This window comes from Myotis nattereri (genome assembly GCF_964212035.1).
Source record: "Myotis nattereri genome assembly, chromosome: 18".
NCBI lineage: Eukaryota > Metazoa > Chordata > Mammalia > Chiroptera > Vespertilionidae > Myotis > Myotis nattereri.
In genome coordinates, this window is record NC_138093.1 from 30,384,393 (window position 1) to 30,629,627 (window position 245,235).

General features: G+C 40.6%; 2 protein-coding genes across 3 annotated transcripts; both read right to left on the minus strand.

Annotated features, from left to right (window-relative positions):
- Positions 1–26,345: 26,345 nt before the first annotated feature.
- SYT14 (synaptotagmin 14) lies at positions 26,346–157,444 on the minus strand. Its single transcript, XM_081112679.1, has 9 exons — positions 157,426–157,444; positions 140,277–140,324; positions 107,409–107,573; positions 99,641–99,856; positions 64,060–64,331; positions 60,182–60,631; positions 32,367–32,556; positions 29,635–29,691; positions 26,346–28,354 (listed from the first exon to the last, which is right to left on the minus strand). The coding sequence occupies exons 1-9, from the start codon at positions 157,436–157,438 to the stop codon at positions 28,041–28,043; spliced, it is 1,725 nt and encodes a 574-aa protein (XP_080968805.1). The 5' UTR covers positions 157,439–157,444; the 3' UTR covers positions 26,346–28,040.
- A 55,975-nt stretch (positions 157,445–213,419) lies between these two features.
- Positions 213,420–236,977, minus strand: UTP25 (UTP25 small subunit processome component). 2 transcript variants are annotated; one of them, XM_081112680.1, is made up of 12 exons: positions 236,788–236,977; positions 235,959–235,998; positions 234,749–235,019; positions 232,467–232,655; positions 231,646–231,734; positions 230,579–230,989; positions 227,864–228,083; positions 226,048–226,250; positions 224,271–224,453; positions 224,027–224,139; positions 223,113–223,358; positions 213,420–214,644 (listed from the first exon to the last, which is right to left on the minus strand). In XM_081112680.1, exons 1-12 carry the CDS (start codon positions 236,892–236,894, stop codon positions 214,401–214,403), a joined length of 2,316 nt encoding a protein of 771 aa, XP_080968806.1. In that variant the 5' UTR covers positions 236,895–236,977; the 3' UTR covers positions 213,420–214,400. The 2 variants fall into 2 exon arrangements, with proteins under 2 accessions (XP_080968806.1, XP_080968807.1); XM_081112681.1 differs by lacking the exon at positions 236,788–236,977 and adding an exon at positions 236,185–236,338.
- Between the last annotated feature and the right edge of the window lie 8,258 nt (positions 236,978–245,235).

Consider the following 245,235-nt stretch of genomic DNA (forward strand, 5'->3'; position numbering starts at 1 on the left):
ACTCATCACTACTTTGGCATTGTGTCAGTTATTAAATTTGCTACTGTATCTTGATATTTAATGCATTAATAAAGAAGCATATGTAGACTGCGTCAAACATATTAAGTATTTTGATATTCGTACTTTAATATAATTGGTTTCCTTTGTAACCCGATGGTGCTTTTAAAAATGCAATTATAAGCATTTTTCTGAGAAGAGGCCCAAAACTTTCTGCAGATTCCCAAAGAGTGAGCTCATGGCACAGAAAGCTTAAGAACCCTTGATGCAGTGGAAAGAACACTGAAGCCAGGAGTCATGGGTCCTAAATTGTGTAATCTCCATCAAATTCCTTGACGTCTAGGTTCCTCCTTTTCCCACCAGTGCCCATCTCAACAAAATAAAAATAAAAATCTGAGCAGATCAAATCAGATAGCACATAAGGAAATGCACGTAACTTCAAAGCCACATAAGTGAAAGAAATCGCTGTTATTATTTGTTATGTTTGGCCATTAGATAAACATGACTTTTTTTTTTTTACCAAGCTTTTAAATGCAGTTCATTGCTAGGAATATTTCTCACCCAATGATTTAGGGCAGGCGTGCACGAGCAAAAAGAAATGGAAAATTGAGTCAATTCTCTGGGTAATAATTCATGCTAATAGGTTCTTACGTTTGCCTGCAACATCCAGACAATAAAGGAAAATGTGTTTTTAACTTGAGTTATCAGCATAGCTATATCACAATTCTCAACTCTCCTTTGAATGTATAGATTCAACGGCCAGGATTGAAGTTCTTAATAGTAAGAGGAATAGAATTATTTTCTGGCCCCTGTTTTAAAGATACTCCAGAGGTTCACACTGAGATAGCTCTTGTGTTCAGAGACATCCATGGTTGACTGTGCATCTAGTTACATACATAGCATTGATTAGAAATTTCATTAGAAATGAAATGTGTTAGCTAAACATTTTTTCAACTCCATTTGTATTCACAGATGCCTAAGCCACTTGAACTTCTTTGTAATACATATGTCTTAAGATGGTGTTGCCTAGTTATACCCTCAGCAGTTTGCCAGTGGGGAACATTTTAAAAGGACAGTGTATAGATCCTACACAATCTATACACAAATATGTGTATCCATTTTTTAAAAAAAAATATTTTTATTTATTTCAGAGAGGAAGGGAGAGAGAGAAACATCAATGATGAGAGAGAATCATTGATCAGCTGCCTCCTGCACGCCCCCCACTGGGGATGGAGCCTGCAACCCAGGCATGTGCTCTGACCAGGAATTGAACCGTGATCTCCTGGTTCATAGGTCGATGCTCAACCCCTGGGCCACACAGCATTTTTAAAGAAAACTTACAAACCAAATGTAAACAGAAAGGACTTGAGTTAGAAAATAAATGTCTCGCAACTAGAAAGCCTTAGTGATTCTGAGCCCTTCGACTCTGATATAAAAGTAAATTTATTCATTCAGTCCAAAGAAATCGGTAATTACATTTTCTTTCTCTGCTATCTCCCCCCATTACTTTTATATACAACTATACAAATGTAACTCAAGAGGAATTTAATTCAATTGATGATGCAATTATGTTAGAAGATATACTATAACTAAATTGACGCCCTGGGAAAGATTTGCAACAAAAACAAAATCATCTGGGGAATAGCCCATCACTGAACAGAGAAAACACGTCACACACCGTATTCGTTTGCCAGGGCTGCCATAAGGGAGGACCACCAACTGGGTGGCTTAAGCAACAGAAAATTATTTTCTCACAGTTGTGGAGCCTAGAGGTGTGAGATGAAGATGTTGATAGGCTTTGTTCCTTCTGAGGGCCATGAAAGAGAATTTGTTCCATACCACGCCCTAAGCTGCAGGTGGTTGCTGGCAATCTTTGGTGATTTTTGGCTTGTAGAAGCATCATCCCCATCTCTTCCTTCCTCTTCACAAGGCATTCTCGTGTGTGTCACCATGTCCAAATTTCCCTTTTTTATGAGGACACCTACCATATAGGATTAGGGTCCAGACTAATGATGTCATCTTATCTAATTATAACTTAAATGATGCTATTTCCAAGTGAAGTCACATTCTGAGATACTGGCGATTAAGACTCCACATGAATTTTTTGGGTACACAAGTCAACCCCTAATGCACATATGAAATGTTCAGTATAGAGTATATTTGACACACTGTATTGAAAGGAAATAGACTTGCAAAGAGCTATAGGGGCAAGCACTTCTTCTTGAGAGGAGGCAGGCCAGACAAGCTCTGATGACATTGGAACCATGCATGCAATTCAGCAGCTAAATTAACCCAAATCTCTACCCATCCTTAAAGTAACTTCTAGAAGTAGTTCTTAATTTTATTCTGAAGTGTCTTCTAAGAGGGAAGGTTGACTACATCTCCTGGGGTTTTATCTAAAAATGTATTGGAATGTTCCACCATCATCCCTAACATAGCTATGTTTTCTAAGACAGCAAAGAAGCTTTACAGGAATTACCCTTGGGTAAACTATTTCAAACAATAATAGGTAATTTAAAAAAATATTTTTGTTGATAAGGGAGAGGGAGAGAGAGATAGAAACATCAATGATGACAGAGAATCATTGATAGGTTGCCTCCTGCACACCCCATACTGGGGTTCCAGCCCGCAACTTGGGCATGTGCCCTGACCAGGAATTGAACCGTGACCTCCTGGTTCAGTGCTCAACCACTAAGCCATGCAGGCTGGGCATGATAATAGGTAATTTTAAAAGCTCCTTTCATGGGCTGGGCACTATGCTAATTACTTCACATGGGTTTTCTCATTGTTTTTTCACAGTGTGCAGTCCTATAATGGACATTATTTCACAGAAGGGTGATAGACATTTAAAGAAGATAAATACCTAGCTGAAGGTTGATGAGTGTGGAGCCAGGGAGGAACCAAGACAATGTTTTTAAGAAATGGTGCTAGAAATTGGACACCCATAGGCAAAACAAAACAAAACAACCCACAAAGACGAAACTAAATACCTCTGTTCTACAAAAGCACCGAGAAGAAAATGAAAAGAAAGCCACAGACAGGAAGAAAAAAAATGCAAAACACAAAACTCCTAAAGGACTGGTAATCATATTATATATACAAAAAAGCTCTTAAAAAAACAAACAAAAAACCACAACCTCAAAGATAGAGAAGCAACCCATTAAGAAAAGAGGCAAAAGATTGAACATACACACCAAAGGACAGACAAATGGCAAATAAGCCCTTTAAAGGACACTGAACATTATTCGTCCTTAGGGAAATGCAAATTATAATCATAATGTGTTACCACTACACACCTATTAGAATGGCTAACATTAAAAAACAAAAAACAACTTAACTTTTCATACATTCCTGGCAGGAATGCAAAATGTTATTGACCCTTTGGAAAACAGTTTAGGTCTCTAGGAGTTTTTAATAAAGTTAACATGTACTTACCATATGATCCTGAAATCACACACTGAGATATTTACCCAAGAGAAATAAAAACTTACCAGTATGTTCACACACACACACACACACACACACACACACACACACACACACATTGCAGGTGAATGCTTATAGCTGTTTTATTTCTAATCGCCCCAAACTGGGAACACAACAAATGGCCATTAGGTGGTGCGTGGTACACCCACACGAGGGAACACTGCTCAGCAATAAAACCGGACAGGCTGCTGACAAACACACGTGGGTGCATGCATTCTGCTAAGTGAGAAAAAACAGCCTCGCAAGGTTAAATATGTATGAGTCCACCTCTGTGACATTCTCAAAAGGCAAAGCACAGGGAGACAGCTGGTGGCACTGAGGGTTGAAGTGAGGAAAGACATATTTACAGAAGTGTGAGGAAAGATCTGGGGAGAGGGAGGTGCTATGTATCTTGAGTATAGTAGTGGTATGTGACTGTGAGGACTTGTTGGAACTCACAATAAATAGAGGACTGTGCTCTATTTACTAAAAATGATGAATTCTATTGTATGTAAATGACTCCTTAATGCACCTGAAAGAATAGCCTATAGGATTAGCATTGTAAGACAGTAACCTAATGAGTCCAGGTAACCTTAAAATATGGAGAAGGTATCTCTTTGTTTAATTAGTAAGTCTTCCATATGAGGAAAGGAAGGTTACCAAACTTAGCTCATATAGAAGGTGCTCAGAATTGTAGAGTATCTCTTTAGCATAAATCTAAAAAAACCCACAAAACTCCTCTGGTCATATTTATAGGCATGCTCACATTTTTTTCTTACCTCCCTAATAAAGCTGTTAAGAATGTGAAATCTTTCCAGTTTCCTCTTCGACGACAAGCACTTTTCATTTAGGTGTTCTGGTGTGCATGCAATATAAATTCTGTTGCATCACTTTATACCTTTGGTTGTTTCTGACGGCAGCATTTGCAAGTCATGTTTAATTTTGTTTGCCTGGAATGACAATGAAATGCTAAAATATATGTGTGTCTATATTCTATTCACGCTTCACTCTTACAGCAACAGAAGAGCCTTAATGCACCTCTGTCCTCTGAGGAAGCTTCTGGTAGAACAGGAGAAACATTATGAATAATTAAAAATATGCTATTTACTCCAGGAGAAAGAAAACTCTTTGAAAAATCTCTGCTGGCAGAAAGCTTCCCAATCAGGTACCGTATCCTTATAAATAAATTGCTAGTCTTTCAGGTGTCAAGGGATTTCACAGTCAGATATTAATAAGATAAAAATTCTCAACTTGATCATTAAGGTGAAGAGGAATGAGGATGGATTACTGCTTGTTCATGCTTATCATTCTTCATTGTTAACTAGCACGTAGGTACAGGTGCTTAGTGTTGTGCCCGAACTGGAGTTATAGAAAGAGAAGGAGACTCTCAGGGTGAAGAGTTAATTCTGAGAGATTCCATTTCAAAATATTCAGACCTTCCTTAGGATGAAAGCTTAACTTGTTTTCATCATGAAGAGCTGATCTCTTTTATGTGATTGGCCTTTTGGCCTATTATTATTATTATTATTTTTACATATTATTACAGAAAAAAAAAATCTCTATCCTCTAGGTAAGAAAGAAATGGTGGGTTAGTCAATCTGGCCAATCAATGGATATGGTGATCAGCTGGGGTTCAGTAGATGGGATCCAGCTCTACTGTACCATCAACTAGCTGTGTGACTTTGGACAAGTGACTCAGCCTATCTGTTTTTTTGAAGAAAAATAAAATAAAATATATATTTAAATCCTCACCTGAGGATATGCTTATTATTTTTTTAGAAAGAGAGAGAGAGACATCAATGTGCAAGAGAACATTGATTGGTTGCCTTCCATACATGCCCTGACTGGGGAATGAACATGAAACCTAGGTATGTACCCTTGACTGGGAATCGAACCCTTTTAATATATGGGAGGATGCTCCAACCAGCTGAGTTACACCAGCCAGGGTGGGCCTTACTTTATTTTTATTTCCTTATTTTAGAGAGAGAGAGAAAAGGAGGGAGGGACACACACACACACACACACACACACAGAGAGAGAGAGAGAGAGAGAGAGAGAGAGGGACATTGGTTTGTTGTTCCACTTATTTATGCATTCATTGGTTGCTGCTCATATGTGCCCTGACCTGAGATAGAACCCCAAATCTTGGGGTGTCAGGACATGCTCTAACGAACTGAACTGCTCAGCCAGGGCCTTGGCCTTGTTTTTCTTATGTGTACATGATGTGGTTGAATTTTATAATCTCTAAAATCAATTACAGTTCTAAAGTAATTGCTGATTCTGCATGCAACATCAATTTTCAAATTATTTGAATATTATGTATAAACCTATATTAAGTATAATTAAATCCTCAATAACTCAGAATGCATTTCAAAACACTGCATGGTGTAGAGTCATCACTAAGAATGCCTAGCAAAGTGCTGGTTAAATAGAAGTTCAAGACAAATGGAATACTCATTAAATTAGCTTTTAAAGTGTTTTACACAAATATACAATTTTAATTGTAATAAAAAAGTTTTCCTCATTTTAATAAAACAAAACCTAATTCTGCAATTAACCAGGACCAAAGGCATGTGAACTCCTTATATACGGGTTGAGAAAGTTCACCGATGGCATTCTGACTCTTTCACGTCTGTGAAATGGAGATTATGAGCTATGGTTTATAAAAAAAACTTAGACAAGACAGAATTTTCCAATGGTTCTACATAGTTATCTGTGATGCAGTTTATGTGGATTTCACTCTAGTTAGAAGCCAATAAATTAATTTTTAAAAAAATATTTTTTATTGATTTCAGAGAGGGAGGGAGAGAGAGATGGAGACATCAATGATGACAGAGAGTCATGGATCGGCTGCCTCCTGCATGCTCCCTAATGGGGATTAAGCCAGCAACCTGAGCATGTGCCCTGGCCGGGAATTGAACCCTGACCTCCTGGTTCTTAGGTCAATGCTCAACTGAGCCATGCCTGCCACGCTTAAAACTATGTTCTTTAACTTACTGTTAAAAACAGTTGCTTGTATTCTGTTTGAGCCCGAGCAGGTACGTGTTAGTGATAGCATATATTAACATATATTTGTAGAAATAGCTTTTTATTATTAATAGTCTGAGATTCATGGCTTCTAATTAGGCAGAAAATAAACAACAGTAAGCTTTATTATTATTCAAGATCATATTATGGGTTTACTGCCATAAAAATTGTTTCTGTAAAATCTATATGACTTATGCAATCCCACTGGATGAATTTTATTGCTTCCTATGGCTTTGTGCTTTGTCTTAATATTATTTTTGAGCACCCCTTTGAGTTTATATGATAGCATTTAAAAATCATTAGTACAACCCTAGTTGGTTTGGCTCAGTGGATAGAGCATCGACCTGCAGACTGAAGGGTTCTGGGTTCCATTCTGGTCAGGGGCACATGCCTGGGTTGCAGGCTTGATCCCCAGTAGAGGGCATGCAGGAGATAGCTGATCAATGATCCTCTCTCATCATTGATGTTTCTATCTCTCCCTCTCCCTCTTCTCTGAAATGAATAAAAATATATTTAAAAAAATAAAAATAATCAGTACTAAATAACTAAACAGAATGCCTAACACAAAATAGAAAAGCCAAGCTACATGGCATCTTTACACCAAATCTTCCTTATCCAATTATCTGGATATTTTGATGAGAATTAATTGAGGTCAAGGTTGTGCTGACATCTTTTGTCTAAATATATTTGAGAAATGCTTACGGAATCCAAATATGAAACCTAATGTGTGGCTATAGTTTCACCATTCCAAAGATTTAAATGTTTTCTTGATTATATTCAATCACCCATTTACTTTCCATTTGCTCCCAAACTCTGTGCTATTATTTGGTGTTGCAATATAGAAAATTGTTCGTGCTCCAAGTAATGAAATCATATTATAAAAGTCTATCTCTTTAATGGCTACACATTCTCTGTTACTCCTTCTATTAAGAGAAGGTGTCTAATTTCACTCCCCTTGAACTTGAGCCGGCTATAGTGACTTGCTTGACAAATGGAATGTGGCAGAAGTAACATTCTAGGACTCCCGAGGCTACATCATAAGAAGCCTTGCAGCTTCTGCCTGGGCCCTAGTATACTCATTTGGAGCTCTGCTTATCTTTTTTTTAAAATATTTTTGTATTGATTTCAGAGAGGAAGGGAGAGGGAGAGAGCAATAGAAACATCAATGATGAGAGAGAATCATTGATCAGCTGCCTCCTGCACGCCACCTACGGAGTTTCAGGCCCGAAACCAGGCATGTGCCCTTGACCAGAATCTAACCCGGGACCCTTCAGTACTCAGGCCAATGCTCTATCCACAGAGCCAAACCGGCTAGGGCAAGTTTGCTTACCTTAAAGCTACCATGCTGTGAGGATACCCAAGCTAGTTCCTACCCTGTTCTAGCCTCCAGCCACTCAACTCCTACCAGCTGAGGCCCCAGACATCATGAAGTAGAGAAGAGCCATTCCCACTGTGCAATGTCTGAATTCCAGACCCATAGATTTATAAGCAAAACAAATGATTGCTGTTTGGAGTAGTTACACAGCATAGGTAACTGGAGCATGTTTCGATGCCTTAAAAAAAAAAGGGTGCTGCCTTAACAAAACCTGTAACATACAACACTGGGCTGGGACTGGGTGGTAGGGAGGACCTGGGAGGGCCCTGACGAGACTGTGAAAGCTGGAAGAGCCTCCTGAGACGCTTAGTCAGGCCTTGAGGGATGGCGAGGAGAATGGTACCAGAGGTGGAAGGAAGGTGCATGCAAGGTGTGTCCTGGCTGAACTGCTAGACAACCTGTTGACTGTGGTAATGTGGGGAAGAGCTTGAGGATCTGGCTAAGTGGGTTTCCAGGCAGCACGCTGAAAGTGCTACTTGGCTTTTCCTAGTTGCTTATTACAAAACACAAGAAGTAAGGGAAAAGTTAAAAGTGGAACTGTTCAAGTTTTGAGGATCTCTAGAGGACATCTTAAGGAGTCAGGACTTTTTGGAGTTTGAAAATAAAACTGTCTTATCTCCAGTCTCTTTCAGCAAAAGATTCTCAATGACAGAAATAGCTTCAAAGCAAAGGAACTCTTGATATGGGTCTAGATCAGCGGTTCTCAACCTGTGGGTCACAACCCCTTTGGGGGTCGAACGACCCTTTCACAGGGGTCACCTAAGACCATCGGAAAACACATCTATAATTACATATTGTTTTTGTGATTAATCACTATGCTTTAATTATGTTCAACTTGTAACAATGAAATTGGGGCTCACCACAACATGAGGAACTGTATTACAGGGTCGCGGCATTAGGAAGGTTGAGAACCACTGGTCTAGATGGATATCATGAATGTTGTGGACCAGTGACTACTATGAACCTTTTGTTCCATCCTCCCTCCACTTTTTTTTTTTTTGCTGCAAAAAGCTTGTTTCCAACTCTAGTGCATGGGAGAGGGCTTCAGGGTAGTTACAAGAATGGCCAGTAGTTTCGGGGGGAGGCTCAGGCAAAAGGCAGACCACCAGGGGAGGCAGAGGGGCCCCTCACAGGCCTCTGGGCTCCACAGGCTCCTAGTTGTGCTTGACAGTGAGACTTTCCAAGAGACACTCGCCCAGCCCAGCCAGGGGGCCAGCAGCCTGCAGAGGTGAGCCAGGTGTGGCCCATCTTCTTGATGAGCTTCACCTCCTCACCCGGAAGTGGCTCTGCAGGAAGTCAAAAGCTGAGGATCTGCGCGGGCAGAAGCCAGGGCACGCAGGTGCACAGAGGTCTGGTTCAGGTTCCTCCCCAAGGCCAGGCGGCTTCCCTGGTTCCCTGAGTCCTGCCCACTCACCTTGGGGAGGCCTCAGCACGTCCTGGGGAGAGAGTGTGGCCACGGTGCTGGGTTTGCAACTTTAAGAGACATTCGGAGCCCTGGTGCTTCTTCTCCGCCATCTCGCCCAGAGAGAGGTAGGTGTGGGCGGCCCGCAGAGCCAGGGGGACCAGGGGGGCAGGGCAGTTGACCACAGCCTCCACCTCGGTGGGATAATTCTGACAAATTTGGGAGCTCATGGTTGTTCAGCAATAAAGAGTTAAGGTAGAAAAAAACCGGTGTGTTGGCTGGTCTCGGAGGTGGTTCTGAAGGTGGTGACTGGATAAGACGCTGGGGAGTGGTCAGAGGCTGGGAGAAGGGGCGTCCCTAGGTCTGTTCTGTCCAAACACTGTTGAAGCAAGAGACAGCTCTTAGACTGCTGAGGGCACTCCATCTCCCCCCACTCCCTTTTTTAATGGCAGTGTTTACAGCAGTTACCTACTCTTGTGCCACCATTGGCTACTGGGTGTGTGGAGGAGGCAGAGAACTTGTATCCTTGTGTGTGTGTTGGGGGAGGGGGGCCTTCAGATCCAGAGGAACTGTATTTAAGGAGCTGCATCCTGATGTTTACATGGTGAGATGCTGGACTTTGGGTCAGTGCTGGAATGGGTGGAGACTTTTTGGAGCCTTCAGAGGAGATAAGTGTATTTTGCAAGTGGAATAAGCGTAAGAGTTGTGGCCAGAGGACACACTACAGAGATGGTTGTAAATTCCTTGCTCCTCTTTCCCACTGGTAGGCAGAGTCTGTTTCCTTCTCCTTGAATCTCGGTTGGTCTTAGTGATTACTTAATAGAATGTGGCAGACGTGACATTCTGTGACTTCTGAGGCTGGGTCAGAAGAAACCGTGCAGCTTGCAGCCAGGCCTCTCAGAACCCTGACTGCCATGTAAGAAGTCTGACATCACCGAGGCTGCCATGCTTTGAGGATGCTCAGGCTCGCCATTTGGAAAGGCTGTGCTCATAGAGAGAAACAAGGGGGGAGGGGGAACCTGGGGAACCAGGTGTTTCAGCTCCAAAACATCAGCATGATCCCAGCTGAGACCTCAGACATCCTGGAGCATAGTTAACCCACTCTCGGTGTGGCTTGTCCCAATTCCTGACTCATAGATTTGTGAGCAAAAGAAATGATTTCTTTGTTTGTTTGTTATCAGGCATTAAGTTTTGAGATTGTTTATTATTTAGCAATAGATCATTAAAAGATCACCCTTCATTCTTAGGGGTCCCATTTCCAGTCCTGTGATACAGACTTGGTTTGGGTCTACCCCAGTTCATTGAAAATGTTATTTTATTCTGAAACTTCAGTGGGTGACAATTATATTCTTGCTCCTCAGTGTTTATATAAATCAGTTTATGCATCACCAATCAATGCAATTTAAGCTGACTGAATCCACACTTTAGTACCTATGAACTAGGCTCGACCCCAAAAAAGATTCTAGCAGTGAGGGGTAAAGAGAAGTTCCTGCCCAAATAAAATTACTGAGGCAATTTTAAAACAATATTCAATCTACAATAAATATATTTCAGGTGTATATTAAACATTAAAGCCAGGTAATATTTTTTAAACTTCTAGAGATCACACATTCATTTAAAGCCTGGTGATACTGGAGAGTAGATTCTGCACCTGAAGTTTCTACATTACATCAGGATTCAGCCGCAGGTTCAGGCAATTTCAGAAGAGATATTTAAATAGTTTGCAGAGGAAGGAGCTAGACCAGAGGTGGGCAAACTTTTTGACTCGAGGGCCACAATGGGTTCTTAAACTGGACCGGAGGGCCGGAACAAAAGCATGGATGGAGTGTTTGTGTGAACTAATATAAATTCAAAGTAAACCATTACATAAAAGGGTACGGTCTTTTTTTTTTTTAGTTTTATTCATTTCAAACAGGCCGGATCCGGCCCGCGGGCCGTAGTTTGCCCACGGCTGAGCTAGACAGAGTAATTCCGCGAAGTTGAGAAGAGCTGATGCCTAGATCCAGTCGAGAGGAATTCATCCCTAGCTGGTTTGGCTCAGTGGCTACAGCGTCGGTCCCCAGACTGATGGGTCCCGGGTTTGATTCTGGTCAAGGACATGTACCAGTAGGGGGCATGCAGGAGGCAGCTGATCGATGTTTCTAACTCTAGCTCTCCCTTCCTCTCTATAAAAACAATAACAAAATATATAAAAGAGTAGTTCAGTTGGCTCAAGAGGAAATCTAATTGATTTTTGGGGTATCTCGAGGTGCCTCTGTGAGGATGGGGCCTGAAAATCTGTGTTTTAAACATGCATCCATCCTCAGGTGAATCTTAAGTGCATGAAAGCTTGAGTAAAACTGAAAAACCTGAGATTTTTAACTAGGCCTCCCTCCACCGCCTAACCTTCCAAATACCCTTCAAGATAGTTCACTGTTGCTGCCAAAGAGAAACCCATTTAGAACAAAATCAAAATGAGAAGAAAATCAGAAATAACTCAATTGGGAGCAAAGTGATTATGTTTGCAGTGTCAATGAGTACGTAATGACGACCAGCCACTGAGGGCTGTCAAGCAATGAATACTAAAAAGCCTTGAGTAGCCCTAGCTGGTTTGGCTCAGTGGATAGAGCATCGGCCTGTGGACCAAAGGGTTCTAGTCCAGTCAAGGGTACCTTGGTTGTAGGCTCCTCCCCAGCCTGGGTCCTGGTTGGAGCACCTGCAGGAGACAACCAATTGATGTGTTTCTGTCTTTCCCTCTCTCTTTCACTCTCTCTCTAAAAAAAAAAAAAATGCATTGAGTAACCCAAATGATATTTCTTTCTCTTCTATGCTGCAAACCCTAGGCACATTTCTATAGTTTCTAGTGCATTTGGCATTACTTTAGTTAGTCTTTCATTTTCAAACCATGAACCCCATTAGACTCCTTGAAATATAGCCCTGTGACTCATATATTTTGTTTCACCCAGAGATTTTCATGGAAAATATCTTCTTCACTTGCTATTAATACTGCTACATTCAGAGCCCCTATCTTCTAATTATTTTATAATAAGACCTTTTTAATGAGTGGTAGGAATGTTGGATATTGACTACACAACTTTCCCATTGGGTTTCATTTGCCTAAATGAGTGTTCACCTATATAACGAAGGTTATACTATATACTATGGGTATATAACAAACCCCATTTATCCGGACTCCAAATTATTTGAAATTTGATGAACCACAAATCCATGTCTTTAGCTCAGAGTTTTCTTCTGAGCGTCAGACCTTCATATGCAACACCTGTTGGAAATCTCTGGGCCATGCCCACAGGCACTGGAAATAGACTTGCTCCGCATCTCTTCCTTCAGAGGCTCACCCTGTTCTCTGTTCCTCAGCAGACAGCAACATCCTCTGTCCAACTGCCCAAACCCGAAACCGAATATCTTCCCATAGTTCTCTCTCTCAAATCCTGCACATCCACTTAGTCCCCAAGGCCTGTCTTCTTGAGCACTTCACGTTCTCTTTTTCTGTATTCCCTCTGCTATCACCTTAGTTCAAGCCCCCAATGTTTCTCCCCCAGACTTCTGGAATGGCCTGTGTATAGGAGGTTCTGCTTCCAGTTTTTCCCTTTGCTCAAACCATCCTCCAACTTGTTGCAAGAATGGTCTTAATAAAATGAAAATCTCATCATGTTACTCTCTGGTTTGAAACTCCCCAGGGATTCTTCACTGCCAACTGTTACAAGTGAAACGCTTAGCCAGGCTAACAAAGCTCTCCACCAGCCGTTCCTTGCCTCTCTCTCTAGCATTCTCTTTCATCCTGTGGTTCTCACAGGTCCCACTCCAGCTATGATAGATGACTTATGGTACTGATAAAGAAGCATGCTCCCTATGTCTTCATCCCTGTGTTCAATCTGCCACCTCCCTTCCCAACTCCCTAGAAAATGTATAGACTGCACTCATGTATCAGATCCTTGTGAAGTTCTTTCTGATGTGCCCCCATCCCAAAGAAGAACCAACCACTATGGCATGTGTGAGCCCTTGGTACCATTGACAGGTTTCCCTTATTGCACTTTTAACAATTTTTTGTCTTGTTTTATGTTCAGGTCTGTCTCCCTACACCAGGCCACATGCTTCGTTTGGGAAAGAACCATATCTTGTTTGTATTTAAGCCCTTAGATAAATAAAGTCCCTAACACATAGTGGGTGTTTAATAATTACTTGGCAGATAAAGCCCAAGTAGAAAAGTTTTCTTTGATATTCTACTTTTATAACAGGGGCAAATGAGAAAAACTGATATCACAAAATCTATAGTATAGATCCAGATTATAACATGCTCTAAAAAGTATAAAGATTGCCCTAACCAGTTTGGCTCAGTGGATAGGCCGTTGGCCTGCGGACTGAAGGGTCCCGGGTTCGATTCCAGTCAAGGGCATGTACCTTGGTTGCAGGCACATCCCCGGTGGGGAGTGTGCAGGAGGCGGCTGATTGATGTTTCTCTCTCATCAATGTTTCTAGCTCTCTATTCCTCTCCCTTCCTCTCTGTAAAAGATCAATAATATATATTTTTTATTTTATTTATTTATTTTTTAAAAATATATTTCTTTATTGATTTCAGAGAGGAAGGGAGAAGGAGAGAGAGATGGAAACATCAATGATGAGAGAGAATCATTGATTGGCTGCCTCCTGCACACCCCCTACTGGGGAATGAGTCCGCAACACAGGCATGTGACCTTGGCCAGAATCGAACCTGGGACCCTTCAGTCCGCAGGCTGACGCTCTATCCACTGAGCCAAGCCGGCTAGGGCAAAATATATTTTTTAAAAAAGTATAAAGATTTTACACACACACACACACACACACACACACACACTTGCATACTCACATCTAGTCTGGAATCCTTTCACTTGTAAATCTGGTATTCATACTAAGTATTCCAGAGTACTGTTTCTGATTCATTTAAAAATATCTCCACTGAAGTTTAACATTTTTTGTTGCTTTGAAATTCTCTGGGTAGCTAAATGCATGTATGGTATGCAATATATGGCAACTTCTAGTTAACAAAATGTGAAACTAATTTGGGTGAACAGCTGTATTATATAGGTTAAGTAGCAAAATACTAGCTAGTGGTAAAAAATAATTCTCAAATTTTTTGTTTTGTTTAAATAAACGTTTTGTGTAAAAGCCTGTAAGTAATTAATATTGAATCCTCACAGTCATTTTGTGCTTCAAAAATAAAGGAAAAGTAAGATAAGTGGTATAAAATGTTGAGACATAAAGTAAACCCTTATGTTCAGCCCCTCAACAGATAATTGGGTACAGGCTCAGATTTTACAGATGAAGGGATGTTAAGATAGTTCAAAAGGATCTGGCTGGAAAGGCTGGAAAATAGGGTTTATTAAAGTTATTAGTATTATTCAGAATAAATATGGATGATTTAATAATAGTCCCTCAAGCATATGAAGTTACTAATGAGTTTCCTTTCATTAAGGAGAAGATGAAAATAAAGAAATAAAATTACATGAACACTTACTAAGTACTAGCTAAGTAAACCCCAGTAAGTCACTTCAAACTCAACTCTGTGCTGAGTAAGTCATATCTCCAGATGAAATAAGCTCAAGTGATTAAAAAACTTTCGGCTTCTGATCGGTGTGGCTCAGTGGTTGACCTATGAACCTGGAGGTCACGGTTTGATTCCCAGTTAGGGCACATGCTGGGTTGCAGGCTCGATCCCCAGTGTGGGGTGCGCAGGAGGCAGCCGATCAATGATTCTTTCATTATTGATGTTTCTCTCTCTCTCTCTCCCTTTCCCTTCCTCTCTGAAATCAATAAAAACATATTAAAAAAAAACTTTTGAAGAACTTCTGGTTTCAGTTCCAACATGCTGGAAAGAGCTTGGAAATAGTCTCTGATATCCTTAAAACAGGGTCCAGTGAAACAAACTGAAAATCAACTACTTTTCTGATTTGGAAATTAAATGCATGCTTCTAAATAACAACAGGCCAAAGAAAACGTCTCCAGAGAAATTTCAAAATATTTGAACTAAATGAAAATGAAAAATATAACTTATCAAATCTGCGGGATACAGAGAAAGCAGTGCTTGGAGGGAAATTTACAGCTTTAAAGGCATATATTAAAAAAAAAAAAAAAGATCTAGCCCTAGTCTGTTTGGCTCAGTAGATAGAGCAGGGGTCCTCAAACTACGGCCCAGGGCCACATGCGGCCCGCCAAAAACATTTATCCCGCCCCCCAGGTGTTTTTGCCGCCGCTGTGTGCATAGGAATTTGTTCATAGTTATTTTTAAACTATAGTCCGGCCCTCCAACGGTCTGAGGGACAGTGAACTGGCCCCCTGTTTAAAAAGTTTGAGGACCCCTGAGATAGAGCATCAGTTTGCAGACCAAAGGGTCCTGGGTTCGATTCTGGCCCGGGCCCTTGTCAGGGCTTGTGCAGGAGGCAACCAATCAATGTGTTTCTCTCACATTGATGTTTCTCTCTGTCTTCCCCTCTCTCTTCCACTCTCCCTAAAAATCAATGGAAAATATCCTCCGGTGAGGATTAACAACAAAAAAAAATTAAAAAGAAAAAAAAAGATCCAAAATCAGTCATCTAGGTTTCCACTTTTGGAAACTAGAGAAAGAAGACCAATTTAAGCCTAAGCAATCAGAATAAAAGAAATAATAGAAATTAAACTGAAATCAATAAATTAAAAATAGGAAATCAATAAAGAAAATCAACAAAATCAAAAGATGGTCTCAGAAATAACATACATCCCTTCCACTCACATTCCAGTTGGCTAGAACTTGGTCCTATTGCCACAGTGTTTTGCAAGAGAGGCTGGGAAATGTAGTCTAGCATGTGTCCAGGAAGAGAACAGGTTTTTGTTAAATAACTTACATCCTCCCTAAGAGAGACAACCTCAAGTCCCACCCAATTACTGTAGTCTTTTCAAAGTCCCACATCTCTGGTGATGCACTCTCCATGAAGTCCAGTGACCTGGGAATTTAGAGACAACCCCCCCCCCCCCCAATTCCACCAAATATACAATGCAGAGCAAGAGGAAGAGCATTCACGTGAAAAGGGAAAGAAGGAGAAACATACAGCAGTCATTGCTTTGTAGCAGTGAGAACCCCAGCTTCTCTCTTGGAAGAGGAGTTTTTCATTTATTCTGGATCTTCTCTGAGAAGAGCTCCCTTTCCCATTCTCAGCTGTGCCCCACTCTAACTCTGGGCAGGTTGTCCTTTTCCACTAAATGCCACATTTTCATTTGAACTCCGTGTGGAGAATCCTTTCCTTCTTGGCGGCTAGACATCATTCAGAGCTCGCTTCATCGGAATCGAGTTTCCCTTGAGTTCCGCTGAAATAAGAGGCAGCATTAAAAGTTCTGATCTTTGGCACATGGCTGTGTCCCCTTGTGTCCTTGGGCAGTCAACAGGCCTTTCGTTTTAGTCTTAAATATACTATTTGTGGTTCAGACGCAGTAAACTTTTCCTTTTTTTTTTTCTTAATTTTTAAAAACTTTTTTTAATTGAACGTATTGGGGTGACATTAGTTAATAAAATTATATAGGTTTCAGGTGTACAATTTCAGAAGCAGTCAACTTTTCAAAGCCCTAAGGCACTTAATCTCTGGCTCTCTCCATTCCCTTCAATATCTGCTTGAAAACCACTTACTTCTTGACTGACTTTACTGCTTTTTTGTAATATCTTTTAGCAAATTACATATATATATATATATATGTATGTATATATACGTGTGTGTGTGTATATATATACACACACACACGTATATATATGATCAAATATAAATATACTGTTGCCTGGCTCCTTCCATCCGTTTTCCCTAAACTACAGGTTCAGTAGTCACAACGGCTGCCTTTCAAGTGTAACAGGCAATCATTTTATCAAATGTTTGGCATCACATGGGTTAGTTTTCCAGCCTGCTGTATCTACTTCCTCACCGCAGCTTCTACACCAGTGAACATACTGCAGGTTTTCATTCTCACAGCACCCCGGTGGAAGGTCCCAATATTGGTCTTAGTTTTAATTGCTTGCAGGAACAAATGGAGTCTAAAATGTGTAATGGCTCACATATAAGGTTTTTGCCCGGCTGGCGTGGCTCAGTGGGTGAATGTTGACCCATGAACTACAAGGACAAGGTTAGATTCCTGGTCAGGGCACATGCCTGGGTTGTGGGCTCCATCGCCAGTAGGAAATGTTTCTCTCTTTCCTTTCCTCTCTTACATCAATAAAAATAGATTTAAAAATTTTTAATTAAAAAAATATAAAGTTTCCTTCTCGTTTATGTTAACTTTCTAAGGTAGATGATACCTGGTTGTCTCTTTCCTGTGAGGTGACTCAGTGACACAGGATCTTTCCAACCTGTGGCTCTGCCTCTGTTTTTCTCCATATCCTCCCGGTGGAAAGTGAAAGAAGGCATGAAGGCATATTTGTTTCTTAAAAGGCCTCCTTGAAATTGGTATATGTCACATCTGCTCATATTCCATTGGCTAGAACTTGGTCACATGGCCATACCTAATTTCAAGGGAGAGGCTAAGGAATAAGGAATATGACTGGGAAAAAGAGGAAAGCATAGATTTGGTAAAGAGTGGGAAGTTTCTACCACCTATTGAAAGTACTGTTTGGAAGGTTTCCCTTTGGATATATTTTCCTTATGCCAACTGAAAATAAGCTTTCATTTTTCTTCTTCTTACTAATTAATGTAAGTTTATGAGATCCTTAATATAATTTGTCTCTATTTATTTGGCATTTAATTGTGAAGAGGTATTTACTGTATTATTAGACTATTATAATTCATTATAAAGTACTAAACAAACAAAATATTTTGGTATTTTACTCAGACTTTTTATTTTAAAATTGGGAATGGCTTTATTTTCAAATGGGAAACATCATGGGATAGTTTGATAACCTACAGAAAGAAAAAGTTGACTTAAATATATTTGTTTAAATACTACTGGAGATCAAAGGATTTACAATCAATTTATAATTAAAAGATAATTTTATGTGTTTTATATCTCTTATAAGTATATAAGATGAATATGATGAATAACTAGGTAAGTCCCTCTGTAAACAATAAAAATGATTTAATGATATACTAGTCAGAATGCAGATGTGCCTGCTTTCTGCTGAAATTTCACTTTATTTTTGGGGGGTTTTATTTATTTTTAAATTTTTATTAAATTGATTTGGGTGATACTGGTCTACATGAACATATAAGTTTCATGTGTAGATTTCTATGTTACCAGATCTGTATATTGCACTGTGTGCCCGCCACCTAAAGTCAAATCTCCTGTCACCTCATATTAGGACCCCCTTCTCTTCCCACCCCCTTTCTTCTGGCAACCATCACACAGCTGTTTGTGTTCATAAGTCTCAGTTTTATATCCCACAGATGAGTGAAATCATATGGTTCTTAGCTTTTGCTGACTGACTTATTTCACTTAATGTTCTCAAGGTCCATCCATGTTGTTGCAAATGGCGCTATTTCATCCTTTCTTATGGCTGAGTAGTCCATTGCGTAGAATTCATGGGTCCTCAAACTTTTTAAACAGGGGGCCAGTTCACTGTCCCTCAGACCGTTGGAGGGCCGGACTATAGTTTAAAAAAAACTATGAACAAATTCCTGTGCACACTGCACATATCTTATTTTGAAGTAAAAAAACAAAACGGGAACAAATACAATATTTGTATTTGCATGTGGCCCGCGGGTCGTAGTTGGAGGACCCCTGGCGTAGATGTACCACATCTTCTTTATCCAGTCCTCTATCACAGGACACTTTAGTTTCCATATCTTGGTCACTGTGAATCATTCTGCAATGAACATAGGGGTGCATATATCTTTGAGAATATATGGTTTTGAGTTTTTGGTATATCCTCAGGAGTGGGGTTGCTGGGTCATATGGTAGCTCTATTCTTTTATTATTATTATCGTATTACATGTGTCTCCTTTTACCCCATTGCCAGCCCCCAGCACATGCCCTCACCCCCCTAGTGTCTGTGTCATTGGTTATGCTTATATGCATGCGTACAAGCCCTTTGGTTGATCTCTCCCCCTTACCCCCCCCCCCCCCCTCCACCTTCCCTCTGAGTTTTGGCAGTCTGTTTGATGCTTCTATCTCTGAATCTATTTTTGTTCATCAGTTTATGTTGTTCATTATAGTCCACAAATGAGTGAGATCATGTGATATTTATCTTTCTCTGACTGGCTTATTTCACTTAGCATAATACTCTCCAGGTCCATCTCTTGCTGTTGCAAATGGTAGGAGTTCCTTCTTTTTTTGCAGCAGTGTAGTATTCCATAGTGTAGATGTACCACAGTTTTCTAATCCACTCATCTGCTGATGAGCACTTAGGCTGTTTCCAAATTTTGGCTATTGTAAATTGTGCTGTTATGAACATAGGGGTGCCTATATCCTTACTGATTGGTGTTTCTGGTTTCTTGGGATATATTCCTAGAAGTGGGATTACTGGGTCAAATGGGAGTTTCAGTTTTAATTTTTTAAGGAAACTCCATACTGTTCTCCACAGTGTCTGCACCAGTCTGCATTCCACCAGCAGTGCACAAGGGTAGCTCTATTCTTAATTTAAGGAATTGCGACTGCTTTCCACAGTGGTTGTATTTAGTCTACAGTCCCACCAGCAGTGAGGACCTCTCCAACACTTGTTATTGCTTTTGTTGTTGATAATGGCCACTCTAACAGGTGTGAGGTGGTATCTCATGTAGTTTTGATTTTCATTTCCCTAATTGCCAGTAGTTTTGAACATCTTTTCATTTCTCTATTGGTTGTTCGTTATGTCTTCTTGGGAGAGGTGTATTTTCAAGTCCTCTGCCCACTTTTTGATTGGATTGTTTGTTTGGTGTTGAGTTTTACGAGTTCTTTATATATTTTAGAAATTAAACCTTAGTCAGAGCTACTGTTTGCAGATATCATCTCCCATCTGGTTGGCTGCCCGTTTGTTTTGTTGCCCATTTTTTTGTTTGTTTTTTGCTGTGCAGAAGCTCTTCAGTTTGACACAGTCCCATTCATTTATTTTTGCCTTTACCTCCCTTGCCTTTGGGGTCAAGTCCATAAAATGTTCTCAACGACCCAGGTCCATTAAGTTTGGTACCTTGAAATTTCACTTTTTATCTATTGTAATTTTGTGAAAGACAATAAGCCATGATGCAGATAAATGTGACTCTTTTTTGGAGTAAACTCATAAGCAAGTCTATTATTTTTGCTGCTTCTTAAACACCTTACTAATGGAAACCCAAAAATGTTTGAAAGGGAGAATTCAGCAGCAAGTATTGGGAAGGAATACGAATTCCTTAAACTTAGTTGATTAAATGGTGAACACATTTATTTTAATACGTGTTCCATGTCTTCATTGTGTTCAGTTCAGACAATTCTTATAAAAAGAAAGAAGATTAAACCAGACCCATTGGGCACTGGTGTTCTACGCTAAACAAAGTTGAATAAAATTAGCTTCTGGTTAATTTATCAGTTGCCTCTTATATGCACCCAGACTAGGGATTGAACCCACAACCTTTTGGTGTATGGGCAGACACTCCAACCAACTGAGCCACCGGAGAGCAACACTTATTTATCAATGATAAAAATTCGGGCTGATTTTTATGTATCATTATCAGAAGTCAGATGCTTACCCATTCCTAGTGAGTACTAACATGTGAAGAGATGTCTCACAGAAAGGTGAAGAAAAGTAACCTTTCACCCACGCAAAAATTTATTTTCTGGAAAATTAAACTGCCATTAAAATCTCTTTAGATTAATAATTTTAACAGTTTGTACATTGTTTACACAGAGGTCAGTAATTTCATTTTGTAATACAATTATACAAAAGGAAAAGGGCACCGAGACAATCGGTGTATATAGATAGTAGAAAAGTAGGTATGAGAAGAAAATGCAACATGTAGCACATTTTCAATTACATGAAAATGATGAGAAACATGATCATTCTATAAAATGAGTTATTTCACACACGCATCTGTTTATATTTTGACAAAAAAAATGCCTATTAATGTGACAATAATACAACACTATTGATAACCATACAGATACTTGTATATATTCATAAGATCCATTAATGTTGTAGAGTTACTAGAAACTATGCTGGAGACAGTTTAAGACCGAGGGGAATGGTTCAACAATAATGCATTTCTTCAGGTTAATAGTTTTGCTCACGGAGCATTTAAACTTCATCACACTATTATAACCATTATTAGAAAAATAAGTAAGAAAGCTCTGTAGAAACTCTATTAAAGAAGTTTCTTGCCTCAAAAAAATGAAACAGGAAGGAAGGAAGTAGAAGGAAGGGGTGGAATGGAGGGAGGAAGAGAGAGGAGGGAGGAAAGTAGGGATAATGACTAAAAGATTCCACTAACTGAGTTTTCCATGTTACATTATTTTGAGAAATAAAACACAATGCACTGAACAATCATGGACCTCATGAGTTTTAGAAAAAGAACAGAACTCAACATTTATCAAGACCCTTAAAACTCATAATAGCTGTTCTTCAGCAAAGACTAATTGAACTGAGAATATGGATATACTTTCTCATTTCAAAATTTTAGTAAAAATCCAAAGGTTGTTTGCCACTCTATGACAGCTTTAAAGATTCCTCAAAATTTTCGTCACTCTATTATTTTCACTATAAAAGCAAAAGTCATCTCAATAAAGTTATGCAGAAAAATCATAAATTTTGTAATGCAAGCTATAAGTTTTCGTAAAGTAATATTTATAATTTCAAAATACTGTTTGAAGCATCACCTTTATTTTCTAGCTGTACTTCAAATAATTGTTCAAACATACTTAAATACTAATAGAGCCAATTTATATGCAAAAGCTACCCTGGTCTCTCCTCACAGAACAAATGGGACTTGATTATAGAATGTTGTAAATATTCCTAATATTTATCCAAAAGACTACCCCAAATGAAAACCACCACCATCCCCCTGCCCTCTCCCCCTCCCCCCAAAAGGCTTCCTATGATTGACTTTGGTTTCCTTTTGATGAAATTGCCTGGTTAAGAACATTTGAAAAATTTAAAACCGATTTTTAAGGCTTTCTCATAAAATTTTTTGAAATGTGCAAGGCGAGAAGACAAAAAGGAGAAAATTTCGGGCATAAGGACTTAAACTCTCATTTCCAGGGGCTCGCTTCTACTGCACTAGGCCTGAAGCCCCATTCAGGTGCTATAGCTGCCAACCTATATCAGGGCTCTAAGGTCCTGGCTCTTTACACTTGAGGGATCTTTCCTCCAGCTGGTGCTCATGTATTTCATCAGCATTAATGGGGGTTTTGAACAGGAATCACTGGTGAGAACCTCCCCTGTGGGTATAAAAAGTTTGGTCATTGCTGAAAATCCCACATGGAGATGAGCACACTCAGAAACTGACAAAGGAAGGGTTGGAAAGCGGTTCACAGCCAGATGTGAGAGGCAAGAGAAACAAACTTCAGGGATAAGGGAAAATCCCCATTTTCTCCTTACACAGAATAGTCATATTTAATATTAACTGCTTAGGTTTATGGAAATAGGCATTCTGGCAATATCTGCATATATAAACAAATTTCCGAAAATTATTTCTTTCAGTGTATAATGGAGTATTATATTTCATCCACCGAGTATTCATTTTAAACAGTGCCAGGTGAGCGATCACATGTGAAAGGAATAAACAGAAAGGTATTTTTTCCCTTGTTAGAGTAGTCCTGAATATTCAAAGGACAAACTCAAATATCAAACAGTAATCAGAATTTAAAAAAAAAGAGTGAGCCCTTTTTTCCCCTTTGCGCTGCGTGGCCATAGCCTGATTTCTTCTAGAACAGTGGTTCTCAACCTTGGCTGCACATTAGAATCACCTGGGAACCTTTTAAAAATCCTGATTCCTGGGCCGCATCCTCCGGAAATTCTGTCTCTTTGCTATGAGGTGGGGCCACCACATTAGTAACAAAGAAACAGAATTTCCGGAGGATGGGGCCCAGAAATCAGGATTTTAAAAAGATTCCCAGGTGATTCTAATGTGCAGCCAAGGTTGAGAACCACTGTTCTATAGGGAATTTAGTTCAACTCAATATTTACCATGTGCCTATCTGAGTAAGGGCTACATAAAGATAACAAGGCACTAACTACTATCAAGGGGAAAAGAGAAACGTGTGCAATAAAGTTAGTTGTGATCCGGTTAAACCATAATGAAGGGTAGAGGAGAACGCAAGTCCTGTAAGTTGCAATGAGAGCACAAGGGTCTCTCCTCTCACCATTGACACTGACCGATGAATACAGGCTATCCCTGTCCACTTCATAGGGCAGAAAGGTGCTCAGACATAATTCAACTGTCTTGGATTTCCAAAAGTATGCCATGAGTAGAATACATTGATTAATACAGTTTCAGAATATAAACATAGGCTAAACTGGCAACGTAAATTAAATCCCCAAGTCTTTGAAAATCAACTACAAATATGTCACACATTTGTGTCCTGAGAAGAGAAACAATCTAATTTTCTTTTCTTTGTTTTGCATTTCTCTTTCCCAAGCTCTGTTGTTGTTCCTCCTCCTCCTCCTCTCTTTAGTTCTGCCATTCAACTGAGGTGGGTAGGGTTATTGATGAACATAATGTTGTCCTGTTTTTCTTGTAGCCAGTAAAGGGGGATGCAGCTGTGAGATGCATAGTATAGGTTTAGCGCAATTTATACCGGGGTTCTAACTCCAGTTCTGCTTATTGGGTGACTTTGGGAAAGTCTGTGTAACCTCTAGGCTGCAGTTTCTTTCTTCATCTATAAAATGTTAATAATATTATTTACCTCATACTGTTGTGAGAATCAAACAAAATAATAACTTATTGTGCTAGATCTCAGTAAATTATAACTGTTACCATTATGATTATTATGCATTTTGGTGGACATAGATGATGTTTTAAAGATAATTTTTTTAAAATGCTTCATAGCATGTTCAACTTTGTGCTCAATATTGAGTTTGGTCGGTGATGGGTGATACTGATGCTCCCTCCAGTGTTGGCTATGGATGAACTGGGGACAGTGAATGGGAAAAAAAAAATAAAAAGTCTGAATAGTAACTATTAATGTGAAATAATATAACTACGTATCAAAGAGAAAAATCTCTACGCATTGACTATCTAGTCTATGTAGGAAAGTGGCAATTTTATGAGCGTGGATTTGTGTCATTTCTCCCCATCTGCATAAAGATCTTCGACAAAATTAGTTGGTGACTAGTATTCTTAATTCACCTAAAATTTATACCTTCAAATAGCCTCTCAGTTCACTTGAAAAACTATGATATCATTTGGTCTCCAACTTCATCTTGAAGAACACCCACAATTCCATGACCTCTGCCCCTACTGGTGCTATCTTACTTTGCAATCACTGATTATGCTTTTTATTAGATTGAAAAGCGAAATGAAAATGATGATGGTAGCAAGAAAATAATTTAACATAATAGCCCTGGCCTGGATGACACTGCCTTACCAGGCCCTACACTTTGACATACGTACATTAATCATGGCAGTTTAGATATTTTCTCATTGGGTTTTCTTTTTCAAAACTGCGGTCCAAATTATTATTTTTGTCACTAAAATATCATATTATTGAGAATTCACTGGATGCAGAGTAAAAAACATACAAATGGATTTCACACAAAATGTGGATAGTACAGAAGACACAAGACTCCAGAAGGAAGTTTCTGAAAGGTACAGGGATAAAATACTAACGTTCTTTACTGATTTGAAATACACTTTGTTTCCCGGGCAGTAATAAATAACTATGTTTTGCAGCTCATTTGGGAGACAAAAAGTCTATAATTCCAGGCTCAGGAAATTATATGAGTGTCAGTCAATTGCCATATTTGGACTATCTCATGTTATTATAAAACTTGGGGGATTTTAAGAGAACAATAAGAAAGTGCGTTGCCTTTCTCGAGTTTCTGAGACAACACCTGCTGCCCACCAGTGGGTCCCTATTTGCTATAATTGCTGAGATATAAGATTTTTGCCTTTAAGCCTTCATGCAAATTCAAGCACACAAAAGAGCAGTCGGACTGCCTGGTACAGCAGATTCAGTAGAGGGAGGGGGTCTCTTGAGCCGCATGTAATCCTTTTTTAAAAGAATAGACAAACTTTTGGAAGTAATTAACTTGTGTCAGTCCTCAGGAAGAAAGATACATATTTTGCTGTGTGTGGAGGAGAATGGCAGCTAATAGCACCCAGAACCAAATATAATTTCTCCTAAATAGAGGAGAAAAAGAATCCATCAACTTGATAAATGTTTTTTCTAGTTCCTTTTCTGAAGAAGCCAGGGCACCTTCACCTTTACATACCTGTGTGTGTGTGTGTATGCATACACACACATACATAGTGTGTATGTGTGCAGGTGTGTATACAGATACACATACACATAATCCATAATCTTTGAGGACTTGGTAGCTGGGATGGAGACAGGGTCCTTGCTGAAAGTTTTTAGGATTGTTCATTACTTTTTAGGCCACACTGGATGTGATACTTATACCAGGCAAATCCCTAAGGACACATCAGAGCACACACACAATTCCGGGCACAGGCTGAAGGACAGACTGAACAAGTAACAGCCAGTGAGGTCTTTCCTCACTGAAGAAAAAGCACCAAGCTGGTTTTATAACGTGTGTGATTAGGCTTTGTTACAGCTACACATAAGACGGAATCTCTTTTTATTAGGAAGATCCCAGGTGTTAGCAATGCAGGCAGCTGTCTCAGAGCCGGGGCAGATACCTCTGGCATCAAATGCCTAAATCTAATTTCTCAGTAAAACCTACATCCCCTCCCTGCTTAAAACCCTTTCCATTACTGCTACATGAGATATCACGCCATTTGATTCATGTTCTAAGTTTATAACCTAACTCAATTACACACACACACAAAAACCCCAAAACACCTGGGAAAAGCTGAATGGTGTAATAATAAAAGAACAAATTTTTCCCTTTAATGCAACTCTATAATAGACAGTCTTAAAACTCATGTCATATAGCATTTGTATTTTATAATTCATGTGCATAAATGCATAGAGCTGCCATTTTTAAAAATATATCAGGTGTTTATTGTTTTTTTTTTTAAATTTTTATTTAAGGCCTTTCAGTTTAGCCACGTTGAAACAATATGTACGCATGGTTTTGTTACTGTGATGAAAACAAGCCCTCGCTTAAAATAATACATATAGTACTTATTTGGGACTAGGAGCAATGATATACTTGCTTTTTAGTAATTGGCAAATAGTTTGCTTTCGTCTAGTTTAACTAAAAATTAGAAAGAGAAAAATATTGTTCATATATACACAAAACAACCTATTTAATAAAGTGTATGCTCAAAATTATATATTGGTTAAGAAGCAAAATTAAAAAGAAAACAGCTTATAGTATTTCTGATTAATCAGTGTTCCTAAATATAAAAACAAACGAAAAGGCCTTGCGAGTTAAGAAAAACAGCACATTGTACAGCTTCCACACACTTCAGAGGAAACAGAGCTTGTGACACTGTTCTGAGGAATCTTTCGTTTATAAAAATCGAAGGCCTAACTTTGCAAATACAACTTTCGAGCTGTCTGAGCAAAGTTAACTTACACGAAAGGCACAGGATGACATCACGTTGAAGAACGTATCTGTAAGTTTCATAAAATCTAGTCACAAGTCACTAGAAACGTCATAAGGAATCCCAGAACCTTTTTGAACACGATGTTCTGGTTCAAACCGAGAAGTGGAGAGTCTTTATGTCAGAAATACAAATTGAAGTGAGAGAGCAGAAGATTTAGAGAGAGAACAGTTTCTTATGCGAATGCTCCCTGCTTTATGCAGTGCTTGCGACTACACACTCAGAGCGGATCATTAAAATGTTCTTTAACTTAAGTTGTTTTTCATTTTCAGCAGCTCATACTGTGTTTTTTTAGTTTGTAAAAAAAATGTATATGCACATTACTACAATTTTAAAGAGTCAGTCGTTGAAAGGAATTTTAAAGTAAGGTCCTGTTCTATTATTAGCTTCCTACACTGGAATACGAGAATACAGGAAGTGCTTTCAACAGAAAGTTACAGAGTTCTACAGTACAACCTGTCTAAGGACTTGCAAGGGACCGGTACAGTGACTGGGTCTCTTTGGATGGGGCAAAAAGCAGAGGTAAATGAAGAAATGAGTTTTTAAAATAAGATTACAAATGCCTTTATGAGAATGAAACCTTGCTTGCACTCAGATTTAGTGCTACCGAGAACCGAGGTACAATGAAGCTAAGTGCATAAAGGGAAAATATCTGAAAGAAAACAATTTCCAATGTGACTGAAACCCTTCAACACCAGATATGACTTACAATAGAGTTGGAGAACTACTTTCTTTTATCAAAGTACATTTCAAACACCAGGGACAAACCAGTCAAAATATGCTTTACGGATAATATGTAGGGTGATACTAAAATCGTGTTGCAACTAAAAATTCTAAAAAATCATCGACGATTTTGATTTTTCAGGAAATGACTGGCTCTTTTGCTAAAGTAAAATGAACTTCAACCCAAAAGCATGTTCTTAAAGCTCTGGAGGATCGGTAGCTTAACAATGATGATAGGGTTTTTCATCGTCCCAAACAAACTCTACCAGAGATACAACCTGCCTTCATTCATGTCAGTATTAGACGGTCTTTCCACAGAATTTAAAACATTTTGGTAGAATGTTGAAGGTGATTCTTCAAAGAATAAGTCTTCTAACGATGACCAGGTCAAAACAGCGGCGTTGTCACTGACAGCAATGGTGCCTGCGGCTGCAAATGCTTGTTCTCCTCATCATGACTCTAGTAACGCGTGCCATCTGCACACTTGCTGTCCTTTCGACTCTTTCATTTCGGTCCAGTGATTGAGTTCCTCCTCTCCAGAGCTGTTCAGACCTAGAGAAATCCAGCCTATCATCTCTTTTCTTTTCATGCTGCGCTTGTTGTACACAGACAGGATAAGGGTCACGTCAGAGAGCTGAAACAGGGCCACTTGAAAAACAAAAGTTTCCTTGTACACTGGATTTGGCTGCCCTCTGCGGATGGATGTCTTGCATTTAGACATTTCTTGACCCATGGAATTCAGTAGAGTTAATTTAACATACGTATCTATAGGGAAAAAAAAAACACAGAACAACATACCACAAATATCATTTGAAACAAACGCAAAAACAACTTTCTTGTAACATTTGCTGAGAAAATTCTTTGTGCTTTGTAAGGATATGGTGTATACCATGTTTAATGGAAATTCAACTAATTCCATTTTGATGTAGATGCTTATGCTATGTGACAGGTACAGACAATGCTAAGGAGGCAGAAAATCTTTGGGGGATACTAATATCTTAACCTCACTATTTCTACATTATAGTTAGAATTTAAAGGTATACCTCATAATCCTTCCTCCACCCTCCCAGCCATTCCTTGACCTCCCACGACCTCCCACGACCGCCCCCTCCCCATCCCATCCCCATTTAGCTTCACTAAGCAGGACATCATAGCATTAATAAACACTTAGCAAGCTCAATTAGCCACAACACTGTAAAGCATTCCACTGTGTTTTCAGAGAATAAGAATAAACAAACAAATAGAAATGAAGGCAAATGATAAAGAGGAAAAGAGGAAGACAAGAATGCAAAGATGACATCAAAACAGCTTAGGATGAAATGTGAAAAAAATCTCTGCATGGATGTGGTTTTTTAATTAGATTTTAAAACTATTTAAGAGCCAAAATGAAGCTAAATGCATTAAGGGCTCAAAGTTCAGCAAGTCAAGGAAAACTTTCTCCTGGTTTCATGCAAGAGTACATTTAATGTGCTTTCTGGACAGTCAAAATAGATAGTACAGGGTTCCTTTTTTGACACAATTCAATGTCCAATTGTAAGTATGGCGTCCGAACTATGTTCATGAATTAGAAAAAAAACAACTGATGTGATGTTTCGTGTACAAAGTGAAACGTAACAGTCCATTGCCTGATTATTTGGGAGATAAACCCTCTCTTCAAACAACTGTGTTTTCAAGGTCGTTTGATTCATGCAGATGACCTTCAGCATGTAGATCCATCATGTGTACTTCTTGTCAAAATTTCAATTAATTTTAATGAAAATTGCAGTATTTCTGATGAAGTAACTATTTCTGTTGTATGAGTCAAAATACAATGAATGAAAAAAAGCCTTTAATTTAAAAAGTTTTGCTTACTTTATACTCTGAATACCATCATCCATAATCAGAGATAAATTCTAAGTTAGTTTTACTTAAAGTACCACAGATAATAAATGTGCATTTTTTGAAACCAACATGGTGGACAGCTTCACTGCTGGCAAGTTTTAGGGTATTTTTTTGTTTGTTTTGCATGAAAAGACAACATCCAATTAGCCTCTACAGGAACTCACCTCGGATTATATAAACCTGTCCACCTATCAAGTGTTTTAGACAACAGAACAGTCCATCTGACAACAGGGGGTGGAAAGCAGTAAAAGAAATAATGACCAGATGTCAATTGTTGGGTGAAAGAGGGTCAAAGGTTAGAATTAAAGAGGAAATACTGTTCACTGGAGTGGAAGAACACAAAAATTTAGCATTTTAATTCAGGTAGAGGGTTGAACAAAAGGGTCCTTGGGCAAAACTCATGAAATGAGCATTTTTAAGGTCATTTTGTAATCTGAAACAAAAATCACACTGTTTTAAAGGGGGGCATCTTTATAATGATATCCTCTTGGTCTAAAGCACATTGAACATAGAAGCATGCAAATTATCAGACTATAAAAGACTGAATAAAAGTCATTATAGGATCACTGTTATTATTATCCAAAATTTTTAAGTTTATTCATGCAATATTTAATATTCCAAATTCTTTTATTACTACTCTCAATGTAACATAAAATTAAGTAATGAAAAATAAAATAGAATTACCAAAAATTTTTCCCTTGAATACTACTATTGTTTTCTTTGGTTACAAATTAGATTATTCAGTTTATAACACAGTTCAAAGCTTAGTACTAGGTATATGTGAAGGGTCACAATCTTATATAATATATACAGAATAAGATGAACTGACATAACTGTCTTATATTTTACTTTATTATCTTATATTTTACCCTGTGTAACTAATTTTAATGTTGACTTGTATTTAATTCAGCTAAACATCCTGATACTGAAGATCTAACTCTAAAATAATGAAAATTGCTTTAACTTACTCTTTAGAACTGGAAAGATCTACCTTATTTTGTGGATGATAATCTCTTAACCTCTTCTACTCTGCTCCTTTCATTTTGAGTCTGATTAGTGATTTTCTGTTTCTATCAAAGTGGGTAGAACAAGGACAGAGAGGCAAACATCACTTCATTCTGCTACTTTTTAGTATCTCAAGTTAAAAATTTGTCAAAAAATTAAACTATTAGCTAAAGCAAAAAATGAAGGGCAAACTGATAACTTGTGGCTAAAGGGAACCCCAAAAGTATCTTATCTGTTGCCGTGCTTGACAACAATTTCCAATCTGAATATCTAAATGCAGGGTGTACACTCTCCCATTGGTCACAGGCCTCACCATGCTCCTTATCTTTCATCCACAACTTTTGCTCATTTAAGTTGCTTCCCAGGCCATTAGAGTTTGCATTCTAAGTGTGTATTAATGAAGATAACCACGTAGCTGTTTATTCTAATAACTGTCTCTTTACACCCTCTGAAATTTTCGTTCTGAAAAGAGGAAGAGGACAACAATAAATCCATCCTTCTTTTATGCACCTTTGTCTGTTTGAGTCTCACATTTACCCTGTGAGAGACACAACTTTACTTTTATGTATAAGGAAACAGACTTAAGGGGAGTTAGGGCGCTTGTCCAAGGGTAGAAATATGAACATAACTTTGGCCTTCTGATTTTTAATTCAGGGATAGATACATTTCATGATGTATGTAAGAAGCAAGGTTTCCAAGACTACTTAGAGCAAACCAGATATGTCTTTATGACTTTTCAGCTTGACTGAAAAAAAATGTTAATTTAAGGGTGGAAAAAGTTTCTTCTCCTTCAAGAATTATTTGATAATTGGAGTAAAAGATTGTTTTAAGCAAGTTTGAAAGAAATCTTTAAACAAACTTAAAATGACCATTATTCAAAATTTCCAAATTTTTAGTTTGGGGCATTAACAGCTTTAATTTAGAGAAGTACAAAAAAGCTGCTATTTCCCAGTTTGCGTCCATAGATTTCAACAAATAGTTTTGGGCATACACTGAGTGACAATTTCTCTGTTCTCCCATAACTTACCTGGAGCTGGGAGAGAGATTAGGACAGGGGTGGGCAAACTTTTTGACTCGAGGGCCACAATGGGTTCTTAAACTGGACCGGAGGGCCGGAACAAAAGCATGGATGGAGTGTTTGTGTGAACTAATATAAATTCAAAGTAAACATCATTACATAAAAGGGTGCGGCCTTTTTTTTCAATAGTTTTATTCATTTCAAATGGCCGGATCTGGCAGCCGTAGTTTGCCCACGGCTGGATTAGGATTTGGGAGACTGAGAGGCATAGACACAGGGCGGAGGTATACTATCTAGTTTCCCTTCCTAGCATTTGGGGTAAATACTAAAATATTCCTTATTCTGTTGGTCCTGGTAAAGCCAAAGCACATTCCATTTAAGAAAAGACTCTGGTGACAGTACTGACTTATAATTTTAAAGAAGAAATATGTGAAAAAAAACACAGTTTCTTCTTAAATTGTTAAGGGAGGAAAGTGTATAGTTCTGCATGCAGACAGATAACACAGCATCAATCTTTAGGTAACAGCAATAACTGCCCATATTCCTGATTATCTTGGTGGAATATTAGTAACTTAAAAAGATCCTGTAACTTTTTCTGGCATTAGAAGATAATGGCTATAATGGGGAGAATTTATTCCACTGACATTAGAAAAATTAAGTCTCGACACCTTCCAATTCATATTTTGAATTTCAAATTTTTCTACTTCCCAAATGACTGGAAATAGAAATCATGAAACAGATTAGCTGATGATTATTACACCATTTCATTTTGATCAGTTAAGACTAAATGGTAGGACGAAAGCTCCTAACACTGAGATTCCCATAAGTGCAGAAAACATTAGAATTTAAAAAAAACAAACATTTTCCACTCACTGGGTGGTCTGTTTGCTGCCAAGTTTTTGAAGTGGCTGCCTTTGATGACTTCTGCGGATAGTCTGCCAGTGGTGGCGTTATAAAGCAGGCCAATGAGAATTTCTGGAACTGAGCCACGCTCCAGAGACTGACAGGAGGATGTACTTCTACTGCAGGACACTTCTGACGTGCTCATTTGGGAGTCACAGCCCTGGAACCGAAAGTGAAATCTTTATAGTACTTTGTAAAAAAAAAAAAAGATATATTGTTAATGCCATGTTTAGTGGAATTAGGCAAGTAAGTCACAATAAAGATGAAATGCAAGCAAAATTCCCAAACACTAGATTAGAAATGTTGTTCTGAGCATATTTTAGTCTCTGCATCTCTTTTCATTATATAGCAAAGAAATGATAGATGAGGTTTTATAAGTCCATGCATATTTATATACAAATCAGAAGCTAAATTTCTTACTCATAGATGTTAATAAACTGTCTATTTTCTGAATGTAAAAAATTGTGTTTTTAAAGACTTACTGACCTTAAAAGACTGACACAGATTTAGACTCAATTACATTAAATGTAAATGTTTTAACAATGTCTTTAAAGACAAAGATTGGCACACTTTCATTAAATAAATAAGTTAAAACAATCTATTTATAAATCATCATGTAAAACACAGAAATACAGAACGTTGAAAAAAAGGATGGAAAAATTAACTATGCAAATAATAACCAAAGGAAAATTGACATAGCTACATTAGTCAAGGTTAGCTTTAAGGCAATAACCATTACTTAGAGATGAAGAGATACACTCAATAATGATATAGCTTTCAATTTACAAGGAAGATAAAATAATTTCAAACTTACATGCATTAACAGCATAGGGTCAAAACATATAAAGCAAAAACTGCCAGAACTAGAGAAACAAATTCACAACCAGTAGAGACTTCAGTATGTACACTTGTTTCAGTAACTGACAGCACGCAGAGAAAAAACATAGTAAAAGAAGGTAGAAGATTTGAATATCACAATAAGAAAACTGACCTAATGGTAATATATAGAACACCTTACCTTACAGAATATACATTTTCTCAAGCTCACAGTGGAATTTTTATAAATATTTACAAAAATAAAAGCAAATTAACAATGAATTTCAAATAATGGAAATCTTCAGAATGTTTTTTAATCTAGAAATCTAAGCTATCTTCTTGTAAAGAAAAAATTCCTGTATCACTGGAAATTAAGGAAACACTTTTAAATAACCCATAGGTAACAAAATGATAATGAAAATAAGTTACTTGAAAACATTAATAAAAATAGATAAACGTTGGAGAGTTTAAGAAAAAAAGAAGGCACATATGCCAAATATCAGTAATAAGAAAGGAGACATCACTACATAGCCTATAGACCATAAAAAGGCAAAAGGATAGTATGAAGAGCTCTCTTCCAATAAATTGGAAATTTTGATGACATAGACATATTCATAGAAAACTATAACCAAAATGGACACAAGAAGAAACAGAATATCAAAACAGTGTTATTGAAGAAGTTGAATTTGCAATTAAAAACTTTTTTAAAAAACCCACAAGAAAAAACCCAAACTAAAAACTAGCTAGATGGCTTCACCAGTGAATTCTAATTAATAATGGTAGTCTTACCCACAATCTTCCAGACAGAAGTAGGAAAGAAGAAACACTCCCTAGCTTCCTTTAAAAATCTAGCAAAACCATCAAAAATCAGAAAAGGACATTATAAAAAAGTTACAGGATTTTCTTATTCATGAACGTAGATTCAAAACCCTAACTAAACAGTTAGCAAACCAAATCTAACAACCAATAACATCATAGTTAATAGAAAAAAATTTTAATGTTTCCCCTTTGAAATTGGGGATGTTGACAATGATGTCAACTATTACCACTTCTAGTAACACTGTAGTGGAGATGCCAGCCAGTGGAGGCCTAGCCTCACTAGAAACAATAAAATGAAATGAAAGGTATAAAGATTTGGAAGAAGAGTTTAAACAGTCCTATGGGAAGATTATATAATTATGCACACACGAAATCTAAAATCCACACATAAGTTAGAGCTGCACACGAAGGTAAAAATTTAAACCTATACATTGCTGAATGCCAGCAACGCTCCATGAGTTAAATAAAAAGACTATGAGATGGCAGAAACCGGTTTGGCTCAGTGGATGGAGCGTTGGCCTGCGGACTGAAGGGTCCCAGGTTTGATTCCGGTCAAGGGCATGTACCTGGGTTGCAGGCACATCCCCAGTAGGAGATGTGCAGGAGGCAGCTGATCGATGTTTCTCTCTCATCGATGTTTCTAACTATCTCTCTCCCTTCCTCTCTGTAAAAAAATCAATAAAAAAAAAAAAGACTATAAGATGTTTTTTTAAATAAGACTTTTAGATTTAACAAACTTTAGATTAAAAAAATCTGAAAATGCCTTAAATGAATCTTCAAGTTTGAATCTACTGCTGGCTATGTAAGTGAAGAAGAATTAATACATACTGGGACTGAATGAACTCATTAGACGAATATTTAAAGGGATAAAAATCTCGTATTTTCAAATGTAAACTCTAAACCAGCTGAGAAAGCCAAAAGGAATATACAGCTTATCCTTGTAAATCATGGGTATACAAAGCACATAATTTGGTATGTTTTCATGACAGTTGGAGGAGAAAACAATTTTTAGTAAGTTTCAATTAGGCGACATCATCACTTATGAAAACAGTGTCAAAAATAACGCGCATGCACATTTGGCGCACTTGCTCCATTGGGCTATTATACCAGCAGCATCTGTTAGATGCTGTGAAAGACATTCTTCATAATATAGTATTTTTCACATTAACCTACTGTCAGATCATAAGATGTGAATCTAATATCTTCTTATCAACACAGACATCACGCTGCCAATTTTGAGCAACAAAGTGAGGTCCCAGGAAATCCTGGGAACGGCCTTTCTGGTCTTCAAGCCCAAGAAAAGAGCAAGAGTGATACGATCCTTGGTGATCGCATTCTATTTTAGTGAGCCCTGCTGCAGTATAACAGTGTTTACCAGAAGAAACTGGTCTGGATTCACACCTTAGGAAGAGTGCTAATCGCGTGGCCTTCCCGAGGAGATGAGCGAGCACCACCAAGCAGTGCAGAGTAGCTACGTAAACAGAGTAGCTGCAGTGAAGACAAATTAAATGCAGACACGATATACTCCAGGGGCACCTCTCCGATGACTGTTCCTCAGGGCGGGCTGCTCCACTCGGTGTGCACGCGGGAGTCTCCATCTAGTCTCTCTGCAGACCCCAGCACTAATTTACCACTGCAGGTGATGAACCCAAAGTCACACAAATCCCAGCCATAATTAGGTCTATTTCAAGGAACAGTCCCTCCGGCTCCCCAAAGTAAAACTTCCTCCCATCTCACAGAGTATTTTTTTTTTTTAATACTTCCTCTCCTTCCCCCTGAGTCCTCTGCCCTAGGGTGAAGGAGTATTGTGTGAAAGTAGAAAAAAAACTAGTTTTTCAGAGGAAGGAATAAGCTCCGTGGAATGTTTACCATAAGAATTATTATGGTGCTAATCGTTTAAAATTAGGTGGGAACGTATAACCATAGAGAGAAAAACAGAAGATTAAAAAGACAGCAGCACTTTCATTAAGTAAATGTCTGGACTTTTATTAATACTAAACTGATTCCATCTTTAGACTCGATATTTTTAAGGGAAAACTAAACTGTACAATGGTAATTACCATACATGTGAATAGCTTCTGTTGACTTTATTTTCACTGTGGCTGGAAGATGTTTTTATTGTTTAATTTATTCATGAGATGCTTCCATTAGACCAGTGATGGCGAACCTTTTGAGCTCGGCGTGTCAGCTTTTTGAAAAACCCTAACTTAACTCTGGTGCCATGTCACATATAGAAATTTTTTGATATTTGCAACCATAGTAAAACAAAGACTTATATTTTTGATATTTATTTTATATATTTAAATGCCATTTAACAAAGAAAAATCAACCAAAAAAATGAGTTCGCGTGTCACCTCTGGCAAGCGTGTCATAGGTTCGCCATCACTGCATTAGACTTTTCTGAAAATGGGGTGATGAGGACACAGAGGGTGCTGAAGAGTCGCAAGAGGGAGGTCACCCGCTGCCTCACCCGCTGCCTCACCTGCTGGGGCGGCCCTCAACGGGAGTTGAGTTGCGTCTCCATCAGCAGAGCCCCTCCCTCAGGGCCTTTCCCAGCCCTGAGGCACTGAACCCTCAGCAGCCCAGGTAAGGAGGAGGTAACCCCAGGCAATTTCAGGTCAGAGAAAGCAAGAACAGCCGAACTGTTCCAAATCTTGTCCCCCTCCAGCCCACTCCCTCCCAATCTAGTGTAATCTGTAAGATAAAAACACCAATAGACTCTACAGGATAATTTAACAGGGTGAGCAGGGGATGGCTGAATCGTTTACATTTCAGAATGCTGTTCGATTCAGGATTCATGTGGCTGCAAACGATAGAATATCCAACTTTGCCTGGCTTAAGCAACACAGGGGAACTCAATGGCTTATGGAACATGACAGTTGGTACCCAGGCCTCACCCTGTGTCCCTAGGAACCAGTTCCCCTTCTCCATTTTCTGACTTTGTTTCCCAAACTTGGCTTTATTCTCAGGTAGACTTTTTCTTCCTAATTGCCACACTGTTTTCAGCAGCTCTGAGTGTTGTGGGAAAGAGGAAGGCAGACAGCATCCTGATCCCTCTCACCAAAACCCCAGCACTGGCTAGTTAGGGCTCATGAGATCGCATTCCAGGGCTTTGGAACGAAGTCACTTCATCAGAGGCACACAGGCAGACTGGCTCTCAAGCGTAATCTGGGTACTGTGGCCGCAAGAAGATATGGATGCTACGCAGAAAAGTAGAAAATTCTCACTTTCTCTTTCATAAGAAAAGCTTTTTCATATTAACCCCGAGAACTTAACATATTAATAACATATGAAAAATTATAAAACAAATAAAAACAAAATGTTTTATATTACCCATGTTTGACTACAGCATCATGTAGAAATGGTCATGAGAAAGTCCTGCTCTGATCAAAATTTGCATATATATCCATAGGTCTATACACTTATGTATATACGTATACATACGTATACGTATATACATACTTGCACAGATGATTTTTTCACTGTATTCAATCTGAACATATTTAATTTGGTGTTTTTGCATATATGCTTGTGACATGGGTTTATAAAGTTTATGATTTTTTCCCCACGCTCTCAACTCCAATGCTATATAAACTATTTCAGAGGATGAAAAGCCAAAGTACATAACTTTTCTTTTGGAATTGTGTAATTTTGATACCAATTAGACAAGAACATAAAAAATTATAAACCAATCCTACTTATAAGTACATAATGCAGAAATTCCAAATTAAGCGCTATTAAACTGAATTCAGCAAAAATACATACATATACACATACTAATACATATATATAAACATACATTTTTTTCATCAAATATGCATTATTCTAGGAGAGTTATATGTTCACTGAAGTTGGGTACAACTTTCCCTTGAAACTCAACCATCTTCCTTTTTATGAAAATCATTTGGACTACTGATTCACCTTTTTTAATGGTAATAAGTCTTTTTAAGTTTTCATTATTGCTAAATCACTTTTTAGACATTTACATTTTAAAAAATGTTCTTCTGTTTTCCTAGAGTTATTGTCTTTATGATTTTGAAATTTCCTCTGAATTGGTGGTAACATGTTTCTTTTCTTTTCCTTGATCAATATTTCCAGGGGTTTACCTATTCTATTAGTAATTTAAAAAACAGCAACCAGCTCTTGTTTTTGTTAAACCTTTTTACAATTTTTTTCTTTCATTAACTTCTCTTTATTTTCCTTTTCTAACATCTTGAGTTGAAGAATGTTTAGCTCACCAATTTGCACTCTTTCTTACCTCCTTACAAATATATTTAAGGCTATACATTTCACTGTAATACTGTGATACCTGCACCCCACAAATTTAATAGTGTTTTCATTTTGTTTGGTTCTAAGTATTTTCAATTTCCATTATGTTTTCTTTTCAAACTGTGAGTTAATTGAGAATGTTTTTAGTTTGTTTGTTTGTTTGAGTAGCCAAATATATAGATTCAGGTGATGGGAGTGGTAGGTGTACTGTCTCTTTTACCTCACCTCCTACTATTCTACTCCCCAGTCATGGAGTTCTAGCTAAAAGGGCCTCCTGGGTATTCCTTGAAGACAACAGGTACACACTCTGGGCTCTCAGGCTTGTCTGTTCCATCTGCTTACAATGTTCTTTCTCCAGATATGCACATGGCTAACTCCTTGTCTCTTCCAAGCCTTTGCTCACATGCTACATTCCCAATGAGCTCTGGCCTCTTATTTAAAATTACATCTCCTTTCCCCCTAGCATTCTTGATCCTGTTCACCCTGTCTCTCCTCTCACCCATAATACTCATAACCTTCTCACATACCATTTACTTATATTTACTATGTGTAAGGTATCTCTCTCCCTCCCCTCTAATGAATTACATTTTATGCAGGTCCAAATTTATTTGTTTTCTATTAATGTACACAAAATAACTAGAACAATGTCTGGTATGCAGTATGTGTGCAACAGGTATTCGTTAAATGATTTTCTAATTTCATTGCAATGTGGTCAAAGAATGAAATTTACATGATATTGATTCTTTGATATTTGTGGAGGCTTCCTTTATGGCCTGGCATATGGTTGACATTTGTGACAGTTCTACCTGTATTACATGTATTAAATAGAGCTCCCATATATATCCATGAAATAAAACTTAAGTGTTATTTAAATCTTCCATATCCTTACTAGCATTTTTTTTTTTTGCTTGATCCATGTCTGCTTATTTAGATTTTCTGTATGTTTAACAACTCTTGGTTCATCATCATGTCTATTTCTTCTTTTGAATGCAATGTTCTTCTTATAAAAGTATACGCTTTAGTAATTATTCCAGCAATGAACTATGCATGGTAAACTCTCTTGGTTTTGGCCTGAAAATATCTGGAGTTTGCTTTTTCCCTTAAAAAATATTCTAAGTTGGTAGTTCATCTGCCTCGACACCTCAAAGATATTATACCACTGCCTTCTGTTCTCTGAGGCTAAGAAGCCTTCTGCTAGACAAATTGTTGTTCCCTTATATTTTATGGTTATGTCTATCATTTTCCTTTGGTGCTTCAACCTTATGCTGTAATTTTTATAGGTGTGGATTCATTTCCTATAATCCTGCTTAGGGCTTGTGCTTTCTCAATCTGATGACTTACTATGGATTTCAAATACTGCCCCTATTTTCTCTAGTCTCTCATTCTGGAGTTCTTATAAGAAAATAAACTTAACATTCTCATTCCATCCTCTATTCTCCTTACCCTCTTATTCATATTTTTCATTGATTCTATTTTTAAGAACTCCATTTTTCATTCTCGAAGTTCCATATGGTCATTATTTAAATCTGCCTCTTCCCCCATATTGTCATGTGTTTTTCCTTGTGGCTTCTATTACTTCTTTTAGCTCTTTATTCATTTAAAGCATACTTATTTTATAACCTCTTTCACAGTGTGCTATTAATTCATGTCCTAGAGATGCCAATAGACTTATCTTTTGGGTCTGCTGGTTGTCATTCACAGTGGATCACTTCTTTCTGCTTATACTTTATTTAATGTGAATTCAGCTTCCAGGGAGAGTATTGTTTTTCTGTGGGAATTCCTTATACTCTAAGCTTGGCTACCTGGACAAAGCAGGCTGTCCTTTCAGGTAGAAAGCGACGGGGTTGGTGTCCTGGTAGAAAAACAACAGTGTCCACTACACCCTTGGAGCTAATATTTATATTCTCGAGCTTAATGATTTTTAGAAACACTCCTATTCACCTCACAATAGGGTTTTCATTTCATTTCCGGCCAGAGTTCAGGCTAGTTGCAAGAAGTAATTAATAAACGGTGTACTGCTTATCACACTGAAAGACACAGGACAGAAGAGAAACCAACAGCCAGTGGGAAGCTCAGCAGGATAAACGTTTAGGGAAGGTCTGCTCTGCACAAGGCCCTGCCCCAGGGAGGAGGCGCGCTGATCTCCGGGCAGACAGCCACACGCGCCTGGAGACGCTTCATGGGAGAATAAACGTGGGCGCGGTTACCAGCAACTACATTCCTGAGAAGAGAGACATCTGAAGTTGCCCTAGAAGGATTTCAACAGGCACGGGGATGGCCGTCTCAGGCAGAGAGTATGAGCCAAGGCCCAAAGGTGGGAGGCACATTTTAAATGTACACTGATCCGATGTGGCTGGTGCATGTGGGGAGAAGGGTGGAGGATGCAGCTACCAAGGAAAGTTAAGCCCAGCTTCACCCACCCGGCACCTGGGGACATTTCTATCCGAGACTCGCCCTACTGCACTGTAACCCTGACTTGGTCTGTGTTTACTCAACTGCAAGTCCCTTGAGGGCAGAACCTTTGGTGTAGAGATCTTTGTATGTCCCAAAATTAGTACAGGGCCTATCACTTAGCAGGGACTTAGTATTATTGAATGAAAATCATAAATTGTAGAAGACGTGAAATGTGGTGGTAAGAGAAACTGGACCTCCTCTCTAAGCCAGGCGGGGGGAACATGCGGCCCACAGGCCGTAAAGGTCCACGAAATCAGTTGGTCTGGCCCTGCGAAGGCATCAGGGGTGAGTGAATGAAGTGTTTGAACAAATACAGCAGGCTAATTTTTAAGTTGATAATTTTGTATGGCCCATGAATGATGCTATAAATATCCACATGGCCCTTGGCAGAACAAAGGTTCCCCATCCCTGCTAAGCAGTGGAAAGCAATGGTGGCGCTTTGAACTGGGGGATCCCATGCTTAGATCTACGCCTGAGAAAAATAACGTGAGGCCAAACCTGTGACATGACCGAGCTTGGGCACAGGCCACAACTGCTGTGCTGTGTTCGCGATAGATGTGTCCTTCTGAGACAGTACTTGTAGTCTGTCTTGGTGCCTATTTTACATCTTACTCAAAAAGTTGTAAGTTTTTACCCTGTAGCAAAACACAGACTTTAAAAAATATCTGATTTATTACAATCCATCTTGGAGATCTGGAAACATGTTATAGTAGAAGTAATTGTGTACGGTTTCTGTACCCTAACTACTTTAGCACATATTACGAACCATGACTTTTACTTCAAAACTAGAGGCCCGATGCACGAAATTCATGCAAGGGGCTGGGCCCTCACAGCCCTGGCTTCGTCCAGAAGGTCGTCTGGCCATCCGGTCTAATTAGCATATTATGCTTTTATTATTATAGATTAATATAGCTGACTTCCCTGTCTTCTCATTGATCTATCACAGTTCTGAAAATTGCAAAAACTTTCCTTCTCTGAAATATCTGAGTCACTGGCAACCACATACTGGGTTGCTAAGGCAGTAAAGACTCTGAACCCCAGAAATGCTCTGGGGGAGGTGAGAGCTTTTAAAAATTGGTCACTACGCTTGTAGAGTACTAGAATCAGTTATTCCTAAGCTTAAAGTATCTTAGTAAGTTAGTGTAGTATTCCAAATGTCTTAAAGGTTCCCTTTAACTTGTTTTAAATGAGATGATTAGATTCTGTCTTTTAAAATATATCTATATATATTTTACTATTGGAAAACTGAATAGAGTGGCAATTAGAAAATCATTGCCCAAATTTATTTTCAAGTGCCTTCTGAGTTTTGGGTTATATTTCAGTATCCACAGGATACTGGTTTTCCACCTGCAGTTAGTGGAATCCATTAAATTTCAGTTTTAAAATACACTTTTAACTATTTAACAGCTAAAATAATAAATGCAGACAGATGAGTATTAAGACAGAGGCAGTACAATATGCTGGGAAGGAAAGCAGACTGGAGCCAGGCGACCAGGGTCCGTCAGTCATGGGAATGTGACTTTGGGCAAGGTCGTCAGCACCTCTATGCTTTACCTTAAATGTGGAATACCTGTCTACTGCCTTGGTACTCATACTGCTTGCTAACATATGAGAGAACGCTAGTGAGTTTTCTATTTGTATTGTAGGTTTAATCCATTACTGTTTACATTTTTTGACTAAAGATTCACCTGCCATTTCTATCTAATTGAGAACGATTTGGAGATTGCAGGACAAGCTGTTTAAAAAAAAAGAGTTGCCATGTGTTAACTCCTTACTGTGTGAACCAGCCTTTTCTGTACATTGTATAATTAAAGACATATATTGAATTGCATTTCGAAGGTGAAGACTAACACCTATGATCAGCAATCGCATAATTGTAGGGACCTGTGCTGTGGAGTAAGACAGTTGGGTTTATATGTAAGCTCTGACAGTTTGCCATCGGTATAACCTTGGACGTATTTCAAAATTCCCTTGAGACTCAATCTCCTTATCTGTGAAAGGAAGATAGAAATAGTACTATCTCAAAAATTTTATTCTAAATTTTTTGTTTGTCAAAACAGCTCCATAATTTTCAGTGTTTGACATAAGTAAATATTATAAAATTAGATTTCTTAGTAAAATATCACTTTTATCTACTTTATATATTTGGGTTACAAATAATATTTCATTTGAAATAAAGGGTGTGAGTGCTGAAAAACTTGAAAAACCATATAGCATATTCTTTATGTGCATAGTTTCTGAATGGTCCCTTCAAATGACCAAAATTTAAACATTGTAAGACTGTGCTGCCCTCTGCTGACCTAGTTTCTCCAACATATTTTGAGTCTTCTAAGAAGTCAAAACGTATACACTTCAGTATTACAATTAAGAAACCCTACAGTAGGCTAGAAGACAATAATAATGTAGATGGCAAAGACTGCATATACCTCTAAATAATATATGAAATTTGTCAAAACACTGAAGTACAAAAAAAAATGCTGGTGGAACAAATAAACATAATACACTCCCAACTGTGTAATACTTAACAAATTTCGATATCCCATTCCAAACAACTGCTGCAATTGCTATTATTTTAAAGTGCTACTGACACCTTGTGGAAAATTAGCAAAATATATACTTTTTTTGCTTAAATTAAATCTTTGGTAATTATTTCCCTGATTTTTAAATTTAATTAACAGCAGCTTGATCTTTATTTTCCCACATTAGAATGGCATTTGTATTTTGGCTGGTGACAATGTACTAAAATTATACTTTTAATGCTAGAAATTTGGGCATCTTCCTTCTCTTAATCTCACATATACATCTGGTGATTTTCCTCCAGAAATCATCTTAAAATTGCCTCATCCTTACTACAAAAACTCCTCAAAAGCATCTCCTCAGCTAGTAGTGCAAGGTGTGCTTAATAAGAAATAGAAGAGCTGAGAGAAACATCACCTATTTCTAGCCTTAAGTCTTTGGGTAACTTAATATTGAGAGGCTCATTTTTCATGTCATGTCCAGTTATAAGATTACATGAACTAACATATAAGTGCTTTGAAAATAGATCATTATAAGACAACTTTACTTCTATAATGCATTAGCATGTTAATTTGCTTTTCTCCATTCTGATGCTTCCCATATACCACTATCGATGCACTCTGCCGCAGATGTATGGAGTGGGAATGAGGGATGGGACGGGTGGGGAGAGAGCTGCACAGAAGTCTCCTGTGTTCAACTAGGGGAGTGTTCTCAACCTTGGCTGCACAGTAAAATCACCTGGGAACCTTTTTAAAATCCTGATTTCTGGGCCTCATCCTCTGGAAATTCTGTTTGTTACTAATGTTGTGGCCCCACCCCTTAACAAAGAAACAGAATTTCTGGAGGATGGGGCCCGGAAATCAGGATTTTAAAAGGATTCCCAGGTGATTCTAATGTGCAGCCAAGGTTGAGAACCACTGAATTAGGGCATCCTCATCATTGTTCACTTAATTTGTTACTTAGCAAAATATATACTTTTTTTGAACCTTTAGCCTTGTAGCTTTCTTCTGATAATATTCTTAGGTCTTACTTCATTGGATGACCACTTGAATCAGCTTACCACACCTTGTGTGGCCAACCTTTATGCTAAAAAAAAAAGACATGAAGCACTGGTAAACTAGACTTCTATAAAATTGTCTTTGATGGTGATATGCCTCTACTAAAAAAGTATTTAAGAACAGAATGGTGAAAGAATAGAACAAAACTCCAAAAAAAAAATAACTAAATAATATGGAGACAGAATCTAATCTACCAGATGCAGAGTTCAAAAAACTGGTTATAAAGATGCTCAATGAACTTAGGGAACAGGTAGATGAACTTAGAAAATCAATGAAGATATAGGAAACATAAAATCAGAATTAGAAAACATAAAAAAGAACCAGTCAGAAATGAAGAATACATTATAAGGAATCAACAGTGGAGTAGAGGAAGCAGAGGATCAAATCAAAGATTTGAAAGATATGGAAGCAAAAACACCCAATCAGAATAGCAAAAAGAAAAAAGAACCCTAGTGAATTATGATAGTATAAGGAGTCTCTGGGACAACTTTAAGTGTGCCACATTTATGTCATGGGGGTGCCAGAAGGAGGAGAGAGAGAAAGGAATTGAAAACCTATATGAAAAAATGACAGAAAATTCCCTAACCTGGTGAAGGAAATAGACATATAAGTCCCAGAAGCACAGAGAGTCCCAAACAAGATGAACCCCAAGAGGCCCATACCAAGACACATGATAAAAATGCCAAAGGTTAAAGACAACGAGAAAATCCTAAGCAAGAGAAAAGCAGTTAGTTACTTACAAGGGAGCTCCCATAAGACTATCAGCTGATTTCTCAACAAAAACTTTGTAGAGTAGAAGGGATTGACAAGAAATTTTCAAAGTGATAAAAAGCAAGGACCTACAACCAAGATTACTCTACCCAGCAAACAGTCATGGTTTTTGAAATATTTAGAATTTGAGGACATGTAAATAGCTTTCCAGAAAAGAAAAAGCTAAAGAAATTCATCACCACCAAACCAGAATAACAATAAATGTATAATGGTCTTCTTTAACATGAGAGGGGGTCTAGAGGATGGGTGAAAAGGTGAAGGAATTAAGAAGTACAAATTGGTAGTTACATAATAGTCACAGCGATGTGAAGTGCAGCATAGGTAATATAGTCAATAATGTTGTAATAACTATGTATGGCACTGACGGGTACTAGATTTATTGGGTGCTAACTTAGTAAGTTATATAGTCTAATCACTGGGTTGTATACCTGAAACTAATACAGTATGTCAACTGTAATAAAAAATATATATTTAAAGTAAAAAAGAGAGAGAGCCTCAAAGACCCATGAGATACAATCAAGCACCATCATGCACATAAAATGATGCCCAACATCATTAGTCATCAGAGATGCAAGTCAAAACCACCTTACACTCACTAGGATAACTAAAAACAAAACAAAAACACCAGACATTAGCAAGCACTGAACAGGATGTGGAGAAACTGGAACTCTCATACATTGCTGCTCGTGGGATAGTAAAATAGTGCAGCCACTTTAAAACACTGGCAGTTTCTCAAATGGTAAGCATAAAGTTACCATCAATTCTAGAACTAGGTGTACACTCAGGAGAAAAGAAAGCATTTGTCCACACAACTGTACACAAATATTCATAGCACCATTATTCATAATAGTCAAGAATGTAGCCGAAACCGGTTTGGCTCAGTGGATAGAGCGTCAGCCTGCGGACCGAGAGGTCCCGGGTTCGATTCCGGTCAAGGGCATGTACCTGGGTTGCGGCCACATCCCCGGTGGGGGATGTGCAAGAGGCAGCTGATCGATGTTTCTCTCTCATTGATGTTTCTAACTCTCTCTATCTCTCTCCCTTCCTCTCTGTGAAAAATCAATAAAATATATTTAAAAAAAAAAAGAATGTAAACAACCCAAATGTCTATCAACAGATGAATGGATAAACAAAATTATGGATATCCATACAAGGGAATATTAACCCTCAAAAAGCAATGAAGTGTGGATACATGCCAAAACATGGATGGACCTTGAAAACATTACTTAAAGTAAAAGAAGCCAGATTCCAAAAGACCCACAAATTAAATGATTCCATTCATATAAAATGTCCAGATGAACCAAAGCCAAAGAGACAGAAAGCAGATTAGTGGTTGCCGGGGGCTGTGATTACCAATGGGTGTAGGATTTTCTTTTTGGGTGATAAAAATGTTCTGGAATTAGCAGAGGTGATGGTTGCACAACTCTGTGAATATTTCAAAAACCATGACTGTACACTTTAAAAGGGTAAAATATTTGATGGTATGGGATGAAATTATATTTCATTATATTTCAGTAAGTTACAAAAAATTATTTAAGGGCTCCCTATTTCAGAATAATATGATTTCAGAAAGTACCTCAAAGAAAATTCAACTAGTGGTTTTCACAAAGTAGCCTTTGAAAAAAATTAAATCTTATTCCAGCCCTGCCAGTGTGGCTCAGTGGTTGACTGTTGACCTATGAACCAGGAGGTCACAGTTTGATTCCCAGTCAGGGCACAGGCCCAGCTTGCAGGCTCTGTCCCCAGTGGGCGATGTGCAGGAGGCAACTGATCAATAATTCTCTTTCATCATTGATGTTTCTATCTCCCTCTCCCTTTCTCTTTGAAATCAATAAAATGTTTTTTTTAAAAACCCACTAATTAGTATTAAATGTGATGCATCAACTCAGTAAAATGTTATGGGCAGACATAGATAAGACCTAATTAAGCAATGAATCAACACCAAGTTATACTATTCCTAAGCAAGGACATAATATAAGAATTTCAAGTATATAGAGAGATATGACAGAAGCAGCCTTGTTAGTAACTCTACAGGGAAAAAAAATTATGTGATGTGTGATGTGAATTAGCATATAGTTTCCAATGAATTAAAATGTTGTACCTAGTATGTGTTTATACTGATATTTACAATCCTGAATTACACTCTAATTTTAAAAAGAAATTTGAAGCAAACATTTGCAGAATCCCAGAAGCATGTCTGTAGAACATGGTTCAAACCCACCTATTTGACCTAATGTGCTTAGAGATGAGAGAAGTCAGGCCTGGAGAGGCTATTTTTCTCAAAGTTCACAGGAAACAGACTGGGACTCGGACTCTGCGCAGGATTCTCAGTCCCATAGTCGTTTCTTACTGACAAGTCTAAACCTCTTCTGGTTTCCAAGGATCTCTATTACTGGCTTTATCCAAATATTCAATCTCATACTTTTTTCCTCCATAAGTTGGAAGAGCAGTGAGATCCCAAAATTTCTACTGAGGAAGAATGGGGGAAGCAATCTTTGGGAGAGCGCTGGTGGGATGATGAGGGGGACGCTGGTGGGGTATTTCAGCAGCTCTTGGAGAAATGAACACAGGAGCTGGAGGCTGTGCCGTGGGCATTTCCCTCCCAAATGAGAGTTCCCACTCTCGCTTGAGAGGGCTTTCAGAGGGCGCTGACAAAAATTCTGGGTAGGATCAAGTGCCCTCATACCTGCCTATAATACTGACACAAATCTTTTTTTATGAAAGTTTGAAGCATATGCTTCCATAACCCCTGAAACATTTCTGCCATCTGACTGTACCATCCTCATTTCCCCAGCAAGGTTTCAACTGCTAGTCACCTATAAAGTCCACTCATTTGCTGAAGGTTTCCGGTGGCTCACTGCCTTCCTCTTTACCCCACCTGTTTGGCCTGTACGAAAACGTGGCGTAAGCCATAAAGGATATGTAGTATGGTCTATTCATGTAAAATTAAGACTTCAAAAATTTACATTTTGTTTTATATTTTATTTTTGTAATATATTTTTTATTGATTTCAGAGAGGGAGAGAGAGAGACAGAAATATCAATGATGAGAATCATTGATTGGCTGCCTCCTATACGCCCCACCCCGGGAATCGAGCCCGTAACCCAGGTATGTGCCCTGATTGGGAATCACACCATCACCTTCAGGGTCATAGGTCGACACAACCATTGAGCCACACTGGCTGGGCTTGTTTTATATTTTAGAGTAAGTTCTATCTCTATAGTAATTAGGCTATCATATCAAAAGTGAGAACTATTTCTTTGAAAAAATTATGTTAACAAGGACAAACGGATTGTGAAGATAATGAATTGTCGATTCCCACCAAAACAAAACCAAATTAGACTATTCTTTTGGAAGAAGTAGGTAAAAGGTAAAAGTAATAGTGGTGATGGCAGTAGGAATGTAGCGATGATGATATTAGTAAAACTGGTATTTACTGAATGCTAAGTCCCAGGCGCTGTAACCACCTCACACTATTGATAATCTTAAAACGCTCTCACTAAGGCATCAGGACAATGATGGTTTTAGCTTAAATTTATGAACACCTTGAGTTTCAAATTTCATTTCTTAAACTTCAAAATGGCAATGGCAATTCTCTTATGCCACAAAACACATATTAGAAGATTAGTTCTGAGTCAAATTTTTGATGTTATGAATAATTTAATGACAAATGAAACAGCAAAATATGATTTATATGTTCATTAAAGTATGAATATAGAAGGATAATGCTGAGAATCTCAATGCAACTTGTGAATTCCCTAGCTCCCTGAGTTATTCCACACGATGGTATCACTCTTGTTTTGTATATATCCTCAGAGAGCACTCTGAGCATTCCCAGGAAATGAAATGTTAACAGCTAGAGAAACAGCAATGCTTTTTATTTTACTTTATCACGACGTGTACTATTTTGGAACAAATTTTTAGATGCTATTTTCATTCCCTACCTGTCATTTTACAGGTAAGTCCAGGCGGGCCCATATTCTAAAGACGGCCTTGAGGATTGTTAATGGGCCACTGGCATATTTCCCCAAATTTGTGTTCCTGATGAGGCCCAGGAAACGCTGAATTTGTCAGTTTATGAAAATTTAGTTCTAATGTCTTGGTGCTATAATAAACTTTGTTTAAATAAACTGAATCCAAGGAAAAATCTAACCTATAATATTCTAGGTTACATGTAATGAATATTTTTTTGTAAAACATTTTTTGAATATTTTTTGGTAAAACATTTTTCTTATAGCCCTAAGGGCTAAAACGCCTTTAAACTGGTTTTTTTTTCCTGTTGTCAGAATATTTCAAGTTTCTCGTGAATCAAGGAGATAAATAATTTAAATATTTTATTATATGAAATATGAAGTTTTGAAAGAAGCCAAAGACAATGAAATGTTAACACTTACTAGTGCCCATAACCATTTCTGCCTATTTTAAAATAGTTTATAAAAATTCAATTCTCATTACAATATTTTAAATAAAACAATTTGTATTAGAGGTGATTTTTACAGTTTAGGTGGTTGTAATTCGAGCAGATGATTTTGGGGAAAGATTTTATTCTATTAAGTGTGATAGTCGAGTTTTCTGAATGTTATAGTTAGTTTCATGTTGAATATTGTGGTCAGCTGCAACAGATGTTTAACGTGGCAATTACTCATATTAGTCCTCTGACTTTCCAGGAAATAGTGGAGATAAGATAGATTCCATAGAGCAATCAATCAAGGATGTCCAGGCTTTAGTGGCTCCTCTAAGAGCTTTTTAAAGATACAGATACTCTGGTCCAATTCCTTCAAGTTTTTGACTCAACAGGTCTAAGTGGGGGCCTATTCATCTTTATTTTAAAAACTCCCCGTCATACAAGTGTGATCAGCGCTGAGAATCACAATTGTCAGGATTTAGCTCTTAGCCAATTAAGACACTAATTGCGTTGCAACACAGAATTTAAGATTCCTAAAGTGATGTGCAAAAAAGTATGTTGGATTCTGAGCTATTTTCAAGTTGATGAAAATAGAATTTCACCCATGGTATGTCCAATCACTAACATTTTAATGGTTTTTCTTTTTAAGAAATTTAAACACCGTATTAATCTTAGTTGGTTATCTCCTTAGCATCCAGTCATCACTTCCTCCCAGTAGTGAAGCTACTTCTTTCTGTCTCTTATCTAATGTCCTTTAGGGGAGGGGGGTGACCGTGTTCTAGGGCTGAAGCTCATCAGTGCAGCCCATCCATGCAGCCAGGGATTGGTTCTGGGATGGGCAGATAATCTAGTGCGAAACAAAACGTTTCAAGAGGGCCACTATGTGAAACCTGAGTATGAAGTTGATACACAAAAGTTAGGGTGAGGGAGAAGAGAAGAGAGAGAAACCAGGACCTTAGAGATACGAGTCAGTGGATCAAGCCACGCCTGAAGACAGGCCTCTTCTCTGAACCTTCTCTATTGCTCAAGCCTTTTAGGGTTGGTTTGCATTCACTTGAAACTAACAGAATCTTAACTGATGCAAATATTTACTCAGTGTGATCTCTGGCTCTTCATGGATGTGTAATTTTCTTAAAGGAAACTTATCTTCATATTTTTGCTATCATTTCACTGACACTTCTTTATAATTCTACTCCCCTTTTAACTACTTTATGAATGCCCAAAGAACATACAATGATAAATATTTGAAAAGGAAGCCAAAACAATAAAGGATGGAAAGATCGATGACACACAGAAAACAGACAAAGTTATATTTTCTGAACTTACCCCAAGGTATATCATCCCGCAGCTCACTCAGATCTGCAGTGTTTTGTTTTGTTTTTTTTGGAAACAATTTTTATACCAATGGTCTTATAAGTTTAGTGTATTTAATGATCACCTGGGAAATTTACTTAAAAGAAAGATTTCTAGGCTGCTTCCTAGTGATTCTGATTCCCTAAATCTGGTTAAAAAAGTATTCCAGAAGGTTCTGATGCAATTGGTGGGAAAGGTCACTGAGAAATTCTGCTTTTAAGTATCACCTCTTTTTTGTTTTCTTTATTGATTAAGGTATTACATATGTGTCCTTATCCTGCCATTGCCCCCCCCCCCCCCGCCCCTCCGCTCATGCCCTCACCCCCTGGTGTCTGTGTCCATCGGTTAGGCTTATAGGCATGCATACAAGTCCTTTGGTTGATCTCTCCCCCTTACCCCCACCCTCCCCTACCTTCCCTCTGAGAAATTCTGCTTTTAAACTGCAGGAGAGAAGAGGGTTAGGTAGTGTCTGTTTAGCTTTTAACTTTACATTTTAAATATTCACTTTTCTGAGTGGTATTTCTAATATGTATGTAAAAGTAGAATACAAATAAACTCATAGGTAACAAAAAGTTATTAACTAGTTCTTATAAATGTAGATAAAGTCCAAAATAGCTAACAGCACAGGCTGTGGAGGCAGATGGATTTATATCCCTATTCTGCAACTAAGTGTGTGACCCTGGGCAATTCAGTTAACCTTTCTATCCCTGCTTTCTCAGCTATAAATTAAGGCTAAAAGTAACTATTATTAGAGATAACTGTGAGGATTAAATGAGTTTATACAAAAAATGCTAAAAATTGCACCCAGCACAAGGAAGCACCATCACAATTGAAGAAAGTAACTTTTTTCTTTTTCCTTTTACTAATGAAATTATTCTCAGGAATTATGTTAAAAATTATTTTAGTTAGAATCAAACCCTAGTTATAATCAACAGTGTCCATGTATAGCACGAACTGCCTTGATATAAATTAAAAAATCTTTTTGAAAAATATATATTTTATTGATTTTTTACAGAGAGGAAGGGAGAGGGATAGAGAGTTAGAAACATCAATGAGAGATTAACATCAATCAGCTGCCTCCTGCACATCCCCTATTGGGGATGTGCCCGCAACCAAGGTACATGCCCTTGACTGGAATCGAACAAGGGACCCTTCAGTCCGCAGGCTGACGCTCTATCCACTGAGCCAAACCGGTTAGGGCTAAATTAAAAAATCTTATTGCAGGGTTAACACTAAGCCTTTACTGTGAACTTTGTCAGTCAGGGTTCAGGGACAGAACCAGAAATCACTTTAGGTAGAACAAAGAGATCTGATTCACAAATTAGGTGCTTGCGAAAGTGTTTGGGAGAGCTGGAGGAAGAGGGTCTGGCTGGGCCTGCAGGAATGACTCCAGAACACTGAAAAATTGACCCACAAAAGGAGCTACTACATTCACCAAGAAGGTGGGGAGAGATGAGTGAAAAACCTAATTGTTTTAGTTTGACCAAGGGATCAGGAAGTCATCACTGCCATTGGAATCACCTCTTCACATCCATGAGGCTGCAAACTAGCTATCAGAACATTGCTGGAGGGAGAAAAATATCTTTCCTTCAACTTGCCTGCCCTGAAGCAGAAGGGAGGTGGCTTCTGCTTCCCTTTCACTTTGCAAATCACGCAGGAACGAATTTAATTGGTGGAACCTAATTAGCATTCGGAACTCTAGGGAGTCTGGGAAATGCACTCCTCAGAGGTAGAGGAAAGAAACTGGAATGGTTTGGGAATACTGATAGAGTGCCAAGCCATCAAATATTACATAGTGACTTTGAGATAGGCCAGTGATGGCGAACCTATGACACGTGTGTCAGAGGTGACATGTGAACTCATTTTTTTTGGTTTATTTTTCTTTGTTAAATGGCATTTAAATATATAAAATAAATATCAAAAATAGAAGTCTTTGTTTTACTAGGGTTGCAAATATCAAAAAATTTCTATCTGTGACACGGCACCAGAGTTAAGTTAGGGTTTTTCAAAATGCTGACACGCCGAGCTCAAAAGGTTCGCCATCACTGAGATAGGCACTAAAAGGTTATTTTTCTCGTCTGTAAAATGGGGGGGAACCAATTATACCCATAATAGTGTTCTGATGAGGATTTCAGGAGGTAATAAATATAAAACACTTACTATAGTGGAAATAACTTTACCCTTGCAATGTTGAGGCCTTTAGCTTCATGGTCTTCCGGCATCGAGCTTTGTAGTGGGGAATTCTGATGCCATTCTAACCTTCATTCGTTTTTATGTTACTTGGGACCTTTTAGGACTTTTCTCTTTACCATGGGATTCCGAAACTTCGCAATGATGTGTGTAAGCCTGGATTTTTTGTTCAGGTCCTTTATTTGGAGACTCAAACCTTTAGCTTGGGCAAATTTTCTTTCGTTTTTCAATTATAGTTTATATTCAATATTATTCTCTGTTAGTTTCAGATGTACAGCAGAGTGGTGAGAAAATCATGTGCTTTACAGACTGGTCACCCTGCTGCTGCAAGTACCCACTTGGCCCCATCTATATTTACAGTGATATTGACTACGGTCCCTATGCTGTAATCTGCATCTCTCTGTTCTCTGACTACCAACGTGTACTGCTTACTCCCTTCAATTTTTTCACTCAGCCCCACTTGTCCCTATTCCCTCTGACAACTGTCTGTCTGTTCTCTGTATCCATGAGTCTGTTTCTATTTTATTTAGTTCATCAGCTTGTTGCATTTTAAAAAAATATATTTTTATTGATTTCAGAGAGGAAGGAAGAGGGAGAGATACAAACATCAATGATGAGAGAGAATCATTGATCGGCTGCCTCCTGCAAGCCCCCTACTGGGGATCGAGCCCGCAATCTGGGCATGTGCCCTTGACTGGAATCGAACCCAGGACCCTTCAGTCCACAGGCTGATGCTCTATCCACTGAGCCAAACTAGCTAGGGCCAGATTGTTACATTTTAATACAACTTCCTTCCCTCTGTTTTCTTTATGAATCGCCTCTGAGGCATGTCATAAATCCTCCTAGGTTGTCTAAGTCTCCAACCTTTATTTATTTATTGCATTTTCATCTTTTTTTTTTCTACTTTTTTTATTTTCTACTTCTGGAGATTTTTTTCATTTCTATCTTGTAACTAAGGGGTCAGCAAACTTTTTCTGTAAATATTTTTGGATTCATGAGCCATATGATCTCATCATACCCCCCTCTTCTTTGTAGTACAAAAGACAATATGTCAACAAAAGGACATGTCTGTGTTGCAATAAAACTTTATTTAGAAAAACAGGTGGTGAGCTGGATTTGGACATGGCCATAGTTTACCAATCCTTACACTGATCCTTCTACTACATTCTTTATTTTGGAAGGCAGCTATGCTCACCACTATACCACCAACGCAACCTTACATTCTTTATTTTGGTAACTGTATTTATAATTGCCTTTTCTTCTATGAGTGTTCCTTTTGCAGAATATTTTCTGCTTTTTAAAAACTATGTGATTTTATATACAGTAAAACTTTGACATAACTGACTAATTTGGTCAAGGGGGTGTCCGTTAAAGCTGAGAGTCCATTATATAATAGGTTTTCTGAATGCATATGTTAAAAAACTGACAAATTAGTTAGTATACCTGCTTTTACTTATGTAGATCTTTTTGTGTAATTAAAATTAAGTATGTCTGAGGTTTAATTTCACAGAAAAGTTTTCTATATGTATGACTGAATTTTAAATTTACACTGACTAGGTCTAGTAAATGGATGCATTCACGTCACCACGAGTAAACATCCTTAGAGGGCTGGGGCCTGGCCTGGCTTAGCTCATGGTGGAACATCAGCCACCAGCCACCACGCACAAGTTAAAACTGCTGAACGTCCTCCCATGTGAGAACAGAACCAATTACCAGCACAATGTGATGTGATCACGTGCTAATCATTCCCCAAACATTGTTTACAAGTGGTGACTCTTGGACTTAAATCTGTAGACTCAGATGTAGATTTGTAGTATTTATTTATGCCAGAGAAATTATCATAGTGTTTTTTCCAACAAATGGCCTAAAGTTTGTTAAAAACAACTGATTTAATTATAAGCAAATCTTGGTTAAAAGCATTTTAAAATTAACAGGGTGTAAATTTTCACATATCAATACTGACTGGAAATTTTGCCAGTTAAATCTGAAGTCCATTAAATTGAGGGTTCACTGTACTAATATCAAACTAAATTACTTTGATCCATTAACATAAAGATAGGCTATTTTTGAGATACAGGTATTTTAGAAATTAAAGATTGAGATTACAAGTAATTAAAAGATCAACATTGCAGTAAATCTTGAAGTGTGGTCACTCTTAGTAGACTGTGGCATTCTACTCTTGAAGGAGAAATTATAAAGCATACATGTCCCTAATCAATCAATTATTATTTAAAAAATAAAATTATTCTTGAGATGCACACTTATTTGATTTCAGGCCCTTAATAGGGCTGTTTTAAAGATACTGGTACCCATCAGGGAATAATAATATATGGAACTTAGAATTTAAAAATGATCAAGTTTATCTGCACATGTTGATGAATCAATTTAACAAGTGTTCACTGGATACCAATATCTAGGTACTATCAAAAATACCATATATGTAAAACACACATTCTCATCTCAGAGTTTAAAATCTAAAGACATAGATAAAACAAAAACATAATTAGCTACAAAAAACCCACCATCAGAAACTTAGAAATAATACGTACCACATGCACTCATTTACCCATCCTTCCAACATTTATAAAGCAATAATCAGTACTAATACGTGGTATAAAAAGATTAAGGTCAACTAATTAAATTACATTAGAAATAACTGAACAAATTTCTATGAAGGTGGGCTATTTAAATAAAAGCTAAGATTTTTTAAAATTTAAATTATTGTTTAAAACATTACATGTCTCCTTTCCCCCCGCCCAACCTCTCCCCAGCTGCTCCTGCCCTCCCCCCACTATTGCCTGTGACCATTGGTTATGCTCATATGCATGCATACAAGTCCTTTGGTTGATCTTAGTCCCCCTCCCCGCGCCTTCCCTCTTAGGTTGGACAGTCTGTTCTATGTCTCTAGATATATTTTTGTTCATCAGTTTATGATGTTCATTATATTCCACAAATGAGTGAGATCATGTGATATTTATATTTTTCTGGTTATTTTGCTTAGCATAATGCTCTCCAGTTCCATCCATGCTGTTGCAAATGGTAAGAGTCCCTTCTTTTTTACAGCAGCATAGTATTCCATTGTGTAGATGTACCACAGTTTTCTAATCCACTCATCTGCTGATGGGCAATTAGGCTGTTATAAATTTTGGCTATTGTAAATTGTGCTATGAACATAGGGGTGCATATATCCTTTCTGATTGGTGTTTCTGATTTCTTGGGATATATTCCTAGAAGTGGGATTACTGAGTGAAATGGGAGCTCCATTTTTAATTTTCTGAGGAAACTTCATACTGTTCTCCATAGTGGCTGTGCCAGTCTGCATTCCCACCAGCAGTGCACAAGGGTTCTTTTCTCTCCACAGCCTCACCAGCACTTGTCATTTGTTGATTATAGCCATTCTGACAGATATGAGATGGTACCTCATTGTCATTTTGATTTGCATCTCTTGGATTAGTGACTTTGAGCATGTTTTCATATGTCTCTTTGGCCTTCTGTATGTCCTCTTTCGAAAAGTGTCTTAGGTCCTTTGCCCATTTTTTGATTGGATTGTTTATCTTCAAGATATGAGTTCCCTATAAATGTTGGAGATTAAACCTTTATGGGAGATAACATTGGCAAATATGTTCTCCCCTGCAGTGGGCCTTCTTGTTTTGTTGTTGATGGTTTCTTTTGCTGTGCAGAAGCTTTTTATTTTGATGTAGTCCCATTTGTTTATTTTCTCTTTAGTTTCCATTGCCCTAGGACCTGTATCAGTAAAGATATTGCTACGATATTATGTCTGATATTTTGCTGCCTATGGATTCTTCTAAGATTTTTATGGTTTCCCCCCTTTATCCATTTTGAGTTTAAGTTGGTGTTCTAGTTTCTTTTTTTTTTGTATGTATCTGTCCAATTTTCCCAATACCATTTGTTGAAGAGACTATCTTAGTTCCATTGAATGTTTTGCCTCCTTTGTCAAATATTAATTGAACAAATGGCTTGGGTCTATTTCTGGGTTCTCTGTTTTGTTGCATTGGTCTATATATCTGTTCTTGTGCCAGTACCAGGCAGTTTTGAGAACAGTGGCTTTGTAATATAGCTTGATATCTGGTATTGTGATCCCTCCAATTTTGTTTTCTCAGGATTGCTGTGGCTATTCGGGATCTTTTTTATTCCATATGAATTTTTGAAGAGTTTGTTCTAGGTCTGTGAAATATGCCCTTAGTATTTTAATGGGGATTGCATTGAATCTATAGATTGCTTTGGGTAGTATGGACATTTTAATGATGTTGAGTCTACCAATCCACGAACAGGGTATATATTCTTCCATTCGTTTATGTCTTCCTTGATCTCTTTTTTTCTATGTCCTGTAGTTTTCCGACTACAGGTCTTTTACCTCCTTAGTTAAGTTTGTTCCTAGGTATCAATTTTTTTTGGTGCAATGGTAAATGGGATTGGTTTTTTCATTTCTCTTTTTGTGAATTCATTATTGATGTATAAAAAAGCCATAGATTTCTGGGTGTTAATTTTGTATCCTACCACATTTATTAAAATCTAGTAGTTTTCTTTAAACTGACAAATGATTATCAAATAATACAGAAATAACAAAGATAGAAGTAAAAAAATCACCTTAAACTTTACTATTCATAAATTGTTATTAAGTAAACATTTTACAGACATCATTCTATGAGTATGTCCAAAACAGAAATAGAAATATTTTCATTAAAATATGGGATAAAACTAATCTTTTTATTTTAAAAATCTATTTTACTTTCTATAAATTTAATAGAAGAAAATGAAATAAAACCGAAAATATTTTTGCTCATGGAAATTATTTTCTAAATAAATAATGTTTCTCTAAGTGACTGCTTCTATGTTGAGGGAGCAACCATGAAGAAAAAGAATACCTGCAGATTTTATTTAGATATGTTTATAGTTATATAAAGGTATTTGCTGGAGACTTCATGAATTGGCAAAGAACATCCCACCAAAATGAAAGACTTACAGAATGTTATCTGAGTATTCACCTCACCCAAAGAAGTGATTTGCATATCTAATATTTATTTCAATTCCTAGTTGTCGAGAGCAGAGGTCAGCAAAAGTTTTCTGTAAAGAGCGAAACCCTGTGGGCTGTGTTAATTTTCTACTGACGTCTAATAAGTTACTTCAAACTGTAGGTTTAAAAATATCCACTTATTATCTCACTGTTTCTGTAGGTCGGAGTCTGGGTGGGTTCAACTGGGTTCTCTGTAAAGGGTCTCAGAAGGCTTTGATCGAGGTGTTGGCTCAGCTGGGGTGTTATCTGGAGGCTCCGGGGGGAAGAATATTCTTCCAAGTTCATTCAGTTCCTTGCAGCTGTAGAACTGAGGACCCTACATTCTTGCTGGTGGTTGGCTAGAGGCTTGCTCCATGGTCCTTCTACCATGACCCACTCCGTCTCAGCAACGGAGAACTTCGTGTTGAATCTCACTAATGCTTTAAATCTATTTTATCTGCTACCAATCATAGAAAACTCTTTGCTTTTCAAGGGTTCAAGTAATTGAGTTAGGCACACCCAGATAATACATTATCTTAATGTCAACTAATTAGTAACTTTAATTACATTTTCAAAATCCCTTTGCCATGTTACATAATATAATCATAGGAGTAATAGCAGGGAATGAAGGTCATGAGGACCATCTTAGAATTATGCCTACCACAGTCTGCCTTCTGGCCTCCATGATTCAACTACATCCCACTTGTAAAATGTATTCCCCCAGTACAAGGTTCCCAAAAGTCTCATCCTATTACACTATCAGTTCAAAGTAATAAGTCCCTATTCTTGAATCTAAATCTCATCATCTCAAAGTCCAAACTCTTATCCAAATTACAGCTCCTGATGTAATCCATTAGTACAACTTCTTCCTATTTATGAACCTATGTAACTAAAGAAGTTAGTTATTTGCCACAAACACTTCCAACATTTAAAAACCAAAAGGTGACAACATAGCATATCCCTATGGGTTTGTAGGATAACACTTAAGTCTTTAGTAGGGAAATTGATAATTTGTTATAATTTTAAGTTTCAGAATTGGTAATTCAGAAAATGCCTTTAAAAAATTAAATCAGGAATTTATTAGAAGAGAGAAAAAAGTGAAGGCCAATTAAATATTCTGCCACTCTTAATGAAAAAATTTTAAAAATCACATTATTTGGTCTGAGTGGCCAGTAGGTAAAATGGTATGGGGTTCTACTGTGAATGATATTCCAATATGATCAAAAGCTGCATGGTACAAATTCAATGAGACTCTAATCTTGGACTTATGCTTACACTTTTCAAAGCTTAACAACAACCCTAAAATGTTATATTTTAAAATAATGTATCAATCTCTTCTGAAATCTGTGTATTTATATTATAAAAAGTTCAGTATAACAGATGAGCAAATATCATAATTTAATTTATAGCACATCACAGATTTTCTCATAATCTAAGTAACAGTGTGGCATAATGCATGTCCCTGGTTTAAATAAACAGTGCAACTCTCTGGTGATCTGCAATGGCTTGTAGGAATTTAGTTTAAAAATATGAAAAGAGAGAGACTTGCATGTGATCAGAACCTGGAGGAAAACAGAGAAAAGGGAGAACAGATGATGGTACTAAATTTAAGTATTCTTCCAGAAACACTACAAGAATCTTTGTATAAAAAGGTGGAAAATATAATGAGGTCATGCTTTTGAAGTTTTAAAAATTATTTCATAGCAGTTCTGGAATTATAATCAGTCCTGACCTACACAGCAGTACATGTTCTATACGAGCAAATAATATCAAACATATGGAGCTAGATCATTCTTAGGCATCACATAATTTTAACCTGGAAAGAAAACAATGTATTCTATAAGGAGTTCAAATGATGTCATAATCAACCCTCTAATAAATGTTTAACAAAGGAGCAAATGTTTAAGACACTGGGCTAGACCCTGAGAAGGATAAAATACATAAGATAAATCATATATAATCTTCAAGGGCAACTTATAGATGAGAAAAAAATTATACCTACCTATTCAGGGCTTAGAAATTTTGTAAAGGTATGGTTATTGGGCTTATTGGATTAAAATTGTGCATATCATAGACCTTGAACTTAAACTGTATTTGGGCTATTTGATCAGATACTCACAGAATGATTGTAAGAAGGTTCCAATATCACAGGTAATGACATTTTCCCTTGAAGATTCAATTTTGTTAAATAAAAAATCTTTTCCCCCACCATCTTTTCTTTTTTCATGCGATGTACACCATACAGTCTAAATCGAACTGCATAATTTCCAATCATCTCAGATTCAACATGGTTAAATTTGAACGTTTCTGTGAAGACAGGGCATGGTCCTCTCTGGATGCTGGTTTTTGCTCTCTGTTTCTTTATAGGTAGAAGAACAAGGTGTACTTGCCATGAGTTGCCACCTGTCCTGTTATATGTTGGGATATCTGTGACAGCTGTCACGGTTACCAGGAGCTTCTGTTCTTGTGAGTCATAGTCAAAAGTCACATCCAGTGTGCCATACTTAGCTTCGGGCTCAGGATCAAAGGGTTTGGGAAGCTGTGAAGATGATCCTTGAGCTGACATGTCCTAAGAAAAGCAAATTTAAATGTTTTCAGTTTTAACTGTTATTTAATCTGGCATGTAATTAAACACCTGGTCTGTCTTAGGAAGAGGGTGTGAGAACTGTTTGGTTGGCTGCCACAAAGAATGTGCTAACAATCAACGGTTTAGTATAATCAGAAGCTACTCTCCAGGGCCACGGTATACGTGGTAAGCTAACCTCAAAAACTTAGCAAAAAAGAATTTTGTTTTCACCATTACAATTTGGAGAAAGTTGAGATATGTTTTTACAATGAGAACTGAAAATATATACTTCAGTGTGTATCTCTGATCCTGTTGTAGGTACCTATTCAATTTTACTTCCAATATCATAAACAATGCAACTGACAGGTCAGCATTAGGCTGGAGAGAAAGCGAACATAAAGTATAATGCTACTGAAGAAAACTGGTCCCATTTTCAGTTTGTTCTAAAATGCTCCCATCTATGATAGAATGTAAACACATTTAGGCTTGAAAATCACTGGAAATGTGAAATTATAAACACAAAGAGGCCTCAAAATATTTGCAACCAAATACTTATTTTCTGTAACACACTAATTTTAATAAGAAACTTATTTCTAATACTAATTACTGTTGAAAATGGCAGAATAATACGTATTTCAAAAGTTCAAGAAAGACCAAATTTTAATTATGCGATTAAAAGAAATTGTGCCCATTTTACCTGGAATGTGAACAGAGTTTCAGCTAGTTATTGACCTTTCAACTCTACCACCTGCTCCTTCAAGCATTTTAATAAATACTAAATGTTTTCATTTTTAAATGTGGACCAATTTTCTAAATTTTTCTGAACTTTCACTTAGCAGCCCCTACTATTGACTCCCAGTCTTCTCTTATTTTTGCACTTCTCAAAGGAACTACGTGAGTTTTAGCCAGTGACACGCTGTCTCACAAGAGACTGTAATTCTAAATTTCCCTCGTGGCTGATAAGTCCATGAGGCTCAGGTTTGGCCAATGGGCGGCAAACAGAAGAAATGCTTTGCCCTTCACTTCCTTTCTCTCCCACTCTTCCCACAGAAGAGCAGACACTGAGACAGGATGTGTGGGTCAGTATGGACCCCGGGGACTAGGACAGCACCCTACAGATGACAGTGACAACAAAGAAGGAACCTACTCACCCTGGACATTCGTAAGTGAAAGACAATCTTCTGTGAGTTTTATTCTTTGTTCTAACAGCTTAATACAGATCCTAACTATTCACCTACTATGTGCCAAGCCCTAGTTTAGGTGGGAGGGATGTAGTAGAGAACTAAAAACATACAAGTTTTTGACCTTATAAATGATAAATATTACACATCTACCTACTCTGACCCCCTTGCTAACATGTATGGAAAAGATGACAAATTAAGAACAATACTTGGGGGAGGGGACAAAGTCTCCTAGAAGAATTGTTTTTTATACAATATAATTCAATCAGAATAAACGTATTCTTGCTCTGTAAAAAAATATTTACAGTTTAGAGCAAAATGTTTTAATGCATGCCATTTCATAATGGTAAATATACATGATTAATTGCAAGGCTTTGAAATTTCAATTAATTGTTTTTTAAAATAGTGTCATGACAGCTATTTCCAGGGCAGTAAAATTTTTTTATAAGGTTCCAGATAGCTATTTCTGAATTTTGTTTCTCTTGGTGCATTCTAACAATTCTCATGACCTTCACAGATTAAGCTCTTATGTGCATTCTGCAAATAGGCAATTAGAAAATAACCTCCCTCTCACGGTATCTTAAAGTTTTGAATAGTGTCCACCAGCGTCTGAGCCCCTTGCCAGGGCTTCCGAACCCTCGCTCCTTTCCCAGCTCAGCAGTGTGAGAGGAGAGGCTCTAAGGTAGCCACATCCTGAATTAAACCAAGAGGAGAGTCAAGATTTTGTATTTCTTACTAAATAGTAAGAAATGGGAAGTAAAGGGATGGGAAGTAAAATAAACTTGAGAGTGGACTTCATATTACCAGAGACTACTGGCACCTCAATATTCATGTAAAGTGCATTTGCTCTATTTGAATATAGTCAATTCTACTAGAGGAGACTGGTTAGTAACTTCTGAAATATGGGCAAAACTCACCAGCTGTACTAACTATCGATAATCAACAATGAAACAGCTTTGGAGACACAGGCAGAATTCTGAAGATGTAGTAAATATAGTCGCTAAGTAACTTGTAAGATAGAAAGAAAAATAGAAAATATGATAGAACAAGCGAATATTACTTATTAAAAGGGAAGCCAAAAGGATGGGAAGCCATGGCCATGTCACTTCTGGACTGACAGCTGTCACCCATGTGTACTAGTAAGGAAATCAGGTAAAACCTATGCCTATTTGGTAGGCTAACTGGCAAGTTTCACTGGTGACCAGGAGTACTTGTCCCTGCACTGCGCCCATAAAATAAGTTATGTGTTTCTGGCCCTTGGCACCCCTGCTCCTAGTTCAACTCTTGTCCTTGCTACCACACCGTAACTGGGGGAAACTGATGGAGCAGAAAGAGTGAGACGGGACAAATGGGCATTACATGCGCCAGGATTCACATAGTGTGGCCCTGCCACTGCGCCTGTGGGCATCCTGTCCCAAGTGTGGAACCCACCTCATCTGGATCCTCTCGCTTCTTGTTTTCTATCTGAACATTTGGCAGCAGAGGCAAATTCAGCTAGTAAGAACAATGACACACTACAGTTCTACAGAATGTTGTCTAGGACAGAAGTTGTAAAAACTTGCAAATCTAAAAGAAAAATTTAAAAGTAAATACTACCTTATGAAACCCTCTAGATGACCTTTATAATTTTTACCTTTACAGAAATATTTTTAAAAATTCTTTTTAGAATATAGAAAGATGTCAAATGTGTAACACCCTATTTTTGGTGTAATTTTCGCATATTTTGCTCTAAAAAAGGAAATAAAACACAACCAATTGACGCCAAGAATTCAAATTTCATTAGTGAAGCTGAGCATGACTTATCTCTTCCATATTCTATGATATGAAAATGCAAAACCATTCTTTTGTGAAATATTAATGGGCAGCCTCCCAATATAAAAATATCCCAAATAAAATAAATTTTTAAAAGAGACAAACATAAATAGAAACCTCACTCATTATGAAACAAATACTTCCAGAATGTTTTTAAAAAAATCTATCTTGAGGTTGAAAGTTGGGGGAAGCTAATTTTTCAATATTTTGTGTATTGCTCTCATTTTCAGCTCTCCATCTTCCTTTGGGGGACAGGGACGGCTGCAGAATGGTTGAGACACCCCTGGTAAGTCTGCTGTTTAAAGATTAGATGGAGGATAGAAACTGGTACAGTAAGCCACAAAGTGCTAAAACTTTCTTCTTACCAAGAGGAGAAGCGCAGGGTTATCAGTCTTCCAAGCAACATTCACTTAGAAAATTCTGTGTGCTTTTACTTACTTCAGGGCTCAGGACCGCAGTGCTGTCACTCGGAACATCTTCTTCATATCCTTTATTATGAAAACTTTCTATTTCGTGACCGGTGCTTCCTTCACTTGGGCACTTGTTATAGGAGCGTCTTGGGCTGTTGCTGCAGTGGGAAAATTCACATTTACTGTCCCCGATTTCTGAGGGTGTGCACGAGAGGTGGGGAGACCCGCTGTCATCCTGATATGGCGGGGGCTGCAGTTCATCCAGTGGGGGTGTTCTTCTCATTCTCTGAATGCAGTTTCCTGAGAAGGAGTAAGAATCTGATCACTGTTTCCCAGTAGCCTCAACATGCAGCACAGTCCACAATCATTGCAAATAACTTACAAAATAAAACTGGGTTGAAACATGTATGCTTCACTAAAGTTCAGATGCAGACATAAGCTCATCGGATTTCCTACTCTCTCCTCCCGCACAGTGATATCAGGGAAAAATAAAATCTCCTCTCAAATACTAGAGAGAGCCAGTTATATAGCATAAGAGTGGGAGTGATAAATATTCGTGAAATAGCTTACCTAGTTTTTTCTTTCAGAACAAACCTGAAGCATCAGACTTCCTTATGATCGGTGTTCTCTCTAGTCACCGTAGGTAAAAATATTGTAGGTAAAACACACATAAAAACTTCATTTGTTTTCTTCAATGACTGAGATGAACTTATTAAACTAGCATTCAGTTCAACAGCATCAGAAACTATTCTTCCACGTCTACTCTAGATCCGAATCCTGACACACGAGGTACCCTGGGAGTCAAGGCCCCATCAATCAGCAAAGGCGGAATGAAGGCTGCATTCCCTCCCATTCCATCTCCATCGTCATCATCGGAGGCCACCCCCTGCCCCACGCAGCCTGGGCTCCATCTAACGCGGCCCCACCTCATCCTCAGCAGGTATCTCTGCCTCCAGCAGTTAATGTGCAACACTTTTCCTTCACTCTAAATGGTCCTTGGAGTTTTTACCTCCACGGTGTATCTCAATGGCTGAGGACACGTCTGTGAACAAGGATAGACGTGGGAGCGGGGGGGGGGGGGGGGGGGGGGGCGCGTAAGGAAACAGAGTTCAGTTTACAATTGCAGAACAGCTAAGTCTGTGTAGGTAAACCCTGAATGCAACATCAGATATTACATTTAAATACTGCTCACAGTTTTTCTTCTAATGGACTATGGATCTCCTTCTCGAAAGGGACTCTGAAGAAAGGTAGTTTGTACTAGTCTTTTTTCCTCACTAGCTGTTGCACCATAATAATCCTCTGAACTTGCTTTTGTTGTGAGCAGCACGTCATCACTTCTGTCTGGTAATATAATGTTACACATTACTTCCTTTGGTTTATTTATGTTTATAGCGGGTGGCTCTCTAGCTGCCTGCCAACCAGGGTACGTATACAGCTGAGCTCCGTCACCTGCTCCTGTTCAGATGGAGTGTGCCGGCGCTCCAGGCAAGTTACCCAAAAGAAGGTCAGTGGTATTTAAGGATGCTAAGTAGGCTCCATGGGCAGGCCTCACCACTGTTTCTGGATTTGAGAGAGACGATTTTAAAGCTGTGAATTGGAATATGCAAATTGTTTTAGAATATACAAATGACATACTACATATATTGGAATGTATAAATATATATAATTATAAATTATTATTAAAATCCTCAACACTTTGAAAATAATACCTCCCTTTACTCTTTACTTTTCAAGTAAAAAAATGCCCAAATGTATGTGGAATAGGAATTTCATTAAAAAAAGTTATGAGGATTTCTCCTTTTTAAAAACTTTTTCAGTAATGCCTTTTTCCTCCAATAGACAACCACATCACATTGTGCACACAGGATCTATAATAATAAAAGGGTAAATGCTAATTAGACCAGGCATCCTTCCAGACAAAGCCAAGCCGCAGCGGGCAGAGGCCGGGGGCTGGGGCCAACGCCCTTGCATGAATTCTGTGCATCAGGCCTCTAATAATATAATAACTAAGAGTTGGCTTAAACTTAATTGATATTGGAAAACTTTAAAACAACTGTTTGACAAAATAACAATGTACGTTATAGTTGTTATATCACACTGTAAACATCCAAACTTAAGAAGAAACTCCTGGTGGGATGATGAAACACCAAAATGATGCTGCCCTATATTACTTTATCCCTTTTTCATACCTGATTTCATGCACTGTTTTGTGGAAACAACATATCCACACAGGGGTTCATGCATGGGTACATGTTAAGCATTTTAATTTGCTACCTATGGATGGTACAGCACCTACGAAACAAGACAAGGTATCCTCCAGCCCCTGAGAACAACCCTGCATGCATGTCCAAGTGACCCAGCTCTAAAAGACAGTGGCCACCCAACACCTGGAGAATTCACTGTGCAAATGTCTCTGGAAACCTGCCCAAGCTGATTATAGACAGTGGGTAATAAATTAAGGCTCAACACATTTCACAGAACTGGAACATAAACAGGATGTTTTCTGACCACAGTAGAATTAAACTAAAATCAGAAACAGAAATAGAACTTTATAAATCAATAGAAATGTAGACAAAATAACTAAAACATACTGTTAAATAACCCATGGATCACACATGTCACAAAAGAAAGTAGAAAAAATGAAGTAATATCCATCAGAAGTCAAATAGAAAACGTGCTGTTGATAGAAAGCATCAGCAAACCACAAAAGAATTCTTTGAGAACACTGATAAACTACTGGAAGAGACTAATCAAGAAGGGAAAGAGATGGCATAAATTACTAATATTAATATGTAGAGTAAAACAGGACATCATTTCAAATGCCGTGTCAAAGCTCAAATAGGATGCGGAGGGGGTGCACACACAGGTAGCCCTGCACAGCACGTGGAGCCCAGGCTGGGTGAGGCAGCCCAGAAGCAGACCTCAGCAGGGGAAGAAGGTTCCCCACGGAGGGGGGGCAGTCAGCCTGGAGCAACAAGCTCCACCAGGGGTTGGAGAGTGCCTACACTGAGCGAAGGGAGCAACCCTGTGAGTGGAGTCACTGCCCAATAGGACCAGAACCCTGGAGAAGAGACTGGGTGGTTGTCAACGCCTGGGAAGAGGCATCTACACAGGCGTACGTACCTGGTGAAAGAGGCAGACATCCACGCAGACAGGTGGCCTGATGAGGGAAAACCAGAGCTAAGTGGGAGTGGGGTGTGTCCTTGTGTGGTGGAGGCCTGGATTGTGGAGTGAGGACCCAGGTGGTGTGAGGAAGGCAGCTGTGCGAGGAGAAGGGGGAAGCCTGGAGCCTGGTGTCAGACCCCAAACAGGAAGTTAGAGCTTAGGCGGAGTGATGAGAACATCCCGTGGGGCAAACCGGCCTGCGTGTCATGACACCCCCAGGGTCCCGAGGACATGCCCCCAAGGGCACGCACAAGTGGGAAAGCCTGCATGGGATATCAGAACCCAAATGAGGTGAGGGGACATGCATACAGAGAGAGGGGCATTAACCAAAAATATGTATAGAAAGGTTAATGAAAGCCAGGTCTCTGGCTTCCATTATTAGGAGAAGGGAGTTACAAATGTGGAAAGGGAGAAAAAACTAGAACAAACTCCATCGTGTTGAATTAGAATTGAAGGTATCAGTGTGAACTCAGCTTTTTAATAGAAGCAAATATAGTGTAAATATTCATATAATTTGTATGTTTACACACACACACACTTCAGAGTACCCTGGGAGGATTTTAAGAACAAGGCTGCCCCCCTCCGTGGCGAACCTTCTTCCCCTGTCCACTGGGGGAATTTCAGAACAATATTTCAACCAGTGAGCATACCTAGAGCCCAGATCTTGGCTTCTAAATCTATTCTTCACTAAAAGGAACCAGAACTCCATGAAGAAATGGCTAATTCCAGGGCTGGGAAAGGGAAAGCATGAGACAAACTTAGAAAAGCTTATTGTCTAAGAGTAGGGGCATACTCAAAGAATGATGGGGACACGTTCACAGAACACAGAAGCCAGCTTGAAAGGGTTAGCACTGACCAAATCCCACTAACAATCTGAGCTTCAAAATAAATAATTTTAGTAACTATTTACAACACATTGAGGAAAGGAGGAATGCCATGAGTCCATCTAGATATAAATATTTGAAAGAACTTTAAGGAACAGGTTATGGACATAGTGACAAAGTACTTATTAACGAGAGCAACTTTACAGTGAGAACCTCGTAAATATACCTCCCTAATGGAGAGATCAAAGTGGGCATTATGAGTAATGGGACAAATCAAAATTGTGCATCACCTCATAAGAAGCAGTGAGAGGAATACAGCACCACTCTGTGGCATTCCAGCTCAGGATGCACAACCCGAATCTCACCGTGAAAAACGTCAGACAAACTCAGACATTCTAAAAAGGAAATGCCTGCATCTTCAGGAACCAATGACCGAGGAACTGTTCTAGATGAAGGAGACTAAGGCGTGGCAACTAAATGCGAAGCATGACTTTGAACAAGACCCTTTTGCTATAATGGACATTATTTGGAGCGCTGTTGACCATGAATGGGTTCTGAGGATTAGATATACTAATATATCAATGTTAGTAACTTAATTTTGAGGGTTGTATAGTGGGTATTTAGGAGAATACCCTTGTTTGTAGAAAACACACACTAAAGTACTTGGGGGTGATAAAGCAGGCGGGCAGTGGGCCACTTACTGTCAAATAGTTCAAAGGGGTAAAAGGGACTCTAATATTTTTACAACTTCTGTTAATTTTGTGAATTTTTTTTTAAAAATCTCCATTAAAAAGACACCTTCATACTTTCTGAAAATAAATTTGAAAATCAGATGATATAGACAAATTCCTAGGGAAACAAAACCTATCAAAACAAACTCATGAAGCAGAAGGAAAATTATATATTATTATATCCCTTACAGAAATTGAATGCATATTTTAAAACCTTCCTAACAAAGACAATTCCAGACCCAGATGGCTTCACTAGTGAATTTACCATTTAAGGAAGTAAAAAACACAAATCTTATACAAAACATTTCAGATAATATGAAAAAGAGAAAATATTTCTGAAATTTTTTAACCTTAACACCAGCATAACCTTGATACCAGGGCCTGATAAAATATCTTATAAAAAATAAGCCAACCTATCTTGTAAACATAGATATAAAAATTCTATACAAAATATTAACAACCTAAACCGAGAGTCATAAAACAGGGTACCACATCCCAACCAACTTGGTTTATCCTAAGAATATAGAATTATTCTATAAATGTAAGGAGGATTTAACATTAGAAAATTAATTTATCTAATTAATTGCATTGAAAGAATAAAGGTAAAAATTATCAAGTGCTCTTTTAGTCGTAATGAATTAAAGAGCTCTTGGTAAAAGTTATCCATTCATGACAAAAATGTCTGCACAAACTGGAAATAGAAGCCAATTTCCTTTATCTCAGAAAGGGTATCTTTGAAAGTCCTACAGCAAACATCGCTTTTAGTGCTGAAATAAATGCTGAGAGCTTTACCTCTGAGGTAGGGAACAAGACAACAATGCCTGTTATCAACACTTCAACTTAACAATGGACTGGAGGTGCTAGCCAGTGCAATAAGGTGAGAAAAAGATGATGCAGAAGAATCAAAGAAAGAAATAAAAACCATTACTTTCAGATGACAACAGTGATATAGAAATACCAAAATAATTTTAGAGATAAATTAGAGTTAGAAGCAAACTGAGCAAGGTCACTAGATATGAGTGCAATATTAAAACACACACACACACACACACACACACGCACAATTTCTAGACACATGCAATGAGCAATTAGAAAGTGAAATTTAAAAACAATCCCACATATCACTGCACAGGTAACATCAAATACCTAAGAAGGGATCTAAAATATCACCTTGCGTTATTTTTCCAGTTCTTGGGTTTACAGTTAGAACGTACACTCTTAGCATCTGGTAGAAGCCACACTTTGGCTTTCTAAGCAGCAGCCATTTGGTAGAGGAATGGACAGCTGGAGACCATTGGACCTTCCTTTCCCTAGCAACAAGACACCCCCAGGGAAGAGCAGAGACTAGTCTACCATCATAGCCTTGAGAACTGATCTCATAAATGTCTTCACTAGCTTGGCCACTGCAAAAATTAATAGGCTTGACAAAGGATCATAAACTTAATTAGAAGATGGCTGCAACTGGAGATGTCACTCCAGATGGAGCCTCCTTGTTGAGCGAATTGAGGTGCCTTGGTATTTGATAGGTAGCTTTAGTTTAGCAAACGATTTTTCCTTCAGAACAATCCGGAGAGAACAAAGCTAACAGGTTGTTTTCATGGGGCAAGGAGAGCAATACTCCTACTGTCCTGCGATGGGGATTCTTGGGATATATTGCCAGAAGTGGGATTGCTGGGTCAAAAAGCAAGTCCACTTTTAATTTTTTTGAGAAAGTCATGAAGACAGTTGTTTCTTATCATTTTTCCCAGTGTTCTAATGATCAGAAAAGCAAGTCCTATAGCAGTTACTTCTTCATGGGTTGAAATGGAAATTCCAAGTCTTCTAATTTTAAACACAATTGGAATAAGCTAGATCACATATTCTTAATGAGGGTAATGTTATACCCAAGGGGGTTAAAATAAGCTCTGAAGTGGGGGACAAAAATTGTAGGTATTTCAAATTTGTGACCAATCAAAGCTTAACCCTACCAGATAAAATCTTAATTACTTAGTAATTTTCTTTTATGTAGAAGTTAAATTCAAATTAACTGATTTATATAAATTAAATTAAAATTGTCTCTGTAGGGAACCAACAATGGGAAAAGGTTTAGAAACCCTGATCTACTTAGTTTGACAAGTCATTCTACTGAGCTTTAAAAAAAATCAGTGACTAAACAATCTATAATAATAAAAGTGTAATATGCTAATCAGACTGGACAGCCAGACAACCTTCTGGACAAAGCCGGGGCTGCGAGGGCCCTTGCACAAATTTCATGCATTGGGCCTCTAGTATTGTTATAATCCTAGAGCTTTAGCATTCATACCTGTGTCACATACTACACAGAGAGAGTCAATGAAAAGTTTCCTGACGTTCTGTTCAACTACTTGATAATTCTAGTGTACACACTACAAAGAAACATTTTCACATCTTTTTGTTTTAAATCATAGGAACTAAGTAATGTTTATCCTTACTACGTGCAAAAATTATATTTTATGGTCAATATAATTTTATTTTTTAAAATGTTTTTCAAGATCCATAGAATTGATTTCATGATCTATCTGCAATTTGAAAATCACTGTCCCAGCTTTGCCAGACTACTCACGTTTTCCTGAAATTGATGGGTATTATCATGCCTCACCAATATTGGACACGGCTCAATACATTGTTCTTTGTTTCCAATGTCAACCTAGAAATATCCTTTGTTTCCCAGATCCGAGACGCATCTTTCTAGCATAAAACCTTGCATGTTCTGTTTTAACAATTCCATCCTTTGTGCCAACATTCTGTACCTAATTCCCATAGTACTTTGCACTATATGTAATTCTTTAAAAATATTTCCCCAAATCACAGAAAAATACATCTAATGAAGTGTTTACAACAGGTGAAGTAACTGGAAACTTCATAGACTGCTGATGGGCATGTACAATGGTACAACCACTTTGAAAAGTAATTTGGCAGTTTCTCAAAATGTTATACATAGAGTTATGGTATGACCCAGCATATTCCACTCCTACATTGTATGTACCTAAAAAAAAATGAAGACATACATTTCACAATGATTTGTACATGAATGCTAATGGCATTATTACTCATAATAGTCCAAAAGTAGAAAGAACCCAAATATTCATCAAGTGATGAATGAATAAAATGCGTTTATCTATACAATGAGATACCAAAATAATATAGTTCTGATATGTTACAATATGGAAAATCCGTGCAAAGTGACAGAAATTAGTCACAAATAGCCACATATTACATTACTCCATTTATATGAAAAGTGTGGAACAGGCAAAAACACTATATATAGACAGAAAATAGATTAGTAGTTGCCTAGGCTGGGGAGTCGTATTGAACAATGACTGCTAATGGGTACAAGATTTATTTTTAAAGTGATGAGAATGTTCTAAAATTAGATTATGGTGATGGCTGCACAGCTCTGTAAATACACTAAAAACCACTGAATTGTACACAAGTGATTTTTATGGTATGTGATTTACATCTCAATAAAGCTCTTAAAAACATGTATTTCCCCTATTTGTTCTGAGATTCTAAGTAGAGAAACTGACTCTTAATATTCCCAAGGTCTACAATGTAAGGTCTCAATAGATAAATGAATATTTATGATTACCGAAGATATGCTAGTTGTAGGCAACATAAAAGAAAAAAGATGAAGGCCTACTATCGAAATGCTTAATGTTGTTTGCTGAAGGAATGAACCTATGGGAAAGGAAATTACATAAAAATATAACATTTTACAATATTTAAAAATAAATATGTCATGTCGGTACTGCTATCCACAAATTAAGTCCCAGGTTAACATCAAAGACACACTGTTGGTGTCATAAAATCTATGCAATAGAAACATTATGGAGAATTAGAAAAGATGTATTGCTTTCTGGAGGGCATTTTCTTTTGATAGAAAAGAATTTATAAAATCTGGACCCAAGTCATCTGTAAACAGCCTAACAGAAATTTTTGAAAGAGTGTAGCATTAATCAACAATGTGAATGACAGGACAGGGGTTGCAGGCTGACAAGCAGATGCCTATGTTTGTGTCAATGCCTTTTGCTCACACACTAATTTATGGTCTACATGGTACTTAACAATACTTCACTGTGTAAGAGTGTAGTGTTGGGCCTGGCCAGTGTTGCTCAGTGGTTGAGCACTGACCTATGAACCAGGAGGTCACAATTCCATTCCCAGTCAGGGCACATGCAGGCTTGATCCCCAGTAGGGGGCATGCAGGAGGCAGCCCGTGGATGTTTCTCTCCCCCTCTGTCTTCTCAAAAATCAATTTTAAAAAAACATATTTAGAAAAAAAAAAAAAGAATGTTGGGTTTGGTATTGGACAGCCTGGGGTGTTAGACAGCCTGGTTCTAACTCCACTTCTGCCATTTACTAGATGTGTGACCCCCTGGTTCATAGGTCCATGCTCAACCACTGAGCCACACCAGCCAGGCCAAAACAAATCCTACACTCTTATACAGTGTAACTTAGAAAGAATATGTGGATTAGAGCCAGATATTTTTCATTATTAATGTTCCTGAGAAAAAGCAACGTAATTTCCAAGTTCGTTTGTAGGTTAATTTTGCAAGAATTCTGCCCTGTTAAAACTGTACAGATATGTCACCTTGCTAAAACTGTACAAGAGGCCACAACAAAAAGTAATCAAACAAGGATTTTTCAAAAAGCAAAATACAGGATTACTTCCCATACCAGTCATTTAGCAACATAATCCATGCCATCTACATTAGCATGAGCATCTTAATTTACAACGTTTACTTTGGTTCTCTCTAGTAGTCAATATTAATCATGACCTTAAATTGTTATTAAAGATTCAATTAAGCTAAGTATAAGAAACAAATAAGAAAGATTTCCATTAAAATATTAAAGAATTCTCATGCATAAGGAATAAATTCCTAGTTATCTTTGAGGGATAAAGAATTCTCATGCATAAGGAATAAATCCCTAGTTATCTTTGAGGGCTATAGATAACCACGGGTTTACAACGCTCAAATTCCATCAGAGATGCAAAGAATCTAATAAAATAGAGCTGATTTATTTCCAAGTACAAATTCTAAATATATGGTACCTTCTCAAGTCCGCAAGATTTTATACCCTCCTAGATTTTCATGTTCCTGTCAATCAGCATATACTCATCAGTAAATGAAAGTAAAAAATTAAACACAGAAATTAAATCATATCTGCTGCCTTTCCATTGTGTTTCATTTCACCTTTATGACAGACAACAAAGAGCCTTTTTTACAAGTCTGAGTTATAACTTAAATCAATCAATAATATGAAATTATAAATGTCAGCTTTTATTTGCCTTGTTTGATGGACCAAATCAGAAAAAAAAATCTGGTAAGTGCTATATATGCAATAATATGATACTATAACATACCAAAGATTTCATTTTAGAATTAGTTTAGGCCTTCTTGAGTTCATATATTACATTTTTTTGCTATTAATAATTTGGTGAGAAGTTTTTATATTTGTTTTATGAAATGTGAAAGAACCCATGCTCTTAGAAAGACAAAATATATAATTCAGTTCTGGCCTGTAATATAAACACAGATTTACATGAGATGATGTTAATAGTATAGATTGGTAAGGTGGTGGTTATATACTAATAAAGACAAGAATGAGAACAACTAATTAGCTTTTTCTTATGACATAATCTGGAAATGTGATCTCAATTCCTGGAGGATAAAAGAGAAAGGCTGTTCTCATCCCATTTTGTTTTAAAAGACTTCAGGCATTCTGAGGACTTCTTATTTTTTCATTTTTATAATACCAGCAACCAGACACTTCAAAAATAGACGGTTGAAATTGTAGCAATTTAGAATTATGAAGCAGTTAAGTGCTTCATAATGTTGATGTAATACAGCAATTATAGACCTTTGTAATTCAGTAAAAAGGCTTTGTTTTGTTGTTCATATTGAAACTATACAATATGAGCACCTCTCTATTTTTACTGGAAAGGACTCAAATTTTTAAAAATCTTTGCATTAATGTTTGACCACTGTTATCGGCTCACCATTGAAATTTATTATTTTGTAACTAAAAATAAAATGAAGCACTAAGGAGGAAAAGGTTGTATAATGTTAGAATTTTGATTAGCAATCACAGCTGCACCAGAATTAGTTTCTATAGCAACAGGAAGAAATAATGTGTTGAATTGCAATGCAATACAAGATTATTCTTTACAGATTGCAATTCAAAAGGAAATCTTTAAAGAATTTTGTCTCAAAAGAGTTATTAATCTTTTATCCATAATAATTCTCTCACAGAAAATACTTAATTATTATGGTCTACTTTCCCTGAATCCTGTTTTAACCCATTCAAAGTTAATACGCTCCCAAAAGGTGGAACATTTAATATTAATGAACAATAAGAATTTCGGCTACTGTCTTACTTGCATTTTAAAATAAAAACCCATGGACTCATTCTTGCACACTGTATAGACAGAGTACGTTTCCTAATAAGTACATTAGACTCTACAAGGAAAAGCCTAAAAGGTGCTGTTACAAATAAACCATGTAGAGGGATAAGAATGAAAAAGGATAAGCAAATTCTACATTTCTATCAATATGAAAATCAGTGTCCCTTTTATTCTGTGTGCACTCCCTTGTCTAAATTATGATTGAGAAACTACACTACTATGAGTATTCAAAGTGTACATCTCTTGTCCTTTAGAACACGATAATCACTAAATTTCAAATGCTGCCCATACCATTTCTAATGGTGAAAAATATTATTTCACGGCACCCTCTCCAGTTCTGGCTATTTTTGGAAACTAATTAAAAACATATGCCTGAACCTTTTATGTATTTTGCCCTTATAATGAGACCTATTACTGCGGCTTACTCTCTACCCATTTGAGTTCCATATCTTTGGAGTCACCATGGATACCAGTGACAAGCATTCTCCCACAACTGCTTTATGTGTTTCATCAAACACGAGGAAACTGACATGGCAGGAATCAAGCCATCTAGACACCATGAATTCCTAATTGTTTATACTACTATTCATGCTTTTTACAAAAAGGTGTCTGTGTGTGTGTGTGTGTGTGTATAGGAATTTTTAAATTAAACAAGCCAGGTGACTGGAGTGTTATTTTAAAAATCTGAGTAGACATCAAATCACGAGGTAAGAAATGAAGAGGGATTAAAAAAGAAAAGGTATAAGCATTAAAATAAACTAATATATAACAGCCCATCAGTAAGTCACAGGGTCCAAAGTGAAACCTGAAGCTCAAAATAAACAGGTTTTCAAATCTTCAATAATGAAAAATAATTATATTAAAGACAGTATCTCATAGCAACATTCATATCTATATAGTCCATAATAAAAATTTTCAGAAAAACTCATTTATGAGAACATATAGAATGTCCAAGGTTAACTGCTGTCTTGTAACAAAAACATTGCAAAATGGAACAGCATGTTTAAAAATTATCAGGCAAAATTACCAATAAAAAATACTTGGACTATGTCAGAAATTCTCATTCTATCTCTACACTTTTTCCCTCCGTACTGTAGCAGTTGTTCTTAATAAACTAAAACCTTCTACTAAAACATTTTAAATATCAGAAATTGAGTATCAGATGTGACTTCTAACAAGAAATATTTTCAGCATCTCCTTTTGTGACTCACAGTTTTAAAAACAGTATAAATATGTAAATGGTGCTGAGGTGACTTCCTATGAGAAATATAGTTTTACTTTTTAAGACAAATATGCATATAAATCTTAAGTTTCAGTCTCTTCACATGACATAACAATTCACAAGAATTATATTAAATGTGGTATGTCCCTCTAATGAATGTTTAATTATTCTAAGTTTTCTAATTAAGAAACATCAACCTAGTAATATTATTACTCCTACAAGGACTTGTGACCTAAAGATCATATTGGCTGGGTAAACACAAATATTTTTATTACCTAAAATGCAAAAGCTGATTTACTAAGAGAAAGCTCTTGCATTTATAAGCAGCACACACAATGTACAAAAATTCAGTTTGATAAAGTAGGTTCCACGAAGAGGTTCCAGGTTAAACCTCATAATGCCTCAATTTCTTCATTTGTAGAGAAGGAAAGCATCTTTGGCAGCTACTAAAAGACTATAAAAAATTTCTAAATTGAAAACATAAAAACTGTTCAAGGAAATGGGAAGACTCTGTTTAAATGAGAATTAGCTGAGGGAAAAATAATACACCTCTACACCTCTGAAACTCTAGTCAGGACTCACAGAACATGTTCAATATCTGTTTTCCTTATCACTAAGGACTATAGCAGAAAGCTGTAGAAATTATATTCAAAACTTGAATTTTTTAATATCATTTCTACGGACTTTCGCCATAGTCCTTGGTGTTGTGGGAGGGGGCGGGGGGGGGGGTGAGGGCATGTGCTGGGGGATAGGGGAGGCCGGGGGAAGGTCAATGGGGGGAAAAAGGGAGACATATGTACTACTATTTGTAATACTTTAAATAAAATAAAAATAAATTTTTAAAAATTATATTCAAAACTATCCTTGCTGAAAGGAGTTTAACAGCAGAGAAATTTATCCACCTAAACCAGCTTCTCTCATGAGTGCCACCAGAGACCCAATGCCATGCTCTGTTAAGAGTGGTTTGGGAAAATAACGTGTGGACGGACCTATACTAAAAGCACCCATGTGACTTCAACGTGCCTCTTCTGTGCCCACCTACTAGCATAACAAAGTGCAAACCACTTGACATAGAGCGATTCCAAGTTTAACTGTCTTTTTCTCCCAGGAATTGTTAAACAAGATGCATTTGCTTTAGTACCTATTTTGCTAGGCACAGAATTTGTGAAGCTATCATGTCAGGAATAAGGAAACTGAGAAATATCAAATAGGGAGGGAGGAAACTTGGGTTTGAATCCATGGTCTGCTACAAAGAAACTAAATTAGCCTGTCAACTGGTTCTGTGCACATAAAGTGAAGAAAATGAGCTAGATCACTAAGATCCTTCCAATTAAAAAAACATCTTTGCAATTCTAACTACTATAAATCCATAACATTTAACAGTTCCATTTTGGGCTGGTTTAAAATAAGAGATTAATTTTCTTAAAGTGGGAATTGCTAATGATGCATTGGTTTATAAAAGGAAACTAGAGAATCTCTTTTCTTGAACAAAAAAAAACCCAATTTTTTTTTTTGCTCAAACCAAGTTTTATGTTTTGATATTTGAGATGTAGGCTTCCCTGCATAATGACATATAACTTTCAAGAGCCCATCTAGCTTTGTAATTCTACAACTAAATGATTGAACAATGCAAAAGGAGATGGAAAGTTAGCCAAAAAGATTGCATGTAAGGGTTAAAGGAGGAAAAGCAAAAACACATACTTCCCTCCTGAGAACAAGAGGTTTATATCATGTAATGGAAGTGACCACTCCATCTTGCAGACATTTTATAAATAGTTATCATTAATAATTAGAGTAGCCCTATCTGGTTTGGCTCAATGGAGAGAGCATCAGCCTGCGGACTGAAGGGTCCCAGGTTCGATTCCAGTCAAAGGAACATGCCCAGGAAGCGGGCTTGAGCCCTAGTAAGGGACCTGCAGGAAGCAGCCAATCAATGATTCTCTCTCATCACTGATGTTTCAATCTCTCTTTCCCTCTCCCTTCCTTTCTCTGAAATCAATAAAACTATTTTAAAAAATAATAATAGAGTAAATAGTAATATGTAATTAATATTATGCTAAATCTTAAGTTAAATGTAATTTCAACTTGAATGCGAACATTGTTTTCTCTCAATGTTTCTAAATTTCTAAAGCTGTTTAGGATGTTTAAAAACATCCCCTTTTCAATGGCTATTTCGAGAGATACAAATACCATCAAATTTGGAGACCATCAAAAATTTTTGCACACTACATTATGGCCCTAAGTACTACATCAGGCCAATATGGAATTTAAAAAGACCCCGAATAGCCGCAGCAATCCTGAGAAAGAACAACAAAGTTGGAGGTATTACAATACCAGATACCAAGCTGTCTTACAAAGCCACTGTTCTTAAAACTGCCTGGTACTGGCACAAGAACAGACATATAGACCAATGCAACAGAACAGAGAACCCAGAAATAGACCCAAGCCATTATGCTCAATTAATATTTTAAAGAGGAGGCAAGACCATACAATGGAACCAAGACAGTCTCTTCAATAAATGGTATTGGGAAAATCGTACAGAAACATGCAAAAAAAAAAAAAAACCAAAACCAAAAAAAAACACAAAAAACAAAAAAAAAAAACTAGAACACCAACTTACACCATACACAAAAATAAACTCAAAATGGCTAAAGGACTTAAAGATAAGATGGGTAACCATAAAAATCCTACAAGACTCCATAGGCAGCAAAATATCAGACATATGTCATGTAATATCTTTACCGATACAGCTCCTAGGGCAATAGAAACTAAGGAGAAAATAAACAAATGGGACTACATCAAAATAAAAAGCTTCTGCACAGCAAAAGAAACCATCAGCAAAACAACAAGAGAGCCCATTGCATGGGAGAACATATTTGCCAATGTTATCTCCAATAGGGGCCTATTCTCCAAAACTTACAGGGAACTCATACATCTTAACAAAAGGAAATTAATCCAATAAAAAAATGGGCAAAGGACTTAGACACTTTTCGAAAGTGGATATACAGAAGGCCAAGAGATGTATGAAAACATGCTCAAAGTCACTAATCATCCGAGAGATGTAAATCAAAACGACAATGAGATACCATCTTACACCTGTCAGAATGGCTATCATCAACAAATTGACAAATGGCAAGTGCTGGCAAGGATATGGAGAAAAAGGAACCCTCGTGCACTGCTGGTGGGAATGCAGACTGGTGCAGCCACTGTGGAGAACAGTATGGAGTTTCCTCAAAAAATTAAAAGTGGAACTCCCATTTGACCCAGTGATCCCACTTCTAGGAATATATCCCAAGAAACCAGAAACACCAATCAGAAAGGGTATATGCACCACTATGTTCATAGCAGCACAATTCACCATAGCCAAGATTTGGAAACAACCTAAGTGCCCATCAGCAGATGAGTGTATTAAAAACCTGTGGTACATCTACACAATGGAATACTACACTGCTGTAAAAAGAAAGAACTCCTACCATTTGCAACAGCATGGATGGACCTGGAAAGCATTATGCTAAGTGAAATAAGCCAGTCAGAGAAAGAAAAATATCACATGATCTCACTCATTTGTGGAATATAATGAACAACATAAACTGATGAACAAAAATAGATCCAGAGACATAGAAGCATCAAAGAGTCCGTCAAACCTCAGAGGAAAGGCAAGGGGAGGGTGAGGGCAGGGGTAAGAGATCAACCAAAGGACTTGTACGCATGCATATAAGCATAACCAATGGACACAGACACTAGTGGGGTAGGGGCATGTGCTGGGGAGTGGGGGTGGCCAATGGGGAAAAAAGAAGACATATGTAATACTATATGTAATACTTCAAACAATAAAAAATTTAAATTTTTTTTTACTCAGGCCAAAGGCAAAAAAGGGAATAAAGCAGCATGGAAAAAGTGGAGTGAATAAAATAATATGGCAGAAATAAATTCGAACACATAATTATAATATGTTGCAATAAACATACAGGAACTAAAAAGAGCTATACTTAGAATTAAGAATATAGAAAGGTTTAATGTTACAGCATTAAAAAATATATGTATACTTGATAAATATCAATAGAAAAAAGCTGTATTGGTATAATATATCTAATGAAATAGTTTTTGAGTCCCTCCTACAAAAGGCATAAAAGTAAAAGAATAAAGAGGGTTATTACCATGTAATGGTAAATGGGATTTAACAGAAATATATAAGCCTTACGCATGTTAAGTTCCTTAAAACATACCTTTAAAATATTTAAAGAAAAGTCAATGAAATTCCAAAAGTCTTACAAATCCACAACCATACTGAAAGACTTAACAAATCTCGCCGAATAATTAAAAGGTAAAGCAGAAAAATATTTAGGAAGGACACAGCAGATGTGAACACAGTAAGTTTGACTAAAGGACATTCACAGAACATTGCAACCAAGAATGTAAGAATACATATTCTTTTGATGGACACACTAAGTATTGACAACCTGCCCCTCCCCCCAGCAAATACATTAGCTATAAAATGCAGGGTTGTTGTTTTTTAACAAACGGGAAGAGCTAGTATTACATATATTATGGTATCTGATCACAACATAATTACTTAGAACTCAGAAACCAGAAGAGATTTTAAAAAAACTCAATACATTTAAAATTTTTCTACAGATTTGGATATTTTTTAAACTTCAAATTAACTTATCTAGAAAAAAAATGATAGGAATCAGGGAAGTCATAGAAGCAGATGTAAGTGAAAATATTATAAACTAAAATGTGTGACAGTTAAAAAAATTGAAAAATGCATATCCTTAAGTGTATATGTCAAAAAACAGTAAAACCCTGAAAAATAATAAAGTCTTCAGCTCAAGAAATTAAAGAAAGGTTAACTCCAAAGAAAATAGAAATAAAATAATAAAGAACACAAAATTAATAATATTTTAAAAATATATTTAATAGAGAGGATTGATATAAACCCAAACCATGTTCTTTGAAAAAAGAGACGTGTCCCCCCCTCCCCCCGCAAAAAATACACACCATAACAAGGTTAAACAAAGAGTACTATTAATACCTTTTAACCATAATTCTAAAACTTATAGAAAATTCCTGGGAAAATAAAATTTACCAGAAACCAATTATACATACAACATTTAGGTACTGAATAAATAAAAATCTACCCACAAAAAAGAAAAATAGGTAATGTAAGGTGATTTTACAGATTGACTCTACCGAACATTTAGAGAACAAATACACTTGATTTTATATAATGTCCTAGAAAATTTAGAAAAAGGAAATAATCCAAAACTTATTTATCTCACTTTTAGGATTTTGTGAAACTCGACCTGATTCTAAAACTCCAACAAGGAATGTACGAGAAGGGAAAAGTTTACAGTCAGCTCCTGTAGAGCTTAAACCTACAGAAACAAGAGTAAACAAATTTGATTCAGGAAAATCTCAGGAATGTAGAGTTGACTGAACACGGAAATATCTTTTAATATAATTTAAAACAGATGAAAGTTTAAAAATGTGTGATTTCATACAAAACAGTAATTGATAGCATTAAACATTAATTAATAAACCAAAATAAATTCATCTTAGAAAGTGAGGAACGGAAGGGAATTTCATGACCTCCATAAATATCTTCCAAATACCTAGAGCAAACTTCACAAACAAAAAGCATGAGAAGCAGTCCCTGTAAAACAGGGACACGAAGCATCCACTAGTATTCCACACTGCGCAGGAGTTCCCAGCCAGCGCTAGAGGCAAGTATTAGGCATATTAGAAATAATGAGCAAAGCTGCTGGATAAAATCTGTCCTAATAATTTGCCTATACAGTCTGCTTCCCCTTCTAGGCAGACAATCATAACATTTCCATATAATGCCTCATTTAGTTCTTCTTTTCAAATCTTCACAAATTTTCTTTTTGTCTTATCTGTTGTATCTAGAAACTCCATCACAATGTTTAATACCATTTAGTAGATTGCCAAAAATGTATAAGTCTGGCAACTATGAGTGGTGATGAATATATAAAAGATTAGTAAAAATTGCTTGCACACTGTTAAAGCAGCTTTAAAAAATTTGTTGTTTTTTTATTGATTTCAGAGAGAAAGGGAGAGGGAGAGAGAAACATCAATGATGAAAGAGAATCATTGACTGACTGCCTCCTGCCCGCCCCCTACTGTTGATCAAGCCTGCAACCCAGGCATGTGTCCTTGACTGTAATCGAATCCAAGACCCTTCAACCCGCAGGCCAATGTTCTATCCACTGAGACAAACTGGCTAGGGCAAAAAAATTTAACATAAAAAATGCATAGGAATGATATACACCATATGAGAGATCTTCAACTGTTTCATTTATTTATTAAAATTCTTGGAATATAGTAAAAGTTACAATCTTAAAAAGCTAGAGAATACATTTGTCATTATGAAATTATCCTGTACCCATCTGTATGCTGAAAGCATATAATTTAAAAAACAAATTAATAGAAGACCAACTTCCAGTATGACAGCATGAAGAGCTTTACTGATCCACTCACCCTCCAGGGAAATGGATGGAAACTATTTTTTAAAAGACCACTTAAAGTGTCTAGAAATGAACAACAAATGAAGATCGATCTATTCAATATCATCTATGAAAATTCACTAAGATGAGAGTGTATGGTATCTGACCCAAGACCATTCTCTCCCTCACTCCTCCCAGCTTAGCAATGTGGAGACCACTCCATTCTTCTGCAACCCAAACCTGGGTCTCCATATCTCATCACCCACACAGAGAACTTTTCCCTGGGAGAAGTAAATGTCATCATTTTTCATCCTGTCCTCAGCTACCTGTTGCTGAGGCTGAGTCCCAGGCCAGTGTAATTAAGAGACGGGGCTCCCTTCTCCTGCCCAGCCCCCAGTTAGGAACAGAGAACTCTAACTTTGGGCTGAGAATAATGCAGCTTTGATTTCCTTTACCCAGGCCAATGTGATTCCAATCAAAACAGCACAAGAATTACTCTAAAGTTCATCTGGAAGAATTAATGTACAAGAATAATCAGAAAAACATGAACAAAAATAATATAATGTTACAATATATCATTAGACACTGTAAATGAGGAAGTAATTGGAACAGAATAAAGTTCAGAAATAGACAAAGGTCCAAAAAGAAATTTGGTATGTGAGAAAAGTAGTACTTCATATCAGTGATTAAAATACAGTAAATAAAATAGTGATGAATGGTTAATAATTTGGGGAAAAAAAGAAAGCTAGAGATCCACTTCATCCTTGCATCAAAATAAATCCCTGCTGGATCAGAGATTTACATGTAAAATATGAAACCATAAAAATACTAGAAGAAAACCTCATAATATGAAAGGTCTTTCTAAATGTAACATAAAATCCAGAAGCCATTAATCGAAAAGGCTGAAAAATCTTAATATAATATTAAATTTCTGAGTTGGAAAATCACTATCAATAACATTAAAATATCAACTACAAAAATATTTTTAAGATACAATAACGAACTCCATGAGCCCTTATGAATCAATAAGAAAAACAACATAAACGCAAAAGAAAAAATGGGTCAAATTTACCAACAGTCACAAATATACATATAGGCCTCAGATAAAATAAATACAAGCACATAAACTTTAGCAACCAAAACACTTCCTATCAAATTCTACAACTAGTGATTATTTTCACAATGAAATAACAATCATGGATTTAGAGGAAATTTACATTTAGAAATGTAAAGTAAAATAGAGGTGTCAAAGATATGGACTGTGCTTCAAATTGACTTATTTCCCAATTTCTGTGGGAGTAAAAGGTACAGATTTTTATGAGACCAGAATGTCCAATTTCATTTGTGAACTACAATGTTTAGTTGTAGCCATTCACAATTCTAGAATTTAAAATGGACATGCTGAGGGTAGGGTGCTATAACTAGCAACAAAAAGCTTCCTGCCTATTTATTTTTTAAAAAAGTATTAGAAATGGCAGGCCTGAACAATTACCTCATAATCTGTGACAGGTGATTCTTACCAGTATTCGCTTGCCCATTACTGTGGTTTTGTTTCCTACTGTCAAAAATTTAACAAATTAGAAAAAAAAATCACTGACCTAGTACACTTATTAAACAGCATCTTTTATATTTGTAAAATACAAAAGAAGTTATTATATTGGCAGTCAACCATTTGCACAGATCATCCCTGTATAGTTTTACACTGTAAAAAATCAAATTTCCAACTATGCACTTAGTTATTAGTTCTATTTTTAACCTGCCACTCATATGCTGTCATGTACTTAAAATTCAGAACATGTTTACATTATCCATCCAGCAAGCTAATGCAACTGCACACCAGACAGTCATGCATAATTCAAATCAATATCCTCAGGCTTGCAACTCTAAGTCAAAGCTGCCTTTAAAAAGGCTAGGGTGTGACTTTAACATGAATAAAGTAGATCTAATTTTTCTTTTTATGTGACAAATTGATACTTTCTGCAATGAAATGCCAAAAATGCAAAGCCACCATATAACAGATCTTTACACTATTGAAAAAAAAAGAGATAATTGAAAAAATAAATAAGGCAACTACCTTGGTCTAAGAAAATTAATTATAGTGAAACAGATACAGCTGAACAAGACTCAAAGAGCAAAACTCACAATATAATAACAGATTATATGAAGTTTTCCAATAACCAGAAATGTACAATAATTATAAAATCAAGGATCCCACTATGAACTGGGAGCTGTTTTTACAATTAAATTCAAATTATGGTTTTAATATCAGTAAAGTTAGTTTCATTTAAATTCCTTAAATAAAAACTCCTTTACTGGCCCTAGCTCGTTTGGCTCAGTGGATAGAGTGCCGGCCTGTGGACTGAAGGGTCCTGGGTTTGATTCCAGTCAAGGGCACATACCCGGGTTGTGGACTCGATCCCCCACGCAGGAAGCAGCCGATCAAAGATTCTCTCTCAACACTGATGTTTCTATCTCTCTCTCCCTCTCCCTTCCTCTCTGAAATCAATAAAAACATTTGTTTTTTTTAAAAAAAACCTCCTTTACTGAATTTCTTTAACTAGTAATATGTCTAGAAATGGCCCAGGTCTAGAAAAGCTTGAGTCTATCAAACTTAAATTGAGGTTTACCAGCTAAGTATGTCAAGATACAGTCCTGAATAATTACCACACCACATTCTAGCCTGTCACCTTCCCAGTGGTATTTGCTTTTTAAAAAGATTAAGATAACTGAGTGCTACTTTACAAAGGTCTATTTTCGAGGCTACTAAAAACATAAACATTTATCAAAAACATGAAATGTGACACGTAATTGATTAGCCTATGGATTAAAATTCTCATAAGCAAGAATAAATGTATGTATTTTGATAATTTTTCATCCCAGAAGCTTCAAATTTGGCTCGTCATTTAAAAAAACCCTCCAGATATGGGCGACATCATTGCTCGGGCAACTCAATTATGAAAATTTCATGTTAGTCCTATTCAATATTACAGACATACCAAACATAATATCCTCTACAATGACAGTCCATTAATGTCAAGGTGCAGTGATATGAAGGATAAAATTAATGGGATGGCGGGAAAGGATTCAGTGGTATCTGAGATAATGAAAGAAGATTAAATGGCAGGCCTTTGGGAAATACAGTCAAGGCATGGAAGTCCTTTCAAAGAGGAGAGAATTCAGTTCAGGTGAATAAAATATTTCCTTTCCGTTTTCTTGTAGAGATGGAAAATTTAAACAAAAGTGCAAATGACAGAGTGGATAAATCAAAGATGTCTTCATTGATTAAGACCTGAATTTAATTAGGAGCTTATAGATAACAGTTAGCCACATTTGTCCATTAACTATTCTGTAAGAAAGTGGCATAAAAAAAGTTTTATAGCAATTCAACTACTGATTGTTTTGATGCACAGAAATTCAAAATTATAATAGCAACAGCAAATTTAAAAAATACCCTAAAAAAAAGAAGCTCAATCTCACCTAGCAGTAATAGTAGCATGGACCATAGATAACTTTTTTTCCTTTTCTTTAGAGAATATTTCCCTTTACATTTCCATATTTCTTGCCCACAATTACAACCAAGTAAGATTTTTAATAATCTCCAAAGATAAATAAACTATTAGTCCATAGTATTACCTTCATATATAAACCCACTTTGGAGAATATTTGTAGTATAGCCTCAAAGTTCAAAGAGCAGAGTATATCATATTAATTTTAACAGAGACTAATAAAAAGTTTTAGAGAAATAGCCAACACAAAAGAAGAGAATCATTACAGACTATAAACTGCATACATACATGATTTATTTTTCATAACTAATTTAAATATGACACTGAAAATTATAAAGGCAATAAAATGAAATTTTAATAGTTGTCGTTTGGAACACAGGAGCTCTGAGAGAACTGGAATGAACTTTATTAGATCACTAGAGGCCTGGTGCACAAGATTCATGCACTGGGGAGGGGGGGGCCCCCTCAGCCCGGCCTGCACCCTCTCACAGTCCAGGACCCCTCGGGGGATGTCCCCTGGGGATCGGGCCTAAGCCAGCAGTCAGACATCCCTCTCACAGTCGGGGCTCTCGCAGTCCGTGACCTCTTGCTCTTTACTGCCCACCTGCAGCGGAGGTGGGAGAGGCTCCACCACCACCAGCTATGAGCCCTGCTTCTGGCTGAGCGGCGCTCCCCCTGTGGGAGCGCACTGACCACCAGGGGGCAGCTCCTGCATTGAGTGTCTTCCCCCTGGAGGCCAGTGCACGTCACAGCGACCCACCGTTCAGTTGATTTGCATATTAGGCTTTTATTATATTATATAGGATATTGCTCAACCCCATCATTTCTGCAAAAGGAAGCAGAGAGCCTGTGACATGCCCAAAGTAACAGATTATAGGAAGGGCAAGCTTAGAAGTCAGGTGTGTCACTTATGGGACTGCTGAGCACCAACCTGTCCAACCACATGATGGCTCAAACCTTTTAAGTAGGTTTAATCAAAAGAAATAATGAGGTTCCATATAATGCTGTTGTTTTTTAAATACGTTTTTACTGATTTTAGAGACAGAGGAAGGGAGAGGGAGACAGAAACATCTATGAAAGAGAATCACTAATCAGCTCCCTCCTGCCCACAATCCCAGCATGTGCCCTGACTGGGAATCGAACCAGTGACCTCTTGGTGCATGGGTCGATGCTCAACCATGAGCCACACCAGCTGGACTCCATATAAAGATTGAATGGTAATACAGATACAGCAGGGGCCAAAGCTAGACTAGAGCTGAGATTCAGGTACAGCTCATAGGTAGCTTAGATGAACCCTTATCCCCCCAACTTCCAACCTCTCAATCTCTGCCCCTTATGGATATCTACCTGCACCTACTGGTTTTACAGGGAGAGAAGCATCCCAGGAAAAGATCTTAACTGAGACTGTATGTAAACCTGTCTGGCATATTGGAGGGTGGAGTGAAGGAGACCGTCCAAATTTCTGAAAGGAGCACTGACACTCAACAGTCATAACAAGGAAGGTGGTATCTGTCAGAGAAAAAAGCCATTCTAAGCAACAGTGTCTGGAGCCAGAGTGCACGGTGGTGCCTAGTAAATGAACCCACGTTTGTCAAACCACTGTGGCTATGGACTCACACTCTGTGCAGAAAACATGCTGTGCACGAACTAGAAGAACGGCCTCTTTAAACTGTTAGTACTTTGGAGCCCTCGACTCTGACAGAGGACTGAGCCTCGCACAGGAGAAGTCTGTTTCTTACTTGCAAAGGAAAGCTCAATTGTCCTGCCCCTGGGACAACCGAGAGCCATGCTGGTAGAGGCCAGCTGCTACAGCTACGAGCAGTGCTGACAATGTCGGGTGCAGACCTGGCCAGAGAAGAACGGTTTAGAGCAACAGGCCACAGCGGAAGCAGCAGTCTGGGCTAATCTGCGAGCTACCGAACGGCACCCCTTAGGAGCTCCCTAAAACAGCTGAAGGAATGGGAAAGGCGAGAGATTGAAATCTCCATGTGAATGAGTACGCGAAGCTGGCACTAATAAGATTTGAGCATTAATGTTAATGTGATCCTATTCATGTCCATTTAATAGAGAAACTTGGCAATATTTGGGTTTCATCTATGTGTGTGTGTGTGTGCACACGCTCTCATTCAGATTAGCAGGGAATTTATCAAATCTTAACCGCCAAATTCATTCCCAAATTAATAAATATTACAAGCTGTATATAACTCTGATGTTGGCCCTAGCCAGTTTGGCTCAGTGTATAACTCTAATGCTGTATTTCATTAAATACAGATTAATATAACTGGTTTTTGTGATATACTATATACATTTATATTTATTACATGTATTTTAAATATACTAAAGCTGAGCCCAACTGATTTTAGATAAGCAGCTTATTAAACAGTCTCAAGTGGAATATAACATGAAACAGCTTAATTTTCACTCTAATTTCTATGTTTTAATTGTATGATATGAAATTTCCCCATGCTGCCCTTAATTTGATCTAAGGGCAGAGTTCAGACATTCCCAGTCACTTTTTGTCAGTAAAGAATCTCAAGCTAGTAGAATTTAAAGACTCCATTCCCAAGTCTAACTCAAATCTCATTTCCACACCTCAATTTCTAATGTAAAACGGAGTTAATAACAGTCCACAGCACACAGAACTGTTAGAAGATTAAATGAAGTAATATACAAGCTTCCAACAGTGCTGGTTACACAGTAAGCACTTGAAGTATTAGCTTTCATTACTCCCTCCCACGGACAGCAACTAACCTTGTGCTCATGGAACTCTGAGTGGGAGACAAAGTGAGGTCAGCACTTTTAATCCTCCTCCTCCAGGACCTCGGCAATGTAGGTTGGAGTACTTTTTCCCCTTCTCTCTTCCAACTCTAATTACTATGACGTGTAGGGAAAAGAAATGGCAGGAAATGCTAGGATGGCCTTACTGGCTGCCCGAAGGCAGCAGGAAGGCACCCTAATCTCATTCTAGCTTTAGTCCCCTGGGGTAGCTTTTGCTGATGTGATGGTTACTTCACAGGTGATGCAGGGACTTCATTTGTTCGGCTCCATTTCAGCCTCCCCAGGAGAGGGCAGCCAAGTCTTCCTTCCCCAGCCTTCGGCAGTCCACGCTCCCATCCCCTGAAAAGGTAGGGTGTCCCCTGGCTGGCTGGCCGCCTGCTATGCCTGTCCCCCACAGCTCCCATTTCCTCCCCTGCTTCCCATGCTCCTTCCCAGGAAGCTTCAAAACATCCCCATGGCCTCCCAGAATTCCGAGTGCCCACTGCCAAGTGAGATGGGGGAAAAGAGCTGTTAATTCCCCAACTTTCAAAGCCAACTCTCTTTTACTTCTCAGTGTGTTTATTTGATGAGGGTTAGGATAGGAGATATGGGGGATGGAATGACATTGGGGACTAACAGAACCACTTGGGGCTACCTCGTAGTAAATACTTAGGGAAGTGTTTGGCTCAGACTGTCAGTGGGTGCTAGATAGCTACAGATTTAGGATGGGGTGCGGGGAATTCAGTAGTACCACCTCCTTATTCCATCTTTGGGCCCCTCGTCACCAATAACAAATGTCCCAAGAAAAGTCCCACTAAATCATCCTGAAATAGGGATAAACTACCCTCTCCAAACATCACTGTAACCTATTGTAGGTATACCAGTAGGTCCTGATGCACAAACTGAAACAATCAAATGCCGAGGTGAGGGCAGACAGGGACCGAAAGTGGGTGCATTCTATATATTTGAAGGATGATCCTCTTTGCCCCTAAATACTCATAAGAAATGTATATAGTAAAAGAGGATGCTGTTGTAGCAGGAATATAGCTGTCAAACATGAACGACTTATTTCTCCCATTCTGTGGGCAAATCAAGAAGAATGTAAAAACAGAAAGAGCAAAAAGCATGTTAAAGAATCAGACTCAAGAAGTCCAAAATATAAATCATTAACAACATTAATGCTTCAGGATAATGAGGGAAACAGCTTGTAACTAAGAAAATCAGATTCATGACTTCATTTCAATTAAATATAAAAACTGAGTTACTAAGTTTGTAAGGGAACACTATGTGAGAAAGTGAAAATTCACACAGAAGTAAAGTGAAATAAATTATTGCATGCAACAAAAGAACAACCCAAAGCAATTTAATCGAGAGCTACAGAAATTCTGAAAACAGAAAAATCAATGTGTGCGCGTGTAAATGAGAACTTTCATGGCAGAAGCTGGCCCTAACTTTGGCCTTGAAATACGGAGCTAAATAGGCAGAGACTCTGATGTGCCACATTAAGGTACAATATCAAGGAAGGTACAAAGTCAGGAGTAACCATGATGACCACAGGGAACAGTGAAGAGACTAGCTAACTGGAGAAGGTGTTAAACAATAGGAGAACAAGGGAAGCTTACCTTAGATATTTGTATACTTCATGCTCAAGCTTGTTTTCAATATTTGGATTTCAACCCTCAATACTATTAATAGCTTTCAATAAAAAACTTCCTAGTGACGGGACCTTTTGTTCAAATAAAATCTAAATTATTTAAACCAATAAAAGAATAGATAAGGAGCTACATTTGTATTCTCCTTGTTTATTTATTTAAATTCTTTACTGTTGAAAGTATTACATATGTCTCTTCTTCCCCATTGACCTCTCCCTGCCTGCGCCTGACCCCCAGCACATGCCCTCATCCCCCTACTGTCTGTGTCCATTGGTTATGCTTATGTGCATGCATGTAAGTCCTTTGGTTGATCTCTTACCCCCTGCTTCTCCCCTGTATTCTCATTTTTATTCCCCACCCCTCATTTTATCTTATTCCCAGAGCAAACTGATACCCACAATCTATAGGACTCATTCCTGGAGCACAGGTTGAAAAATATTGTGAGATATTTTTGGGGTCTGAACTAGCTTTTAGTTGGTCCCATCCTCATCTAATTTCATAGCCTATTTCCTTTACTCATGGTTTCACTGCAAGCTCTTGGGAGACATACACTCACTCCATGAGGCTTAATGTTGGAAATATTTAAGTCAGTACAACTTTTGTAATATAATGTCGTCCACTGTACTTTAAAGAACATAAGCTTATGAAAATATAGCTTCGGTTTAATTTATGTCAATATTTTAAGTGATTTTAAAATAAACAAATGTTGTCTAATTATAGAACCTGTATAATTATAGAACTTTTATCAAAATCCAGCTTAGTCTTAGGCAAAAGGGCAAAATACTTGGTTAGAAGAGCATAAAAAAAAAAAAGCTTATTTATATGGTGTTCCTACATGTCCTATAAGAAGAGAGACGACCTGTTTAGGACGGTTTCTAAAAGGTTTGTCAGAGGTGAAGTGACGAGGGTAGCTGGGGACTCAATTTAAAATTTTAAGAGTAACATTCTGATAGGGGGAGGAAAGAGCTACTTTGCCTTCTTGACTAATAAAATATCAATAAAAACACAGTTGTTTCCATTTTTTTAAAAAGATAACTCCAAGTTTATAAACTCCTTTTTTCAACAAAGTAGACTCAGAAAAGTTAATTATGTCAGAGATAATAACAATCAAAGATAAATTTGAAATAAGTTCATCCACAGTGTGTTCATTTCCTGACTAAGTCAGACTATGATGAGAAACAAACCCACGCACTCCACGGAGCTCACCTGGGTGAGGTCTGTGCTAAAAACAAGAAAAGGCGAATGAGAGCCTGAACAATAAGCCATTGACAACACCCCTACCCCAACTGTGTCCTCCATGCTAAGCATCCCTGCGTCCCACTGAGGGACAGCAGGCGGGGGGGGGGGGGGGGGAGGGAGAGGCATACTGACAACAGACCATCAGGTGCAAACCAGTGCGATGAGGCAGCGTGATGCTCAGCCACCTTTTAGGACCAGTTCCCAGGGTGCTCGCAGTCAAGCATACACCACACGCCAAAAAGAGGACGGGTAATGGAGGGTTCTTCTGAAACCCAGCATGGCCTCACAAGCTATACTTGTATCATCACAACATTTTATAACATATGGGAGGAAAATATTCTACAATTTCCAGGGAAAATAAAACATCTAAAAATGCCCAACTAAAATGAAATAGGCTTCTTCCAGCAACACTCCAGGGAGAGAACAATGGCCAAACCATTAATCAGCTAGGAAGTTAGAATAAAGGGACTTTCGTAAGCACGGCACTTCACGGGGCTCCCCTCCGTAACAATACTTCTCTGGAAACTTCTGGAAGATATATTCCACACCAAAGTGAGGAAGCAAGCCTTAAGGCTGTTGATGTCTTCTGTACTTTTATTTACACGAATTACTTTCATAAGAACTAAAAGGTGTTCGTAAGACTGGGGTTAGAAAGATGGTTAAGGGCTTTAGGTTTTAATGAGATTGGTAGAAGCTGAACATCTAGGCACTCACTCTACAGACACAATCCACAGAACTGCCTAATGGGTGCTAGGAACTCTTCCATTTAGCTACTTGACTGAGACTCCTATTATTGCTAAACTAAACTATAACAATTTCTTGCCTAAACAGTTAACTTATCTCCTAATTTCTCACCTCTCCAATCCATTATAGACGGATAGTGTTACCTTCCTCCAACAAATGTCAGGTCATGTAATGCTCCCATTTAAAAACCTTCTAATGCAGCAGTTCTCACCCTATGGGTCGTGACCCCTTTAGCGGTCGAACGACCCTTTCACAGGGGTTGCCTAAGACCATCCTGCATATCAGATATTTACATTACGATTCATAACAGTAGCAACATTACAGTTATGAAGTAGCAACGAAAATAATTTTATGGTTGGGTCACAACATGAGGAACTGTATTTAAAGGGCCAGAAGGTTGAGAACCACTGTATCTAATGGCTCTTCATTGCCAAAGATGCAAATTGCTTAGCCCAGCAGCTTAGACCTAAATGATCTCCACCAAGTTAACTTTTCAGCCTCCTGTTTGACTCTTCCAGCCACACATGACCACCTGCTGCTTCTGGGACTCAGCAGAAAGAAGTTAATTTTCTCCAAAAAGCTAGTTTTCTGTCTCTGTCTCAGACATTTCAGAATATACTAGGGCATGAGTTAGTGATTCATTGTAAAGCGTTCCTTACAATATGCTCATATCTTGTATATACAGCCAATTAAAGTTCAATAAAAATGTTTTTCTCTATAAGTATAGATATCAAATTTCCATGTTTTGGTGTAATTTGGCCTTCTTTAATCAGGGCTATGTATTTACGTGTAAATAAATGAAAGTAGAAAATTTGTAGACATGTAGCAGATATCATATAAAACTATAATACTGGAAATCATAAGAAAATGTAGAGAATACAGCAGAATGACCTTGTCATTTAATAACACATCTAAAACTTCAAGATAACACATGATAAATTAAATTTTATAAAAAGGGAAAAACAAACTTTTGAAAGACAAGTGGAATTATTTAACATACCTTGTTAAGTTCCTATTAATCTGTTGAATGGATCCCTAACCATTTACAATGCTTCCTGCCAGCTCTTTATTATTTATCAAATCCCTAAGAATGCCATTGTTTCTGTGCAGAGAGAGCTTTTAATACTTAAAATCGGCCCCAAACAGTTTACCATGGTGGGGGCCTGAATATACTGAAAATTTTGTAATTAAGAGTTTTAAAAAATTGCTCTTTAAGAGTAATTTAATAGACAAGAGCTTGAAAGAAATTCAGTAAGTCGTCGTTAGTAATTTGTTTGAAAGCAAGATGCTCCAGATGGATTTCGCTTCAGAACACCAATCCAAGAAATGGGACTATATAAACGCAAGAGTCCAAAAGTTAACATACAGAGCAGACAACAAGAAAGTTCAATAACCTGCTGAAAACAGTGAAGATACAGTTAACAGGCTCAATTCTATCTTCTATAATAATAAAAGCATAATATGCTAATTAGAGTGGACGTCCCCTTCGGGGCATCCTTCCAGATGACCTTCCGGACGAAGCCGTGGTGGGCGGGCCCCGAGCCAGAGGCGGCTGCCGCAGCGGGCAGGGGCTGGGGCTGAGGCAGAGGCCCACAGTGGCGGGGGGGGGGGGGGGGGGTGCGGGGGGCGGGGGGCGGGGGGCGGGGGGGGGCCTTGCACGATTTCGCGCTTCGGGCTCAAGTATAAAGAAAACGAAGTAACAGATATAAGGCTAGTCTTTCAAAGAAATTTGGCATTGATACTCTACAGGAAGCAGTCGGAGAAGCATTTCCTCTGTATGTAGGAGGTCGGTTGAATAAGCTTCTTACTTATTCAAGAGTGTAAACTGGAGATGAAAAAAAGGAAGATCGCTATGACCTCATATGGAGTGGTTGCCAAGATACCTAAGTGCAAAAGAAGGATGAAAAAGAAATATATATATATATATATACACACACATTTATACATAAACACATACTTATACACAGTATACTACCTTTTTATATAACAACAAAGGGGAAATAAAGAAGTGCATTCTTATTTTTGCAAAACAAAACACAGGAAGGATAAACCAGAAATGAATGAAAGTGCTTACCTACACAGATAAGTGGGAATGAAGTGGAGGAAATAAAGAAGATGGGATTGACCTGACTATACCTTTTATTTTCAAACTATGTTAATGCTGTATAAATTGAAAAGATGGAAAACAAACCCGTCACTGGATGAAACAAAAATATGAACTGAACTATATTTATACCAAATAAGTACATAACTACAATGAAGAAAATAAAAAGAACTAATCAGGTAACTTTCGGACACATTACTTACACACCCTTACTGGGATGTAGTCTGAGGATAACAGAATGCAAACAATTCTTGAAATTTATTTAAGAGGTTTAGTGTTCAAAGTAGTATTTGTGTGGCAACTCCCAAACTGTTTTGTGTGTAATGTGGACAGGGCAAATAACTAAATACAGGGATGTTGTTGGGAACCACAGCTCTTACTGCGGTGAGAGGAGGTATAAGCTCAGAACAGGGAAAGGAGGGGAAGAGCCCAGGGATGCTGGATTCGAATCAGTGATATCAGAAAGGACTGTGTCCACTGAGAGAGCCTGGCAGCAATGACAGCCAGTGGTAACAACCACTTCTAGAGCTTGGTTTCTAAATACCATTCCTCACCAAAAGAAAGAGGACTACTTTAAAAAATGATTGATTCTGGAATAAGCCAGTCACAGGAAGACAAATACCACAGGATTTCACTTATATGTGGAATTGAATGAATAAAATAGACAGACAAAATGGAAACAGACTCATGGATACAGAGGCACTGTCAGAGGGGTGAGAGTTAGGAGCTGGGGAAAAAGGTGGAGGGTTAAGCAAACACACACACACACCACCACCACCAACACCAACACACAGACACAGACAACAGTACATTGATTATCAGAGGGAACTGGGGTTGGGAGAGGTAGGAGAGAATAAAGGGGGCTTAAATGGTGATGGAAGGAAACTTGACTTTGTCTGGTGAACACACAATACAAAATACAGATGATGTATTATAGAATTGTACACCTGAAACCTATATAATTTTATTAATCAAGGAAGGCCATCCCAACAAATTCAATAAAAAATCCAACTAGGATAACTAGTTAAATTTTAAGACAATTACCAATGTCAATTTATTCAACTGAATATGCACAAATTTTAAATTAGGGTGGATTTTTTTTTTTTTAAGGAACACAATAATCTATTCACTCAGGTATTCGACATTTACTCCTACAGAAAAGCAGATTTCTTATTCAAAATGCTATTTCTCACTATTAGTAGTTTTGCATGTGTAAATTATGTTTGACATTTGATACTGAAGTTAGCAGAAAACAAAATATAATAGCAGTTAATGAGTTTGTAAGGAGGGAAAATGTATTAAAGTTACTTAGATGGGCACCATCTACACATTTTAAAATACCAAGGAACTCCTTTTCATGTTAGTACAAAGCTTTAGTATTGATCAACCACTTCAATCATGTCAAAAGGAACAAAATGTACCAAAAAGAGCAAAATTTTGATGTAGAGAATAACGACAAACTGTACGTTTTTGATAAGGTATAAAATGCAGCCATTGTAATTTTACTGAACATCTTTTGTTTGCCTTTGTTTACTGTAAGCACATAGCAATTACATTGTAAGGTCAAAAACATTACTAATGTCAACCATCTGTATGTTCCAGCAGTTTCCAAAGCATTATCGGCAGCACAACTGAATGATGTGCTGACTCACACTCTCTTTCTACATCTCAACAATCATCACAGCAAACTGCCAAAGAAATGATTTGTGAAATAATCAACACTTTACTTACTCAAATACCTAATTGTTACTTTAATCTCTTTAGAGAAGTCAGTTAGTTACTAGTCAGATGAAATGATCATGTTAGTGATTAAGATTCTTTCTAAGCAATATCTCCAGTGTATCCTATTCTCAAAATGTGAATTTGTAATGTTTCATACTGCCAATTGTTATTCATTGTGCTCATTTGTAAACATAACGCAAAAAAAAAAAGAGGCACCTATCTCTCTTGTTATCTTATCCCTGGAGCTTAGAGATGTACAGAATTTTCCTAAACAATAATTTCTAATCTCCCAGAACCCGTCACATTAAGGGGGAAAGTGCTACTTAACATACATGGTGCATGCTGGTATTTTTTCCTAATTTTTAAATTTCGTCATACATCACATACAAACGTAATTTATATGAAACATAAACATAATAAGATTATGTAGAGATTTTATTTCTTTCATTTAGCTTGTCTGCACTCTTTGGTGTTCATTCCCTTTTTTATTTAAGTCTCCCCTTTCTTCCTCATTACTCCCCACATTCACCCCTGCACAGTGTATTCCATAACAACCCAGTATATTTCTGTCTTCTGCCAAGCTCACAGAATCACACACAGACACGAGCAAGAATGCATACACCAGTGTGGGATTTGGCGGCACACTGCCAGTGTCCCCAGGTATCTACTTCCCTCTTCTTTCTTTGGGGCCCAAGAGCCACCACCAAATACGGGCAGGGCACATGGCTGTAGCATAAGGACAAAATAAACTGATCAATAAAATAGATCCAGAGACGCAGAACACTGTCCAGCTTAAAAACCTCCCAGGACTCTGTATTTCCCATGAGACAATGTCCAGTCCCCTGAGCATTCAATCCTATCACCTGCCCATCTAAACCCAGACCCTGAATTAGACCCTGCAGGACACTCTCTACTGCTTTCACTCAATCACTATCCATGGTGTTGAGACAGTTTCCTCTCAAGTCCAGGTCACCTCTTCCGTGAAGACTGCATGAGACATCCCCATGTGCCCACCTCCCAAACGAAGTCTGAGTCACCTCCTGCTCTGTGTTCCCACGGGACTTTGTTCATGAAAGCAACAGACCTCTCATCACATTGCAGTACACATGTACTCATGGTGTTCCCCCTCCAGTCCATGGCTCTTTGAAAGAAGCTCGTTTTATTCCTATTTCATCCACAGTCCTTAGGATGGCACATAAAAAGACTTCAACAAATGTTTATGAAATAGATACATCTCATTTCAGAGTGCCTAAAATCCATCTACCCTGGATGTTTTATCAAATAATTGAGGGCAGTCGTGGTAGGAAAGTAAAGATGGGTCCTACATGTTTAGGTAGACTATTTGCCAGCTCCAGTGGTTTAGGCAAGAACAGAAGAGCCACTGAGGTTATGGCCCTCTCCTCACTGCTCTGCCACAGACGCAGAGCCACGCTAAGATAACAGGACCACACGGAAGAAGCAACCAAGACGTGTAGGGGATGCGGAGAAGGAGAAATAAATAGGGAAAAAGACAAATCCCAAACTGAAGCTACAAAAAGGGACGTGTTGAGGGTCACGGATTACAAACTCGGACTTGCTCATGACTACTATCATCTCCGCTTTCACCACTCTCACTGGTAGCGACCATTTACTGATCGCCTACCTGTTGGCAGCTGGACGCTGTGCTGAAAACGACCACACATGTCCTTCAGCGTTCATGACAACCCTATCACAGAGGTATTATCCATATTTCAGAGACAATAAAACAAACCTATAAACAATTAACTGCAGTGCCCATGGTTTCATAGTTAATATGTTAAGTCATAGAGCCGGGATGTGAAAGAGGGTCAGGCTTCAAACTTCTCTTTCTGCTCTGCTATCCGCGTGCCAGGGGTGTAAACAAGCTGGGGGCTGGCTTTACTGCTTTGCATTACTTAGTTACCTTTGTGAACACACGTCTTATTTTCGTCATCACCAGAATGATATCTATGAGGGCATAGTCCATGTCTAATATGCTCTATTTCTTCCCTAGCATCTCAAAATGATTTTTCTATATAGTAATCACTCAGTATTCGATTGGGTTCTTACTATACCTGGTTACTAGTAAAAGTAAAAAGGTTTATCAATCTTTAGTGAGCATTAAGCCAAATACAAAAAAAAAAGATGATGGAGCTCATCTGACTATAGTATGTGCTGGGGTAAGACTTTAAGTCAACAATTGGAATAGGCCCTAAAACACCAACCACAACTACAAAATTGAGGATGGTTTGGTATAATAATAAAAACGCTAAGATATCCTGCTCTTTTCTTTAGATCTGGGTATAAAGATAATAATTATATACGAATAGTCATATAACAAGCACATGAACTTACTTAGATGTGGAAATCAATATGCTTTAATTGTTAAAACCTCTTATTTCTCTTGTAGAAAGATGTAAAAACATGTGACAGTGGACTTATGTCTTCTACATAGTTCTAAAGTCTATGTCAGTACATGAGGCAAAAATCAATTAGAGACAAAATAATCTTTGAAAAGTCCTTAAATCAGCCTGCAAGCACAGTATAATACAGTACCGGCTCTCAATAAACCCATCTCGACAGTTTTTCCTCCCGCGCGGAGCAAACAGCACCATTTCCTCTGCTGGCGCCACATGGAGCATTTGGCTCACGCCTGGAGGCCACATTGAAGGAAAGCGCGCATTTACACGCGGGCATCACAGTCAACACTCTGAGAAACTTAGGCTGTGTCAGTCCTGGTGCAGGTACTCGGGAACCGCTCCGCCTGAGAGAACAGCGCATCCCCGTCTTTCGCGTCATGCTTGCTAGGCATATGCTCATTGTGGAAAAAGAGCTAGAGTTACTACTGTATTTAAATTATTTAGTGTTTTGTTTTGGGTGTTCTGGTTTTCAGCTTGAGCCCAAAGATATACATTTGAATAAGTTATATTCCCAGACATGTGACTCCACTGTACCTGTGATCTCTTGTTGATTGTGCAGCCACAGATGCCGAGAGTTTTAGGCACAAATTATCTAACACTATAGTGTGTCATCTAAAAAAAAAAACTGATCTTACCTTCATCTATTGATGCTTCGCTGCTGTATCCATCATACTCTGCAGATAGAGGGCTGTATTTTTGTCTTGTTTCCCAAGTATAGTTCTTCTGTCTAGAATCAGCCAATGGGAGCCTGGAATTGTGTGTTCGGGATAAGGCCTCGTGGTATTTACCCAGTGCTTCATCTTCACTTTCAGAGGATGAACCGTGCTCATCTCTGTCCATGTAGGAATTATCTATTTGCAACAACAAGGAGAGCAAATCAAAATTTTAATGCAATAAAGGATGATGAATTTGTTATAGTTTTATATATATATATATATATATACATATATATATACACACACACACACACATACACACACATATGTATATGTATACATATACAATATACACACGTATGTGTGTCATATATATCCATATACACACAAATATACAAACACATATAAACAAATACACAATCTAAATTTTCAGCTTTAGAGAAGTATAAACTTTTCACTTAAAAAGCCCAAGACTTTTTTTTTAAAGCCTAAGATTTAGATTTTATGGAGTTTTTAAAATGTATTTTTATTGATTTCAGAGAGGAAGGGAGAGAGAGAGATAGAAACATCAATAATGGAGAGATTCATTGATGGGTTGCCTCCTGCACGCCTCCCACTGGGAATCGAGCCCGCAACCCAGGCATGTGCCCTTGACTGGAATCAAACCCAGGACCTTTCAGTCTGCAGGCTGACACTCTATCCAGTGAGCAAACTGGCTAGGGCTAGATTTTATGTTTTAATAGAAAAAGATTCATTTGTATACTCCAATTACATAAATAATGTTAATCACAGGAATTTCCCTACAATGTTACACATAAAGAAAATAATAGGGCCCATCATTTTACACAATTTTTCTAAAGAATCAATAGTATACAAAGGATGTTATAGGTATTGCCTAAACATATAGACATGATTCAGATAATTCATGTTACAAAAGATATTATCATCTTAGCTGAAATTTTCAAAATTGGTAATTCTTATACTAGGAATGAAACAAACGGGCAGACATATACAGGAGTGGGCAAAAGTAGGTTTATAGTTGTGTATACGTGAAACAGACATCTAAAGAACAGAGTTTATTTATTTTTAATTCTCACCCGAAAATATGTTTTTTTTATTGATTTTAGAGAGTGGAAGGGAGAGAGAGAAAGAGAGAGAGAGAGAGAGGAAGAGAGAGAAAGAAGCATCGATCAGTTGTCTCCTGTACACTCCCTGATGGGGTTCAAACCCGCAACCTTTTGGTGTATGGGCCAACTGAGCCACACGGGCAGAGTGTGACTTATTACTATTGTATTATTTGCATTACAACTGTAAGCCTACTTTTGCCCACCCTGTATTATTAGTAAAATTATAGTTGGTAGAACTTTTCTAGAGAACAATTTGGTAATACATATTAAATTTTTAAATCTGTATAGTATTTGATCCATTTCTAAGAATTTATCAATTCCATTTCTAAGAATTCAGCCTAGGAAAATAATTAATAGGTGACAATTCAGTGCATTGTGTTTAATAGTGAAAAAAAAAACAACAAAAAATAAAATAAAACCTAAGCATCCATCACTGGGCCTTGGTTAAGTAAATTATGATCTATCGATGCAACGATATACTTTGCAGTGAATGAAAATGAAGTCAACTTACAAGAACTCACAGGGAAAAAATAACTAAGGTTATAAAATAGAAGGTATATTCATAGTTTCATTTTAAATATATATATTTAAACATATATATATATGTATACACACACACTCTCTTACATGCAGTAGATACACACATACATGCAGTATATATTTATATACACATATAAAAATGTGCGGAAAAATATACAAAAACTTAACACTTATTATCTGCAAATGGTGAAATTACTAGGAAAAGTTTTTCTTACATATACCTATATTTAATATAAAAATTTTAGGTGATATAAATTCTTTATTATTTTTAAAAGCACTAGGTAAAACTTTTAAAACTGCAGCATGCTAAGATGCATTTAAACTAAGATGCAACCTTCCTAGAATTATAAATCAACTCTAGAAAGATGAAGAGACCACAGAAGGTAGAATTTGTGAGGTCAGTCTAGATATTTTTCTCTATATACTCAGTTGAGATGATCTGTACTAAAGAAATCAAGGTCTGAAATCCAAGTGGGGAGGCGCAGAATAAGTAATTTTACAATATGGGATAGGAACGGAATGTTTAGAGTCAGAGGTAAGGAAGCTTAGGTGTCACCTGGTTTAAGTCCCGCTTTTTAATCCAACAAAATAAAATCACAAAAGGGTAAAACTGTGGCCAACGTTTTTGCATTGCCCAACTTGTAGTCACTAGCCACATGCAGCTATTTAAACTATTAAAAATAAAATTGAAAATCCAGTTCAACAGGGCTACTAACCACATTTGAATTGTTCAGTAGCCATGGAGGCAGTGGTTCTTATACCAAGTAATACGGATAAGCAAAACTTTTCCATCCTTGCAGGCAGTTCTATTGGGCGGTGAGAGGAGGATGGCAGATCTGGTCTAGAACCTAGGCATTGTGACTTCCGTTTCAGAGCTTTCAGACTTTTGGGGATATCATGGTGGTGAAGTTAAGGTACTGAGGACAACGACTAGAAATTCCACAGTCACACTTCACATGTTATAAAATACTGCCTAAAGTAGCCCTGCACTCAGAGAGAGAGAAGGAAACTCTCCCTCCTCTTTTTGTACCTGACAAGCTCTACGTCAGAACCAAGTACATAGGAACTAGTAATATCACAATTTGGCTACATGAAGAGATAAACTATGGGATTAAATTTTAAAAGGATTTTTAGAATATAACCTGTTTAAGTTTAGTGCTGATTGTAATCTAGAATATTTGAAAGGTATTTGGTTTCTTTAGGTACCAGAATGCTTCTTAATGAGAACAAATCAAGACAAAACTTAAAACGCTGTACTGCTACTTGTCAAGTATTTATTACTAGAGAGCACCCTAGTGTTATTTTATGAACAAAATAACATGTAAACTATTCTACTTAATATGTATGTCTTTATTTCTGCCACTTCATGTAATAACATCAAGGCTACCACAAACCTCCGAGTCTAACATTCCAAAATGGACAGAGAGTTGACCTTTGGTATCCACAGGGGATTGGTTCTAGAACTTTCTGCAGATACCAAAATCCAAGGATGGTCAAGTCCCTTATGTACATCCTGCTACATACTTTAAATCACACCTTAATCGATAAAGAAAAAAGGAAAAATTAAAAAATAAAGGGATAATATGCTGCAAAATAAATAATCTCTAGATTACTTATCATACCCAATACAATGTAAATGTTATGTAAATACTTGATATATTGTGTTGTTTAGGGATTAATAAGAAGAAAAAAGTGTCTGTACAGGTTCACTACAGATGCAACCATCACAGGCCTAACTACATAGCACACATCAGCGACAAAGTAACATTTTATATATATATGGGGTTTTTTCAATCTGTGGTTGGCTGAATCCACAATTATGAAATCCATAGATGTGAAAGGCGAACAGTATTTCCAAAAACGGGTGGTCCTTTTCAGTTAGCTAATCCTGGATCAGCCTCTATTATATCATTTAAAAAAACATTCATATAATTGATAAATAGCAGATCCTTATTCCATATAAAGTCATGCAGAACTGAAAAAGTCTTCCTCATTTCTACTCTTACTCATATTTTGTTATTTTATGAGAATATAAATCTACTGAAAAGTTCTAGGTACATATTTTATAAATGAGAACCAGTGTACTTTTGGCCTTGTGATCAGACCAGCAATAAGTGGAAATGATTATGGTATTAACAGAAAGAATTACAGGATTCTGAAGCAATTCTGCAACCAAAACCACATAACTATTGGCTAATTGTTTTGAAAATTGTTATACATATTGTGGTGGAAAATTATAAATGTTTAACTGGAATCTTAATTCTATAGAGAATTCATAAGTAATACTAGTTTATGTATACTCACTGTATGAACATGTATGGCTAACCGAACAGACACATATCCTGAAGCATGTTACTTAAAAAAATAAAATCTATTGTTCCCAAAGGAAAATATAAAACACTTGATATAGGTACCTACTAGGATGGACTTGAAGAGCAACACTGTACAAAGAACTTTGGCGTTAGTTACAAAAATTTAAAAAAAAATTTAAATGCAACTAAAAATAAACTCCAACTAAAGGTTTCATACTACTTAAGAAAGCCATGGAGTTTCTGGTTGTAAAAAAACAACAGACATTTTAAAAACTTAAGGCTGTTGAAAACTGGCCAAATAATGCAGGGACCAGAGGCAACACTTAGTGTGTGTATTGTTCTTTGAAATGATTGTGAGAGAAAAAAATGAATGACTTTAAAAATGTCTCCCAGTAAGAAGAATAAAGAAAGTCTCAAAACAGATATAGAGGCATGTGTAGGAAGGTTCAGAAATTTGGATGATATTTTCCTAATTTCAAAAATCAAGAGAAATTTTATCACTCAAACCCACAGTAGGAGACCTCACCTTTTCCTGGTATTATCTTAGAATATTTCTCATCTTTACTCTTTGCTTTTCCTTTCTTGGCAGAAACGGCTTCACTTTTCTTTGCTTTTACATCTCCTTTCCCTTTGTAGCATTTTGTTGCTTGTATATGTTCTTTGATTTTTCCATGTAATTTACCTTTAGAGCTAGTTGATGGTGCTAGATGTCTGTCTTTTTTCATAATGGATTTCCGTATCGCATGTCTATCGCTCGCCAAAATATCTTTTGGAGAGTTCTCATTTCCTGAACACTCATTTCCTTTCGACCCTTTACTTTTAATATGGTTTTCAGCTTTCTCTAAATGTTTTTCTCTCTTTTCTTGATACCTTACCTCCTTTAAATCATTCTTACCATTCCTAGAAATTCCTAACCCAATGTTTCTATACCTGTCTGTAGGTCTAAGCTCTTGGCAAAGAGATCCAGTCCTTGCATTCTGCTCGACAACTGATATCCCACCATCACTCACATGGCCTTCCACAGAATTCCCAGCATTCTTGGTTTCTTGACATTTTGATAGCATCTGCTGCCTATCATTAATATGTGTAAACGGTCTTTCTTCATTTGTTCCTTGATCTTGCCTTTGTGAAACTGAAGTCGTATAACAATTCCTTGGATTTGCTGTGGGCTCTACACTGGATGGCATTTCCTGACAATCGGTGTTTCTGGAGACTTCTGGTGACATGGCGTCTTCTTGTTTAGAAGTATCCACAGCTTCTGCTGCCGAAGCGCTTTCCTCTTCTGGGTGAAAGCCATTCATCATGCTTGTCACCTGTTCAGTCACTGCGTCGCTCAAAGCATTGCTGACCTCCCCGACAGCTGCGGTCAGGTCGTCCACAGCGTTACTGATTGTGTCCACCAGGGAGGACACGGAGGGCAGGCTCCGCTGCAGTTTTCTGAAAAATGCCATTTTCTATCTCCTTGTTCCGACACGGTGCAATAATGAAATCTTCTCTTCTCAAAATATCAACCACTTGGAATTTGAATTTAACATTTGCCTAAATGTTGCTATTTCTGAGCTCGATATTAGTATTTCACATGGTGGTTTTTTAAATCGTTCTGTAAATGCATTATGCATTGGAAGAAGCATGTCGAAGCAAAGACTCTTCCAGAAAAAAAAGAAAAATCAAACCACTTGCTTTAAATATAATGATATTTTTTCCCACTTCAAAGCTATAACAGCAGCAAGACAATTATTTTCCCCTCAAATACTACTGGTTTTTAATTCTATACCTGTAAGAAGAAGTATAAAAAGGATTTTTACTATATTACTTTTCATTAATTTATTAATAGTCTATGCAAGGGAACTACCCTATCTTATTAACAAACTACCAATATCAAATTAAGAAAAATACTAAGGGGAAAATATGTAAGCAATTGTGCACAGAGGTTAGAACAGGGGAGGGCAGAGGGTGAACATTTTCTCAGTAGCTATGACAGGCAAAGCATTGTGGTTTACAAATTTTACCTTATTTAATCTTATAATAACTCTGGGAGGTAAACAGTATTATTCCTATTTAATAAGTGAAAGAAAAACAGGCTCAGAAAAATTAAGATCCCTGAGAACTTTCCAATGGATTCTCAAGGTCAAAACTATTTTTATAACAAGAGTAAGTAGATATTTAACCTCTCACTTTTAAAAAGAATATTTTTTTTTATTGATTTCAGAGAGGAAGGGAGAGGGAGAGAGAGATAGAAACATCAATGATGAGAGAGAATCATCGATTGGCTGCCTCCTGCATGCCCCCCACTGGGGACTGAGCCCACAATGCAGGCACATGCCCTTGACCGGTATCGAACCCGGGACAGGCCACTGCTCTATCCACGGAGCCAAACTGGCTAGGGCTAACCTCTCACTTTTATTTGCTCACAAAAGAACACTGGAGTCTTCAGCGACTACATGACAGACTGAATGCAGAAGCAGATGTGAGAACCCAGCTGTCCCTTTCTTCTATGCCAGTAATTAGCGATGTTTCAAAACTGTAAAACAATGTCACTCTTCTCACTAAATTTTTTGTTTTAATAAGTATAATTTTTAATTAAAATGTTATTTGTATTAAAATGTCATAGGCTTATTGTTGTTTTAATAAATAAATTGATAAAAATAATTAAAACTCTCCTCAGCTTTAACTTCTAATATGATGCATATCAATAGATACAACTCATAAAAACAAAAGCTCTTTGGGGTCCTCAATAATTTTTAAGAATATAAAGGGGTCACTGGCCCAAGAAACATCACAAATGCTGATCCAGAGAATAACTGGAGGCCGCCCACCAATAGCTTTTGCCAGTTACAAATGATCAAAATGCAGGGCTGAATTATGAGAAACAAATCAAAACCACATAAAGTACTATAGCTTCCTAATGCAAGTGACAGACGTAATTCAATAGCAAATAGATTTTTACAAACAATGAGGCTATCACTTATAAGTCACCAGAAGAGAAAAACCTCTCTCCAATACACGCACACAGACAAGGAAAGCAAATTTTATCTGCGGTAGCGCCTCAAAATTCGTCCACACTAACATCCTGCCTTGATAATGGTTCACTTGCTCCTGCTGTCATTTACACAACCCAGTCTTCGGAAATAGCAAATAAGGCGCTCAATAACTTTAAAAAATAACTCCAAGGAAAATGTTTCCATAAGAGAAAGAACAATATTACAGCACTCCCTCGTCTTTCCTAGTACTGAGCAACAGTAAGTGATACAATGCCTGTGTTGCCACGGAAGGGAAAGGAACACTAATTTTTATACACCAAGTTCCTAAAGAAAACCTTCTCCAAACTATCCAATTATCTATCAGCTGAGAATCCAACAGCAGGTAAAGAAAAGAGTGAAAACTTCCTAAAGCTTTCTAGGGACACGGGGGAAAAGCTAATTCAAGAGTTATTTGGGTAAGAGATTTAAGCCAGACAAAGCAACAAAATTCTCCTTCCTTCTTAAAGCATATCTATTAATTTTATAGTCTAAAAAGTACATCTTTTATCTTAAAAATAAGTTACTTTATAGTCACAGCAATTCATCTTTCTGCAATATATTAGCAATTTGTGGACAACATTAAGATTACTGAACCTAATTTACTTAATAGATCTTTTATTCTCACAGAATAGTGGTTCAAATGTTAATTTATAGTATGTCAAAACCAACCTCTTGATTATGTATTTTAAAAAATAATAGGATAGTACAGATAGAAAGAACAAACAAGAGAAGCAGTGACAATACTTACAAATTTTATCTTGTGAATTCTTCCTTGTGCTGTATCCTGAACCAAGATCTGGAAACCCGCCAACATTTTCAAAACAGAACTTCTTATTAATATAGAGAAAAAGGAGCAGCATCAAGATAATAAACACCCCAACCGCTGACAAAAATCCAACTGCCTCTGGAGATACTAGAGAGAGAAAAGTCACAGCTGTCAGCATTCACTCCTCTTTTAACCACAAATAAGGAACCCCCCATAGAAATGTCAGATTACTGTCTTTTAAAAATTATATTTTAAACTGTCATAGTTCACAATAGTTTATACGAAAGACAAACCGCACAGTTTAACAAGTTATTCGATTCACTCAAGAAAATGTATTCAACTCTTTTAAAAGTCTCCCTATAAATTATGTTAGGGCAATCTTAAAAAACAAGTCTTCAAACTTGGCAGTTTTACATTTAGCTCATTGAAGAGTATTACAAAAATTTTAACACAAGAATTACAAAAACTATTTCCCATGCACGAGTATATTACTTAATCAAATTTGTGAGAATGTATATCATTACTCCTATCTCTAAAAGCTTCAATGGCCCTTTTTTTATTAAATAAACTCTTCAGTTAACCTGACATTCAAAGCCCCAGCCTCTCTTTTCAATATTTTACTTAATCAAATGGTCCCACTCATTGTCTCAGAATCAGGTGCATGCATTACTATACACCTTGTTGTTGCTCTATCTCTTCCGGTTGCTGTAATGAGCAAGTCTCCTCTCTACCATCTCCCCCTCTACCATCTCCCCCTCTACCATCTCCCACTCATCCATTCAATCAACCAATATTTTTGGAGCAGCAGCCATACACCAAGCATTATCATTACACACTTTGTCTCCCATGAACAGTCTGATGAAAGCAGTTACAACATGGCACAATAAAGGCTATGACTTGGGGGGAGGGGGAGAGGTAGGGACTATGAGACCCATAGAAACACTTGATGCAGAGCTGAAAAATCAAGGAAGCTTTTTTGAACGTTACCACCTCCATGATTATATTTTAAGAATTGGTAAGAAGTAGCTGAGTTAACACTATTCCAGGCAAGAGAAACAGCATGTGCAAAGGTGCAGAGACGGGAGATCATCGTATATTCTAGAAACTCAGTAAAACTTGGTTATGATGAACCCCCAGATTCTCAAGAAGATCTGATCTCAAAAGAACGCATGAAATCATCCATGGAGAATTTGTAGCATGAAAACAGACAAAATCTTCCCCAACTTCTCCAATCCTCAGCAACCCCTCTTTCCTTTCAACATCTGCCTTATTTGTCACTTCACCAATCATTTGGAGTTAACAGGAACTAAATTTTTGTATCCCCAGTGCCTTAAATATAACACTCAAGTATCAACTGAGAATCAATCCTAAGCCTCAAATACCCTCTCCAACCTACAACCTGCTTTCTTCCTCCACTGCTCAAATAGCAGCTAAAATGTCATCTCCTCCAAGATTCTTAATCGGAAGAGCCTTGACCATTAGCATCCAACTCACTTGTTTAAAGTGAAGTCACCAACCAGCCAGTGATGAGTGCTCTCATCTCCTAGATTTTCATTCCTTGTGAAAGCCAGACATCCAGGGGTAGAACCGATATGACACTGCACCTGTTCACAGCGGGGTCAACGGTGTTGTGACAGGGTGGAGCAGAGAGTGGGCTGTCAGGGAGGCGCTGAGAGTGAGTGGAGGAGGGGACAGGAACGGGGGGTGGGGGGGAGTGCTCTATGAATATCAGGCTGATGCCGAGGAACAGCTCTTGTTACTAGAACCAAGAAGACAGCTCTGCCCTGCCCCTCTCGCTTTCAGCTTGAAGAATAGACAGGAAAGAAAATAATAATCTAACAGAAAGATCTAAGCTAGATGACAAAAGCAGTGGTATGCACCACGCCGAAAGGCTGAGGTAACAATGAAAACAGAAGAATCATCAGCAGCATTTCTAAAAGCTAGGAAGGTCAGAAGCAAGACAGAGTCTGGTATGAAAGGGCAAAATGCTTACTATAGTTTATGAAGAAGCAAAACGCGCACTATCCTTATAATCACTATAACACCGTAAACAGCAAATAGGTATAGGAGCTCGCCTCTCCCCCAGGCCCAAAACTCACTCAGAAATTTGATGCCTTAAGTGAACACACAGGGTTAGATAATATGTAGTCTGAAAACCTCCCATTTCTTAGAAAACTAAATGAGAGGAAACATAGCTCATTTCACTTAAGAAAGCTATTGCTAACAAAAATAGCAATAAACACACACAGCATGCACTGTTGTAAACACGTTACTAGTACATATATTAACTCTTTTCATCTTCACAATTATGCTATTATTATTCCCACTATAAATTGTGATACAAAGATATAAACAATGTGCCCAGCCAGTAAGTAGAGGAGTCAGAGTCTGGCCTCAGAGTCTGTTTTCAACTATTTCTCATCATTTTCCTTCTCTCCTTCCCTTCCTGCCTCAATCCTTCTTTCTGTGTTCCTCTTTCACCTCCCTCCTTCCCATATTTAAATTTAACCTAGGGGGAAAGATCAACTATAAACAAGTATGACAGGGGAAGTACTAGAGGTATGAATATAAAGTATTACTGGAACACAAAGAAGAACTACTACTTGGGGAAGTAACGAACACTTCAGAAAGGAAATGACACTCAAGCAGGGCATGAAAAATTAACAGAATGCTATTAAACAGTAAAAGGAGAGATGAAAGAGCGTGGTCAGAGCCACGGAGACCTCGATGGGCGCGCGTTCTCCAAGCGCTAATGGGGTGCTGACACAGCTCTCTGGGCTACCTCTGTATTCTCAAAGCACCTAGCACACTGCCATGTCGCTGACATTAAATAAACAACTACAAGTGAATGAATGCTTGTTCAGAAGAGAGAAAAATATACCGGCAGAGCTGTGACTGCAGATGAAAGCAAGGTCTGAAACGTCCAAGAACCTTCAATATCATCCTAAATCGTTTATACTTGTTGAACTGTTTTCCTTGAAACAGTTGGAAAACTGAAATGCAGTAGAAAGTGAATATGAGTAGCAAAATATGAGGTTTGGGGGTTTTTTTTGTTTGTTTTGTTTTGTTTTGCTTCCCCTCCAAAAAAAATTGGGAGAGAGAGAGATAAAATAGAAGTCCTTACATCAAGTGGTAGCAGTGACACAGCGAAGTGAATCCCAGTCTTTGTTCCAGGAAACGGGTAATAACTCAACGCAGAGAGTGTGGGTGAAGGGAAGGTTAGGATAATTCTAACGTTTCCAGCTCAAGTGAACAGTAATACTATTAACCAAATGAAAAGTATAAGGCAGGCAGGTGGGTTAGGGAATGAGGCTAAAGAAGGACGCAGGAGAGAGGAGGACACTGAAGTCAGTGCTTGACACGTTACATGGGAAAGGTCAGCAGGATGTTTCCGGGCGGATGCCTGGGAAAGAGGGAGACAGCCTGGTGCTCTGGGAGGCGCGGGTCACGTAGAAACCGTGGGGGAGTGTTCCCTTTGCCCATCCTAGTCCACGTGAAGGGCTCCACTCACTCAATACAGCCCAAGTGGCACACGACAGGTAACAGGCTTTCTTAATGGCAAAATCTCTTACTTTACACATTTTTAGATAAATATATACGGTGACACTGGACAAATTAACCAAAAATCTTTTCCCACTAGGAAAAGGAGAAAGTTGTCTAATGTAAATATACTACTCACACAACTCCCATTTTATCCATTGTCTGACCAAAATGTCCATTTTCTACATTTACTGAAAAATTTTATACACTTAAAATTTTTAAATGATATGGTTGTAGATAAGAAATAAATAACATATTTTCTAACAGAAAGTATTAAAAAGCTTCAGACTTCTGTTTTCATCCTTATCTCAGGATTAGAAAAATATTTATTTCGAATGACATGATGCCAGAAGTTGGCCAGTTACAGTTCTAAGTGTGAAAACATTAAATGCCACTTGTACATCAAACTACAATACACTAAAGTTAAACTGAAGACATGAATGCTATTACCCCATCAAAAAATTGAAATTTACTAACTCAAATCTCAATAATATAAAATATATTTTCACCCAGAATAAGAGGGAAATTTGCCGCCAAAATTTTATTTCTATTATGAATCTGCTTATGCAGCATAAACATTTCTAAGATTCTGGTTAATCTACCTACACATAAACCTACATTTTTCAAACATTCTAGACCATCCACTGCAAACAAGTAAATTATATTTTAAGATGCACACATGATACCTCTTAAGGAGGATCTTCAAAAAGCTCTACCGGCACACAGCCACAACCAAGTGTATAGATATGGGCATTGAAGCTCAGAAAAAAATATGATTTTGAGTTCTTAAAATTATTATTTAGTGACGGAATCTTGATTTGAATGCAGGCACACTGACTTCTGAACCCTGAATGTTAGATATTAACCCCTATTGCTTCCTATTGCCAGGCACTTACTCTCTTCCAGTTTAAGCTTTAATGCTGAAAGCCATTTTATGGTAGTTAAGTACGAGATACATTATCTTAGGTTTTAGATCAGCAAACTGAGGCTCAGAGAGTAGTTAGCTTGTCTAAGGTCACAAATCTAGGAAATGGTAGAACCTGGATTTGAACCCAGATATTCTGCCTTCAGAGCCCATGGTCCCAAACACCAAGCAACACTGCTTCCTTATCTGCCAACCTGCAATGTGAAAAGGGAAAGCAGTGTGATCAAAGTGATGTGGCTTACTACGTATATTATGAAAACGTATTTTATGGTTTACCTTTTAAATATGTCAAAAGATAGCAAATGATTTCAACTTTCTCAAAATAGCGATATAAGTTATAAAACTGGAATCATAATTTTTATATTCAAGATACTTTTCAAAATATTCTAAAATTAATTTTAGCACTATGCTTAGAAACTCAATCAATGTCACGTTAATATGTAATATAGCATGTTTGAAAAGTTGATACGTTTAAAAACTAAAAGTATTCTATAAAATAGTAAGCAGTTGTTCATTAGTAATGCTCAACAAAAATATAGAAAAGATTTCTGTGAGCAATATGATCCTGAATATGAAGACAATACTGCAAAGTAAAAAAGTACCAGATATAGTCATGTCACCAGAAAATAAAAAGTTTAGCTTCTCAAAGGTTAATGATTATTTATGTTCTGTATACTTACTGGCTTTAGTTGTTATCTTTACTATATATTTACAAATATATATACATATATATGCAAAAGATAAATTTATAAAAATATCATTTTTGTCAAAAATTCAAGCTTCAATAAAGTTCATTTGGCCATGACAAAGAAAAAAAGAAAATGACAAAATAATAGTCTTACAAAATTAAAGCAAGAGCAAATCCACTCGACTTGAAAGTATTGCAGAATTCACCTAAATTCCAGTTGGCATTTTATCACAAAAAAAACATTTTCTAGGAAAGTTTATTTAAAAAAAAATACTAGGATATACATAAAAATAAGTATAAGGGAAATACTTATTAAGCCAACATATTTTCAGCATTAATATATTTGTATAATACTCTTCTCTCAATAAAACATTTTTATCCAAACAAATCATTCATTGTAAAACAAATTTTACAAAACTATTCTGCCCATTATATTTTAAATGCAAATTTAAATGAAAAGTACCTATGCCTCTTATAGTTCTTTAAAAAAGAAGGATAAAAAGAAACAACTTACAATTTGCATTATAAGGTCTGTATTGCTGATTTGTCCTGCTGGGCATGAAACACTAGTCCTCCAACTACATGTCACGGAGGCTTTAATAATTCATTTAATAGATGCAATTCTATCTCTTGAACAAAATGTGAACTATGTAAGAAGTCAGCTTTCATTTAAAAAGAAAACAAAACACTTTCCATTTAATAAGCCCTAAATATTTTTTCTAATCAGGAAAATTCCACAATGTGTTTTGCTCAGGTCTGAACAGAAAATAGAGAATTTATCAGTATTTTCACGAAACAATGTAGAAAGATAAGATCAATTTAATATGTTTAAACTTCCTTTTGTAACATCTCAGCTACCTGCATAAATAAAATCTCTCTTGCAACCAAAGAACTTATATGCATGCATATTAGCATAACCAATGGACACTGAAACTGGGGCAGTAGGGGCTTGCCTGGGGTGGGAATGGGGGGGGGGGGTCAGAGGGAGGTGTCAATTGGGGAAAAAGGAGACATATGTAAAACTGTAGACAATAAAAATTAAAAAAATAACTATAAAGAAAAACAATAAAATCTCTCTTGAAATTTTTATATTATGATACAAATAATGCAAAGCTGGAAGATGGCATATAATCAAAGAAAGGAATATAATAATATATAACTGTTAACTTGGTTTTATGTTTAAAAAATCCGTAGGGGGAAAGGCAATTATTCAGAAGTGATATAATTCCTTGCTGAGTAACTTACAGAGACAACAGAGGGGTAGGCACAGATGGCAGTGAGGCCTAGGGTCTTAGAAATAATACTGCCCTCTGGAAAAAGTGACCTGACAACGCTGATAAAACAAATTCTACCCAATTTGTTCGAAATGTCAAACCACATAGAATATTTCTTTTAAGCACCATGTAATAAATTAAAACTTCATTCAATGTCATTACAGCAACAAAAAATCCTAAATCAATGTTAAAATTTTTGTTATTCAGTTGTAATATTTTAGATATTAGCCCCTTGGCAGATATATGGTCTGCAAATATTTTCTCCCCTTACATAGGTTGCCTTTGCACTCTGTTGATTGTTTCCTTTGCTGTGCAGAAGCTTTTTAGTTTAATGCAATCCCACTTGTTTATTTTTGCTTTCATTAGCTTGTTTTTTATGTCATATATATAAGAAAAAAATCCTCCCCCAGACCAATGTCAAGCTTCTTCCCCATGTTTTCTTCTAGTAGTTTTACATTTTCATTAAGTCTTTAATCCATTTTGAGTTGATTTGTTATGCGGTTGTAAAATAAAGGCCCCAGTTCACTTTTCTGTCTGTAGATATCCAGTTTTCCCAACGCCATTACTGAAAACACTGTCCTTCTCTCCCTCCTGTGTTCTTGGCACCCTTGTTGAAGAACAGTTGACTGTAGATGCATGGACTTAGTTCTGGGCTCTCTATTTTTTACACTGGTATATATCTCGGAAAGAGGAAGATTCTAGAATGAGAAAGAGCAAGGGCAAAGCAAAAGGGTCGGAGAATATTTATAGCAAAAAGGCCCAGAGGCAAGAGATAATGGCACGGTAAGGGGACAGAATAAAAGATGTAAAGTGTTGAGAGAAAAAGCTGGACAGCAGGCAAGGACAAACCCATGAAAGTCCTTGGAAAAATGGACTTTGAATTTTATCCTGAAGGCAAAGAGGACTCAATAAAGTATTTTAAACATGGAAGTGCTAAGGTCACTCTGGTAGATATAAGGTTGGGAATGGAGAACTAGACCTCAGGCTGTCTCCTATAAACAAGCTAGTAAAGGTATAAACACATATCCTGGATTAACCTTAAAAATGCTTTCTCTGTACTTGCTTCATTGATGCTTCTATTTCCAAAAATAGAAATCTTCCAACCCATGACATCCTATCACAATCACCTAACAGCACATAAATGACTTCGTGATTTTGTGAACATATTTAAAAAGTTGTAGATATTTTTTAAGAAAATGAAGAAGTTACATGAGAAAATATTAGTTCAAGTTATCAAAATACTGACGTTCAATTCTCTAGAAAAACACGTGAAACCACGGAGCACCCTTTATGTCTCAGAAAAATGTGTCAAGATAACTTGTTAATTGCCTTCCATGAAAGAATGACTAATTATTTAGACAAGGAAAACATATGATGTCTAACTTTCCCAAACAAATCTCACCATTTTCTCTAAAATGAAACTTCAGTTTAGTCAACAAACTTACAGATAGGATCTAGATTCTAGATTAAGATTTGAAAGCCCAAGTAAGTCAGGAGGCTTTCTGGCAGCCCTACCACATAAGATCTCTCAGACACACACTGTCTGAGAGAAAAACAAAACAGTACCGGTTTTGGGTTTTTTTTTTGCCTGTACCAACCTCACTGCCCAACCAATATCTGCCTATTGGTGACTAGGTCTAATGCTAAAGAGGCCATTCAAGTCACTCCCTCTCTCACTGAATATTCTCTTTTTCTGGCCCAGCAACTTGAGTCAGGAAACAGCAACTAGTTGTGTAGGTGACTGGGTGCTGAAATAATACAGATATGAGACAGCATTGGACCCTGGGCCTGGGATCCCCAGGACACTGGATAAAACCCCCACAGCTGGAGCCACCCAGCAGCCCTTATCCTGATCCCAAGGAAGCCAGGGGGCTAGAAGAAACACTGATAAGTCGGCCACAAGAATGTCATTGCTCCTCTACTTCCTGTTCGAAAAAAAAAAAAAAAAAAGCAAAATTTTATCTCCCTTCTAACTGCCTGCTTCTCCAGCCCCCATGGGGAAAATTCCACGCGTGAACCTGCTTGGTGCCCAGCTTATAAGAACAGCCTGCAGAGCCAGCTCCCAAGTCAGTTCAGAGGACTTTCCTTTCCTCCATGCTGCCTCCCTTGTACTCGAGCATAAGTTTAATAAAATCTGTCTGGAAATTTCTCTGGGAGTTCCTCTCGGTTTCTATCTTGGGGAACCCCAAATCCCCAAACGCCAGTAACAGGATAGATGATAGGTAGGTAGGTAGGTAGAATGAATATACACAAAAGAATGTACAATTATATCTAAAACGCAATGCCTCATAACCAGCTTAAAGAAAGTCACTCTATGCACTGCTACCTAATACCTTTACCAATGACCTGGACGAAGGAATTGAGAATATGTTATTAATTTTGTAAAGGGTCCTAGGAACACTAGGTTGAACATGGTTGCTAATTCATTAAAAGAAAGATGTATACATAAGGGACCTCAATATATTAAAGGAATAATAACATCAAAATAAAACTAAGTTCAATATGGATAATTTCACGTTACTGTCCCACCAGGGCCCCAATACTAATAAAGGTTAATGAAAATGTTGGCTTAGTAGAATGTGTCAGGAAAAAATAAAAAATAAATAATGGTATGACAAAAGTCAAGCAGAAATCAGCAGTATAAAGTTTCTGACAGGTGGAAACTGAGCCTTCTATTACGCTCTCAGATTCTTACTAAAGCAGTATGGTCTCCAATTTCAAAATAAAACTGAGAACATTAAGAGACTCAGAAACAGAAACAAATTCACTAAGCATATGTTAAAAGGCCTAATGCCGAGGGTGAAATTAACTTATACTATAGGAGAAATGACAAAAAGGTATGTATCTAAGGTTTAGTATACACAGACCACATAATATAGAACTCTCAGATTAGAAATACAGAAAATGACCTGTAATGATACCCAAAACATTAGTTACAGAAATACTGTGGGGATTAAGAATGGAAACAGGCTATCAAGAAAGGCTGTAAGAGCATAAAATCTAGAGGACTTGCTTGAGAGAAAGACTAGGAGGTTCTATTTAAACAAGTCCCAGGGGTGTGGTACCAGGAGGAGAAGCAAGATGGCGGCATAGGTTAACGCGGAGTTTGCTGCCTTGAACAACTACTTCAAAAGTGAAACCAAAAAACGGAAGGGACATCACCCAGAACCACAGGAACGCTGGCTGAGTGGAAGTCCTACAACTAGGAGGAAAGAGAAACGCATACGGACACTCAGAGGAGGCGCAGTGCTGAAGTCAAATTCTGAGGTGCGGAGTGCGCGGAGCGGGCTGGCGGCGGAGGGCGCGGTTGGCGTTTTCAATCGGGAGGGAGTCGCAGACTCTGAGCTCCAGATCCGGGCGAGTCTTTAGGGACCCAGACTCAAACGGGAGAAGCGGGACTGTCTGGCTTCGGTCAGAGCGAGTGCAGCTTTCTCTCCAAGGTTTGCAGCCATTGCTGGGACTCAGAGAGGCAGAGCCCCTGGGGACAGGACTGAGAGCCGCCATAACTGCTCTCTCCGGCCCACCCTGTTGATCCTGTGCGACCTGCCCCGCCCAAGCCCTGCACGGAGGCATTTGCCGGATAGCCTCAGGCAAAGGCTAGATTAGCACCTCCCCAGAGGACAGAAGTTCTCTCACTGCAGACACAGCTGATTCTCACAGCCACTTGGCCTGGAGGTCAAACCCTCCCTGGAATTAGCTACAACAATCAAGGTTTAACTATAAGATGGCGAACAAAGACCACTAGGGGGTGCACCAAGGAAGCATAACAAAATGCGGAGACAAAGAAACAGGACAAAATTGTCAATGGAAGATATAGAGTTCAGAACCCCACTCTTAAGGTCTCTCAAGAACTGTTTAGAAGCCGCCGATAAACTTAATGAGATCTACAAGAAAACTAATGAGACCCTCGATGTTATATTGGGGAACCAACTAGAAATTAAGCATACACGGACTGAAATAACGAATATTATACAGACTCCCGACAGCAGACCAGAGGAGCGCAAGAATCAAGTCAATGATTTGAAATGCGAGGAAGCAAAAAACACCCAACCGGAAAAGCAAAATGAAAAAAGAATCCAAAAATGCAAGGATAGTGTAAGGAGCCTCTGGGACAGCTTCAAGCGTACCAACATCAGAATTATAGGGGTGCCAGAAGATGAGAGAGAGCAAGATATTGAAAACCTATTTGAAGAAATAATGACAGAAAACTTCCCCCACCTGGTGAAAGAAATGGACTTACAGGTCCAAGAAGCGCGGAGAACCCCAAACAAAAGGAATCCAAAGAGGACCACACCAAGACACATCATAATTAAAATGCCAAGAGCAAAAGATAAAGAGAAAATCTTAAAAACAGCAAGAGAAAGAAACTCAGTTACCTACAAGGGAATACCCATACGACTGTCAGCTGATTTCTCAACAGAAACTTTGCAGGCCAGAAGGGAGTGGCAAGAAATATTCAAAGTGATGAATACCAAGAACCTACAACCAAGATTACTTTATCCAGCAAAGCTATCGTTCAGAATTGAAGGTCAGATAAAAAGCTTCACAGATAAGGAAAAGCTAAAGGAGTTCATCACCACCAAACCAGGATTATATGAAATGCTGAAAGGTATCCTTTAAGAAGAGGAAGAGGAAGAGGAAGAAAAAGGTAAAGATACAAATTATGAACAACAAATATGCATCTATCAACAAGTGAATCTAAGAATCAAGTGAATAAATAATCTGATGAACAGAATGAACTGTTGATTATAATAGAATCAGGGACATAGAAAGGGAATGGACTGACTATTCTTGGGGGGGGAAGGGGTGTGGGAGATGCGGGAAGAGACTGGACAAAAATCGTGCACCTATGGATGAGGACAGTGGGTGGGGAGTGAGGGCGGAGGGTGGGGCAGGAACTGGGAGGAGGGGAGTTATGGGGGGGAAAAAAGAGGAACAAATGTAATAATCTGAACAATAAAGATTTAATTAAAATAAAATAAAAAAAAATAAACAAGTCCCAAATGGCTAAAGTTACTGTCATAAAAATGTTTAGAAAGTTCATATTCATAAAGGAATTTTGAGAATTTTCAAATCAGCAAATAAATTAATGGTGATCATTACAATTGCATAAAAACACTAAAGTACATTCAGTAATTCAGAAGGGTTTTTTTTTATTAATTAAACAATAGATTTGGAGATTTCACAGTAAGAAATCAAAAGAAACAAAAAGCAAATAGAAAAAACATGTCAATGAAACTGTCTATAAAGGAAAAAAGCATTAACAACATAAACTGATATTTGTAAGAATTTGGCAATCTCTCTATATAAATGGCTAAAGTGACCAACTGTCATCCGTCTGACCGGCCGGTACATATGACACACAACACTGCTCGTGCGTGCTCTCGCTGGCGCCAATTGCACGTGACTGACGGGCCGGTACATGTGATGGGCACTGGCAATTTAAAAACAAACGTTTACTGCACGAATATTTCTTGTAATTAATTTCCTTTCAGTGTGCACAAGTCCATGCACCGGGCCACTAGTATTTAATAACTTGTAGAGGGGAAGTGGTTTGGATGCCACGGTAAAACAGAAATGGGGCAGAGATACAGTATCATCCCCTTTATAGAAACTTTTCGAATACTATTAAGCTTAATTTTTGTTTTGCAATTTGGAACAAGTGTTGCTGGGAGCTTGATCTTTTCTAAGTAAAGTTTGTCTTTGCTAGCACGAGCAAGACCTAAAGGCCAGGTCAGTCTATTACAACTCCGACCGCTAATTTGAAGAGAGGATATCAACTCCTCCTGTCTCATACTTTCTTCCTTTTTTAAGCCTCTCCTTCTTGGTTTCCTCTAAATTCATGTGGGTGGCAGCCAAACCTCTCTAAATCTTTTGAAAATTATTTGCATGCTTTTTGTCCCCTCTGGACACCCAAAGACATATATATCCTTCCACGTAGCCTCAACTTCAAAGCACTGACAGGTTCCTAAAGGAAGGAAACATTTCTGAGGACTAGAGTTCAATTAATTTTGAAGCTTATTAAAGTGACAAGTCGCTATCTTCTGGTTAAAATAGTGACTGAGGTGAAATATTAATGAAGTTTGGAACATTATCCTTCTAGGTCTCTTAGAGGGAAAAGACCAAAAGATGAAGGGATGGGAGTGTACCACTTAAAGGGTGTGTGTCACTTAACAACAGGAAGATGTCCTGAGAAATGTCCTAGGCGAGTTCGTCGTTGTACGAACATCATAGAATGCACTTATTCAAGCCTAGGCTATGAGCCTGTACATTGTGTTACATACAAAACAACAGACTAAATCAAGCACAAGAGGAAATGGTGCCATCAAGAGACATAGTAAATACAGGATGTCTAAGACTGCTACCAGGGCAACATGGCATACTGTGCCATAGCAAACTTTTTAAGTAAGAGCTACTCTTACAGAACAATAAAAAGTAGAGTATAGTAAATACACATGTTACCGTGTAATGAAGAAGCTAGGAAAATTCCAGGGCAAGAAGAATAGGGAAACTGAGACAGGAAAGTTAAAACAAGGCCAAACAGTGCGGGCAATTTGCAGCAGGCTTGTAAATAACCAGCCATTATCTTCCCCAGCCAGGACACAGAGCAAATGGTTAAAAACCTCCCTCAGGAGAGAATGCAGGAAACGAGGGTGGGGATGAGAAAGGGGGAAAGGGCAGTTTTATTCCCTAAACAAAGAAGCCAGCAGCCTCAAGGCTTGGCAAGATAACATTGCCAGGTGCTCCTCGTGAATTCTGGGAAGGCCACAACAAAGTAAAAAGGGGCCTTGAGAATGAACCTGTACCAAAAACTTCAGCAGACGAATTCTGAAACCTATAGGCAGGAGGATATACATGAAATGCCTCACACCCCCACCCAACTTGCTCTTCAGATTAGCTGGGAGCCCGTCTGCCCTGCGTAAGCCAGATGTATAGATTTGCTTGCTTTCATTGCTTTAATAAAATTGGCTTCATCACAATGCAATCCTCTGGAATTTTCTCTTTTAAATTCATTTATATGAAAGACAAGAATCGAGGTTGGGGACAGTGCTCTCCCTCCCACTCCGGGGGCTGTCTGAGAACACCTCACTGGTGTCTGGGAGAGGTGCCTGTAACACATAATCCAGAACAGCCATTTATTATCATTATCGAGTATTATACACTGTACATAATTACCTGTGCTACCCTTTTCTATGACTAACAGAGCAGATTTGTTTATACCAGCATCACCACAAGCACGTGAGTAACGTCTTGCACTATGGCATTAAGGCGGCTACATCACTAGGCAACAGTTATGGAACCACTTATAGGTGGTCCCTTGTAGAGCAAAATGTCATTATGTAGTACATGAGCATATAGCACCATAATAATTCCTTTGAATGTTTCATATGCAAATAGTGTCTTACAGTTAAAAGAAGGGAATCAGAGCCCCTCAAAATCATTGTTAAAAAATAGAACTAGCCCTGACAGGTGTGGCTCGGTTGGTTGGAGCGTCATCCCATACATCAGAAGGTGGTGGGTTCAATTCCTGGTCAGGGCACATAGCCAAGTTGCAGGTTCAGGCCCTGAACCTGCAAATAGGGGAGGCAAATAGGGGAGGGAGGCAAACAATCAATGTTTCTCTCCCTCGCTCTCAAATCAACAGAAGCATGACCTTGGATGAGGATTTAAAAAAAAAAAAAAAAAAAAAAGCTTTTAGAACTGTCCAAGATACATTGCTGAGTACTTCCTACGAATCGGGAATGAAAATTTCTAAGACAGAGTAGCCAATTTATAAAAAGGATTATGTTTCCAATATGTCCCAGGCTCTTTGCAAAGAAGAAACTCCAGGTTTCCCCACATACTAACTGAACTGCCCTTCTCTGCCTCCTTTCTCTCTTCACTCGATCTTGCCAATTTCGAATATCTTACCTTTTGGGATCCTGATCAGGTATGGATTCCTCCAGAAAGCTTTCTCGGATTTGATTGGATGAGTAAGAGACTTTAACTATATGCCCTCATGGTGCCCTGAACATGCCTCTTTCACAGGACTTATCACAATGGATCAAAACTGCCAGTTTACTTATCTGTCTCCTTCATAAGACAGCTCCATGAGGGCAAGGCCTCCCCCTGCATCTCTGGTTCCCTTCCTAATACCTAGCACAGGGCCCAGAATATGCTGATACTTGGTATTGTTTTAGGGACGGGGAATCACTTGTTTCATAAAAACACCATAATCTGTGCTCAAAAATTTCATATTCAGGCACTTGCAAATCTTAACTGCTGAGAAGGATCAGGTAACGGTCTAAAGCAGGGGTGGGCAAACTTTTTGACTCGAGGGCCACAATGGGTTCTTAAACTGGACCAGAGGGCCGGAACAAAAGCATGGATGGAGTGTTTGTGTGAACTAATATAAATTCAAAGTAAACATCATTACATAAAAAGGTATGGTCTTTTTTTTTTTTTTTTTTTTTTTTAGTTTTATTCATTTCAAACGGTCCGATCTGGCCCGCGGGCCGTAGTTTGCCCACGGCTGGTCTAAAGAAATGGTTCTCAACCTTGGCTGTACATTAGAATCACCTGGGAATCTTTTTAAAATCCTGATTTCTGGGCCTCATCCTCTGGAAATTCTGTTTCTTTGTTTCGGGGTGAGGCCACAACATTAGTAACAAGGAAACAGAATTTCTGGAGGATGAGGCCCAGAAATCAGGATTTTAAAAAGATTCCCAGGTGATTCTAATGTGCAGCCAAGGTTGAGAACCACTGGTCTAAAGGGAGCTAGTTGTTTAATTTTTATTGATCGATTGGTTTTAGAGAGGAAGGGAGGGAGAGAAGGAGGATGGGCAGAGGAAGGGAGAGAGGGTGGGAGAGAGAAAGACATTGATTTGTTGCTCCACTCATTTATGCATTCATTGGTTGATTCAAAAGTCAAAAACTTATCAAGGTCTAGAGGACCTACATGAGAAAATAAATGAATTTAGGCACAGAAGTAATAGTCAGATTCAAGAGGGGAGATATAGGAACAACTTTTTTAAAACTTACACTGGAGAAAATTCTTAAAATTGCAGAAATGTTAACAGCATGTGAAATTGGGACATTCATCTTCCTGGTATTAGGGCAGCTAAAAAGCTAAAACAGTAATTAAAACATTGCTTGGTGAGCACAAAAATAGTAACCTGTCTGGTGATGCTGTATGAGACGTCAAGAATTATTTTAAAACTGGAATTAAAAAGAGGGGGTGTGGGCACAGGATACACAATAGACCAATCGCACAGATTAGAGAGGCCAGAAATAGACACATGCACATGTGGATTCTGATATATGACGAGGGCTGGAGAGAAATCATCTTTTCAATAGACTGTGCTGGGAAAATCAGGAAGATGAGGGGAAAATGAATCTACATACAAATCAACTCCAGGTGTTCAAAAAGTCGTAATGAGGTTTCACTAAACCACGTATTAAAGAATATATTAACAAATTGTAATTAAGTAGTACAATATTTAAAAGATAGAACAATGAAACAATACAAAAATAATCCGCTATACATAGTAAATTGGTATAGGATAAATAAATTTCAAATCTACAGAAAAAATAATATTTGCTGGCTATTCAATAAATAGTGTTATCATCCTGGGTATAAGGATAGCACATGCTATGTTTCTTTTCTTTTCTTTTAAATATATTTTTATGCCGAAACCAGTTTGGCTCGGTGGATAGAGCGTCCGCCTGCGGACTGAAGGGTCCTGGGTTCGATTCCGGTCAGGGGCATGTGCCTTGGTTGCGGGCACGTCCCCACTGGAGGGTGTGCAGGAGGCAGCTGATTGATCTCTCTCATCGATGTTTCTAACGCTCTATCCCTCTCCCTTCTTCTCTGTAAAAAATCAATAAAAATATTGAAATATATATGTGTATATATCTATTTTTATTGATTTCAGAGAGGAAGGAAGAGGGAGAGAGATAGATAGAAACATCAAAGATGAGAGAGGATCATTGATTGGCTGCCTCCTGCATGCCCCCCACTGGGGGTTGAGCCCACAACCCAGGCATGTGCCCTGACTGGAAATCGAACCATGACCTCCTGGTTCATAGGTTGATGCTCAACCACTGAGCCACGCTGGCTAGGCACACATGCTGTTTTTAATGTTTCCCAAATGTTTGCTAGTAAATTTATAGTCCTTTAATATTCAGGAAAATATGTTTTAACTATTTGAAAAAATTAAGTCCAATAAATTTTGATTTTAGATAAAATTTATAAACATGAAATAAAATAAAGAATCCATAAGTAGCCCTGACCGGATTGGCTCAGTGGATGGAGCGTCGGCCTGCGGACTGAAGGGTCCCGGGTTTGATTCCAGTCAAGGGCATGTTGCGGGCACATCCCCAGTGGGGGGTGTGCAGGAGGAGCGCACTGACCACCAGGGGACAGCTCCTGCGTTAAGCATCTGCCCCGTGGTGGTCAGTGTGCATCATAGCAACTGGTAGTTCTGGTTATTCTGCCATAATGGTGGCTTAGGCTTTTATTATATAAATATTGGAACCAAGAAGAGGAAACAAGAACTAAAAATGATAGCCGTTTGCAAGGTTTGTAAGCTTGACGTGCTTCTTATACTGGTAACTGGTTTTCCATGCAAAATCTGTTGTGAATATAACCTAAAATATGTTAATTGCATATATATGCCTTTATCTGTGATGAAAATCAGACACTGATATAGCTGAATTTTAAAAATACTATAAATTGAAAGAAAATATATATTTATATATATACATATATACACATAAATAATACATACATATACCTTAGTGTTGGAATAAAATTGTACCTTGGACATTTAAAGCAAGGATTTCAGCGTTAAATTTAATCAGCATATAAACAAACTGCTAAGTATTGTGGCACTTACTAAACAGATTTTCATATTAGCCATTAGATGGCACCATATACCTACTAGTTAAGATAACTGTGCACTAATTTCCCCAATGTGCTTAAAAAGTATAACATTTAACTTTTAAGTAAATATGACATGCATTATCTGTTATCATTGTTAAAACTTAAGTTTTAAAGTGAGAAATGGATATAAGCAACTATATTTGTGTCACATTTCTGGAACATTACAATTTAAAATAAATAATCCCTTTAGAAATCAAACTGGAATGTTCTAAGCCAACTACTCAAAAGTTGAATGTCAGCTGGCTAAAAAAATGCCATCCCTTAAGCTAACTCTGAGCCAAAAACGAATTGTCTACCTTCACAAATTTTTAAACTTCTTTTCATTCATAAACCTACACTGACCTATCACAATTCCTATCCATTTTAAGTGTAGTTTCCCCGTCTTAAAATCCTCTGCTCCAGATTTTTGTATGGTCTCTTTACATACCAAAAATGACCCTATTCTGATCATCACTTTATCCAGTTAAGATGGAGTAACAGGGATAAGATTTACCCTACCATCTGACAACACTAAGGCAATATAAAAAAACAATGGCACCAAAACACTAAGCATCAGCAAAGAAAAGGCACTGAGCACTGAGAAAGAAAAAAATGAGATTATTCTTTTCCAGGCTTACTGCCTGGAGGAAGTTTCCAAGCAACAGCACAGAGAGAAGGACCCACGCAGGGCCAGGGATCTAGCTCCCTGCGCTAAGGATATGCAGACCTGGAGCACAGCTAAGGTCACATGGCTGAGCACCGGAGGACAAGGAGCTGGACACCGTGAGGACTCTGGACATCAGCACTGAGTAGTCTAAGAGCTGGGGAGTGCTGGGGCCGTTTATGAGCAGGAACTCTCAGAGGCTGGGAAAAGAATCCCTCAAGAGAATTCGAGGGAAGAGTGATCTAAACTCACACGGGACAAGCAACAGGGCCTATTCTCAAGATCCAAAATGAAACACCTCAAACCTTATGGGGCACTGAGTACTAAGAAAGATCTCGTTCACAACAGAGAAAAAGTTACTCCACAGTAAACCTAGGAATGGTCCCACCTAACGTTTCAAAAGACCAAAAACAACAACAACAAAATCTGACCCTCAGTAACAAGCGATTACACAGGTCCCAGTGGGCAACTTTCCCAAGATTGTTGCGGCCTCCGACCTCAGGGGCCTTGCCAGTGCCGCACCTCTCCCATGTGTCCTATTCTGAGCCCAGAGTGGGACTTGGCAACCCTCCTGCGTGGCCCCTTCCCGCCTGAACCCCCAGGACTGTTTCTGAGGACCTGGACATTCGACAAGGGAGGCTCTGGACAGGCTTCGCGGCCCTGCTGGAGTTCTGGGCCTTTACTCAGGGCCCTGGAGAGGACCGGTCAGCCCAGATCTTTCCAGCCCTGCTGTGGAGCTGTCAGCCACCAGAGGGATGATGCTCGGGTTTCCTGGGAGTCCTGAGGGGAAGCCCATCACGCACACAGGCCCCCCATCCTGGCCACAAGCTGCTGTGCCGTGATCAGACCCCCTGTACTGCTCCTCCCCCGACTGCAGCCCACACCAGCTTTCTAAATGAGATTCCTGCTGGTTAAGACTTTGGGTTCCACTTGTTTCCTTGGAGATGTTTGTACCTTAAAGAGCATAATGTACATTAAAGTATTTGAGTTGGGACTAAAAATAAAATAAAAGTAATTATAACAGTAAATTTTACATTATGTATATTTTACCACAAAAATGGGAGGGGAGATCATCAATGCTTTAAACCCAAAATAATAATAATGTAATGAAAAATTCTATGTAGAAATAAAACATATGATAACAACAGCACAAAGGCTGGGATGGGAGGAATAGAAATATATACAGAGTTAAGGTTTTTGTACCACATATGAGGTAGTAAAATTTCACATTAATCTTAAACTGATAAGAATATGTATACCATGAATCATAAAGTCACTAAAATAATACAAAAAATCATCACAAACTAAAAGTTAGATACAGTGGAAGAATAAAAAATACTTATTCCATGAGAAGGCAAATAAAAACAAAAGAGGGAAAAATGAGAAAAACAAATAGCAAAATGCTAGATTTTTAAAGTCAACCATTAAAAAAAGCACATTAAGTATAAATGTCTCAACATTTCAATTAAAAAGGAGAAACTGTGAAGCAATAAAAATGCTAGACCTCGCCCTGGCCAGGCAGGTCAGTAGGTTAGAGCATAGTCTCAATACATCAAGGATGTAGGTTTGATTCCTGGTCAGGGCACACACAAGACTCAACCAATAAATGAATGCCTAAGTAAGTAGAACAACAAATCGATATTTCTCTCCCTCCCTCCTTCTAAAATCAATTTTTAAAAAATTTAAATGCCACATCTAACTACAAGAAATCTAATTTAAATATAAAGTTTATAACAAAGAGTTTAAAAAGTAAAATGACAGAAAAATATACCATCTACACTAATAAAAGAGAAACATGCAAATTGATCATCCCTCCGCTACGCCCACCAGCCAATCAGAGCGATATCCAAATTAACACAACAAAGATGGCAGAGAGCAAAGACTGAAGACAGTGTAGAAGGAAGCCAAGTGCTGCAGAAGGGAGCGAAGCAGTGGAGAAGGGAACGGAGCTGAGGCAGCGGACACTGGAGGGAGCGAGGCAGCAGAGACGGGAGGGAGCAAGGCAGCAGAGACAGGAGGGAGCAAAGTGGTGGAGAAGGGAGGGAGTGAGGCAGCAGAGACAGGAGGACGCGAAGCAGTGGAGATGGGAGGGAGCGAGGCAGCTTCCTTCTCTGCTTCGCTCTGGCCTCAGGAAGCCCTATTCTTGCAGGAATCTTCCTTCAACGGGCCTCTAGTGATAATAATAAAAGAAAACTGAAACAGCTGTACTTTATTGATATCAGATAAAGTACATTTCAAAGCAAAAACATCATCAGATAAAAAGGTCATTTCGTTATGATAAAGGGATAAATTCAACAGGACATACAATTCTAAATGTTTATAACACAGTTTCAATATACTAGTAGGTGAAACAACACAGTTTCAATATAGGTGAAATAAGAAAACCGCTAAGGCACAGACAAATCCACAATTATCATTGGAACATTTAGCACCCCTCTCAATAATTGATAGAACAAACAGAAAATCACTAAGGACACAAAAGAATGGAACACTATTAATCAACTTGACATAACTGACATTTACAAAACACTCCACCCAACAGCAGAATGAACTTTCTATTCCAGTGCACACAAATATTTATCAAGATACACCAGAATTCTGAGTCATAAAAAATTCTCAATAAATTTTAAAAGATTCAGGTCATTTATGTATATTTTCTAAACATGATGAAATTTAATTAGACATCAAACTCACAAATATAACTGGAAAATAACCAAATATTTAGAAAGTAAAAATACATTTCTAAATAACCCACAAGTCAAAGAAGGAAGAAAATGATAACACAAGAGATTTTGTGTGATGCAGCCAAAACAGTGCTTCAAGGAAATTTACAGCACTGAATACTTATTTAAGAAAACAAGGTTTCAAATGATCCAACTTAAGAAACCAAAAAAGCATGAGCAAACAAAACCCAAAGTAAATAGGAGAGGAAATAAAGATTACAGAAGAAATCAATAACTAACAAAACAGATACATATTAGAGAAATGTCAATGAACGCTATCTAGCTCTTTGAGAACACCAAGAAAACGGATAAATCTGTAGCTGGAATCATCAGGGGGAAAAGAGACAAGACAGAAATTACCAATAACAGGAATGAGAAGATTACATTACTATCAATATTAGTAGGATAAGAGAAATATTGTGGACAACTTCATGTCAATAAATCCAGCAACTTAGATGAAATGAACAAATTCCTTTAAAGACAAACAATCAGAGCTCACTCAAGAAGAAATAGATAACCTGAATAGTCCTATTAAAAAAACAAATGTGTGCCCTGGCTGGTGTGGTTCAGTTGTTTGGGTGTCATCCCATGCACTGAGAGATCACTGGTTCAATTCCCAGTCAGGGCACATGCCCAGGGTTGTGGGCTCGATTGCCAGTAGAGAACGTTCAGGAGGCAGCTGATCAATGGTCTCTCCCTTGCCCTTCTTCTCTAAAATCAATAAAAACATTTAAAAAAAATAAATGTGTAAATGTGAAGTTCAAAACCTTCCCACCACGAAAACTCTAGATTTCTGTAACCTGGTGCGGCATGCTATGAAAAACAGTATGGAGGTCCCTCAAAAACTTAAAAATAGAACTACCGTATGATCCAGCAATTTCACTTCTGGCTATTTATCTGAAGTAAACAAAAACACTTATTTGAAAAGATACATGCACCCCATATTCACTGCATCATTATTTACAATAGCCAAGACATGGAAACAACCTGTCAATCTTAGGATGAATGAATGGATAAAATGTGGTGTAAATACACACACACACACACACACACATGCACACACGCACACACACACACTGGAATATTACTCAGCCATAAAAAGAATGAACTCTTGCCATTTGCAACAACATGGATGAACCTTGAGGGCATTATGCTAACTGAAAATTCAGACAGAAAGACAAATATCATACGATGTCACTCATATACTCATATGTGGAATCTAAAAGAGCCGAACTCATAGAAACAGGAAATAGAATGGTGGTTGCCAGGGTATGAGGAGGGGTAAAATGGGAAAATGTTAGTCAAAGGATACAAACTTCCAACTATAAGATGAGTAAGTTCTGGGGAGCCAATAAACAACCTGATGACCATATAGCCATATTGCTTTTTGTAGAACTAAAAAACAAAATACAAAACCCATCTCATAGACAGAACATATTGGTGGTTTCCAGAGGCAGGAACAGGGGTGTACAAACTGGGTAAAGGTAGTCAAAAGATACAAACTTCCAGTGATGAAATAAGTACCTCCTGGGGATGTAAAACGCAGCATGGTGACTATACTTAATACTAAGAGAGTAAATCTTAAACGTTCTTATAAAAAAAATGTGTACTATGTGTGGTAATGGATGCTAACTATACATACACACATACACACATACACAGGAATATTGTTGTGATAACCACTTCACAACATATTCACATATTCAATCATAAAGTTGTAACTAATATGATGTCATAATCTCTTATATCTCAATTTACAATGAGACTGCTGATAAAGCTACAATAATCTAAACAGTTTGGTACTGGCAACAAGGCGGGCAAACAGATCAATGGTGCAGGACGGGGTACAAAAACAGACCCATAAATATATGATCTACTGATTTCCTACAAAGGGACGAAGACATTCCAATGGAGAAGGAATAGCCTTTTCAATAAACAATGCTGAAAACTGGATATCCATATGCAAAAAAGGTGATTTTTGTTCCATATGTCACATCATATATAAAAATTAATTCAGCCCTAACCGGTTTGGCTCAGTGGATAGAGCATCAGCCTGCGGACTCAAGGGTCCCAGGTTCGATTCTGGTCAAGGGCATGTACCTTGGTTGTGGGCACATCCCCAATGGGGAGTGTGCAGGAGGCAGCTGATCGATGTTTCTCTCTCATCGATGTTTCTAGCTCTCTACCCATCTCCCTTCCTCTCTGTAAAAAATCAATAAAATATATTTTTTAAAAAATTAATTCAAAAAGGCTATTTTCAAAACATGGCCTTTGTCTTTAACCTTTGGTATAGAAAAGAGTTAGCATAGCAGGCCTAAGATTTATCCTTAGAAAAGCCGGCTTACAAGGTTGGCACTTGGCTGGCTGGCATCTGGGAACATGGCTCCCAAAGTGTTCCCCAGTCAATAATCAACTAGTAAGAGTGGTTCCCAGTGCCAAGACCAGTGGTGTAGATCTATGGTTTATGCAGAACCTCTGCTGCCCTTCGGGGAGTCTGGAATTTTCTACAAGCTAGATAGAAGGTGTCTATGTGATCAGTCCCATAAAATAACCTTAGGCTCCGAGTCTTTCATGGGGTTCCCAACAGACAAAGAAGAACCATCGCATATGTGTCGCTGCATTTTTTTCTTGTTGCTTTGGGAAGTATGTCCTCTGTGTGACCTCCTCATGTGAGGGAGAGAGCATAAGGAAGCCTGCACGTGAAGTCCCTCAGATTCTACCCATGTCTTTTCCCCTTATGATCCAACTGTATATCTTTATTATATCACTGTAATAAATCTTGGCCATGAGTAAAACCATAGTTGAACAACGCTGGGGTAAGTGATGCCAACATTGACATGCAGTCAAAAATCCACCTATGACTTTTGAATTGCCCAAAACTTAACTACTGTCATCTCTCAATATTGGCAGAGGATTGGTTCCAAACCCTCCCAGATACCAAAATCCACAGATGCTCAGTCCCTTACATAAAACTAGAAGCCCAGTGCACGAATTCGTGCATGGGTGGGGTCCGACCGGCCTACCCGATTGGGGTGGAGGGAGCTGATTGGGCAGTGGGGCCTCAGGCAGTTGGCGGGCAGGCCCCACCCCCTGGTCAAACTCCCGGTTGAACTCCTGGTCAAACTCCCGGTTGAGGGGACAATTTGCATATTAGCCTTTTATTATATAGGATGGCATAGAGCAGTGCACACCTTCGGCCCTCCACATCAATGGGTTCTCAACCACAGACTGAAAACAGTGGTTTCGATCCTCGGTTGAATCTGTGAATGCAAAACCCAGGGGTAGAAGGGCCAACTGTATATTTATTGAAAAAAATTTGCATGTAAGTGAACCCACACAGTTCAAACCCACAGTTGGTTCAAGAGTCAACTGTATATACGAAGACCCATGAGTCCTTCTAGCAAATCACCAAACACAGGAGTTGCTCCTGGGGACCCTCAACACCTTTTAACTCAAAATACATTAAATCAATACTGTAGCATGCTGTATGATTTCCCTAACTAAACCATGCCTTCATTCATAGTCCTGGTTGGTTACGAAATAAATAAATATATATATCAGTGACTTCTTAATATGCAAAAAATAACTAGACATAAATAAAAAGTCCCATTCACAACAAAACAAATAAAATGCAATAAAAATAACAATAAGAAATATGCATGCCTATAAAATTCTACCAGGAGACATTAAGAGGAAATGGAGAAAGCTGCATGTTTCTGAATGGAAAAATAAATGTATTGAAGAATTTAAGTTGATCCCATTAGGATTACTTTAGGGCAGTGGTTCTCAACCTTCTGGCCCTTTAAATACAGTTCCTCATGTTGTGACCCCAACCATAAAAATTATTTTCATTGCTATTTCATAACTGTAATTTTGCTACTGTTATGAATCGTAATGTAAATATCTGATATGCAGGATGGTCTTAGGCGACACCTGTGAAAGGGTCGTTCGACCGCCAAAGGGGTCACGACCCACAGGTTGAGAACCGCTGCTTTAGGGAAAGGAAGTGTAACATAAATTGTAGGAGGGGATACTTGACAAGGTGATTCCACAGTCATCTGGAAAAATAAGCGTAAGAGAATAACTAGGAAATTTTAAAAATAAACATTAATCAAGAAGCCCTTTTCTACCAGACAGTAAAAACCACAATAATAAAAGCAACGTGCGAGTGGTGCCAAAAGAGACAATCGGTAAAGAAAAAATACAGAAATTGACCCACATATGCATAATAATTTAGTACATGATACAGTGGCATTTTAAATTATCAAGGAAAGAATGAATTATTCAGTAGATGGTATTTGTATAACTGTCTAATCAGTTCAGATAAACATGAGGCTGGATCCTTCCTTCACAAAGTAGACTGAAATACATTCCAAGTGAATTAAAGACTTAAATATTTAACGATGCCCACATTTTACAGTCATTAGAGATTTACTCAGCTGAACTACCAATTCTTTTGGGAAATCATCTGCAAACCGAAGCCACATCACCAGACACATCCCTTTAACTTTGTGGATATATTTCCCTTTTTTCTTTTCTTTTTGTGGATAAATTTCTTAAAGGTTTGTTTTGTTATCTAACTTTGGGGGTTGGAAGGTAGAAAAAATGAAGCATATTTCAGCTGATACACAGAAACTGTCCTCTGCAAATATTTTCCCTCCTCTTGAAAATGGTCATAGGCCAGCAGAAAGAGCCAGAAAATTAAATTTATTGATAAAAGAAAACCCTACCATATATTTTTAGATATGAAATTCATTTAAGTAAAGGGCAATATTAATCAGCATATATTTCACTCTTCTGTCTGGGTCTTAGGATGAAACAGGTCCATTAGAAAGAAATTCTCCCTTCTCCCCTACCCTACTTCTAATGGAAAAAAAGTTAGAAGAGAAAAACCAACTAAATTGGTAATAGGAGTGAGTATTCTGTAAAATGCTTAGACTCTTATCATTGAAAGGGGCTGCAGGGATTGGTATGCAAATCATCCATTCTCTCAGGAATCCATCCCTAATACTCTTCTCTCAAGTATTAAAAAAAAAAGAATAGGTAGATACATCCTGGGCATCTCAGCTTCAGATCTATCCTGAGCAAAAGTATGCATGGACATTTCTCTTGGACCAAGGGCTGGGCGGTTAAGAACATTCTGGTCCTCTGTCCTGGGACCAATCAATGAACCTCCTTTTTCAGTGTCAGCTATCAGAGCACATGATACAGCTGAATAACGCACATGGGCTAGAAAATACTGAAACAGGCTTTAGCTTTCTGAACTTGTTCCCCAGACATCATTCTGCAAAACACCGTAGTTTTATACTCACAAAATTCCAACTAATAACAGGCTTTTAGAAAAAGATATAAATGGAGACAAGAGAAAATGGTACTTTTAGACATAAGTATTTCAGAGGAAGGCAAAGTTGGTAAGGTCAGGACTGGCTCTCACAGTGTCTTCATCATGACTTTGCTCTCCATTTTTATGACTATTCCAGATGTACTCCTGTCACCTTCACAATACATTCTTTCCCCTTATCTCCTAAACTTCACCCACTCGCTCCCCTTCAGATGCTGAGGGTCTGCCTTTCTTAATGCTGATATATATAAATGTACAGCAGCCTCAGTTTGGACTATAAAACTAAAAATAATGAGCATGAGTCAATGTGGTAGGCTCTTTTCCCTCTGAGCACACATCAACCTCTCATTAAGTTCAAGGAAGCTGAGAATGAATCAAAGAAAATAGAGCTCCAGGATATCCACCTTCTATTAAATTGTAAATGAAAGTGTCATTTTAATTATAGTAGTAAACGCTGTATTCTCTGTTACCATCAAGCAAGGCTCTATAAATTCACAATCAAAATGAAAATTCTTGGGCCAGAAAAAGAAGCTTAAAATGTACTCCATCAGAGCAGCTGCAAAAATATATCGGTCCCCTCAATTCAAGGAAATCTCTTATTAGCACTGTCTAGAAGTCACTGAACTAGACCAAAGGGAAAGATATCTAGGAAAGAACCAGGAAAAGTGAATATAGTATAGATGGGGAGAACTATATTACCACTTTAGATATTTTAAAAAAATAAATTCAATAAATTATATGCTGAGAAAAAAAGCACATTATATATAACTAGAGGCCCGGTGCACAGATTCATGCACGGGTGGGGTTCCGGGGGAGGGGAGCGGGACATGATCGGCCCTCTGGGCAGGCGGTGGGACACCCTTGCTGCACAGGTTGTTGGGAACCACCTGGCGGCCGCTTTTATATCCTTCCTTGTGGAGCGCCTAGGCAGCCGTGGGCAAACTACGGCCCGTTTGAAATGAATAAAACTAAAAAAAAAAAAAAAGACTGTACCCTTTTATGTAATGATGTTTACTTTGAATTTATATTAGTTCACACAAACACTCCATCCATGCTTCTGTTCCAGCCCTCCAGTCCAGTTTAAGAACCCATTGTGGCCCTCGAGTCAAAAAGTTTGCCCACGGCTGGTCTAGGGAGAAGTGGCCGAGGTGCCTGAGGCTGACTTCCAGGAGGCCTGTGGCACTGTCAGGATCATGCCAGCGGCGAAGGTCCGTTGGTGCCTGGCCCATTCTCTGGAGATTGGACCTGCAGGACTACTGAGGAAGTGAGTGGCTGCCACCGGGCTGGTAGGCCACCAGGACGGGTTGGTCAGCTGAGCAGCACTCCTGCTGTGGGAGCGCACTGACCACCAGGGGCAGCTCCTGCATTGAGCTGTGTGTGTGTCAAAGCAACTGGTCGACCGGTTGTCCAGTCATAACAGTTGCTTAGGCTTTTATAGATAGATAGATAGATAGATAGATAGATAGATAGATAGATAGATAGATATAGATATACTATTTAGTCAGAATAAAGAAATAAAGCAGAGGAATAGGACAGAATTACAAAATTTTACATAATTTTTAGAATTTCACATTTGAGTGCTCTTCGAACCATAGAAGAATGATTTTACTGGATTTGCATAGAAATTGAAAATGAAGGTCTGCTTATATGCCAAGATCCAGAAGAAGTATTTGTCCTTCAAAATCATACCATGCATACATTTGCATGCTCTATAAACAGAAGTTAATGAGACAGTCAACCTTACTTAAAAGAGAAATGAAAATCTGAATCATGCTGAACTACTTTTTTTTAATTTACCAGATTAACAACAACAATAAGCCGTACATGGTTTGGCTCAGTGGATAGAGCATCGGCCTGCAGACTGAAGGGTCCCGGGTTCGATTCCCATCAAGGGTACATGCCTGGGTTGCAGGCTCAATCCCTAGTAGGGGGTGTGCAGGAGGCAGCCAATCAATGATTCTCTCTCATCACTGATGCTTCTATCTCTCTCTCCATTCCTCTCTGAAATAAATAAAAATATATTTAAAACAAACAACAAAAAAACAATAAAAAATCCAAAAGCTTCCCTACCCAGTTTGTCTCAGTGAATACAGCGTTGGCCTGTGGACTAAAGGGTCCCAGGTTCGATTCTGATCAAGGGCATGCACCTTGGTTGCAGGCTCCTCCCTGGCCTGGGCCCTGGTTCAGGCTCATGCAGGAAGCAACCAATTGATGTATTTCTCTCACATCGATGTTTCTCTGTCTTTCCCTCTCTCTTCTACTCTCCCTAAAAATCAATGGAAAAATATCCTTGGGGGAGGATAAAAAAAAGTTTATGACACATTCTGCAGGCAAAGCTATGAATTCATATATTTCTAGTGGGAATGCAAAATGGTACAATGCGTAAGAACAAGAATTTTGCCATTTCTAATATAATGTAAGTATTATTCTTTAACTCAGCAACCCCTTTCAGCATCTACCTAAATAACCACAAGAACACGTGCAAAAAGGTCTTCATTATGGCATTATTTTAGCAGCAAAACTTTTAAAACAGCCCTGACCGGTTTGGCTCAGTGGATAGAGCATTGGCCTGCGGACTGAAGGGTACCAGGTTCGATTCCGGTCAAGGGCATGTACCTTGGTTGCGGGCACATCCCCAGTACGAGGTGTGCAGGAGGCAGCTGATGGATGTTTCTCTCTCATCGATGTTTCTGACTCTCTATCCCTCTCCCTTCCTCTCTGTAAAAAATCAGTAAAATATATTTTTAAAAAACTGTTAAAACAAAGCAATTTCCATTGGTAAGAAATTGGCTGAATAGCAGAAGCGAGATGACAAAGAGAACATCCTCATTGGAAAGTGTCGCAATTAAGATGCGCGCGTTGAGCCGCGGTTGTGGCTCTAAGGCCCACCACCTTCAGAAGTCTACCTGGGCCAATGGGGCTTCCCGGCCAGTGGAGAAAAAGTTTAACTGAAGTGCCAAGGCTAAAAGACGAAATGCCACTAGGACTGATGGAATGAGGCACTTGGAATGGGGTCCAAGAAGGAGAACACCTGAACCCCAGAGGACAGCTGTGGCAGCACCCAGTTCATCTGAAGGATTTCAATGGCCAGGCACGCAACAAATGTTCTGGTTTTAAAACACAAAAAAGAAAAGTGAAAGAAAGTAGTTGAATAAATTATGGTGTGTATTTTCACATCATGGAGTGAAAATACATACCGTAATTTTCTGTCACACAATGCAGTCAGGAAAAAAGACTGAGATAGATCTTTATCTACTGATTTGAATGTAACTCTATGGTTAGGTGTTGTTTTAAATAAAAAGCAAAATACAAAGTAATATATATAGTAGCTCATCTTTTGTAGAAAGGATGAGAAATAATAATATATATCATTCGTATTCATATATATCATATATATTTCTTCTTTATATTTTTTCTATAAACAAATATATTATGTATAAACAAAATCCAGAACATGGGGCATTCTACACTCTGCTAAGTTGGTGGCTAGACAACGTTTTCCAAGTGCCTCAAAATGAACAAAAGGTCACACTATCCAGTGACATAGAGGGCTCTCAGAAGAGATGAGATAAGTGACTCATGGATTCCCCTCAGCCATCTGAGCAGAAGCCAAAAGCAGAGATGGACTTATTCAGGAGAGCCCTGTGAAGGAACATCTTGTCTAACGGACTGAATCGCCGGGACTTACTGAGAAGACTCACCAGACTCTTTTTTGAGTACATTATACCAGCAGAAACACCACCAGCTTGAACTGAAGAGGGAGAGAAGACAAGATGAAAGAAGACCAACAGGCTACTAAACTTTTACAGGCAGGAAACAGGCTGGGAAACTACTCAGTGCAAACATACACTCCCTTTTGGGGAAAAGGAAGGATGACTCCAAAGGCAGAGCCTTACGCCCAGAGAGAAGAGCCTCAGACCTCGGGAATAAACACCAGGAAGTACCAGTTCCAGGTCTTGAAACCTAAAAGGTTCTTCACAGTTAAATTTCAAAATTACTTAGTACCAGTGACTCCTTTCTTCCTTTCTTTCCTTCCTTCCTTCCTTCCATCCAACCATCCATTTTCTCACTTTGGGGATGGAAATGTCTATAACTATTAACCTACGCCTGTTCCATCATTGTATTTTGAGAACAGGTAGCTTGTTTCCTAGTCTTACTGCTCTTCAGATGGAGAAATTTTGAACCAGGATGGATCGTATGAGTTTCGCCCACCCCTGATGGAAATGACTTAGATGATGATGAGTCTTCTATGTGATGTGATAGTTAGATGACATTTTGGACTTTGAGTTGATGTTATATTGTAAGGCTTTGTAGATCAGGGTAAGGCACTTAAATCTTATTCCATGTACAGTGGAAATCCACAACAAAGATCTTTGGTTTGTAATGTAAGGAAGTAAGAATGGAAGCAGGGAAACCAGCGAGAAAACGATTCCAGCAGTGTAGGCTAGAGAGGATAAGGACCCAGCCTACAATGATAACAGACCAGATAAAATGGAAAAGAGGATAGATTAAAAGCGTATTCTGAAGGTAGACCTGACAAAATCTGCCAATAAATTAAATGTGGAAGAGAGTCAGAGAAATATAGAATAATTCTTAAGTTAGAACTTGAGGAACTGAGTAGACTGTTCTGTTTATTAGCTGAGATGGAGAAGACTGAAGAAGGGAGAGGCTCATATGAAAAAATCAAGACTTGCATTTTAGAACAGGTCAGGTTGTTCTAACAGACATCCAGACAGTAATATGAAGTAAGAAGGTGAATTAAGGGCAGAGAGTTCAAGGACAGCTCAGAGCTGGATTTATAAACTTGTGTGGCATTTAAAACAGAACCAGATAAAATCAACGAGGAAAAAAAGATAGAAAAATGATGCAAACCCAGGACCAAACTCTGGTACATTCCAATATGTGGGGGTCTGACAGAGAGAAGTCAGCAGAGAAGAAAGGAACAGCAATCCAGATAGAAAGAAATGGAATATCATGTCAGAGATGCCATTTTACCAGAATCACTGAGACCAACTACAATTATTCTATTTTATGTAACCTTTCTATGTTCTACTCTATAAAAGTCCATCTTAAAATGCAACAGCTTTAGCATTAATTTTGAAAAGATTCAAATATGTATGCAATCTCCACTAGGATAGGACAGTGTACTGAATGCTGAGGGGGTATCGAGCAGTTTAGACACTTTTCCATGACATGACTACAATGGGATACACTTTTTAAAAATTTTAATCACAGACTTAACATTCTATAGAAAAATGGAAGAGAGAGAAATCGGGGCAAGGCGTGGTCTGAGAACTACCTGGCGAGGAATGGAGACAGCAATAAAGAATAGCAAGAGGAGCCATAATGAAAACGTGTGCTCATCATTTAACCCCAGCCAGGCTTTCTCCACTGTAGCCTTCTGTTCCCACTGTAGCTACAAAAGGCCTTCACACATTTCATTTTCCTCCCTCCTCGCTCTCTATTCTTGTCTTGATTCTCTCTTCACCTCACCACAGTTTTGGTAACTTCTGATTCCAAGTGATTTATACAGAAAGTACCTTTTGCTGTCCAAATAAATTCTGTGTTTTGGGAGTTTTAGTAAGACAGGTAATAACTATAAAATTATTTAAAACATTTTTATTAATTCTGGGTTAACATATTCTAAAAGACTAAAGATGTTTACATGAAGAAAACAATGTATAAATTTGTCCCCCATTTTAGAATAAGAAGCGCTATAACAGTGTGAAAATCATAATCCTAAATTTGACATTTCAGGGAACTGATTTCAATGTTCTCCTTTGTGGTAGCAGGGAAGTATATAGATAAACTACACTTTATTATACAGAGGAGGATGTTTCTAAATGAACAGCAATTGCAAGCAGGGACACATAGATAAACTAGTATGACCATGTCCAATTCACCTAGAAAGGATTTTTTCCCAACACTGAAGAAGCTGAGGCTTTTCAGACCTGTTGAGGACTTACTGAAAATATGCGGACATTTCCCTGACAGGCCAACCATACTCATGTATCACATGTACTGCCACTGCCACAAACCTCCTCAGGGAGGGGAGTGCAGCTAGTTGGCCAGACTCAGGTGGGCCAACACAGTGTTCAAGAAAGATGCAAGAAAAAGAAAGTCCCAAGTTTGAAAAGAATAATGAATTTATGATGACTCAGCCTCTGACCTCCGCAGGTCCATCTTTTCCTTTTTTTCACAGATTTGTTATTACTAGTAAGTGTGGGGACTCCCACGTTTCTCCTGACTCATCCAAATAGAGAGAATACCTGGTTCCTTGCCTCCCGCCTAATAACTGAGTGACCTTGCCTGGGGCCACCTTGCTGAACCACCCAGTTGCCAGGCGGCTCCTTCTAAGGAAGCACAGACAGATGTTGGTGTCAAAAGATGTTGTGGTCTTTGGACATGTTCCCGATTTGAATTTCAACACCTCCTCACACCTCCCTGCTGGGTACAGTAACAGAACAGAAGTCAACGGGAGATCAGCCTGCACTCAGATTCCAGACTCTGAAAGGGAACAAAACTCACACCCTCCATTCTTTGCCTCTTCACCATGTCCAACAACTAACATGCTAGAAACCAGGCTTTCACAGCCCCTCAAAACTAAATAAATAAAGCAACAACTCCCAATATCCACATAATAAGCAATTGCACTTTATGGGTCTGCAATACAAGTAACAAACATTAATATTTATTAAATTTTATAATGTGTAAGTCTAAATTATCCGCCCTACGTCATACACTGTAAAATGTTCATTTTGTATTTAAATATGCATGCAGAGCATTACTTACCTTTCCTAATACAGATAAGTTCATGTACTCCACAGGTTCTTTCTCCACCTTAAAAAAAAAAAAATTGTTAGGAGTTAAAAACAGAAAATAACCTGAGCTTGACTATCACAAAGAACCGTTTTTAAATTAGCTTCTAGACATTAACTCAGGAAAAGAGTTTGCTAATTCTTCTCTTTAAACTTCGCTATGCGAATATGATAACCTAATACCGAGAATTTTCCTGAAGCCATAAATCAAGATTTTATAAAGTCTTAGAATTGATGGGGAAAATAAGACATTTGGGGGGTGGGGGGTGGGGGGGGGGTGGAGATTAGCAATCTGAATCTGTGCCAGTAACCTGCCTTCTAACTGCGCATTCTTGCTTGCAGATAATTAACTCCATTTGTGAAAGAATGTAGGAGGCTACAAAAATTAACTCCATTTGTGAAAGAAGGTGGGAGGCTAGAAGCCTGACTCTGTACCTAGTTCATGAGGATCCCTAATGCACATTCTTGTTAGCCTATAATCAAGTCACTGCCCCTTCCTTAATTATCTGGTCTTGCAAGACCTATTTACCTGAATACTCCCATTTTACAGAGGCCATAAACCATGAACCATACACAACCCCTGGAGGGGGTTATCAGAGCTGGCGCCAGGCCAGGCCTTTAGGTGAGGTCTCACAGCTCCCATCCCAAAACACCGGGCTTTTTGCAGAGCCCGCAAAAGGTCCAGAAGTCTGATCCATATTTGGGGGACAAAGAAACCAAAGGGTATAGAGGGAAAGCTTCCTCCATATTGGGGGACTCAGGATTTGGAGAACTAATCCCCTAAGTCACTGTACTAGTACATGTGAAACATCTGAAAAGAAATGGGTTTATCCTGAATCTGAGTACTCCTGTGTATTTTTCGGTCGCCTGGTAAATTCTGTAATACAATGAAGAGTTTCGTTCAAATATTGATATTAAATGGCCACCTTCCCAAGAGCAGAAACATATCACCATTTCCCCAGCACCTCTCCACGTCATCTAGAAGGAAGCACTTCCAGGCAAGACCCACTTTTGTGTCTGAGCCTTGATATATACAGGTAAGCTATTATGGAAGGATCAGCCCTGTAAAACACTGTTTATACTTTATCACATATACTCATTGTAAAATGAAATGTGATCCTTTCCCCATTCTCCAGCTACCCACTCTTATAAATCTATAATAAGACAGAATTTATAAAGAAATAGTATGATGATCAAAACTAACAAATTTAACCCAAAACTTATTTTATCATAAATATTATCTAAAATTACTTTTTTAAAAAAATATATTTTATTGATTTTTCACAGAGAGGAAGGGAGAGAGATAGAGAGAGTTAGAAACATCGATGAGAGAGAAACATCGATCAGCCGCCTCCTGCACATCCCCCACCGGGGATGTGCCCACAACCCAGGTACATGCCCTTGACCGGAATCGAACCCGGGACCTCTCAGGCCGCAGGCTGACACTCTATCCACTGATCCAAACCGGTTTCGGCTATCTAAAATTACTTTATCACTAAAATTACTTTATCGTAAGAGTAATATTATTAGTTACTATAGAAATAGTATTTACTTCACTCTGAAACATAGTGCCACTACTTTGTTAAATATATTTTTACTGATTTCAGAGAGAAAATGAAAGAAAGAAACATCAGTGATGAGAGAGGATAATCGATCGACTGACTACCTCCTGCATGTCCCCTACTAGGGATCAAGCCTGAAACCCAAGCAGGTGCCCTGACCAGGAATCAAACCATAATCTCCTGGTTCATGTTATGACGCTTAACCACTGAGCCATACTGGCCAGGCTAGTGCCACTACTTTAACTGAATGTAAGCTAGCCCTAGCTGGTTTGGCTCAGTGAATAGAGCGTCAGCCTGCAGACTGAAGGGTCCCAAGTTCGATTCTGGTCAAGGGCACATGCCTGGGTTGCGGACTCAATCCCCAGTACGGGGCGCGCAGGAGGCAGCCAATCCATGATTCTCTATCATCACTAATGTTTCTTTCTTTCTCTCTCTCTCTCTCTCTCTCTCTCTCTCTCTCTCCCTTTCCCTTCCTCTCTGAAATCAATAAAAATATATAAAAATAAATAAATAAATGTAAGCTGAACAAAATTTTGTAGTGTCCTATGAGTATATTTGTGACCTTATAATTATGCTGTAAATTGTTTAAACTTTGCATAGTATAAATAATTTAATCATCTTAGTTCATTATAAAGCTCATTATGAACAGTTAAGTCATAAGAAAAAGAAATCTCTTACAGCAATAAGATGGGAAATAAAAACCATAATTGTCCACTAAAAAAAAAAGTAGGTCATCCAGAAACCAAGCTAAAAAACTAGAAAACAGTATTTCTATCACCAAAGTAGGTTAGATCGACATTCTAACTTGGTTGTAACAATGCCATTGCTTCTTTATGATCAACACCACAGACTCATCACTGGTGATCAGGAATATACACTCAGCAAGAAAAAGCACCTCACGTAGCTATCGTTATAAAAGAATTACTGGTCAGCAAACCTCAGTGTAAAGTACAGTGAGACCTTATTAACTGATTATTACCACTAAACAACCAATGATCACTTGCTGAAGGGCTTCCGTGACTATACTTACACAGCCCATATCTTTAAAATGGAGAAGACACTAGTCAAATTACTGGAAGAAGAATATTTACCAAATTATAAGAAACAAGCCTCAAGAAATTTAGAAGAATCATGTAACAACAACATAACTAAAATGTACACTGACGCCATCACTAATGTTTGCGTGGGCTCAGAAATGTTTCTTATGTAATCATTCAGGCCTGTTCTCTAGAAGGTAACACTTAAGCTTAGTTTGAATTAGGTACTTAATTCATGTAACACGGCTACACCTTTTAAAACTTGTAATTACAACTAGACCTTCCCCAATATTTAATATAAATTGGTTAGGTTTTACTATACACATCTAATCTTAAATGTAACTACACAGGTTTTTGTAAGGTTTAGCATTAACAGTAACAATAAAAACTATTATATTCTACGACTTTTCTCCATACTGCAGAATGACAATAAAAACTAACTCACACTTTTAAAAGTATTCCATTTACCTACACATGAAAGAATTGCATAAATAAAAAGCTAAGGCAATAATTAGTATATTTTAAATTTAGAATCAATAATTGTCAAATCTGCCAATGTATGCACAAAAATCACATAACTAGAGAAAGAAAAAGTGCGCTCTACTCCTCTTGCTATTTGTTCTGAAAATTTTAACCAAGTGAGAATTCACTGATGTACACATGGGACTCAAGAGCAATCACTGTTTTACTGAAATGGAAAGGAATATTAACAATAACCAAATGCCAAACAATAAAAGTAAAATTTGGGGGGAAACTTACTTTTAAAAGTACAAAAAAAAAAAACCCCTCAAAAAGTTAAATAAACTTCATTATAGTATCAGACACTTAAGTCAACAGTCCTTTTTTCCTCAATCCTTCCTAAGACCAGGAAGACTGTAAGGAAAAAAATATGCATTCTATAAGTTAAATGCATGTTTTAATGTATACACATTTGGAAGTGAAAAGGCTACAAATTTTATGCCTTTTTAAAAATGCCTTTTGAAAAATGACCCATTTATAGGAAAAAGGCAAGTCATACCTCAACTTAGATATGATGGTAATCCAAAAAGGAGTTCTCTGATTTTAAGAATATAATTCATAACAGGAATGATTATTTAATTTCAGCTTTATTGAGGCATAATCACCATATAATATTGTACATTGTGATTTGATACACTTATAATCTAATATATATATATATGTGTGTGTGTGTGTGTATATATATATATATATATATATACATATATATATATATATACATATATATATACATATATATATATATATATATATATATATATATATCTCCAATACATAGGGGAATGATTATTTTTTTTTACATTTGTCTAGACCATTCATGCAGAAGAGATGAAATGGTTACTCCATCTCAATTGACAATGGTCTAATGTTATTTTATCCCATGCGTATAACTGCTCATAGCACTGAAAAGACTATAGCAGCAAATAAATGGGAAAGATATGATTATTTTTATTGAAATATATTTGACATATAACATTGTGTAAGTCTAAGATGCACAGCCTGTTGATTTATACATTAATAAATGCACTATGATTACCACATTAGCATTAGATAATGCCTCTATCATGTCATATAATTACCTCTTTGTATGTGGTAGAAACAATTGAGATCTAGTCTCTTAGCATCTCTGAAGTTTCAATACAATCTTATCTTACTGTCTATAACAGCCGTAGGCAAACTACGGCCGCGGGCCGGATCCGGCCTGTTTGAAATGAATAAAACTAAAAAAAAAAAAAAAGACCATACCCTTTTATGTAATCATGTTTACTTTGAATTTATATTAGTTCACACAAACACTCCATCCATGCTTTTGTTCCGGCCCTCCGGTCCAGTTTAAGAACCCACTGTGGCCCTCGAGTCAAAAAGTTTGCCCACCCCTGGTCTATAATCATTATACTGCGCATTAATCTCCAGGACTTATTTGTCTATTGGTTGCAAGTTTATATCCTTAAAAAACAGCTCCTCAATTCCTGCACCCTTGAGCCCATAGTAACCACCATTCTACTCTGTTTTTATGAGTTAGGTTTTTTTAGATTTCACATATAAGTGATATCGTACAGTGTTTGTCTTTCTCTGTCCGACTTATCTCACTTACCATAATGCCCTCAATGTCAATTCATGTTATTGCAAATGGTAGAATTTCCTTCTTTCCCATGTCTGAGTAACATTCCATTGTACACATATACATACCACATCTTTATCTACTGCCAGATACTTAGGTTGTTTCTTGATCTTGGCTACCCTATCTAATAATAGATAAACATGGTAATTGACCGTACCTTCGCTACGCTTCTCATTGGCTAATCAGGGTGATATGAAAATTAACTGCCAACAAAGATGCTGGTTAATTTGCATACGTAGGCACAATGCTGGGAGACGAAAGGGGAAGGATGGAAGAAGCCGCCTGCCGCTGACGGAGATCGGAAACCCAGGCGGGAGGCAAGAGCCAGGTGGCCTGTGATTGGAGAACCGGGCCGCCTTTGCCCACCCCCTAGCCGGTGATCAGAGAAGCCAGGTGGGGCAGGGAGCCGCCTCTTCTGTGCCCCGCCCAGCCGGTGATCGGTGATCAGAGAAGCCGGGCGGGGCAGGGAAGAGGCGGCCCTGACCACGATGTAGATTGCGAGCACCTTTCAAACTGCGCAGGTAAAACCTGTGAGACCGGGTCCTGGCCGCTAGGTGCCGCCACATAGATAGCCAGCACCTTTCAAACTGCGCGGGTAAAACCCCATGAGACCGGGTCCTGACCGCTACATGCTACCACATAGATCGCGGGCCACCAGCAGCCGCCTCTTCCCTGCTCCCCACCCCCACCCCAGCCGGTGATCGGAGAAGTACCTGTATTTTTTTTTCAAAGTACCTGTATTTTTAATAATTTCTTGACATGGTAAAAGAATTTTACATTACGATCCAAAGGTGGTGGGGTGAGGAGCAGCAGCAGAACAATCCAACAAACAAAAAGGGAAACAGAAATGCATGGTGGAAGGGATTTGAAGGGTGGGTAGGGGCACTGCCCAACTAAAATGCAATTGGTTTGTTACTGAGTACTATTCATGGGAAGACAGCATCCTGACTCCTTCTCTATACAGCATATTGGGAGTAAAAATGATGTATCCAGGTGGAAATATGATTAGGGGTTGGAAGACAGGGAAAGAAGAAGTCAGAAATAGACACTGAGAGAGTCACTGGCTGGCTGGCTGCAAATACTGACTCTCCAGTAGTGATAGAATAAAAAAGTGGGGGATATCTCTGGAAGATTCAAGAGATAGGGGGCAACTCTTCTATGGTTTTGACTTGCCCAGCAGATTTCCACATACACACGTGTACACGCCTATGTTTGCATGCACACACATATACACATAACTGACTGCCCTCCCTGAAAGCACAGAAGAAGAAGAAGCCACCAGAAGAAGCAGCCGCCCACCTTTGGTCCAGGCACCAGCGCCTACGGCTGGCTGCAGCCCAGGAGACAGACAAGCCACCTGCCCGAGGTCCCAGGCTGTAGCCACCCGGAGAAGTTGCCAGTCCTGTGGTCCAGGGCGCCAGCGTCTGTGGCCAGGGAAATAGGTTCCCTCTCCTCCTACTGCAGTCATTACTTCAATATTCCCCTTCTGAATTTCTCTCCTGTGCTGCAACCCAACTCCACTTTTCATCGGAAGGATACGGAACAGAGAGAGCAGTGTGAAAAGCTTACATTTTTAAGCCGGTAAGGTTGGTACTTAAACATATACAGTGGGGCCTTGACTTACGAGTGTCCCAACTAACGAGTTTTTCAAGATACGAGCCATCTCTCGGCCGATTTTTTGTTTTGAGTTGCGAGCTAAAATTCGGGTTACGAGCTAGCTTCAGATACCCCACCACTAGTTGGCGCAGTGAACGTCACAGTGAACGCCACAACATCAGCCCAGCATCACATGTCTCACTCGTTCACTTTTTGATTTGACATACGAGTAATTTGAGTTACGAGCTCCGTCACGGAACGAATTAAACTCGTAAATGCCCCACTGTAAATGGAAAACTAGAGTCCTTAAGTAAAAAAGGCTACAGAGGACAGGGACAGCGCATGACCTATCATATCCAGCAATCCCTATGGGGACTGAACACTTTGCAATGATGACAATTAGTAAGATATGAATCAACTAAAATAGCTGACAGGGACAATTCTTCCATCTTTGAAAATATCTACATCAAATCTGTTTAAATAGATTTTCATCTGCATAACATAACACATTCTGACAAGACCACCACCACCACCACCAATGTGGTCAGTGTTGTGCTGATAAATGTTTACTAACTGAGGGACAACCCCCCCTCCCCCCGCCCAGTGCACAAATTTTTGTGCACCGGGCTACTAGTTATGAATAAGATTGCAATAAACGTAAGTTCATATATCTCTTCAATGTATTTTCATTACCTTTGGATACATTATACCAAGGAGTGAGATTGCTATGTCATATGGCAGTTCTTTTAATTTTTTGAGGAGCCTCCAAAATTCAAGAAGTGGCTAAAACACTTTGAGAGAATGATTACTTAAAGTAATCAATCACTTTAGAAAGAGATGAATCTTCCGCTAAAATAATAATCATCCCCCAAATGAACTCATATAATTTTTCACACCTCAAATTTACTTCAAAGAAATAACAATAATGAAGAACTGGAGACCATAACAGAATGACAGAATATAAGACTCTTGAAATCAGAAAAAAAGCTGTCCAGCTCATTATAGATAAACAAATCAAGGCACTAAAAGTTAAGTAAAGTTGCCCAGGGTCACTAGTTAATTGTCAGAAAAAATAATTACAATACTGGGTTTAACAGAGTGAGAAAATAAAAATCGATTTTTCTTCATTTTTATAAAAAGCAAAAATTATGCAATTGTTTTCTAACCCTTTAAGGTAATTTAAATCAAAGTAAATTTCTCAAAACTATTCTTGGAGATAATAGTTTTATCTCCAATTATTTCAAGTAGCAATGTTCTTGAAATAATCATCTCAGCAACACGGAAATGAGAAACAGGCAGAAAAATGACAAGTTTAGTCACAGTTACCATCTTTTTCCCTCAGGCAAACCCATGTAGGACCCTAATGTAAACCGGCATAATCCTCTACAATTGGCATAAGTAATAGGTGTAAGAGGAAATAGATGTGTATGGATGCACACATGTGTGCTGTGAATGTGTGCATGTGTGTGTTTGTGTCTGGACATGTACATACTTGAGGCTGTGCCTGGGAACTGGGGATTTTTAAAGGGTGTGGGGACTTATAAAGTATGTGCTTTCCATATGTCTACACAAAGAAAATAGGTGGTCATGTTGGATTCCTATCAAAATACACCTAGAGATACAAAAATGGAATTAAACCCAAAGACTGAGCTCCTTCAAACTGGATCTAGGAGTCCTTTTTAAAACTGACTTTATTTTTTTCTACCATGTTTATTTTGACCATTAGCCTAAATCACTACAATTTACAGATTTTATTAATTTCTTCTCAAACACTGCAAGGCTACTTTACAAATATTTTAAATTCCATCTCATCTAAAGACTTATCTCCAAAACACATGCATTAATGTAGTCACAGCCTTTAAATTAATGTCTAGCTTATACTCGTAAGTTGTTAGAGCTAACTAGAGGCCCAGTGCAGGGGGAGCAGGCCTAAGCTGGCAGTAGGACATCCTTAGCCCAGCGGTGATGGCAGGAGAGGCTCCTGCCACCACCGCTGCCCTCACCAGCTGTCAGCCCAGCTTCTAGCTGAGCGGCACTCCCGCTGAGGGAGCGCACTGACCACCAGGGGGCAGCTCCTGCGTTGAGCACCTGCCCCCCTGGTGGTCAGTGCATGTCATAGCGACCAGCTGTTCTCCCATTCAGTCGATTTGCATATTACCCTTTTATTATATAGGAGGATTCTTAAGCAGAATTACCGTACATTAGAAGTATGAAACTTTAAATATGTCCTATTAATACTGCCAAGTCCCCTAAGCAACTTAACCCATTGAGTCCAGATAATAATCACTAGACGCTTTTTAAGTTTTGTCCCTAATTAAGTCCTTCAAAGAATAAGACCAATTTTAGTCCCTACCTGAAAACATAGTGTTTGGTTTTAAAGTCAGCATCACCTAGTATTATACACTAGTATGTCTTTGTAAACCGCATGCTTGCTGCTTCATCTTGGGAGTAAGAAAAGAGTAAAAACAACTCAAGTCATTTGTAAAGTAGTAATAATAACCACCCCAGGAAAGAAAATCGTTTTTATCTTATATACCAATTCTATAAAAGTCGCTGCTAGAGTGGGGATAGAGGGCAATGTTGAGAATGATTCTGAAGCCAAGTACACAACTGGTGGGGGCAGGGAGGGGGCAGGAGGAAACGCTTTAACAAAACAGATGTCTGCTCGTCAAGAGAGGGAGAAGTAGTGCCATGCATCCATCCTCAACTGAGATGCTGGATGGATGGATGGATGGATGGATGGATGGATGGATGATGCCTGGCCCATGGTGAGCACCAAAATATGTTACTTCCCTTGGCACACCTCACAGATAGGATACAAAATTCAGAGAAAACTTATATTTACCCTGGAAACAGGGGAGACTACGTTTTCTTCTTTCCACAGTATCCATTATTTCATTTCTAACAACCACCTGTGTAAATATTCCAAAATAAATGCTACTCTTCTCATACTTCTTAACTTGTCTTTTTAGAGTTTTTTTCTTAAAAAAAAACCAAAAACCTTTCAGGTTTCCAACTCTCTGAGAATTATCCTCCCAAATTGCAATTTCTTTACTTCTTTGTTATTACTAAGCAATTATTGTAGAGTTAAAACAATTTGAATTAGTCTTTGCTATATTTACTTTTACAAACTCCTTTAACCTATATTCCTATCCAATAACAGTCTAAATTTTGAGACATATACTCACCACCAAGTCAGTATAACATAGAATAACCAACTATCTCTTTTCAAAACAATAACTTAGAGCACTTTATGATTTGCAAAGCATACTAAATATTTTGATCCATAAGTACCTCTTTTAATTCATATGTGCTCCTATGAATTTATTTGATCATTTTTTCTAAGAGTTGTAAATTTTATCGTATATAAATTTACTGTTCACAAATGTAATCAACCTTTCCCACTTTTGATCACTTTTTAATTCAGTATTTTAATTATGTTTGTGAGTGTTAGAAGCTCATTAAGATACCATAAAGCCCTGAATAACATAGGCTCACCAAAAGGCATTCTACTTAATCTTCTCGTTCACTGAGAACACCTTTTGGTTTTGACTACTGCACCAGATCATTCTGTAAAGCTACTAGTGTGCATTTTGCATAGTAAGTTCAGAATCCAGAGGATAATTTAATATTTCATTAAAATCCTCTACCTCTGATGACTCACATTACTGTAAATGAGAATTCTAATACAGCCCTCAAAGTGTGAAAATAAGAAACTCTTTTGAATATACATATAGATCCTAGAAGTTTATTTTTAAATAAATTCCATATAACAGCTTTCTGTGCTGTCACTATGTTCTCTTAAAAAAAATGGTAAATCAATGGTTCCAATGTGTTAGGTTTCAATTAAGATTTAACTGCATATACAAAATATGCACATCAAGATTTTACTGCATATGTGACATATGCATGTAATCATTTTACTCAAAAGCTTGCAGTGTTGTATTTATAGTAGTCTGTCCAATCCTATATAGGCATTTTCATGTTAGGTAGTAACTGGCAAGGATTTGTGGCAGAAAGAATAAAGTCAGCAAAATGGAAATCAAATCCATGAAGACAATCTACTCCACTACTAACATATGCTATGTGCAAACACTGTATGTATTCAATTTAAAGAAAGCAATAATGCAGATAATATTACTCAACAGATTACATAAGTCAATCTCTCTGCTTTCCACACTGGCATACGCTGTTGCATTCTAATACCACCTAAAACAACAAAAAATGAAATACTACTGTTTCTCTAGTGTTCCCTATTTTTGTCTAATTTTGTTTAGTGAATCAGAAAAGAAATCTTAAATTGTCAATTACTAAAATGTACTTGAGGTCTCTGAATAAATCTACCTAATATCCAACATGTCTTAAATCTCTGCGGAACATCAGAAATTTTATTGCTGCCTAAAGTCAAAGTACCTGTTGTAGGAACATCATTGATTAAACGGAACTGTAAATCCCCCAAAAATAAACTGTTCAAAAAATTGCCTCACTCTGTCAGTCTGTGGATAGGTGTTTAATTAGAATTATACTGTACCCTGTTACACTGTAATGACATTTCTCTGATAATAACATGGAAAGCAAAAAAGAAGTGTGATATTTTCTCTCAAGACTAGTTTGCATTTTTTTTTTAATTCAGTATTTTCAATGGCTTTTGGAAGTCCAAATTCTTCCTTGGAAATTAACTTGGGAGTCACAACAAATCTTCAAGAGCATTTCAGAACTGTACTGATGATTTTTAAAATATGTGTGAAAGTGTGTGGTTAACTACAAGGTGCATTATGAATAAAAATATATACATACATACACACACATTCCCTCTAATTTATCTTTCTTTTACAATTTAAAAGAATGCTACCCAGAAAGGTTAAGTAGTCAAGGTTAAAATATAGCAAGTTAACAATAAAAATTATTATTTTTACTTCACCAAAACATTTTCACAAGGAGTCTTCTGATATTCTTATGGAAGAGACAAAAGAATGTGGGCTGGATGAAAAAAGGGCATAGGCCAGATCATTAAAGACCAGCTTTCTCCTGAGGTTTTAAATAATGTGGATTTGCATTTTATAAAGATAACTAGCAATAGTTTAGAAAATGGATTGGAAGTAACTTTAAGACTGGCGTTAAGAAGACAAGTTAGTAAACCAATACAAGTCTCTTAATGAGAGAAAGGAAATAAATGGAAGAATAAGTAATAAGTCATAAATTAATTTGAGATGTAGAATTGGCATAACTTAGTGATTAACGAGTGTGGGGGGGGGGGTGAATTATATCATAATTATAATCAATCTGGATTGATTTCCAGAGGTGTAACTCAAATGTCTGGTTATTTAAAATGCCACTCAGACGGTAAATTTGCATGGAGTAGGGAGTATGGAGACTGGATTTGGTGGCTGGGATGACAACTTTAGTTCAGGACATTCTGAATATCCCAAGCTAAACATTGTGGACTGCTATAGGACATCCAAAATATCTAACTACTATCTGGAAATATAAACTAGAAAATTTCTGTGTATTTTTAATTTATTAATTATGAACTTTTACTTTATTGCCTCAGAAAGCATAGTAGGATGAGTAGATAGAAGTTACTGAATAGCAGATTTTTAGTCAAATATCTTGGCAATGGATGCAATCAATGTAAATCCTATACAATAAAAGGGTAATGTGCAAATTGACCCTAATGGTGGAATGACCAACACGACCGCTCTACCAGTCACTATGAGGCATACTGACCACCTCTCAGTCCCTTTCCCTGGCCAGCAGGCTCTGATAGCCCGATGGCGAATGGGGACCTGGGGTGGGTGGCGGTGGGGGGCAGGGTCAGCAGTGGGAAGCTGGGGAAAATGGCCCTAATCACAGGCCAGGCCTAGGGACCATACCCACGCACAAATTTCATGCACTGGGCCTCTAGTAATGTAAAAAATTCCATCATAGCAATTCAAAAACCATATGTTGAGTACACACTATATTCAGATACAGTGAAAAATCTAAGGAGTATAAAAACAAATAGTTATCTTCTAGAAATCTACAATCAGACTAAGGATACAAATTTATTAAGTGTTTACAAAATTATTCAGTGTGTGCAATCCTAGCAGTGTGTATGTAATACAAAGAACATTAGATAGAGTGAGAAGTAACTAATCAAGAGAGGAAGGGAAACTTCAAAAAACAGAAGATAGTCACCAAAGTCAGATTGACAGAAGCCAACTCTAGAAGATTTAAAACACTGGATAACAATTACAGGTCTTGATAGGCTAGGCCAGCAATTTTCAACTGGTGTGCCTTGAGAATTTTTTAAAAATGCAACACCTGACTATTTAATCAGGGGCACTGACCTCTTTTCCCTTAGATTGTAAAAAACAAACAAAAAACAACAACAAAAACGCCCAATAGCCAACACAACAATAGCTGTCTGATGTAAATGCCCTGTCTTGAACCATAAGCATATAGATCATATAATAGAATTGCATCTTACTGATCACATCACATAGGTTGCATCAGATTGGTTAATTCTTGGTACCAGAAATCTTTATATACAAGTATAGGCACCTGATTTTCTAAAAAGTCACTTTGAAGCAAAAAGGGCAGGTAAGTAGTAGTAGCAGTAGTAGACCAGTCAAAATTATAACTATTTTTTGTCAGATTGGCAAAAAAAAAATATTTTTAGAGTGCCACAGAATTTTAGTAATTAGTTTATGTGTACCATGCAATGAGAAAGGTTGAAAATCACTGGGCAAGACTAAACCAGTGATTCACAACCTGGTATCATCAGACCTTTAGGATAACAATAAGGATCTGTAAACTACTCTTAATATTCCAAATACCTTTTAAAACTTGTACCTTTGCCGAAACCGGTTTGGCTCAGTGGCTAGAGCATCAGCCTGTGGAGTGAAAGGTCCCAGGTTCGATTCCGGTCAAGGGCATGTACCTGGGTTGCGGGTACATCCCCAGTGGGAGATGTGCAGGAGGCAGCTGATCGATGTTTCTCTCTCATTGATGTTTCTAACTCTCTATCTCTCTCCCTTCCTCTCTGTAAAAAATCAATAAAATATATTAAAAAAAAAACTTGTATCTTTACCTAGGATAGGACTAAATTCTTCACCTTTGACTGAAATTATGTTTGCTCAGTGTGGTAACACCATCATCACCTTATATTTGTCTGAATACTGATGAGCAGTTACCTGTCTGATTGCTAAACGAAAATGAATGACTACTTGATATTATAAAATGAGAATTTTACATAGATGAGGAAATAAAAGTGACCCTTAATACTTCAAAGTCTAAACCCATGACTAAAATGTTAGGCCAGAGTTAATTAAGAGTATGCTTAACAGATATAAATGATGTTTTTCAATTAAAAACACTGGTCAGCTAGGCAAGGAATTGAAGACACATGACTTGAAAGTAGTCCAGGTAAAAGAGATTCTTTCTGGGGTTTTGGTTGATTGCTACTTCATCCTAAGCCAGCGGTTCTCAACCTGTGGGTCACAACCCCTTTGGCGGTCGAATGACCCTTTCACAGGGTCGCCTAAGACCATCCTGCATATCAGATATTTACATTACGATTCATAACAGTAGCAAAATCAGTTATGAAGTAGCAACGAAAATAATTTTATGGTTGGGTCACAACATGAGGAACTGTATCTAAAGGGCCAGAAGGTTGAGAACCACTGCAACCTAAGCCAACATGAAGTTTCAAAAAGGCTATTCTAATATTAAGCTACAGTAATAATATTAGCCACAAGTCAGGGAGTGGTGTAAGTTCTAACACTCGCTATTCAACAGTGCATCTGGAATAGAATATCATATTTCAAACTTTAAAACATACAACTATAAACCATACAGAGGAAGACTTAGATCTTTTGTCTAGAAAATGCTTAAGAGATGTCTTCAAATGAGAGAAGGGATGTTATACACATGAGAACGGTGGACTTGTAATTTATTCTTCAGACAGCAGAACTAGAAACACTACATAGATAAACATTACTGAATGGCATATTTTTGGTCAAATACAAAGGCTTTATGAACTATAAGAATTATAGTTCCACACTGACATAGAATGTTCAATAATGGTCATCAGCATATGAATTCAATGAACTCAACATCACTGAATGTTTTTACACGAAAGGAGAATGATCCATCTCTTGGTGCTCATGCTATATTGTAATTGCATGGTTACGATTAGCTGTCTCCTTCATTAGAATATGTGCTCCTGGAGGGCAGGAATGTGTCTTATTCACCTTTATAGTCCCAGTGTCTAGCACAGAACATCGAGTACAACTAGTGCTCAAGAAGTCTACTGGCTTAAATGAAAGAAGTAACTGGATGTTTTAAGAACCATTTCATTGGGAAGAATGTAGGATGAGACGCCCTCTTGGGACACTAAAATTCTAAGATGCCGCCAATACAAAGTCCTCATCAGAGCTCATTTTACTCTGTAACACAGCATTAAAAATCTCCTTTAGGCCCTGGCCGGTGTGTTAAGTGGTTAGAGCATTGGCCTATGCTCAGAGGGTCTCAGGTTCCATCCCCGGTCAAAGGACGTGCCTGGGTTGCGGGTTCGATCCCCCGTCTGGTTGGGGTGTATGCAGGAGGCAACCAATCTGATATGTCTCTCATATCCATGTTTCTTTCTTTCTCCCTCTCCCTCTCTCTCCCCCCCCTTCCCTCCCTCCCCCCCCCCTTCCCTCCCTTCTACTCTATAAATCAATGGGAAAAATACCTTAGTTGTAGATGAACAAAACAACAAAATCTGCTTTAGTATGTGAAAATTAGCATTTAAACTAAACTAACCTGACATCTTCATTTGAAATGTTAATATCAACTATAGTTTCTTCGCCAAACTGGAAAAGACATAATTCCTGATCTTTATATAATGAAGCCTCACACAAATGCTTAAGTATAAAATCATTTACAAGAGAATCTCACACACGGAAGAATCTCTAGAATGAGACTTTTAACAATCTTGTTCTTTAAACATACAAGCGCTAGTGGGCAGAGCAAAATGCCAACATCTTGATATGAAAAAAGAATCAATTATAATTAACCACGGTAGAGGGTGGGGAGAGGAGGGAAGTACTGGGAAAAACTGCAAAATGTTTAAGAAATTACAAATTACAGTCCGACTGGTGTGGCCCAGTGGTTGAGCATCGACCTATGAACCAGGAGGTCCTGGTTCAATTACCAGTCAGGGCACATGCCCAGGTTGCAGGCTCATGGCACATCCTAGAGGCAGCCAATCAATGAGTCTCTCTCATCATTGATGCTTCTATCTTCCTCTCCCTCTCTATCTCTCCTTCTCTGTAATCAATACAAAATATATTTTAAAAAAGAAATTACAAGTTATAGAATCAAATCTGGATACTATTTGGCTAACTCGTCCTCACCTTCGGCAGAGTCCTTTTTACCTTCATCACCTGGGAAGAAATCCTACCACAAATTGGTTGGGGAAACAAAGCACAAGACGTCAATCAGTGGATCTGGCTTCCTGATTTTTAACTCTGGTAAAAAGTACAGCGAGGGGAAAAGGTTGAAATTACTGACCTGGATTACAAGAATATCAAGGATTACAGGTAAATCTTATACCCGGTGCTCTCCATCATTTTAGCTAAAGTAGATACTTAAAACTGTCTGAATGACCAATCTCTTCCCTAAATAAGATAAATGTAAACACACAGCTAAAGCAAATTTGGAATCCACAGGCTCTGACAAAAAAAAAAAAAAAAAGCCCCCAACACGTGTACTACTAGCGATTAGTCACCTAGAGGGAAAGTGCTTTGGAAAGTTTCACTTAAAGGATCACCTAAAATTTAGGCTAACAACGATACAGCCATCAGCACATCCGTGCAGATGAACACACGCGGGGAAATTTTACCAACTGCTTTCCTTGTTTGAGTTAATCTAAGAGAGAGGGGCTGGAAGATGCTACAGTCTCACCAAGTATCCTAGGCACGTGACAGTCATTTTCACAATATCCTCCTTAAACGCAAAGCAAAATGTAGGCGCTTCATTCCAGTTACATGTTTTGGAAACAAGAGAAAAATACCCTTTGATGTCAACTACCTCACCCAGGAAATTAATTCAGCTCCTTTTCGAAAACAGGAGAACTGTTACACTTACTGGACTGAAATATACACAGGCTTCTCAGAGTGTGTACTTGTTGTAAAGATGGATTTACCTCTCGTTGTCGTAAAGAAAAAAAGCAGCAGTTCGAGTGTTAAGAAAAAACCACTTGAGGAGGAAATTAACCTCCCTGCGAATTTCCTGGTCCCTCCAACAGCAAGCAGAAGGGGAATGGACGAGGAGTGCGCGCAGCCCAGCACCAGCTCGGGGCAAGGACCGACGGGGGCCGGGGCTGGGACCGCCAAACGGGACTCCCAGTTTGGTAGGAAGGCGGGTGTTGCGGGAGGATGGTTTGCGGGAGCGAGGTCAACGGAAAGGGGTACACCCCGCGGCCCGAGCTCCCCAGCCCGTCCCGCGGGGTCTGCAACACCGCACGGGAGCCCCGTTAGGCGCCACCAGGAGGAAGCGGCGGCCCGCACCGGACCTGCCAGCCCGACCCGCTCGGGGCCACGGGCCGAGGCCGCCGGATCTGCGAGGGCCGAGCGCGAGTCCAGCACCCACGGCGCCGCTCCGCCCACTCGCCTCCCGGGACGCGGTCGGGACCCCGGCGCCTCCTCTGCCCGCTCCCCGCACTTCGGAGACGGCCCCACCCGCGCCGCGGCCCCCGGGGCGCCCCGAGCCCCCGCTCCCGGAGCGTCCCCCTCCTCCCACCCGCCGCCGGCCTCCACTTACCTTCAATCGCCATGATGTGCTCGCCATGGACCGCACCAACTGGATGGCGGGGACGCGGGCGGGCGTGAGCGCGGAGGACGCGCCGAGGCCGCCAGCGGGAGGGGCGGGCCCGGCCCCGCGATCCGCGGGCTGCGCGGCCGGGAGGGGAGCCGCGGGCGGGGCGGGGCGCGGGGTGGGAGCCCCGAGACACGCGAGCGCGGGCCGGGCTGCGGAGGAAATGGAACCTTCCCGGGCCGCCGCTGGCACGTGATGCTGCCCCGCCCCCGCCCCGCCGCCCCCGCAGCGCCTCGCGCCGGGATTCAAAACAGGTGCCCAGTCCTGGGAGCCCGAGCATCCGCACCTGGGACCGGCCGAGCCGCACTGAGCATGTGCAGGAGGCGCGACCCGTTAGGTCCCGGGCTTCCCAGGGCCTGGACCACCGCGGAGGGGCCGGCTCCCCCGGTGCGTGCAGCCTCCGAAGCCAGGAGGGGGTGGGAAGGATGCGGTCAGCACCATGGACAGCTCTCCCTGGCTGAAGACGAGGCTCAAGGATGCCCACCCAGGGACGCGCCGAGATTCTGTAATCTGAAGGTCTATTTTGTTGTTTGCTTTGCTGGAATCGGCCAGATACTCGCCTCAGATCTCTGCTGTGGGGTGGAGAGACAGCATGTAGGCAAACAGCAAACCGGAGAGAGGGATCCTGAGGACAGCAGCTTCTCTCTCCCTCTCGCTCTGCCTTCCTCTCCTCTCTCTCCTCTGTCTCACACACACACACAGGCGTCCGCACACTTCACCCCTCAGCCTCGCTCCTGATAAACCTTGACACTACCCTGAGCTTGGTTTTCCCCTTGGAAATAGGAGTTGGCATTTGTCTGCACATTATAAACACGCATTTAAGGCCATACAAAAGTAGGGGTCAGACCACCGTTTTGGCAAAGGGCCTGAAAAGCATGCCACACGCCGGTTTGTAAACTTCACAAACCTGTGAGCATTATGAACAATCACAGGCCAGGTCTGAACACAGCAACAATTGGCCCCTTGATTTTACCTGAGGTGCTTGAACCACAGCCAGGTGACCCGCTCTCAACTTCATTTGATACTCTGATGACGTACGCAATCAAGAGCATAAGCAACATCGAGGAGCAGGGAGTTAGTGATTGTTCCTTGTGAAGAAAATGCGAACTCCCAGTACAAAATTGCTATATTGGGGAGCAACACCAAGAAGAAAATATTTTGAATATTTTGCGCTTATGTAAGTGAGGTTGGACTGTAAATCTAGAGCAGAAACTTTCTTGCCTTTATATAATCTCTCCCTTTGTCAGTTTGTGTTCAATTGAAATTCATTCTTTACCATTTTCACTAGTTCAGTGAATATTTATTGAATCAGGCACTGTGCGAAAAGCTGGCTGTAAGCAAGAATAAAATGAAATGCCTCTCAGAAAATATTAAAATACCTATGTTTTAGGAAAGCTCTGTGTATGTGTTTACCATTGGTATCTGTGAGATTCAAGAAAAATATGTATAAGAGGCAGAGCTGCCTCAAACAGATTGTCAAACTGCAGCGGGAAGGCCGGGGAGGGTTGGGGGGCAGGAGGTAGGGGGGTAAGAGATGAACCTAAGGACTTGTATGCATGCATATAAGCATAACCAATGGACATAAGACACTGGGGGATAGGGGAGGCTGGGGGACTGTCTAGGGCGGGGGGATAAAATGGACACATATGTAATACCCTTTGTAATACTTTAAGCAATAAAAAAAATAAAATAAAAAAAAAGAAAAAAAAAGAAAAATATGTATAGAGCCAAAGATGTTTTCTCCAGGCAACCTCCCTTAAAATAATCTTGAGCCTTAGCCAGTGTTGCTCAGTTGGTTGGGCATGGTCTATTGGATTCCTGGTCAGGGCATACGTCTGGATTACAGGTTTCAGGCTCGGTCCCCAGTAGGGGGCATACAGGAGGCAGCCCATCAATGTTTCTCTCCCTCTCCCTTCCTCGCTCTCTAAAAAAAATCAATTAAAAAATGTTTAATTAGCCCTGGCCAGTGTTGCTCAATGGGTTGGGTGTCATCCTGTGTTCCAAAAGGTCATTAGTTTGATTTCCTGTCAGGACACATGCCTGGTTTGGGTTTTGATCCCTAACCGGGGTGCATATGTGACGCAACCAACCAATGTGAAAGACTCTCTCTCTCTTCTTTTATCTCCAAAATCAATAAAAACATATTTTTTAAATTTATATTAATAAACAGTCTTGAACTCCAAGGCATTGGTTTCTACTTGAAACCACAGTTCTGGTTTGTGGTTTCTGGCTGGCTCTGAGTAATCCGATTGTTCAACCTTTTAAAATTTTTCATATTGAAAGCCAGAAAAAATGATCATTTCATCACCAATTACATAAGTTACTATATATATATGTATATATATGTATATGTGTGTGTGTGTATATATATATATATATATATATATATATATATATATATATATAACCAAGTTATATAAGCATCCATAATCCAGGTTCATATCACGATAGTGTGCTCAGAAAATTAGTGTGTGTGTGTTTTATGAACTTGAGTTTCAAACTTGTCAAATCTGGGAATTTAGGCCAAGGCTATTTAATATTGATGGTGCTTCCCCCCACACACACATACACTCACACAGATTATAATGCAGACTTCTTCCTGCTAACATTGCCTTTTAAAAAACACAAAACTGCGCTCTCCAAATACTATTTGGAAATTTTCTATGAGACTAGTGTTGGACAGTATCATATGGCTTGCCTTAACTTTCCAATGTCTCATATAGCTTCTGAGTTTGCTTAGCAGCCACTTGGAAGTAAGATTTAGCTTCTTACACATTCCTATTTCTAAAGTATGTTATTGGTTTGGTACTTTTAATTTGGGGGAATATCAATTATTTATAATTTAAATGCTTTATATCTTATTAACTATGTACAGCCTATGTAATGACACAATTATTTTCTAATTTTGACCTTATACCTCTAAACTATCTTTGGTCTACAGTCCCGTGGTCTGTAAACTGCGGTTCACGAGCCACATGCGACTCTTTGCCCCCTTGAGTGCGGCTCTTCCTAAGCCTTAGGAGTACCCTAATTAAGTTAATAACCATGTACCTACCTATATAGTTTAAGTTTAAAAAATTTGGCTCTCAAAAGAAATTTCAATCATTGTACTGTTGATATTTGGCTCTGTTGACTAATGAGTTTGCCGACCACTGGCCTAGGGGATGTTCAAGAACTGCTTCATTTTTAGTTCTCTATTAGTTAATTATTTTTCAAAACAGCTTTCATGCATACAGCTCAAGCAATTACCCAATTTTCCCATCATGTGTTGTGGAAGTAGTTAGGGGTTGAAATGGGGGAAGAAGCCCTAACCAGTTTGGCTCAGTGGATGGAGCGTCAGCCTGCGGACTCAAGGGTCCCAGGTTCAATTCCGGTCAAGGGCATGTACCTTGGTTGCGGGCACATCCCCAGTAGGGAGTGTACAGGAGGCAGCTGATCAGTGTTTCTCTCTCGTCGATGTTTCTAACTCTCTATCCCTCTCCCTTCCTCTCTGTGAAAAATCAATAAAATATTTAAAAAGAAATGGGGGAAGAAAATGTTTTAAAAGTCAAATTAATTCCCTTCCCTGAGACTAGGAAACAGAAATGTGTTTTTGGTATTTCAAGTTTCAACTCAACATTTCATAGAAATATTATTTAAAATGATAGTTTGACTTCCAGGAGAGCCACAAAACTTAATTTATTAAGTGGTATGGCTGAAATATCAATGGAAAAGGGAAAAGCTGAAGGTGAATGATGTGGTTTGGTAATTTCACCTACATTAGTTAAGTAGTTTTCATGTACCAACCAAAATAACCCAGCACTATTAATAGCAACACTATATTGATGGAAAAGTATGTTCCAAATTACAAAAGTTCCCAATGTACTTTCAAGAAACAGGTGATATTTAAAGTGGGAATCTTCCTTTATTTAAGCAGTTCAATTGAAAAAGACCAGAATCACTAAAAGGATGAAGAAAACAATAGCTAGCAATATATAGTTGCACACATAAAAATGAAGATTTAACAAGTACCCATACCAAAAAACTACATTTTGAAAAATTTAGTAGATGTTAAATTATATTATTCAAGGATTTTGAGCTTTTATAGTAAGGGAGACAATTTAAACTGTAAGATTTATTAGCAGTTGCAATTATCTGGAAGATGTAGTTGGATATACAGATCTAATGAAAAATCTAGTAAAAACTATTAATATTGCATTTCTTTCATGAATCATGTCATAGAAATGGTTATAATATTAGTTATTTATTCTGGTAACTTTGCCAATGAGAGTAACTCAACTTGAACTAGCTTAAGAAAAAAACTACACACGGAGCATTCTAGAATTGTTTTTACTCACTGAAATCAAATGATAGTTTTCCTTCTTGCCCCCTAAAGCTTTAGAGGTAGAACAAGTTCTAAGAAAAGAAAAAAAGAGAGCAAATAGCACAGTCACTGATTTACTACCCTACACTCACTTTCCATTATATTTCCTGAGTCTTCTATGCAGACTGAAGGGCCACCTACACTTCTCCTTTCCTCTCTACATATGATGTGTTCCTGTATAATCTGTTATAACTTCTTATTGACCAATAAAGTTATTTCTATTGGCTAAACGCACAGAGGCGTACACTGTGGTTTGTTGACACAATTACAACACAGCACGATACTGGCCTGTCAGCATGGAGGAGTGAACAGAACTTCCAAACCTATAGCCCAATTTAGCACAAAGTATTCAACAAGTATATGCTTAGTAGGATACAACTAGAGTAACTAGCCTACTTATCCACAACAAAGAAGTACATAATTTTGTTTGACATGGGAGTGCTTGATTATATTTAAAACCCTTTGTCACAGCTGGATGGTCCCATGATAATGACAAGTGACAGTTACATAACAATTTTCATTCAAAGGTCAAAAAATATGCCACATACCTTTTAAGTGATGTAAATATGTCACACACCAGTAAATGCAGCCACCTATCCTGTGCAAAGCAGAGGCAAGCTGTAAGAGGCCTCAGGAATGTACATTCACAGGAAGGAAATGGACTTCTCCATTGAAGAAAATACACTGATAATCTGAGGTCAATGAGAAAATCATCCGATGCAAAAAGCCATTCAAATCTCCTTGGTTTATATAACTGCTTATAATAATCAAAGTAAGATTGTCAAACATAATTCTTTATATCAAAGTAGATACTCAAATTTTAATAAATAAATAAATCATAATAGGCTTACTTTCATGGATCCTTTATGTTAGTAGTTCTTAAACTTTAATATGTTCAACTACACGACAATCAGGTCAAATAACCATTGATGTTAAGAGAAACTTAAAAGAACTCTACCTAGAATCATATATTGCATCATCTTTCCAATGATTTCTTCCCAATATGGAATTTCTTTTTGCTCAACTACATACTGTTATGAATTAAGGGGAAAATTTTCATGGAGTTTAATATGATATGACATGACATTCTCTGACATTTAAAAAGCTTATTTGTGCTTCTACTTTAAAATGAAGCAATATATTAAAGAAACTGTGGAACATCTGTTGAGGATTCAGAAAGATGGGCCCCAAAAATCAATTATAGGAAAATGATTTGTAAAAGTACAATTTCTTAGTTTTACATGATATGTTAAGGTTTGAAAGGAAAGATTCTAAGCATATGTTTCTATCGCTATGATGTTTTCATTTCATAAGATGCTCACTGAATTTCAAAAGCTCTACAAAATTTGACTTAAATATACATGTTATTAAATTCCTAAGCAATCTAATTTCTCTCCTATAACAATATGCACAAATATTTTGTTTAACTTTCAATAGAAAACATGATATAAAAATAATACGCCGAAACCGGTTTGGCTCAGTGGATAGAGCGTCGGCCTGCGGACTGAGAGGTTCCGGGTTCGATTCCGGTCAAGGGCATGTACCTGGGTTGCTGGCACATCCCCAGTGGGAGATGTGCAGGAGGCAGCTGATCGATGATTCTCTCTCATCGATGTTTCTAACTCTCTATCTCTCTCCCTTCCTCTCTGTAAAAAATCAATAAAATATATTTAAAAATAATAATAATAATAATACATGTGCTATTTATTAGGGCACCTGCTAATTCTACCACTTTCTGTCCACTACATCTTATTGTTATCAATTTACATGGGAGGAGTATACTTTTTCACATTCTAAGCCCTGCCTTTCTCCTTCTCCACTCAGACTCCTCCCCCAACCCAAATATACTTTGTTGAAATTATTCCTATATTGCTAAATATTCGTCCAACTTCACCCCAGAGGTGGAATTTGTACCTGGGATGAAATCATAGGACTCTAAAGCACCTCCAAGAGCTAAGTAAGATGAATGAACTGAAAAACCACATCTAAACTCATCCCATCAAATTTCAGAATATCAAGGATAATGAAGATTCTGAAAAATTCCAGAGACAGAAAAAAGTAAAGTCAAAACAAAAAAAAAGTCAACTCTCCCTCAAAAATGAGATTCATATTGGCATCAGCAACCTCAACAGCAAAGTGGATGTTAGAAAAGAATGGAGCAATGTCTATGTACTACTGAGGAAAAAATGATTATCAGACTACAACTCCCTGTCCAATAAAACTCAATCAAGAATGACAAAATTAAATTATTTAAGAAATGCATTAATGCCCCAAATCAACTTTCATGCACATTTAACTTTTTTAAAATTTAACTTGATGATATAGCCCAACAAAATGAGAATAGAATTCAAGGAAGAGGAAGCTATGGATCCAAGAAGCAGAGAAACTAAACTACTAGTATGAGTACAATGAAAAGAAATCGTAGATGACAGTTGGGCTGCAGGCCTAGAAGGTGACAAATTCAAATTAGAACAGAAAGTCTGAAGGACACGTTTGAGAAGAAAATTCTTTCCATTTAACAGCTAATCTACTAAAAAGCTAGAAGATCTTATTATCATAAAAAGGCATATATTTCTTCTCTCAATAGAAAAAAAGGAAATTACATACTGTAAAGGGAGAAAGTAATTTAGTCCACATATGAAGCAAATTAAAGTTGGCATGATTTTGAGTAGTTGTCAGAGTTTGCGACAAGGAAATCCATTCGGCCTCGAGAATTGGAATATTCTCTTTGGGGCGGCACTGATTTTGCAATATAGTGTTACATTTTCCAATTTAGGATGCTACACTACAACTTGGGTCATAGTAAATAATTTTTATTTAGTCATAGTATTATAAATACTATCTATTTGTCCTAAGGTGTTTGAAAAAGTATGAAATATTTACTGTACAAAACAAAATGTAGATGTTAGCAATCCCGACAATGTCAAGTAAGGATAGAGGCTAAGAAATGAAGCAGAGTTGATGAGAAATGAAGAATAGTTTATGGATGGTAACTTCTCTCATTTTACATAATGGAGAATTAGAATTCACTTTTAAAAATTCATGGAAAATAAGTAGAAGTTAAATGAGTAATAGAAGAATATATATATATATATATATATATATATATATATATATATATGATTCTATTAATAGAGGACCAAGGAAGAAGAGGTAGGAAATAATATATATGAGCCAAATTTCTGCAGCAAAAGAAACCATCATCAAAACAACAAGAAAGCCCACTGCATGGGAGAACATATTTGCCAATGATATTTCCAATAAGGGTTTAATCTCCAAAATTTACAGAGAACTCATACAGCTTAATAAAAGGAAGATAAATGATTCAATCAAAAAATGGGCAAAGGACCTAAATAGACACTTTTCAAAAGAAGGCCCAGAGACATATGAAAACATGCTCAAAGTCACTAATCATCCGAGAGATACAAATCAAAACAACAATGAGATACCACCTCACACCTGTCAGAAGGGCTATCATCAACAAATCAACAACAACAAGTGCTGGGGAGGATGTGGAGAAAAAGGAACCCTCGTGCACTGCTGGTGGGAATGCAGACTGGTGCAGCCACTGTGGAAGACAGTATGGAGTTTCCTTAAAAAGTTAAAAATGGAACTCCCATTTGACCCAGTGATCCCACTTCTAGGAATATATCCCAAGAAACCAGAAACACCAATCAGTAAGGATATATGCACCCCTATGTTCATAGCAGCACAATTTACCATAGCTAAGATTTGGAAACAGCCTAAGTGCCCATTAGCAGATGAGTAGACTAAAAAACTGTGGTACATCTACACAATGGAATACTATGCCACTATAAAAAAGAAGGAACTTTAACCATTTGCAACAGAACGGATGGAATTGGAGAGCATTATGCTGAGTGAAATAAGCCAGTCAGAGAAAGATGAATATCACATGATCTCACTCATATGTGGGACATAATGATCAACATAATTTGATGAACAAGAATAGATCCAGAGACACCTGGTAGGGGGCGGAGGGTTAGAGAGCAACCAAAGGACTTGTATGCATGCATATTAGCATAATCAATGGGCACAGACACTGTGGCTGTGGGGGCTTGCCCGGAGTGGGAATGGCCGGTGGGGGGGGGGGGGGGTGGTGTCAATTGGGGAAAAAGGAGACATATGTAAAACTTTGGACAATTTTAAAAAATTATTTTTAAGTAATTTCCTACTGATAGGCATGTACATTTTCCCAAAATCTTTGCAATTATAAGCAATTTTGCAATGTATCTATCTACTTTGCCTAATACAGTTTTATAGTGTAAAAAAAATCAATAGAAATATAGCCTTGGGTTAGGATTTAAAACAAAACAAAACAAAAAAACAACAACACATAAATTAAGTGGCTCCCACTTCCACTGCCCTCAGGATAAAAATCCATACATACAAGATTCTTGAGAACCTAGTTCCAAATGACCTTTTCAAGCTTGTCTTCCAGAATTCCTCCATCTGATCATCTCACTTATTCCTGAATAAGTGTTCTGCTTTTCACTCCTTCTAGACGTCTTTTGCCCACGATCATCGTCCTATCTTAAGATGGAAGATAGGGATCTTCTTTGCTGGGGAAATTTCTATTCTTCATTTAAGAATAAGATCAGCAAGAAATCATTTAGAAAGGATAGTTGTGAGCCTGGATGGTTTTGCTTAGTGGATAGAGCGTTGGCCTGCAGACTAAAGGGTCCCAGGTTCGATTCCAGTCGAGGGCAAGTGCCTGGGTTGTGTACTCAGTCCCCAGTGTGGGGCATGCAGGAGGAAGCTAATCAATGATTCTCTCTCATCATTAATGTTTCTATCTCTCTCTCTTCCCTCTCCCTTTCTCTCTGAAATCAATAAAAGTCTACTTTAAATATACTATATATGTACATATATTTTTTATCATTCTGTGATCTTTGAATTTTTCACAACTAGCAAGCATAGCATTTAAAGTTAAAAGCATATAGCTATATTCTGAAAATAAAGTTTCAAATGGTTCCTCCCCTCTCTCTAATGCCTCCTAACCCTCTCCCCCTCCACCCCTGCCAATCAGAGGTAAGAACTCTGCTGACATTTTGTATTTACATATATTATAAAATTAGAGACTCTCTTCATAATTGAAAGGGCCCTGGAATATGTCCTAAATGAGTAACCCCATCTCCTTTGTCTTCCTGCTCCCCTTTCACGAAGGAGGCTAAACTGGGGGAGTTCCTCACATCGGTTTGATTTGAGCTACACAAGGCAACCTGACCTGAGGGAGGAGGCAGGTATTCAATCCACCTCTGCCTGTTCTCTCCTTCTCCTGGTCTCCCCAGGAAGGGTTTCACTGCTCTGTCAGGGAACATTTTCTTTTGGTGCAGCCTCCTTTCATGTCTGGGCCTGAGTTATATAACCACTGCCAGGCTCTTTCTTTTCCCACACTTCCCGGGCAGGCCTTTTCTGTCTGCGCTGGTCACAGGAAGTCGTTTCATGTTCTCAGCTATCTCTCTGCAGAATGGGAGAGCCTGGATCCAGGGGATAATTTGAAAGAAAAATGTGGACAATAACATCAAAGATCCACAGCCCTAAGCAAACGCCTGAGTATAAACGCCTCCAAACTGGGGACGAAATGTGGACTGGTGGGGTTCTTCTCTCTCTCCTTACTGCATGGGAAGATCTAGGAAAAACCCAGTCTTGTATTCTGAACCCCCTCACTCTGACAGATACCAAATAATGGCTAACATTTCACCAGTCTATATTAAATGCGAGTTTAGGCTTCGGTGGTTGTTTGCGTGGAATATAAAAGTGCTACCTCTAAAACTTTGCTTGAGAGTTCAAATGGCCAATACCTATATTAATCTACATTCTCAGATTATCAAAGCAATAAGCTGGAGAGGAGACTGGATAAGAACTCTGCACAAACCTGGGAGGGAGCTTCTGTAAGTTTTGCACCTTAGGGCTTAGACATCTTGCTTAGCTCACCCTTAGTCTGGATCCTGCCACCTCTAGCTTCCCTGGGTTGCAGCAATGGAGGGGGTCCCAGTGGTGATAAATCTTTCCCACTCCTGGTGGCCAACCCACAGTAGTTCCTCATTAGTTACAATGTATTTAACGAATGAGAAGTCTCCAGGAAATGAGTGAAGACACAGTAGAGAAGACCTAGGCCAGAAGCAGCACCTAGAGTGTTCATTGAGAGTGAGTTTAATTTTCATATAGAGGGACTTACTAAAATTAGTAAAGTGATTTTTAGGCTGAAATTTAGATGCTTATGACCTATCATAAAAAAATCAGTAATCCCACTTTTCTCTGCCCTGGTAAGAAAATACCTGGAGGCCCAGGCGACACGGCTCAGTGGTTGAGTGTTGACCTATGAAACGGGAGGTCACAGTTCGATTCCCGGTTGGGGCACATGCCTGGGTTGTGGGCTCGATTCCCAGTGTGGGGCGTGCAGGAGGCAGCTGACCAATGATTCTCTCTCATCACTGATGTTTCTATCTCTCTCTCCCTCTCCCTCTCCCTTCCTCTCTGAAATCAATAAAAAATATTAAAAAAAAAAAGAAAGAAAATAGCCAGGCCAGTGTGGCTCATTGGTTGAGCATTGACCTATGAACCAAGAGGTCACAGTTTGATTCCCAGTCGGGGCACATGCCCAGGTTGCAGGCTCGATCCCCAGTGTGGAGTGAGCAAGAGACAGCCGATCAATGATTCTCATCATTGATGTTTCTATCTCTCTCCCTCTCCCTTCCTCTCTGAAATCAATAAAAAAAAAAATTTTTTTTTAATAAAGAAAGAAAATACCTGGAGTGAATTCAGCAACAAGATATTTTTAATTGTGTTCTATGAGAAAAGGTTAAAAAGCTGATAATGTTTTGTCTGAAAAAGAAATGACTCAGGAACTCCATGATAACTGTTTTCAAATATATGAATGGTTGCCAGATGAAAAGGAATCGGGCTTATTCTGTGTAGTCACAAGGGTTAGAGCCGAGGCCAGTGGGCGGCAGCTGCACAGAAATGGATCTGGGCTTGTTATAAGCCCTGGAGCGCCAATCATTATCATCACGGATAATCCCTCTTGGTTTAGTGTGTAAAATAATTGGATTTTCGAACCACTGTAAGCCAGACTGTAATCATACCCCACATGGAAGCTCTATTGGAGCAGAACTAGGCCAACAGGCCTAGTCAACAAACACACTTAGATGTATGGCAGATTTGGGAACCGGCCTTCCCTCCTTCCTTCCCTTTCCCCGCTTACTCACTTGCCTCCTTTTTTTTGCCTCTTTTTTACTCTGTATTGGTGGAGGCATTTTGGATCATGGAAGATGATGTTTTCTCAGGAGGGCTGTCTTCTTACTATAAGACTCTCCTGAAACCCATCCCATACTTTCTCCATCCCTCCGTCTCCCACAGTCCGGGTCTCCAGTAGCTTCATTCTATCCTAGCCACCTGCTCTCTACATCCGAAGGGCCTCATGCTGGTTTTGTCTCCTAGACCAGACCTCAGATTTTGTACCCTTTCCCTCAGCTATTTCTATCTCTCTTTCTTTCTCTCACCTCCCTCCTCTCTGTCTATGCTTTTGCTGTGATCTGCAGAGATTCGCCTCTAACCTCCCTAAGGTCAAGAAGTTAAAGTGGAGAGCAAATGATGTTCATAGAGGGACTTTCCACCACTGAGGTCCTATTATTCTAAAACAAGTTGGGGATGGAAATAATCACAGGGTTCCTGAAGGACAGTGATATTTTCAAGATACAAACATTGCATTAGGGAAGAGTAAGAGTCATATTAGAAGGTTCTGAATGCCATACTGAGAATTTGAGACTCCCCCAAAATTTTGTAGGGCTTTTAGTAAGAAAGCGATACATTGCCCCGGTGGACTGGCTCAGTGCTTAAGCATCAACCTATGAACCAGGAGGTCATGGCTCGATTCCCTGAGGGGTCACATGCCCTGGTTGCAGGCTCAATCCCCAGTGGGGGCCTGCAGGAGGCAGCCGATCAATGATTCTCTCTCATCATTGATGTTTCTATGTCTCTCTCCCTCTCCCTTCCTCTCTGAAATCAATAAAAATATATATTAAAAAAAACGAAAGTGATACATTCGTAGTGATGTTCTGATCAGAAAATTATACGACAGAATAGGATTGGTTGAAGAAGGTTGAGAATAAAGGCAGAAACTGATTAGAAGATACTCTGGTAGTCCAAGAATAAAACAATGGAAGACTATGGGAGCAGCTGTGGGAATGAAAGGAAAGAGTTGGACTGAAGAGCATGTTAGAAGAATTTTGACAATACTTCATGTGCTAGAGATTATTGTTTTATCTGTCTGGAAAAAATATCCCTTCTTTGTGAGGGGCTGCCCACTCCAGCCGCATGATTCTGGAGGGCACTGAGGTGCAGCCATGACAAGGCGGACTGGCTCAGGGCCCCAGTGGCTGCACTGTGAAATCCATTTCTACGTTTGCACCAAGGCCACGGCTCCCACAGGCTGCTCCTGCTGATGATTATGAGGGGAATACCAAGGCAGGCCAGTTTCTGGGAGACAACAGACTCCTGTATTCAGCAACTTTGGCTCAAGAACTACCTGATAGCTCGGCCAGCATGGCTCAGTGTTTGAGCATCCTACCTATGAAGTAGGAGGTCATGGGTTTGATTCCCTGTCAGTGTGTATTCTGGGTGGCAGTCTCAATCCCCGGTAGGGGGCGTGTAGGAGGCAGCTGATCAATGATTCTATCTCTCTCTCCCTCTCCCTTCCTCTCTGAAATCAATAAAAAAAATTTTTTTTTTTAAAAAAGAACTACTTGTTAGCCTTCCTGAACTTCCCACAGACTCCACAGTAATCAAGATCCAACCCAATCTCTCTCCTTCCCTCAGGGTCAGACTGCATCCGATGGCTTCCCAGCCATTTCCAGCTCTCTCCCTTTCACATAAGCATTTCCCCAAATAAAATCCTTATACATTTCATCCTGCTTTGGCAACTGCTTCTCAGAGGACAGGATTAACACAACTGCCAATCACAAACCTAGTTCAACATCTCACTAGCCACAGTGATTCGTGCCAGGAATAGGCACATGGCCCAAACTGGACCAAAAAGAATACCTCCCTGAACTGGCTGAATTTAAACTGGAGGCCATGTCAGTTTTCCTTTATACACACTGAGCTGTAGGCACATGATATCAAGTCTTCTACTGGCATCCACGGCTTGTGGGAAATACCCAGAAAGTCTGTCATCCAGACAGAGCACATTCCAGTGGCCCAGTTGGCTGGTTCCAGTTCCGGAGGTTTCTAGACCTGTTCTACTTCCTGCAGCTCTTTCTTTGATTCTGTGAACGACCCCTGGAGGCTTCCAGCAAATTCCCCCTTTTCCTTAAGTTAAATGGAGTTGCAAACTTCATTGCTTGCAACCTAAAGAGTCCTAAACTGATATGTATCGTGGCAAAACAGATATAGGATTAAGTATAGAAAAAAAACAAGACTAATGCCAATGTTATCAATGTGAGAAACCAAAATACGGTGCTATCCACAGGAATATGGGGATTAGAACCATTTTATAGAAGATGATTGGGTCTCAATAGGAAACCCAAATTAGAATGCGCCGTAGCTTGTTGAGGTAAATAAAAGATAGAAGCCGAGTGAGAGATCTCAGGAATAAGATACAGATATAGCATGACTTACTACTTGAAACTAGAATGTGGAATTAATTTACCATGGTAGTCCATTGGGCGTGTACAGTGTAATGAGATGATTATTTCCTCTATCTTCATTTTATATCCTTGTACATAACGTCTATGAAATTGTTACTGACATGCATATCCTTCATTAATGTAATTTGGTAATTAGTTCAAATTAACTATATTTTTATTTGTCAAAGGTTTAAAAGGTCAAAGCCAAAATAATGGTTGAACAACACAAACAACACTATGCACTATAAATGTTTTCCGGGGGGTGTGGAGGCAAAGCAAAGTTATAATTACTTTAACAATATCATATATCTAAAAGCATGTGAGTGAAGAGTGAAAAGAAAATATTCTACTGACGTGTCATTCTATACGTTTGTTTTTTTAAAAAAAAACTAAGGAGAGGAGGAAATTAAATGCTAACTCATCATAAAGCTAAATCAACAATGGATTAAGTTTTTTAAATTTACCTCAGTGAATCCCATTTTTGAATTATATAATAGCAGAGTTTGCACTTGCCTTAAAAAATGTAAGTCCAGCCCAGCTGGCATGGCTCAGTGGTTGAGCATCGACATATGAACCAGGAGGTCATGGTTTGATTCCCGGTCAAAGCACATGCCCAGGTTGCAGGCTTGATCCCCAGTGTGGGGCGTGCAGGAGGCAACTGATCAATGATCCTTCCTCTCTGAAATCAACAAAAATATATTTTAATATTTACACTTAGGGACACAGAATTGAAAATATATATGACTTCTAATAAGAGATAAGAAACTTCTTTCTCATAAAATTAAGTGATGAGGTGGCTGTGCTAATTACGATAATGTGCCATGCCCTCATTGATCTGAATTTTTCACTAAGATCTTTTGGCAGAAACCTCAAAACTCTTGCCAAGAAGAGTTTACTCTGGTGGCCATCCAAACTAGTTAAGCAAAATGTCCCCCAAAAGATTTTAAATAACTGTCTTTTTTTTAAATACCTGTAATAAAATCATATTTTAAAAAATATATATTTTTATTGATTTCAGAGAGGAAGGGAGAAGGAGAGAGAAATAGAAACATCAATGATGAGAGAGAAACATTGGTTGGCTGCCTCCTGCATGCCCCACACTAGGATCGAGCCCACAACCAGGCATGTGCCCTGACCAGGAATTAAACTGTGACCTCCTGGTTCATAGGTCGATGCTCAACCACTGAGCCATGCCAGCTGGGCAATATAATCAGATTTTTATTTGCAGCACAGGGCAAAAAGACCTCTACGGGTGTTTCTCAAAGTGTGACCCTTAATTCTGCATCAGTACAATCTGGGATTTGATAAAAACACAAATTCCCATACTCCATTTCCCATCAAATGAATCAGAACTTTTGGAGGTAGGGCCTGAGGATCCACATTTTAAAATGCACCCCCTCCAAGTGATTCTCATGCATGCAAAGCGTTACTCTATAAAGACTGATTTTAGATGCAGAATATTTCCTCCTCCATAGAAGATTTTAAGTTAAGAAATCTAACACACAATGACATTTTTCAAGTATTAAAAAAATACTGAAGCCCAGCTGGTCAGGACACATGCCCGGGCTGTGGGCTCCATATCCAGTAGGGGGTGTGTAGGAGGCAACTGATCAATGATTCTTTCTCATCTTTGATGTTTCTATCTCTCTTCCTCTCCCTTCCTCTCTGGAAATCAACAAAAAATGTATTTTTTTAAAATATTAAGAAAATATTGAAGAAGTGTTTCTCAGTATCTTCCTATTCCAAGACACATCTCGCTGTCTCTGAGAACAGTTCTGCCAGCTATCAATGGTGAGACCCTGGGCGTCATGCGTGTGTAGTCTTTGGATTATCAACAAACTTGAGGCTCAGGTTTTAAAACTGCCTATATCCATACCCGTGAATAGGAGAATACTATTCATTGTTCCAGGAGCGATGACATAGCCCAGAGACTAATGAATCTGGACCTGTAGCGGGTTCAGTTTTCACACAGTCGCATGAGGGAGTGGTGTACAACCAAACAAAAAGACGGTCATGGTAGGAGGAGGGAAATGGGCACCAGCTGCTCTGTAGCCAGCACACACCTACACAAGACAATTTTCCTATTTTCTTTTATATATGATTCTGGAAGGTCTCCTCCAATCCACTTTAGACTGAGGAGCAGTATAATAAATACCCACCTACACAAATACACACACACGTAAATGTTATCAGAGGGTGTTAAGCACAGCTCAGGGAACCAACACAGTTCAAACAAGTTACTTACATGTTCTACTTTAGCCGCTAGGCCTAGTCACTATGCAGCATATTAACAATAGTCATATTAATTCAACAAATCATATTAATTTAGTTAAGTTAATATGGAGCCTATTAACAAGTAATCATCTTAATCCTGTGTTTTGTATATAAATTTAGTTTTCAGTTGGCTAAACTAATTGAACTACCCTAACAGGTGCTCAGCCTTTTCAGGTTGTGACTCATGCAGAATAGCTGCCTTCCGACACCTGTCTCAGGGCTAGAAAAGACGCCAGGGGACAAGAATACTCCACTGCCCACTGAGCCTCTGCCTGGGCTCCTCGCATCCCTTCCTCCCCAGCCCTGTGCAGTGTGTCTTTCCTGTGCTGTCCATGAAGGAAAAAAAAGGCGGGGGGGGGGGGGTGGTGCGGTTATTGTGAAGAGAAAATGTGGAGGAATAGAGAAGAGAAAAACCCAGAAACTATTACTTGGAGGATATTTATAATCAAATTTGAACTGGAAACCTGCAGGGTGTATAACTCATTGAAAATTTGCTTATGTAAAATATTGCCTTAAAAAATTCAGACTATATTAAAAATACAGACTAGACTGTTTCATCGCACTATTTCAAGGCCTTAAGAATGACTCAAGTGGGGGGAGGGAAGGGGGATATATGTAATACTTTCAACAATAAAGATTTTTTTAAAAAAAGAACGACTCAACTAATATATCAGGTTAAAGCATGAGAATTTATCATTATAGCTAGGATTTAATTGAGACTTCTTCACATGAAGCTATTCATTTTAAGTGACATATTAAATACCATTTTAATAGTCAAATATTTAGTTGCTATAAACTTTTATCTCCCTGAAACTAAATGTAGTTATAATTTAAAATGACATTGAAAATAAACCAAAAATAGTAAATTATCTTGGATTTTAAAAAATGTCTCAAGGACATTTATTATACCTCCTTGCTGGAAGTATAAGCTATGCTATTAATTGAAGACTATTTTATCCTGTGTATAAATTCCCTTTCATTAAAAAACTAATTAAATATTGTTTCAAAACTGCAGGATATAATTTTAATGGCATTTCTAAACACAGTTATTTGCAGACTAAGAAAATTAGTTCATGAGTAAGCCTGTGAAAGACTCAAGTAGCAACTTTTTAGAATACATAATGTTATGGGAGCTGACTATTTTGTTCATTAGCATTTTTAGGGTTTTAATAGTTGAAAATGATTCCTTCTCACCCAAAGTTAATGGTTTTCTACATAATGTGAGTTGAAGATAAATAGCCATTTCATCCATTGTTTTCCCTTCTGTTTATGGAATTATTGGCCATGGAAAAGAGGGAATAAGATGCGCTGTTCTGCAGGGCCCATTTGGCCTAGGCATTCTGCACGGTCCCTAGGGAGCAAGGCAATTTGACTCGTTAGAGCTAAAAAGTAAGTGAAAACAGAACAACAGAAATATCCTGAGTGTCACTGGAGCGCAACCACCCACACCTTCTCGGCATTAAACTAGTTTTTAGGAATTATAATCCTGTCCTGTTTATATTTTGTTTGGGGTTTATGGCACTGCAGTTACAAAATGTCCCTGTAGCTATGGTTTTTTTCGCATTACGTGCCCTCACCACTCCAAGCTCCATCGTGGTGCCCACCTGAATCTCTGCAGACCCTGCAGCCAGGCCTCATTAGCTGAGGTAGGCAGGCTAGTTGAGCATCGACCTATGAACCAGGAGGTCGTGGGGGGAAAAAACAACCTGGACAGTTGCCTCCAGAAGGTTTATGGGGAGTCGTGTAGAGGGACAATCTAGGGCAGCGGTTCTCAACCTGTGGGTCGCGACCCCTTTGGGGGTCACACGACCCTTTCACAGGGGTCGCCTAAGACCATCGGAAAACACATATATAATTACATATTGTTTTTGGGATTAATCACTATGCTTTAATTATGTTCAATTTGTAACAATGAAATTGGGGGTCACCACAACATGAGTAACTGTATTAAAGGGTCGCAGCATTAGGAAGGTTGAGAACCACTGATCTAGGGGAAACTGAGGAAAGCAGGGCTGGGCAGAGGGAGAAAATGACCCACAACGAGGAGCCTGAGGCCTCAGTTGATCCTGCAGGGAACCTGGAGCCCAGTTAAGTCATTGGTCACCAGCCACCTCTGGCCAGTGATGGAGCCTTGGGTGAGGGAGTCCCCTGCAGCTGAGAGTACTTTGGGGGGGCGGGGTGAGGGGGGCACGGCACAGCTCTGAGGCATCAAGCTGATATCCCCAGCAGCTGGAAGGGGGTTGCTTTGACCCTGAGGAGTGTACCTGGGTGGAGTGACATAGCATCCAAGACGTTTCACTCCTTGCTTCCCTCGGGTTCACTTGTTTCCTAGACAACGTTGCCCCTGACAACAGCTTCTCCAGAAAGAACGAGTATAGGGTTGCTCACTAGGTGCCTGAAAGGGTGGAAGAGAACTGCAAGCTATTAGGAAGTGAGGGTAGCAGGAAGCACTACCACCCCCAGGGCCTAGGGAACAAATGGAAGAGGCCGAACTGTTAACTCTTAGAAACTAGAGGAGCAGCAGCTCGCAGGAGCAAGAAACTTAGACCTTGGGGAGGAGACCCTGCTTGGCCAGTGTGGGAGGGGTGGGTGGGGGTTCGGGGCAGAGGGGAGTTTGAGTCAGGAGGAGAGGCTCTGAGGGGCTGGGACGCAAACCTCAGAAAAGGCGCACTTGGTGATGAAACAGAGTCTGCAATCGTTGGGACACCACAGAGCCAATGTAACCGCTGTCACGGGGAGGACCTGCTGGTGCCAGGGCAAAGCTCGCAGGGCTGAAGTTTGAAAGATCTGAACTATACTGGTCGTGGGAATAAAAATAATGGGCAGATAGCTGTCAGATTCCTTTGAAAGAAAGAAGAAGAACTCCATGGCTGAATGTGGTGATTCCAATGGAAGGTAAACGAAGGAAAGGGAGAAACGATCAAATAGGGGACCTGTTGAAAGGCACCCAATTCGAATGGAAATGCCCGTTCTCCTCGCCCTCACAGGAGCCTGTTAGTCACCTTGTGCCAGTTTAAAGCGATCACTCCGGTGACCAGAGAAATGCACGTCGAAGCAAGGCTGAGGCACCGTGTTCAGTGTGCTGAACCATGATTATGCACTCACAGCTTTCGCTAATGCAGCCGAGGCTGTGGTGAGCCTGGTGTGCGTGCACACTGCCGGTGGCTGGTCAGAGATTACAGCCCTTGGAAAAGCAATATGGGATCGTTGTCAAAAATGATTTAAATGCTCATTTTTTAATAAGTAACTTAAAAATTGAAATGCATAGAAAGGTGTTAGAAAGGTACAGGGCGCCTCAAGGACCTTAGATAATCATTTTAGGGGCAACTACTACTGATGCAAGGTGTCCTTTGGCAACAAAATTGGTTTGACCCAGAAAGCCGTACTCTTGTTCTTACTTTTCACCCTGAGTTCCGCAAATGAACCAATGGGCGTTTTGTTAAATAGGGTTACACAGCCAACCTCTAAGAGCAGGCACCTTCCTTCCTCCTTGTCTGTGTGGTTAATAATGTACAAGTACATGGATGGGTTCTCTCACTTAAATTAGATGCTCTTTCAGAAACAGCATGATGCATTGGCTTTTTAAAAAACACACACACACAGTGACTCAGGCTCCAGCCCCAAACCTCTGCAGCATTCAGGCAGCTCTGGGCTCCTTCCTCCTATTGTCCCCCCTGCCCCCCTTCAGAATTCCATCCTGAGATAGATTGTCACCATTCCTATAGCTGCTGCTTGCAAACCTCTGTTTCTTGTTGGTGGGAATCATGTTCTTTCACGGGCTAGCAAGGCAAGCATTTCAGGAGGCCCACGTATGGGAGGTTGGGATGTGGTAAGGTTTATTTGGGTGCAACTAGAAGGCTGTCCCCAGGTTCCCAATGTCTCCATCTATCCCGCTGTGGAAAAAGTCCAGCCTTGTCTTTATCAAGCCCAGAACAAAGACCAGGGTCCAGAGGGTCTGTGCCAAATTAACACTTAATCCTTTCGGAGCCTGTTCAGTCTCCCCAGGCCCCAGGCAGCTGCTCGACCAGCCTGGCTGCTACAAAATTCACAAGGGCATGGGAGAGCATGTGTTACTGATTGAAAGTGAGAGAGAGAGAGGAGAGAGAGAGAGAGAGGAGAGAGAGAGAGAGAGAGAGAGAGAGAGAGAGAGAGAGAGAGAGAAGGGGAAGGGGAGGGGAGGAGAGGAGAGGGAGGGGAGGGAGAGGGAGGGGAGGGGAGGGGAGGGGAGAGGAGAGGAGAGGGGAGAGGAGAGGAGGGGAGGGGAGGGGAGGGGAGGGGAGGGGAGAGGGAGGGAGAGGAGGGGAGGGGAGGGGAGGGGAGGGAAGGGGAGGGGAGAGGAGAGGAGAGGAGAGGAGAGGAGAGGAGGGGAGGGGAGGGGAGAGGGGAGGAGAGGGGAGGAGAGGGGAGGAGAGGGGAGGAGAGGGGAGGAGAGGGGAGGAGAGGAGAGGAGAGGGCTTTGCTCAGCTTGGGTTGGGCTGGGGAAGGATCAGGTACCTTTCAAACTAACCAATCAACTTCCAAGCTTTCCTAGCTGGTGCTGGATTCTCCCCCTAACCAATCCATTTCCTAGATCTTCCCAGGTTCTGTGTCCCTTATCCAATCAGATCCTTTTCCCAGGCTACACCCCCCCACCCCCCACCCCTTATGGTCCTCATCTTGGCTCCCACTGCCCATGCCTCAATGTGGAAGCACACACCCCCTCCCCTCCCCCCCGCCCGCCCCACTCTGCACCATGTTGGCCTCTATTGGGCATTCACCCAGCAGAGGAATCCCTCCTGCTGTTTTTATTTCTCCTTCTTGGCTGGTTAATGATCTTCCTGCCTGTGCTTCAGGAACTTGGAGATCCCCTGGGGAGAGTGTGAGGCTGTAGCTTCCTAGTGAAGCAGTAGCCTCGGTTTCCCATTCAGCTCCCAAGCCCGTTAGGCTCAACAATGTCCCAATCCCCTGGCTCCCTCCCTTAATTAATATTTAGCTACCTACCCCCACATGTTGACACTTTGATCAAAGGAATAGAAAGGCATCATCATTCATTATGACCAAAGTAATGCACTAAAATGTTTGTTCTGTCATGAAGTTTGAAAATATTACTCAAGTTATATTACTAAGATGGTTGAAATCTAGAAAATCCATTTCCCTCTCTAGCCTTGCCTCAAAGTCACACCTCCTCCATGAAGCCCTCCTTGTCCTCTTCAGCGTATGAGAGACACTGTTTCCTCAGTGTGCATAATATTGCACAGACCTTTATTACAGAGGTTCTTCTTTGGAAGCAATGACATTTACATGCTTTTATTCCCCTCTATACCATGAGCTTCTCAAACTGGTTTAGGAGAGGCAACACGCTACCTGTACCCTCTTAGGGCAACGGGGCCTAGGAATTAAGTTGATATAAAACAGATTAAGAGGAGAAAAGCATAAAAATTGTATTTAATATTTGCATTTAATATTTCTATATGAACGTGGGAGCCTTCACAGAAAAATGATGACCCACAGAGAATTTAGGCCTGGGTGTTTATACACTAGGTCAGTGATGGCGAACCTATGACACGCGTGTCAGAGGTGACACGCAAACTCATTTTTTTGGTTGCTTTTCTTTGTTAAATGGCATTTAAATTTATAAAATAAATATCAAAAATATAAATCTTTGTTTTACTATGGTTGCAAATATCAAAAAGTTTCTATATGTGACACGGCACCAGAGTTAAGTTAGGGTTTTTCAAAATGCTGACACGCCGAGCTCAAAAGGTTCAGCATCACTGCACTAGGTTGAACAGAGTAGTAATTGTGGGAAAGTAACTAAAATATAGGGGGAGGCTAGAGGAAGGTGCGGGTTATTCAGACAAGGTCTGTTTGTACAGATTTCTCGTGGCCTCAACTCCCCATCTCTGGCGATGAGAATGTTCTTTTCCTCCTGGCATAGGGACGGCATCTTTCCCATGGGAGTCTCATCTCTTGCTTTTAGAAAGAAAGGGGAGGTCAGAGCCCTTCTTGCATCCGCTGTTTTTTTAAGTGCCTTTAGCTCAAGAGAATCAGTATAGCAAAGTGGCATATTTGGGGTGGCTTATTCAGTAGCATATAGGAGGTACTTAGCAAGGGTTTGCTGAACATCAGTTGAAATAATTTAGCTCCTGTGCACCTCGAACACTCAATCAGCTTCCAGTTATCCATGCTAATGAAGGGGAGGGGAGACTGAGGCTGGTGTCAAATGATTGACAATTCTGAAACCCCAAATCCTCGATGGGAAAGGCTTCGTAAACTCAGTAATGCAGTCACACACCCACACACAAACAGCTTGACCACTAGGAAGGGTTTAGAGCAGTGGTTCTCAACCTTCTGGCCCTTTAAATACAGTTCCTCATGTTGGGACCCAACCATAACATTATTTTTGTGGCTACTTCATAACTGTTATGTTGCTACTGTTATGAATCGTAATGTAAATATCTGATCTGCAGGATGGTCTTAGGCGACCCCTGTGAAAGGGTCTTGTTCGACCGCCAAAGGGGTCGCAACCCACAAGTTGAGAACCGCTGGTTTAGAGGAAGAAGTCAACTGATTCAGACTCTCTGCAGGGTGGCGTAGCTAGTCGTGGAAAACAGTAAAACGGGTGTGGTGGAATTTGCTCTGCCAGACGCCTTTGCACCAGATTCCTGCCATCAGAGGTTTTTACTGTCACTGCTGCAGGCCAAACGCTCCACTCCATTAAAACGCAGGTGATTAGTAATATCCTACATGGCCAGACACCAGCTTAAGCCTAGGCGGCAGAAGAAATGCGGTTGACGAGGTAAGCTGGCCTTGCCCACTAGGAGGGCCTTGCCTGCCACACTCAGAAATTTGAGTTTGAGGGGATGATGAGGTATCAGAGCGAGTGGGGAGATGTGCCTTAATGAGCACCCGTGGACGGCGATGTGAAGGGGGAGAGGGAGGGGCAAGGTCACCTTGGAAGGGCGAAGAGAACAAGTGCAGAGGAAAACCTCTGAATGGAAGAGGGGCACACACCTTTAAGGCAGAAAGAGAACAGGCAGAGAAACCCGAAGAAAATGAAGAGCTGGTGATAAAGGCCGCAAAAATCCCCTCAAATTGGACTCCCCAGTTTATTAATCTTCAGAGCTTTGCATCCTTTTTCTGAAAAGGGCCAGCTAGTGAATGCTTTGGGCTTTGTAGGTCATCCGAGTATGTGTCACAGCTACTCACGTCTGCTACTGCCGTGTGAAAGCAGCATGATCAGGTGTCCTTAATGACCATAGCTGTGTTCCAAGAAAACAAGAGTCCATGCCCTAGCCAGTTTGGCTCACTGGATAGAGCGTCGACCTGGGGACTGAAGGGTCCCAGGTTCGAATCTGGTCAAGGGCATGTACCTGGGTTGCGGGCACATCCCCAGTGGGGAGTGTGCAGGAGGCAGGTGATCGATGCTTCTCTCTCATCGATGTTTCTAACTCTCTATCCCTCTCCCTTCCTCTCTGTAAAAAATCAATAAAATATATATTTAAAAAAAACAAGAGTCCATGAAGGAGACGGGAAACCGAAGTGAGGCCGGGAAGCCGAGAGAGTTCATTTTAGCTGGTCTTCAACTTCTCAGGAAAGAGGGAGCCAGGAGAGGAGCATCAGGTTTCATCTCTGGGAGGACAGTTTGGTGAGAAACTAGCATCCTGGGGAATTGGAGGAATCAGCTGAAGTCAGTGCGAATAGGGCTTTTCACCCAATAAGAACTGTCACCCCTGCAGTGCAACCCAGAGGCCTCTGGTTTGAAGAAAAGGGCAAAGAGCACGTCTCTGAGACCAGATGTGATGGCTGGGGCCACCTCTGCCATACATACCCGAAGCGGGCATCTCTTTGTTTCTCTCCATCTCTTTTCCCCTTTCAATCACTGGCAAGGGCGTACTGAGATCTCTACCCAACATTCATTCACTCCGTCCGTACTTACAGGGTGCCTGATACGCACTAGACACTGTTCAAGGTGCTGGAGTTCAAGTGAATAAATCACATGAGTTCACAAATCCTGCTCTCATGGGACTTGCATTCTAGTTGGGGAAACAAACAACTGGTAAGTAGAAAATTAGTAATGACCCTCCATATTGACAAATGCTGTAAAGCAAGTAAATCAGGGTAACAGGACTGGTTTGGAGGAGGCATCATTTGGAGCTGGTGGTCATGAAGACCACAGGTGAGCTGAGATCTGAGACAAGAAGCTCCAGCATGTGAAGACCGGAGGCGAGACCCTTCTGGGCAGAGGGGACAAGGGCAATGGCTCTGAGGTAGGACTGGACTTGGCGTGTCTGAAGAACAGGAGAGCCAGTGTGGTTGGGATGCAGTCAGCTTCGGGGAGAGGGTAGGAGATGAGAGTGGAGAACGAGGAAGCAGGAAGATATAGCCAGGGGACGGGCTGAGGCGCTGGGAGACTGCATTCTCCTCCAGGCTTTGCCACCGATGTCCTGTGTGACCTGAGGACAGTTACCCTGGATCTCAGTTTCCTTGTTGCAAGAACAAGATGACGTGCCGTCTAGCCTGCCACTTAATGATGTGTGTTTAAAGGGAGAATCTTTAAGGTTCTTTGCAGCCTATGTTCTCTGCCCAGGGCTGCTCAGTGCCTATCAGGGCTCCCTGCTCCTTATCTAATGGCATTTCCCCTACCTTTTAGGACCCTTTAGCGGGGCTGTTCTCCCTGTAGCCAGAACAGAACACTCTCTGCCTGCCTCCCCGGGTCTGCGCATGTGCAACACTCACCTTTCTTTGTTCTGTCTGTTCATCTCTCATCTGTTCTTCTTCTTTTTAAAAATATATTTTATTGATTTTTTTACAGAGAGAAAGGGAGAGGGATAGAGAGTTAGAAACATTGATGAGAGAGAAACGTCGATCAGCTGCCTCCTGCACACCCCATACTGGGAATGTGCCTGCAACCAAGGTACATGCCCTTGACCGGAATCGAACCTGGAAACTTTTAGTCCACAGGCCGACACTCTATCCACTGAGCCAAACCGGTTAGGGCTCTCATCTGTTCTTTAAGCTCCGGATTAAACCTCACTTTGCTCATAAAGCCCTCCTTGACCACTTATCCTCCTAACTCCAAGACAGTTTATTCCTACCCATTTATTTAATCTGCCCAATGCCATTCTAACCTTTACAGGGTGCTGTATTAGTTCAGCGTTCTCCAGAGAAACAGAATCAATAGGATGTTTATACATGTGTATACACGTAGGGAAAGAGATAGATTTTAAGTGCTTGGTCCACTCAATTTTGGGGGCTGGCAAATCTGAAATCTGCAGAGGAGGCTGGCAGGCTAGAGACCTAGGGAAGAATGGATGTAGCAGTCTTGAGTCTGAAGGCCTGGAGATGGGATTCTCTCTTCCTTGGGGGACCTCAGTCTTTTAAGGTCTTCAACTGATTGGATGAGGTCCACCCACATTCTGGAGGGCAATCTGCTTTACTCAATGTCTATTGGCTTATTTATTTATTCATTTTTCCAGCTTTGTTGAGATATCGTTGACATATAATGTTATGGAAATTTAAGGTGTTCAACATGTTGATTTGATACACTTATATGTTGCAAAATGATTACCACCATAGCTGTTAGCTAACATCTGCATCATGTCACATAATTAATTACCATTTCTTTTTTGTGGTGAGAGCATTTCAGATCTAGTCTCCCAGCAACTTTAAAGTATATAATACTGTATTATTAACTGTAATCACTATGCTGTACATTAAATCCCTAGAACTTATTCATTTTATCTTTGGAAGTTTACACTCTTTGACCGACATCAACCCTGTGCTCTAATCCTCAGCCCCTGGTAAATACCATTTTGGTCTCTTGACATTTTTTAATGCCTGCTGATTTAAAATGTTAATCACATCTAAAAAAAATACCTTCGCAGCAACATTTAGTCTAGTGTTTGACCAAACCACTAGACACCACAGCCTAGTCCAATTGACACATAAAATTAACTATCACAGATGAGGATGGAGCCTTATAAATATTCATATTCTTCACTGAACTCAGCACAAATGCATTTTGTGCAGTAAGCTCTTGATAAAGAGTTAACTAAAAGACTCTAATTAGGGCTATATGTTCCTTCATTCAGGTACTGTCATAAGGGCTAGGCAAACAGCCATGAGTAAAACTGATAATGATTAAATCTGACTCCTTTTCATTCATGTTTTGACATCTTGTAGACCCAGTCGGAGAGGTTACTGTTTGCTTTTAGTTTTAATTTTGTTTTATTTTTAATTAGCTGGTGCTGTAAAATTATAATAAGTGTGTAAACCCTTTGAAGATGTAGTCATCAAAGATATCTAAACCACCCGAGGCTTGCAGAGGTCAGATCATTTGCTTAATTGTGTTAGAGTAAGTGGTAGACAGAATTCTAAATATGGTCGCTCAAGATTCTTGTCCCCTGGTTATTCAGTCAAACACTCATGTAGGTGATGGTGAGAAGGGATTTTGCAGATATAATTAAAGTCCTAAGTAGGTTGATCTTGAGAGAGAGACTGTCCAGGCAGTAGATTGTCAGGTAATCCAGAGATTGCCTAACCTAATAGATAAGCCCTTTAAAAGCAGAGAGTTTTCTCCAGCTAACAGAGCTTCAAAGCATGAAGGGGACGCGACTCACACTTGGCTATGTTCTATGCCCAGGGCTGCTCAGGGCCTATCAGGGCTCCCTGCTCCTTGAAGAAGGAAGGGGTCATGAACCAAGGAGGTGACCAATCTTAGGAACTAAGAGTTGCTTCCCATCCATACCCAGCAAGGAAATGCGACCTCTGTCCTACTTTCTGCCAGCCAGTGAAATGAACTTAGGAGCAGATTCTTCCCCACATCCTCCAGGCAAGAGCCAGATGGCCAACACCTGGATTTTGGCCTTGTCAGACTCTATGCAGAAAACCCTGTAATGCTCACACAGACTTCCGACCTAGTGACATATGAGCTAATCGAAAGTTGTTGCTTTAAGCATCAAAAGTGTGCGGTAATATGCAGCAAAAGAAAACTAATGGAGAATGTACAGCCACATAGTGATATGACTCGTTTTAAAATCTTATTTTTTAAAGTGGCCTAGAAAATAAAATACTTTCTCATATGAATAATCTTTAACAAACATTTGCATCAAAGAAGAATGTTTTTTTGTTTTGTGGCCAGTGGTATTTATCTATAAAAATACTGCAAATCTGAGACATGTCAGTTATGCTTTGGGTTGGGGAAAAAAACAAGTCTACAGTTTATGGTAAAGTAGCAAGCTATTATGCTAAAAGCAAAATAAATTAATGAAGATCCATAAGCCATAGCCACTGTCATTTGTGTAAAATATTTAGTATCATCTTGATCACATGTTATGAGAATAACTAATAATATGGTCGAACTCCTGGTGTTCAGTACCCCAAGGACTACAGAACTTATGAAGGAAATGAATAATTTGTTACTGCTTTGGAAATGAAGGCTTTAGGCAAGCAGAGCTGAGCTTCCTGTTCTTAATAAATGTAGATAGATGTGTTTCGTGATAATTTAATATGCCTGGAATTAACTCCCACTTTGCATCTGGCAAGTTCCTCCCTTTATATTTATTAGATTTTTCCTCTAGACTCACTCATCTCCTAAAACCTCTAAGAACCACCAACACACCCTGAAGGAATCTGGCCCAAATACTAACTTCTGCATCTAAACAGAATATGAGAGAAGGACAAGGGTCATTGGTAGCCTGAATCAAACACCCATTGCTCATATGAGAAAAGTGAGGCCCAGAAAAAGGCCTTGTGAAAGTCACAAGAATTTGGTGAGGTTGGAACAAAAACTTTTTTTAAAATTATAGATAGATAGATAGATAGATATAGATAGATCAATATAGATATTTCAGAGAGGGAAAGGGAGAGAGAGAGAGAAACATCAATGATGAGAGAGAATCATCCATTGGCTGCCTCCTGCACCACACCCCTCACTGGGGACCAAGCCCACAACCTGGGCATGTGCCCAGATGAGGAATCAAACCATGACCTCCTGGTTCACAGCTCAACACTCAACCACTGAGCCACACTGGCTGGGCAAAACTTTATTTTTAATGTGCTAAGTAGAAATATAAGTGAAGCTGCCTACTAGACTGATTGTCAGATTTAATTTGGTTAACGTGTATGAGTTATTTCTGGCAAAATTAGAATAAGCAATTTTGAGTTTTGAGGTCTGGGCCCCTAAACAAGAATTACTAAAGGAAAGTCCATCCTCCCACACCTTGTCAACTGTGAAAGAAATAGATTTGCAGTGGTGGGCCATCTGTGAGGGTTGTCAGATAGTTTTTACGTGTATAGCTTAAAGTCACTAAAGAGTCCTGCAGGTGAGCTGATCTATGGAAATAAAGTTGGCTCTGCTAGAACAAAGCAGCATAGAGCTGTGCATAGAGTTGTGCACAGAGCCGGGCAGAAAGACTCTGACCCAGTAATGGAGCCAGGAGTCCTGGCCTTACAATGACCCTCTTTCTCCCTCTACATTCTAACTGATAGATAATAGATATAAGACCCCATTGGCCAAAAAAGGACAAAAATATCAGATTTATCAATGGCTTGGCAAGTGCCCTATGATCTCCACAGGGTGGGGATCCATGGTCCAGCGTGGAATGGAGAAAGCTGCTGAGAACTGGAGCACAGGGGTGGACTTTTAACTCCACACTATATTCTGGGCTTTGGGATCAGCCCGAGGATCTGGGAGGCGGGGGATACCTGGTGAAAGCTTGGCTCTGTGCCAGCTCACAACAACCCTATGAGGCCCACTGTGTTATCCCCCTCTTACAAGCCAGGAAACGAGACTCACAGTAGTAATCTCCCCAAGGTCACACCCTAGACCTCTGGGGGATCGGTTTCCTCATCTATGAAATGGGAGCGATGGACTAGGCCTGAGGTCCCCCTTGGCACTCACATCAGGTGTGACTCTGAGGGAGGTAACAGAGGTAGCATCCCCAACCTAATAACTAAGCCAGGGGTGGGCAAACTTTTTGACTCGAGGGCCACAATGGGTTCTTACACTGGACCGGAGGGCCGGAACAAAAGCATGGATGGAGTGTTTGTGTGAACTAATATAAATTCAAAGTAAACATCATTACATAAAAGGGTACGGTCTTTTTTTTTCAATAGTTTTATTCATTTCAAACGGGCCAGATCCGGCTCACGGGCCATAGTTTGCCCACGGCTGATAAGCCCTGGAGGGCTGGTTGGAGGTATCCTTCGAAGAGGACACACATTTCCAGACCCAGGTGGTTGCGTGGATGGTGAGGTCAGTAACAGAATCCGACACGACAAAGAAGGAGCATGTTTAGGGGGAACCCTGCTGAGTTCCGATCTGAACACTTGGACTCTGAAGTGCTGGCAGGATATGCAGATGCAGGTGCACTCGTGGGAGATGACAGTGACACACCTGCTCAGTCATCCCTTCCTTTCCTCATCTCTGGGTACACTTTGCACCCTCTCCTTCCCTCCCTCTCTCCCTCCTTCCTGCCCTCTTACTTTTCTCCTTTTAATCTTTTTCATCCTTTCCTTCTTTTTCTTTTTCCCAACTGAGTGCAGAAGACTTTTTGAACTGAAAAGCTATAAAAATATGAGACTATTATTAATATTCTTTTTTCTCTGTAACATTTGCCAACGGCTGAAGACTTTTTTTTTTTTTTTTTTTTGGTTGCCACACCAGAGGGGATGATACTGGCATCTCGTAAGCAGAAGCCAAGAATGCTGCTATCCTACAATGCACACAACACCCTCTCTTTGCAAAGTTAGTTGAGTGCTAAAGGATCTAATTTGGCCTCATTAGCAAAATAACTGCATGTGTCTCCGTTTTCTCATCCAAAAAGAAGAAGAAGAAGGAGAAGTCAGTAGTGCCACAGTTGAGAGACCCACTCGGTTCCTTAGGTCCGAGCCGCATTGCTGAGTTCTGCCAGTGGCTCTAGCTCAAGGCAGGGAGGATTGGATTTAGTCAGAAGTCAGGCCAGTGTAGATGGAGCTTTTAGGAAATCTGAAATTTGGCAGTGGATGGCTTTTCAAATGCAAAAATAATAACTAACATTTACTGAGCATTTTCTATGTGCTGGGCATTTTTCTAAGTACATATATTAACATGGTTATTCCTTCCCCCAACCACCCTTTGAAGTAGGAACTAACAAGTTCATGCAGCAGTAGGTGGTCAAGCCAGGAAACAAACCCAGGCTGCCTGGCTCCGAAGCCACACTCTTAAACACGTCACCGGATCGCTCAGTAGAGTAACGATGAAACTCCTAAAATGTTTGGTCTCTTTCTTTAACCGTTTTCCTAACAGAGGCCTAGATTATAAATCCCCATTCATACCTTGCCCATCAAGGCTTGCTTTTTTTTTTTTTGCTTTTTAAAAAATTTATTTTATTAATGTTTTTACAGAGGAAGGGAGAGGGATAGAGAGTTAGAAACATCGATGAGAGAGAAACATCCATCAGCTGCCCCGCACACTCCCCACTGGGGATGTGCCTGCAACCAAGGTACACGCCCTTGACTGGAATAGAACCTGGGACCCTTGAGTCTGCAGGCCAATGCTCTATCCACTGAGCCAAACCGGTTAGGGCAAGGCTTGCTTTTCTTAAGCTCCTCTTCATTTTACAATGACTATATGGGCTACACTTTTATGGTCATAAAACAGAGACTTCTCTCTTTGCCAAGTCAGGTGAGTGCTCAAGGATCTAATTTGGCCTCATTAGCAAAATAACTACATTGTGTCTCGGTTTTCTCATCTGTGGAATGGAGACATTAACCACATCGTGGGATTTTTTATGAGGGCTCTTCAACACATGTGCTCATGTGAAGGTTGGTTACTGGTCCTTGGGGAGATAAGTACAGCAATGAAGAATAGGCTATTAGAAACTTCTATAGCAACTTGCCAGAGAAATTTTATGTCAGTTAAATCTTATAGTAAAAATCCTATCTAATAAAGAGGGGAATATGCTAATTGACCCTCACACTGTTGCAAAGATGGCAGCGCCCACAGACAATAAGGAGGGAATATGCTAATTGACTGTCCCACCCTCAAAGATGGTGGCGCCTGCAGCCACAAGATGGCAGCACCCAGTCCCCTCAGCCCAGCCTTCCCACGCCTGCCTCCGAAGTCCCCCAGCCCCCTCAGCCCCCCAGCCGCCCAGGGCCAGCCCAAGGTGCAGGCAAGCCTCAGATGGTGGCTGCCCAGCTGCCCAGGGCCGCCTGAGGCTCAGGTAACCATGGCCGGCCGAGGCTTGCGCTGCCGGCAGTGACAGCAGCAGAGGTGTGACGGGGCATCGCCTTCTCTTGATCGCCGGGTCGCCTCCCGCCCCTGAGGGCTCCCAGACTCTGAGTGGGGGCAGGCCAGGCTGAGGGACCCCCGCTCCAGTGCATGAATTTTCATGCACCGGGCCTCTAGTAATAATAATAATAATTAAGCTTAACTTTTGCATTTTTTAAAAAATTCATTGTGTAGTAATTAATTTTTATTGAGTTCTATGGAAGTATTTGTCCATGGCAGATAGGAAATTTAAAAAACAACATCTCAGATAGTATGAGAAGCGTGGAGTTAATGTGCAAATACTTAAAACAGCACCTGGCACCAAGTAAGTACTTGGTAAATGTTAGTTAATAGTAATAAAAGCACGATACTCTAACCACATGAGCTATCTTTCCCCAATATACATGTCCCTGAGATTTGTCTTCCATGTCATTTACAATTCATCCTCAATTCTGTTAAATCATTTTCCTACAGTGTGAGCCATTAGGGAAGTGCTACTATACTCCTGACTCATTTATCATATATTATCAGACACTAAATATTTTAACAGCCAGTGTCTGCCACTGGTCCCCAGGGGAGTATAACCAGCAGAGTACAACGCTATTCTGGCTGTTATGCTACCACAAAAGGTGGCATAGTCTTACCCTGAGCCCAGCTGCCAAGGGATCAGTCCCCCTAACTCATCACCAGGGAGGTGTCAGAGAAAACCAGACTCAGACAGTGAAATGGCCCAAACAGATCTTATTCAGGACTATTGCAATGGGGGAAAAAAGACCTCAGTATAGAGCCAGGCTTCGTTCCAAGTACAGAGCAGGCAAGTGGGAATTTATAGAAGCAGGGTGTGGGTCGGTGGATAAAAAATTACTAAGAGGCCCTGCCGGCATGGCTCAGTGGTTGAGGCAGCCAATCAATGATTCTCTCTCTCTCATCATTGATGTTTCTACCTCCCTCTCCCTCTCCCTTCCTCTCTGAAATCAATAAAAAATATATATATTTTTAAAAATTACTAAGAGGAATAATCAGGGGTGAGGGGAGAACTGACCTAACAAGATTCCTGCTGACAACAGGTCAGGGTAATCAGACATCACTTGGGGGATGGAGGGAGATGAGGAACCCGATCAGATTTCAAGGGTCAGGGGTTCTGGCTAAACTGACTTAGCAGGGTTCTTGCTAAAACTGGGCTTTACAAGGCTAGAGCACAGATGGGCTGAGGGAGAAGGTCTGGCAGCCTGACTAACGTTTGGTCAAGCAAAGAATCCTTGTCGGAGGGAGACCACTTGCTCACCCTCCACCCTTCTGTGGAGGCTCAGTGGTTGAGGCAGTCCAGCGGCCCTTCCTCGGGAAACATGCTATTTCACAGTCCAGGCTTCATGAGATCATCCCAGCTCGTCCTCGATTCCCTTCACTGAGGCACCAGAGGCACATGTTTCAAACAAAACAAATTCCTGGGGAGCAGGAATATCAGCACTGAAATGGTATACGTCTCCCTGGGATTATGGACTACCTCTAGGTTTCACTTAGTGGATAAACGAAAGGGGTGGGAGACGTAGAAGAAAGAAATCCATCGCATGCAAGCAGTTCAGCGCATCTGACTCCCTGGACCACACTTCTCCTCCCTCGCTCTGACCTACTCTGTGCAGCCTATTTTCTCTTTCCTCTCTTGAACCATGAGACTCATATCGCCTTCTCTTCTGACACCCAGGGGTTTTACAAAGTCATGGGCAGGCAGGTCCTGACTCCAGCCAGCATCATTGTTCCTCCAACGTAAGGCTGTCACTATATACTATATAGTGACATATATACCCTCTCAGTTAGGAATCTCTTGAGAATTTCTTGATGCCCTTTAAGACGGCCCAAAGCACCATGAACTATTGGAATCACAACACGAAGCTCTAGAACAATTTTCCTAAAGACTCGCTTTGGCTCGATATTATTGTTATTGGAGGGAATCTCTGGGTTTAGGCTGAGAGAGGGGAGGAGGATGCAGCAGAAGATGAAGGATTTAACCACTCCTGCCATCACTCAGGGAGCCGAAAAGTAGGTCATCGGTAGGCCAGGTCCCGAACTGAAACTCCTTATGGAACAGTGTTCCGTGTGTCCATTCCTCCAAGAGCCCTTCACGGTGAATAGGAGAGCCGGGCACAGGCTCACACATTTCCTCTTTATTGGAGCTCCGAGGGCGGGCCCCTTGCCTGCTTCATCATTCACATCATAATGAAATCTCTTTGCCCCAGAGGAACGCGACTAGATTTTCTTTTGTTAAAATCTCATTAAAGCCTGCCTCGGCCTGTAATAATTTGTTAATGGATGGCAGTGTTATTTGGCTGCTATTGGGCTTTCTTCCATTCCTTCTCAGGTCTCATAATGGTTGGCTTGTCTCCAAGGCATTTGGGTGCCAGTGGAGTGTAGAAGCGGCTCTAGCCACTGCAGACCATGCTGCGAGCAGCCCCAGTACCTGTGAGGAAAGACATGTTCCACTCGTTTCCTTCCTTCCTCCCTCTATTCCCTGTTCAGGTTCTTCCTATTCAGCTGAAACATATGGCTCTTCATCCAAAGCCGAGCCAAATTCCTGGGTAGTGTCCCTGCCTGGTGGTTTGAGTGAAGCCTATTGGCCAAGGGCCCCTTTCCGTTGTGTCTCCACAAACCCACCAAAGCAAATATTTAGGTGTTTTCTGGATGACCATGCAAACAGCCACAACTAAAGCATTTCCAAAGGCATGTGACACAGTCTGTCTGTGGGTGGGGAGGGCACTCTGGGAATCACGGGAGATTGTGGAGGTAGAAGCGACTTACAAATTGCAGCCTGCAGAGGTGCAGACCATGAAGCGATTGGAAGGACCCTGGGTTCGGGCTGAATTGCAGAAGACTCTGGTGGCCGTAAGCCTCAACAGGCAGAAAGTGCTTGTACCCAACACCGTGTCTACCAGGCCATGAATTCCCTTTATGAAATATAAAGCAGGATGGGGTGGGGTGGGGAGGAATGGGTTGTGTGTTTTCATTTGCATCGCTGTACCTGTCAATCAGTTTCTGCAAACAGAATGCAAACAGGACAGCAGACTCACCTAGTCATCCCATAATCTCTACGATCGTTATGGGGTAAATTCCTTCTGATGATTTGATAGGTAAAATGGAGTTCTAGCAATATTACTGCCACTACTACTGACAACATCAATAGCTAACATTTATTTACCAAGCACTTACTCTCTACTAGGCACTGGTCTAAAATTCGGGATCTTAACTTGCATAATTCCTTTACTTTCACAACACCATAGGAAATCGATATTATTGTTATTCCCATTTTAAAGGTGAGGAAACTAAGGGTTGAGCTTCAGAACCCAAGCATTCTGACTCCAGAGATGGCTTCCTTAGCTATTTAAGCTCTTTACATTCGCTAAGCTAAAGTGTGCTTCTAGTTATACTAGAAATAAAGGGTCAGCCAAACCTCATTATCCCAAACTACCACAATGGACCTTAGAATGGGCACGTAGTTGAATTTTCCTGAGCTGCTGGCCAGCTACATCAGTTATTGTTCTACCCTAAATCTAACGTCAGATCTACCTGCTGGAGAAGGAGGTTCTTTGGGGGAAAGTGACTTAGCTAGGTACACTGGGACCAGTGAGTAGCAGAAGACACAATAAATAAGGCATGGAGGTATAAAGAAGGGTGGGTGACCAGGCAAGTGCGATGAGGGGAGGGGGGTTATTCACCAGAGATAAAGTTGGAGAGACAGCAGAGACACTCGCAGGCTACCTCAAACACCATCCCAAGAAGCTCGGATTATATGCTGAGGGTTTTATTCAGGAGGATAACATCAGCACATCTGCCTTGTGGAAGCTGTTCTACAGTAGCATCGAAAAAGATGGAGCAGGGACAGCTTTTCCATTGCAGTGAAAGGGAGAGACAGTGAGAGCCTGGGGTTGGAGAAAGCGGTAGAGAAGGGAGCGGTCAGAAAGAGAGGTGGTGAGAAGGGGAAAGGTTATGTAGGCAGATAAGGGGGCATAGGGGATGAGAGAATTTCGCTGGGAAGGTTCCCAGGTCTGGGGCTTAAGTGATTGGGTGGATGCTGAAGCCAATAAAAAGAATCAGCTGGGCCCAGCCACACTGGGCTGAGCATCAAACTATGAACCAAGTTGTCATTTTATTTTATTTTTTTAAATATATTTTATTGATATTTTACAGAGAGGAAGGGAGAGAGATAGTTAGAAACATCGATGAGAGAGAAACATCGACCAGCTGCCTCCTGCACACCTCCTACTGGGGATGTGCCCGCAACCAAGGTACATGCCCTTGACCGGAATGGAGCCTGGGATTTTCAGTCCGCAGGCCAACGATCTATCCACTGAGCCAAACCGGTTAGGGCCCAAGTTGTCATTTTAACAAGCCAAGTGACACAATGTCGAGAGATGGCCTGTGTCCGCCATTGCCTGGGTGGTCCTCTCTGCAGTCCTACAGCCTTTCCCCTCCACGGAGGTGAACTTTCCTACAGAGTCTGTATATAAGGCAGAGTCATCTGTGCTCACCGAGCCTGTGGGAGTCTTCTCCTTAGGAGTTACTACTTTTGGTGAAATAAATCCAGCTCTTTGGAATACAAATCCTTAGCTCGAGGCTGCTTGAGTGGAAATTTTTAATGAGCAGTTCCCTCAGCTACAGAGTCGGGCAAAATGTGATTCTCTTAATGTGTGTGTTCCCACAGAAGCTAATAAATGGGCATTACTCCGGTATGGACACATCCTATTACTCAGCGTGATCCTAGTAGCGCTGGCAAAAAAAATCATTAGCTGCACTGGCAAACAGAGGAATTCATTATGTCCGGCTGCATGAATAATCCCCAGACGGACTCCTGTTGACACAGAGAGAACACCAGTCGCCAGTCTGGGGAGGGGGGAAGCGGGGGGGGGAGAAGGCGGGTGATGACAGGGCTGCCAGTAGAGCAGCCAGTTTTGCCACGGCCCCTTCCGAGGCCCCTGTGCTGTCCCACTAATCAGAAGTCACCACTACTGCTGAGAGGATGATGAATAGCCGATGCATGACACTTCGTTATATTTGAGACAAAAAAAGACACCAGGAGGGAGGGAATCTCTGGGTTTAGGCTGAGAGAGGGGAGGATGATGCAGCAGAAGATGAAGGATTTAACCACTCCCGCCATCACTCAGGGAGCTGAAAAGTAGGTCATCAGTATGCAGCCAGTTGCACATGTAATGCTGGCATCTCGGCTGAATGGGCTCACCGACAGACATTCCCTACCTGGAGGCTGAATCATCCCCACACCCATGCCAGCCTGGGCCGGGGAGACTTCTCTGAAAGGAGACAGCCTAGTCACCTCGTCCCTCATTCTGGGCAGGCACAACCCCATAGAACAAATTTGGGAAGGGTTCCTGAATTCAAGGAGTGACAATCCTTGAGAAAGACAGCACCTGTCATCCTCTGTGAGAATTCCAGTATTCCATGGAGCCCTCGGTGAGCAGCCTTGCCCCGGGGAGCATGAAGTGACCCTACAGGCCACCAGGCAGTCCCCTTGGCAATCCTTTCTTGGCCAGAAGCTACTTTCATTTTCCTGATAATTCTCAGACTGCTCCATTGTATTCAAAAGAGCTAATTGCTAGAGTGCTCATGCTTTCAAACCCATTGTTTCAACGGGCTCTGTTCCCCTATTGGTTCTCGGCAAAGTTATTTTCTTCCTCAACTGTCCCTGGCTCCAGGCAAACAGGCTGCTAACTCTTTATCAGAAACCTCCTCCTTGCAGCTTTTTCTAAACCAAACCCTGCTACCTCATGTCATTTCCTCCTCTATCAATTTGTATCCTACTGTCACTTCATTCATTCATCGGAAAAGCATCTACTGAGCACCTACAGTCTGTAGACCAGGCACTGTTCTAGGCAGTGAGGACCAAATCATGAACAGGACAGGTAATGTCCTGATCTCTTTAAGCTTTCAGTCTAGTGAGGGAAGATTTTCAGTAAACAAGTTCTACCTATTGATGCTGAGAATAGAGTCACAGTTTTGCAGCTGAAGAAAGAAAAATTATAAGCTCTTCAAATTCTCTGACTCAGGCTTGGTTCAAATTATAACCATAGGTCACAGAGGTGTTTGACAAGCCCTAGGTGGATAGAATCGCTACCCCACTGAACAGCGCCTTTTTGCTGTTCAAAGTGTTTTCCTGAGGCTGCCAACCTCCAAAATTGTTTTATGATACCATTTTCTCCCCTCCTCCTCCTCCTCCTCCACCTCCTCCTCCTCTTCCTATTCCTCCTCCCAGAATCTTTATTCTTACAGGGCAGCTGCTTAACTAGGTATGAGAGAGAAAGCAATCTTATGGAATTAATTCATACTGATGTGTGAGTGAATGACTGATTCACACATAATCCTCAAAGAGTTTCCATTTTTGTAAGAAAATTTTTACTAACCCTAAATGATATCCAGACTTTTCAGTCCTCAATATAAATTGGAAAAAAGAAGGTATTACAGGGAAAGTTTCCATTAGGTTGTAAGCTGTGGGTTCCTTGAGGGCAGATACTATATCATTTTGGGTACTCAGTTATCTCACCCAATTAGTTGGGTACCGAATCAACATGTATGAATTGAGAGGAACAGAAAGAGGGACTAGGAGAAGGGAGCGAGAGGAAAGGAGAACAAGGAGAATGAAGGGAGAGAAAAGATAAGAGGGAGGAAGGGAAGGAGGAGTAAAGGAGAGGAAACAAGGAAATCAGAAGAGAGAGAGAACTAAACACACTTCAAATGATGGCATAGCTTCTATTTTCCTTTCCACTACAGTGAGGAGGGACATATTCCAATAGAAATGGTGGGAAATGCTGCCCTTTAAAGTGCCAACAAGAGAATGGAGCCAGGAGATGGCTGAGCCCTAAGGAAAGATACTGATCAGAGCCATGCCTTTCTATTCTCCAGCACAGTAGATAGGACTCAAGACAGATGACTGGCCACTATCAAGTAGCCTCCCAAGGGACCCCTGTACCCGGAAGAATGGGTCCAAGATCACAGGAACTCGGGCGCTAAGCCTGTTAGGGTTATCAAAATTGATGTCTGTAGATTCAATGTAATTAGAGAGACTGCATTCATCTGTAGAAGGCCGCAGTGGGATTTTCCACTCAAACCAAATGCAAACGGAAACTGGAGAGAGACGTGGAGGTCAGAGGTGGGGAGCCAGGACCGCCAATTTTCTTTTGGGTTTCAGGGCGGAAGAGAAGACATCTTTGTTAGATGCTAAAGAAGAAACGTGAAGCAGCAGATCCTGGCTACAGGGAACCAGCGACCAGATGTCCCGGAATTCAGAGAGAAATGGGCCCAGGCACTCGGAACAATGGAATCCTTGAGCGAGGTCGGCCCAAGAACCAAAGGAAACTGGTATTCATTCCTGCCAAGATATAACCGAGGGAGCGCACTCTTTATCCTCTGGGCTTAGCCTGCTTTAGATAAGTATATCAGAAAGAGCTCTGCTCAGCTCACAGCCAGTGAGACTATGTGTTTCAATGCTTGCTTCCATCTGTTACCAGCAGGGAAACCACGGTGCCTGGATTCAGTTTCAAACAGAATCTTGACCCTACCACGCACTGGTTTTTATGACCTTGGTCAAGCCCCTTCATCTCTCTAATCCTTCATTTCCTCGTCTGTAAAGTGGAAAAGACTTCCCCTTTCTCTGTACCATTTAATAAGTGCTTTTCTATCGCTGGACACTCCGCACTCACGAATGCAATCTTCTTCGCTCTTTACCACCACCCGACCGGGCAGCATCGTCTTTTGGCAGATGGGAAACACGGGGCTCGGGGAGATGGCCACCGTCTGTCCAAGGTCACACAGCTGGGAGGTGCTGGGCTGGAGCTAACACTTGGTCTAACTTCAGAGTCCACAGCCTCAAACTGGGTGGCCTGCCCGCCCCCCGCCCCCCCTTCCCCAGATGTCCTAAAACCACACTGCTGAACAAAGATGGAGGTTTTCCATGCTTCTGTTCAAATACCGCTGAGGGAACATGCTCCTTCTCCCATCCTGATAGGGTTGTGATTAACCCAGTCATTAAAAACAGGAAAGGAGCAAAGGGACAAGACATGAGAGGCATGTCATTGATGTTTCTCTCTCTCTCTCTCTCTCTCTCTCTCTCTCTCTCTCTCTCTCTCTCTCTCTCCTTCTCACTTCCTCTCTGAAATCAATAAAAATATATATATTTTTTTAAAAAAAGAAAGCCCTCCCCTGTTTATCTTTCAGTTAACAAAAGGCACAGGGGCTTTTCTGGCTTTTCTTTTATCTCAGTGGCACAGAAATATCCTACACCTTCAGACCGGGAGGCACAGAGCTCAGCCCCAGGTCTCCCGTGAGCAGAATTACTGTAAGGAACTGCCGTTGTCAGCTTTCCTCGGTCCCCTCAGTAGGGCAAGGGCATTGCCAAACATGGTCCCCGCCTCTGTACACCCTCGGCGGCTGCAGCCTTGGCATGCGACCGCTCCAGCTGATTAGAGCAACAGATTATCAACAGGAGAACCGCGGGGGCATTCAGATAGAAAACCGTCTCTTTTTTACGAAGTGACTTAATTGGGAACCATTTTTCCATCAGCTCAGGGGTCAGAGCTTAGCTGGGGCAGCCATTGAGGAGCCTGCCTGGCTCCTTTTTTCTGTTGCTGCCTCTTGAAGGAGGAGGAGATCGAAGCCACTTTAGGAAAGACCTTTTCAAGGAGGAGGAGATCGAAGCCACTTTAGGAAAGACCTTTTCAGGCCCGAGGGTCCGTTTGCAAGGTCTGCGGAGAGTCCGCCGTCTGTGATTCTCCTAGTTGTAGCCCCATTCTCCTGTGCAAGGCTTTTTAAACCCTTTGCTTCTTGCATTTCCCCCTTCTGCTCCTCGCCCCTCACCAAGACCTCCCGCAGCCCTGGTGGCTGAGAAAACACAATGAATTTCAAAGGGATCCTTGCTGGACATAACTCTGCAGGATGCTTGGTGGGGAGGATTAGAGAGGGGTTGAAACTAGTTGGGTTTCTGTTATTCAGGTCCTGAAGTTTCCAAAATTGCATTGGAAATCTGCTTATCTTTTAAAAAGCCTGTGCTGCATTCTGGACCAGCTGGATTTTGACATTTTCGTGGCATTCCCGTCACGTTTCCAGCACTCGAATACACAGAACTCTGATCGGTAGAGCTGACACGTGATCCTCCATCATACAGAGAAGCCTCCATTCCCCACGAATCCGGAATAAGCAGGGCGAGCCTCCTAGACATCAATGGGACATTTCTCTCTCTCTCATCTCTCTCTCATTCATTTATTCTCTCTCTCTCTCTCTCTCTCTCTCTCTCTTCCCAGAAGGAATGTGATAAGGGTGAAGTTCAGGATTAGTGGTTGAATGTACTGCAAAAAACCTGCCCATCAGCGCTGAAAGAGTCAATGCTCCATACGTTCAGTCTAGAAAGAATTCATGGAGAAAGTGAGTTTGGAACATGCTTTGAAAACACTTGACAGATTTGTGGCTCCTTTTATGTACATTTAAGCTTTTTTTGTCCAAGGAAACCAAATAACCACACAGTCTTTCTTCTCGCCTATAAAAATGGCACAGAAATGCGATCTTTCGGAGGAAACCCTGTTCACGCTGTCGTGAGAAAGCGTACAGTCTTGACGGCAGGTGAGTGAGTCTGTCTTCTAGAGTTTCCAAACAACTGAGCGGAGCTGGGACCTCTCAGCAGGCTGTGAAGTCAGTTGAGTGGATCAGGACCAGCCCTTTTGAAAGGAAATAATCGAATAGGAAAGAACAGAAACCACAAGCGTAGGAGTGCAGGCGTGCTCTTACACGCACACAGGGTCACAGTGTCAAACAAACGTGTCAAACTCGAAGGCTAACACGGGCCAAATAAACGAGGCATGCGGCCCGTGGGCTGCGAGTTTGACATGCTCGATGTAAAATATAGCTCTTACTGCGGCTCAGAGAGCTCTAAATTTGGCTTCGGGAGACCAAGGTTCTAAATTTGGTTCTTCTATTAAACTGTTACCTTAAGTAGATGCCCCTTCTCTAAGCTTTCCTTTCTTTCAGCACACGTACAGTGAAAGGCTCTGGTGAAACAGGAAAAAATTTGCCCTGGCCAGTGTGGCTCAGCTGGTTGAGCGGCATCCTGTGCACCACAAGGTCGCCGGTTTGATTCATGGTCAGGGCTCATACCCAGGTTGTAGGTTTGATCCCTGGTGGGGCCATGTGAGAGGCAACCCAACATCAATGTTTCTCTCACATCGATGTTTCTCTTTCTCTCTCTCTCCCTTCCTCTCTCTCTAAAATCAATCAAAACATATTTTAAACATTGGGAAAAATGTAAATTTATTTCTGCCAAAGTATACTATATCCCAAAGTCAGCTGGAAATGGATTGAGGGTTTTCTGAAGTGACTGCGTAACTGCTCCTCTGGTGACATCTATGTGGCCACCCAAGACTTGACTGAGGTAAGCCTTTGGAGCCATCTAGCCTCACTGTCAAAGGAACTTGAAGTTTACTGGTTTTAGGGAAGGGATATATTGAGTCATGATGGCATTTTAGAAATGAAAGCACACTAACTCGCTTGTGGTCGAAGCATCTTCTCTACCGACACTTCATCTCCCTTTAAAAAAAGGAAATATCACAAGAAATACAAAGCTGTGCAGAGCTGGGGATCCTGCCTTGTGAATGTTAAGGCGCAGCTCTGCCCGCTGTTTCCCATCCACATGGAATGCCAGGTGCCACACTGCAGAACGCGAGGTTCTCTTCATACGCATGTTTTGCTCTATAAGCTACTCCCTTCTCTGCAGCTGAACAAAGGACTGACTTTTACTGCATCTGAAGGGCAGTCTGTCACGGCATTGCTCTGCGGACCAGTCTGTCTGCGTCAGGACTTCTCGGAGAAGGCACGACCATCCATTCTCACAGGGATGCACTGCAGAGGACCCGCCGATGTTCAGGAGATCCTACACATGTTACACTGCAATGTCCTTGAACCTGGTCCCTGCTAGCATCGGAAATTGGGATGTAATGGAACTTGATTTAAGTTTTGATAATGGATTACAGTACAATCATAGCAATAATCGCAATGTTTTGTAGTTATTACTTGTATGTCTTTTTATTACCTTGTGAATAATTTGATGTGTGTGATTTAATCATGGGTATTGTTAGATTCCCCTACAGCAAGACCATCAGCTGGCACATTCAGGCTCATGATCAATGATGCTGAGATTCAATTTATTACTGGAGAAAAGAAAAGGTGTTATCTAAAAAAGAACACAAGTAAACTGTTGGTGTTATTATATTGGGGATCTTACACTTAAATGTGTTACATGTGTGGGATCAAAGTAATTCACTTCTAACCTAAAGGAACCACTGAAACTTCAAGGGACTTTGGAGACCACCGAGACCTGGGCTGGCAAACTATGGCCTAGGGGTCGAGTCCCGTCTACTGCCTGTGCCTGTTAGGCAGGTTTTATTGGAACACGGGCACGTTTTTCTATGGCTACTTTTGTGCCACAACTGCAGAGTTAAGTAGTTGTGGCAGAGACCGTATAACCCACAAAACCTCAAATATTTACTATCTAGCCCTTTACACAAAACATTTGATGAGCTCGGATCTAGACAGAAGACTCTAGTTTTATATGTAAGGAAAGTGAGGCCAGGGAGAAGTGACTTGTCCAGACTCATGAATAGCACAGCTGAGATGATCCTGGAGACCTCACTGTGCTGTTTCTCTGTTTGAATACCCCACTCTGTCTTCACCCGTCTGAAGATCTGATGCAGAACAGCCACAAAGCTGCCCCTGCGTCGCTCTGCTTCTCCAAGGCAGTATCTGTGAGCTTCTCAGAGCTGGTGGGTGAGGGCCTGATTTCCCACGCACATCCATTTGCAGGTGGAGTGGCAGGGTCTCAACCGGAACCTATACTTTGTTCACCTTGGATCCAGACATCCTCAGGCATGTTTGGAGAATCATGGCCTGGGCCTCCCAGGAAAGAGCTCGTCTTAAGGAGCAAAGGGTAGAGTTGCACAAATCTGGGTCCAGGGGAAAGGAGCAGAAAAACTAGATGGCCCCCCCTCTCAGCACAAATGACACCTGCCTGAGCCCTCGGGAGAAAGGGATGCAATAAGGAAAGAATTCAGACTAAGTGAGTTGTTCCATGGAAGCTGGCAGGGGCGTGGAGGGCATTAGACAGTGCAGAGGATTGGTGGCTGTGGTGCCGGTGGCTGTGGCACAGGAGAGGTGGAGAGTGGTGGACTCCAGGTGGCTTCACTGGCATACGTGATCTGTAAACAGAACTCAGCACAGCAAGCCAAGGCACGAAGAAAATGATGGATGTTGGTCATAGCCCAGAGGACTATTTTATGGACACACTAGAGGCCCAGTGCATGAATTCGTGCGGGGCGTGGGGAGGGTGTCCGGCCAGCCCGGCCCCAAAGGTTGGCTGGCCCACCCTGATCAGGCCTTGATCAGGTCTGGGCTGGCTGGGGGGAGGGGCCTTGGGCAATTGGCCGGCCATCCCTGCCCCGTATTGGGCTGGGTTCGCTGACAACAGTGGGCATCATAGCGACCAGTCATTCTGGTCGTTATGGCATTATGGTCGCCGGCTCTTTATATATATAGCTGTGACGTGCTCCTTGGGGTCCCCTAGAACCAGCAGGGAGAACTATGAGGAGGCTGGAGGGTTCATAGTAGCAAAGGGGACTGAACAAGAGAAATGCTATTTTTAAATCTCCAGCTGGTCCAGCAGGTAGCAATAACAGTTACAAGGGCCAATCAATCCTCTCACCTGCCTTTGCTAGTTTTAGAATGCCACCGAGGCGAGTTGGAGCTCTTCCCAAGCCATGTCCTCGGAGCTGGACAGTTCCGCCTCCAAAGCTCCATTGCTGAGTTCAGTAACCCTGGTTCAACAGGGCAGGGTTATTCCTCCCAGCCACTGAACTAGCAATTCCCTCACCGTCAGATACCGCGTGCCTATAAAGGCTGTCGCTGGCCCTAACCTGTTTGGCTCAGTGGATAGAGTGTCAGTCTGTAGACTGAAGGGTCCCAGGTTCGATTCTGGTCAAGGGCATGTACCTTGGTTGCAGGCACATCCCCAGTTGGGGGTGTGCAGGAGGCAGCTGATCAATGTTTCTAACTCTCTATCCCTCTCCCTTCCTCTCTGTAAAAAAAAAACCCAATAAAATATATTAAAAAAAAAAAAAAAGACTGTCACTGTACTTGATGATATTGGCACAGCCAACCTACACTTGAGTGGGATCCAGAGAATGACTTTCAGTCTATCAGGGGAAAAGCAAAAGAGAACAAATACGTTTTTAACAACTACAATTCCCATTCATAACAGGAAATACTTGGCTTATAAACCTAGGGCTTAAAATAAGTCAGACAGAGAGAGATAAGTCTATTCATTCCACGTGGGTGGTTATTTCCAAGGAACATGGAGGAAGATGGGAAAATGGCTAAAGAGGGGGGGAGGAATGTTGGCAGGGGCTGCAGTTTGGATCCCATAACTTCTGAACATCATTTTCTGGCCTTATGTGTGGTCATGTACGGTGACTTTATTAATAGGCAAATGGCCTGTGAATCTTATAAAGAGTGAAGTTGTGTGTTAAGAAAAATTATCCGAAATTTAACATGTACCATTGTGTCATGCCGTTGCATTGTCTAACAAGCCCACCCAAGGATCATGTAATGCCCTAGGGAGGTGACTCAGTTAGACTTACTAACTACTAATAGTTAGGGCCAGACTCTATAAAGTTAGGTGTTAAGAAGATTGCTACGTTGCAAATGATCTTTATTCGGTAGAAATGCAAATGAATTCTATCAAATAGAAAACATAACTCCAAAGTCTGATCTTATCGCCATGTGGGATATTAACAACTTTTATGTAACTTTGCAAACCTACTTCCCACATCCTTTCTTTTAATGGTCATATAAAAGTCTCTTGTGTTTGCCTTTGATTTGGCTCTGTCGTCCTACGGTTCCCTCCCTAATGAGGTAAATAAATCTTTGGCTATATGACTATATGAGCATCATGTTTTCAACATTTTATAGAACCTCTCTCCTCCAAAATTCACCATGGGCTTCCCTGTTTATAATTATCCATCGTGTTCCGTACATCATAACGAGTTGGATTCATCTGGCTTCTATTTCTCAGCTGGCAGATTAGACAAAGTCTCTTTATTTTAAAAATAAAAGGAGAGCCCGGCCGGCGTGGCTCAGGGGTTGAGCATTGCCTTATGAACCGGAAGGTCACAGTTCAATTCCCAGTGGTGCGGGCTGGATCCCCAGTGTAGGGTGTGTAGGAGGCAGCCAATCAATGATTCTCTCTCATCACTGATGTTTCTATCTCTCTCTCCCTCTCCCTTCCTCTCTAAAAATCAATAAAAATATATTTCTTTAAATGAAAGTTCAGAAAAAAAATAAAATAAAAATAAGGAAAATTAAAAAATGAAAGTTCATTTCTACTTTGAAGCCAATTCACTTTGGCAAGTTGCTCTGACCTTGTGGGCCCAGTGTTATACTGGTTACTCCAGGAATTACAGAAAAAAGGTCACAGTTCTGTCCTTACGTGTCTTACAGACCAAATGGGGAGATGAATCATATGCATTTGTTAGTAACCGTCATCTGCCTCGAGACACTGCTGTGGTAGGCTCAGACCAGTTAGCCACCTTGAGCTCTGAGGCTAATCTCATTTTATCCTGGGATCCATGGGGGGAAAACGTAGCAAGAAAGATGAGTGGAGCTGTAATAAGTTTCTGCCTCTCTTGGCTCCCACCCAAACTAATCGGCCTGGGAGACAGATTTCCCCTCCAGCCAGCATCTTGTTCAGCATTTCTGCTCATCACGCTTCTGGCACTGCTTCCTCAGAGGACCGTCCATCATTCCTAAACCATCGCCCGTCTTCTTCATAAATCAGCAGGCAGATGCCGGGGATGCAGGATGGAGATATAGAAATTACACCTGATTCAGACTCATTCCTTCCTCCTTCTTGTTACCTTAGCTTCTCGTATCAGAGAGAATCATCGGGCTGTCTGGCGGTGAACCAGGAGGAGGGTGTCTGTGTGTGTGTGTGTGTGTGTGTGTGTGTGTGTGTGTGTGTGTAGGGCTGGGGTGGGAGCTATTGGAGCAAAAAGATTCCTGGGTCCAGCCAGCGTGGCTCAGAGGTTGAGTGTCAACCTATGAACCAGGAGGTCACAGTTCCATTCTCTGGTCAGGGTGCATGCCCAGGTTGCAGGCTTGATCCCCAGGGTGGGGTGTGCAGGAGGAGAGCCGATGAATGATTCTTTCTCATCACTGATGTTTCTATCTCTCACTCCCTCTCCCTTGCTCTCTGAAATCAATAAAAAAATATATTTAAAAAACAAAAGATTCCTGGGGTGAGTTTGAGGGAAGAAAGCTTCTATCTGGGATGTCCTCTGACCCCTCTGAATGCTTACAGGCCCATCTTTGAGAAAGATTTCGGAGACTGATGCTGACTTTACAGTCTCTTCAAGGTCAGAAACAAAGGCTCGTGTGTTCAGTGTTAACACAAAGGGAGAGGAGGAAAGAGCGGCTTTGCCACCACATGTTCGTTTGGATAAGAGGCCAGGAATTGGCTGGGGGTGGAGTGGGGAGGAGGTGGAGACAAATCTGTCCATACTTCTGTTACACGATTCCATAAATGAACCCAGCTGGGGTCTCCCGCTCCCTTCAGATCCAGATAAGGTTTGTTTGAAGTGTCTGGATTATTCAAAAGCTAGAGCCCTCTTGCAAATTTCTGTGAATTATGAAGGGAGCCATGATCGGCTTCAGCGCTGGCTCCAACTTTCTGCCCCTGCTGAGTTCTTGTTCCCTGCCCTCCATCTTGTGGCTGTTCCTTTATTTTCACCCTGGTTTTAACTCGAAGATGAAAGAACTGGGCTCTCTTTCCGCAAACTAACCATTCACACATGGAGATGAAGGAACTGTATATGCAGCAACCTAAACTATTTAAAATCGAGTAGTAGATGTTCCTCTCCTTAAAAGTCCTTTGGCCACTCTGCCTGTTGCCCCCAGACCTCTTGCGCTTTATGCAAAGGCAACATGGTGGACTATTTAGGGGCATGAAAGCTGACTGATAGAGTTCATGTCCTAGTCTAACCCTCACTCGCTGTGCACCTTAGGTAAGTCACTTCACCTCTCTGTGCCTCATTCTTCTCATCTGAAAAATGGAGGTAATCATCCACCTACCTCATAAAGTAGTTGTGAGCATAAAACAAGATATATGTACCAATAAAAAACATTGAAATTCAAATCAAAACCACTAATGACATATCACTTCACATCCACTAGGATGGCTAGAATAAACAATTCTGATAATAACAAGAGTTGGTGAGGATGTAGAGAAATCAGAACCCTCAGATGATATCAGAAATGTGAAAATAAGCAGAGTTACCACAACTCTGCAATTCCATTCCTAGGTATATGCCCCAGAGAAATAAAAGCATACATATGTTCACACATAAGCTTGTACCTGAATGTTTATAGCAGCACTATTCATAATAGCCAAAAAGTAAAAACAATTCAAATTTCTATCAACTGATGAATAGATATTCGGCCACAAAAGGAATGAAGTACTGATAAGCTATAACATAGAAGCATCTTGAAAACAGTAAGTTACGTGAAAGAAGCAAGTCAGAAAAGACCACATACTATATGATTTTTTTTTCCATTTCATATGAAACATCCAGAACAAGAAAATCTACAAAAAGTAGATTAGTGATTGCTTAAAGCTAATGGTTGGGGTGTGGTATTAAAGGCATTAATAGCTAAAGGAGATGAGGTTTCTTTTTTTTCTTTTTAAATTGATTTCAGAGAGGAAGGGAGAGGGAGAGAGACATAGAAACATCAATGATGAGAAAGAATCATTGATTGGCTGCCTCCTGCACGCCCCTCATTGGGGATGTAGCCCACAACCTGGGCATGTGCCCTAATGGGGAATTGAACCATGACCTCCTGGTTTATAGGTCAACGCTTAACCACTAAGCTGGCTGGGCTGGGGTTTCTTTTTGAAATGATAAAAATGTTCTAAAATTGGCATGGCTCAGGAGGCCTTGGGCTTTTTAGAAAAGAGAACCACTATTCCGCCTGCTAGAAAACAGGTTTTTTCCCTTCTGTCAGCCTTTATCCCTGCCTGTAATGCACACACTCACACACAGTGTGATGTTTCATTTGGTCATTTGTTTGAAAGCTTGTTCCTTTGGCTCCTGTAGAGGTTTCAGGATACCTTTCCCTTTCTCTCCCCACCCGCAAGCCCACCCTGAGGATTTGCCTCTTGTGAACCAGTACATCGGGTCATTGCTCAGGGTGATAGGATCAGCTTTTCCCTTCGGCCTATCCAAGGGGCGTTTCTTGTGGGTGGACAGTGGTTTGGAGAATGTAACAATGAATAAGATAGAGTGGGGGTCCTCAGCCTCACAGACAGGTCTAGACAACCAATGGGAAAGTCTGGAGGCAGGCATGATTACGTTTGATAATAAACTGATTCCACAGAGATGACCATTGGAAGGGGGCCTTGAAAGATGAGCAAGGGTTACCAGCTTGGACGTGGTGATGGGGCATTCCATGCGAAGGAAGCAGGATGGCCAAAGACCTCCATCCTCTGACCCCGCTTCATTTTCCTCCAGTATTTAGCTCCATCTGAGATTGTATTTCTGTCTAGCTTCTGTTTATTTTCTGTCTCCCCGTTCCAGCGACACCATCCTCTCTGAGTGCAGAAGCATGTCTGCCTCACCCACTGCTGGGTCCTGAGTGCTTAGCACATACTTGTACAATGAACAAATCCATGGGTGAGCATGGGAAACGGAGAGAATTCCTATGATCCCTACCAGATGCATGTCATTTCATTTTATTCTTAGCAATACCACTCCCCAAGAAAGACATCATTATCTCTACCTTGCAAATAAGCAAACTGAGGTAAGACTGAGATCAGCAACTTGCCCACGGTCACATGCTCAGGAAAAGGTAAAGCTGGGATCAAAGCCTAGGCCACCAGGTCCCAAAGTGAGGACTATACCAAGAAGAGCCTCATCAAGGCCTGAGAGCTGACCAAACTGACCAGACAAAAAAGGGAGAAACCCCCACAAAGATTCATCTCCATCCAAGCCACCGGTCCTGACACATGGCCTTGGCCACTAGCTGTTTAACTTTGGGAGAATTACCGAATTTCTCTGAGCACCTGTTTCTCCTGCAAAATAATGATGGATGCTACGTTTAAGGTTGTTGTGAGATGATGTAGGTAAAGCACTCAGGATGGTTCCAAGCCCATAGTAGGTGCTCAATAAATCTTTCCCCACAGCCCCCTGCTGTCTTGTGGCCGGGCAAATGCTGTTCTCCAGAGGAAGACCAAAGAGGCAGGAGGTGTTAGGACATCTGGCCCCAGCATAGGTGAAGGAGTGGAACGTCTCACAAAGGAAATGAGCAACAAGCTAGGCCTGGGAGGGGTGGATGGCTGAGAAGCTAGGAAAGTACCCAGCAGAGAAAACTTCCGTCTCTGCAAGATAATCTCTGACTCCTCCAGAAGGAAGGTTCAGGCGGGTAACCAGAATTCTAAGTCACTGTGGCCAATCTCTTCTCTGCAGAAAAGGTGTCGCCACAGCGTGGTGATGGGGACCATGTGGCTTGGGCCTCATATATACAGATTTGGCGGTATCTCCAAAGGAAGTTATTCAAAGTTATGATTTTGGGTGTGTATTAGAGATGTCTATTTGAGAAGGGATTTGTGAGTTTAATTATACACTGCACCTGCTTGAGACTTTCTATTTCTTCAAACATAGCACTCACTGCTCTACAGAAATTGTTTCCTGAAATAAACGCACCATCTGTGGAATCATTTTTATAAGGTATTAACTTATAAATGTAAACAATGAATTATACCGCAAGTTTTTGTGCCTGTTTTTGAATTTCTGCATTTGCTGTGTGTTGGTTATGGATCTCTGCAGCCCGGAGCCCAGGACAGCAGCAGCGGGGAGGGGGAAGTGCCGGCTACTGTTCCATCTTGTTCACAGCGCCACCTGGTGTTTGCAATTCATAAAGTATCAAACTTCCTCATCCTTAAGAACTGGAATTTGCTGAATAAAATCGCCACAGCTACTTTCTGAAACTTTCTCTCTCCAAAATCTCGTTTTTATTCACTTGAAAAGAATGTGGCTTATAAGCAAGAAAAATCCAAAATAACAGTTGACGTGCCAGGACTTTCTGATGGATGGAAGTCTCACAAAGTCTCGAACGATCAGAGTCCCAGTGAGTACTTCATCCGTGAAAGCACTCAGGCAGAGGCTGGAGACACGGGTCACGTGGCAGACTGGATCCCAAGACCTTTCCTAATTTTGCTTTGAAATACACCTGGAGAGATGAAAAACAGGTGGCCACTGGCTTTCAGGGTCGAAGTCTGTTTTCTTGCCACTTTTTTTTCTGCTCCTATCAGTTTCCATAAATCCTAAGAGAAGACACTGTCCTCCCAATTGTCATGCCTCCAGTATGGACTGGAGATGACAGAGGTGAGAGTGCAAAGTTACAGAGGCCTCAGCACTCCCTCCCCACCGTCCCCAAGTGGCCAGGCACTTACCCTCAAGTCCAGTCCTTCTGTTGGTTTCTGCAGAGAACAGAAGAAAGAACAGGCAGTCGTTGGACTTCAGGACTCTGTGATTCCATGCCTGTCGTCTGTATCGGTGAGGGACTGCTAACAGTAGAGGCCTGGCCTCCGTGGCTTCAACAGATTAGGGGTTTAGATTTCACATAAGAGGGCAAAGGGAGGCCGGTAGGACCAGCGTGGCCACTCCAGAATGTAATCGGAGAGCAGGCTCCTGACTTTCTGCTCCACAACTTCTATGCACAGAGCTTCCGACCTCAGGAGCCTTGGCGGCCAAAGGGAAGAAGGAATCGGGTGCTCCTCTCAGCTGAAAAGCTGCCCTGAAGGTCTTCCCAATGGTTAGTGTGCACTTCCCTGACCATACCTTATTGCAAGGGGGACTGGGAAATGTGTTAGCTGCATATTGTGCCACCCCAATAAAATCCAGGGTTCCGTGACAGGGGAGGAGGAGGTGAATACAGGCAAACTACAGCTCTCTCTCTCTCTCTCTCATCCATCAGCAGAATGGGGATTACTGCCTACTTGATAAAGATGAGGAAGCTGAGAAGTAGCCAGGAGCTCCTGCAGTAGGTCGGTGGTGAGGTGGGTCTATGCATTTCCACTACATTCCTCTTCCTGAAGCTCAGCGCCAGCTTTGAGAGATAATGAGCACAAAGTAGAAACCAATGACCATCTGGACAAACACCAGCTGTGAGCCCAGGGCCATTCCTCCAGGGGGGAGTCAAACTGACAGATGAAGGGGCTGCAGAGGGCAGTGAGGACAAGGGCTGCAGGACGCTGGGCTCTGTGTCACTCCCTGGGTTGGCAAGAGGCAGCCAGCTGTGGCCGTGGCTCCACTGGGAGGACAGATGGGCAGGAAATCAGTGCAGCTTCCAAGCCAGCCAAGCGGCAGGCCAGCGAGGCTCCAGTTCCCACCGGTCACAGCCAGCTGCAGAGGCCCAAGACTGAAGAACGTGACAGGTGGGCCAGGCGCAGCCCAGGAATGTGTCATCCCTCCCGAGGGGGGCCATCAGGAAGATGAGCGAGCGCAGGTGTTTCTCCAGCAGAGGGTGGCACCGTGGTGGAGCTGCCCACCAGGGGCAGGCTCAGATGTCCCTGTGCAGGGCAACGAGCCATGTGGCAAGCAGATCAGTCCGGACCCCTCTGGAGCCAGAGGAGCTGTGGAGACAGCCAGCCCATTGTTATGAGCACAGCCTGGAGCTGATCTTTCTCATGCCCTCACCTCCCACAGGAGGAAGGACGATGTGGCCAGAGGTTAAGAGAAACCCTGGAATTACATGGGAACACACGCAATGGGAACAGAGGCCACGCCTTTCCACGGCAAAGAAAGGAAAGTCCTCGTAGTCGGGAAGCACACGCAAAGCAAACTTGGGAGCGGGAATAGGAACGCGTTCAGCTCCAGGAACAGGACAACTTCCGTTGAGCACGTGATGTAGGAAGAAGAAATCGTGTTTAGAAAGAAACACACTTTCTCCTGTCAGCTGAACATGCTGAGGGGGGTGTGGGGCGGTTCCCTGGGGAGGAATGTCTAGGCCCAGAAGAAAGAGTGAGCTCTCCTCTCTCTCATCTCCTCAAAACGACACCCATTATGGTTATCTGTGTGGCCACTCCCGAGTCCCTGGCTCTGTAATTAACAGCTGACTGGTGTTTACTTGGCACTCTATGTAGCTAGGCTTCCAGAAAAGCTTTGTCAATGAGAAGTCGGGGGTAGACGTGGTGATGAAGATCACTCCTCAAAAAGAAACTGGGAGAGACTGGGAGAAGACGGGTGGAGAGGAGGGTGGGCTGGCTGTGAAGGCCTGTCCTCCTTGGAGGATGCTCCCTGTCAGGCGAGGTCTATGTATTGCCACTACTTACCTCTTCCCGAAGCTCCTGGCACCTCGCGGCCACCTGCAGGCTGCCTGGTGAGGCTCTGCAGACGGTTATAAACAACTTGCAACTCGCTCCCTCACCCCAGACCTGCTGCAATCGCGAGACCCTAGACTCATCCCATCTAAACTCTGCTGCTCGAAGACCTGCTCCTGTGGCCTTGGAGAGGCTGGGCAGAAGGCGGCCAGCAGGCTCTCACACCTCCTGCCTCCCCAGACCCCCTTGGCAGCCTGGCTCCTTGCCCCCACAAGGGCACAATGGGCGCTGAGCCTTCCCGAGCCCGCCTTGGCCCTCTGGGGTGCGAGAAGTCAGCAGGGACACACTCCCCATCCCACCGGGGCCATCTGCGCTGCATTACAAGCCTTTGGAAGCCAGCAGAGGGCTGTTTAGCTGCTGCTGGTTCTCTATGATTAGCTAGCTCTTGCTTTTTGAATACTGCACATGGTGCAGCCAGCTGTAGGAAGCATTCATGACTCAAAGCTTTTTCCCCGCAAAAAGAAAAGTGCTAAGCTAGTTATTACTAGGGGGAAGAAAAAAGTTTAAAAGTCTTACTTTCTGGGTAAGGTCCTCTTTCTGTCTTATAATTCCTCGTCCTCCCGGGATTGGGACTGTTCCTTTGTCTATTTCCTATAGGCACCATCTAGCCACTTGCTGCAAAGAAGCTTGCTAAGAAATATCAACAGAGCGTGTACCCTATCTGGTTTGGCTCAGTGGATACAACATTGGTCTGCGGACTGAAGGGTCCCAGATTCAATTCCAGTCAAGGGCATATGCCTAGGTTGTGGGCTCGATCCCCTGTAGGGGGTGTGCAGGAGGCAGCCAATCAATGATTCTCATCATTGATGTTTCTATCTCTCTCTCCCTGTCCCTTCCTCTCTGAAAGCAATAAAAAAATATTTTTAAAAGAAACATAAAATGAAAAAGACATGTAATTCCAGCTCAGGTATTATTACCCATGGCCCAGGAGACTCTCCCTTACTCTGTGTGTGCAAGAGACCTGATGCTAAGGCATCCTTTTAATGCAACGGTGTGGAGCCAGGACCAACTGCTGAGCTTACCTTCCTTCCCAGGAGCTGAGCCAGGAACAAAACCCAGTACTTTGTTCACACTTGAAATCCTCCGTGTTCTCTGCAGACAAGAAGCAGTTGCCTGGCTACAGCTGGCACCAAAATCACCATGGATGCTTACTAAAACACGTACCCCCCAGGCTACACCGTAGACTTGAAATCGGGGCTCACAGGTGAGCGGAGGAGTGGAGGAGCTGGAGATTTGGGAGTCTTGTGAATGCTGATAATGAAAGCCAGATTAGCTACAATCCACAGGGAAAAGAAAACGGAATAGAAGATGCAGGTGATCAGCATCCCTTCTTCCTCTTATCTCTGAACTAGACAAATAAACTCATTTCTTTTCTCACAATATAAAAGCTCGGTGGTAAACAACAGCACCAATATGACAATAAGCACAGGGCACTCTATGGATATAAAAAGTTCTTTGTAGCGTAGGTTCGGTAAGCTTAAGATTGTCACCTAAATTTTCACAACTTTGGGAACCCATCTACATATGGAATAAATAGTTCTATTTTCATGTTAGGAAGAGAGAAATAGCCTGCCAGCATGGCTCCGTGGTTGAGTGTCGACCTATGAACCAAGAAGTCACGGTTCAATTCCTGGTCAGGGCACATGACCAGATTGCAGGCTCAATCCTTAGTCAGGGGTGTGTAGGAGGCAGCCGATCAATGGTTTTCTCTCATCATAGATGTTTCTATCTTTCTCTCCTTCGCCTTTCCTCTCTGAAATCAATAAAAATATTTTTTTAAAAAAGAGAGAAATAAAAATGCCTATTGAAATAGCAGGAAGACCCTGAAGTGATTTCACTTTTTTTAAAATATATTTTATTGGTTTTTTACAGAGAGGAAGGGAGAGGGATAGAGAGTTAGAAACATCGATGAGAGAGAAACATCGATCAGCTGCCTCCTGCACACTCCCTACTGGGGATATGCCCGCAACCAAGGTACATGCCCTTGACCGGAATCGAACCTGGGACCCTTAAGTCCGCAGGCCAACGATCTATCCACTGAGCCAAACCGGTTAGGGCTCACTTTTTTTTAATAAGCAATTGTAAGTGTATCCAAGTAGAAGAAAATTTGTACCAATTAAGGGTTGTTCCACCGAGGAAAATGGGAGCCGCATATATCACTCTCTGTGGAGGGAATTACAGCTATGAAATGGGAGAAAACTAAGAGGAACCCTGTGGTGTCAGACTGGAATCAGAGGATGATAAGAATTCGTGATTTTCAATATATAGAAAGATAAATAAATGATGTCATATGCATGTGTGTATACATGTAAACACATGTAAATATTCCCAAGCTCTGACCACTGAGATGGCCTGGGACCAGTGGCTCCACAATAGTGTTGAGCACAGCTAGCACTCAAATCCTAGTTTGAAAATAATTTTCTATTTTAGGAAAAATACAAGATGAGAGTGGAATGTCTTACTGTTCCAGAAAGTAAAGAAATGTCCAAGTATATGGGGAGCAAGTCAAAAAGTCACAAGAGTTGGCTTGAGGAGACACTGAAACATCTAAAGAAATAAGGATAGTAACGGATCACAACCCAATGAATGACAGATGACACTACAAGTCTGTACACATACAGGTTAATAAGTAAAGGGGGAAGCGATTCTACAGTGGAAAACCTGCAAACGCCACCAGAAACAAGCAGTCAGGCAGCCCTCAGGGATGGGACTGCCCCAGCTCTGCCCCACGATCCCGAGATCGTGCCCCACCTCTGAGAGCAGTGGGCACACAGCATTGCTCCTGAGCTGTTCCTGCCAAAGATGCGTAAGTTAAACCCAATCACAAGGAAACACTCCAAATAATTGGCCTGTAATCTTCAAAAGGGTCAAGGTAAAAAAAAAAGGGTCAAGGTCAAGAAAGCCAGGGAAGAGCTGAGGTACTATTCCAGAATGAAGGACATACAGAGACAGGATAAGTAAAAGCAGCATGTAATTCTGACCACACCCTACCCCTATGAAGGTCGTTATTGGGACATTGGGTAAAACCTGAATGGGTCCAAGGATTAGATGACAAGATATTAACGGCAATTTCCTGATTTGATAGTTGTTTTGTGGTTCCACAGAAAAATGTCCTTTGGTGGTTTTTAAGGAGTGAGAGGCCCATCAAGTCAGCAACTTACTTTCAAATGGTTCTGTACTTTTAATTTTTGTTTAAAAGAATGACTACAATAACGATGAAGATGATGAGGTTGAAGATGGATATTTCAACATCAAAAGTTTCATAAAATTATTTCTTGAAACAGAATAGAAGTTATTTTATATAACATTTTAACTAAAATGTTATATTTGTATAAAATGTATATTTTAACTAAAATATTTACTATTGTGAACTTTAAAAAATCAGTGAATAAATGCACTCTTCTTGGTTGAGTTAAAATCAAGTATTTGTAGTTTTTAAAGTTTGGTTGGGGAAAAATAACAGTTCTACAAAAGCTGTGCAATCCAAAATTCACAGGATATTCAGCAGCGAGAAGTCTTCCAGTTTCTCATCACCAGTTCTCACAAGCAATGACATGTGTGCCTTCCTTACTTTAAGAAAATATCAAACAGAAATAGGCAAACTGAACAAATTTACGAAGTGTAATAAATTAGAGGTAAAAATCACAATAAAAGAATTTATGGCTTAAAAAAAATATTCACAAGTAGAAGTTTGCTTTATCAACTTCTAAGAGTCCCTCCCCTTAGCTTCCTCCTTGAAGATGGGAGTTACCAACATTTGGTTTACGCTGAAGTTTTCAGGGACACGCAACCTGAAAAGAAGTGTCAGACACGATGCTGCTGGTGCTCCTTCCTTATGGCAGTCCTTGTCCCGTAGAAGTGAGCAGAATCCAGTCCACGTGGCACAGAACCAAGCCCAGGTATCATGCCAACGACCATTTCCTGCCCACCAAATCCTCATCTCTCTCCAGTAATGAAGAGGTGGACGTTCTTCTTGGACTGCAGCATCTGCGCGGCCCGCTCCACGCCGACCACCGCAGCCAGCCTCTGGGCATCGTACTTGGAGTAGAGGACAGTGCAGGTCCAGGCGGCTTCCTCTCCTCTGGTGGCGGCTCTCAGCATGTTGCAGACTTCGCTGTAGAAGTGGGGATATGTTGGCAGCTCATAGAAAATCAGGTTCCTGATGCCTTTTATAGTATACCTGTCAGAGGGAAAGAGAGGCCAGGTCTACTTGAGAAACGTATGGGAAAGCTACCGAAGAATCTGCAGGGACGCAGTTCACTCCGCTGCTGTGTGCTCGGCAGGAAGACAAGGGCACCAATAACAACAAAGGTTATGCTCACTAGAGCTTGAAGGGCTTATATCTGTGACAATATATTTGAATTCCTAATATTTGGCTTAAGAGAATGAGAAAATAAATCACATTTCTGAGTCTGCTCTGGGTAGACTTGTGTATACTCTGAGGTAGGGTGGAGAAGATAGTAGATTTGGGATTAGCAGTCTGTCAGAGAAAGCTTAAAAGGCAGGCACTTACAATTTAACATTATCCTCATTATAATCAGGCAACACAGACTGTTCTGTAATGACGATGAGGTCAGAGCCAGCACGTAAGGTAAACCGCATAAACTGTAAATGCTTTCCCATTAGTCTTTTCTTGTCACTCTACAGACATGTTAACGCCACGGCAGATGTCCCAAGTTCATCCATTTACAAAATCCTGCCTGAGGACCCATTAGGCATTATGGGAAAGCAATTAGTTTAACAGCTCATGCAATTCTTTCCCTGCTGCACAGTGCTGCACAGTGGTGGTGGGAGGGAGGAGGGAGTGGTGGACCCTGGGGACTCACCATATGGTTAGGGCCGAGGTCAATCATTCCCTCTGGGGTACTATAAGGAAGATTTTGGATGTTGACAAGCTTCTGATTTTTCCTGTTCGTCTGGCTCATACATTGCTGATGTTATAGACTCCCCTGGGAATTTTATTTTCTTCACAGAGAACAAGCTTTCATTGCCTTTTTATCCCAGGGCTCTTCCTGATCTCTCTGGAGACCCTCCTCTTTCAAACTGTAACTGCAACCCATTCCTTGGTTCACGTTGCAACATCACCTTCCATAAAGGAATTCTAACGGCTAATGAACTTGAGTAAGCTGTTCTACCTCGCTAGTTATTAAAACAAACAAAAACAAACATTGAGCTCCACTTCAGCTAATATGTAGAAAACTCAAAAGAACATTGCTCCCATACTAACAAGAAAACTCCAGAACATATACGAAAGCGTTTCTTTTCTTGAGCCTTGACAGCTGATGTTACGAGGCAACCAGGTGAACTGATTGGATGGGGTGCTGGGAAGCGAGGGTAATGATTTGAAGCATTTGCCCATTTCTGTGGTGTAAATACTTCCCCCTGGCCTATTTCAAGCTACCAATGTCATGTTGCTGAACTTGGAGTTGGGAAGAGACATGTAATGAGATCTCAAGAGCCAGGATAGGCCAGCTTTAGGCCACTAATGACTATTCCAGAGTGACAAGCCCCTCTGAAAAGAGGACATGAGAACTATCTCCCCTTTGGCAGAGAACAAGAGGAAGAAGAAGCTGCCAAGGAAGTGGGTAGGAAGAAAACTGCTACACTTTCCACAAATTCTTAAAGGATAAGTGTGGGCTTGGTTGATAGCCTAGCTTCCCTGGGATTCCTAGACACTCCCTTAGTTCACATTCACTCATGAGCTATATATATATTGATTTCAGAAAGGAAGGGAAAGGTAGAGAGATAGGAACAACAATAATGAGAGAGAATCATTGATTGGCTGCCTCCTGCATGCCCCCTACTAGGGGATCGAGCCCACAACCCAGGCATGTGCCCTAACCAGGAATCGAACCATGACCTCCTGGTTCATAGGTCAATACCAACCCTGAGCCACACCAGCTGGGCACTCATGAGCTCTTTTCCACAGGCCTTCCCTGGAGGTACAGACATGAACCCTTATACGAACTTTCCCAGACCCATATCGTACATGAAGCAAAAACCTGAAGCCAATGGGAGAGGGCAAAGGTCAACTGCTGGTGGGGGAGCGTAGGTGAAACAAAAGCCATCTGCCCTAAGAGAGGTGCAGTAACCATGCCCCAACTTCGTCCATCCCCACGACCTACACCAAGTGAAAAGCAACAGTGGCCTGTTCCTGGGGAAACAACATGAAACCCACTCGGCCCAAGATCCCACAGACGTGAGCAAAGGTCTGCCACCACAGGGGAGAAGCAGGACCTCTTTCCCACCAAGACCCCGCTACAGACACAATTCGCTGCCATGAGGGTGTGCAAGAACCCAGAGAAAGTCCCACCTCCAAACCCAGAATGAGCAAGGCCTGCCTAAAACCAAGCTGACAGGGAGCCCGCTCTCCTGCCTTAAGCCTTGCGGTGGGTAAGCAGGGGCAGCCTGCGGCTGGGGGAGGGGCGGGAGTGTGGAGACAGACCCTCCTCTGACACTGGGTACCAGTCTTGGTGAAAGCTGAGTGAGCAGGGCACTGAGGAAAGGCCCTGCATCACCCAGGCTCCACACGAAGCCATCATCTGCTGGGGGAATAAATGTAAAGTCTGGGCTGTATCCTAGGTTTCTGTAGTAACAACCAAAGCCTGACTAGATTCCCAACTCCCACACTAGTGGCCTCACACAAAGAGGTGTGACTGGACATAAGTACTACTGGCCTCAGCCTCTACATTCAACTGACAATTACAAACAAACAAAAAAACACACAAAAAAAGCAAGAAATATACATCAAAACAATGAGGCTATCATTTTGACTACCAAGTCACTGGTAACAAGCAGGGTTTTGCAGAAATGGGCCAGTGAAGAATAAATTATTGTGTATTTTGGATAGCAGGGGTGAGGGGGTAGGAGGGAAGATAAGGAGAACATGGGAGTGAGCCAATAAGTGGCAATGCAGAGCAAATTTTTAATTGTGTACAGCCTTTGAGGTACCAAGTTTTTCTTTTCAAATTTATCCTAAGGAATTAACTAGGCAACTATGTCACCAACTATGCATATGAAAATACCAACGGCACATTTCAAAGATCTAGAACAAACTCTCCAAAAATTCATCTGGAATAAAAAAGACCACAAATAGCCACAGCAATCCTAAGAAAGAAGAAAAAAGTTGGAGGGATCACAATACCAGATATCAAGCTATATTACCAAGCCACGGTTCTCAAAACTGCCTGGTACTGGCACAAGAACAGTAGACCAATGGAACAGAATAGAGAAACCAGAAATTGAACCAAGCCATTATGCTCAATGAATATTTGACAAAGGAGGCAAGAGCATGCAATGCAGTCCAGACAGTGTCTTCAATAAATGGTGCTGGGAAATTTGGTCAGATACATGCAAAAAAAAATCAAACTAGACCACCAACTTACACCATACACAAAAACAAACTCAAAATGGCTAACGGCCCTAGCCGGTTTGGCTCAGTGGATAGAGCGTCAGCCTGCAGACTCAAGGGTCCCGGGTTCGATTCCGGTCAAGGGCATGTACCTTGGTTGCGGGCACAACCCCAGTAGGGGGTGTGCAGGAGGCAGCTGATCAATGTTTCTCTCTCATCGATGTTTCTGACTCTCTATCCCTCTCCCTTCCTCTCTGTAAAAAATCAATAAAAAATATTTTTTAAAAAAAACAACAAAAAAACAAAATGGCTTAAGGACTTAAATGTAAGACGGGAAACCATAAAAATCCCAGAAGACTCCATAGGCAGCAAAATAGCAGACATATGTCGTAGCAATATCTTTACCAACACAACCCCTAGGGCAATGGAAACTAAGGAGAAAATAAGGAAATGGGACTACATCAAAATAAAAAGCTGCTGAACAGCAAAAGAAACCATCAACAAAACAACAAGAAAGCCCACTGAGTGGGAGAACATATTTGCCAATGATATTTTAGATAAGGGTTTAATCTCCAAAATTTACAGAGAACTCATACAACTTCATAAAAGGAAGGTAAACAATCCAATCAAAAAATGGGCTAGGGACCTAAATAGACACTTTTCGAAAGAGGACATAGAGAAGGCCAAGAGACATATGAAAACACCCTCAAAGTCACTAATCATCCGAGAGATGTAAATCAAAACAACAATGACCATCTTACACCTGTCAGAATGGCTATCATCAACAAATCAATAAACAACAAGTGCTGGCAAGGATGTGGAAAAAAGGGAACCCTTGTGCACTGCTGGTGGGAATGCAGACTAGTGCAACCACTGTAGAAGACAGAATGGAGTTTCCTCAAAAAGTTAAAAATGGAACTCCCATTTGACCCAATAATCCCACTTCTAGGACTATGTCCCAAGAAACCAGAAAGGATATATGCACCTCTATGTTCATAGCAGCACAATTTACAATAACTAAGATTTGGAAACAACCTAAATGCCCATCAGCAGATGAGTGGATTAAAAAACTGTGGTACATCTACACAATGGAATACTACGCCACTATAAAAAAGAAAAAAAAAGGAACTTTTACCATTTGCAACAGCATGGATGGAACTGGGGGGCATTATGCTAAGCAAAATAAGGCAGTCGGAGAAAGATAAATATCACATGATCTCACTTATATGTAGGATATAATGATCAACATAATTTGATGAACAAGAATAGAACCAGAGACAAATGGGGGGGGGGGGGGGAGAGGGGTGGTGGTAGAGAGCAACCAAAGGTCTTGTATGCATGCATATTAGCATAACCAATGGACACAGACACTGGGGTGGTAGGGGCTTGCCCAGGGTGGGAATGGCTTGGGGGGGGGGGGTGTTAATCCGAGAAAAAGGAGACATATGTACAACTTCAGACAATAATAATAAAAAAAAAACCCACAACTACGCATATGGATGTTCTTGGCATTATAATAAAAGGCTAATATACAAATCAACCAAATGGCAGAATGACTGGTCACTATGAAGTGCACTGACCACCAGGAGGCAGATGCTCAATGTAGGAGCTGCCCCCTGGTGGTCAGTGTGCTCCCACAGGGGGAGCACCACTCAGCCAGAAGCCGGACCCATGGCTGGTGAGCGCAGCGGTGGTGGTGGTGGTGGGAGCCTCTCCCTCCTCCATGACAGTGCTAAGGATGTCCCCGGAAGGCTCCTTAACTGCGAGAGGGTGCAGGCAGGGATGAGGGACACCCCTCCCTCCCGGGACACCCCTCCCTCCCCCCCCCCCCACACACCTCCAATGCACAAATTTCACGCACCAGGCCTCTAGTTGTATATAATAGCATAAAAGAGGGGGAAACCTATACTCTTATTAAAAGAAAACTGGGTTAATTACATATCCATGCAATATAATACTATGCAGCCATTAAAATAAGCAATACACACCCCATATATAACATTAATTACATAGGAAAGGTATTTTTACAATGGAGCGGTGGATGAAGAACAGATCTTCTTGGACCAAGTGATTACACTTAGCATCACAAAGAATGGGATGAATAAGATGCAGTGGGAAGTAGACAATATCCTCTAGGTAGCATTCTTACCAAAAAATGTTTCACCTAAATCAGTAGTCCCCAAACTTGGCTGGATGTTGAATCACCTGTTTGCTTTTTAAAATATCTATGCTTGGGCTCAGCCCCAGGCACTGCGATTTAACTGGCATTGAGGTACGACCTGGCAAGGGAATTCTAATGTACAGCAAAGTTTGAGAACCACTGGTTTAAATAAGAAAACAATTAGACAAATTGAGACTGTGGGATTTTCTACAGGAACCTGGATTGGACTCTTCAAAAAATGTCAATGTCACCCTGGCCAGTTTGGCTCAGTGGATAGAGCGTCGGCCTGCGGACTCAAGGGTCCCGGGTTCGGTTCCGGTCAGGGGCATGTGCCTTGGTTGTGGGCGCATACTCAGTGGGGAGTGTGCAGGAGGCAGCTGATCGATGTTTCTCTCTCAGTGATCTTTCTGGCTTTCTGTCCCTCTCCCTTCCTCTCTGTAAAAAATCAATAAAATATATTTTTTAAAAAATGTCAATGTCATAAAAAAAAAAGAGAGAATTATTTTAGGTCACGGTTTCTTAACCTCGGGGCTACTGACATTTTGAGCCAGATAATTCACTGTCCTGTGCACTTAGAACATTTAGCAGCATCCAGGCCTCCACCCACTAGAACCATGAGGCCATCAGAATAACCCTTCAGTTGTGACAACCAAAAATGTCTCCAGATATTGCCAAATGTCTTCTGGGAAGCAAAACTATCCCTGCTTGTTAACTAAGACACATAAAAGAAAGATGTTAACCAAATGCAATGTCTGAGGCTTAACTGAATCTGGGCTAAGGGGGAAACAGCCGCACTGGTCATTTTGGGGACAACCAGCAACATCTGAATAGACACTACATATTAAATGATATTACTGTAGTAATGCCAACTGGTATGATAATGGTGTTGAGGTTAGATGAAAGAATGTTGTTTTAGAAGCTACATGCTTGCTGAGGGAGGTCATCAAAAAGACTTGACCACTGATCAGGCCATCGGCTGGCTCCTCTGTATGGTCTATAGAGAACAGACCTACCACTTCTAGAACTGGGATTCTCATGTAGGAGCAGGGGGTACTCAGAAATACCCAGAAGCCCTTCCCAACTCCAGGAATCCCACCTCCAGAGTTTCTGACTAGTCCCCGGCTGGCAATCCTCCCTGTTGCGGAACCCACAGGTACAGTTCAGAAAAGAGCTTGGAACCTCCCTCTCCCTGGAGGGCCATCCTGACCAAGTGCCCATCCAATTCTAAGATTCTACTGCTTTCATCTCCCCCAAAGAAAATACACCTTCAGACTGAAATTTTTTACTGGCTCACAAATAAACTGTAATATTTCTAACACTGCCTACTTTCATAGAGAACATAAATACAGAATTCCAGAGTTGGATAGTACCGTTCAAAACACATGTACTTTTCCCAAGGTCAAATAAAAAATCAAATCACAAAGGAATTGCTGATCAAAACACCCATCATCACCTTGGTGATCTCTCAAGCAAAAAATTCTCTAGTTGGGAACCCTGAGATAATTAGCAGCTACAGAACTCTGAAGCACATTTTTTCATGCACCTTCAACACAGGTACACCTATTAACCTTCCAGGGTATAAAGCAAATGGCACATGCTAGGTCACACTAGGTTTGTCTTCATAATGAGTTTGCAGGCAAACACGGTTTGTTTGGTAAATAAATGAACAGGAGGCTGTCTTGTCTACTTAGGAGGAAGAGCTCCTTTCTCTTAAGTAGGACGCCATGCTCTCTCCCTGAATAGTTGCTTTATGAGGGCAGACTTCATCCAGCTTAATTCACACTTGCTAAGACACTCACACTGGGAAGCTTTCCAGCCTGCCCACTGCACCGCAAGGGCTGGCTTTCATCTGTCAAGCTAATAGAAAACTACGGGCTCTTAAGACCTGCTGAGTACAAGCTCCCCCCAAATATCACTCTCCAACATGAATGAAAAGAACCTGCTGGAACAAAGCAAATGTCAACAAGAGGCATTCATCAACACTCTTTGGCCAACAGCCTTGCCTGTTGGATGAAGCCCACAAAACACAAATGTAGCCATTTCTCCACTCTCCACTCAGATCACCTTGTCAGCAGACTACCCAAAGAGGTCACGTCAGGGCAGCCTGCTCTGCCGGAGAGCTGTGGGGCTCCTCCCTCCCATCTTGGTAACAAGAGCGTGTCAGGGGAGCACCATCCTAGTATCAGCATATAGGCGATGCAATGCCAAGATACATCATCCGATATGCTCCAAAGCCTGGGAGATTTCTCTGAGAAAACATGCCCCTTGTTGGTATATATGACTGCGAGTTAATAAAACAGTACAGACAGCACCTAAATTCATTGGACATTATTGTGAATCACGAAGGAAAAGGTATCAGGACGCAATTTCCTTCTCTTTTAGGTGAGGGTTCAAATAGGGCTTTTTCACTGGCAGCAGAGAGAATTAGCAAAACAACTGAGAGAACAAAGGGCTGCAACTGTCCCAAATGGTAACAGAAGGCTCAAATCGCCGACTCTCAACACAAATAGAATTGTTTTTAAAAAGGCCAATCTGGCTTATTTTATCAAAGTCGCACGGTGGGGAAGCTAAACAGAGGCTGAAACCCTTAAATAATCAACTCTAAGCCCCTCACCTTTTGCCTCTGCAAAACCAAGGGGCCCCTGACCCTGGTTCTCCTTGGTAAGGAAGTAAGTGCATGCCTACCTCCTCAGGACACAAACCTTTCTGAACATCGACACTGTGCTCAGCCTCTATCTCAACACACAACACAGCTTCTCTGGCAGCCCCTCCCCTTCCTGTATTCACTGTGTTGTCCCAGTAAGAGTTGTTCAACTCTGTCTTTCTAAGGTGTACAGGCACAGCTAAGAAAGTACCCTGAGTATGGACCACTCCAGATCTATACACAGTTATGTTGCTGTCACTCATTTATCTCCTTTTTCAACAATGCCCATTTTGGGAGGAAACCAAGCAACCAAAAAGAGTCTGTCCAGCCCTCAAACTCTAGCTTCCCTGCAGGAGGCAGACTGAGGGCGGGCCTGTAACGCCAAAAAGCCCGGCGTGTGCCGCCATGCTGTGTGCTCACAGCAGGCCATGATTTGCTCTGCATTCCCCCCACACACCCCGAAACAACACCTGGAGCCTCGCACGGCTGTACCTTTTGTAGAAGTGGAAGCGCTCTGTGAGGAGCAGAAACTGCTTCTCCCCGTGAAGGAAGAAGTGTCTGGCCCTGGAGATAGCGGACTTCTGGGTGTACTCGCAGATATGCGTGAAGTTCAGGTCCTCCTTCTTGAAGTAATTTCGGAGACGCACAAAGTCAAAGTAGGAGGGGACATAGATGAGCGTGTGAGACATGACTGCATCACGATACTGAGGCAAAATCTTGTTCACGAAAAAGTTAAACCTGATTGGGAAAGGCAAAGGGCAAAGTCAGTGGCCTAGAGGTGAGCCCGCAGCATCACTACGGAGTGACCTGGGCAAGGCACAACCTCTCTCTGCCTCCCCCAAGAGGCCAATATGGCTCACCTCATCGCAAAGCGATTGCCCTAATACTATTTATCATATAATGCAGTGCTGGTTATCCCAGAAAATTATTCTAGGAGTATCCAACCATATCACATATTCATGCATTCACTCATTCGTTCTGTCATCAGTCAGTCAGTCAACAAATACTTGCTGAACACCTCCCACATGCTAAACACCATTCTGCTTACCATGGTGCCCCTGACTAAACACAATGAGGAGAAGGGACAATACAGAGAGAATCAGAAAAATAGTTCTTGCCCTGAAGGGCTCACAGTTAGGTTGTTGACTTGGGATACTTTGCAGCACCAAGCAGTGTAATACAACTTAAAAATGCCAGTCTAGGGGGAAGGACCCTGCTTTACCTTATTTACCCTCCACTATCTATGGGAACTAGGTCAAGGCACCATTTCTCTTTGAGCTTCAGTTTCTTGCTCTGACAATGGCATGGCTGGGTTCGATTCTCTCCTCTCATTTGGTAAATGGTAATCTATAAAACCAGCATGGAACCCAGTTGTAAATTGGCACGCCATTGGGAGGGACCGGTACCTGGTGTCAATCACTGAAGCTAGGTTTTCAGCTTCCATCCTCTGGAAGACGTGGGGGAGCTGCACCAGCACATGACTGATGGAGCCTGTCAGCGGGACGTTCCTCACGGCCACCTGCCAGGAGTCAATGAGAACATTAGGCGGCGAACTGTCCCTGTCGTCTCCTCTCCTCTCCTTCCTCCTCAGGACCCAAATGACCCAAATAACACACAATGCCTCAGGAGACCCAGAGGGGGAGAGCGCACCTGGCCTTGCACGTTGACGCAGTACTTGTTGAACACGGAGTTGATCTGGGCATCCTGCAGGGCCCCAAACAGCAGTGTCTGGCGGTAGTACTTGGACCAATTATTGAGGCTCCACATCCGCACTCGAGAGAAGTCCACCCCATGTGAGTCCAAGGGCAGCAGGTTCATGTGGTTCATCAAATGCTTTCAACAGAATTAACACTACCCTTAATATTTACTGAGCATTTCCAACTGGCCACTGCTACGCATTTTACAAGCTGTCGTCTTGTTTAACCCCACAGATAAAGTACGTACTGTCATCTCCCAAATCACAGGGACACCGAGGCTCAGGAGTGAGTGACCTGCCCACAGTGAAGTGAACAACCCCAACAAGAAGCTGAAACTGGCCACCTCGTGGGCCTTTCGAAGAGGATCAGATGGTACCTACAGAACATTCCTTTAAAAGGAAATGCCCCTGGTTACTCTATGGATTCCTCAGTCCCACACTTGGACAAGAAGGAAAATGACATGGAAAACAGAGCCGCTGTCCTTCAATGACATGTTCTCTAAACATTACATTCCCAGAGCCACCACACATGCCTCTTCCTCAAATTAAAGACAATGAACCATTAACATGTCTTTTGTATTTAAATTTTTACCTTGTAACATTGTTGAAGGGTAATGAATACTGTAAGTTATGCTCTCCTTTATAAATAAGTACTCCCTTTTATTTGTCCCAAACTACTTACAAGCCCTGGGCTTATGGGAAAGGTAAGTTCTCATATGCCTTAAAAAAAAACAACTAAAGCCAGAACCGGTTTGGCTCAGTGGATAGAGCGTTGACCTGCGGACTCAAGGGTCCCGGGTTCGATTCCGGTCAAGGGCATGTACCTTGGTTGCGGGTACATCCCTAGTGGGGGGCGTGCAGAAGGCAGCTGATCAATATTTCTCTCTCATTGATGTTTCTTTCTATCCCTCTCCCTTCCTCTCTGTAAAAAATCAATAAAATATATTTTTAAAAAAAAACTAAAAAAACACACCAAAATACCTAGAGCTCCATGATAAGGATTGTTCCAAAGCATAGGTTTTTAATCCTAAAACTGACAACACTGCAGAATATGTAGAGAGGGAAAAATAAAAATTACAGCACAAATTACAGCAGAGGGATAAAGACATCCACATTTCTCTGCAAAACAAGATCTCACATTAAGAAATTGTGAACAGCCCTAGCTTGTTTGGCTCAGTGGATAGAGCCTGTGGACTGAAGAGTCCCAGGCTCGATTCCAGTCAAGGCCACATGCTCAGGTTGTGGCTTCGATCCCCAGTGTGGGATGTGCAGGAGGCAGCCAATCAATGATTCTCTCTCATCATTGATATTTCTAACTCTCTCCCCCTCTCCCTTACTCTCTGAAATCAATAAAAATATATATTTGAAAAGAAAAAGAAAAAGAACTCGTGAACAATGCTCTCCCATCTCCACTGAAGACCAAACCAAAAGAAAGCATAAACCGTGAGAGGCATTATGTCAAATGAAGACATTTCTAGTGGGGATGAATAGGCCACACTAGAGTTCTGTTAGCAGAAATGACCTTTCAGGGGAAATCTTTTCTGGAGATTTGAAAATATTGACAAGAATTTCTGTCTCTTTGGACAGTTTATTGACCACTCTGTGGGTAATTAGAAAATGTGGACTATGTCCCTGCTTCCAAACTACCCCTGCGTTTAGATCTAGACAACAGAAATAACCCCAAGGATAAACCAGAGCTCCCTGCCCTCTAATGTGAATGACCAGCATTACCAGGACATGCTCCCAGTTCTGCATCAGGTAAATGTCAGCTTGATCAATGATGAGAAGCTCAATAGAAGACAAAAAGTCAAAATCCCTCTTCTTCTCCCCTTCTGCGCCAATGATGGTCCTCAAGCCCAGAGGGGAGGCAATGAGGATGTCCGAGGAGTAAAAGGGGGCATAGAGCCGGATGCTTCTCTGAAGTATTGCCACTCCTACACAAAACAGACAAGTACACATCAGTTCATTCATCACTACCCCACCATTAGCTCCCACCCTCTCCAAGCACCCCAACCTTGTACCTTGCCAACCTTTCCCCTTAGCATAGAACCATGCTCGAACTGACTTACTAAAACCATCCTCCCTCCCTTGCACCTGTGGTCCCTTCTGGCTCCCACTCTCTTCCTTTCCTGTCAAACTGCTCCAGAAAACTGCCTCTACTTTGACATCTCAATGCACCGCAACCCGGCCTCTGATGCTCAGGAGTCACTGAAATGGCTCTTGCTAAGGTCGCAAATAGCGCTCACTCACAATTCAATGGCACTTCAGCCTTTCTTGTCATGAGTGCATAAGCAGCACTTTGCACACACCCTCCTTGAAATGTCCTTTCCTAACTGGTGGTTTTGAACGCTGACTTCCATTTCTATCATTATCAATCTTTCCAGATCCAAAGAACTCTTCCACAAATCCCTGATTCACCCTCAGGTGCGACTTTCACTCTACATAGAGCTCTGGGTAAACTTATTCACTAACCAGGGTTTTAACATCACCTCTACACCACTTTATATTTCTAGCCCACGTCACTTTTCTGAGCTGCAAGCTCATCAGCTGTCAGCGCTGCTGGACACCTGCGAGGGTTTAAAACTGCACATCAACTCTTGTCCCCTTGCACCTGGCACCCGAGCTGAAGCGTGGGTGCATTTTAGGTTGTGCCCGGCTTATTCCCCCTGAGGTCTCTGCACAGGCAGTTTCCTGTCCCAAATCTTTTCCTCCACTCTGACCATGCCCATTTGTAACTGGCTAAATCCCACTCAGGTTTCAGCTTAGTACAGATGGCACCTCCACCAGGAGGCCTTCCCTAACCACTCTGTGCCCACGCGGGTAAGGAGACTGTTTTAAATGCTCCCAGAACTCCCACTGCGAACTCGGATCATAACAGTTATCATTCTGTACTGCCTGTTCCCCCATGAGGCTGGACTTCCTTACCAGCAGGCATCATAACTTTTATTCCTATATCCCCAGCTTCTTATCAGTGCCTGGAGCACAGTAGATGCTTAATAAGTGTTTGATGAATGAGCATATTTGACTAATGAATATTTTCCAAGACCTCCTATCAAATATACAACCAACCAAGCACTTGGGAGCTCAATGAGAGACAAGAAAAAGTGTGAATGGTTGAGTGGGAGTCAGGAAGTCTTGTGTGGTGATAGTTGGGGGAGGGGGGGGGCGGAGGGAGAGGGGGAGGCAGGAGGAAGGTCCACCACTGTGCAGATACTGTTTATTCAGCCTCCCCAGACTGACCCCCTCAGCCCATCACCTCCAGCTCCCCAAGAACTCCTGCAGAAGCTATGCGTGTGCTGAGACATTTTATTATAACGTGCATGTGCTTTCAGAGAACTGCACCCCATCAGTCAAGTGTCTGTCTACCCATCAGCCTCAGCAAGACTCTCTGCCCTGGCCAACAACACGTCTCTAATGCACTCTGGTTCCGTCAGGAGGCTGAGCCAGTGACCCCTGAAAGATGCCTAATTCCAGGCTTCAGCCTCCAGCTATGAGACCCCCGCACCTCAGGCCCCTCAGGGTCTCAGGTTTGACGAGGAGGAATTACCGATCCTAAAGTGGTCATCGATGTTGCCGACAAATACGGCTTCGTAATCCTCAGGCCTCTTCAGGTTGGGTGGTCTCTCCTCGGGATCCGAGCCATACTCTCCGTTAAACCTCTTCTTGTTGCTCACAATTATTTTCTTCTTGCTGTCGCCCTCCAGGAGGCTGATGAAGAGCTGGACCACCCGCAGAGCAGCTTCCCGGAACGGCACCACGATCAGCACCTGCGGAGGGACAATGGCAGCCATGGTGGGGAAGGGGAGGAAGGGCAGCTCACGGTGAGCCTGTGAGAACGTGCTGCTGACACGCCCTCCGTACAGCAGGGGCCCAGCCCCTTTGCACAGAACCTGGCCCAGTACCAGAAGCTGAGCACCTTTCATACCCACAGCACCACGTCCTGTGGACTTTAATCTCATGGCTGCGTGGGAGGCAATTCTCAAGCAAACCTGGGAAATACCTTTTAGGCTAAAGCAGTGGTTCTCAACCTTCCTAATGCCGCGACCCTTTAATACAGTTCCTCATGTTGTGGTGACCCCCAACCATAAAATTTTTTTCGTTGCTACTTCATAACTGTAATTTTGCTACTGTTATGAATCGTAAATATCTGACATGCAGGATGTATTTTCATTGTTACAAATTGTACATAATTAAAGCATAGTGAGTAATCACAAAAATATGTAATTATATATGTGTTTTCCAATGGTCTTAGGCGACCCCTGTGAAAGGGTCGTTCGACCCCCAAAGGGGTCGTGACCCACAGGTTGAGAACCGCTGGGCTAAGTCAATGCCTTTAACAGAGGAGGCCACTAGCAAAAACCCAAGGACATAAACACACAAGCTCTTTGAGGGCAAGGAATGTGACTCACTTCTGTCTCCCACGAAACTTAGTAACAGTATTTTTACACATTAAGACCCAAGGAACAAATATATGCTGAATAAAAAAAGAATCAGATGCAGTAAGTGGAGAGCACATAAAGCTGGTAAGGAAAGGGACAAATGCATCACTACTTTTCTAGACATTCTGTAGTACATTTTTCAGAAATTATGATAAAGCATTTGTGAAATAAGATCCTATTTTAATGGGAAATATAGGCTTAGTTTTCCGAACATTTCCTAAACAGGTTAAAGGTACAACTATTGAGGGAAAAAACAAAAGATGCTTAAAAAGTAAATAATTTCTAACCACCCTTTTGTAAACAATCCAATCAGTGGAAATAACCCCAATTAGATCATGTAATTCACCATATGCTCAATGTGCTTCCTGGGTAATCTGTCTCTTATTCTTTTTTGCAATTCTAAATGGAAAGACATAATCTCATAACCCTGATGTTCAGGACCATGAGGTAGTTTCTCTGGAAGGCAACCATTATGGCCAGAGAGGGACACAGATTCAATGCAGGGACAATGGATCGAGGGTGAAGAGGGGCGAGCATTGTCCCGGCTGAGACACTAAGTGTCTAGGCTTCGATTTCCCAGTGATCAAACAAGGAGGTTGGACTAAGAAACTCTAAGAGCCCTAGCTGGTTTGGCTCAGTGGATAGAGCGTCAGCCTGCAGACTGAAGGGTCCCGGGTTCGATTCCGGTCAAGGGCATATGCAGGGGTTGTGGGCTCGATCCCCAGTAGGGGGTGTGCATTGATGTTTCTAACTCTCTCTCCCTCTCCCTTCCTCTCTGAAATAAAAAAAAATAATTTTTTAAAAAAATATCCTTGGGTGAGGATTATAAAACATAATAATAAAATAAAAATATATTAAAAGAAAAAAGAGCCCTAACTGGTTTGGCTCAGTGGATAGAGCGTCGGCCTGCAGACTGAAGGGTCCCAGGTTCGATTCCGGTCAAGGGCATGTACCTTGGTTGCGGGCACATCCCCAGTGGGGGGTGTGCAGGAGGCAGCTAAGCGATGTTTCTCTCTCATCGATGTTTCTACTTCCCTTCCTCTCTGTAAAAAAATCAATAAAATATATTTTTTAAAAAAATAAAGAAAAAAGAAACTCCATGAGCCACACCAGTATTAAAACTGGGGGACCCCATTAAGCTCAATGGGAACAATCTAAAAAGATGAGGCTTTTTTAATAGGGAGCAGCATGGGCTAAGGGGAGGGAAGGCTGACACAAGATCCAGCTCCATAACAGCATGGACAGTTAACAGAATTAAAGGTGTTTTCTGTCACAGCCATAAATCCACTGTAGCTTGGCTTTATGAGCCCAAATAAATGTAATCACTTTAAGCAGCAATAACTATACAATGGAAAATAGGGATTTTCCTTTTCCAAGGTTTGTGTATTTCTGTGGCTTAGTGAAGAGGACCTCTGGTTCTCACGCCCCCTCTGCTGCTCCCCTCCTGGCTCTCTTTAGCAAGGCCCCTACGAATCTGGTCTCAGTCCAGTGTCACACATGGGGATTAAATAAGAGGCTCAGTAAGGTCCCATCCAGCTCCACAACCACAAAGGAGAGGTGTATAATAGAGTTACTTACAGATGCTCAGGATTTACCTTAAAGGAGAATTATCATGGAGTGACCTCCTCCTAAGTTCCCAGTGAGAGCCAGTTAGAAACAGTCCCAGAGCACTGCTCTGACACCACCTGGTCATCCGATGTGCTCCCTGCTGGCCTCATTCACTATTCTAGTCACTAAAATGCCTGAGTGCCTAGTAAGTGCCCCTCTATGGCAGTGCCCTGCAGCCTCCTTCTTGAGGGCAAGGCTCTCCTGCTGCCACTCACCTTGGGCCTTGTCAACCCTTGGTCCCTGAAGTCGTCATCGTCGCCCACCCCAAGTTTCCGGCTCCGGCGCCTGCTGTTGTTGCCAAGCACCTGGGCGTTGGCTTTGAGGACGTGGTTTATGGCGTGCAGGCAGTACACGTGGCGGATCTCCTCCCCGTTCTTCAGGGCGGTCCTTTCTGGGTAGAACAAGTCCTGGTAAGAATTCATAATCAAGAACAGCTCTTTCTGGAGCGGTGTGAAGGGGCTACTTGATTTCTGGGGACCGGAGAGAAACTGGCTGTTGGTCTTGGTCCAGGTGGATTCCAGGGGCTTCTGGAGATAAAGTGCCTTTAGGTCAAGGTCCTTTGGGGGTTTAAATGTTTCCAGCTTCTGAAACTTGGATGAAAAGACAAGCTGACCCAGAGTGGGCCACTAGGAGAGAGACAGAGCAAGAGCTATGTTAGAAATGAATTATAACACCTCATATTCACATAGTACTTTATAATTTACCAAGATCTTCCATGATCTACAGTAATCTCATTCAATCCTCACCACAACCCTGAATGCTCTTCTTACAGTGTAGGAAATGCTGAGGGCCAGAGAGGTTACATGATTCAGACCAATGTTTTCAAACAGTGTTACAGAAATTATAGCAATGGAGAAGATTAGTGGTCACCAAGGATTGGGAATGGGGTCAGGGGAAACAGGAGGGATCTGTATGGTGCTGGAAATGTGCTGCATCCTGACTGTGGTGGAGGGTAGGGGAACCGACTCATGCAACAGAACAGTACAGAACTAAACACACACACACACACACACACACACACACACACACACACACACACACACTGAGCAGGAGTAAAACGGAGGAAATGTGAGTAAGACAGGTAGACTGGCTCCCACACTCCAGCTTCTCAGTCCCTTTCTAGCTACACCTGTGCCCCGCAAGGATCCTCCAGCCTCCCTGTGTCCTGCTCCCCATCAAGCCACCCACCACTGGTGTATGTCCCGTATTCAGGGAGACCGCTAACACCCAAGCCCACTGCTTTGCTTAGAGCTTCCCTCCCCCGTGACTGAGCAATACTTACTTTTAGCTCATGGGTAGTTTTGGGATTTGTGGCAATGGCCTGAATTTCTTTTTCTTTCAGTTCCTTGTTCACATGGTGCAGAAATGGATCTAATTGGGAAATACAGACTGTCAGACACTTGGAGGAAAGGGCAGGCCTGTTTTGGTCTTCCCCTGTGAATGACACGCTGCTCTTCGTGGTAACCCCCTTTTCCCGTCTACTTTCCCCAAACTCGCTCCCGGTCCAGAGCTTGAACGTTTCTGACAGCTTCATTTTCTAAAGCACTTTTCCAATCACACTGCTTCCCAGCTCAAAAACCTTCAAAAAAAACTCCTCATTCTGAAATTTGGGGAATTACAGGATGTACCTTCAATACCCCGTGAATTACACAGCCCTCAAATTCTTCTGCCTCTGTTGCTTTCTTTCCATTTTATTTTTATTATTATTATTATTATTATTATTATTATTTTGTTGTTAATCTTCACCGGAAGATATTTTCCCATTGGTTTTTAGAGAGAGTGGAAGGGTACAGGAGAGAGAGAAGAGCAAGGGAAGGGTAGAGAGGAAAATGCACAGTACTTCTCCTCTTTCTCTTCCTTCCCTACTTGGGAAGAAAGTCGACGTCTTCAATTATGAAAATGTGAGGCCTGGGAACTGGCCTCCCTGCCTACCAGGCTTACGCTGTCTGCTTTCCCCAGCAGCTCCCCCACACACTCCCGACTCCCAGTGCTGCCTAACCATTGAAAAGCACAATCCGGCTGCTAAAGTATCTGTTCTTATTGCTACTCATTCCAGCAACAAGAGATCAGTGTGTGTGAACCCACAACCTCTGTACTAAGCACCTGATGAATTCTGATCTTGTGATCCTTTCAGAGAACAGTTGCCTCCACTTTCCTCTTCGAGAAAATTGGTTTCCAGGCTGAAAAGTGACTCATGTTTTGTATCTGTAAACTCCTCCGGGGATTCTTGTTGTGATGTGCCAGGTGGCTCGTCCCCATCTTTTTCCTTGGGGTCAGCAGGTAAGACGTTACCTCCAATTTTGAGAAACATTTTGTAAATACAATTATACATCTGTTGACAAATAAAATCTAATTCCTTAGCTTTTTTCAACACTGATGTTCATTGCCATCATTTACTTTTAAGCAAATTCAGGTGGAAAACAAATTTCAAGATTAAGCTCGATTGTTGACCCAGTTCCACTTCTAGGAACTTATTCCAAGATGATAACTAGACAAAGTACACTAAACTCTACATGTAAGACAGTCAACGCAGCACTGGGTTTTACAAGAAATTACTGGGAAAAATGATTCCATCATTGTCTATCAATGGGGTAATTAGGTTACCACATATCATTACAATGGAATACTATCCAGTTAAGAAGCTAATTTTTAGTCCAGTTACACACATGGAAAAAAGTCCATGTGATATTACTAAAGAAAAAATTAGGTAACAGAAATGTGTGAGATCATTTACACATACACACAGATACATGTACATACTCGTCCTTCTATGCATATCTATAAAAAGTAGCCTGGCAAATTTTATAATGCTAAACATGTTTATCTCTAGGTGGTGGGATATAGGTTAACTCTACTACATTCTTGGATTTTTACAGTAAATATATATGCTACTATGTTCTTGGATTTTTACAGTAAATATATGTTACTTTTATAATGTAAAACAAAACAAAACTTGATTTCGAAAAATCCAAAACGGGAAAGAAAAATGGAAAAACAAAACAAAAAAGACACCTCTAAATCTGAGACAATGAATTTTTATCCTATTAAAACTAATGGCCGAAACCGGTTTGGCTCAGTGGATGGAGCATCGGCCTGCGGACTGAAAGGTCCCAGGTTCGATTCCGGTCAAGGGCATGTGCTTGGGTTGCGGGCGTATCCCCAGTGGGAGATGTGCAGGAGGCAGCTGATCAATGTTTCTCTCTCATTGATGTTTCTAACTCTCTATCTCTCTCCCTTCCTCTCTGTAAAAAATCAATAAAATATACTTAAAAAAACAAAAACAAAACAAAAACAAAAAACTAATGAATTAAAATACTATGGATGAATCACAAAAGGAGGAGCTAAAGGATCCAGACACAAAAGGCTACATGCTTCCACTTACATAAACTTCTAGAACCGGCAAAACTAATCTCCAGTGAAAGAAAGCAGGTCAGGGTTGCCTGATGCCTGGGATGGGAAACTGACTGTAAAAGGACGAGAAGGAACTTTTTGGAGCTATTGGAAATGTTCCTAGCTTCCTTGTGATGGTAATAACACAGGTGTATACATTTGTCAAAATCCATTGAATTATATACTTAAAAGGGGTCCACTTTATTGCATGTAAATCAGACCTCAATAAAGTTGATTTTAAAGTAAAAGAAGAAACCTAGGACTCTTAGTGAGAAAGGGTTCCTTTAAGCGTGCAATCCCAGCCCTCCTCTGAAGCTTTCCCTTGTTAAATTACCCTGGCTCAGCAGCTCTTCACCACCTTATATCCAGCTGTTCCATGAAAACCTGCTTCTTGAAAAATTTTGTATATTTGTGTCTCTTTTCCATTAACCTAGATTTTCTGAGGAACGGAAATCTCTTTAATAAATTGAGACCATCGCAAAAGCAAAATTATGTTCTCTTTCCTCTATTAAGGGAAACTTTGGTGAAGCCCTGGAAATCCTTAGCAAAAATGCTACCTCTGCATGTTTCTCGCAAGAAGGTCCTATGTTGCCCTGACCGGTTTGGCTCAGTGGATAGAGCGTTGGCCTGCGGACTGAAGGGTCCCAGGTTCGATTCCGGTCAAGGGCATGTACCTTGGTTGCGGGCACATCCCCAGTGGGGGATGTGCAGGAGGCAGCTGATCGATGTTTCTCTCTCATCAATGTTTCTAACTCTCTATCCCTCTCCCCTCCTCTCTGTGGAAAAATCAATAAAATGTATATTTAAAAAAAGGAGAAGAAGGTCCTATGTTTTCATCAGACTCTCAAAGTTATTACTAAGGCCAACAAGTTTAGGAATCTCTGCTTTGGATCCACATGCTTTCACCAAACTCACACAGTACAGGGCACTGTGCCCAGGGGGCAACCTGTCTATGGTCCTGGCACAGAGGATGAACCCACACGGAGGACACTTACTCTCCCGCATCCCAGCAGGTGCTGCCGCTGTCTCCTCCTCCACACTGACATCGCTGTCACCATCTTCACTGTTCATTTCTGCCTCAACTAGAGCTGCTGCTGCTTCTTCTTCTTCTTCTTCTTCTTCCTCTTCCTCCTCTTCTTCCTCTTCCTCCTCCTCATCTTCCTCAGAAACATTCTTTAATGTGGCGAGCAGTTTGTGGTACCCAGAAACTTGTTCTGGTTCACTCTCTGCTTCACTTTCAGAGTTTGAAGTATCTGAGCTCTCTGACTAAAAAGGAAATGGGAGTTTTAAAAACAAAATTATATTGTTCTTGTTGCTACCTTATGGCTATCATCAGGTCAACAGCATAACAGGCTCAGACTTTCCTAAATAAAAATGAGCTTTTCTGCAAATACGCAATCCTGTCGATTCAAGCAAGCCCAGCACCACATGTACTTAAATAGTTAATCTAGCTAAGACCCTAACAAGCATGTCAAACTCGCAGCCATACGCCTCATTTAAATAAAGGCACCACACCTAAATAAAAGAGGCCTGCGAGTTTGACATGCTTGCCAGCTCAATCTTCTTTGAACTGCTAATGTTCCACACGGGAAGAAAGCTAACATAAAGCTATAGGTTATGGAGATCTAACCTATTTAAAGGAGCAACAGGAAAATTACAATACAAAAAAAGAATGCAGGCTGGTAAGCATCCCTAGCAGGTTCTAATAGATTGATCAAACTCTAGTTGCTGCTGAAGTTATCACAATGGCATTTTAATGACACCTGCATTCAAAATGAAGCAATATCACTAAAATAACAGCTTACATCTAGAATCAAAAAGAATGAAAATGTAGCCAAACTTTATTACTACATACTAGAGGCCCGGTGCATGACATACGTGCACGGAAGGGGGGGGGGGAGGGGATGGATCCCCTCAGCCCAGCCTGTGCCCTCTCGCAGTCTGGGACCCCTAGAGGACACCACCATAGCTGTGCTCACCAGCCTGAGCCCGGCTTCTGGCTGAGCAGCACTCCCCCTTTGGGAGCACACTGACCACCAGGAAGCAGCTCCTGCGTTGAGCGTCTGCCCCCTGGTGGTCAGTGCGCATCATAGCGACCAGTCAATTTGCATATTAGCCTTTTATTATACAGGAGGAGGAAGGATAGGATAATTTTAAAAGTAACAACCCAGAACCAACTATCATAAAGAAGGCAGAAAGCATTACCAGTTGACAAATCTGCGGTTTTGCTTCCTTGCTGGAAACCCTGAGAAGAAACAGGTAACGGTTAACTGTAAGTATGTTGCAATTAGGAAATCGTCTGATGACACAACTGTCAATGACAAGGGCAGAACATACCATCATAAACACAGTGTAACTACAGAGTCGTGTAAAAACAACACGTGCACTGGGACTGCGACGGTAAGAAGACAGCAAACAGGTAACAACTGACCAATCAAGAGTCTCCCGAGGTCACGTGGCAAACACTAGCGTCGCACAACTACGGGCTCTGCTCCCCAAGAGGCTCAAGGTGGCAAACAGGAGGCCTCGGGCTCACCGCGTCTGGACCCTGCCTTCACCAGAGCATCCCTCTAGGTCCTGGACCACGCGGCCCCGTGGTGGGAGCAGCCAGGCACGCAGAGGAGCCCACGACCACCCACACTTCAGTCCGAAGGTCCCAAGCCATTGTTTAAAGAAACGAAAAAGAAATCAATGCAGGAAATCTCCCTCCATACAAAAGCCGGCCGCCGCCGCGGGAGTGCGGTCCGGCATGGAGTTACGGGCTCAACAAGGGGAGGGAGACCCGTCTCCGGGGGGAGGCCGCCAGCATCCGCCCAGCGCAGGCCCCGCGGGGCGCACCCGAGTACCCCTATAGTGGGTCGCACCCCGAGTACCTCTATAGTGGGGCGCACTCCGAGCACCCGGGCGCCGGGGAGGCGTGGGGCGAGGCGGGAGCTGCTCCTCGCCATCCCCGGGAGGCCGGCGGCCCAGCCCGGGGAGCGGCTCCCCGCGACCCCCGCCTCCCGCCCCGAGAAAGACGCTGGCCCCTCCGTACCTGTCATAGAAGGGATGCTCCTCGCCGAAATCCCGAAGGTGCTTCTTCTGCTTCTTGGTCAGGGTGCTGAGCAGCTGGCTCTGGCTGCGGCTGCTGCGTTTACCCATCGCGAGAAAGCCAGTGCGTCCGCCTCCAGAGCCGCGCCAGCCGCCGCCAAACTGTTCCTTCTGCTCACCAGCGTGGGCTCGCCGGCGGCGCTTTACGGCGGAGGCAAGCTGCCATAAAGCAGACCCGCTTTACGGCGCGCTTTTACGACCGGCGTTAGAAATTCCTAGTCCCGACTCTGCCCCCTAGCGAGGGGCGCTGGAAGCACAGGCACGCGTGCCCTTGTGTTCTAGTCCTAGAACGTGGGCTGGTAGGCTTGGGGCTGCCAGGGCTGAATACATGGGGGGCCTGCTCCGTGCTTCTGTTTGTTTGGGTTGTGGGAGTCAGCCTGCATAAACATGTAGTAGCGGAGATGATTATATTATACCATGATGAAAATACCAACCTAGCCGAAACCGGTTTGGCTCAGTGGATAAAGCGTCGGCCTGCGGACTGAAGGGTCCTAGGTTCGATTCCCGTCAAGGTCATGTACCTGGGGTTGCGGGCACATCCCCAGTAGGAGATGTGCAGGAGGCGGCTGATCGATGTTTCTCTCTCATCGATGTTTCTAGCTCTCTATCTCTCTCCCTTCCTCTCTGTAAAAAATCAATAGAATATATTTTTTAAAAAAAGAAATGAAAATACCAACCTAGCCCTGGCCGGTTTGGCTCAGTGGATAGAGCAGGGCGGACCGAAGGGTCCCGGGTTCCATTCCCATACAGGGCACATGTCTGGGTCGCAGGCTGATCCCCACTAGGGGGCGCGTGCAGGAGGCGACCGATCCATGATTCTCTCTCATTGATGATGTTTCTATCTCCCTCCCTCCCTCTCCCTTCCTCTCTGAAATAAATAAAAATATATTTTAAAAAAATACCAACCAATATGTAAGGGTGCCCACACATCTCACTTCATCTTCACGACACGGTAGAACTAAATTACCTGTCTCAAAAAGCAACTCTTGGCAAAGGGAAATGGAAAACATTTTAAGGTGGAGTAATCTATAACAATAAAAGTATAATATGCTAATTAGACCGGACAGCCGAACAGCCTTCCGGATGAAGCCGGGGCTGCGAGGGCTTAGGCAATATATATATATATATATATATATATATATATATAAAATAATTAATTTCAGAGAGAGGACAAGGGGATAGAAACATCAATGATGAGAGAGAATCATTGAATGGCTGCCTCCTGCTCACCCCTACCGGGGATCAAGCCTGCAACCCAGGTACATGCCCTGACCAGGAATCGAACCTGTGATCTCCTGGTTCATGAGTTGACGCTCTACCACTGAGCTACAACGGCTGGGCTATTTTATATCTTGATCGTGGTGGTAGTTAACTTTGACTACAATTACTCAGAGTAATCACACTGTACTTTTAAAATTGTTGAATTTTGATGTATGTAAATAATAACCTCCATAGACAAAGAGGAAAGAGCCTAAAACAAAACAGGGCTAGTCCTCCAGGGACATGCCACACGATGAACACAATGACACTTTCCTCCTCATGATCCCTATATAAGATCACGTCCTATAAAAACAAAGTGGTAATTCATGCACCACAAAATTCACCTGAATTTTTAAGGTGAAACAGGAGCCTGTTCACTTGGCTCTGCTACGGGAGGGGGGAACGGGGGGTGCCTCTGTGGGAAAATGTGAGCTTTGCCCGGTACCATGTCACACCTGCAGAAGTGGTACTGGCACTATGAGGATCCCAGTCATGTCAGTTCTGGTGGCCATCTGCTCCTCCTAATTGTTTCTGGGAGGCTGGGGTGGAGCAGGGAGGGCAGGTAAGGGAGTACCAAGGAAATATGCAAACCGCGGGTGGTGCCAACCGCTGGCCCAGCTAAGGAAACCATAAACAAACAGACATCTGTCTTCTGTCTAATGTCAAGATAAAAGGCACAGTCACTTATGTTAACAAAAGGCTGTGTGCAGAATGTCATCATATATTTTAAGGCACCGACCACAGCCTAACCTGGCTGAAACAATAAAGACTCAGTCTTTTTTGTCTTCCTCCCACCCTATGCCCAGTGCCCCAGCTTCCCCCCCCAGAGGCAACCAGTTTCTTGGTGTTCTTCCAGAAATCGTCTATAAAAAGCCATGCTCTTGAGCAATTGAGGTGACTCCTTACCCTCCTGGTTTCCACATCCTTGTGGTCCTGTGGACAGGTCTAGACTGTTCCCAGGTTTAGGCAAAAATGTGCCCAGCTCCACCCAGCGGGCCTCCTCATTGGTTCACTGAGCAATGGAAAAGGGGCCCCTCGTCTCCTGAAAATACCTACATCAGCCTCTGACAGCGTAAAAGGAGACCCTTTGTGACATTTTAACCTGAGACTCCAGAATTTGAACATTTTTTTTTTCACGTCTCAAGTCAAAGTCCTCTTAGTAAAAGCCACACAAAGAAGATGTATGTGCCAACTAGTGAAGGCCCTGGGGAAAGCGCAATGAAGGCAACATTTGTTCATCAATTTCTCCTTCCCACAGGTGGCCTTTCTTTTCCTTCCTCTAAGGGTTTTCTTTCGCCTTTACCCTCAGACACACAGTATTTTCAGGGCTAAAGGCCGTCCAGGAAATAATCTTTGATGCTAGTTCACAAAGAGAGGTTCCTGAATTAAGGTTACTTTTCCCAGGGTATTTGCAATTCCCCGGACACTTCCCAGGATAATGTCTAGGCATCTCTTAGGACAAGAATTTCAGAATGTTCAGAAAAGTGTTAATACATTTTTTAAATTAAAAACCTTTTCTTGTGGAAAATTTCAGGTATACTCGTATACAAAAGTAGACAAAATGGCATAAAGCACTCCCGTGTACCCATTGCTCAGCTTTACCAATGATCGACACAAGGCTATCTTGTTTCATATACAAGTCTATTCCCACCACTGCCCCTGACACTCCTCTTCATTATTTTTTAAGTAAATCCCAGGCATCAGATTATTTCATCAGTAAATATATCACCCTGCGTTTCTAAAGACACAGGTTATTTTTTAACATAGCCACATCAGCGTTATTTCACCTAAAAAAGTTATAATTATTTAATATTGTCACATATCAGGTCAGTGTTCAGGTTCTGATTGTCTCATAAACATTTTTTTTTAACACTTTGCTGGTTTTTCGTGTTCTAGAGCTCTCTATATTTCTCGTGAATAGGTTGTTGGACCTAGGATTTTTTTTTTCCCCAGAAACTGAGTTTTTCTTTTTCTTTCATTTTTTTATTGTTTTAAGAGAGAGAGAGAAAAAGAAACGTCGATTTGTTGTTCCACTTGTTTAGGCATTCTTTGGTTGATTCTTGTAACGTGCCCTGACCAGGAATGGAACCAGCAACGTTGGTGTATCAGGACGACGCTCTAACTAACTGAGCTGCCTGGCCAGGGCAGACCTAGAACTTGGATCAGACTTCACTGTAGTTGGCATTTTACATTTCCATCAGGAGGCATATAACGTCTGGTTGCCTTTCACTTTGTGATGTTAGCAGTCACTGGTGCTTAATGTCTAAATTTGTTCATTCATTTGAGATTGCATTCTACTTCTATCTTAAGAGGAGATATTCTAATTCTTTCTTTCTTCTTTTTTTTTTTCTTCACTAACTTGCTGGACTCCTTCCATAGTGACAGACTTCTTCCTTAGATACATTTTGGTCACCCAATGATCCCGATTACATAGGGAAGGCAGAAGGAGTGCTTGATTCTCTCCCTTCACTGACTAATTCTCAACACCAGGAGTCAATTCACTCGATCTTCTAATGGTGATTCACCCAGTTTTCGTTTTTATTTTTAGTGTCATTATTAATTCACGGAGTCATGCAAATTGATGCGGTTTAATTCCTTGCAAACATGACAGTGTATGTGGTTTAAGAGAGCTTATTTGATATTTAGCTCTGTATTCCAAAAGACATAAGCAAGCCTTTCTAATGCAAATTACAGAACGTAAGCTGAGATTCTCAAGGGGCAGGGTGGGGAGGTCAAAGCTTGAGGATAGGAATCAAGATACCGGGGGATGTTTGCATTTTGAAATGTATGTAATAATAGGGCACACAGATTCAAGGCATGTTGACAGGGAACCATATATAAGCCAAAGGTATGACTCTCTAATGATGTATAAATTCAGACATCTCAGCCACTGATTTGGGAAGATTCTAGGGAAGGGCTCTGTGTGTGTGTGTGTGTGTGTGTGTGTGTGTGTGTGTGTGTCCAGGCATCTGAGTTTACTATGTACTGGTACATGCATGTGTCTGTATACACCCCAGAGCAGTCTAGCCTGTCCCTGGGTGTGCTGGCAGAAACCAGTCTTTGCGTGCCCTTATAGTGAAATGAGCTTATTTATTTATTCAAAAAATAGTTAGTAAACACTGTGTGCCGGTGCTACGCCAGCAGCCAAGGTGAGGAGAAAGAGTAAGATCCATGCCGGCCTCCTCAAGGAGTTCACAGTCTTGTCCAGATGTGAGTAAGCACACAGATTATCACAATACGCTGGGATACATGTTGAACCAATACACTCCGGATACCAAGGACGCAGGGAGGACAGTGTGTGGGATGGGGGCCCGGAGGGGCGTGGAGGAATCTGCTGCCATTGGACATTTGTCAACCAGCCACATTCGTTGAACATTAGTACTGAACTCGAAGTTGCTCTGGATTCTATATCTCAGGCTGTATCTCAGCTGACTTTATAAACAGCGTGTGTGTGTTCAAGACAGGTTATGAGGGATACAGAACAGGAAATTAGAAAGCTGTGTAATCATCGGGTTCCACAGCGTGGACGGAGCAATAAGCTTTCTAGGTGGAGACTATTTTAGAAAACGAGATTGTGTCTGAAAAAAGGAAAGCTTTGTAATGCATTGAAACGCACTCCGCAGACAGAAATGCAAAATGTCATGTACGCCTCCTACCCTTTCTGTTCATCTGCGCCCGTAAGAAGTTACCCATTGTCAAGCCTGGTGTATGGTGACCTTTAATACATATGTGTCCTCAGGCCTATCAGATGCTGATTTACATTAGGTCTAGCCTAAAACTGAAATGTTTCATCAGCTTATATTAATCTAAGAACGAGCGTAAAACTGTGCTAGAGGGGAAAGGTGTATATTCCTCCCTCTAGTGGAGTACTGGTGTAACTACACTCTATATTTTGCATTTTCTGGCAAAGGCACAGCATGCATATGTTCATTCATTACCAAGCATTTATTAAACAGACACCGTATTCCAGGCCTGAGGCATCCGGGGTTTAAAAAGCTCAGACCTGCCCTAGCTCTCATCAGTCTGCTGACTGAAAGGTCTTGGGTTCGATTCCAGTCAAGGGCAGGTACCTGTACCTTGGTTGCAGGCTCCATGCCCCCTGGCCAGGGCGGTGTGGGAGGCAACCAATCAATGTTTCTCTCTCTCTCTCTCAGTCTCTCCCCCTCCCTTCCACTCTCTCTGAAAATCAATGGAAAAAGTCCTCAGGTGAGGATTAACAGCAAATAAAAAATAAAATCAATTAAATAAAAAGCTCAGACCTCAGATCTTCAGACCTTGAAGATCTTATAATTTAGTTAAGGAAACAAAGCAATTAACACCATTACATTGTCATGGGCTAAGTGCTGTATTACAAGGAGGTACAATGGCTTATGGGAACCCGGAGGATAAAGAAACACTCTGACCCAACGGGTGTGGCTCAGTGGTTGATCGTTGACCTATGAACCAGGAGGTCACGGTTCAATTCCCAGCCAGGGCACATGCCTGGCTTGTGGGCTCGATCCCCATTGGGGGATGTGCAAGAGGCAGCCAATCAATAATTACTCCTCATCATTGATGTTTCTATCTCTCTCTCCCTCTCCCTTTCTCTCTGAAATCAATAAAAATATATATATATATATATTTTAAATATATTTTATTGATTTTTTACAGAGAGGAAGGGAGAGAGATAGAGAGCTAGAAACATCGATGAGAGAGAAACATCGATCAGCTGCCTCCTGCACATCTCCCACTGGGGATATGCCCGCAACCCAGGTACATGCCCTTGACCAGAATCGAACCCGGGACCCTTCAGTCCGCAGGCCGACGCTCTATCCACTGAGCCAAACCGGTTTCGGCAATAAAAATATATTTTTTAAAAAAATGCCCTGCTGGAGGGCAGAGGGAGGGTTGGGGGTAGGTTATTCGGAAGTACACAGCGGGTGTGCCCAGTCAGGGTTTCCTGGGTAAACATGCAAAGGAAGGAATGTTCCTGAGAGAGGGAATAGCATGAGCAAAGGTGTCAGGATGTGTTTGGAGACCTGCACGTGGTCTGTGTTGGATGGATGAGAGGGAGAGGTCGCAGGGGCAGGCAGGTGAGGGTCAGTCCAGTAAAGGCCTTTCACGCCTCGCTGGGGAGTTCGGCCCAATCCCATATAAGGTGAGGGGCCATTAAAGGATTTCAAGCAAGGGGGTCATGTGATCAGATTTGGACCTTAGAGAAATAACAGTGCTGTCTGGTGCGGGTGACAAGGCTGTTCAATCTTCCTTGCCAGTTCCCCCCCCCCCCCCCCCCCCCCCCGGGCAGCAAGTTTGTTATTGATGCTGCCCACCAGCACTTAGGAGGCTTTTTCATCTTCTTACCAAATGCTTCCTCCCACTTCTCAACAGCTCTTGACACTGGTATCTCAAGTTTCTCCTGCTGCAATCACCCTCAGCTGAGACTGTCGTGAATTCAGTTTTTGATATCCATGCCGTCCACGCTAGTCCCTGTGTGGGGCATGGTCACAGCAAGAGGGGATCCCAGGGGTCTGCTCCCCACAGCTGTTCACTTCTGTCTTCACTTTGTCCTCGTGACCTCAGAGCCCCTGCATCATCTGCCCAACAAATGTCAAGATCATCATTTGATTTGCATGTGAAGCCTGAGATTTTCACTAGACGGCCAATGGGGAAGTCCAGAAGGTAGTCAGACGTGAGTGCACAGCTGGGGTTCAGAGGAGAGAGAGGCAGGGTGCCTGGATGCCCATGCACCATGGGAGTGGTCAGCGTGCGAATGACACCAGGTGAGATCACCTATCATAAATACAGAGAAGAGGCCTGAACTGAGCCCTGGGACCCTGTGCACTTAGGAGCCTGGGGGAGTGGGGGTGGGGAAGGAGCTGCCCTGGGGGAGCAGGAAGGCTGGTGTTGCCTCTCATTGACCGACTGACCCTTCTCAGGAAAGGCAGGTTCACAGAGCGGTTACAACTGAGCACCGGACTCTGATGGACCTGGATTCGCACCTCAGTCACATATTAAATACTAAACGAGTCTGCACTTCATATACGCCGCTGCGTCCAGTGTAGGACCTGGAGGGCGTCTGCTGAGTAACCATGGACTGCACACTGGACCTATGGGGAGCGCCATGGAATTTACAGGAAAAGCCAACACAGGCCCTGGTCTCGGGCTGCTCACAGTCAGGAGGAGGGAGCCGTTCTAGAAGCAGATGATCCTCCATGACATCACAAGGTGACACATTCCTTAATGCAAGTGTGAGTCATGCACTAAGAGAACAGCCAGGAGGAGTCATTCATCCCACCTGCGATGCTGGCTCAGAAGTGATGCATTTTTTCTCATTTGTCTTTTCCATGTCATCCTGCCCCAGAAAATCTCCACTCTCCTGAGCACCACCAGTCAATCTGTGTGACAATATGTGATTTGTTTTTTTTTTTCTTTTGGAGAAAAGAAGAAAAAAAAAATCCTCGGAGTAGAATGGTGGTCCTTACTTTTTCAAAAATGAAGAATTACCATCCTGCATGAAATCGAGTCTCTACTCACCTATTAGCCCAAATCCACAGCTGCTGCTGAAATGCTCTCCCACGTTTGACTGTTACCAGATCACTCCCCACTGCAGCCCTCCCATCGCAGGGTTAGCCACCGAAGGAGCCTGTGGCATCTGGAGGGCGGGGCCTCCGCGATCTTATTCTTTTTCCTTGGGCCATGACTTACCTGCCACTTGGGGGTGGGGGGCCGCTTTTCCTTTAGTTTAGGTCGTGAAAACCCAAGAATATCAGCCCTGCATTTAACAACCATCCATTTCTCATGGACAAGATTTTCTAGTGTCTTCTGGTGCTTTTCATTTCTCCCTGTTTTCTTCCCTATGCGTTCATGGGGAGAACTAAGAATTTTATATTTTTTAAAACTAAACCTTTATTGTTGAAAGTATTACATGTCCTCTTCTTTCCCCCATTGACCCCTTCTACTCCCCCGCCCCTCCCCCCAGGCCTTCACCACCCTATTGTCTGTGTCCAAGGCTTATGCATATATGCATACAAGTTCTTTGGTGGATCTCTTCCCACCCATCCACCCACCCCCACCTTCGCTCGGAGAGTTCCCAGTCTGTTCCATGCTGCTATGTCTCTGGATCAATTTTGGAGAAGTAAGAATTTTAGAAATA

Excerpts from the sequence above, each read along its gene's own strand:
- UTP25 (XM_081112680.1), bottom strand. The coding sequence starts at position 236,894 with ATGGGTAAACGCAGCAGCCGCAGCCAGAGCCAGCTGCTCAGCACCCTG. Across the intron at positions 232,656-234,748 it reads ACCTGCTGGGATGCGGGAGA|GTAACGTCTTACCTGCTGAC; the intron begins GTAAGTGTCCTC and ends TCAAAATTGGAG. Across the intron at positions 226,251-227,863 it reads CGATGACCACTTTAGGATCG|GAGTGGCAATACTTCAGAGA; the intron begins GTAATTCCTCCT and ends TGTTTTGTGTAG.
- SYT14 (XM_081112679.1), bottom strand. Across the intron at positions 107,574-140,276 it reads ACTTATCTGTATTAGGAAAG|TATCTCCAGAGGCAGTTGGA; the intron begins GTAAGTAATGCT and ends TTCTCTCTCTAG. Across the intron at positions 60,632-64,059 it reads CTGCGGTCCTGAGCCCTGAA|GACATGTCAGCTCAAGGATC; the intron begins GTAAGTAAAAGC and ends TGCTTTTCTTAG.